The sequence below is a fragment of the Rhinichthys klamathensis genome, unplaced genomic scaffold (genome assembly GCF_029890125.1).
Source record: "Rhinichthys klamathensis goyatoka isolate OS25496 unplaced genomic scaffold, OSU_Roscu_1.1 h1tg000457l_1, whole genome shotgun sequence".
NCBI classification, from domain to species: Eukaryota; Metazoa; Chordata; class Actinopteri; order Cypriniformes; family Leuciscidae; genus Rhinichthys; species Rhinichthys klamathensis.
In genome coordinates, this window is record NW_026606948.1 from 6,257 (window position 1) to 249,700 (window position 243,444).

At 38.4% G+C, this 243,444-nt stretch overlaps 16 protein-coding genes across 25 annotated transcripts; 10 read left to right on the forward strand and 6 right to left on the reverse strand.

The window, feature by feature from the left end:
• Positions 1 to 14,455: 14,455 nt before the first annotated feature.
• On the reverse strand, positions 14,456 to 15,019 carry srxn1 (sulfiredoxin 1 homolog (S. cerevisiae)). Its single transcript, XM_056236626.1, has 2 exons — positions 14,781 to 15,019; positions 14,456 to 14,668 (listed from the first exon to the last, which is right to left on the reverse strand). The coding sequence occupies exons 1-2, from the start codon at positions 14,922 to 14,924 to the stop codon at positions 14,459 to 14,461; spliced, it is 354 nt and encodes a 117-aa protein (XP_056092601.1). The 5' UTR covers positions 14,925 to 15,019; the 3' UTR covers positions 14,456 to 14,458.
• Positions 15,020 to 41,810: 26,791 nt separating this feature from the next.
• scrt2 (scratch family zinc finger 2) lies at positions 41,811 to 46,943 on the reverse strand. Its single transcript, XM_056236633.1, has 2 exons — positions 46,612 to 46,943; positions 41,811 to 42,644 (listed from the first exon to the last, which is right to left on the reverse strand). Exons 1-2 carry the CDS (start codon positions 46,760 to 46,762, stop codon positions 41,860 to 41,862), a joined length of 936 nt encoding a protein of 311 aa, XP_056092608.1. The 5' UTR covers positions 46,763 to 46,943; the 3' UTR covers positions 41,811 to 41,859.
• A 17,455-nt stretch (positions 46,944 to 64,398) lies between these two features.
• On the reverse strand, positions 64,399 to 68,809 carry slc52a3 (solute carrier family 52 member 3). Its single transcript, XM_056236632.1, has 4 exons — positions 68,621 to 68,809; positions 66,272 to 67,451; positions 65,432 to 65,555; positions 64,399 to 64,859 (listed from the first exon to the last, which is right to left on the reverse strand). Exons 2-4 carry the CDS (start codon positions 67,285 to 67,287, stop codon positions 64,647 to 64,649), a joined length of 1,353 nt encoding a protein of 450 aa, XP_056092607.1. The 5' UTR covers positions 67,288 to 67,451; positions 68,621 to 68,809; the 3' UTR covers positions 64,399 to 64,646.
• A 4,815-nt stretch (positions 68,810 to 73,624) lies between these two features.
• On the reverse strand, positions 73,625 to 80,432 carry peds1 (plasmanylethanolamine desaturase 1). The gene is made up of 6 exons (XM_056236613.1): positions 80,233 to 80,432; positions 76,425 to 76,544; positions 76,070 to 76,161; positions 75,453 to 75,597; positions 75,140 to 75,352; positions 73,625 to 74,538 (listed from the first exon to the last, which is right to left on the reverse strand). Exons 1-6 carry the CDS (start codon positions 80,366 to 80,368, stop codon positions 74,417 to 74,419), a joined length of 828 nt encoding a protein of 275 aa, XP_056092588.1. The 5' UTR covers positions 80,369 to 80,432; the 3' UTR covers positions 73,625 to 74,416.
• Positions 80,433 to 82,927: 2,495 nt separating this feature from the next.
• On the forward strand, positions 82,928 to 84,428 carry cebpb (CCAAT enhancer binding protein beta). Its single transcript, XM_056236625.1, has one exon. It carries the CDS (start codon positions 83,126 to 83,128, stop codon positions 83,960 to 83,962), a length of 837 nt encoding a protein of 278 aa, XP_056092600.1. The 5' UTR covers positions 82,928 to 83,125; the 3' UTR covers positions 83,963 to 84,428.
• Positions 84,429 to 104,046: 19,618 nt separating this feature from the next.
• On the reverse strand, positions 104,047 to 119,734 carry ptpn1 (protein tyrosine phosphatase non-receptor type 1). Of its 3 annotated transcripts, none has more exons than XM_056236617.1 (10): positions 119,650 to 119,734; positions 119,439 to 119,532; positions 118,898 to 118,988; positions 118,392 to 118,492; positions 110,673 to 110,771; positions 110,345 to 110,482; positions 109,844 to 110,053; positions 106,879 to 107,040; positions 104,682 to 104,854; positions 104,047 to 104,576 (listed from the first exon to the last, which is right to left on the reverse strand). In XM_056236617.1, the coding sequence occupies exons 2-10, from the start codon at positions 119,493 to 119,495 to the stop codon at positions 104,300 to 104,302; spliced, it is 1,308 nt and encodes a 435-aa protein (XP_056092592.1). In that variant the 5' UTR covers positions 119,496 to 119,532; positions 119,650 to 119,734; the 3' UTR covers positions 104,047 to 104,299. The 3 variants fall into 3 exon arrangements, with proteins under 3 accessions (XP_056092592.1, XP_056092594.1, XP_056092593.1); XM_056236619.1 differs by having other exon boundaries at positions 119,614 to 119,700; XM_056236618.1 differs by having other exon boundaries at positions 119,439 to 119,664.
• Positions 119,735 to 122,029: 2,295 nt separating this feature from the next.
• On the forward strand, positions 122,030 to 126,781 carry adipor1b (adiponectin receptor 1b). Its single transcript, XM_056236628.1, has 8 exons — positions 122,030 to 122,164; positions 122,940 to 123,141; positions 123,873 to 123,995; positions 124,107 to 124,278; positions 125,179 to 125,365; positions 125,460 to 125,647; positions 125,731 to 125,924; positions 126,030 to 126,781. Exons 2-8 carry the CDS (start codon positions 123,001 to 123,003, stop codon positions 126,156 to 126,158), a joined length of 1,134 nt encoding a protein of 377 aa, XP_056092603.1. The 5' UTR covers positions 122,030 to 122,164; positions 122,940 to 123,000; the 3' UTR covers positions 126,159 to 126,781.
• Positions 126,782 to 127,397: 616 nt separating this feature from the next.
• LOC130071756 (kelch-like protein 12) lies at positions 127,398 to 137,740 on the forward strand. Its single transcript, XM_056236615.1, has 12 exons — positions 127,398 to 127,548; positions 128,635 to 128,873; positions 130,255 to 130,408; positions 132,793 to 133,010; positions 134,389 to 134,538; positions 134,702 to 134,816; positions 135,002 to 135,108; positions 135,244 to 135,439; positions 135,805 to 135,963; positions 136,162 to 136,260; positions 136,485 to 136,671; positions 136,785 to 137,740. The coding sequence occupies exons 2-12, from the start codon at positions 128,691 to 128,693 to the stop codon at positions 136,909 to 136,911; spliced, it is 1,695 nt and encodes a 564-aa protein (XP_056092590.1). The 5' UTR covers positions 127,398 to 127,548; positions 128,635 to 128,690; the 3' UTR covers positions 136,912 to 137,740.
• A 1,428-nt stretch (positions 137,741 to 139,168) lies between these two features.
• Positions 139,169 to 143,307, forward strand: tuba5 (tubulin alpha 5). The gene is made up of 5 exons (XM_056236637.1): positions 139,169 to 139,317; positions 141,072 to 141,294; positions 141,506 to 141,654; positions 142,242 to 142,922; positions 143,003 to 143,307. Exons 1-5 carry the CDS (start codon positions 139,315 to 139,317, stop codon positions 143,294 to 143,296), a joined length of 1,350 nt encoding a protein of 449 aa, XP_056092612.1. The 5' UTR covers positions 139,169 to 139,314; the 3' UTR covers positions 143,297 to 143,307.
• Positions 143,308 to 146,936: 3,629 nt separating this feature from the next.
• kdm5bb (lysine (K)-specific demethylase 5Bb) lies at positions 146,937 to 171,266 on the forward strand. 3 transcript variants are annotated; one of them, XM_056236634.1, is made up of 28 exons: positions 146,937 to 147,248; positions 150,491 to 150,568; positions 151,067 to 151,189; positions 151,708 to 151,878; positions 152,455 to 152,511; positions 153,806 to 153,949; positions 154,454 to 154,547; positions 154,704 to 154,822; positions 155,135 to 155,293; positions 155,449 to 155,568; positions 155,717 to 155,875; positions 155,999 to 156,180; positions 156,873 to 157,035; positions 157,115 to 157,234; positions 157,425 to 157,619; positions 158,901 to 159,082; positions 159,280 to 159,404; positions 159,925 to 160,075; positions 162,098 to 162,212; positions 162,344 to 162,714; positions 163,747 to 163,885; positions 164,030 to 164,209; positions 164,805 to 164,963; positions 165,050 to 165,514; positions 167,536 to 167,632; positions 167,748 to 167,920; positions 169,019 to 169,255; positions 170,723 to 171,266. In XM_056236634.1, the coding sequence occupies exons 1-28, from the start codon at positions 146,943 to 146,945 to the stop codon at positions 170,855 to 170,857; spliced, it is 4,719 nt and encodes a 1,572-aa protein (XP_056092609.1). In that variant the 5' UTR covers positions 146,937 to 146,942; the 3' UTR covers positions 170,858 to 171,266. The 3 variants fall into 3 exon arrangements, with proteins under 3 accessions (XP_056092609.1, XP_056092610.1, XP_056092611.1); XM_056236635.1 differs by having other exon boundaries at positions 167,539 to 167,632; XM_056236636.1 differs by lacking the exon at positions 152,455 to 152,511.
• A 1,260-nt stretch (positions 171,267 to 172,526) lies between these two features.
• LOC130071765 (leiomodin-1) lies at positions 172,527 to 178,399 on the forward strand. 2 transcript variants are annotated; one of them, XM_056236630.1, is made up of 3 exons: positions 172,527 to 172,834; positions 174,699 to 176,448; positions 177,935 to 178,399. In XM_056236630.1, the coding sequence occupies exons 1-3, from the start codon at positions 172,574 to 172,576 to the stop codon at positions 177,937 to 177,939; spliced, it is 2,016 nt and encodes a 671-aa protein (XP_056092605.1). In that variant the 5' UTR covers positions 172,527 to 172,573; the 3' UTR covers positions 177,940 to 178,399. The 2 variants fall into 2 exon arrangements, with proteins under 2 accessions (XP_056092605.1, XP_056092604.1); XM_056236629.1 differs by having other exon boundaries at positions 174,699 to 176,444.
• A 1,450-nt stretch (positions 178,400 to 179,849) lies between these two features.
• Positions 179,850 to 182,044, forward strand: LOC130071770 (CMRF35-like molecule 1). Of its 2 annotated transcripts, XR_008804042.1 has the most exons (6): positions 179,850 to 179,992; positions 180,411 to 180,746; positions 180,870 to 180,955; positions 181,173 to 181,464; positions 181,690 to 181,745; positions 181,923 to 182,044. XR_008804042.1 is itself a non-coding variant. In XM_056236638.1 (3 exons), the coding sequence occupies exons 1-3, from the start codon at positions 179,899 to 179,901 to the stop codon at positions 181,004 to 181,006; spliced, it is 567 nt and encodes a 188-aa protein (XP_056092613.1). In that variant the 5' UTR covers positions 179,850 to 179,898; the 3' UTR covers positions 181,007 to 181,108. The 2 variants fall into 2 exon arrangements, 1 of the variants encoding a protein (XP_056092613.1); XM_056236638.1 differs by lacking the exons at positions 181,173 to 181,464; positions 181,690 to 181,745; positions 181,923 to 182,044 and having other exon boundaries at positions 180,870 to 181,108.
• A 3,299-nt stretch (positions 182,045 to 185,343) lies between these two features.
• LOC130071772 (CMRF35-like molecule 5) lies at positions 185,344 to 186,344 on the forward strand. Of its 2 annotated transcripts, none has more exons than XM_056236639.1 (3): positions 185,344 to 185,429; positions 185,752 to 186,087; positions 186,211 to 186,344. In XM_056236639.1, the coding sequence occupies exons 1-3, from the start codon at positions 185,378 to 185,380 to the stop codon at positions 186,342 to 186,344; spliced, it is 522 nt and encodes a 173-aa protein (XP_056092614.1). In that variant the 5' UTR covers positions 185,344 to 185,377. The 2 variants fall into 2 exon arrangements, with proteins under 2 accessions (XP_056092614.1, XP_056092615.1); XM_056236640.1 differs by having other exon boundaries at positions 186,214 to 186,344.
• A 5,177-nt stretch (positions 186,345 to 191,521) lies between these two features.
• Positions 191,522 to 200,655, forward strand: rap1aa (RAP1A, member of RAS oncogene family a). 2 transcript variants are annotated; one of them, XM_056236624.1, is made up of 8 exons: positions 191,522 to 191,672; positions 193,408 to 193,472; positions 193,628 to 193,696; positions 193,810 to 193,866; positions 194,514 to 194,654; positions 197,502 to 197,645; positions 197,747 to 197,869; positions 199,629 to 200,655. In XM_056236624.1, exons 2-7 carry the CDS (start codon positions 193,416 to 193,418, stop codon positions 197,834 to 197,836), a joined length of 558 nt encoding a protein of 185 aa, XP_056092599.1. In that variant the 5' UTR covers positions 191,522 to 191,672; positions 193,408 to 193,415; the 3' UTR covers positions 197,837 to 197,869; positions 199,629 to 200,655. The 2 variants fall into 2 exon arrangements, with proteins under 2 accessions (XP_056092599.1, XP_056092598.1); XM_056236623.1 differs by lacking the exon at positions 191,522 to 191,672 and adding an exon at positions 191,709 to 191,829.
• Positions 200,656 to 210,786: 10,131 nt separating this feature from the next.
• On the reverse strand, positions 210,787 to 217,526 carry inka2 (inka box actin regulator 2). Of its 2 annotated transcripts, none has more exons than XM_056236620.1 (2): positions 217,286 to 217,526; positions 210,787 to 211,764 (listed from the first exon to the last, which is right to left on the reverse strand). In XM_056236620.1, exons 1-2 carry the CDS (start codon positions 217,319 to 217,321, stop codon positions 210,901 to 210,903), a joined length of 900 nt encoding a protein of 299 aa, XP_056092595.1. In that variant the 5' UTR covers positions 217,322 to 217,526; the 3' UTR covers positions 210,787 to 210,900. The 2 variants fall into 2 exon arrangements, with proteins under 2 accessions (XP_056092595.1, XP_056092596.1); XM_056236621.1 differs by lacking the exon at positions 217,286 to 217,526 and adding an exon at positions 212,870 to 213,186.
• A 1,772-nt stretch (positions 217,527 to 219,298) lies between these two features.
• Positions 219,299 to 227,895, forward strand: ddx20 (DEAD (Asp-Glu-Ala-Asp) box polypeptide 20). Its single transcript, XM_056236627.1, has 11 exons — positions 219,299 to 219,528; positions 219,721 to 219,815; positions 220,051 to 220,219; positions 222,049 to 222,172; positions 222,266 to 222,408; positions 222,525 to 222,663; positions 223,961 to 224,019; positions 225,333 to 225,415; positions 225,514 to 225,619; positions 225,982 to 226,083; positions 226,716 to 227,895. Exons 1-11 carry the CDS (start codon positions 219,336 to 219,338, stop codon positions 227,789 to 227,791), a joined length of 2,289 nt encoding a protein of 762 aa, XP_056092602.1. The 5' UTR covers positions 219,299 to 219,335; the 3' UTR covers positions 227,792 to 227,895.
• Positions 227,896 to 243,444: the final 15,549 nt, after the last annotated feature.

Genomic DNA, 243,444 nt, shown 5'->3' on the forward strand with positions numbered 1-243,444 from the left:
ACAGTTACTGTGGTAATACATATAAAGTATGCATTATTAAATGCAACTAACCCAAATCCAAATCATACCCGACCCCTATAGTAAGTGTATTTATTAATTATTATTACACAGTTCTTAAATGCATAATTACACTGGAACAAAGACACCTTAAAATCAAGTGTGTAATCCGAATTTCAGTAGCCTGGTGCCATGGTATTTTCTTCTGTAGCTACCATCACATCATGGTATTTTGCTACAGTAAAAGGCAAAGGGTTTTTGTGTTTCGATTTATTTGTAAATGCAATTATAATCTCCAATTTATTTATAATATTAAATGTAATTAAATTTATTCATCGTCTTTCTTGTTGTTGGTGAAATATTACAGTTCTGTGTCATGTCGTTTGTCATTGTTTCTTGCTGTTTCCATTTGATCAGTTTTAACATCACTTACAATCTTACAAACTTATTTTATTTGTATTTTGTGTGTAGATGTAGGCCTACTGTAAAATAAAATAAAATAAACCCAATAAAATTGAAAACTTCCGTTTAATTGCTGCCCTAAATGTTTAAACAATTAAGGCATTTATTTAACCCGTTTTAGACTTTGCATTTAATTATTAATTATCGTGTTTATTATGGAAAGAGATCAAGAAAATAGACTTTTAAAAGCTCGTGGAGTAATATGAACCTTCACTGGGGAAAAAAACAGAAGCTGCACCTGCAAGAAGGCTAACTCATGGCCGGTGATTATCCTCTGAATTTACTGCTTTTATTGCGCGGCCATTTGACAGAGAGGCGTTTAAAACAACAGTGGGCCTATAATGAACGTGCAACAAACAACCTGGCAAACGCACTGCTAATGCTGCAACAATCAACATGTTTATCTACACAATCACTTGTCATCGTAATTAACCTAATAAGAATTTGAAAAACAAATGTAAAAAAGCCATATTCATCCGCGAATCGAGTTTTTTAAGTCAACTAAATGGAGAGTAGTAGGCCTACATTTGCTTATAAATAGGCTATACTTATTTTTTTTAATTTGCACTCAAAATCACATTAGGCTATTACTGTTTTCGTTAAGTGAGAGTTTTAGACCCGCTGCGGTTTGTTTTCATTCAGTGGCTCAAAGAGCACGAGGCCATGATAAAGAACAGTAGGGGTCTCTCTCTCTCTCTCTCTCTCTCTCTCTCTCTCTCTCTCTCTCTCTCTCTCTCTCTCTCTCTCTCTCTCTCTCTCTCAACCTTTTTCTTCTTCTCACTCTCTTTTTCTTAATCATTTTTGGCTTCTTTTCTTCTATTATATGCACACACTTCATATTTACATTTCAAATTTGCTTTGTCTTGTCTTGGGTTCACACTTTATAGTGCTGCAAATATATATATATATATATATATATATATATATATATATATATATATATACTGTATATATATATATATATATATATATATATATATATAGCTACACAGTATATATGTACACAGACATTATATAAACACAAACTTTTATGTTAGATGCAATTAATCGCGATTAATCGATTTGACAGCTCTAGTTCACACATTACATTTAGTTCTTCACACTCATTTAAGTTTCTGTCCTTTCCTTCCTGTCATAATTCATGCCTAGCTTTGTCATAAAAGAATAACATGTCTCACTGCTTCACAATCATGCTCTGACTGCATTACTGTTTCATTGCAAAGGAATGCAAGATCATCCATATGGGTTTATGTGACCAAACTCACTAACCTGTGACCTCTAATCTTTGACCTGCGGTTATGTGCCCGAGCAATGTGTGACCATTCTCATTTGGTCCAATAATCGCTCTGTTGCAATATGCATAATTAACAGTGCTTTATTTGAACAACGACATTTTTATGTAAACGGATTTTCATTATTTGGGCCTTTTGACTGGGATTTTGAACTGGACCTTGGTCAGAAACTCTGTGTTTTGACAGCGTAACAACAGCTAAAAGCACAGTTTTACTCCAGCTCTAACTCTCTGGTTATGTCCTCAGCAAGATAACAAGTAAAATGAAAATCACATAATGATGTGTGTTGGTCTCTCAACTGTTTGGTTTGTGGCCGAGGGGCAGAAGTTCTGCTTCTGCAGGGGCTGAGCTCATGCAGAGATGGTTTGTTTATAGCCAGAAGCGGGTGTTGGGTAAATAAACATGAGGCAGATGTTAAGAATGATCTAAGAAAGAGAGAGTGAGACAGTGGCAAATGGCTTCCAGACCCTTTTTCTCTGTCTCATTTATTTTCTCTGTGCTTCCATGGCCCGTAATATGTCACTTGGAGCAGCTTTCACAAACATGCCAGTGTCACTTAAACCCGGGACTTTCTGTCCCCTCAGCTGCACCAACAACCCCCTCCCACCATCTACGACACTTACGACATTTTCAAAACACCTGCATGCTGTTTTTACAAGCCCAGGGGGCAATAATCAATACAGCTCTGCCGATCCATCACTGAAAAAAAGAATTGGTGTAGAAACAATATCCTCTCAGAAATTGCTAGTAAATTTCACAATTTCAAAGAAACAGCACGTTTAATTAAATGTGACATTTTGAAGAATAAAAACTGAAAGTGTGCTTTCTAAAACATACTCCAGTAATCTTTGCTTTATTTACAACTTTAAAAAAAAAATCCATAATATAAATGTTCCAAACAATCACCAAACAATTTAATAGTATTTTTAATATGATTTTTTTTATTGAACGTAAATAGTATTTTTTTTTTTAAATATATTTTTTACGAATTTTTAGGTTGTATAATTTCATTAACCTATAACACATTTAAAACGTCCCCAACTCTTTGCTATGTTATGTATTTATCATTCAATGGCAGATTCAGTGTTCTCATATGAGTTGGATGGAATAAAAATAAGAGAGGTAAGACTGCAGCTGAACACACAGATTTACAGGACCAACAACATTATGTCATGAGAAACCAACAGTCTTGTTTAGGAAGGAGAGAGAGACTGGTTAGGCTGTATAGGGTTCATGCATTTGAGTGAGAAGAGCAGGTGTGTGTGTGTGTGTTGGGAAGTGGGGGTAGACTATGCTATAACTCTAAGAACTCCTCCTTCATAATGCAACCCATAATCTATAGCATTATATTAAAGGAATATTCCAGGTTTAATAACAACAGCATTTGGATAATGTGCACAAAAAATAATTTAGACACTTGTTCCCTTTAAAATAAATGGCAAAAAAATAAGGTTACAATGACGCCCTATAAAGGGGTCAATTTTTTAGAGGATTTAAAGATTGAAATTTTTTATCTTATAATTTTAAATATTCCACAAATGCTGTCGATTGAGCTTGTTTTAACCTCTGTAATAATATTATTTGATAAGCTGCTGTCAGAGAGAAATACACATTTGAACTTGTGAATTCCAGCTCTTTGACTATAGGGTCAGTGTCTGATGACTCATATTGTGGCCACATGTGATGGAGGTGTGTGTGTGTGTGAGAGAGAGAGAGAGAGAGAGAGAGAGAGAGAGAGAGAGAGAGAGAGAGAGAGAGAGAGAGAGAGAGAGAGAGAGAGAGAGAGAGAGAGAGAGAGAGAGAGAGAGAGAGAGAGAGAGAGAGAGAGAGAGAGAGAGAGAGAGAGAGATTTTTTTTTTTTTTGATTTTTAACACACCTTTATTAACTACACAACATAACAAGAAATCACATTGGCCTACTCAAAATATTAGGCTTACTCAAATTCTTCAATAAAGTGCAATGTGTCATTTTCAATCCAGCACAACATTCTTTGTACACTCCACACATCTTCAAAGGTTTCCAATTTTTTCATATGAGAATAAAAAATAAAATCATGTTTTATCCTTACTTTTATGAGCCCCTTAAACAACAATTCAACATTTTTCCTACTGCCAGCAATTTCATATTTCCTACTAATATACACAGCCATTTTGGCTTGACCTAAGATAAAATTTAACAATCGTCCTTTCTTCTTTTTTCCTTTACAATATTTAAAACCAAAAATAAACACAATCATTGTAAACACTTCATTAACATTAGTAAATAGAATTTCCAATAAACCAAATAAGGGTCTTAGTCTCTCACAATGCATAAAACAATGAAATATGGTTTCTCTTTCACCACAAAACGGACAACTATCTTGCACATTTGGATTCAACAATGAGATAAAAGCATTTATAGCAACAATTCCATGTAAAATTCGCCATTGAAGATCACCCACATTTTTAGTCAATGGTGGTTTGTAACAAGAGCCCCAAAAAGGTTTGACATCAGAATCAACACTTAAATGATCTCTCCATGGTGTATCCATACGTTTTAACTTCTCTTTATTTATCACCTTCACACAGACTTTATATAAACTCTTTCCTCCAATTGCATTAAACATTATGTCTCTCACATGCTCTGAGGTCAACAAAACATTTTCATTTTCTATTACACTGTTGGATATAACCATACAGGGAAAATTATCCGTTTTATCAGGAAGAGCTTGATTTGACAAAAAGTTCCAGTCTTCTTTACTCAAATTTTCTCTCCACTTCTTCAAGAAAAAATAAACTGTCCTGGTTGATTTAATTCCAAGTCTGAGTGCAAAGGCATCAACATTGTCCAACGCGATACCAGCCACTTCTATTAAGTCTTTCATTTTAACAACTTTGGCTTTTGTTAAAGTTTGCATCAACCACAAAGTTGTCTCTCCACATAAATCGAGTCGAGCACCATTAATCAAAGGCTCTTCCAAAAACCAATACAGAGACTGATATGACACTGACCTTTTGACCTGTACCATACACCATGATCTTCTTAAACTTTCATAAAAAGGTGAGATAAACTTCAAATTAAAACTCCTACAATCTGTCCAAAAGATATTTCTTCTGAAACCCCACCCTCCAACTTTACTTAAAAGGCAACAGGCTGGTCCAAACCATGAAATATTGGGACAGTATAAAAACTTTTGAACAAACTGTAGCCTAAAGGCTACTTTTCTGCTTATAAGGTCCACAACCCCTTGACCACCCTCTTCCTTTGGAAGGTACAAAACATTCCGTGGTAACCAATGTAATCGATCCCAAAAAAAATTGATCATCTTGACCTGTATTTTACCAAGAACCCCTTCAGGAGGCTCTAAAACTGTTAATCTGTGCCATAATGAGGAGGCTACTAAATTATTAATAATCAATGCTCTCCCCCTAAAGGACATTTTAGGTAAAAGCCATTTCCACCTTTCAAATCTTCCTTCTACATTTTCAACAATACTTTCCCAGTTTCTTTGCATTATTATTTCATCACCCAAAAATATTCCAAGATATTTCAGACCTCTTTGTGACCAAACCATTTCACCAGGTAATACCAGTTCTCCTTCATTCCATTCTCCAACACAATATGCTGAACTTTTGGCCCAGTTTACTTTTGCAGATGAGATTTTTCCATAAATGTTAACAATGTCAACCAGCTTATCAATATCATCCTGTCCACTGGTTAAAACTAAAACATCATCTGCATATGCTGAAAGCTTTATAGGTGGAAAAGTACTCTCATATATAAAACCATCTAGATGAGTCCTAATTTTATTTAACATGGGTTCTATTGCTATTGAGTAAAGCATACCTGACAAGGCACATCCTTGTCTAATCCCTCTTTGTATTTTAAAAGGGCTACTCAAACCACCATTGATTTTCAGTACACTTTCAATATTTTCATAAAGCACTTTAATCAAGGCAGTGAAAGCAGGTGGAAAACCAAAAGTGTCAAAAGTGTACCATAAAAACTGATGATCCACCCGATCAAACGCCTTCTCTTGATCTAGGGAAATTAGGCCACATTTTTTCCCAAACAGTCTAGAAACGTCCAAAATATCACGAATTAAGGATATATTATCCACGATTGATCTATTAGGTACACAATAGGATTGATCTAAATGTATAACCTGTCCAATCACTCTCTTCAGTCTGTTCGCCAAAGCTTTTGATAAAATCTTATAATCAGTGCATAATAAAGAAACTGGCCTCCAGTTTTTTATCTCTTTGAGGTCACCTTTCTTGGGGAGCAAAGTTAAAACAGCTCTTCTGCAGCTTAGTGGCAGTTGTCCTTTGTCCAAACTATCACTTAAAACTGCAAGTAGATCTTCTCCCAACAAATGCCAATATGCCTTATAAAACTCAACAGGCAACCCATCCAATCCTGGAGCTTTACCATTCTTCATACTCTGCACAGCATTAAGAAGTTCATCTATTGTTAAGGGACATATCAGGTCTGCATATGAATCTTCATTCACTTTTGGTAGATTGGACACAAATTCAGCCATTAACTGGCCATCCACAACACTTTTGGAATACAGCTCCTTATAAAAACCGACAGCTCTTTTTCGAATGTCAGAAACCTCAGTCAGAACTTTTCCATCTTCTGACCGTAAACACTGAATACTTTTTCTTTGGCCATTTTTCCTTTCTAAACTGAAGAAGAACTTGGACGGGGCATCCATTTCAGAAAGACTCTGAAATCTAGATCTAACCAACGCCCCCTGAGACCTTGTACCTAATAGATCTGCTAAGGCTACTTTTTTTCCTTTAAGAGCCCGCAGTTGGTTGGGATTTGCAGAGGCTCCATTTAAAGCCTGAAGTTCAACAATATCCATCTCTAGACTTCTTATTGATTGAACCATGTCTCTAGAAACATTAAAAGTGTACTGATTACAGAGTGTTTGTATTTGCACCTTCCCAATCTCCCACCACTGTTGTATTGATGTAAAAGATGACTTTTTAGATTTCCACCCCAACCAAAAAAAAGAAAAACATTTACAAAAATTAGCATCTTCAATTAAAGCACTATTAAAATGCCAGTAGGCACTCTTATATTTAATAGAATTAATAAAAACACATGCTACTACCATTGAGTGGTCAGAGAAACCAACGGGACAAATATCACAAGATTTAAAACATTGTTTCTGATGATTAAAACAATAGAAAGAATCCAATCTTGCTAAAGAGATGCAATTTTCCTTTACATGAGCCCATGTATACTGTCTTTCGTTACTATGAAAAATTCTCCACACATCACAAAGTTGACAAGTTTTAATCATATTTAGTAATTTACCTCTTGAAGCCATATGAGGCTCAATATGATTCCTATCTAAATCATTACTTGTACAATTAAAATCTCCACCCAGTACTAAAATATTGTCTGCGTTACATTGTTTTAGACTTTCACATAAAGTTTCAAGAAACAACATTCTTTCTATTGATTTTACAGGCGCATAGACATTTATTAATTCCACAGTAACATTTTCAAACATTGCTATTACCTTAATTAATCTGCCTTCTATTACTTCTGTAACATCATACGATATTGGTAGACAAGTCTTTGAAAACAAAACAGCCACCCCAGCACTCAGAGCAGTCTTATGACTCAGAACAATATTTCCTTCCCACTCTTTCATCCATTCGACTTCATTTTCCTTAGTACTGTGAGTTTCTTGCAAAAACATAACATCAATATTTTTTAGCTTCATTAACTCATAAATCTGCGCTCTTTTGCTTACATCCCTCGCCCCATTTACATTCAGGGAAGAGATTTTAAAATTACTCATTATAGGGAATGAAAAAAGCACAAAAAGCCAGGTCCATATCACTCCGCTATTCTTGTGACAATTCATTACTTAATGCTTGAGGACGTACTTTTTGCACAATCTTTTTAAGACGATACACCTCAGGATTTGATAGACATCCTTCACCTTTTTGTTTCATTAAAACCTTTACGGAGTCAATAAATAAAGAAAGATCAGGAAAATAATCTATAACCTCAACATTTCTCATTCCTTTTGTACGCTGGAGAAAATTTTTCATTCTCTCCAAGCTGTAACCACTGTAGTCTAGTCTCATCTCTTCCTCAACTGGACCTTCAGAGCATTCCTGCTCACTTTCTGAGCCAGACAAATCACTTGCATTCAACACCTCCCCAGAACTTTTGGTAATGATCTCATCTTGTGCCTTTTTCTTTGATTTGGTTACATTTTCAACAAGATTAGACTTCCTTTTCACTACTGGCACTTTAAATGCGGCTTCGTCCTCTTTGAGTAGTTCACCCACCATCTCATTAAGCTCAATATCCATTGTCTCATCATCTTTTTGAATTCGTTTCTCACTACTTCCTGGTTCTTCATTGTCCACACTCAAATCCGAAACCTCACCAACTCCACTTTCTTTTTCCACCCTCTGACCCTCATTATGATTTTGAGACCCACTTTCATCTTCTATACCATTTGACACATTTTTGTCTGGACAAGCGCGAACCAAGTGCCCCACTTTCCCGCATCCAAAGCATTTCATGCTCTCCGTTGTTGCAAAAATTACATAATCAAAACTATCAACTTTGAATTTAAAAACAATATTCAGCTCATCAATATCACTCCTCAAGATCATATATACTTGTCTACGAAAAGACACAACGTGTTTCAACAACGGGGATTTGCAACCTAAGGGAATTTTCTTAATCGCCGAAACCAACTGCCCATATCGAGATAATTCACGTTGCAGCGCTTCATCACTAATAAAAGGAGGCACATTGGACAGCAAAACCTTTCTCGCTGGGTTAACAAGTGGGAAAACCTTGATCAAACTATCATTAAGGACAATCCCGTTTTCAACCGTCGCGTTCACTTTTTCAGTTTTATCTAAAAAAATCACCACAGCACCGTTCATTCTCGACGCCGAACGAATACTACTGTGACCAACACCAACAACCGCTCCTACCGCTAACACACATTCTTCGACCGAGCACTCAACTCCAACCGGCACTTTTATTCCATGCTGCCGGGTGAGTTGCTCATAACTCGTCGTCTCCGCATTCGCCATGGCAGCCAGTTTAAAAAACTGGCTAACCCAACCTCCCCTTTCTCACCACAATATCCCCAGTGCTTTGTGACCATAAACAGTAAAAACAGTGAGAGAAACAACACTTAAGTAAAACAGACCTTTGAAAATGAAGGGACTCCACAATCACACTCCGATTCACACTCCGCACTCACTCAGCAAACGCCCACGCATGCGCACGAGAGAGAGAGAGAGAGAGAGAGAGAGAGAGAGAGAGAGAGGAGGAGGAAACTGTGTTTTCAGGACAGCTAATTCTTCCCAGCATTTGCAAGTCTACTGTAAGTCCATCCAGAGGGGATGAGTAGTCCATTATTCATTTGCATGTAACGCTACAAATATGCTGAAATGGTTTGGTAATTTTCCCTGTGTGAGTGTGCAAGTATATGTCATTATTTTGTCATCACATAACCCTCCTGGACTGCAGCGTCAGCAGGGGATTCGTACAGCACACAGAGCCACAGTGTGAAATCAGACGCTATTCAGGGAAATGTTGACTGACCCCTGCAGGTAAGGGTCAATGGTAGGATCCTGCCAAAAGCTGTACAGGAAAAGGAAGTCTATTCATGTCCTATTGCTCCATAACTCTTGGACTCTGACATACAAAACAAGACCATACAGCAGGAGCACCAACACACACTTAATGGACACTTTAAATTAAGTTTTTAAGTCATTTGAAGACAAAGTGACATGTGAAGGCCAAGTACTCAGAATTTGTCCTCTGCATTTAACCCTGCAACCTTCGTGTTCCCAGTCTGACTCTCTAACCATTAGCGTATTAGAAAATGAAGCAAGTCAATGTCCTGTTTTCAAAGGTTTTACTATTTATCATACATAATTTGTTTGTAAATTATTCCTGCGTAAATTGTTGCATTCAATTTAACAAGACATTTACGTAAGACGATGTTTATGAACGAATCATTCTGCACGTCTTTTATGAATAAAATTGTGTATAAAATTAACAGGACAAAAAAATATAACAATTTCACACCTAGCTTGTCATTTCAATCTATTTGTATACATAATTGATCTTATTGTGAACAATTCAACTATGCATGCGTTTCATTAAAACGTGTTTTTAATTAAAATGTCGATTTCTAATCAAAACTCAATCTTCCAGACTTTCCACAATCAACTGCAAGTTTTCATTCAGATCTGCCTCCATCCAACCAACTGAACCACGTCGCGTCACGTCCTGCATTGTTGTATTTTTAACAATCTGTTTCACTCGAACGTACATCACAATAATAAAAAAATGTATTTACTTTTTCTTTTTTTTAATTAATCGGTCGCTATACGAATTGTTAGATGCATATGGACATTATGAACATTTTCCAGACATAGCACAAAGAGTTCTCTTTTACAAGTCAGTAAGGAGAATTACATTATCAGCAAAAGATACAATTGGTAATGTGCATAAATATAACAAGTTCTACAAAATATCATTCAAAATCTCACACTCATGATCTTACGCTCAAGAACAAGAGGAGGGAAGATCGGCTTCCAGGTCAAAGCCTGTGTCTTGTCCCCTTCTGATCCTCAGACAGAATGGATTTGTCTTAGAGAGATGATTTATCACGCCTGTCAAAAACAGAGCAGTGGAATTACATCGGTACAATGACAGGTGCCTGAGGTTGAAATATTCATGAGACTTTCAAACATAAGTATACTCACAATGATGTTACAAATGATGTAAGTGAAACCTTACCTTAAGTACCTGGAACCATTTCTTCTCCCACCATCTGTCATTCTTCATCTTTCTCCTCCTAGTTAGGATGAAAAATCTTTGGGAAGTAAGAGACAATCTTACAGCTTCCTTTATTTCCCAAAAAACAGCAGGTGCAGCCCACGCTTCCCAAATTGGGTGTGTGTCGTCTCTCTTTCTTTGTGCCTCCTCAATCAGGGGTTATGCGTGTCAGGACACTAAGGATACATTTTTTCCAGACCGTGAGGAAGCCACAGGAAGTCTTCTCACACGCGACCATTCTTTTGCCAGAAATTTACAGTCGGTCAGGTTTGTTCCGCCGAGGCCCGGGGCCCCCTCTTCACTTCCTGAGGGGCCCCAAAGGGAGGCCAAGATCAGGGCCGGGACCCCAGGGACTCGTATATCGCCAATGGATAAACTCTGTTATCTACCAGCAGAGATCTACAGGGTAGTAATCGCCAATCACAGGCCTGTACCTTCCTCCACGATCAAAGGATGCGACTGTAAAGACATGATTCCTGCAATCAGCAGCTGTTGATCTTCAGCTGAACACTGTTGCTATAAAGATCCCAAGGTAACACAATATCTCTTAAAGGGATAGTTCACACAAAAATGAAATGCTATTATGTACTGACCCTCACGTCGAACCTCTATGACATTTTTGTTTTGTTTTTTTACTTCAGAACACAAAATAAGAAATTTTGAAGATACTTTTTTGTCTATAGAGTGCTGCAGGGATGATGTATTTTTGTAGGCCAAATCCCAGAAACGAGTTAGCATTCTTGCAATTCTGGTTCCATCATCCTGAAGTCATGGGTTTTTGGTTTAATGCCAGAAATAAGGTCTGTGGTAAACACAAGGTCAAGATATTTTCACGTTTTAGTGAAACGAAAAGGTGGTTGCTAACAAGCGGCTAAATGGGACTACAGAGGCTGACATTAAACATCATCAGCTAAACAGGAAAACTCATCTACTCACTGGTCCGCTTTTACAGCCTCGTTGTGTTTGTAATCGTGCTCTTGCAAACTTTTATACCTCAAACTTACAGGATAAATGTTTTTTAAATAAAGACTGAAAGAGTTGTCGGAAGCTTAGGGATGTGACGCAGAAGTCTACGTTTAGCTTTTTACTAATGCCGATTGCATTTAGGCTTCAATATTCATGAAAGTTGTGTTCATTTGGGAAGATTATCATGATGAACAAAACTTGTAAGAATCATAAAATTTTGTTTATGAGCTTATTTTCTGCAATAATCCAAAAGCCAATGGAAAATTCATATTGGGTTTTTGCTGAGGGAACCAGAGTGATGCTAACTCCCGGGTTAGTCATACGTCATCACTGCAGCACTCTATGCCAATGTTGTTTTGGACCCCATTGACTATCAGTGTATGGACCAAATGTTTTTTTCCAATATAGGTAGGTTAGGCAATTTTGGAGCGGCTAGCAATAGCAAGCTAGCTTTGGAGCGGCTAGCAATAGCAAGCTAGCTTTGAAGCATTAGATCTCACCCTCCCTTCAGAGCGCTGTCAAAGCCACACCTCCTCTAAAACACATGAACGTGTACAGCCGGAGCAGATTCAACAAAGTGTCATGAGAGACGGCATTAAATTACCTCATGTCTCAAAGCACATACAATTACAATAGTAATGAACATAATCAACAGAGCTCTTACATGCACCATGTGACCTGACTGTTGAAGATTCATTTCGGTGTTGATAGTGTCGACACAGAAACACATTAATCCGAGTCTGAGGACGTGAGCAGCTCCGGTGGGGACATAAGCAGCATAAACTCGTTGTTTTGGTTCAAGAGGAACTGTAAAAGGCAGCTGCTGTTTGTCTGCGGTGCTCAGTCACTGTTTCGACAACTCTGGATTGCCTTACGGGACGTGGGCACACATATGTTGACAGGCAGGTAGGACATCAGATGAAATGTTTTGGTCCTGAGACTTCCACAGACGATATATGTGTATACATTTTTTAATATTTAGACCACTTCTATCATTGATTTCTATTAGGATGTGAAGGGTTTCAACCAGAATAACAAAAAGTGTTTATGAAAAAAATTGCCTACCCTACCTTTAAGGAGATTTACATATGCAAAACTTTGAAGCTGCTGACATTTGCAAAGCTTTTTTATTATGAAGCCATTCCATACAAACTGTTGCAACATTCAGAAATACACAATCAAATTTGTCATTTTTATTATATTATTGACTGAGCCACCTGCAATTTTTGCTGTTTGAGATTCTGGGGTTCAAAAGCTTCAGTCATTGTTGTTGTAGAGTCTGAGAGGCCTTTCGCTATGGATATTAGGCCAATGTCAAGGGTCAAAAGGAAATGAAATGCCATTACAAGGAAAAAATCTGAGGTGCCCGTCCTCTGATCTCCTCCAGACAACAGCTGAAAGTAGAAATGATTGAGAAGTTTTTATGTCAGATTAGCGGTTCCACTATATGTCCTCTACACCAGTCTGACTGTGAGCTTCAATCCATCTATATATAGCAGTGTAATAAAACAGAGCTGCTGCATTCATTCTTTTCCTTCACTCTAGCCTGCAGAGGAGAAGAATGCTGGCCAGTTCTCATGACACATGACCCCCAACATGTCCTGCCGTTATAGATGAGCTTCAGAGAACGTCCTACAATTCTCATGCCCCTCCACTGGCATAAAAAAAAATCAATTGTAATTTTTAAAAATGCTGTGAAGAAATTTAGTGCATCTAAAAATACAGTTTTTTAAAAATACACAGTTCAACAAAGTACATAGTTTGCCGTGGTTATATTAAAATGTGCTGATTAAGATGGGCAGAATCAGCTTGTAAAATTGAAAACAGAAGAGTAAAAAAGTAAATAGCGAAATTCTTATGACTCTGACTGTGCCAGACAATCATCTGACATCAGAGTCCACCCATGAGACTCAATCTCAAAGCTTGCGGTCCAGAGCACAGACATACTGTAACCAAGTCCAATGGCCTGTGGTCATCTCGAATGGTCATGGTGTGGTTTGGCATAGGAATGTGAATGGAACAAAATGAAAACAATCCTCAAAGGTCAGATAAGCCTGAGCATCAAATGGAAGCATACAATACAAAACTGAAAAACATTTTATTTTAACCAATTAAATGCATTGATGCAAATAGATCGGAATAAACTCTTTCACTTTATTTTTCTAATAAGATCTGTAGCTATTTTTTAATAAAGTTAAATAGCATTTAGGTTGTTCTACAAACTGATTTTGTGACTGAATAGCTCTATAGGGGACATATAACATCGGACAAAATCTCATACTCTGCTCAAAGCTTTCCCCAAGAGAACTGGTGGGGGGCCGGAAATTAAAATAAAAAAAATTATAGTTTTAAAAATAAATCAAAATGAACACTTAGCTAAAAAATATGAAATATTTTATTTGTTTACCTTTATGTTATATTAACCAATAACAGAACCAAACACAGTTTGGGAAGCCCAGCTCTAATTAATCAGTGTTATAATGCTGCCATCTGATGGTCAGGCTAAGAACTGACAAATGAATGGAGACCTGTTTAGTCATCATGACTTGAATCACACAGTGACCAAGCATAAGGATGTTGGGCAAAAGAAATACAAATTTGGCATATGACATTTGTTTTTGATGATTCAAAACTCATAGCTCATTCATAAGAATGAAACACCTTTAGAGATATAACTAGAGAACAGAAACTGACACATCATGATACTTAAGCTGCAGAAACATCAGTGCCATTTTCACCAGAATCCACATTTCAGTGTTATAGAAAACATAATCATCCAGGATAAATGTGCCTGAACATCATCCAGATGGCTGTCAGTGCAGGTTTGCCAACCTCACTCAGTGCGTCTCTTATGCGTGTGGTATATCCACTGACTGATCTATAGATCTATCTAGATCAGTGGCCGTGTCACTCACAGTAGATTCGGCGTGGATGCTCCCAGGTAAGTGCGAAGGTCTGAGATGTTAGATTTGATAATCTTGGCCGGTATGGATTTCATCTTTAATCTCTGATAGGCAGCAAATCGATGACAGCCTCCAAAAGAATAGTAATAATTGCCCCCCTTTTCTCCAGTGATCCAAAGCACGTCTATGGGAGGCACAACGGAGATATCTGAGCCCTCCTGGAAAATCACCACAACACATCATCACTGCGGCGACCTTATATAATGTCACAAACTGATTAAGCACATTTAAACGTTAAATGTAGTCAATACTAATTATTCTAACGTTAACCTTTATGCTGGTAATGAGGCTTTGGACCTTCTGCTCGTCTAAAACAGGCGGAATGGGTCGTATGATTACGTCCATTGGGATGTTATGGACGTCCTGGATGTTGTCTGAATGGATAGAGCGGTTTTCGCTGCGTAAACTGCCCATGTTTCTCCTGAAAATCGTAAATGGATTCACACTTGAGGTGCCGATGTGCTTCCGGAAAACACCGCTCAGAGTTTGAAAACATCACCAGTCACCAGAAAAAGTTTTACCAGACGGCAGGGAAGTACTGTGTCTGCGCATGCGCGAGTAATCTTTCCTTCTGGTCTTCCTAATCTTTTCCCCTTCCTGTCTGTTTTATCAGCAGAACAAAATAATAGTCAGTGCATTATAATTAAAACGTTCTCTTTAAATCTTGTATCTATATCTATTAGTCATTAAAAATTACATAAATAATATTAAGTATGGATATTGATATGTAATAATAATAATAATAATAACAATATATAACAATATATATATATATATATATATATATATATATATATATATATATATATATATATATATATATATATATATAATTAATAAAATAAGAATTAAAAGTTGTATTTTACTAAGTAAGTGTGATATACCAAGAGTGCTATATGATTAAACTCTGACCCTCTGAAAACCATAGACAGTAAAAGAAATGGACAGAGCGACCCCATTGATTTCAACGGTGAAGACTGAAGCCCGATTATTGCACTTCCTGTCTGATGTCTGAGCGACTGCGCAGGCTCAAACTGAGCGTGACGACAGTCTGGCAGTTGAAAATCTTCTAGTAGCTGTGCCAAGCCAAATCTGAATCACATAATTCCTCAAAAACGTTGAAATATTTCGTCCCATTGCTTTTATAGACTCTCTATTTATGGGCTTCTACCATAGACTGTAAAAAATATGGACAAAGCGTCTGTGACGTCACCCATAGACTTTCTGAAGAACGGTTTTGAGGCTGTTTATGGGGGGTATGGGCGGTGCCATCTTGGAAAATCTTACGATATTTCAAATGTTCAGAAAGGATACAGAGGTGGTATGATGTGTTGTGTCAGATCATGGCCGAGACGTCAAATTTCAGGAATTCCACTCGGCGCAGCCCGTTATCAGCTGTCAATCACGCGCTTATTTGTCATACATTTTATATCTAAATACGATCTAAACCGAGTTAGAAAAAAATTCACCCCCCTCACAGTTGTCAGGCACTCGGGACCTATCCAAAAATACAATAAAAGTCCATGGGACCAACATGTAAACATAAATTTATGCTGTGAAAACGGACATTTTAACATGCGGTCTATGGATATTTGCTCCCTTTTGGGACCTCCCTCTAGCGGATTTTCGATGTATTGCAGTTTTTCGCACTTCCGGGTAGGCTTCATTTTTCAGATTAGAATGTTGCCGCTAGTGATGGGCGATACTGCAAATTTCTGTATCGATCCGATACCAAGTAAATACAGGGCCAGTATCGCCGATACCGATACCGATACTTTTTCATTTTAAAAGCATGCATTTGAACTTGTATGCACTTTCCTGTGCTAGAGCAGTGTGTCATGATTTATGAGGTGAATGCATCATTAATATGCTAAATCTAAACACGTTTTCATGACTACTAGTCCTATTTTGTGATTTGTGCTCTCAACTCCTCTTTAATTAGTCAGTGACTTTTACAAAACTACCCTAATTATAGTACTAGCCTACTAGTACTAGCCCACTGTTCAAAAGTTTGGGGTCTGTAAGATTTTTATTTCTCTTAGTAAAAACTGTAATATTACAATTTAACAATGGCTATCTGTTTTCTATGCCATAGTAAACTGTAATTTATTCATGTGATCAAGGCTGAATTTTCGGCATCATTACTCCAGTCATGATGATAATTCATTTTAATATGCTGATTTGCTGCTCAGGAAATATTTCTTATTATTATCAATGTTGAAAACAGTTTCATATTTTGTCGGAAACTATGAAACATTTTATGCAGAATTATTTGATGAACAAAGTTGAAAGAATAGCATTTATATGAAGTAGATTTTTTTTAACAGTGTAAAACCCTTGACTGTCACTTTTGATCAATTTAATGCATTGATCCTTGTTGAATAAAAATATTAATTTCATAAAAAAGATCTTACTGACGTCAACATTTTAAATCGTTATGTACAGTTTTGGTTTGTTTATTGCGAAATAACTCCCGATTGTTTCTCTGTCATCTAAGCAAGGCTTCGTTTCCCAAACGCACTGGGCCTGTGAGCTCAGCGAAGCACCAGCATCGAACGCTCTCTGTGATTGATTGGTTTCGTCTTGTATACAGATGACTAGGAGAAAAGGTTCTATCCTGCACAATTACCCGCTAACATTCGCTTATTTTTCGCACTGAATTGCGTGCTAAATTAATACAAAATTACTGGTAAAAAAAATACACATTTGGATCGATATTTTTATGTGAGGATCGATCCTTTTCGATACCACGTCAGTATCGAAGTATCGATACTTTAGGATCGATCCGCACATCACTAGGCTTGGGCTTCTACCTTGACTTTGTGCCTCCATGTCCCCCCGATTGCCTCATAGACAGTTAACGATTGCCTACGAGCTTCTCCTCCTGTCTATACGGTAATGTCTCTATTGTGCGACAGAAAGTCCCGTGGTTATGACGCAATCTTTAGCCTATTTTTTAAAAAACGGCTTCTACGGGGCCGTAACGTAAGATACAAAGTAATGGAACATTTTATACATTGTCGTGTTTCTTTAGAAATAAATAATGGACAAATGAAGTCTTTGGACGCCTCAGATGTAAAGTTATTCGCTGTCAAAGTGACGCCAAAATGAATGGGAGTCAATGGGATGCTAACAGCAGGTGACGGTCTGCTACAATGGCGGCTCCCGCGAGGGCCGAGGCTTCAACTTCCGGCTGATGGATTACCCCCTTGCTGAAAACGGGGGTAAAAAACGAAAACGGTTACATCGTTACACCAGTAGATGGCAATAAGGGGCTTTTTACACCTGGCCACTTCATATCCGATCTTGGAAAGACCACCTGAATGCCCTCCGAAACGCAATTCGAGACGGATTTAAATCCTATCGCAAAAAGTCTGGGCCGCATTCCAGACGAAACTGGACAAGTGTAAATGCATCGGTTTGTTGAAACCACATAATTGTACTCCTCCCAACATTGCTAAAAAATAAACGTGTGAGAGCATGTTATAGGCTATGTCATGTTATAGCCAGATGGCGGCGCTACTGCAATAGGCTACCTACGCATCACCACAGATGAGCATCAAGCCAGCGTGCAAACTATGGCAAATCAAAGTGAAAGTAAGTTGCAGACGCTTAACACACAATCATCTTCAAAGAAAGTAAAGAAACGAAATGATCTTACCAGTGCTGTTGCCGCTCTTTCCTATTGCGCACTCTTTGATTTTGAAATTAACTTAGCCGATGATCAATAAAATGCAGCTCATCTGTTGCTTTCGGTGACGTGAACTACATTAAATCTGCATATAGCGCGGGAACTGAAGATCGGATTTATCCGTTTTGGGAAAACACATTTATGTGACCAGGTGTAAATCCTACAGTCTAACTTATGGTGTAAATGGAATCGTTTGGATAAATCAGATAGCTATACGATCAGTAAAAATGCATGAAGTGACCAGGTATAAACAGGCCCTAAGTGACTGTCATTAAATAATTTATTCATAACACCGATTCATGCAGAAATCAACAACTTTATTTGAGTGAGTCATTTTAAATCTTCATTCAACCGATTCATCCATAACAATGATTCATAATGAGTAGCTGAATCATTCACTCAAACGATTCATTACAAACTTACTGATTCAAAACAGTAAAACAAAAGACAATAGGCTTGTTTGAGATGAGCAAAATCTGCGCAGAACCGATCACCGGTGATCAGCGCGAGATGCATGCCGGTTAGAAATGTGTCCGAGTGCGGTCCGCCTTGCTCTGATGTCATGCTGACGTGTGTCAAAAAACTCTCGCGACCGCAAGGCGCACGTGTCGGATTCTGCAGTCGCGCGCAGTTGCTCTCCACCGACTGCGCTGATCAAAAGCATGATGGGAAACGACTTGCTGACGGCACAGCTTAATGCTCATTGGTTTAAACAACCGTGATGTATTGTTCTCTTTTAAAATGTTTGATTTTAAAACTCTGATATCATGTTTTATGTGTATAGATAATGTGTGGATATCCCCAAACTCTCTGACAGTGCGATCTATGTGATGTTATTTAAAAAAAAACACACAAAAAAACACATAGGCCTATCTGTATTAAAGAAAAAATGAATCATAAACATATAGGCCTATTTAAAATGGAATTAAAGAAGTACTTTGGGTGTCTTGTTCATTATATTTATTTTCATATTCAAGCAACAAAACTTAAAATACATCCAGTTTATTAGCAACACCGTGCACGAGTGTGAATCCCGTGAATCCCGCGATATCCGCCTTTGATCTCACAGGTGCCAGATCCACTGCGAGAAGAGCGATCTGTCCGTCTTGCCTGCGCTTTTTTCACTCCTCCTCTCACTGCAGCCGCCTACTCTCGACTACATTTCAGGCGAGGCAAGGCGCATCTCAAACAACCCAGCTAACATGAGTCCAGCGGTCCAGTGGTGGACCACCGGTGGCAAAGTCGGCGGATCACTGGCGTTTTGCTCATCGTTATTCTAGCGGACCTCCAGCGGCAGACGCCGCTTTCCCGACGGTGGTCCGCTATCGTGCCGCTGGTTTATAGTAAGTGTTTTCTGGCGGACCACAGTCGGTCCATGGTTTATAATCAGTTACTCATGCTAACCAAAATGCCCTTACACTATAATGGATAAAAAAAAATAAGCAATGTACACCAGTCTCAATAGCAGTTGCAAATATATTTTTATTAGATTAATTTTCAGTGGACAGATTAAATTAACAACACATTTATATTTATCAGATTATTTTACTCAACGTGACTATTAGTCAAGTACATTATAGGATAATTTAAGTATATTTGTAGTAGGCTACCCTTATGAAAATTAACCATATGGTTTTACCACAGCATTTGCAGCATTTTCACAACAACCAAGGTTTAAAAACCTATGGTTATAGTCATGATTACCATAATTTTACAGCAATTATTACAGCAATATTACTAGTTGAACCATGGTTTTGAAAAAAAAAACACATGGTTGGTAGTTTTACCATAGTAAAACCATATAGTGCTCTTCACAACACAAATCGTTTCAAAGAAGCTTTACAGAAAATGCATGTTCATGGTTACAATCACAAAATATAATTTAATCAGCCAGAGGCAACTGCTACTCACTGGAGAGCATCTTCTGGCAACAAAGTAAAGTCCATAAGATACAAGTCATGAGTTTAAAGTCATGTTCAGTTAAGCCTGGAACACACCAAGCCGACGGTCGGCCGTCGGGCAGTTATTGTGCGTCGTCCGACTGAGTTTCCTCGGTGTGTTCCGCACGGTTCCGTGCCGTCGGCTGAAATTGGTCCTCGTCGGCTTTGTTTCGGCCGATTCGACATGTTGAATCGGCGTCGGGCCGTCGGTAAAAGAGGGAACTCTGATTGGCTGTTCAGCTTAGTGAAAGAGTCAATGCACGAGAATAATAGCAAAACAGCGAGCAAAGAAGTCAAAACTTCTTTGAATATTTCAATATTAACACGAGCGGAGTGGAATAAAGAAAGTGTTTAGCAGGATTGATATTTAAAACGGTAAGCACGCACTGCTTTGTTTATGGTTTGTGTATCTGCAGCCGACAGCGTCGGTTTCCCTTTTTGAATGCTGCAGAAATAGACAGTTAATTGTCTCATTTACACGCAGGCGCAGAACGCGCATTCTAGCTGACAGTCGGCTGTAGTTCTCTCGGTGTGTTCAAGTGCAGCTTTTTACCCCGACGAGAGGCGACAACACAGTCGGCTTTCATCGGCGCTAGTTCGTCAGCGTCGGCTTGGTGTGTTCCAGGCTTTAAACAGACATATTTTTGCTATCCTTCAACATTTCAAAAGGGCAAGTTTGCAGATTGTCTGTGAAACCGGGCCAATGCAATATAAGGTTAATATCTGGCAGTTTTTTATGTCCATCTATAGTTGTCATCATCTGAAGTCTTCAAGAGTGTTGGTGTCATTAGAAGTCTTCACAAGTGAGGCTGGATCCAAACTGGAGCTGCTGTAATATCTAGTAAACTTGCCGAGCATCCTGAGATAGAAACAGGGAAACAACAGGAGAAAGATTAGCATAGCTGCTGTAATATTTCAGGCAAAAGATGATCATGTGCACTTTTTACTATTTTATAGTCTTATAGTGCAAGATTATGAGATGTGTTAATTGAATGCTTGGATAAAGAGATGCGTCTTTAATCTAGATTTAAATTAGGATTGTGTTTCTGGGCCCCAAACATTATCAGGAAGGTTATTCTAGAGTTATTCCCTCACATTCAATTGAATTAATAGGAACTTGTCTGATTTTAATGAGAAAACATGACTAACGAGTCAGCATTTTTATATTTGAACACCATACATTATTACAATGCAAACGTCCTAAACATTTCTGAGTATTATCAATGTTAAAAACAGTTGTGCTGATTAATATTTTTGTGTAAACCAGTGTAACAATTTATTTCATTTTCTTTTTTCTCTCTCCAGAATTAATTGTTAAATAGACCCAACATATGTAAATGGTAGTTTATACTACTGTTCAAAAGTTTGGGTTCAATAGAATTAAAAAAATTAAATAAATTCATATTTTTATTCAGCAAGGATGCATTAAATTGACCAGAAGAGAGAGTAAAGATTTCTGTTTCAAATAAATGCTGCTTTTTTCCTTTCTATTCATCAAATAATCCTGAAAAACACAAAAATATGAAGCAGCACTGTTGTGAATTAATTCGAATAGAAATGTTTAATTAATTATCTTTAATAATAACAGAAACAGTGTTGTCATTTACAAGGTTGTTCAGCTTTAAGAAAAGTCTACCCAAAATGCATAGAGGGCGAGAGCGCGCAGATAGAATAGAGAGAAGAGTGATGAGATTGACATCCATGTGTGTGCGCTGTATTCATTTGTAATCCTGTTCGTAAACTTCAGTAAACAGTTCGTTTTATGTAATTCAAGTCGTCAGTGGTCATTACTGCTTAAGGAAGAAAAGATATGACAAGCACAACTGATTTCAACACTGATAATAATCATAAATGTTTCATCAAATTATAATATTAGAATGATTTCTGAAGGATAATTTGATGCTTCTCCATAGAAAACAATTATTTAAATGTTTTAATATTATTTCACAATATTATTGTTTTTACTGTATTTTTAATTAAATAAATGCAGTCTTGGTGAGCATAAGAGACTTCTTTCAAAACATTAAAAAATTGTACCAACAACATTAGTGTGTTTAACATTAGTGTATGTTTGAAGTTTTAGTTTAGTTCCTTTGTCCACAAGTGGAAATTTGTCTTTGGTTTAGTTTTACTTACTAGTCATGTATGGTTGATGGTGCCTTAGAGATGATGATCAGCTCAACTCTGCTACGGTGCAGGGCATCAGCATGGAAGATCTAGGAACACAACAAACCATTTGTTACAGAGCCAACAATATTATACAATAACAGGTTTATTAAAAGGAAAGAAGCTACAGCAGAAGTGAATCGCAGAAAAGAGAAAGAATATACAGAAAATGATTTCTTAATTAGGATAACAGAATTTATGTTTTTAGGTTTACTTATCCATTATGTTGTGTTCAAACCCCTATAACACTTGTGGTGTTCCTGGTAAAAAATGACCGGCCTTTAAAGAAATAGCTTATAAATCACTTGTTATGCATATTATCACCCAATATTGGATTCAATCTTTTTGTCAACTTGTTCTCTTTTAATTAGTACTGGTTTTATAATTCTGTTTGCATCTGATTAATCATAGGCCTCATTTATCTAAGAGTAGGCATCTCATTTTCTTTGTAAAAAAAGCATTATTTATAAATAATTTTGAAAATATTAAATACAATATGAACATCTTCATGTACACATATGTACATGTGTGCTTGCAAACATTGAGCCCTTGGATCTGTGCATGTGTCGATACATGCAAACGCGCTTCCCAAACAAACACACACATTAAAACACACAAACTATTTTGAGTATTACACATTCTTTTCCACAGAAAGCAACTTGATCCTACCCTGAACTGCATCTAATATCCATTCATCCATCTGACATACACTCTCACACTCACACACACACTCACACACACACACACACACACACACACACACACACACACACACACACACACACACACACACACACGCAAACTGGCTTTAGTCTGCAGTGACCCTGTTTCAAAAGAATCTTTCATGTTCTTTGTTTCATCACAGTTTTCAGACTAAATATTATGACATTGTGTTTTGGGACTAGATGTTCTCACACAGAAAAAGATGAAAATTTACAGATATAGATGTTATAGCACAGACACATATAAATGATTCACAGTATCTTGCTTGTCATTTATTTTGTAGCAGCACAATGGCGAAGAAGCTCTCTGTGCATGATGTTCTTCATCAGATCATTGATCGAGATTCTAGTGAGGATGAATCTCAGAAGAAAAACTACCTTGCCTCGTGGGGATGAAGACCAGGACAAACTTACATCTTTCGACCAGAATGTAACCGTAGCATCAGCTGGCCCTCATCATCAGAAGATGCTGCTCATCAGTGGTTTCAAGGTCTGTAGCTCAGTGGTGGCTTCTTCTAAAACATCTTTCTAATGCTCCTTCACTGCAAGATTCATCCTGCATCGCCTCCTCCTCACTGGTGTCTTGAGCAATGATCTGATGAAGAACATCATGCACAGAGAGCTTATTCGCCATTGTGCTGCTACAAAATAAATGCCAAGCAAGACACTGTGAAGCATTTATATGTGTCTGTGCTATAACATCTATATTTTTACATTTTAGTCCCAAAACACAATATTTTGTCTGAAAACTGTGATGAAACTAAGAACATGAAAGAAAGATTCTTTTGAAACAGGGTCACTGCGGACTAAAACCAGTTTGTGCATAGATATATAACTTAATTATATCCTTTGTGAACAAAGTCACCAAGTTTCAGTCCAATGCGATGACATTAACTAGTATTTTAGGGAAAAATAAAATCTTCTCTGGGTCAAAATGACCCAAACACAAAATGAGGGTTAATATTGCTCAAACAGTGTCACTTACATTTGGATGTCAAAACCTTAAAATAAATTAAACAAATAAAAAATGTAAATATGAGAAATTTAAAAAATGAGAACAGATGCATGGTGATATAGGTGAAAAATATAGTGAAAAAATTGATATGAGATTATTTAAAGAGCTTCCTCACTTCACCTGTGTTTCCCACTTCTCCAGCAGCAGCTTTCTTCAGAAATGTTGAAGTAGTGGAACTTTTCCTCTGTTGTAGAGGGATTATTTTGTTGCTGCTGAAATCACAGAACAATTTTTTATCAATATTTAGCATTAACCATTGAGCTAGTTTCAGTCGTGTAAGTGACGTCATCGATTAACAGCACTTTTATGTTAAATACATACGTTTATGTTAAATAAATTAGCTCACTTCCAAGCAAAATCTTTACAAAACTATCAAAACCTCTCATCTACACATAAGATGTGATTAAAAGCCCAAACCTTCATAAACAAAAGCAAGCTATAACGTTAGCCTAACAACGTTAGCACTAACGTTACCTCTTCTGAAAACGGTTGAGATGCTAACGGACTTTCTCGAAGACAGTAAACCATTTGAATAAAGTAAATATTCAACAGAAGCGTGTCAATTACAAGTAAGAGAAGTGTCAAGAACAGTTGTGTGTATTATTTGTGTGATTTTAGAGACTAAACTCACCTGAAAGCAGTGAAATCAACAGCGAGAGTCGGAGTTTTGCTGCTTGTCTGTTGCACTGGTGACGCGTCCTGCGCCGTTTCCATGGTAACTCATCTCTGCTCCAGTGTTTGAAGGCGACTCGAATATTCACGCGCACGTCCATTAAAACGCGTCAAAGTCACGCAGCATTTACAAACATATACATCTAGAATTAGAACCTTACTTGAATAAAAATCTCATTATTAAATCATGAATTTAAAACTTATTTTGAAGTTATATGCCCCGTTCATAGGTGCAAATTACCACTCCAGCACGTGATAGTGGGACAATTGTGGCACTTTTATAATATCAGATTTTTTTATTATTGTTTTTACGAACACTCAAGCCCCATATTTCATTTGAACGCGTGCTAAAAATGCTTATAGGCAGTATTTTTTATACCACCAACACTTTGCTTTTGATATAGCTACTTGCCAGTTTCACATTTTTTTTATTCAGTGCTTTCAGATTATTTTTAACTGTAAAAAATAAATTAAAAATAAATATACATTTATAAATTAAAGATGTCCTGTAAGTGCTCAGCAACACTGGACCGACTATCGGCTTGCCACTGGTGTGCCGACGTTGGCCCAGCCGCGGAAAGCCGCCGGTGGCGTGCCACCCAAAAAACGCAGGCGGACCGACCGCATTTTCAGATTGGTCGTTTTGCCAATGGTGTGCCGCCGGAGGTCCGACCGTGTCAAGCCGCTGACTTTGTGCCGCCCAAAAAACGCTGGTGGACCGCCAGGTCATTGTTAGCTGGGAAGCCTTGTGTGATTCAACTGTTTACTAGCTTTGGCTTCGCTTGAACTATTTTCGTTGGCGGAGAAAAAAAATGGACAAAGTAGTAACTGGCAATTGTGTCTAAAATGTAAGTTTTAACTTCTTGTATAATGAACTTGTTGCTTCTGATATAGATACAGAAAGAAAAAAAACGTTTAAGATCCGTGCATGAGCTATAGCTTACCGTCCTCAAAAATACACAAAAAGCTATTTTTCTCCTCAGAGATGGGAAACTTATGTTTAGTTATGATTACAAAATGTTGATTGCTGTATATAAACACTAAAAGTGCAGTGCCAAAGGGACTTTGACAATGCACGGTCGGTACTGTGTATTTTGGATATTTATGTGAACTGATATAGCATATATATTGCAAAATCTGCACATTTCTCCTCACTTTTGTTGGCAATAAAGATATTAAAATATGAGGTATTTAAAAAAAACATACTTCTCACCTAGTAGTATCAGACGTCTGAAGCTTGTTCTGTCATTTCTGATTTTATTTCTAAACTGGCAACAAAACAAAAAAAGTCTCCCCAGAAATGATCAATCATTTGTGTAAAAGTTGGCCTGACAACATAACCATTGCCAAATGCCAAGACAATTTACAGAAAATTTGTCCCTGCAGTACACTGGACATTTGGCACGAGAAGGAACGAGATCTGTCTACAGTAGGTGAGGTTTTTTGGAGCTCGGCTCACTCTGTCTCTCACTGTGGATCATTAATGGAAAGGAAAATGAACATTTGGATCTCTAAATGCTGTGAACTGATTCTTCTGACAGGAGCAGAAGGGACGTTTGGACCTACTGCCAGCAGGCTGTAACAGACAGATGGGTTTTCACACAAACAACAGAAAACATCAAGAGCAGTCAGGCTGGCACACACAGAAGAATCAGCAAAGGGAAGAAAGTCTGGATAATGAGGCACTGCTAGCAGGAGATGATAATTCACTCTGTGCTGTGAGAAGACAAACTGTCCACTCCATTTAGAGTTCAACTCCACAGTTACAAAGCCATATGGTGAGTTCACTAGTATGATTTAGTGAGTTGTCTTATTTTAATTTTATTTATTGCGCCATCAGGTTTTATAAAATATAGTGTTATGATGGAAATAACAATTTCATATAAACATTTTAAAGTCACAATGAAATGGAAATAGTGACAGATCTTTTCTTTCATATTGTGAAGAACATCCAAATAAACTGGATTATCAGTAAAGAAAAAAAATTAGGGCAGGGACCAGTGGCGGAGCCAGGGGGTGGCCAGGGGCCATGGTCACCCTTGGCTTAAGCTTGGCCACCCCTCTCACAACGAGTAGTATGAAGCTGCAGACTCGGAGACCTGCATCTACAGTCCCCCTGCACCCAGAGTCCCGCATTCTCAGACCCCTCGTTTTTCGAGACAGCGCCTCCTATCAAATTGTATCGGATAAACATGTGAAGAACTTAAGCCAAAACGTGAGTAGGCTATCTTCAATTTTATTTAGCGAATCGTAGTAGCCTACTCGTTTGATTTATTTTTTAATAAAACTAATTTAGCTCATCGATACAACATATGAATAGTCCATTTAATATTTGTAAAGATAGTTTGTAACAAGATTTGAGCCGTTAATGTATGTTTTTTCGCCCTCTTCCCCCCGAAAATATTTTGATAGCTAACGTTAGCCTTTAACCTTGGACTTTTTGATATGTCATAAATGCTGCAGTGATTTTCACTGCCCATTTTGTGCCCCCATATATTTCAAACCCACAAAGTTGTCCTAAGTTCAAAAACATCTCAAGGGACACTTCAACAGAGCAGTGCAACATGAAGGTAACATTTGCCAACATCTTTTTTCTTTTTTTTTCTTTCTTTTTGAAACATCATAAGACATGTGCTATCGGGCCTATACTGTTGTAGGCTATTCCAGGGTACACCATACATCGATGGAGTCGCCCCTGCCGAACCCAGCAACATATCATTTTATGATTATGCAAAGCGACTTATAAATTCGTTTTTTTAATGCAATTGAAGGCGAAAAGTAAAGTCACGAACACAGTTTTTTCTTCCTTTTTTCTTTACAGCAAGATGATGTTTAGGTGATCATTAAATAAAGTACATAATTGTTTATTATTGGTGTTTTGTCTATTCTGATTTGTTTTGCTTCGGATTCAAAATATCAAAAAAACAGATTTTGTAATGTTAGCATGGTAATGTTAATTAGACCATTATAGGTTGAACTGAAAGAAAAATTGGAATTTGAATAAAAAAAATATAAAAAAACATTGTAGCAATATAATATCACATACTATTTTTCAGAAGATAGTTCAATCTGTAATTGTATCCCTTCCATCGCAATGAGTTTTTTTTTGGCACATGCATTAAGCAGGGAACGCAAATATTTATTGGATCATTTATTTGGAGACCGTAATATTGCATCCTATTGTTTTTAATTGCATTTGGATAAGCGTGCGCTGTACTCTGTGTGCGGGTGTTATACGATCTTTCGAACAGCAGGAGGCGCTGTGTTCGAAAAACGAGGGGTCTGAGAATGCGGGACTCTCGGTGGGGGACTGTAGCAGGCTCCGAGTCTGCAGCTTCATAATATTGCTCACAACTGCTGTTTCTGTGTCTCTCTTTTTTTATTGAATTTTTTTTTTTTTTTTTTTTTTTACAAGAATTTAGTTTTTAAAACACAGAACCGTATCTTAAGACCACAAAAAACGTTGAGACTTTTCAGACACGCACTCCAACTTCACCTCAGCGCCAGGCTCAAGTCAAACGAGTGCGGAAATGTACAGGTGCCGAATAAGCTTCAGCAGTGACCGGAGCATAGTAAATATAGAGTCGATGTTCCTCAACTGGTGGGTTGCAAGACCGTTTTGAGTGAGTCGCATATGTCCAGTCAAAGAAACAACAACGTAATTCTCTTTTTTTTTCTGATTCTACTTTTATTTTGTGTGAAAGCTTGACACTTCTGTCAGATGCGGAGAAAAGCGCGTTGTCCTGAATCAGTAGGCTATCTGATGTAAGATGAGATGTTGCAAGGTCAACAAATGTCAGTAAAACTAACTTTTTACTGTCCTGTCAGACGTTGAACTGTAGGCCTACTTGCACATCACGCGCTAATGTGGCGTGCTGTAGCCGTAGTTCTGTCGTCAATTAACTCATGAAATAATCAAAAAGGCGTACATGCATGTATGTATTTGTTATATATGCGTCACATATGTCTAGACTAAAATATTCTGCCATGTTTAAGGCACAAACTGATAGGCTATGTGGTTTTTTAATGTACAAATAAATGTGAGCACTGTGCATTTGTACTAGAAGATAGGCAGTAATTTTTTTCGTTAATTTGTAAAGGACAAAATAAAATGCATCATTTTTAAATCCATAAAATAACTAATTTTACATTCTGGCATTTATGTGCATGTTGACTTCCGCCTTGTTCACATTCATGCACATAGGGATTCAAAAGAGATGTTTCCCCCCTTTTTAATTAGGTATGATAGAACGGTTTAGATTCTTTATTTTGACAACTAATATAGAAAGATATATTTTGATTATATAAAATTCAATGAAGGCTAAATAATCTTTGAACTGCAGTAGTTATCTGCATGTCTCATCCATGAAGGTGCAACAATGTTGGGGGTTTTGAGAACCAGATCCATGCTAACTGAGCAAGTTTACTATATGACTAAAGAACTTTAGCTATAGTGTGTGTCCCCTTTATTAATGTGCCTGGAGGTGGTAAGTAGCTAATAATAATAAAGAAATATCAAATTCACTCAGTATTCCATGATTCCTAATTCACTACTCTCTCAATTACAATTGAATACAAATGAACTGTATTCAGTTGTGTAGGAACAGTCCAATACATTATTGAAACTAATTATTATGTTAAAATAATTAAGATTTATGTGCCACCCCAGACTGTTTGCTGGCCACTGCCTGGCCACTCCTATGAAAAAATCCTGGCTCCACCACTGGCAGGGACTTGGTTTTATTCACCGGTTTTTGATTGGATGAAGTCAGATCTGAATGAGCTTGTCACCAGAGAGAAGTCTGTCCTTCCACTGGAAGAAGTAATTAAATAAACAGGAAAATATATGCATGAATTAAAAAAAAACATACATTTAGAAAATATTCATTTCATTCATTTTTTTATTGTATTGTTAAAGCACAATATTAATTTTTATATATATACACCACCAGTCAAAAGTTTTGGATCAGTAAGATTTTTTATGTTTTTAAAAGAAGTCTCTTCTGCTCACCAAGGCTGGATTTATTTGACTAAAAATCAAAATAAAACATTAATATTGTGAAATATTATTACAATTTAAAACAGCTGTTTTCTATAGTAAATATAATATATAGTATTAACTATATACTAATATATAGTAAAGTTTAATTTATTTATTTGATCAAAGGTGAATTTTCAGCATCATTACTCCAGTCTTCAGTCACATGATCCTTCAGAAATCATTCTAATATGATTATTTGCATGCATGATTATTATCAATGTTGAAAACAGTTATTTACATTTTTATTTCAGGATTCTTTGATGAATAGAAAGTTCAAAACAACAGCATTTATCTGAAATATAAAGCTTTTGTTACATTAAACACTACTGTTCAAATGTTTGGGGTCAGTAAGAAATTTTTTGGGGGGGGGGGGGTCAATATTTTTATTCAAGGATAAATTAAATTGATCTTAAGTTACAATAAAGACATTTATAATATTACAAAAGATTATATTTCAAATAAATGCTGGTCTTTTTAACTATCTATTCATCAAAGAATCCTGAAATAAAAATGTAAATAACTGTTTTCAACATTGAGAATAACAGTCAAGTCAAGTCAAGTCATCTTCATTTATATAGCGCTTTTAACAATGAATTGTTTCAAAGCAGCTTTACAGAGATAAACATATAATTTAAGGTAACAGATTGTTTTGGCGTTATAGCGGTTCTTGAATAATGTTACTTCCAGCTAAAGTTAACTTTGATTGATTCACCTCCGTCGAAATGATCAGACTTTAAACGCGAACCTGTGATTAATGCTGACGGCGTTCACATGCTCATTCAGAATTCTATAGTTATGTGCTTTTTAAAATATGTGCGCAGGTTTGTAATTCATACAACCCAGCCTAAACAAACTACTTTTCTTGCCTATAAATTTTGATACAGAATTTTGTTTTATTTTATCACTTCGGGGTACGCGAGCCGGAATTCACAACGCTTTATCTGTAGAGTGGGAAAGGGATCCTCCATAGGGAGAGGATAGTGGATACTTCAGCACTGCATTGTCATCGGGTCCAGGCGAATCTCCTTCGTCAGATCTGGACACGGCCTGGATCCGGCAGGCTGCGGGAAAACCTCGGGATAAACAAAGACACTAATATTAGCGTAGATGCCATTCTTCTTATGATGTAGCGAGTACATCAAGATTTAAGGGAAGTGTTCCCAGTTCCGGCTGACCTAATCTATGCCGCCTAACATTGAATTTATAGAAGTCTATAATGTATTATGTGTATGCTAGGTCAAAGAGATGTGTTTTTAGTCTAGCTTTGAACTGACAGAGTGTGTCTGCTTCCCGGACAATGGTAGGAAGACTGTTCCAAAGTTTTGGTGCTAAATAGGAAAAGGATCTACCGCCAGCAGTCGATTTAGATATTCTAGGTATTATCAACTGGCCGGAATTTTGAGATCGCAATAGACGTGAAGGACTATAATGCGTTAAGAGCTCGCTCAAGTACTGCGGAGCTAAACCATTTAGTGCTTTGTAGGTAATCAACAATATTTTAAAATTTATACGATGTTTAATAGGGAGCCAATGCAGTGTTGACAGAACCGGGCTAATATGGTCATATTTCCTGGTTCTGGTAAGAACTCGAGCTGCTGCGTTTTGAACTAGCTGTAGTTTGTTTATTAAGCGTGCAGGGCAACCACCCAGTAGAGCATTACAATAATCTAGCCTTGAGGTCATGAACGCATGGACTAATTGTTCCGCATTTCCCAATGAGAGCATATGGCGTAATTTAGATATATTTTTTAAGATGGAAAAATGCAGTTTTACAGATACTAGACACGTGGCTTTCAAAAGAAAGGTTGGTATCAAATAGCACACCCAGGTTCCTAACCGACGACGAAGACTTGACAGAGCAGCCATTAAGTGTTAGACAGTATTCTGGGTTATTACGTGTGGAAGTTTTTTGTCCAATAATTAGAATCTCTGTCTTTTCAGAATTTAGTAGTAGGAAATTACTAGTCATCCAATTTTTTATATCAGCTATGCATTCCGTTAATTTTGTGAATTGGTAAGTTTCGTCGGGGCGTGAAGAAATATACAGCTGAGTATCATCGGCATAACAGTGAAAGCTAACTCCATGTTTCCTAATGATATCTCCTAATGGTAGCATGTACAGAGTGAACAGCAGCGGTCCTAGTACTGAGCCTTGTGGTACGCCATACTGAACTTGTGATCGATAAGACATCTCTTCATTTACTGCTACAAACTGATAACGGTCAGTTAAGTATGATTTAAACCATGCTAATGCAATTCCACTAATGCCAACATAGTTTTCTAGTCTATTTAAAAGAATGTTGTGGTCAATGGTGTCAAATGCAGCACTAAGATCGAGTAACACTAAATAGAGAGATACAACCACGATCGGATGATAAGAGCAAATCATTTGTGACTCTAATGAGAGCGGTCTCAGTGCTATGGTACGGTCTAAATCCGGACTGAAAATCCTCGCAGATATCATTTCTTTCTAGAAAGGAACATAGTTGTGAAGATACTGCTTTTTCTAATATCTTTGACAGAATTCGAGATCGGCCTGTAATTGACTAATTCTGTAGGATCAAGTTGTGGTTTTTTAACAAGCGGTTTTATCATAGCCAGTTTAAAGGTTTTTGGTACGTATCCTAGAGACAAAGATGAATTTATGATATTAAGAAGAGGATATATGACCTCTGGAAACATCTCTTTCAGTAGCTTAGTCGGTATAGGATCTAACATACAAGTTGTCGATTTAGATGAATTAACGAGTTTGCAGAATTCTTCCTCTCCTATAGCAACAAATAAATCAAATTTTTCCTCAGGGAGACTACAATGCACTTCCTGATGCGATACTGTGGTAGACGGTTGCATAGTTATAATTTTGTCCCTGATATTATCAATCTTATAAGTGAAGAAGTTCATAAAGTCATCACTGCCGTGTTGCTTTGACACTTCTGAGCTTGAAGCTTTCTTTTTCGTTAGTTTAGCCACTGTTTCAAATAAATACCTAGGATTATGTTTATTTTCTTCTAATAGGTTTGAAAAATAAGCAGATCTAGCAGCTTTTAAAGCCTCTCTGTAAGCAATTGAGCTCTCTTTCCACGAAATCCGAAATACCTCTAGTTTAGTTTTCTTCCAGTTGCGCTCCATTTTTCTGGCTGCTCTCTTTAGGGCCTGAGTGTGCTCGCTGTACCACGGCGTTGGACTATTTTCTTTAATCTTCTTTAAGCGCAACGGAGCAACTGCATCTTAAGTGCTGGAAAAGAGAGAGTTAAACGTTTCTGTTGCAATATCGAGTTCTTCTAAGCTATCTGGGATGCTGAGATGATGAAACTGATTAGGAAGATTATTGATAAAGCAATCTTTAGTGGCAGAAGTTATAGGTCTAACGTATTTATAACACGGAGTCGGCTTTGCAGCCTTGGCTAAATGTAATTTACATGAGACTAGATAATGATCTGAGATGTCATCGCTCTGCTGCAGAATTTCAACAGCATCAACATCTATTCCATGTGATAATATTAGATCTAGAGTATGATTACGACAATGAGTAGGTCCTGACATGTGTTGTCTAACTCCAATTGAGTTTACAATGTCTTTAAATGCCAATCCCAAAGCATCTTTTTCATTATCTACATGTATATTAAAATCACCAACAATTAGTACTTTATCTGCAGCCAATACTAAATCTGATAGAAAGTCCGCAAATTCTTTGATAAAATCTTTATGGTGCCCTGGTGGCCTATATACAGTAGCCAGCATAATTCTCAAATGTGATTTATCGTTTACACTATATATTTTTACATTAAGCACCAATACTTCAAAAGAAGTATATTTAAAGCTACATTTCTTAGTGGTTTTGAAAATATTACTATAAATTACAGCAACACCTCCCCCTTTGCCTTTCAGACGAGGTTCATTTTTATAACTGTAATCTTGTGGGGTTGACTCATTTAAAATAATGTAATCGTTTGGTTTTAGCCAGGTTTCTGTCAAACACAGCATATCAAGATTATAATCTGAAATCATATCATTAACTATAAGAGATTTTGAAGTAAGGGATCGAATATTCAGCAACCCAAGCTTTATCATTTGCTCATCTGTATTATATCTGTTTTTTATTTGTTGAACATCAATTAAATTTTTAACCTGACGTTTTTTGGGATTTCCAAATTCGGGGAACAGACACAGTCTCTATATGATGATATCTAGGTGAAAGAGGCTCTATGTGATGGGATTTATCTGACCTTGGTGACGTGAGGCCGCTAGCAGACGGTCGGTTTAGCCAGTCTGTCTGCTTCCTGACCTGAGCCCCAGATTGTCATGTTTTAGCTCTAAGACTATGAGCCAAATTACTAGAGAGAAGAGCAGCACCAGCCCAGGAGGGATGGATACCATCTCTTTTCAACAGATCAGGCTTGCCCCAAAAACTTTTCCAATTGTCTATGAATTTTATATTATTCTGCGGACACCACTTCGACAGCCAACCATTCAGTGAGGCCAATCGGCTAACTATCTCATCACTCCTGCGTACAGGAAGGGGGCCAGAGCAAATTACAGTGCCTGACATCGTACTTGCGAGTTCACACACCTCTTTAATATTAATTTTGGTGATCTCCGACTGGCGGAGTCGAACATCATTAGTGCCGACATGAATAATGATCTTAGAGAATTTACGATTAGCATTAGCCAGCACTTTTAAATTTGCTTTGATGTCAGGCGCTCTGGCTCCCGGCAAACATGTGACTATGGTGGCTGGTGTCTCTATTTTCACGTTCCGTGTGCAAACAGTGAATGTTTTTTGAGCATCAAATCCGCATATTAGAATGATTTCTGAAGGATCATGTGACACTGAAGACTGGAGTAATGATGCTGAAAATTCAGCTTTGCATCACAGGGATAAATAACATTTTAAAATATATTAAAATAGAAAAGTTATTTTAAATTGTCATACTATTTCACAATATTACAGTTTCTTTGTTTGTATTTTTAATCAAATAAATGCAGCCTTGGTGAGCAGAAGATACTTCTTTTAAAAACCTAAAAGAAATCTTACTGATCCAAAACTTTTGACTGGTAGTGTGTGTATATATATATATATATATATATATATATATATATATATAATATGTTATATATATTAGCATATATATATATATATATATATATATATATATATATATTAGCAAAGACTAATATTGTTACTCTAAATCTGACTGCAGTGAAATAAAATCACCAGCAGATGGCGGGCAAACGTCAGAATCCTGTTGATATCAAGGTATCAAAACCACACACACCAATGAAGTTTTGAACGCAAAGGACAATACTGAGTAAGTACTGACATCCAAATATGCAGCACAAATATCATTATTAGTCCCTTACAAAAATGACTATGGTGGTACAATTGTACAGTGAATACATCAGATAGTGATGATACTGTCACATACCATTCACATTTTTGCATTTAACAGACGCTTTCATCCAAAGCGGCTTACAAAAGGCATTTATATGGCACATCATGTCCAAAAACACATGGTAGTAAGTAATACAGTACTTATTTTGTTTATTCTGGAAAACCACCAAACTAATTTTAGTTCTCATGCGATTTGAAATTAGATTTTTTTTTCTTCTTGGGAAAGGGCTGTCAATGGTGAAAGATGCTGATTGGCAACAGAATGCTGTAGTTACAATATCTCGCCACCCAACTCTAACGCCTTGATGGAGCATTTTACCTATGAACTGTTTCAAATAACACTTCTTAAATGTGAAGTGTTAGGAGCAGGATTGAAAACCACTGAGCATTATCATTGTGTTGGTCAATTTCCATTCGCCACATCTACAAGTGAGGGAGAGTCAGGGGAGAATTAGGTGCTCTTATCTCTTAAAGTGTAATCAGTAACTACTGTAGCCTACTAAACGCATCCATGCCCAGAGCACATGCACACACACACACACACTGCTCTTACACATACTGTTTAAGAGGATTTTATCTTATGAATGTGCTGGAACGCTGCGATTCTCTTTTGACCTTGTTCTTGTTTCTTGTATTAGGATCAATGATAGCAAGTTAAACCTCAGCGTCATGTGCCAGTAAAGGGTAAAGCTCAGTAGGACAGCGTGTTATCAGGGCTCTGCACTGAGAGTTGAGTGGTTTAGGGTTGCATGTTCAATATTGCAGATGATAGGGTTTAATAATTTATTCTTATGAAATCTAATGGCAGCATCACCACACTGCCACTTCAGTTACAGTGACCTCTTTATTCATGGTGATATTCGCTACTAAACCTGGAAAATATATTCTTTCAAATAAGAAAAATGAAGTTAAATATGTGCACTAAAATTTACATTTTAAATATGAATGTGCACTGTAACCACTAAGCTTTGATTATGTTTACTGAATTAGAATATATCGTGTAATAAGTGAAAATACATTTTTATAATTTTATATTTAATATATAAATAACATTAAATATAATTGAATTACATCTAATTTAAACAAAATTAAATATAATTTATTTAGATACAGTATATATATTTTAATATATAAATATACATATCTACCATATGGATTTACTCACAAAAATGAACTAATAATCTTTTTTATGTATCTGGTACCCACGAAATCTAACTGAAGGTTGTTGTTTTTTTAAGGGGACTTTTAGGGAATACTAGAAGACTTTAAGATGAATTAAATTAAATTCAAGATTAATTAAATTACATATGATTTTTATTTAAAAAAGACATTATTAATCCAATAAAATATCAACTATACATTAGTCCGAATTCTATTCTGACTGAGGTGCTTGTCTCCATCAATGTTTATGGTAGTTTCAGCCTAAAGTAGTTATAGGAGAGTCGGACTTATCCTGTATTTACATTTTTAAATACACCAGTTAATCAATATCGAGCAGTGTAATCCATTAAATCAGTCAAACGGACAGAAAACTAAGCCGAACTAAAACACTGTAGGACAGAGAAGGACATAATGGTTGAGCCTGACTCGTGTTTCTGGTTTCTTGGACATCAGTCCTCCTCTATCCTGATGACAGTGTCTCTCCCTCAGCATCAGTAATCGGTCTCATTCTGCTCTGAGTGCTGCATCTTGGTAAGGCCAGAGTGTAACAGAAAATCAATGTTTCATTAACATTTAATGACTTGGACTGGCTTAACAGCTCCAGGACAGATGCGTGTGCGTCAGGTTTCAGAGTGACTTTAGCTGCTGACTTGATTACAGTTTGGATGTTCTTCCGGTGAGAGTTATAGCACTGATGCATGCAGGGAAGGCTGATCCCAGTTCAGCAGTGCCATTGCTGAGATAGGTGGGCGTTGTCAGGGAGGAGGAGCACAGGAAGAAGTCGCTCAGTCATTCTGATCTGTGACTCTTTAGTCTTGTGTTGTGATCAGAATTGATGTCTGTCTAACTGTAAGAAGTAAGTCGGAAACTCAGAATATATAGTTCTGCTAATGCAGGGGTTTTAAACAAGGGTCAGGGGTCTGTGAGAGTAATCGAAAAGCACTTTCAGTGTACATTTCATGTTCTGTGTTTGAGAGAAATAGAAGTAAAACATTAGGTCAATAAAAAAAGTGACAACGGACTGCTTGTGCTATTGATTTTATTGTTCATAAACGTCACTATTGGCTTTACCCTTCATAACAGGCAAAATGTAATATCAGAAGTGGAAAAATCTTTACGTTTTTACACAGGGAGGAAGGAAGGAAGGAAGGAAGATAGAGAGAGAAGGCAAGAGAAAAGAAGAGAGACAATCTGAAATCTCTCAAGGACCATATGGAGGGCTGTGAGTTGCCTACCATATGCTGAAGGCTTTTGTCATGGAAATAACTCTTTAATTTTTTGGCACTTCTTATTATTGTTCAGCCAGGCTGGGCACTTCCACAAAAGAAGAAAAAAATAACGAGAGAGAGAGAGAGAGAGAGAGAGAGAGAGAGAGAGAGAGAGAGAGAGAGACAAAGAAATATTGGTAGATCCTGGTGAACAGAGAGAGAATGGTTAGCATTGTTAATATTGCTGGTAGCTAGTACAGCGGGTAATGAGCTAATGAAGTCCCTGATCCTGTTCAGCCTGTCCAGGGTTAAACGGCTCAGAAAAGGTGAAAGCAAAAGGGATCGGCTCACATGCGGTGTCTCATTATTGCTGAGATATATATACACACATATTTACATTTGTTTAAAACGCGTTCACTTTCTCAGTCTCTTCAGTTATCTCACGTTTCTGAACATTTGTGGAAAATTATTTTGCTGAAAACAAAGAGATGATGGTAGTCCTTTGGAATAGCCTTTAAAAGAGCTCATCATTACATCAAGCTTTGCATAATTTGAACTGACTCTGAATTCAAGCCTTATTAGTATGGAAAATATCCAGATGGAAATTCATAACTGATAGTATGTTGATTCTTCACATCTGTGGGTGTGTCAGAAGTATGAGGGGATGATTTAGGAATAAAAGCAGGATGAATGTCCATCAGGGTCAGAAATGAATCAATGCCACCAATGTGCTCCAGATATTTCAAATGAGAAGACAAAGAGTTCTTCATAGTATATCATCTGTTAGATAACTTCTCTTTCTATTTCATATAGACTACCGTTCAAAAGGAAGACTTTTTATTGTTTTTAATAGAGGTCTCTTATGTGCACCAAGGCTGCAATTATTTGATCAAAAATACAGTATAAACAGTAATATTGTGAAATATTACTACAATTTAAAAAACTGTTTTCTATTTTGAATATATTTTAAAATGTAATGTATTCCTGTGATATTCAGCAGCCATTACTTCTGTCTTCGGTGTCACATGATCCTTCAGAAATCATTCTAATATGCTGATTTGCTGCTCAAGAAATATTTGTTATTATCAATGTTGAAAACAGATTGATTTATTTGAAATATAAATATTTTATAACATTATAGATGTCTTTTCTGTCAATTTTGATAAATGTAATGTATACTGGCTGAATAAAAATATACACTTCTTTACTGACCCCAAACTTTTGAATGGTAGTGTATATATAGTTCATAATATTTTATTCTATTGGCCTATCTAACAAGATGCTATAAAATATATCAAGAATTATTTGATATATTTTGAATATTTTACACTTTAAATTTTATGTTAACCTTTTAAATAGTGATCATTGTATCAGTGATCAAGTATTAATTTTTTATTTTAACTGTAGTTGTATTTCTGACACTGATGTCCATCAGCAATGAGAGTGAAAAGCAATGCAGAAATCTGCTAGGACACAGCGTGCCAATGTACGAGGTCAGGAATGGGTGGATAAGAGGCGAAGAGCAGAAGAAAAGTGGGAGGAGAAACTCATTATCTATTCCCCGCAGGTTTTGGCCCATTACTGAGATTGTGCCATCCTTTTTACAATATGCAAAACGCTGACAGAGCCTTTGGCTGCTGCTGCTCGACCTTCCTCACAAGGTCAAACTCAGACTCAATTATGCTCTCAGACTACTGTCTGTCCACCAACACCTGTTAAACCTTAAGGGGAGTGGACACTGCCTCTATCCGTTTGGACATGAGCTATCATATATGCTGAGGCATTTTGTCATATGCAGGGTTTCATTCCTCATGATGGTGCTAAATGTATTTTCATTATGAAACAAGCAGTTTTGTTTCTGCTTTTTCTGCTTCGTAGGACTGACAGCAAAGAGACAGCTGATTTACACCGTCGCATTTTATGATTGCACTTCTCATCCTTTTATCTCCTAACATCTTTCAGATCTTTATTATACAGGCAGCGGCACATTGGCGCCATATGCTCAGCTATTTCCATCAATGCTGCCATTAAGCCTCTATTTTGTTTCATCTCTGTCCTGAACCCACCACTCCTTTCACTCAAACACTGAATAATCCATCCTGATTGGCCATTCAGGGGGGGGTCATTATTTCTGGGTCTAGGATTTGGGACTTCTATTTCACATGTCACTGAAACTCTGTCATATTCATGTCATCGTCTGGCGGCCTCAGCTTATGATGGGATTTATTTGGACAGCTAAAGCCAAATGCTTGAAATATGTCATGCTGTGGGTTAGTCTTTTTATAATTACATTCAAAACTACTGAGATGCAAGACAGTTATATTACATTTGTGATAATAGTAATAGTAAAAAATATTGTTAGAAAAAGGCTTATTGCTGCTGATTTTGTTATTAAAATTTCATTTAAATTTGTAAGAACAACAAAAAAAGGGTTTTAATATCTGTTCGATTTGCACCTTCTGGGATTGATATAATTTGCTTTCGCTTTGTTTTTATTAGTGTTTAGATGTAAAAGACATTTCTGGAATACTAAATTGTTTGGCATTTGAGCAATGAGATGAATTGTGATGTCACAAATGTGGGTGGAGTCACACAAACACACCATAGACATAGGCTGCATCCGGAATCGCATACTCTCTTGAGTAGGTACTTATTTTGAATAAGTATTTTGTGAGCGCTAAAAAAGTATGTTATATTTAGGATTAATGTGTGTGGTATGAATGTAATCTGGATGCACTACATTCGCCATGTTGCCCTTATCACGTGACCTACTGCAACAGTCGCGTCACCGCCATTCATAAATCCTCTCCCGTGGCCTCATGGGATAGTAAAGTGTCCATCCTATGCACACTTCAGAATCTCACCAGAAGCTGGTCATCCGTGAACTTTCTACTATATACTATATACGCCTACTATATAGTAGGTAAGTATGCGATTTCAGATGCAGCCCTAGACATTCTGAATGGTCTCAGCAGGAAATGGAGTTCTAGAAACGACGAAATGAGATATGACCTTTGAGATATTAAGGAGATTTCTGTTTATTGCCCTACATTGACTGCTAACAGGACAGCTGTGATTATACAAGTTGCTGTACCTAAGAATAATTATTGCCCATTAAACAAAGCATCATCACCTGAATTCATCTGCTTTTAAACACTGCATACCGTCCCTCTCGAAAAGAATAAAATCCCTCTACAGCTGAATCATGCATATAAAGATTTTCATTAAAGAGCAGCATTTTAAAAGGTCAACGGCAGTTCAGTATCCAATAACACAGAGAATAATCAACCAAATAAATAAATAAATAGATAGATAGATAGGTACATAAATAAATAAATACACATTAAATAAATAGGGAAATGAAAATAGTGCATAAATAAATACATAAGTACTCAACAATAATACTGGAATGGTAGAAATGAGGTTTGTGATGGATGCTTTGAGAGGTTGGACAGAGCAGAGGTTAGAGGTCATACCTGCCTCTGGGTGAGGTAATCATGGAGCAGGAAGACAAGGGGTGGAGCCCCAGGCATCTGGAGCACATGCAGTCTGTTTTAGTGTGAGGAAGCCCAGCAGAGCGAGCAGAGATCCGCGAAAGAAGTCGTTGAAAGTCCCTGTCGTCCGTATTATAAGTGTTTCGAATGTTTGGTGATCATTGTCTTGAGTGCTGTTTCCTCCATATGGTAAATCAAAAGTGATGGTCGCTCTGCTCGAACAGTTACAGGACACGATTGGCACAAATAAATAAATAAACAAATAAATAATCAAACTGCAGGAAATGTTGAATATAAAAATAACAACTATAAATAAAATACCAAAAGTGTAACAAAAGTTTGCACCTTTTCAGAGGTCTACAATTTTCTCTCTTTTTTTTCTTTTTTTTTTTTGCAAATACTGTCATTATTCACATTTTCATAAAAAGTTTATGTTGGCAGTTGCAAAAGAATTCAAAATAAAAGAGCAGCATAAAAATACAAATTGATTTTCATTTCTCAAAAAGCACAAACCTGTTGCTGTCTTTTTTTATGTCTTTTTTATGATTTGCTATAAAACATCAGTAATCTAAATATTATTACTATCGTTATTAATAGGATTATGTTCATAAAAATTTGCATGCCAGGCCTCATAATTGTACGTGTCTATATGAGAGGGTCTTTTTTTTTTTTTTTACCAAAGAAAAAAAATCCAGCATCTATTCATTATTGTCTTATTATTATTGGGTTGGTTTGGGTTTTTTTCTTGGTGAAAATATTGCTTTCTAAAAAAGGGACAGTGGGGTCTGTGAAGGGGAGTCTGTGGGGGATTTTTGAGAGCGTTAACTCATCTTCATCTTTTCTCTTGTTAATTCTCGGAGCCAGACTCGTCCTCATCTCCGGATCCTCTGAAGCAGGCGGACTCGTAGTGCTTGTTCAGGTAGGACTTGAGCGCGAAGGTCTTATTGCAGCGCTTGCAGCTGTAGTGTTTGAAGGCCGAATGTGTCTGCATGTGCGCTCGTAGGTTGGATCGGTCGGCGAAGGCTTTCCCGCAGTGGGCGCAGGCGAAGGGTTTTTCTCCCGTATGCGATCGCATGTGCCCCTGCAGCAGCCAGGGCCGACTGAAGGCTTTACTACACACGTGGCATTTGTGCTTGAGGTCGTGAGTGAGGATGTGCATGGCCAGCGCCGGCATGGACACGTAAACCTTGTCGCAGGTGGGACACTTGCGCGCCATCTTGCTGTCGAGGCTGCGGTGGGTCTGCTTGTGTCTGCTCAGGTTGGATGAAGTGGCGTAGGTCTTTCCACACTCGTTGCAGGTGTGTCTTGGACCTCCGTTGTTCGCCCCGGCCACTTCTTTCTCCTCTGCTTCAACGTTTTTCGTTTCCGCGACCTCGCCCTTCCTCCTCGAGCGGCCGTCAGATATGAAGAACGCATCCATGGTGTAACCCTCGCTGAGAGATTCGCTCTCGCTGCTGAAGTATCCGCGGGCCGTGAGGCCAGACTGAGGGCTGTCCGGGTGCTCCAGGTCCGGTTGGCAGTACTCCCCACCTCCGCTGCTGACGGGGGAGTACAGCGGATCCGAGCTCGGTTTCATGTCGGCCTGCTTCTCCTCTGTGTACTCAGAAGAGCTGATGTAATCTTGGATGTAGCCTGCAGCAGGACAGAGAACATGAACTGGTTATTAACTCATTCACTTATTCTCTGAAGTCCAGGTGTAAAGCAATTTAAGACACAGAATGTGACTACACTAAAGACACAGGGCCCTATTTTAACGCGCATGGTCTAAAGCGCACGGCGCAAGCGTCCGAATCAACTTTTGCTAGTTTTCCGACAGGAAAAAGGGTCAGCCCACCAGGCGCATGGTCCTTTCTTTTAATGAGCAATGGGTGTGTTTTGGGAGTAACGTAAAATAAACCAATCAGAGTCTCATCTCCAATTCCCTTTAAAAGCCAGTTCTGCTCGCACCATGGCGGATTCGCTATTTATATGGCGGAATTTGCAAGCGTAAAATTGAACGCTTCTCTAGCGAGGAAATGGATCTGCTCGTGCGCAACGTTAAAGCGCGGACGTGGACGGATATTGCTAACGCGCTCTTTAAATAACAGAAAAAAATTTGCGCAGTCTATTTCAGTTGCCCCAAAATAGCAATGCGCCTGAACACGCCTCGTTTTTAGACCAGCACGCCCATGGGCGCACTAATGGGCGCAAATGCATTTGCTATTTAAACAACATGGCGCAGGATGTGAAAATGAGAACTGTGTCTGGCTGAACCTTGCAAAAAACACTTGGCGCCACATTGCACCGGCTGTATGATAGGGCCCACAATGTTTAGTTTACTGTCAGACACAACAAAATAGAAGTACAACAAATGCAATGACAATAACACGCTTAAAAACGGTTCTTTATTGACAACGATGGTTCCATGAAAAACCTTTAACATCCATAAAACCTTTCCATTCCACAAAAGGTTCTTTATGGTGTAAAAAAAAATCTTTAGATTATTAAAACACGAAAACAAAAATGGTTCAGAACTGTTCACTGAACGATTATTTCGGGATAGCTGGCATCATGCGAAAACGCCCTTTTGGAACCTTTAAGTTTCCATTAGACTTTCCTAAAACCCCTCACATCATATCTGCCTTAAGCTGCAAGTATTTAGTTTAAAAGTCTTTGATAAAATAATACTGGTGGTAACCAAATTGACTATATTTTGTGCTATGCTATATGGAAGTCTGTTTTTGCTTACAATTTTTAAAAAATGGCTACTTTTTAATTTATTTATCTATTCATTCATTCATTTTCTCATAATTTTTTATAGCTCACATGTGTGTCTTTATATCTCGCAGTGAGACTTTATATTTCATAGTATGACTTTATTTCACACAATTGAAACAGGCATCCATAGTTCTTGGTGCCTGTTAGAGGGCTTCTGCATACCTCATTCATGTAAGTGTGTGTGTGTGTGTGTGATCGAGACCCAGAGGGTTTTAACATGGTTAATAGCTAATTAAGCAGGTTAACTGTGGTGTAAGCACAAGTGTCTCTCTTTCACTCCTTGAGATGAAGAAGCCACTCTGACTCTCTTTTTCTTTGATAAGATTAGCCGAGGGCTCCTGTAGAGTTTGCTGTGTATTTGTCTATTATGCACAACATAATCTTTTAAAAGTGGAAGTAAATGGAGGTTGATGTTATGAATGGTCCTTAAAAACCATTTTAAGGAAATCAGGACTTTACAAAGCATTTTCACTTCTGTTAGAAGAGAACCAAAGCTCTTTCCCAGATTTCAAAACCCCCTGAAATAGTTTCAAACATTGAAGTATATTACAAATATGAAAATATACTCCCTAATACAGGATGTCCTATTTCCTCTCTGTCTGCTGAAACAAATAAACTCCCTCGTAACTTCTCTAAACTGATTATGGAGCCCTCTGACCGCGAAGAGCGAGTCTTAATGCATTGTGAGGGTCATTCAGTAGCTGCTAAAAGGATTTCTGGCAGCTGTGGGGCTCAGGCGCGTTTATTGCCATTGGAATTTCACCGACATAATACCCCTTCCAAGGTGCCATGTCTTTGACAAAATGTTTCTAATTCAATCTGCTTGCTAAAAGGGAAACCCAAAAGGCATTTAATGCAGTGCAGTATCAGTTTGGGCTAATTATACTGTGAGATTAAAGAAAGCGATGCGCAACAATGGTGGAGCTAACCAGGGGGAAAAAGTCAACAGGATCAGTAGAGAGAGGATGTTATTTGGGGATATAACTGTGTTGTCCACAAAAGACTGCTCAGAGGTTATTAGGCTATATTATTATTATTTTTTGGGTAACTATTTGGTAACTATATTTTCTGTCAGAACAGCAATGCTACTACAGGCATTGTTCCCCTACCAAACTAAACCTGCGGTATTAGCCATGAAAAAAAAAAGAAAGAAAAAGATTATGAAAACTTGCACAGTTTGAGCAAATACCATGAATATAACTGTAATAGAAAAATAAAATACATTAAATCATATAATATTGCTATTAATATAAAAATATAATTGGGATTTTTACTGAAGCAAGTTTGAATTAATAAATAATAGAAATACTATATAGAATTAATTAATATTGCAACTATAATTATAATGGTTTTGATAATATAAGAAACAATTTTCTTATTTATAAAAAGAAAAATATATATTATTAGAATGAATAATCAAATAGCAATAATTCATTTCATTATGATTTTGCAGAAGCAACAATACTTGTAGGAACAGAAATTTGAATGTGGATATATATTTTTTAGGGTTAGTCCATTGACTGACAGACAAGATGGAGTTGTTTGTGCTTTGTTTTAGAAGTCTTGATGCTCGACCTTCAAGATGAAGAATAAAGAAAAATGTCTTCTACAATTATTACAGCAACTGTTTGCGAATTATTATTATTATTATTATTATTATACAAAAGCGTTAGGGGAAAAAATATTATTATTTATAAAATATATTATAAAAATACATGCTTTCGATTTTGGGATTTCATATGAAAATACAATGCAATACAAAACAATATTGTAAAATCATAAACCTCATTTTAAAAGGAGCAGGGCCACTTATAGCTTTATATAATCTTACAATGACCCAAAAACAGATAAACAGTCTGTTGTGTTTTTTTTAATAACAGGTGGGAATATATCCCTCATGTCTTATCTCGCTTATCTGTGAAAAACACCACAGCAGGACAGAGAGAGCCACACATCTGCTACCGAAATCTGTCTGTGAGGACACAGAGCTCTCTGGACTCCCTTTAGTCTCTGTAGAATAGCTCAGTTTAGCTCAGCCTGTCCCATCATGTCCGCTCAGGGATGCTGGGCTTGCTCTGTGCGTGATGCTATTTGCCCTATTGTGCGAGTGCGTGCTGCTGCATCATGTGACAAAAGTCAGCACTGCCTCAAGCTTCTCTTTCCTTTCATCTCCCTTGTTGTCCTTCGAGCTGTACAGTACAGTACTCGGATGTCTCCTGTGGCGTCAATGATGGCTGAAACCCTACCTCCTCCTCCACCACTTAGATTCATGTACCCGGAAGCAGGAGAGTGAAAGAGAAATAGTGAGATGAGGCAGAAAAGAAGGATGGGGGAGGAGAGCGAGAAAGAGAGAGTGCTGTTGGTGGTGGTGGGGCGGGGGGGAGGGTTTGGACCGAAACTCAAGGGCAGTATCAGCTAAGGACAAACACATCAGCCCCACAAAGCAGCGTGCTAGCGTTAGCATGAGCTACGCACAACAAACTGGTATCAAGCTCCTGTACATACACTTTCGTACGGCTTTATTCTCATAAGCTGATCGCGCTGCGTGACCTGATTTGTGTCGGCATGAGTCAAAAAACAAAGTCTGGGGGGCACAATGGAGGACGGGGTTGGGGGTGAAAGGATGGAGGGTTTTACGGATTAGTTCGCGACAGAATGGGAAGATTTATGTAACATCTGTTGGACTACGTACAATGTTCAAAACACACAGCGTCAAATCTGAATTATGCCCTAGCAGATATTTTTCATAGGCTAACCATTTGGGAACATGGTTGAACATCAAGCACATATAGCGAAGCTACTGTATCTGTATGTAAACAATATATTTAGGCACCACACTCACCATTTTCACAGAGTCGGACGCCCAGGTTTGAGCGAGAACGTGTAAAGGAGTCATCGGGATGATGATGATGGTGATGATGATTAGACGCTGATACGGGAGATGAGGAAAAATCATCCAGTTTAATTTTCTTCACAAGAAATGAGCGAGGCATGGTTCACACACGGTCGCACGCGCACAGACGCAGCAGAAAATCCTTCACATCGGCCGCAGACGGACAAAAAAACCCTGGAGAAAATCGTCCCGAATGAAATCCGTCACATAAAAAAAGATCCACGTCCCAGAAACAAAAAACAGTGATTGTAGATAAAGGAAAAATGAAGAGCATATATGAAGAGGAGGAGAGAGATGTCTGATGGTACAATACTGTGTGTGTGTGTGTGTGTGTGACTGCTACTGTACACACACACACACCCGCTTACGCTGCTGAAAAAAAAAAAATTTCACTTGTTCAGCACTGGATAGCTCCTGGCCTGCAGCGGAGGCGGCTGAGAGGAGGAAGAGATAGAGAGGAGAGAGAGAGAGAGAGAGACAGAGAGAGGAAGAAAGAGAGACAGACAGACAGAGAGAGAGAGAAGAGACTGTGAGACTAGCTGAGATCAGCAGTCAGGCAGGTTTTATAGAGGCAGACGGTGGGAGTGAGATCAGGTGGTACATCGCAATGAAGCTGCTCAGCATTAATCCATCAAACATCCCTCGGGACACACATCACATTACTACTGAACCGTCTGTGCCTTCACACACGCAGACAGACAGACCCCCCTCTGATACGCTCCCTCCCCTCCTTACACACCCCCATTCTGTGGGAGCGAGAGAGAGAGAGAGAGAAAGAGAAGGAAAGGCCTGAAATGTCACACAATCTCAAAGTGAGTTGATACAACAACCAGCGTACATTCTGTTCGGTTCCGTTCTGCGTTCCGTGTCCCGTCTGTTTCGCTGACATCAAATGCTGGCAAGCTGTATTCGCTTTGTTTTCCTCTCTAAATCTGCAATGTCAACTAGAATTCATACTCTTCCTGTGTATTTATTTACATTTATGCATTTGGCAGAAAGCTGTGTTTGTGTGTTTTCTGGGATTCTAACCCATGCCATGAGCATCATTATTATGCATTAAATTCTGTTATTTTAGTAGTATTTCTATACTATTAGTAGGCCTATTTATTAAGATTTTAAATGAGCTATTATATTTTTTATTTGAATTTTAGTTCAGGTATTAGTTATTTTGTTATGTTATTTATTTTAGTTTTTTTTAATAGTATTTCTATATGGCTTTAGTTAACTTTTTTTTCAGTTTTAGTTTTTATAATTTTAGTACTTATTACTTTTAATTAGTTACCAAGGCAACATTTTTAATCTTCGTTTAAGTTTTTCATCTGATAGTTGTATTTTATTTCAGCTTCATTTACCAAAAACTATTTTTTGTAGTTTTAGTTAACAATAACAACAGTTTTTTTAACTGTCTGCATATTCTTGAACAGCCATTAACAATGTTAATTGTTATGTGGAGAAACACAAGACTTCATGAATCAATTACATTTTGAAGCAAATATCCAGTACAGGTTGTCGCACACACTTACACTCTCTCTCTCACACACACACACACACACACACACACACACACACACTCAGTGTGCACAATGATTACAAGTGCAGGCCACAGTTACTATGAATGGAGCTTCATAGGACAGGATGATGTCGGCATCTGCCTGCACGCTGAACCCTTTATGTTCTTTATGTCTTTGTCCTTACATGTAAAGCAAGTGGGAGTCTCTCAAACCGGCCCCCCATTCACTTAATGAAGTGTCTGAATACACCACACGCCACTATCACTCTCCTTTTCTCTCCCTCTGAGCAGTTGTCTAAAATAATTATTATACACACGTGTTCGATATAGCTGTACGATAATTTTTAGGGTATTGTTTCAGATTATTGGTTTATTATTTATTTATAATATTTTGGATGTACGTGCATTAAGCATGTATAAATCTGGATTCATTTTTACGAGTATTGCTGGTGTTTACATTAATAGTTAAAGAAAAAAACATTTAAAATATAAATATTAAATAATAAAAGATTTACAAATAATTGAAACTATTTTGAAATAGAAACAGTATATATACATTTAATATTATTAATGTTGTTTTGAAATAAAAAGTTGTTAATATAATTTGTGTGTGTATATATATATATATATATATATATATGTGATTAACTTGTTTATTTGTATCTGTATACATTTTATGTATAACATTTTTTTACATTACATTTAATAGTTCAATAATTAAAAAATGTTAAAATATAAATATAAAATAATGTTAAAAATGAATAAAAAATAGTATAGTTTTTTTTTTTTTTTTTATCTTTAAATGTATTAACACTAATTATTAGTAGTATTATAATCTGTTTTATAGTATTATAATTGTTAATTTGCTTTTTATGTATAGATATTTGCATATATATTTGATATTGTTAATCTTATTTATCTTATTTATTTGCATATTTTCGCATTTATCTGAATATACTTATATATATATATATATATATATATATATATATATATATATAAATGTTATATTTATTTACTTAACTTAAAAAAAATTAACCATTTGCATTAATCTTAATAATCTTCCAAATCACTGAAATTATCAACAAGTGAAATGTTACAGGTTGTGCTTATGACCCCCCAACCACATTAACACAATGAGAAAAAATCCTAATCTTTCATGTGAGCATCTGGTCAGTGCCCCAGGACAGGCGGTCTCCCCCTCACCCCCCACCCCCAGTGCCTGTGGGCCAGAGGGCCAGATCAGGTCTGCCTGCTGCGTGATATGAAAGGCTTTGGGTTTCATCCAGTGATTATTGTTTGGGGGGGGGGGATTTACTCAGTATCTCCATCTATCTCATCCTTAGATGAGGCTACTTTTTCTGTCTCTCTCTCTCTCTCTCTCTCTCTCTCTCTCTTTCTCCATGACTCTCTTTATCTCTCTCTATCACTGTTTCTTTCTCCATCACTCTTTCTGGAATGCTTCCTGTTTGTCTGATTGCAGGTGTCTGATTCTCTCTTCCTCCGCTGTGGTTTCATTTATCCGGAAGGTTCTTCTTGTCTTGCTCAAAGGAGAAACACAAAACCCACGGTGGGAGATGCTCTCCTTCTCTTTCCTCCTCCTCCTCATTACTGTCTCTCTCCCTCTCATGTTCATTCTTTACATCCTGCATTCCCTCATTGTTTTGTGACTTTGTAATTCGTAAAACAGCACGGTTCCTTTGAATGTTTCTCTATGATAAAGTGGATTGGATTTTCTAGATTTTTTTTTTTTCCGGCTCATATTGTTGCAATTTTTTTCCTGTTGAGCAGTAAGAGATCAGGACTCTCTGAAAGCTTGTTCTTTGGTCTTTCATCATCTTAAATGTAAACGCAAAGTGTAGGGTAATAATATAGACAGTTCACTCTTTACTATTGTCATATTAACTTGCTATAGACCTTAGTCAGGTTAGACACAAATTTTTTCATAATTTGTAATGAATGAAAATGAGGCTGTGAGGGCAGGGGCGCGGGAAGATGTTTTAGTGTTGGGGGTGCTGCTTTTTTTTTTGGTGGGGGGGGTCACCACTTTTGAATAAGAAACAATATCAAGTCTATAAAATTCGTCAAAACTCCGCGAATCACAACTAGTGTATCGGTGGGTTTTGACATTACTATTGATGCTTTCAATCATAATGCAACGGTCCGGTCTATGGGGCATAAATTAAGCCTTTAAATAAAAGGGTTATTGGGCTGTTTACACTGTCATATACAATACAAGAGCCTGCACAGCGACAGTAAATAGAAATGAACACCAAAAACCTGCTTAGTGCCTACCTTACACAACACTGTGGACTTGCACTCAGGAGAAGAGCGGCTGTGGAGGTTTTTTTATTTTTTTTTTATTTTAGCAGCTGCGGACAAATTCTTTCTACGCACAGACAATATGACGTCACACTAAATAGTCTTAACACTTTTTAAATAGTCCACTTAAAGTGTTTATTACAAATTAATTACAAAATGCTTCAAAATGAACAAAAATTTGCATTACATTTACAAACAGCACCTCCAGCACCCCCACTTCCCTTGCCCCTGTGTGAGGGATGGACACACAGTGTCCTATAGTGTCAATCACTCTAACCCTAACAATGAAAACATGTATTTAAAAAAACTAAAAACTAAAGTGAAAACAAAAAATTATATAAAAATGTAATACAAGAGCATCATATTTTTATTTGTCAATAAAAATGGCATTTACCAGTTATGAACATTATAGTCAACTATTCTGAAATACCGAACATGAAAGTGTTGGAGGAGTGTGAATTATTTTAATTGAATGGGATGACTGAAATAAATATTTGTCTTTGTGTGATGGAGGGGTCACTGGTGAAGAAGAAATGACACCTGTGGAAGCTCTTTCCCTGTAATCACATCACATCCTCTCTATTGCACTCAGTCGTTTGGATAGTAGAGCCTCTCTGGGTTTGAGAGATACAAAGATAAAGAGAAAGAGTATATAAGTCCAGGACTGTCAGGATATTAGAGAAAGAACGAGTCCCTCAATCCCGCAGTCTCTAAAACAGGCTCCAGAGATGCCATTTTGGACCAGATGACAAATGGCTCTTGTCTGCATCGCTGAGGGAGAGAAGCATGCTGGGAGAATGCTCATTTCCACATAATTACCCTCCTTCCTTCTCTCACGACGTAAGTTCCCTCTTTCTACCTCTATTGCTCTTTTTTTTTTTCTCTACCTTGCCCTCTATCTCTCCTTCTTTATTCTCCGTCAGTACTAACACAGTTGAGAGAGTTTCTGCTCTTGGCTGCATCTGGTCAACAAAGGCATGTAATATTGATTTTCATATTTCTCATTCGTAGAGCCCTTAAAGTCTTGGACAGCATCAAATGTCTATCATATGACTCTGGTTGAAACTGACCAACTCGTCGGTTTCAGTGAAAAGCAACAGGTTTCATAGAAGTAAAAAAAAAATCTAATTTACTTTCTATACACTTTTCCCCCTATGAATATTAACTTTTTGATTATAATTTAGTGTTTGGTTGTTGTTTATTTATGGTCATAATTGTTGTTTTTGTTATTTTGTAAAAATGAAAGATTTAGAAAAAACTTATTTTGGTTTATTTCGATTTTTTTGAGTGTAGGAAAAATTATCAAGATAATCTCATCACAAAATGTCAAAATAATTTGTAAAGGTTAATTGAGGAGTTTCAACAGATGGCATATAGAAACCAATTAATACAAATGATATTCCCTGCATTACAAGAGCCAAAGATATGTTCCAAAGATAAGTTTATTATTGTAGCTGTAACGGGAAAATAACTATGTATACTATACAACTATTATTTAAAAATGCAAGAAAAACTTCTTGCAAATTCTCAGCTATTATTTCTTGGAATATCATTGAATTTCATAATGGATATAAAATGTCATTCACAAAGTAAGCTAACAACTTCCGTTTAAATTGTTGTTGTTTTTTTTTTTTTTTTTTGAAATCCAGCTGATAAACAATAGAAATGCAGCTGAATCTGCTCTTTTTCGTATTTGGTCTGAGATGTCAAATAAAAGCATACATAATTGATGGCGTTAGTTCCGTCTCCTCAAAACGTCTTCAGAGAATGAAGGACCCTTCAGCAATGCCTGCACTTAGCCAAATTACACTTAAGTACCTGCTCAATATTTTAACAGGACTCTGGAGTCGGGTGGGAGGGGGTTAAATGATGGGGTGTTGGACGCAGGTGCCTTTATGTATTACAGAAGCACCAGGCAGAAGCTGTTGATGGCACCCTCTAATGGGCCTCTTAGTTAAATACGGTCTATTCACATCCTAAACCCTCAACAACCCGTTTAGACGACACTCTAGCACTTCACACACACTAGGCGCTCCATTTCATCACATTTCCTTCCGCTTTCATAGCTGTACACACTTACACAATATTTGGTTTGTCAGTTACTGTCAACTTTGGTTGCATTTTTAAGAAGTAGTACACAATCTTCTTAACTGCTTATGTAACTTTGAACAATCAAAAGCAGTCGATTATGTGTCTTGTTCTCAAATATAACCTGGAGTCTGTCAGTGGTGGATCTGCCAGCAAAGAGAGCATCTGTCCATTATTACAAACCCTCACCGCAGCCCAGAAGGACTGTCCCCGTTCTAGAACTCCCTCAGGGTCTAGAAGGTTATTTACCTCTTTGTCTTAAAAAAAAAACATCTTTAACGGCTCCTGAGAAAATAAAAATGTCAGTGCATCTAAGCTCGTAAATGGCAAATTAACCAAACAAAAGTTCTGTTGAGAATGACTGACTGTTTGGGGTCCCCGGATCAATTTAAATGAATTGCATTTATGTTTAATATCAGGGGATGAGACCATACAGAATCAACCAATAATAATTAATAACACTATAGTAAGTAAACACAAAAGATATACAATGTGGAATATTAAACTGAGCCCAAAATACACTGCAAGAATAACAATCACAGAAAAACAAGAGACAACAGTATGTTTTGATATCTGCATTGAGTTCCAGATAAGATGACAAACACTGAGATCAGACTAGAGCCCTGGTGAGCTTCTGATCCTCTCAGTTTGGTTCTGGTGTTGATTTGCTGCTTGTCAATGAGCAAATTGACTTCAATCTTCTTGATTTTATTGGAGACTGACCCACTGAACCCAGAGATCTATACACCTGCTACCGAAAACACACACACACACACACACTTAAAGAGCTAAATAGTGTGAATCGAGAGAGTGAAAGATGGTGTAAGAGTGGTGCTGTTATCTAGTAAATCGGTCTGAATTGAAGCATCCTGCAGAATATGTGATGAGTGTGTGTTGTGTTTGAGTGAGTGATGGGGGTAGGGTGGTAAAGGAGGTGTGTTTGGAGGGGGGGGGGGGGGGCTCTTTGTTTCCAAATCCATCTGCTGGAACCTAACAAAGGGTAGTAAGGGAGGAGAAATTAGTGGGAGACGGGGGTTTAGGGGATGAGAAGCACCACACAGATTGCCTGATGTTGAACGCTTAGTGCGTCTGTGTGTGTGTGTGAGAGAGAGAGAGTTAAAACAATTTAATCCAGAGCTAAAGTGATGGGCGCACATGATAGCAATGTAAAAAACCTCAGCTGCCTGCTCTATTGTTGTTGTGGCTGTAAATAATCTCGAACATTATTTGGCTTTTGAGCATTTGTGAAAGAAAAATAAATGCTATTGTCTTTGAAGGACACTTCGTGTTGGACCTGAAGCTCTGTCCCTCACTGAAATAAATACTAACCATGTCCATTAGCTGCCGTAGGGAATTTATGAATGCTCCTTTGTCATTTTATGGGTTATAACAGGTGCTTTTATGCTTTTTCATCTGCATTCTCTTAACCAAGTGCTGACGTGTGACTGAGGGACTGAAACGTGTGGAGGCTCGATTGAACCCGATTATGACCCTGCAAACATCACTGATTTGGCCAGGCATGGGATTAATTACTGCAACACCCCCGGAGCACGTCAGAGCCCTTTATTAGTCATATTTCCATTAGAACTCATTAACAGAAGAAGAATAACAGCCCGTATTGAGCCATTATTTCAAATTTGTTTTTAAAAAGTATTCAAAAGCTTTCCAGACTGGAGAAAGAAAGGTCAGTGCCTCATATCTGCCCCAAACAGTTTCAAAACCTCTTTTTCTCTCTCTCAGCCTCTGTTGAAATATTAAGGTCAACCTTTGTATGTTTTCTTATGTGTGATTTCTTTGTATAGGGAGGCATTTGAGCTTTAGGCTGTTACATTAAAGCACAGCAGTCTGTGAAAAGTAGACCAGGCCCGTAACCTTATTCCAGCATGAATAGCTATATATCAAAATCAAAATATTAAGATTGATATAAACATGATATAAAGATTAAACTACCCTCCATATTATTTTTACACATTTTTCATGAAATGATTTAATTTATTTCAGTAGATGGAAGATTTTCAAAATTATTTGAATGACATTTATGTTAAATGATTTGGACCTTGAAGGCACAGTAATGATGCTAATGACACTTCCATCAGACAGACACAGGTCAGTCTCACACACTCACACACATTCTCAGTACAAGTTTAGTGAATTCTGCTCAGTTTTCCTCCTTATCTAGTTAAGGTCACTCTGTTTCTTTCACTGAAATGAAAATGGAAATGTAGCTTTATAAATATGTATGAGCATGATTGCCTTCCAGTAATCAGAGTAAAAATATTTAGCATCTTTAATCATGTTTATTCAAAGGTTCGTCTTTCTGTTTAACTCGGATTGTTTTCCAGCACGTAAGCTGAAATATCGGATGTTTGGGCTCAGGGTGACCTTGCGGAGCACGACAGCTGTTGTCAGATCTGACTGTGTTGCACAACTCCACTGGACTTGTGCAACATGTGAAAGCTGCAGAAACATGACCGACTGCAAAGTTTAGTAGACACAGGCCCGTGGGGGAACGTGATGTGCTGTCCTGTCAGTCTTCAGCTCCAGGTGAGGCGTTCAGGTGTTAGCGCATGAGAAAATAAAGGAGCAGTGAGGTAGAAAAAACAGCAGCGGTTCAGTGAGAGAGAGATGGAGAGATCGAGCCGGGAGGCAAATGTTGGCCCGAATGTGAAAATCTCTCTATTGTGAAATGTACTGTATCCAGTCTCTTGTTTTCTTTATCGACCTTACAAAATATGGAAAGGAAAGTCAAAAATATATTCATTTGCAAGGAAAATAAAGGTTGTTTGTGTGGAGGCGTCAATGTTTTGTAGTTTATGCGGTTTCCTACTTTTGCTTAATAAATGATAAGGATGCACTAAACTGTTAGCAGAGTACGATTTTATCAAACAACTTTTGTGTTCACGTTTGTGTACATAGATCATCATTAACATCATTCATTAGTGATAAATTGAATTCAAACTTCAATTAAATCTTTACTTCAATATATATTTGATTTATAAACTCCGTTATATATAAATATATTTATAGAGTTCAGATCATTAGAGATGTAGCAGGTTCCTCAAAATGATGATTTGTAATACTTTGTGTAATACTCCAGTGTAACTGATTACATGCAATCTGGATTATGTAATCAGATTCCAAAAAAGTAATACTTGTAATTAGATTGTATTATGTTTAAGAATACTCAATAATCAGAATACAGTTAGTTAGTTCTGGTTAGTTTGCCCTTATATGGGCCCAGACCTGACTTTATTTTCATTCAGTTTTCAAATAATTTATTTGAAACTTAAATTGTTTTGCAGTTAATATATATATATATATATATATATAATTTTTTTTCTTTTTTTTTTTTTCTGGAATTCTTTTTAATGGTTAAATTAAATTTTCAAGGAAGAAAAAAGCATGTATTATTAATTAAAATAATAAAACTTGTACAATAGCTTGTTTTCATATGACGTCACGCCACTGCGTTGCCATGGCGCGAAATGCAAATGGAGGGCAGGAAGTGATTTGGTGTATTTAGAAAGCACTATAACAAACTCAAAATGCCTATGTTTTGCGTCGTTTATGGTTACTTAAATCGATCAAACCACGAGGAGTTTTTATCGTGTACCAAAAGTTGTTGTTCATAAAGGGGGAAAATGCAAGAAATTGACCGAAAAACTCCGGAAAAACGGCTTGCAAACCTACGTCTGCGGTCGGGAGGAGCCGAATGGGAAAATGCCCGTTTGTGCAGTGATCACTTCGTCAATGGTGAGTTAATACAACTTAAGTGGCTATGTTTGTGTAACGTGTAACATTTACGAACTTTGTAAAGTCAAAGTATGTCTGTAAGACGAGGTAGTTGCTGATATCTACCACCTCGATGGCAGGAAAATCTTTCAATTCAGTTGAAAATCGCTCCTCTTCATAACGTAAGGATCACGTCCAACATATGTTTGATTTTTTGTTTATATCTTTCTCTTGTAATAGCGTGTAAAGTAGTACAGTACGGACTTTCCTCCATCTCGTCCATTGCGCTCTTCACTCCCCTGCCCTCCATCTGAATTTCGCGCGTCATCATAATCACGTGACTGAAACCCAGCTATTTAACAATGTTAATCTTTTTTTATTTTTTTATTAGGGCCCTGTGAATTTTTTTCCCATTTTAAATTCAGTTTTATTTTTTTCACAAATTCCGTTAATTCTTTTGGATTCGATACTGGACACCTGTTTGAAATGGTTGTTTTAATGGCACAGAAAAGACACCCTTCACCTTTAATGAAGTGAAATAAACCTTTCCACTCCAGTCTCTGCAGTCACTTGTTATGGTTCAGGGGTCAGTCAGGGCTCTCATGGCAGCTTGTTGATTTCGTGCAAATTACCTTGTGCTGTGAAAGTGCAGGTTCAGAAAGCAAAGAGAGATATGAACATCATAAAACTCAATGACAGCAGAAGTGACTCGGGAAAGGTGAAGATCTCTCTGAAGGTTACCATGGTGATGAGCTCATAGTGTTCGGCTGGCTCTGGTCCAAATGGATACTCTCTCCATCCTTTCATTATGTGAAAGCTGCTAGTGTCCTTTCCAGACGTAGGTAAAAATCATAAATCAGCAGGATGAGATGGAAGGAGAGGAAAAATGGAGGAAGAGCTAGAGAAAAAGATGGAGGAAGACAGAGACATATTGAAAGGAGAGATGGAGAAGTTAAAGTTTCCTCAGTGAAAACTGCAGCCGTGTGTGTGTGTGTGTCTTGTGATGTTGACTTGTCCTTCTGTTCAGATACACTATCATGATCCTCAGGATTTAAATTAAATATATTAATAATGTCTTATCTTGCAATTAATGTCAGTGCACTTTGTATTTAAGCCACTATGTTTCCATTTCTTTGGATGATTTTCACATATAAAATTCAGCAGCAAAAACAGTGTTAAAGTCGGATCATTCACATATTGTTTTACAATATATTTTCATACCCCACCATACACTACCATTCAAAAGTGTGATGTTTTGAAAGACGTCTCATGCTTACAAAGGTGTTTGATCAAAATACAGACAAAATTGGAATGTTGTAAAATATTACAATAAAAAAAAAACTCTTTTCTATTTTAATATATTTTAAAATGAGATGTATTACTGTGATTGCAAAGCTGAGTTTTCAGAAGCATCATTACTCCAGTCTTCAGTGTCACATGATCCTTCAGAAATCATTCTAATATGCTGATTTGGTGGTCGAGAAACGGTTCAATATTAAGTTAAGGGGTGATTTTGAAAACGTTTAAGTCATTTTTTCTCGTCTTTAGTTTTGAGTAGACATTGACATTTTTTGCCATGTTTTAATGGTTAATCATTTCATAGGATTTTCCTGTGTCCTCATTTTCATGTGTTCTGTTAATCTTTTTTAAAATCCCTTTATCTAACTAAAGCCAGATCCATAATGACATTTTCCCCCAGAAAGTGACATAATTTTCCGTAGGACATAAACAACACAGACATGAGCAATGTATATGATAAAGTCTGAGATTTTCTGTCATATTAGCTGTCTTACTTCACAAATTGTGGTAGATGGAAAAAAAATACTATGGAAGTCAATGGGGCCCATCAACAGTTTGGTTACCGACATTTTTCAAAATATCTTCTTTTGTGTTCAGCAGAAGAAAGAAATTACAGGTTTGAAACAACTTGAGGGTGATTAAATGACAGAATTTTAATTTTTGGGTGCATTAGCATCACAAGATATGTTGAATATGGTCGAAAGAGTGAAAAAAAAATCAAGATTTGTATCTGTACAGTATCACCCAGATCTAGCCATCTGTTGTTGAGAAATGTGTTGTTTTACCTCTAGAATGGCCTCATAACGCATTTGCATGAGAGATGATGGCAAAGTACAGATAGAGTGACTGAAGTCCTGTTGCATTAATGTGCCACGCTCGTGCTTATACAGTTCTTCAGATGTGCCTGTCGTCAAGGTCATACGCACCCACTAACAGTTTTAATTAGCATTCAGGCATCCTGGAAGGGAATTTCTTAGATCTAATCCTCCATTGAGATGTGTGAGGCCGTATGAAGCTACTGACGAGGAATATAAATCTATATATATCTCTTAAATCTCTTGCATCTTATTAAATCTCCTTTTTTTCTTTTTTACAATGAATGATCTTGAATACCCCGGAAAAGTCAGTTGAGGATATTCTCAAACAATGCACGTCAAACAAAGATTTACTGACCTCAAGAATTATCTGACCGCAAAAGACCTCAGATACTTTCAACCATAAGTGAGCAATAATGAAGTCACTACAACAGACTAACAGCCTCTCACTTCCTCATAGTGTTTCACATCCTAAACAGTGCCCATATGTCCCAACAAACACCCTCAGCAACTAAAGGTTCCCAAGGGTCTTAGTTGACCCTCGCTGAACCTCTCTCCGGTACGATAAAGGGGAGGAAACATTTACATCTGCCAGACAGTGTGAATGACATAGAGCGCGGTTTATTAAAATGTCATCAATGATCACGCTATGATGCTTAAACAGCTGAGCGCAGAAGACCAAACAGCTGATTCTGCTGCAGAAGCACTCAAAAGTCATCATGCTACAATTCCAGTGTTTCATAATGATGGATTTTGTAACGTTTTATCTCAAATTATTGGAATGCCAGGGAAAGTATAGGTTTACATAATTACATGAACTTCTGACAGGAACTGAAAATGACTAAATGAGTGTTTCTCAACTAATGGGTTGCCACCCAAACACTGCAGGTCTGAACTGATTATCAACTCCTACTGAATATTAACTACAGTATTTTGGTGCAAATTCATCTGTCACTATAGTGTAGTATTATTAATATAACTAAAATTTGAATTTTATACTGTGGATAAGTGTTTGTCACAACCACGTTTTCATAAAAATATTAACCAACATAACTTTTTTCAACATTGACTATAAGAAATATTTCTTGCGTATCAAATCAGCATATCAGAATGAAGGATCATGTGACACTGAAGACTGGAGTAATGATGCTGAAAATTCAGCTTTGTCATAAATTGCATTTTAAAGATAAATAGAAAACTACTGTAGAATATTTTAAATTGTTATAATATTTCACAATATTACAGTTTTTACTTTATTTTGGATCAAATAAACGCAGCCTTGGTCAGATACTTCTTTCAAAACCATTTAAAAAAAAATCTTTTGAACAGTATTGTACATTTACAAAAATTTGTCAAAATCGTAGTGTTGATAAAAACTTTAAAAGCTGGATCCTGAAGCAAATTCCGACTACCGATATTTACTATTTACTCCCACTTTACACTGCAACGAATCAAGGTCAGTGTGAGTGACGAAGAAAGCCTAAAATAGAGCGGTGCAGAAAGCCTTGTCATTGTCTTCCCCTCCTTCCATCCCATGTTCTCTCCTTCACTGAGCTGAAGAACATCAGCGTGTCACTTTTCTGTTCAGACGCAGCATGTTTCGGCGAGCGGAGTCTCGGCTGATCGGCTAGGAGACTTAAGGGCATGTTGATGTTGTTGAAGTTTGGTCCAGAGCAGATGGAACTCGCAGCAGTGATTTTTAAAGAGCCCTCAACCCTCTGCAGGTCTCACGTGACCGAAAAGAAGGAAACCAGGTGGCTACGCGCTCTTGGACCAGCTGGGAGAGTGAAAGACCATCTGACACTCAGCCAGAGAATCATACACTCTCCTCAGCAAACACTTTGCATGTCAATACCATAGTAGCACAAAGGGACGGAGAGAAAGACAGAAAGACATAGATCCAAGAAATTGAACTAATTATCCTGGCACTCGGCTATTTCTACCCCATTTTTCACAGCTGAACAATTGGGCCCTTAAAGGGTTATTTCCCCCCAAAAATGAAAATTCTGTCAGTAATTACTCACCCTCATGTTGTTCCAACCCCGTAAGACTTTCGTTCATCTTCGGAACACAAATTAAGATATTTTTGATTAAATCTGAGAGCTGGATCACTCCTCCATAGGCTTCTAAGGGATCGAAACTGGCCGGCCGAAAAGTTATTAAAGACATCGTTAAAATAGTCCAGGTGACTACAGTGGCTCAATCTTAAGCTTATCAAGAGACGAGAATTCTTTTTGTGCGCAAAAAAAACAAACAAAAATAACGACTTTATTCAACTATTCATTCAGACTATTTTAACGATGTCTTTAATAACTTTTCGGCCGGCCAGTTTCGATCCCTTAAGAAGCCTATGGAGGAGTGATCCAGCTCTCAGATTTAATCAAAAATATCTCTAATGTTCCAAAGATGAATGAAAGTGGAATGTTGGGGTGATTTTGGGGTGAACTAACCCTTTAAGTGAATAAACCAGCACAGAAAAGTGGTTTAAACCAGCACTCGTAAAGTGAGTCAGTGAGTGTTTGAACAGTATGAATCAGTGGTTTCCTCATACTCACAGGAACTGGATGAAAAACAATCCCGATTTTTTTTTTTTTAAATAGAAGTTGACATTTAAGGTTATTTATGTAATTATATTAACCCTCTACTGCACGCATTATTATGCAATCATGGAAAAAAAATTTACAGTGTTTTTTTATATATAAAATAGACTCAAATTAACATTTCTTTCTTTTTTTTTTTTTCTTTTTTTTTTGGGAGGGGTACTTTTGGGTACGTTGCCATATGGCAACATTGTGCGACAATGGAACAGCCTGATGCGTTTTCTCCCAAAATGATATGAAATTCATAGATGATTACAGACCTGTCTTTTAGAAATGAAATTGTTTTTATTATTTAAAATGTTTTCAAGAGCTTTGTGTACAAAATATGAAACTAATTTTCAAAGTATTATTTCAACAATATTTACAAAACATCTGACGCAAACTCATAAGACCTGTTCAAGTGAAACTACTCAATGTGAAACGATTATTTCAACAACATTTACAAAACATGTGACGCAAACTCATAAGAACTGTTCAAGTGAAACTACTCGATGTGAAACGCCTTAAAGCAGTTGTTCTCTCCGTTAAAGGTGGGGTATGTGATTTTCTTTTTTGACCATTTTTTCAAAATCACTTGAAATCCTATTCCTAAACCACTTACAGCCACTGAGTTAGAAGCACTGAGATGAAAATTAAAAAATGTAATCATCTGTGGAACGGGCAGGACTCGAAAAACTCCAGCCAATCATTTCCAAGACCACCTAGAATCATTGGACAGTAAGTGCGTCAATCAAACGGTCGTACCATACCCCCCTCCCCCATGCCCCTCTTCGCATGGGTGGAGTCAGGGCCAGCGTTGGAGGAAAGAAGGTAGGACCTTTTGAGTTGTGTATTTTCAAAATCTGCCGGCCGTTTTGCAAATCACATACCCCACCTTTAAGGCAGAGGTGCACCTTGCACTTAGAGCAAACCCCTCTGACGATGCCCTTGCAGCCAGGATTCTGGCACCTTCCTTTTGGTGCACCCATCTCTGGCCAGTGATCAAAGCGGTCAAGACGGATATATATTTTACTTTTATACTTTACTTTTACTTTACTTTATAAATATATACAAATATATATAAATATATAATACAACCATCCAACTATATCAGTGCATCCATACATTGTCATTCATACAAAGCTACTCTGCATTAGCATGGGCAAAATATTGTTCCATTACCGCACAATGTTGCCATATGGCAACATACCTATTTTATTAAATAAAAAGGTAATATAAGTATCAAAACAATGTGACAATGATTGAAAAAAGATTAGAACTTATCCCAGATGCTTGATGTATTTTTTTATTCCGAAGAAATATGAAAAAAATTAGGAAAATCTTCACATATACACGAGCACTTTTTCAGCAGCTGGAGTCATCAAAAGTGTGTGAAAAGAATGACGTTGCAAGGGTGTGTGTAGTGTCGTGATGTCATCAAAGCATATCATTGGTTACCACCGGGTTCTATTATGAATTTAAGATCAATCAGAGCTCATGTTTATTTTCAAATTTCAAGAAATGTCCAAAGAAAGGGTATGTTGCCATATGGCAACACTGTGCAGTAGAGGGTTAATATTTTGTATTGTCAATATTAAACTGTCTCACAGATAGACCCATATGATCCTCAGATGTTTCTTTGTGGAGATCAAGATGCTGACTACAGTGAGGAGGCAGCATCTGCATGATCTCCTGACCTCTGACCCCCAGGCTTTGTGTAGGAGGTCATTTAGGCTTTTTACGCCGCGTTAGGATCAGTCAAGCATTCCTTAGTGCCCAAGAATCAGGGTCAGCAGCTGACACCACTCTCTCCTTTACTCTCCATGTCTCTCTTTGTCTGCCTTTCGAATCCCTCAGGATAAGTGTTATAATACTGCTCATTTTTTGTCTCTCCTCATCAGTTTGATCACCTGTCCGGAGCCATAGGTCAGGCTTTGGTTGATTTCTTAGGGTACTTGTGTGTTCTTGGGATGATTTGCATTGTCTTTCAATAGATTTTTTCTGTGAGGGTGTTAAATCAAATGTTGTCAGTGGCAGAAGTGGTTTTAGGTTGGCACAATTGGTACGGTAACGGCACCCTTATTGGCATAAATAAAATAGCAGTCGGTTGACTCAGAAATTGATGTGGGTGGTTGAAGTCTACTGATTCAAGATCAGACCGCTAGCTCAGACGTTGCCAGATTGATTCCAAAATGTGCAACTCAAGAACTTGGGATTTATTGAGATCACAATCACAATTTGTGCCCTTGAGCAAGACATGGAATCCCAGGTTATTACAGGAGAGACTGCAAATTGCTTGGGATGAAACTCAATAAAAGTTTCCAGTAAATGACAAGTATTTAGTAGTGAAGGATAAACAAAGCTTTGCAAAGACCCGAGGCTTTTCTCTCAACTTTCATTACTCAAACTATTATTTCATTTTATTTAGTTTCATTTATTTAATTTTTTAGTATTTTATTTTATTTTATATAAAATCCACTGTTGGAGCGATTAATTTGTTTCTGTGCATTAGCAATAAAATAATTCAAATGAATGAAACAAATTCATAAATAAAATGATCTGTCTATTTTAACCATGCTTCAGTCCAGCTGTTATTCCTTGGTTAAATGAACATTGGGCTTCATACATAAATTATGGTATGCATTGTAATAAAACAAAAAAAAATTGTTTTACAGTTAGGAAAACTTCCTCCTTGACCCAGATACTAAAGCAGTCGTGGTTCTTAGATGAGCGAAGCTTCAGACATTTTTGGGGCTGCTGTCAGTAACACTGTCAATCAGAAGTTTACTCTGAAACTTGTCTTGCAAAAGAGCAGTTGCATCAGCAAAATATCCAGCAAATGAGCGCCATCTAGGGATGACATAGTTGTCACGACATGTTGTTTAAACGTTCCAGGTTCTATTTATCACAGAAAAGAACTTGTCCCTCAAGTTGTGTGTACAGCAATGTACAGTAGTATTTGATGGGGCAAGACATTGTATTGATAAATGTTAAAATGCATAGTTTTGACAGTATAGCCTAAATATTTACATATGAAAATGACACTGAGATAAATATGTTTTACAAGCTAAAACTCTTGCCATGACCATGTACAACCATTGAACCCTGAAGCTTTGACATGATATGTACAAGGAACAGAAAGGGAGTGTTTACATATAGAGAACATGATTCATGAGTCTATGGACTTCCATTGTGAGCGCTTTAATTTCTTTTTACAGATTGAGGGACGAGTCCAAATGTGGTCTATGACTGATTGAGCGTTTAGCTGATAGAGCGTAACTTGTTTAAAAACATTAATTTAACTTAAAACATTCAATTATTACCAGTTTGAGACAGCATTTATAATACAAAATTTAATAACGCAATCATCTGATTTTGCCATTGATATTGAACAACATACCAGTAATCCACAAATGATTCAGAAACACTTGTGAATGTTTCCAAAAACTCACAACATCATAAATAATAATCCACAATAATATATAAAAAAAAAATGTACAAATGTTAAATTAATGTGAAAACAAAAGAAAAGAGCAAGGAAGTGCCAAATGTTAGTTCATTATATCACCATCATTAGCTCAGCTATGATGTGAAAATGAGTTAGCAGTTCATTCCCCTATTAGTCGTATTAAACTCTTATTATAATGGGCATTTGGTGTTGCAAACGTCCCCCGACTGGAATAGATGATAGATGTTAACCAGGGGAAACATAATGAAGGAGCCCAACAAAGATCCTGTCTGCACTGCTGCTCCACACCACACGAGGGCGCTGTGACTCCGGTCCCTCAGAATCACACCTACCATCACCTTCACATAGGACAGCAGGCCAGTAAAGAAAACCCATGACAAAACCTGAAACAAGTTGAAACATAAAAAAGAGTGACAAATAGGTCATCAGATGCTTGTCAGATTCATTAATATATAGAGAACCTGTCATGTCTGTGTCAGTAGATCTGAAGTAGTTAGTTATCAGGCTCATTATGCTGAGGTGTTGAGAAAGAGTAGCCTATATCTCACCTCAGCCAGTGTTTAATAAGTCTGCAATTACACAACTCATCATTACTAGTGACGCAAACACTCGACTTTGAAACTAGGGCACATGGGTCTGGATTTTTCTATCCTGGACGTTTAAGCATTATCCCAAATCAAGCTCTAATCATTTGTGATTTTCACTAGGTTCCATTATAATTCAGAAGGTTACTTTTTTGAGAGGTTAATATTGTTTTATTCCTTCACTATTATATAGCCACGACTATTTTTCATTTGTTTATTTGTAGCCTGAGGAACAAAATTGTTTTGCTGAACCATTTACATTGATCTTTTAACATTTCATTCTGAATAGAATCAACAATAGATTAATGTAAAGCTAAACATTTAGACAGAATCTTCTAGAAATGGGCTGATTACATTAAAAGGGAACTTACTATAATAGCATCCCCTAGAGGTGTATGTTGGAGTAATGGGCAGGGACTCATGGCAGCCATGGCCATATTGTAGCCTCCAAATACAGACCCCAGCAGACACAGGATGCCCAGAAACACTAGTGAACTGGAAGAGAATAATATACTCACTTTTAGTCAAACTCCTATTATGAACCTTTCTTAAAATTTGCTTTAAAATAAATATTATTCCATGTTTTTCATTAATTTTACACACTGAGGGACTTTTTTTGTGGTAATCAACAGCAGGCCTCAGATGCCATGAATTACATTTTAGATGCCTTTGATTTAACCTGGAATATATCTTTAAAACAATTTATCTACTTAATAGAACACAAAATATATGCTAATCGGCAATAAATTATAGATTAGATTGTAATCAGGGCTTGACATTTCAGCGGTGGCGTGTAACACAGTCAGTCCTACTAGCCACTTTTGCTCCTGATGAATATTGTTGGCGTTACAGGGCTTGAAGTTCGGCGAGGGTTTGCACGTATGGAGCATAATTTTACTCATTCCCGCAGATTTTGTGCTCACACCCAAAGTGCGTGCACATAAACCCAAGTATATTGGCTTTATAAAACCGTATACTGGGTACGTGCCTCAGGTCTTAAAGTGACAGCAGCCTAATATACCGGCTGCCAAATTATGAGATTATATTAAAAAATATCTATATGGCAGTTTTTCCCTATGGTATCAATGTCAAAATTGTGGCCAGTGAAAATGCTAAGTGGCTAGTAACTTTGGAAAACCAATAGCCACAGTGGCTGGTGAGCAAAAAAGTTAATGTCAAGCCCTGATGTAATTAAAAGTGGAGATATATACCGTTTGGGGAAAAACATGGCAATGATGCACGCCACTGGATTGGCTACCGCCGACAGAGCGGCTGACAGGTGATAGGCCATATTTCCATAAGGCATACAGGAGAACGTCTGCACTGAGGGCAGCAGTCCGTTCGTTGCACCATTCACCCACACCACCATAAAATAGATGAACGCCAGCTGATAGTCGGAGTGCAGCGGTTTAGGAAGTAGCACTCTGATCTGCTTCTTTTCCTCTTCCTCTTGACTGTTTGTCTTTGGATTGGGGTCCATGGGGCCCTCCAAACCACTGCAGACTGTTGCTACGGCATCTGAGTCCGGGAAGAGATTTTCAGTGGATAGTTCAAAGGTGCGAGGCAGACGGTTTAATATGAGGAAGGCACCCAAGCTTATTGCCGTCATTACGGCCAGGAAAGAGAAGAAGATCTCAGTGGAGAAATTGGGAGGGAGGTACTGCGTCTCCACAATGAAGGTCGGAGGTTCAGAGTCTGTGAAGTTATCCGACACGTGCGACACATTGACACATTTTGACATTCCAACCCCTTGCGCCAGCGCCACCAGGCCTGGAACCAGACCGCTCAGACCTTCTCCAATGAAGTATGTGGTGATGTATTTGGCTGGAAGTTGCATCATGAATGGCAGGAAGGTGACAGATGAGGTGCAATCGACTAGAGCGAGAAAAAATGTGAGGATGAAAAATGCTGTGCTATGCGGTTGACCGAGGATCGTGGTGGTGTTCTTCCAAAACACAGCCAGTAGGACACAGGCTACAACACCGATTGACAGGACCGCATAGATGACGAGATTCTCACGTAGTCTTCCAGGACAGAATTTGTGCGCCAGGGTCACCAGCAAAGGCCCGAAGTTGGCAAGCTGAATGATGACTGTGAGGTACGATGGCAAGTCCCAACCCTCTGGCAGGACATTGACTATCAGAGGAAGTTCCACCCACAAGCCATTAATGGACACCCAGGAGCCCAGACCGAAAGCACACGCCAAGGCATGGATGTACAAAGGCATAGTGAACGTCTTTATCAGAGGGCAAACGGGTAGTTGAAGAAATATCTGATGTCAGACAACTTTCAACTGTGTGACTCTTCGGTATTTTATATTGTGTGACGCCACTTCAGTTGGGCTGTGGTTTGATGTCTTCTCTTCTTGCCTTTGCCAAAACATCAGATTACCTTTAAAGAGAGAAAAAAAAAGATAGACAAAGAAGAAATCCTCCACGTCTTGACATCTCTGACAGAGGAACCATTGCACGACCCTGGGAATTAAGACCATTTATTCAACTGTTCAAAATGTTGGGGTCAGTAAGGTATTTGTAATGTTTTTTAGTCTTTTACGCTCACCAAGGCTGCATTTATATAAAAATACTGTAAAAAAACAAAACAAAAACAAAAAACAGTAATACAGTATTTTAATATGTAATGTAGTCATGTAATGACAAAGCAGAATTTTCAGCAGTCATTACTCCAGTCTTCAGTGTCACATGATCCTTCAGAAATAATTCTATGCTGATTTGCTGCTCAAGAAACATTTCTTACTTACAACTAATGTTGAAAACAGTTGTGCTGCATATCTTTGTGCAAACCTTAATATATTTGTATTAGAATTATTTGATGAACAAAGTTCAAAAGAACAGCATTTAAATGAAATAAAAAATAGTAACAATTTAAAAGACCTTACTGTAAAATTTGATCTGACAAAATCTGACATTTTAAAGCATCCTTAATGAAAAAAAAAGATTACTTTAATTTCCTTTGATAAAAATACTAATCCCAAACCTTTGATAAAAAATACTAATTCCAAACTTTTAAACAATTTTGAACAATACCCATTACAACTTTGATGAACTCTTTTGATCCACTTCAAATTTTGACTACTGTATATGTATATATAATTACATCAAACTTTAAGCTTACAAAACGTTGCATGCAATACAAAGTACAAGTGCAGCATAGCAATAAAATTATTAAACCGGCACTACAACAATCAACAATAAAATGTGAATTGCTGTATTAATGTGGCTTGTTAATTTTAAAAAGCAGAATGATCTGTAATCATTCTAAATTCAAATATGAATTGTTAATTCTGTTAACTGGATCCAGTGGTCTTTTTTAAGTGGTTTTTATACAACCAAAGACAATGTTAAAAGTTCAAATGAACTTGTCGGTCAATGGTTAAAGACAATCAGATTTGCATAAATGTAACATCCAACATGATAACAAAAGCGACACATTAAAACTATTCAGTCAGCATGTAAGCGAACATCCGATACCTGTAACTCAGGACAAAAGACTGATTTATGTATTATCTCACTGGAGGAGCATTAAACAAATTCAGTACTCACATTACTGTTGAGCCAATGAGACAGAACATGCTCTTCCTTCTCACACAGACATTAGTTTGCTCTACGAACCGGTAAGTCATAGAAGCGACATTCATTCAGCAATCTGGTATCTCGTTACCAGTTAACCTCTCAACTCTTAAGATGTCCACAGTGGGGTTTTTAACCTCAGCGTATGAGTGTGGGTGGGTCTCATGAAGGTCATCCCGCTCTAATAACTCTCCTGTCACATGACACTGCAACAAAATGGCCTTTTAGCTGGTCCAGTTTTTCTGCATAGCTCTTGTATTATAGCATTGGCATCAAAGTGTGCATCTACAGGAGGACAGAGTTCAGTGAGCAGTGAAATTTGGCCTGTTGTGCCTCTGAGATGTATCACGATTATTTAATCGTGAACAGAATATCCTGAACTCTTTTGCGGCATGTACTTTGACCCTATTCAACCATCATATCTTTCATCAAGAATAACAAATGTAGAGCAGAGACTTCAATTCACATCATAGTCCTTGTACCACAATCTGAAGTTCTCAGTGTGGAACTTTGAACCGTTAAAAGTCTTTACAAAACATTAAACTTGCCTTAGGTGCTGTTTATTTTTATACTCTCAAATGAATCACAAAACATCACAACCCAAAGCTCATTCTGGCACAGCATACATAAGTGCAGCTTTATATGGTGTGACCTACATATACTTTACTACCCTCATTACTAATTAACAGCTTCTTTAAGGTTTTGAACTTGTACCTAAAAAGAAAGATTTATTATAGCTATTAACGCATTAAATAAAGGCATCGGGCCTTTATTTATGTATAGATGGGACCCATGAGTACATAAGTTACTTTACCAGAAATCAGACACAAACAAAAGTCAATGACTTAAAGCCAGATGGGGTAAGATAGCAGCCAAAGGTTCACAGATCATAACGCAAATATCTAACCAGCCATTCACACGGCAGCAACTCTATGCATGAAGGGATGTAGACATGGTCAAGACTATCCGCTGAAGTTCAAACGGAGCGTCAGAATGGGGAAGAAAGGTGATTTAAGTGACTTTGAACGTGGCATGGTTGTTGGTGCCAAACGGGCTGGTCTGAGTATTTCAGAAACTGCTGATTTGCTAGGATTTTCACGCACAACCATTGCCACAAATGGTCTCTACAATCAACTTAGCTCACGATGCTTTTGAGAAACGCAGCCCGGACTGGTTCGAGCTGATAGAAAGGCAAGCAACAGTATCTCAAATAACCACTCGTTACAACCGAGGTCTGCAGAAGAGCATCTCTGAACGCACTACACATCGAACCTTAAAGGTAAGAACAGCAAACTGAGGCTACAATTCGCATGGGCCCACCAAGATTGGACAATAGAAGATTGGAAAAACATTGCCTGGTCTGATGATTCTCGATTTCTTCTGCGACATTCAGGTGGTAGGGTCAGAATTTGGCGTAGACAACATGAAAGCATGGATTCATCCTGCGTTGTATCAACGGTTCAGGCTGGTGGTGGTGGTGTAATGGTGTGGGGGATATTATCTTGGCACACTTTGTGCCCCTTAGTACCAACTGATCATCGTTTAAATGCCACAGCCTACCTGAGTATTGTTGCTGACCATGTCCTTCCCTTTATGACCACAGTGTACCATCTTCTGATGGCTGCTTCCAGCAGGATAACGCGCCATGTCACAAAGCTCAAATCATCCTAAACTGGTTTCTTGAACATGACAATGAGGTCACTATACTCAAATGGCCTCCATAATCACCAGATCTCAATCTAATAAAGCACCTCTGTGATGTGGTGGAACGGGAGATTAACATCATGGATGTGCAGCCGACAAATCTGCAACGTGTCCTTGCTGAATAAAAGAAATACAAGCAAGGACACATTCAATTTCAAATAAATGCTGTTCTTTTGAACTTTCATCATTCTATTCATCAAAGAAACCTGAAATAAAATGCATGTTTTCATAAAAATATTAAGCAACAGAAACTGATCAGAAACTGTTTTCAACATTGATAATAATTTACTTGAGCAGAAAATCTGCATTTTAGAATTATTTCTGAAGGATCATGTGACAGTGAAGACTGGAGTAATGACTGCTGAAAAGAAATGACATTTTAAAATATATTCAGATTAGTTATTTTAAATTGTAATAATACATTATAATATTACTGTTATTACTGTATTTTTGATTAAATAAATGCTGCCTTGGTGAGCAAGAGACAAAAAACTAACGTTTAAATTATTAATATAATTTTTTTTAGATCCTAAAAAAGTTAATTTCCTTTTATCCGTTCATTAATACTGTTAAAATCTTTACAGTTTAAAGTTATGAAATAGAATGATTTGTGATTGTAATTTCAAAGGTTTCATAGACATAGCCGAATCATTGTCATTTAAGCATAAGACCACATATGTATTTTTGTCCTTCCATACATATGTATTTTTATTATGTCATATTTGTACCAGACCTCAAAAGTAGCCTGGGCGGAAGCCCCGCTTCCGCAATCCATGATCTAAATATAAATGTATTGTTTATATGTATATAAATCATAAGTAATCTGATAACAGTGTTTCATGTATCATTATGAAGTGTTGCAATCTGTTCTGGTGTTAAACACCTATTTATTTTTCTTTTGGTTCAGTCACAATGTGAAGTCATAAGCATTGCAACTTTTGTGAGAGAGAGAGAATGAGGGATTGAACTTTGAAATGAAGGTGAAAGGTAAAAGAAAGAACAAAAAGGAATGTCACGTGGTCAGTTTTACAAATAAATGGCATCATTCTAACAAGTCAACTTGTTGTGTAAGTATAATGTTTGTTAAACCCCTGAACCTGTTGTCCATCTGCTGACAGCCCTGTGTATGATGTGTACTGAAGAATAAAGAATAAACGTCTTCAATTACCCAACATAAGCAGGATAAAAAGCACAAATCAGGCCACAGGTCTTTCCAGTTCTTTATTAATTTTATTATAAATATGAACTTAATGACATAACAGTTTTCAAAATAAGAAACAACAAAAGGCATTAAGGCGTTATTTGCAGTTTTCAACAAGTAGCCGTCCTACAAAAACTTGCTGATTGTGAGACTATGAGGTGAATTGCAAAATCAGCCGAGATAGCATTTTTAAAAGGCTTCTCCCAATAAATCAGTAAGAAAAAACATTCAGTAACAAGTGTGAATGCCAAAGGTCATCAATCAAATGACCCCAGTGAATAAGGGATCGGCTTTGCTTTGTTATCTGAAGGACAGTATGACATTTTTGAGCAAGTACAATGTGATTAGTTCAGTCTTCTCACAGCCACATACCATGGAAAGTGGTATCTTTCCACTGTGCATGGAAAGAAAGGAGACTCAACGAGAAGGTCTATAACACTCTAATCTTGCATTTTCGATAATACAATCGCCATATTACCAAAATCTCTTTTACACATTTCACAACAAACTAGTAACATTTCTGTGTGTTTATAGAACCATAATTATGCCTGCAGAACTCTAAGCTTGACCAGACAAAAGCACAGAAGTCTTCACTGCATCAACACATCACGATCACTGGCTGCTCCAACTCACTTCTTCCACCATTTCAAATCAAGAAAGGTTACAGCTGGTGAAATCCTTCATGATCAGTACATTACAAATAAAAGAAAAGGTTGAGATATGTTATGTGATATGATCGTTCATACTACGCTATGTAAAATTTAGGAGAAAATAATGTCATAATGGAAACCAAAAATACAAAATTAAGTGAAATCTAATGACAAATGTAACATTTTACAAAATCAAAGTAATTGGTTTAAGCTTCAGTTCCCTGTACAGTGAACATCGCCACTGGAGTGTTTTCTTCGAATAAACACCGACCAAACACACCACAACAGATCTATTAGCTGAGCAAAAATAAATTTGGCATCTCATATCAGCATAGAAATATATAAGATATTAGTTGACTGTCAAAAATACTACAATATTCCGTCTAACAAATCTTCCTGAATTCATAAAAAGGAGGAAAATAAGATGTAACAACACATGACACATTATGAATCAGCTCAAAACACCTCATATATGTTTTGTTTTTTTTACAGTTCTGGCTGACTCCTTTGTAACAGTTTACATATTGGACAAATTAATTTGCTCTCTAAAACATGTTCTCTGACCTTCTATAAAGCTGACCTATTTTAAACATATACCATCACAAAACTGACCTATTGAAACAACAATTGCCACATTCCGGCTGACAGTAACAAGGTTTTGGCATGAAAATGCACATAAGCATAAAACTTCTAAGCTACAACTCGTTTAGGTTGACCTTTTCAGTTTTTAAGGGCAAACAGGTTTTTTGTGCAAAGAAGAATGATTAAACTAATACCCCCAAATGGCACAACAAAAATGATCACAATTATGTTAGATGTGATATAAAATATTCAATTGTTCATTACTTATTCAATTTCCTCACTCTTATAAGACGACATGATAAACACCGTCTAAACTACATGGCTTAGATAGCAACACTTATTTTCCAAAGCAAAGCAAGTTTTTTTTTTTTCATTAGTAAAAGATTAACTTTAATTTTTTTAATAATTAAAAATATGACTACTGCTGTATTTAAATATAAAGTCAAGTAAATAAATATTTTTCGAGTCCATTGTCATTGCAGCTTTATAATAGAGAATGTATATAATGTATCGCTCATTAAATAAGCAGTTAGTAATAGTTATGTCACTATACAGCTAGATGTTAAATCTGTCCTTTTCGTCATGCTGTAACCAGCTTTAACATTTCATATTATTATTAAAATGTAACATGCTAGTGTTAAGTTGAACATTAAACTGTTAAGAAACAATGTATGCAGACCTAAAACCCAAGCAATGGAGTGTAAGTTTAGGTTTGTGTCAGTCAGCTGGTCAACCTAGCCTACAATGAAGTTAATACAAGATAAAAAAATGGATACACATAAGGCCTATTCTGAGTGTCTCATGGGTTTTGATATCTGTGAGGACACCGCTGCTTATTCACACTGAGACATTATTAACCTAAATATTGACCTACGTGGAAATACTTCTAATATACACCTCTTGATCAAGAGCTAACTGCTTTCAGCACCTCTGAATTTGCAAATGTGCTTCAAAAGAAAGTATTGATAATGAAAAAAAATGAATGTTAGGAACAGGATGAGGCAGAGCAAAGCAAGTTTCTTGCGATTTGTCTTTTAAGGCGTACTGAAGTAAGACTGCATATGATGCTGCTCCGTCCGTTCAGACACAAGCAACAGATGAAGACACCGGTTTTCAGCCCTCTGCGGTTAAAGAGCCAAAATGCCTTGAGTTTACTGCACTTAAACCCCAAACAAGTGAAGGGTGAGAGCAAGAGATATCAGTCCCAAAGGCCAAACCCAAAAGTGCAGAGGCCAGTCCCTCAGAAACAAGCTAGTCAGCAAAGCTTTGAGCAGCTGAAAGATAAGAAGGTGTCCAGAAAAGAGCCCACTTTGTTCAAGTATTGACATTTTAAATTCGTTTTGTTTTTTTTGCACTTTGAATAGTTTTAAACATTTCACAGAAGTCTCAAGTTTTCAACAAGGATTTGGATGTTTGGGTCTTTAGAGTGAGCAGGGTGGGATATTGCTTTCAATTGCTTTGTCAACCCCATTCTCTCAACTTTTGCTAAGATTTGATGGCTTTCTAATTTGGGCTTTGATATCTTGCCATTCCTCTTGTTCTGTCTGAGGGAGGACAAGTAGACGGAGAAAAACGACTGTTCTCCTATAAGCAGGTCTGAGGTAGGGGAGGTGGGTCGGTGGCAGAGGAAGATTACTTGGTTTTCTGGGCCCATCTGAGGTCATCTGATCTGGGTTTCTCTCCTGTCAGGCTCTGGATCAGATCTTCCAGGTTTCTCCAGAATCCCAGTTTCTCTAGGGGATAGTTCAACCAGCCTGCACATTCAAACGCATTAGGGTCAATGACATGTAACTGTATAACTGATGTAAATGTATATTTAATTTAGTGTCAATGATAAATAAAATGTCAAATCTTCAAAAATCTAGTTTAATATATGAAAACATTCTTTCATAAGGTTTTGGAAATTCTTATATACCATTTTCAAAAAAAAGTTTAAATAAAAAATGTTGAAAACCGTTTTTAATTGCCTAAGCCATGATGACATAAAGGCTTTTTATATGCATTTACTTTAACTCTCGAGTGCCTCAGCTTGATACATTTTTAAATACACTTTTGAAGGTAAAAAGTATTTTTTACAAAAAATCGTAAGCTATTTATTGATAAATATCTTTAGGTTTTTGGGTAGTATCACACTCATGAGGGTCTGTAGTAGTCCTCTATCTGATTTAATTTCCTGCTTTTTTTCTTCTGCATATTAGTTGCACCATATGCCTTTGTTATTGTATGCAACGCAGAACGCACTGCATTTTGAATGATTTTTTAAATTAATAAATACATGTTACAAAACATTTCCATTTCAAATAAATGTTGTTCTTTTGAACTTTCTATACAACAGTGTATTGTGTGCAAGTATACCTGTGGTAATGCAGAAGTAGGTTTCATGAGGTGAAACGTGGTGAACTCTGTGGTGTTTCCGTGGTAAAATGATGTAACAGTCCTGAAGAAACGTCACCCAGCGTGGGAGCCCAAAATATGTGTGCGACCATTTGTGAATCTGATTGGTCAGTGTAACAAAAATGGCTAAAGCAAAGACGTAACAGTACCATGGGTAGTTTCGATAGATCTCCGCTGAAGAGAGAACAGCACAATATATGAGACACTGAGTCATAAATTAATGTGGTTCATCATTTGTCTCTGTATTGGACAGATAATATGTCTGATGTCTTACCTGGTGAGAGCATTAAGAAGTTTGCGGCCATGTTAGCGAGAGGGATGATAGTCAACATACAGTTATCACCATTTGTCTCAATGAAATCATGGCGCGTTATAGCTGTTGGATCAATGTGGTGCTCTCGAAATGGACGAATGAAGGCCTGGGTGCCAACAAACAGGAAAAGTTTTTTAGGATAAGTAATTATGCTACCACAATTTAGTAGTTGAAAATATTTTCTTTAAAAGATCATTAAAGTGTTTAAAGGCCAATTCACACTGTACTGATCAAAGCCCACCAACACCAACAAACATTCATCGGGTATTGTCGAATCAGTGGGTTAACCAGTCGGCGCTTGTTTTTGCAGGATTAACATGTTGAATCTGTGTTTATAGGGTGAATGTCTGAGAAGTGACATACTGTAATCTGGTGACTTTCACCGTTGGTCGGTGTCTGTCAGTGCAGTGTGAATTGGCCTTAAAAGATGTTTAAAGTAAAAACACAAATATTAAATGTCCTAAAAATCTACTTGTGATCAAGTGGTTCAATATCTATTTGTTCTCAAAGTATTTTATTACATTTTTTACCTTAAATAACACTTAATAACAGGAAAAAAAGGTGTTTCACTCCTGTACCTTCCCAACGATGGGCAGATCCACTGAACCCCATGTGTCAGCACCCCAGTGGACCAGACCAGAGGCAAAGTCTGCTGTGAGGATCCCTGCCACTTCACACACACACATACAGCAGAATCTCAGCATGAAATCAATCTCTAAATCCTATTATTAACCAAAATGGCTTTCAGTTCCCATAAAAAGCTGTTTGGTAGTTGCTAGTTATTTAAGACACACAGAGAAAAAAAATCTGCCAGCTACTGGCATTCTTGAATACTGGGAATTTCAGAGTTCTACTTTGCAACTTCTTTGTTGTGTCTACTACTACTTTATTAAACATTGATGCGTGTGTGTGGGTTTGTTTGTTTTTACCAACCGATGCCCAGAAGGATGTACCAGATGTGTCCCAGGTGGAAGTATGTTACCAGGTAACAGAAGTTGAAGGCCATGAGGGTAAAGCAAAGAAGCACACTGAGCCATTCCTGGCATCTTTTTCCTGTGAGAAATAGACAGAGTTGAGACCTTTTAAATAGTAGTCTTTAGTCAGCAGGGTCCAAAAATAACAGCAAAGCACCACATTTGAGTAAAAATTGGCTTTGGTGAATAAATAAAACTTTAATAGGAACTGCAGCATAATGCATTATTTAAAAACAGACTGTAAGAACGAAACGCTGATATGATGAGTACAACTCAAATCAAAGACGTATAAATCAGCTAATACTGAAAACATATCAACTACTAGCAGACTTGACATTTTCAAAGGCTATCATCAGAAGTTTTTTTCAACAGAATGTGGTGACACATTGAAGTTTTGGGCATTAAGCCACCAAACAAAATATGAGAAATATGTGCCACACAGTGTGACGCACTGGTTTATTTCATATATAATATTTTAACACAATAACATGCACTTTTTGTAACAAATATGGGAGGAAAACAACAAACAAATTAGTACTTTGCTGCCAAATATATATTTTTAATAAAAACAATATATATCACTAATGTGAAGTTATATAAAAAATATTGATTTTATAAAAAATAACAAATTTTAAAAAGAAAAGTCTCTTAATTCACCTGCCATTCACCCACAAAAATGGCAATGTTGGAATCTGTTAGTAAATAGTTATGGAAGGGTACAAATTGTTAATAAATAAATAAATACATATACACACACACACACAATAATAAATACATACACACACACACACACATATATATATATATAGAGAGAGAGAGAGAGAGAGAGAGAGAGAGGTTTAAGTTTAAATAAGTTTATATCCATAGTAGCCTAGAGAGTACGCTAACTTCAGAGTCTCCACAGTGTCTCAGTAAAGTAACTACTGAAGTACCAACTTGTTTGCTGTACATAAAATTAAAATCAAATCAACAATACAGCAACATGAAAAAGTAACTATCTACAATAAAGGTCTCACTAATATTCCAAAAATACAGCATCATTATCATAGAAACTGTTGAGAAAGCATATTTGAATAGATGTTTATAACAGATCGAGACAGATGGTTATGGCTGTGAGCATTTATCAAAGCAATGCTCACAACAAAGTTGCATTGTTTCTTTGCACAGCTACAACAATTGTGTGCCGAGGGCAAATTCACCTTTGCCCTGAATTCAGTGCAGAACCGAACAGTCTTTTCGGACTTTTCGAACCAAAGTGACTGTAAACAGGACAATGTTATTAGAGGACACTGATGTGTTAGAGAAGCATGAATCTTATGCTACCCGGAAACCCAGATCGGTCCTGCTCGATTTGACATTGAACTGCACCACCCCACCCACACAAACTCATACCTGTCACACCTACCACACCCTCACACTGGTCTGCTTAGTGCTTACTGTGCTCTTTCGTTTCCGCTCCTGTTCTGTTTTTTGTGTTTATATGCAGCATTTATCCTCCACACAATGTCCACTGTTCCCTGCTGGTACTGATGGAGATCCTCCTTCCACGCACGGTATTCAAATTTACTGCACACAAACTAATCAACCATTGTGGGCTGCTGGTTTTGTGTGACCCTGTTGTGCTAATGCTATAAATTACTTTGTTGTTATTCATCTTTAATAGTGTGAACAGCCATTCCTATTGAGATAAAAACAAAGAGTCAACCCGAAACTGTCCTTAAAGGTGCACTCAGTAAGTTTTTGATTATTGAGATGCTTCTTATTCGATATTCAATAGTACCAGTGGTTTTGGTACTGATGGTGCGTTCTATTGTAATCCGCGTCGGAGTTCCGACTAGGAAGACAGACGTTGCCTAGCAACACGCACCAACACGCCCCCTTTCCTCGGATTTTCCCGCTCGGATTTCGGACAACCGTGAGGACACAGAGCAAGAATTCTGATACGGAATCCAAGATGGCTGCGCCCTGTGTGACTTAGTATGAATTGTTTTCATTGTTTTTGGACCGCTTTGGTTGTTTAAATGAAGATTTTAATCACTCGTATTACTGCAATACCTTACTGCCTCCGTATCACTGCCTGTGGGTATGGGAATTGGTCTTGTTATGAGTACAATATTGAGTGAAGCCTTGTTTCAAACGGGTGTTACTAATGTGGCTAGCGTTGCTAACAGAAGATAAACTAAAACATGAAATAAAGTGAAAATTTTAGAAGTTCAAATGGCTGAGTTTTGATAAGCGCCTGGTACTCGGCCAGTGCTACCATAGCAACAGCTTTCCGGGTGGCGTCCATGTTTTTTCTCCGACTCGGACGCACAAAACATACCAGAACGCTTGAAGTGTGGAAATGGCGTCATATCCGAGCGCCGAGTCGGTTCGTTGACAATAATAGAACGCACCATTAGTACTAATACTTTTTGGCTTGATGCATTATAAGGCTTCTTTACTAACTGCTGTTGCTTCACATCAAAGATGTTTGTTTACCTTTTTGGTTTCTTTTTGTTTTCTAACTATGCTGTTATGGTGCAGACACGTTTAACGTTGTTCTGCAAATATTTGCGGGAGAAATGCACCCAATTAAATAGGAATCCCTGTGATGAGGAATGGAGATTTCACAGAGGATTCAAGATGATCATGCGAATTTGAAATTTACCTACGGAAAGCAACTTGGTATGAAAGTGACTTCTGTGTGAGCTGCATAACTATACTATTGACTATAGACCTTATTCACAGCAGCGCCATCTTTTACTTTTAACAGGAATGAAAGCGAGGCTGTGAGGGATAGACATAGGCTACATCTCTTCAGTGGGGCCAGGGTGTACAATTATTTCATGTTTTTTGATTGTTCTGCTGACGAAACACTGCAAAAACATCTTTCTAAGAAATTTCAATAGACGAAAAACTCCAAACATGAGCTGTGAAAGATTATAATTGATCTAGAAGCCTTTATACAGCTTTCTACAGTGGCTCTGTTGTTGTACTGTTGGACATTAGTTTTAGCTACTTGTTTTATTCACATTAGCTTTTACGTTTATGCTTTTTAAATCACAGCAAACACTGTCTGCATCTGCTAAATGAAATAAACAGTATTGTTTTAGGTAGTAAAGTGGCCAGTTGCATGGCAACTAGTCATGTGATGTCAATATTAGCGGCACCCATGAAGGGCTTCTTCTATTTTGTAAGTCATGTTAATGTTATTTCTCATGTTTTATTTGTACAACTTTTTTAACTAGCAAAACATAACTGAGTACGTGCTGAGTAATCTATGTGGTAAGCATGAAATCAAAGAGATCTCCTGTTAGTAGCCTATCTGACAGCTACAAGTACCAACTATTTCTGACACCGAATTACATCCCTTGAGACCATAAGAGATAGATAAACTCACAAGACATGATTAATAACCTATTTTGGTCAAATTTACCACAGACAATTGCGTTCAACTCATCTGATGACTGGCATCACCGATAGGGCGTTGAGCTCATTCAAACTCCCTGCCACATAAACATAACTTATATATGCCACACTATGCTGCGTAGTGTTTGTCACCGCAGAGACCCCAGACTGAATATGCACGCGCTCCGCTAGCGCTACATGCCCTTTAAAACCCGACTACTCTAGACTACGAGGCGAATGCTACAGCTTCGTGGCCGTGCTGTCCGGCGCTGCTTAAGAGAAACTCGTGGCTGGCAGTCCGTTCAATCCCCGGTATGGGCAGCGGCAGGCGGCTACCGGCGCCGACGGGAAATGTAAAAACCGGTTTAAATTCTCACCTGGCGAGTATAATTCCGCAAGCTCTCGAGCACCTGCATGCTGTGGACCCCATCTCGCGCCCGGCTGAGCCCCTCTACTTGGCTCGGGTGTGTGAAAGTTTTCCGAAGACCCACTTTTGCTCTCGGTGCTCGCCATATTCAGTCCGGTTCGGGCGCAGCGGATGCGTTAATTCCGCATCTTCAACCCCACGCCTCTGTCCGCCCTGTTCCGCGTTTCCTCCCTCCACCAATTGTGTTCGTCGCGCTGCAGCATTCAGCCAATCAGCAATTCGACTACGTTTTCATAACAAACATGACGACCAATTAGAAAACAAGAATGTCCTGACCCCACCCGAATGCAACCAATCAGAAAAGAGGCTATACTGGAAGTGATTAATTTTATTTACTTGAATGTACAGTTGTGGGTGCTGGTATTTTAGTGCATTGTCAACATATTCATTTTCATTATGTTAAATTAATTTTTTTTTTTTTACTATCTATAATGTTAGGCCTACTTCACAAGTCAAATGAGAGTAGATGCGAAATATACAAAGGGTTGTAACTTGTGTGCAGAACAAGTAACAGACAAAAAAGCAAGTGGTGCTCATTACAGAGGCAAACGACATCCAGCTCCACCTCTCTGGACGTCATGGGTTAAGTGCATAGCAGGGTTAAGTGGGAGAGGGGGAGCTGGACTTAACGCTCCATTCAAAATAAAAATATTTCTTCCACATGATAAATTCAGTCATCATTGTCACCTTTTTTTGGTCCTAACCCGAATTACACCTTTTCTTCGGTGAAACACAAAAGGAGATGGCAGGGACATGGCTAAATGTTAGTTTATAATAAAAAATAATATTTGGTATACAATGAAATGAACCCCAATTCAGTAGATTGTTTAAATTATGACATGATGGCATTCATGTATGACTTTAAATCAGACTCTACCACACTGATAGAGAAACACAATACAGAAATATGTTTTGAGGTAGGATTTGCGTCACTGATGCTCTATAAAAAGTAATGTAATGTGTCAAATAAAATATGATATCATGATAATAAATTATTAAAATATTAAATACAAATAAAATAATAAATGCACAATATTGCAAATGAAATGGACATAGAAATGTAGGCTATATAATATTTTCAAGTGCTGGCAGCTTAATGAGTCAGTTCTTGCAACACGTTGCACTATGATATGGGACACAGGGGAATGTTCAGACACAGAATAAGAAAAGGAAATATTGAGAAAGATGGTGCTGCTTAGAGGACAATGATGAAATTATTTTAACCAGCTCTTGTAGTGCAATCCTTACCCACCAGATGGCAGACTAACTACATCACTGAAAAAAAAAACAAGTTTATTGCAGCAGCCAACGCCTGCTGCCCCTGGAAAGTGACTTATGACTATCAAATTAGACAATTTTGATATGATATTAATCAATAAAGTGAATAAACCTGATTAAGTAACTTTAATGTGTGAATATATATAGTGTGGATAATATTGGATGACAGGCCTGTAGAAGTCAATAGAAAACCTTAACCAAACACCTTTAAATGAAGTTATAAAATGGATACTTCCGGTCCTAGCAACAGAGCATTCCCACAAGTGTTGTGATATAGTAACAGTTTTGACATGTTCATCACTGCACAGCCCAATAGAGAATGTTAATTTTGTTGTGTTATGTCAGGGACTGTATCTTCAACCCTAAACATGTCAATTAATGAATTTGCTTAAGAAAACAATGTTTTAATAATTAAAAATATTTTTACTATGTGTTAACTTTTTTAAAAAAGCAATTGGATGCTATACGTTAGAACAGCGTTTCTCAACTCCAGTCCTTGCCCCTGTCCCCGACCCACCAGTGTTTTAGATGTCTCACTAATTAAAACACCTGATTCAACTCATCAGCTTCTTCGTGTATTGAATAGGGAGACATCTAAAACGTTTTAGGAGGTGAGTTCCGAGGACTGGCGTTGAGAAACACTGCTCTAGAACTAGAACTTATTTTGACTGGTCAGGATAAATATGTCTGAATAATGACCAGTCCACATGGCAAGTGTATAACTGACTGCTCCTCCGAGAAACCTGTGTTTCGCTTTACTCTATTTATTTTATTTGTAATATATTCTATTTATATTTGCTTACTTATGTGTTGTGTCTGTAGAGTTCTGTAGAGCACATAAGTAAATAAAATAAATGCAAATATAAAAAATAAATGCACTTTAAACAAGTTTAAATACCTATTTTTCTTGAATGGTAGGCTATAAATAATGGTATTAATGAGACACAATATAGGCCTATATATATATATATATATATATATATATATATATATATATATATATATATATATATATATATATATATATATATATTATAATTACTATATCTGCGTTTTTTTCCTGTGTAGGATACTGTAAGCTTCCCCGAGACAAATTCCTTGTGTGTTTGCACACATGACCTGGGAATTAATCTCATTCTGATTCTCATTCTAAACTAGATCAAAATTGATGTAGGCTAAACATGTGTTCCTTATAAAAAAAAAGTCTAAGCTCGGCACAGTTGTATCTGTTTATTTTCTATTGTTATTCACTCGTGTGTTCACAGACCTCCGTTTTGAGAGTCTGCGGTCAAACCAGAAAAACGCGTCACATTCCAAATAGAAAATCGCCGCCCACTCTCACACCCCTATAAACACCCCAATCCGAAGCATGGGAACTGACTCGAGCTCTCCAGCGATCGCTGGGCAGGCAACCTATCACCCACATAACTAGACAAAAGTCATCTAGTTATTTCTGCTTTTTGGAAGACACTCGAATTTTCTCGTGAGTTCTTCACTTGAGAAGTTATCAGGGGCGGTGAAACCCTGATCTCCGTCCTGCCGCAATCCGGCGGGTGTTAAGATCCATGGAAGTGGCCGGTTTTTACGAGGGGGACTACCTCGCTTTCCACAGCACTAACGCCAGCAGCAGTCCGAACAGCAACAGCATATGCAAGCAGCCCACTAACGGCTCCATGACGAAGCTTCATGATATTTCTGAGCACGAGAAAGCCATAGACTTCAGCATCTATTTGGACTCTTCGTCCCAGTACCAGCACCTGGCCAGCCAAGACGAAACCCGGCACCGCGCACTGGGAATCTACAGCGACTTTCTCTCCGAGGAAAACAAGAGCAAGAGAGCAGCGTTACAGAACTACAAGAACTACATCTCGCTGACCGAGCGGGACCCGAATAACCAGCTGGCGTATCCGGAGATACAGGAGACGCGCATAGACGCCGTGTTCAGCCCAGACTTTCTGGGCAGTTTTGCCAAAAGTAACTGGCGACACGAAGAGCCGCCAATGGAGGGTTCCGGGGGCTTTGACATGCGCTCGTATCTACAGTACGCTCCGAGCGGCAGCCTGGGAAACATTTCCACCGCGTCCTCCTCCTGCTCGAGCCCGCCAGGTACACCTGCGCCGCCAGGTAAGGGAAGATCACCTCAGTCGGGCGGCAAAATGGCCTCTGGCGGCAAAGGGAAGAAGAGGCTGGAAAAGGACAGCGACGAGTACAAGCAGAGGCGCGAGAGGAACAATCTCGCCGTCCGCAAAAGCAGAGACAAAGCCAAAATGCGCAACATGGAGACGCAGCATAAAGTGCTCGAGCTCGCGGCCGAGAACGACCGGTTACAGAAGCGCGTGGAGCAGCTGTCGCGCGAGCTGGCGACGCTGCGGAACCTGCTCTCCGCCACCGGCCAGTGCTGACGGGACTCCAGCGGTGCTTAATGACTGTCAGTGACTTTAAAGAGAGCAGAATTTACAACAAAAGTTTTCTGCGCTTGATAGAAAAACGGACGAGCGCTCGTTCAATGCGTTTACAACCGAGAAAAAAAACATGAAAGTGGACTGTGCGCCTGGATTGCGCAATCCCACCGTGTGCTCGGTATAACTCTGGTAATCTGGAAACCCTGTCATGTATTTCGTCTGTAAAGTATTTTTGTACGGGTTCTAAAGTGAGATATCTACTGTTTAATATTCTGTTATTTAAATTCATTTCGCCATATCTGGGGCAGTGGTTGTCATGGGAAGAGTTGTACTGCAGAGGTATGATGCAACTCATTGTAACAGTATTGGAAACGCAGTGAAGTAGTCTTATAAATATGATAAAGGTACAACTGGTCTACTGCTATATACTATTTTATTGAATTAAATGATTTTTACTGTACTGAAATCCTGTGTGTCCTGCATTTTATTACTGCTGTCAAAAAATATTAGCACCCACCCACCCACAGATGCTGAGATTCAGTTTCCATTATGCAGTATTGTTTACTTTACATTTAATAGTCTCCTTTTATCAGGACATATACATTTAAAACTTTGCCTGCACACATGAAGACACAATAATCATTTACAGTTATTTGATAGAAATCTCCTGTTTCGTGACGGGATTTTTGGAGATCTTTTGAAATCTGTGTTCATGAGTCACTTTGAGGTAGAGTTATCTTAAATACACAGGCAGGGTCCACAATCCAAAGAGTTCAGCGGTCCATTAAAGACTGCGGTTCAAGGCTAGATAAGCACTGAACTTTCTAGACCCTCAAAACACACAAACACCCAGTTTACTGAACAGAAAGCCTGCCACGGTGAGATATAACTACATATTAAACATGGGCATGGAATACAGGCCGTTGTGGACGAGCAAGCAGTGATATGGTTTGATTTGCGTGAAAATTAAGATTTAGATAAGAGATATTATCAATATGGATTTAATCAATAATTTAATTGTCAAAAGTAAAAAAAAAAATACTTAAAATGCTTTTTAATTGAATAAAATTATTTACAAATTTGTTCTTGTCAAAATAAATAAATATAATACTCGGATGACTGATACATACACACACACACACACACACACACACACACATATATGTATATATACACTCACCGGCCACTTTATTAGGTACCCCATGCTAGTAACGGGTTGGACCCCCTTTTGCCTTCAGAACTGCCTCAATTCTTCGTGGCATAGATTCAACAAGGTGCTGGAAGCATTCCTCAGGGAGTTTGGTCCATATTGACATGATGGCATCACACAGTTGCCGCAGATTTGTCGGCTGCACATCCATGATGCGAATCTCCCGTTCCACCACATCCCAAAGATGCTCTATTGGGTTGAGATCTGGTGACTGTGGAGGCCATTTTAGTACAGTGAACTCATTGTCATGTTCAAGAAACCAATTTGAAATGATTAGAGCTTTGTGACATGGTGGAAGTAGCCATCAGAGGATGGGTACATGGTGGCCATAAAGGGATGGACATGGTCAGAAACAATGCTCAGGTAGGCCGTGGCATTTAAACGATGCCCAATTGGCACTAAGGGGCCTAAAGTGTGCCAGGAAAACATCCCCCACACCATTACACCACCACCACCAGCCTGCACAGTGGTAACAAGGCATGATGGTTCCATGTTCTCATTCTGTTTACGCCAAATTCTGACTCTAACATCTGAATGTCTCAACAGAAATCGAGACTCATCAGACCAGGCAACATTTTTCCAGTCTTCAACTGTTCAATTTTGGTGAGCTCTTGCTAAATGTAGCCTCTTTTTCCTATTTGTAGTGGAGATGAGTGGTACCCGGTGGAGTCTTCTGCTGTTGTAGCCCATCCGCCTCAAGGTTGTGCGTGTTGTGGCTTCACAAATGCTTTGCTGCATACCTCGGTTGTAACGAGTGGTTATTTCAGTCACTGTTGCCCTTCTATCAGCTCGAACCAGTCTGGCCATTCTCCTCTGACCTCTGGCATCAACAAGGCATTTCCGCCCACAGAACTGCCGCTCACTGGATGTTTTTTCTTTTTCGGACCATTCTCTGTAAACCCTAGAGATGGTTGTGCGTGAAAATCCCAGTAGATTAGCAGTTTCTGAAATACTCAGACCAGCCCTTCTGGCACCAACAATCATGCCACGTTCAAAGTCACTCAAATCACCTTTCTTCCCCATACTGATGCTCGGTTTGAACTGCAGGAGATTGTCTTGACCATGTCTACATGCCTAAATGCACTGAGTTGCCGCCATGTGATTGGCTGCTTAGAAATTAAGTGTTAACGAGCAGTTGGACAGGTGTACCTAATAAAGTGGCCGGTGAGTGTATATATATATATATATATATATATACCGTATACATATCCATCCATACATATTCACGTTTATGATAATATTTGAAGCCATAAAAATTTAAGTCCAAGGTGGACCTGATTCGATTCTGATTCTGATCACACACAGTTTATTACATTTATTACATATTACATTTTTACTATAGGCTACCAGAGTTTTCACATAAAAGAGATAAAGCAGGGCCTGCTTTATCTATTTTATGTGAAATTTATTGTTGGGAATTCTTCATTGGTTACAGGGAAACTGAGCTGTTGAGGTGTGACCGTTTGAGTCCTGCAGGAGGAAATGAAACCTGATGGACAGGTTGACTGACCTGTCAGTCAGGGAGGAGAGTATAGAGAAACAGTTCAACATGACAATAGAAGGTGGGAGAGTGAGAGAGAGAGGGAGGGGGCTTACATTTTTGTATCAGTGGGTAATCTGAACTTGTGATCAACAGTCTAAACTTCTCAAACAAATATTCCTCTTGTGTGTGAGAAGGACTGTGGTCTCACACCACATACACAGCAGCAGAACTGATAGAAAATCACTAAAACCACACACATCTATTTCAAAGAAAGGCTGCAAAACATTGTAAAAGTGTGTCTATGTGTGTGTGTGTGTATATATATATATATATATATGTGTGTGTGTGTGTGTGTGTGTGTGTGTGTGTATATATATATATATATATATATATATATATATATATATATATATATACACACACACACCTGGTTTTAGACCACAATAATTGATTAGTATGGTGGACCAATACAGCATCAATTAGTCTTGGGAGTGATAGATACAAGTCCTTCACAGTGGCCAGAGGGATTTTGAGACATTCCTTTAAAACAGTGTCGATGTCACTGTGATGCTGGTGGAGGAAAATGTTTTCTGACTTGCTCCTCCAAAATACCCCAAAGTGGCTAAAAATATTGGTGACTGTGCAGACCATGGAGGATGTTCAACTTCACTTTCGTGCTCATCAAACCATTCTGTCATAAGTCTTGCTGTATGTATTGGTGCATTATCATCTTGATACACGGCACCCTTCAATGTTTGAACCATTAGGTGCACATGGTCCTCCAGAATGTTTCAGTAGTCCTTGGCAGTGACGTGGCCATCAAGCACAGTAGGGAATGTCTGATCCATCACTGATCCACCCCTGTGCTTCCCTCTGGGCAGCAACAGTCCGGGTGTTAACCCTCTTGGGGGCTTCTCCACACCGAAACTCCCACGGATGTGGGAAAGACAGACGAATGTGGGACATTGTCCACAGCACAATATTTGCACTTTTGGCACCAATGAAACCGACATTTGGCATTGACACAAGTAACAAAAGGTTTGGCTATAGCAGCCCGACCATGAATATTGACTCTGGAGCTCCCGACGAACAGTTTTGGTGGAAACAGGAGAGATGGGGTACGCATTAAATTCTTCAGTGAGTTGGGCAGCTGTGGTTTTATGCTTTTGGATACAGTCAGGTCAGTACCTGGACATCCCTTTCAGAGAGCTTCCTCTTGCGTCGACCGTTACTCCTGTTGGATGTGGTTCGTCACGTGGTAGTGTGCAGACATTACTCTGAATAGCATGGCTCTCAATACACCACAAAGACTTGCTGTCCTGGGCACAGATGAGCCAGTGAGACACGCACCAACAATCTGTCCTCTTTTGAACTCTGATATGTCTCCCAATATGTAGTCTGGATTGCAATATTTTATTTATAGCTGTATTGCTCTGCTAATTCAACCTTCACACTTGCTCTTACTGATGGTGATGTAAAATCAGTAAAGATTGGCCACCAGACCGTGCATATGCTATATTGGCCATTGTTTCAGTTTCATTGTCCAACCCCAGTATATATATATATATAATTTCACATTTTGTGTGAATTAAGTGGTTGTGTTTCGTAATGAAATGCCTACATACTGATTGCATCACACTCACAGTTTGCTTGAAAAGTTTAGTTTGACATTTTGTTTGATGTTTGGGGAACCTGTAGAACAGTGAGAAACTGATCTCTAAAAGGAGGAAAGGGGTGTTGTTTAAACAGTGTATTTCACAACGTCGTCCTATAGTGCAGGAAGATCTGAGTTGCTCAACAGTTCCAACTTCCTTCTCCATCTGTGCATGCAAGTGTGCTTGCATGTGTAACGTACTGCTGTCTTAGATACTCTCATTTAATACAATTGTTTTAATCCAGCACAACCAGACTCCATCTACATCTGTTAGGTGAATATTTTTAAGTGTGCAAGAGCAAACAAAAACTTGCCATACACTATCTGAATCTATTGAACAGGATTTTTCTGTGCTTTATTTACTTTTCTTTGTTTGCTTTGTTAATGCCAGACTAAGCAGAAGATGCAAACAAAAAATAATACTTAGTGCCTGTGAATTACATTACACATTTCACTTTATTTATTTAGTTTGTGTCCCAGTCTCCGAGCACCGTTGATTGCTAAAACAGGGGTTTCCACTGTCAGGATTACAAGTTTCTTTTCCCCTTTTACTAGAGAGCAATGCCCCACCCGCTTCCAGGCAGGATTTTACCGTCAATAGTGTAACGTCTTTCAGTAAACGAATGGTTGCGTCACGCTGCCAGCCGACCTGCTGATACTAATATGATCCAGCCTACACTGGATTGTCAAGCCTTCATCCCACGCGCTCATACATCTTACCTAGAAACAATGAAAAAATACTCATATGGCCTGAAGCTATTTTGTCTTGGTCATTTTCTGCTTCTCAAGAATTACACTTTGGCGCTGAAATCTTAATCATACCGAAATCAAATGTTTTCAATTAAATCAAACAGATTCAAGCTTCCTCGGCATATTTTTAGCATGTGGTTGTCCTCTCACTTCCCTTAAATGACCTTTTTCCTTGAAAACACATTTTAAATTAAAAGAATTTCTCTCAGCTGGTCCTTACTGCAAAACAAACTTCTCAGCCCTCTTAATAAGTTCTCCACCGTCTCGAAAAGGCCAGCTGGTACTGTCCCAATATAAAATGCTATGGTTAAATATTAACAACATCATTGTTGCAACAAACAAGGCCAACATATCAAAGGTGAACAATAAATCAAAAAATTCCTAGACGGTTGAGAGCCAAAGAAGGGTCGTAACACCCTGGCAGACACATTAATAGTCAATGAGTTTCTGACACCTTCCCAAGTGGTCAACGTCACCTTTATGGCATGAGTGAAACTAGCAAATGATTAATTTTTGTTTGAAAAATGGTCAAAAGACATCAGGTCAACAGGAATATACTCTGGAATATTGTAGGTGCACACTGTTGACAAGAGACAAGAATATACATTTTTCAGTTCGTTTTTAGTTTGTTTTATTAGCTTTTTTGTCTTTATTTTCACACTATAGCAGCTAGCAACAGGAAAGTACAGGTAGAGAGTTGAAACAGGACTGAGATGTGGTTTAGGCCCGACTCGAACCTGCATCCAAATGAGGCTTATTAAGAGTCCAATTGACTACAAAGGAGAAGAAATTGCAAGATAACTATAGAATCATTGTGGTCTACTACTTGGAGTGGAAAAGTAGGTTTGAGGGTGGGGATGAGGTCAGCAGTTTGAAAGTGCTGTGATGTACCAATGTCAAAAGCTTTCATTAATCCCTTACTTCCCTGTTTCTCTCGATCTTTCTGTCACCGTTCTTCTCTTTCTCCTGGGCTCGAGTGGATGACGCTGGCTGTGAACATCCGGGGGTCCTTGCGGCGCGACTGCCGGGAACTCAGGCGTCCACAATGGCCGTAAGAGGTGGAGCCATGACCCAGCAGGACACTGGCCCAGATTTCGACACTGTTGCACTTCTGCTATTCTGCCTTGTGACGCTTGCGCAGTGGCTCACGACGACCGCCACGATGTGGGTCGTACCGCTCACATCATGCAGGACACAGTTGAGTAACTGACAGCCTTCCTGTTTTTGCAAAACAACAGAACAGAACAGTGACTACAGACATCACTAGCCACACATTCAGGTGTCATCATTTCTCACTTGATCCATAGCATGAAATAAAACTACTGGACACTAATATCTAAATTGGTCAGACTTGTGGAGTTTGTTAACCTTAATCACCATGGTACCACTACCTGGAGAGCATTTGTTTAAACTGTAAAAAGCGATCAAACTTCATGCGTAATTGAAAAAATTAAGTTATGTGTTCATGAAGTTTATTTACTTCATAATTTTAAGGCCACGGGTTTCCTCACTTTTTTAAGTTAAGTCAACTGATCACTTTTTACAGTGAGGGATAATTCAACCTAAACATTCTGCTCATCCTTATATCGTTCCAAACTTAAATATAACTTTCTTCTGTAGAACACAAAGCCCCGGTTTCACAGACAAGGCTTAAGCCTAGTCCTAGACAAAATGCATGTTTGAGCTGTTTTAAATGAACGCAAAAAAAGATATTGCACTGGCATATCTAAAAATATGTAAATCCCATTGTTTTGTCTCAAGATGCACACCAGTAATGTTTTTTTCTAAGGCACGTTTATAAAAGGATACTTAAATGTCTTAATGAAATTAAGGCCCAATCCTGGCTTAATCTAAACCCTGTCCATGAAACCAGGCCTATATATTTTAATTGTTTTTGTCTATGCACTGGAAGTCAATAGAGTCCAAAATCCCATTGGACCCTATTGACTTTCATTTTATGGACAAAAACAGACAGGCATGTTTAAAAAATATAGATATATTTTCTGTTATCAAGTCAAGTCAAGTCATCTTCATTTATATAGCGCTTTTAACAATGGATTGATTCAAAGCAGCTTTACAGAGATAAACATATAATTTGAGGTAACAAAGATTGTTTTGGCTTTATAGCGGTTCTTGAATAATGTTATTTCCAGCTAAAGTTAATTTTGATTGATTCACCTCCGTCGAAATGATCAGACTTTAAACGTGAACCTGTGATTAACGCTGACGGCGTTCACATGCACATTCAGAATTGATTCTATAGTTATGTGCTTTTGAAAATATGTGCGCAGGTTTGTAATTCCATACAACCCATGCCTAAACAAACTACTTGTCTTGCCTATAAATTTTGATACAGAATTTTGTTTTATTTTATCACTTCGGGGTACGCGAACCGAAATTCACAACGCTTTATCTGTAGAGTGGGAAAAGGGATCCTCCATAGGGAGAGGATAGTTGACACTTCAGCACTGCATTGTCATCGGGTCCAGGCGAATCTCCTTCGTCAGATCTGGATACGGCCTGGATCCGGCAGGCTGCGGGAAAACCTCGGGATAAACAAAGACACTAATATTAGCTTAGATGCCATTCTTCTTATGATGTAACGAATACATCAAGATTTAAGGGAAGTGTTCCCAGTTCCGGCTGACCTAATCTATGCAGCCTAACATTGAATTATAGAAGTCTATAATGTATTATGTGTATGCTAGGTCAAAGAGATGTGTTTTTAGTCTAGCTTTGAACTGACAGAGTATGTCTGCTTCCCGGACAATGGTAGGAAGACTGTTCCAAAGTTTTGGTGCTAAATAGGAAAAGGATCTACCGCCAGCAGTCGATTTAGATATTCTCTAGGTATTATCAACTGGCCGGAATTTTGAGATCGCAATAGACGTGAAGGACTATAATGTGTTAAAAGCTCACTCAGGTACTGCGGAGCTAAACCATTTAGTGCTTTGTAAGTAATCAACAATATTTTAAAATTTATACGATGTTTAATAGGGAGCCAATGCAGTGTTGACAGAACCGGGCTAATATGGTCATATTTCCTGGTTCTGGTAAGAACTCGAGCTGCTGCGTTTTGAACTAGCTGTAGTTTGTTTATTAAGCGTGCAGGGCAACCACCCAGTAGAGCATTACAATAGTCTAGCCTTGAGGTCATGAACGCATGAACTATGCAGAAGAAAGTCATACAGATTTTGGAACGACATGAGGATGGGTGTGTAATTGATTACAGATTTTAAATTTTTGGATGAACTATCCCAGTAAGGCTCTGGCCTGTTAAGCAGAAATGTCATGTACATGTTTGTGTTTAGATGTTTGAAGATTATCTTGGAGATCAGTGTGATTGATAAATATTAATCAATTACGAACTTGAAAATCATGCCGTTGTCGCATGCAAATGTGCGTGAAATATAAGCTTGGGCACACAAATGACCAGTTCTGTTTTCTTTATTTAAAGAATCACATTGCAGAAATCAACAGAAAATTAAACTAGATTTTCAGTTTTCTGAAGAAAATGTGAGCTGTGCTTACCAGCGCAAAACTTACCGCCAAGATTACAGGGTGCTGTGGGTGGTTGCCAGGGCATTGTATGTGGTGGCTAACATGTTGAAAGTGGTTTTAGTGCATTATGGTTGCTAGGTGTTTTTTTTCTTAGTCAAAACAGCATCAAGTAAATTTAAAATAAATGTTTTATTTTTTTCACCTCATTTATTATCTACCAGGTGAATCTGTACAGGACCCCTTATAGAGGTATTTGCCTTAACAAGAAATAGTCCATAGACTAGAACATTTTGATTTGAAATAGTTTGACACTAAATCTCATAGCATTTGTATAAGACCAATAGTCTTTGTTCTATTTTTGCTGTTGTCCCAGTAGCCCAAAATATGCAGTGCTTTTTGAAGAGATCTGTTCCTTGCACTGATGATGTCACTGTATTTTCTTCACAAATGCGTATTTCCATCTGCCATCTCACCATATGCGAGGGGCTCCAACGTAAAGGTTGCATCTGCTCTCTTCACCTCTAAACATGAGATAGACAATCAGTGCAGGCGGCTCAAAATAGGCCACAGTCTCAGAGGGTACTGATATTGGTTGCGTGTGCATGTACGTATGAATAACCTCTCTTAAACTCACGTGATGGAATCTTAACTGTCTCACAAACCGACCGTGGCTCTCAACCCACATCACTATATTGGATCTCTTCCTTCCTGCAGAGATAATGTGAACAAGAAAACGCAAAAAAAACGAAGAGAGCTAGAGTGCAGGAAAAGTCAGAACTCAACTGACGAAAGCTCTTGATAACACCAAGGTTGCTGTGTCCATTTAATGACCAATGCATCTCCTTCAAGTTGTTTTATTAGCAAGTATCACTATTATTATTGTGTACACTTTGGGATTTTAACAAACCAATAAGTTTAATAAACCGTGGCATGCAACTTGCGCTACGGACATAAAACTGTGCAGCTTGTTGAAGTGAGGAATGCTATAACTTTTTGAACCAGACTTCACCTGGTATATGATAAAATAGCAGGAAAATGCCATACATATACATTGAAGGAGGGATCTGAGCCATATTTAGAGACCAGAAAGTTTTGGGATGCAAACACCACACACCATTTTCATCAGAAAATGTATAAATATTGTTTTTTTATATTCTTTATATCAACAAATATGCTCAAAAGATATTTAGGACTAAATTTAAGATGTATGCTTTTGAATTGCATTTAAAAACAGTTTTAACATCAACTAATAAAAGTTATGTATAAATGTCAGTCATACCGGTAAGAAACATATATGATTTCTGCACTCAAAAAATTATGGTATATAGTTTAACAACTATTTGCATCAGTTTGGGTTTATTTAAATAATCCTATTTTCAAAATGCATTTGTTAAAATTGCTTAGAATCAGCATACATCTGTTTATTGTGAAATTTACATTATTCAGTAAAAAAGTATGAACATGTATGAGTTTGAAACAAACTGAATTGATTTATGATAATTATATAACCCTCGGTATTGTGTATTTAAAACAAATTAAAGTACTAATACAGAAATCGTATGTCACATATTTATGTATGACTGACCTATATGCATCATATTCAAATTATTTGTTTATGTTGTCTAATTGTGTAATCCAAATGTATGGAAATTTAAATGCCATTCCAATACATAAATCTTAAATTTGAGTGTACATATTTCTATTCACTTTAAAAAAAAGTTGTTGATATCTTGGTCAGTAATGGGTGACTTCACAAACACTTGACTGGACTTTGGATAAAGACCACTGTGGTCACAATTGGTGACATATTGGCTTGTTAAGCTCTTAAATAATGAAGATCCCTCCCTCTTTACAATGTATGCATTTGAACTTTAAAAACCCAAAGAATGATTACACACATGGGGTCAGGCCTTGACTTTGGGTTCTCTCTCTCTGACCCCAGGTAGACTCTACAGCTTCCCGCAGTGCTAAGCAGTATTGTGTATTATGATGCAGAGTGTTATGAGGAAATGTAGCATTTTAAAATTGAGCACAAAACCCCTATGATTACTGTGTTTAATCTTACTTTGTATGAAAGGAGGAAAGATAAATAAAACAAAGCCCAGTCTAAGATCCCAGAAACACACTCTGCCCTACTGAACACTCCTGAAACTCCAGACACACCCTTTACAGCCAGACACATGACTAGTTAGTCACAAATTAGTTAGAAGAATATTCTTCAAAGTTGTCAGTACTCTATTGCACATAAAACCGCTACGCTATATGCATACACAGTAATACTTGATGCTAATATCACAGCATTTTGTGAGTGTGTAAGTCTGAGTGTGAGACATATTATTTGATACCAACAGATCAAAACTCCAGTAAACACTATTCCTAAGGAGTCAACTGAACAAAAAAGTTAATTCAGCTCATTTCCGCTTGAACTCTTAATGTGGCTCACATATGCGCCCCTGATGCAATCTGGGAAAGATCCCTCAATGAATTACAAGGAGGAAACCACAAGATGATTTTGTGTTGGACCTTTGTGGGTTCTATGTCATGGTCTGCGCTGCACCTGCGAGGATAGCTGCTGAGTCACGTCTTCTCAAAAAAGTTTAGTCATGCTGTCAGTGTTATGCTGAAAAACAGAATGGAAAATGTAACAAACTGAAAACTGACATACATGAGTGGGTGGCCTAAGAATGATTACACAAGACATAAATGACCCAATAACCTTGTATGGGATTTTATAGGCAAAACTCTAAAGACCAGGTTCCTGATGTGTAAACCGGGCCCGATCATGGTCCCATGAGACATGTCTTTGTCCCACACTCCACATATAGGGCCCCTTAAGGTCGTGACTCGTGAGACACTAAGCCAACCGTCAGCCAAAGTTGGGCCATCGTTAAGTGTCTGTCAGCTCAGTTTTTGCAGTGTGTTCCGCAATGTTGGTCCTATCGAATCAGACTCTGTCTGTGGCTTTTTGGCTGACTGAGCACGTTGAATCGGCATTGGGCAGTCAATGAGAGATCACTCTGATTGGGCTGTTTAATTTAGCCAACCAGTGCGAGATAAGAAAAACAAAAGTGAGGTAAACGATAAAGTCAAGAGTACGGATGGGTATCGAGAACCGGTTCCATTTTAGAACAGGTTCCAAATGTCCAAGAACAGGTGATTTGATAAGAAACGTTCATTTCTATTTCGCTTATCGGTTCCTGTGTGTTCATTTTTAATGTGATTTTAAACCATTCAAGCGCAAAAGACTCACATGCTTTTTTTTGTGCTGCGCACACATCCAAAGCAACACACCAAACGGCTTCTCATTCCAATTCTGGAATCGGATACTTGTTATAAAATGTAAATTTCGATTCTTGTAATCGATTCCTTTGTGCATTTTAATATGACTTTAAACCATTCAAGCGCAAGACTTGCGCACTATTTTCTGTGCTACACGCACATCCAAAGCGCGCTCACAGAAAAAAAGTTATTTTAATGTGATTTTAAACCCTTCAAGGCGCAAGAAGTCTCATGCGTGGTTTTCTGTGCTGCGCACATGTGTAACAGTATACTGGGTCCAAGCAGGTCTTAAAGTGGCAGCAGCCTAACATTCCTGCCTCCATGTCTATAATAACGTTAATCAAACAACAAACGCACGCGCGGAACGTACATTCTAGTTGCCCGTTGACTGTTAGTCTTTGTGGTGTTTAAGCATGACTTTTTTAACGCGACAACACATTTGGCTAAATCTTTGATATCAGTTTGGTGTGTCATGGCCTTTACCCTATACTGTCAGAAAAAAATTGCCAAAATATAATTTTACCTTTTGTAACTTTGTACCTTGTCTACCCATAAAAGGTCCAATTTAGTACCTTAAAGACACCCTTTCAGTACTACTATGGGTAAATAAGATACAAAGTTGTCCCTTTAAGGGTACTGCCCCAGTGACAAGCTGTTTTTGCACCTTTTTTCCTGACATGGTAGGGTAAATAACAGGGACAATTTGGCTCAACAAACTAGAAAATGTGTGTTTTTGTTAAGCCAACATTTGAAAACTAAAATTTCCCCTGCAGTCAGCTTGTTCTGAATGTGTTGAGGACCAAGGGCCCTAGTTGTCGGTTTGTACTATTTATCTGTGGCCTTAGGTTTCGGAGGCCCTCACCCTATTCGCCCTGTTCATAATGCACCCGCTAAAACATTAAATTGCGCTTATTTTGAAATACGCTACTGGGTGATAAAACAAAAAAAAAATCACATTATTCATACTGATGCTGTTTTTCTGCAAGATGTCAGCAGGCCTGCCATTTGAAAATTAGAGTGTATACTGTGTTGAGAACATGCTGTTTTTGCGCTTCATGTCCTGAGTATGAAAACATCCCCGTCAAACTTACAAAGCGTCAATGTGACGACTGTGATGTAAAGGTGGTGAACGATAGGACACTTGTGGAAGATCTCAAATTTTAAGCAGGTCACAGCATTTTGTGTACGTGTGAGGAAGGAAGCGCTAGTCGCAAAGAAGGGGAAGCACCGAGCTTAGCTGTTTACGTAAAACTCTGAAGTGGAGTGCATGCGCAGTTGCGCACGCAGCGTACATAGCAACAGGAAATTACAGTGCACGCGCTTGTTGCCAAGGTAACCGACCTAAAAGAAAACAAGATGCGGTTGAGGGGTGCCCTCAAACAGACCAACAGCGTCCCAAAACACAATGACCTGCAGCATGTCTTTTTTCCATTTACCTAAGCATAAACAAGTGTAATAATGAAACTCAAGAGATATTTTAGCTGCTTTACTCCAGTCATAATGGCAAAAAATTTCAAGATCATTTTATTATACACTGACCTTACTTTGACATATGAGGGTAATCTGAGGGTTACACAGTTCGTGCTATAGGTTTCAGAGGGTTCCAACTCCAAAACATGCTGAGCTGCCTTTCTGTCAACTGTCAACATAGGCAGAGTTTAATGCCAGCATGCTGCTAAAATAATAAAGTTACTTTATTGATCATAAAAATACATAGATACACGGGTTAAATTGTATTTTTCATCATTTTAAAATGATTCTTTGTTCTAAAACAGTACTGTTTTTGAACAAAGTACTATTCTTGCACAGTCTTTTGCGCATATGGTGTTCTAAAAAATGTTCATCGTTCAAGTTCAAAGAAGTTTAACTTTAAAAAAAACTTCCTAGACATTTTTGTGTCTCTGCATATCACGTTTTTCCACTTTGCTGTTTTTAATTGTTTTTAGCTAGACGAACAGATTTAACCGTTGTGCTTGCATCTTTTGCAGCATAAAACACGGCGTTCTAAACAGGTGGAACTCAAGCTAAAAGTTCACGTTGAGTTTGATATTAGCATTTTACTAAGCTAACGGCATAATGCTCTAACAAGCATAAAAATACATGGCACACACAATTTTATAGTATGCTTAAAATAAGCAGCCAATTCAAAGAGCATTATGGGAGATTCAATTTGCCATTGATTTCAAAAGATTTCAATTTGAGGCTACCACGATGCTAAGCTAACATATTGCCATTCTAATAAACAAACATAGCACAAAACAATACATTTTGTAAAATTTGCACATAAGTGTTTAATTTTTAGAATTTTCAAGTCCTATATTTATAATCTACATTTCTCACTTCGTCCGCCATTTTGGATTTATATAATTTAGTTGCCAGCCTTACAGAACACCCTTTGTGTTTTTAAAATGCTCACTAGGTTTGAGAACAATGCTAGTGCCTCGTAAATTTCATTAAAATTGGGAAGCACAATTAAAGCAACACCAAGTAACTTTTCCTCTGCGGTCGCCCTACAGGTTGGAAGCGGAATTGTCCATTACCGCTGTCGTAAATAATTTAGCCTACCGCAGCCTACTGTCGCACGCACGCTCGTTGTTTATCCAGCACTGGCTTTGGAATGAACGATGTCCACAGACAAGGTAGAGTATGTTGCATGATTTCATGAAAGTATGATGTATTGCGACATCAGAAACGAAGAAAAACAAAATAATGACTATTGTAACGCTTGACGTAAAGCAAGTCAAATTTGTAGTTTTTTTATGTCTCATTAGAACTACAGAAACGCGACCCGATCTGGTAATCTTACATAGCGTGGTTATAGCAGATATAGGACCGCAAAGCGAATCCAGAAGTGCCTTTCACCCTGTTATGACTTAATGAACCACTGAAACGATTTTGGAAACATTATTTGAAGGTAAAAAATCTTACTTAGTGTTGCTTTAAAGGTAGGGTATGGGATTTGCAAAACGACTGGCAGATTTTGAAAATACACAACTCAAAAGGTCCTACCTTCTTTCCTCCAACGCTGGCCCTGACTCCACCCATTCGAAGAACATGGACGCACAATCATGCATCTGCAAAACTCAGATGCGCGAGATTGCACTTACTCTCTCTCTCTCTCTCTGTACCGGGGCGACTTGCACTTACTGTGACTGGGTCACGAGCTTTGAGTATGCGTATGAAGGGGACGCGCGCGCGAGGTGGATGGGGGAGGGGGGTATGGTACGACTGTTTGATTGACGCAGTGATTGTCCAATGATTCTAGGTGGTCTTGGAAATGATTGGCTGGAGTTTTTCTAGTCCTGCCCGTTCCACAGATGATTAAATTGCTTACATTTTTTTTCAGTGCTTCTAACTCAGTGGCTGTAAGTGGGTTAGGAATAGGATTTCAAGTGATTTTGAAAAAATGGTCAAAAAAGAAAATCACATACCCCACCTTTAAACAACCAGATTGTCACCTGAAAAGTCTGTTTTGTTTATTCGTTTTCTATTGTTGCTCCTTTTCAGATTTTTTTTTACTGTGTTAAAGTTGTACCGACTACAAATGTGTTTAAACATCTGAGGTTTGACATTCATCAAGATTGAGTAAGAACATGAGTCACTCAAGCACAGTTTACTTTTCTTTCTTTCTTTCTGGAGTTTCCTAATTCTGTTGCTCCCAGGAAATATTCCAAAAGGAACGGAAATGGGAGGAGACAGAACAAAGGGAGGTACGTACAGGAAAGAGAGACCAGGAGAAAACCAATATCATTCCTCATTTATGTTGTAATACACTATGCGCTTGCCAAAACTCCCCCTATACAATCCAAATGATTTTACTCTAAATATACAGACCAAGCTGTGTTTTATAGATCTTGTGTTTGTTGTCAGCACTCTTAAATGCTAGAGTAGAAATAATAAGCAGCAGCTGTTTGATACCTGAACCCATAACTGACCCCAAGCCCCAGCTGGAGTTTCGTGTTCGCTGTCTTTTTAAGTGTTTCCGGTACTAAGCCCCGCCCACCTCAGTGTTTTTCCCTAGTAGTTGGATGATTGGATCAGCCTGTTCTGTCTTGCCTGTTTTACGTCAAAGTACCACGAGTTAGGGAGTGCCCTGACTCATGCTCACACACACACACACACACACACACACACACACACACACACACTCATTCCTGAATAGTGTGAACCAACATACTTGTGAACCACAAAGCATACTTGAGAACACACTCACCTCTACTGTAAGTTTAACCTACAACAGAATGTGATTACAGTTATGAACACAGTTAAGACTGTCAGACAAGTTTACAAACTGGAACAATACCATTCATTTCTATAATGACACTTACATGTTCGAGTCATTCATCCTAAATGTTAGTTTCCTGTTGATTTACATCCAAACTAATTTGAATACGGTCCTGAGAATATTTGCAGCATTATTTTGATCATAGGAAACTGTGTGTGTGTGTGTGTGTGTGTGTGTGTGGTGTCAGAGTCAGATGTATTATCACAGGATTCATAATGACATTTAATTTCAGCACTTCACGAGTGGGCGTGGAAGAATAGAGTTTTTAGCAATATGTGATGAAATAATAGATTTTAGAAAAAAAAACATCTATAGCCTGATATCCACCGAATCTGAATTTCCTTTCAACAAGGCCAGAAACGGTTAATAAACTGCTCCCCACAACCCAAAACATAATTTCAAACTTCTGAATCACGCTGAAAGACAGCGATAGAGAGATAAAATTGAGTGACACCAAACAAGTGAACTGTTAAGGGATGGGAAGACATACTATAATGTCACATATGTCATCGGCTATCGGCTATATCACAGGAAATGGGATGAACAGCTTGTCAGTGACATAAATCACTTCTAATTGAGACATTCCAATCATCTGTTTAGAGACGACAAACTGACTATGGACCTTCTCAGACAAGTATAAACCAACACAAACTAGTATAAAAGTAAAAACAGGCTGAGACAACCACAAATCAGTCGCCTCAGACCAGCAGCGTCAGAAGAACGTCATTAGCATCAACTGAAACCAACTCAAAAGCAGCACAGAATGGTTATGACATGTCCTGTACTGTAAGTACTGTAAGTAGGCCTACATATGAAAGCATGTTTACAAGACTTGTAAAAACATTCTAGAAATCCCTCTTCTAAAAACAGTCTAGAAACCCCTTTTGTTTATCACAGAAACAGTCCATCTGGGATAATAAGACCTTGCAAATGTGCTCAAAATTATTTATTTGAAGCTGTGAGGTATTGTTAGAAGGGCAAGGTAATGCTACAGGAAATGCATGGGTATCAGCTGTACTGTGCTGACACACACTCAAGCACGTAAACAAGAGAAACATTACAGCTGATGACTCCTGTCATAAGTAAAGCCTCTCAGACAGAGACTGATGTGGTTTAGGAAAGCCTATGGATCTGCATTTTTGCACTGTGAACATGGTAACATGAGGATGGGTTTAGTTATAAGGGGTACAAGTATTTGAAAAGTCACAATTTACTGACTCTGAAATACGTGTTATTAGATTGCAATGACACGAGTTCAGACAAGTTATTATAAAAGGTTCTAGTTCGCTTATTGTGAAAGACCCAATCGAAGTAAGAGCCAAGAAGTGAGTTACTTATCCTGAAGCGCCCTCCACTGGCCACATGGAGTTTTTTTTAATGTGTGTATTGACGTCAGGGATGTAATCACCTGACCTAAGATATTCAGAGGGACACGTCCGCCTACAACAATTGTGATTGTATATACACGAAAAAATTCACAGGTCCTGTCACAAAAAAAAATAATAAACCGGGTGCATTAAAGGGGTGCTATAGGGGTCTTTGAAAAATTCAGTGGGAGTAAAAAAAATAAGTTTTTTAAATTATTAAAAATGCATATATATATAAGATAATTTTTATATAATTTTATATTTACATATTTTACAAATTTATTTTTCATCTCTACTTCCTTACATGCAGTATAAATATAAAAAGATATACTACTGGTATATTTTTCTCCATGAAGACTATTAATGGAGGCAATTTGCATTTTTTTTTTATCTTATTCTTTATTTTTTTATGATTTGTTAGGCTATGGTTGGACAACTGAAAATTGTATCTGGGATCCTTAGCGTCAGCTTGCATTGTATCACTGAGGAACCTGGTTCAATTTATTTTAGTCTTGAGAGATCTGGCCCAGTCCATAATCCAGACCTACTACATACATTTACATTGAGTTTTAATTGTGGTATCAAATGTGAGCATAAACTAAATAATAGGATGATGATGATGGTGAAACTGCACATTAAACAAGCTCAAACTACACCACACTTCACATGTATTTTTGAGTCTGTAATCTATGATTTAGCTTTATTTTAACATTAGAACTCACAGAGAGCTATTTCATTCAAAGTTTTCGATGAGATATTTTATCAGATATCAGAGGAACTTCTCTCACCGTCACATGAGGGAATAAGAACGAAATAGGAACAAAATCAAAAACAGAAGATCATCAGAGATTTACACGTTTATTACCACAGCGTCTGCTCTGTATTCTGTCCGAAAAATAAAATTTCAACTGTCATTACATCCAACTGGAAAGCATACGCAAACAAAGCATATGCTTTTCTTACAAAAACACACAAAAAAAAAAACAGATAATAAACATTAAAAAGAACACAACAGGATGCGGGGATTCTTAAGCCTTAAATACAAAGGCCAAAGATGTCTGATGTCTACCAGTCCTAAGATAACTGAAAGAAGACAAACAATGACGCAGACAAATATATTTCTCTATATGTGTAAATAAAGCTATCAAGAAGAGAGAATTTACATTCTGTGGTCCAGCTACAGGACCAGATTCTGAGTCACTATGATGGATGGTGGCAGAACCTTCAAACCAAACATCAACAGCTTCAGAGTGCGAAACATTGAACCTCTACAAACAGGAAAAACCACCCAGTAACCCAAAAATTACCATTCTGGACTGGTCAAGCAGCAGTAAAAAAGTCAGCACACAAAGCCGAAGTCACAATTAAAAGCATTTCAGGCCACACCTATAGAAAAGGCTTCTTTTGTTTTGAGGTTACTGCATTTGACTTGTTCACAAATTGTTCAAAAGTAACCGTTCTGCAGCGTGGTTTGATTTGAAGGAAATGTTTATGCCAGTCTGCAGTTAATCTCTCTTGATGATAATTACTATGACAATAATATGATAAAACAGTAAAACACAAAGACAGCTCACTGTCACTGATCGTTTCTCTCTTTGCATTCATTCGGTGCTGGTGTTTTGTTTGTTTTTTGGTTAGTCGGACCCCCTGTGCTCACTGCACACCGTTCAAATCATGTGACAAAGGCCAGAAGCATCGGAACGTATCTATTGCAGCTGGGAACAATTTTTTAAATTAAAAATCAAAACCTGTTCCATGAATCACTATTCTCTAATGGGGAATACAAGCAAAACCATAATACTGCCACCTGCTGGTTGAGCTTTGTCACACTTTTGTTAATTTAATAATCAATTATCCAGGAATGAGCTTATGCTTAGATGAAAATACTGAGGGATTCGCACTAAATGCTGTTCCATCATTAAAGTTAACTTGCTTTCTTTCCCTTGATTTCCAAAGCTCGCTTTAAGTTAAATTTACCCACATTTGGGGGTAAAGACCCATCAAGTGCAGAACATCAGGTCTTGAAACATCAGAAAGCTTGCCTGATTTTAGAATTTTTATTAAATAAACTAAAATGCGAGTTCTTGTGAAATGGCCGCAGTTCCTTTTATTGCATTAGCTGGAGGACCAGCAGATCTGCAAGATTGGATCTGACTGAGGTTTGACATCAGCTCCAGCATTTTAAATGGTCTGAACTTTTTGGAAATGGTATTGACATAGAAAACAAATGAATGAGGACACAGAAGAAATGCCAGTGTCACCTTTGGCATACACACAAAAGCTGAGGATGGGAAAAAAAAGGATGAAAAGAAGACTACTCGTGTCCTCCCCCTATTAGGTACAGCAGATTTGTGTGTTCAGCATGTATTATGAGCTCACCTCCTGTGCAGCTCCATCCGAGACCATCACTGACAGTCGTCAGACTTAAAATGCAAAATTCCATATGATTGAGATACATACACACAAAAATTTCCCTTATTTACTGCAGCAATAACAGTCTTTTGGATTCTCTTTTACCTGTATATAACGTCTAGGTAGCAACACCTGAACTGTGAGGCCCTGAGGTTTTAAACGGACACACGTTTATTAGATTGTGTGCAAGAGAGTGTATAGAGGGAGACGACAGCAGTTTGGCAGAGAAAAGCCTCTATAACTCTTCCCCAGAGACACTTGGAGAGAGTGAGATGGGCTCAGCTGAGAGAGACAGGTCCAGCTGAGAATGTGTGTGTGTGTGTGTCTCTTTTTCTTTTCCCACCAATAGCCAGCAGATGGAGGGATAGAGAAAGAGACGGAACGAAAGACAGGGCATCAGTGGAAATAGGTGCGGTAACAGACATAAGCACCTGCAGCCAGGACCGTGCACATACACACACTGGCCATCAGGGGGCTCCACGCTCCACAGGCGGGAGCAGGAACAGCCTCTGCGGTGGGAGTCTTGGGCGGAGACCGTGCAGGTTTGGGAGGGGCTTCTCTTGGAACGATTGGGTCGTCGAGTTGTTCGCTTGACAACGGCGTCGCTCCAACCTCACCAGCTGCGACCATCCGTCTGCGTAGGTCAGGCCCGTCTGTGAATGTCTGGGGTGCACTGGAAAAACAGCAACAAAACATGTTTGAATGTGGCTGCTGGGTGTGGATGGGCACAACCAGAGAGAATATATTGGGAGTAGATAAAAGATATTGACAGGCTGACCTGTTTGCACAGATTTCTGCACTGTTTTTTATGATCTCAGTGAAGAAGTGTGTGGGGTCAGAGTTCACCAGGTCGTCTTTGCCGTTAGGAGGATCTATTGGGGGCCGTGGCCTGGGAGGAGGAGTGAATTCCGGGGGGAGATCCTCCTCATTTGATAACTCCTTCCAAGACACCTACTCACACATGAATACAAATACTTCACTGATCAATACAGCCTACCAGAAGTGGGCGGTATGAACAAAATGTTACATATCATGGTAAAAGTATTTTTATGACAGTAAAGGTAGGCCTATATCATATGATGATACAAGTCTTTTTCAGTTATATGATTTAAAAATGACAGGGATTTTTTTTTGGCATTTTATGGCCAAATGGTAGGATGATTCATTTTTAACATTAAATTAAATGGTAAAAATAAATCAAATTAATAAATAAAAATAGTTGTAAAATGGTACACTAACATTCAAAGTTTGGGGTCAGTAAGATTTCTTATTCAACAAGGATGCATTAAAGGTTTAGTTCACTCAAACATGAAAAATCTGTCATTTACTCACCCTCATGTCATTCAAAAAACCATAAGGGTTTCGTTCATCTTCATAACAAATATTAAGATATTTTTAATAAAATCAGAGAGATTTATGACCCTCCATTTAAAGTCTATTCACCCAAAACTCAGATGCTTCGAAAGTTATATAATGTAAAATAATTCGATATGAATCGAGCTGTTTAGTCCTAGTCTTCTGAAGAGACACTTTATGTGATGAACAGATTGAATTTAGGCTTTTATTCACATATAAACATTGATCAGCAAACATAAACAGAGGCTCAACTGTCCTTGCTTGATGAGCAAGAATGAACCTCATTGGTTCTCGCGCTTGCTTAAATTAATTAGCTGCGCACTGTGTGCAGTACTTGGTAGCCTTGTTGTCCGCCTAAATGAATTATAAATCAACATAAAAAACTAGTAGGCTATTTGCAGTATATTAAATCGTTTTTGACCTAATTATTTTGCACTGAAACACACGTGAGTCTGACACACGAGTCTGTCGGCTCTGACAGTGTTGCATCACGTGCACCTGCGCAATTTCATAGTAGCCTATGATTTCCGAAAATAGTACTTACTATGTTGTCAACTAGTGATATCATCACAAGAACTGTTGAGGAATATGCAACATAATTTAGACAATTCTTTTCATCATATGTTATAATAATTACACTATCATTTCAGCTGCTCTGTGAGCGAGGCTGAACATAGGAGCTCATCTTCGCGGCTGAGACACAAATAGACTATTAACTTAAAGCTTTTACTCTTAAGAAACACAAAAGGCATGTCCACTTTAATAAAAAAAGAATATTTATTAAACAAACCAGATCAAGAGCAGAAACGAAATAAAGTGCATAACTGCTATGCCAATTCTGATATGTTCATATACTCAAAACAGACAGGGCAACCTAACGCAGACAAGTTAGCTTACCGCTTTTAGATATGTCATGTTTGTCGTCGAGCTGTGGAAGGCAAACTGTTGCTTGCACACTTTGCATTTAATCTTTTTCCCGATATCAATTTTAACAAAATGCTGCCACAGTCAATGTCTTTGTTGTTGACTTGTTAGAAAAGGACTGACTATTAAACGCTCTCACAATTAAATAAATAAAGCATCAAACCTTCTATAGCCTACTTATCTGTCTCTCTTCTCCAGTGGGCTTGGGCTAATCCAAAAACAAGGGGGGTGTTCTAAAGACAGACTGTTACCTGTGAAACAGGGGTACTCTAAAAACACCCCCATTAGCAGTTTGTGCTTTCCAGCTTATGAAATTAGCATGGCAAAACTGGTGAAATGAGCGCGGCAAAACTGATGAAATGAACGCGGCAAAAAATCGACCAATCAGAATTTTGGTCGAATCAGAACGTATCGACCATTTAATCGACTAATCGACTGGGACAGTACAGCCCTATTTGACAGTATAACTGTTTTTATAGTAATTTTACCAAATAAAGGCATCCTTGGAAAGCATAAAAGTGACATTTAAAAACATTTAAAAATGATTTTACAACCCAACACTTTTGAATGTTAGTGCATCTATCAGCTCTACACCCTGCAACACCCTCAGCAAAGAGTCCAGAAATGAAACATTTCAGAACACCAAGTTTAAACATTTAAAATATGTTGGCTTCTTTAACATCCCATAGCATTACCTGTACAGACGTGTCTCCCATGATGTACTTGGCACCCTCTATGACAGCGAGGTAAGAGAAACGCAGCTGATCAGCTGTCTGGATCAGACCCATGCGGTATCGTCGCATTTCCAGCAATACCTCCTGGATGCGTACTGATGATGGATCTTCCCTCTGAGACATCTGAGAACACACAATAGTAGTTTTTTAGAGGATGTATGTGTGTGTGTGTGTGTGGGCGGGGGGGGGGGGGGGGGGGGGGGGGGGGGGTCTACTGAGCTAAAAAAGAAAGAAAAAAAACCCCCAACAAATCTGAAGTGTGCGTGAGAAATTCCGTCATCCAGCAGGCACAAGGGAAGTCCAAAGTACTGATACTGCTGTTAATTATCTGAAAAAATTTCAAGCACTGTTTACTTGATTTGCATCTCTGCACTTTTTATTATTATTACTGGTCGTTTACTGAATACTTGAAGGTTACATTTCAGTTTATTAGTACTGTATATAATATTTAGAAAATAATTACACTACTTTTCAAATATTTGGGGTCAGTTAGATAATGTCCTCAATATTCAAGATAAGGGACAAAAATACCTCTGTATGTCTTTTATATTTATATCATTCAATATAGTTAATATCTTTTTCTCAAAATATCAGCGTATTTACAAATGTGAGATTGATTTTATTCAATAGTTCCATAAACAAGAAGTTAATATTAGGTGACTTACATTTTAAGACACAATATTGCCTGTTTTTGTTCTATTTCACCAATGAAAATAGTTCCAAAAAAAAGTCCCAGGACTGTCTTGCGTCTCTGCAGGTTAAATGCATTCATGTGGCCTCTGAGCTCTGAGCAGTCTGTGTAAAAGCATCTAAATGCCACTTCAGAAGATGCAGCTTCTGTGTTTCCTCGGCATTGCAAAGATGAATTTTGTTGATACTGATTTCATTTGATTGGTCACAGCCCTATATTGAGTCTTATTATACTAACTGAATTTACTGATTAAATGTAAGAATTTGACACAAAAGATGTATACATTTAATTAGGTACAAAAAAAGCCTTTATAAAGGTAAAAATGCCCATAAAAGGTAAAAAATCAGTTTAAATTTATTGGAAAAGATCATTTCGGTCACTGCTGCAGTCCTAAACCTGCCAAGGTACCAACACAATAATACACTCAGGAAAATATTGTTTTTACCGTTATCAATCAAATCCCAGAAAATATTGAGATATAATTTGTCACTATCGCACATCCCTTACTTGAATAGACTTGAACTTAGTCCAGGTCCCCGATGCACAGGGAAATGGTGACACCAGAATAAAAATATTTATGATTCTGAAGCTGAAAATCCAGAATTATGTTAGGCTTGCACTATGGCACTATGTCACTGAGTACTAGAGATGCGCGGTTGGCGGTTACAGCCGCGGCCTCCGTGGATAAACCGCGGATCGGACGGATGACGTGACGAAAAAAAATACTGTAACTGAAACATGTAAACGTTAATTTTTTTCCTCACACGGTTCACTCGCGCTTTCAATGCCGGCATTCGTTGGATCTCTTACAGACAAGCCACGCGCACACAGACTCTCCTGGTGCTCGCTATGTCCCGCATCTCCCACTACTTACATAAGAATTAAACATCTAAAATGCTTTAAATAATCATACGACTAAAACTAAATGCGATATGGCGATTTAAATTATGTTTGTGATTTCTCTTTGAAGAGAGCTGCTCCAATTGTAAATCTGTTCGTCGTATAAAGCCATCGTGTCTTTCCAGAAAACTTGCGTTTGGATTAGAACACTCGATTGATTATATTTATGATGCCTTTATGACCTTTTTGGATCAAAAAGTAATCCATCCGGCTCCAGGGGGATAAACGAAGGCCTTCTGAGGGTAATCCGTGCGGTTTTGTCGTAAAAATATACATATTTAAAACTTTATAAATAAAAATATCTGACTTCCGGCAACGATCGACGCGCGTTCACGGGTGATGGAAGGCGGCGTACGAGGTAGGACGTAGCGTAGGAACCGTCGTGACGTAGACGTTGTTTTGCTCTGCACTCTGGCTGCGCAGGCACGTTCGTTCTACGTCACGACGGTTCCTACGCTACGTCCTACCTCGTACGCCGACTTCCATCACCCGTGAACGCGCGTCGATCGTTGCCGGAAGTCAGATATTTTCATTTATAAAGTTTTAAATATGTATATTTTTACGACAAAACCGCACGGATTACCCTCAGAAGGCCTTCGTTTATCCCCCTGGAGCCGGATGGATTACTTTTGTGAAGGATGTATGCACATTTTGGGACTTGAAGGAGGTGGACCCCATTGCTTCACATTATATCCACTGAAGGGTCTAAGACATTTTCTAAAATAACTGAAAATGTGTTCGTCTGAAACAAGATTGACATATGCATCTCGAACGGCTTGACGGTGAGTAATGCATGTGTTAAATATCATTTTTGGCCGAACTATCCCTTTAAAAACGACATGAGGGTGATTACGATGACAGAATGTTACATTTTTGGATTAATTATACTTAAAAAAAAAAAAAAAACAGTAAGCTGAGTGTTGGATAAAACTAACTCTATATCGCAGATCATTTCGTTTACATCACCCATAGTTATCATCACATATTTATAGCAACACCCCTAGTAATAATTAATCTTTAAATGTCAATTTTGATCAATATAATGCTTCCTTGCTGAATAAAAGTATTGTACTGGCCCCAAAATATTAAATGATAGTGTATTATTAGTGCCATTTATTTTTTGGTTTTATTGAGTGCCAAGGCACCATTATTCATGAAATTTCACTTGGATAACACCATCTGTCAAATGCACAAATGTCATTGTCATGACTCAATAGAATTTTTGAATAATATATATTAGTTTATATGCTATTGAGTATACTCCTTTATTTAAAAAGTGAAATATTAATAAAAGCAATTTTGTCCGGCAGATATGGCATCACACAGTTCTCTCACCAGTAGAAGGCAGGTGTCTACAAGGCAGAACGTTCCAGAACGGCCAATGCCAGCGCTGCAGTGGACCACGACAGGGCCGTGATCTGGACTCAGACAGCCCGACTCGCGCACTTTCAACAGGAAGTTGAGAAAAGACGCAGGCGACTCTGGCACGCCGAAATCTGGCCATGTGGTGTAGTGGAAATGAAGAATCTCCCGTGTTTCCTGTGTCTTTAAACACACATGACACAACATTAATCATGATGAGTGTGTGTTTGTCTGAATTGAGCCTCTAGCATCTGTAGTATCCAGAGAGTGTCGAGTCAAGTCAACAAGCCGTCCAGCTATAAAGAACATTGCATTAAACATTTTTTGTCGGAAAACAAAAATTTGGCCAAATGGAAGAAAAATGACTGAATAAGCACTGCATAAAATCTCAGTTAAAAATAGCAGAATGATAAGTGAAAGAGATTGACAGATGAGCAAAAGCATGACTGGATGAGATGAGATGAAGTGTCTCACCAACAGATTTTCCAGCTCCAACTCTCGTACTGTGTAGTACGATTTCACATCCTCTGAGATCAGAGTAAGTCTGAAGTTTGTGTCCTCAAAATCAGCCTCCCTCTCTTCTCGCTGAGGCCAGTACTGAGCACACTTTACCTGCACAACACACACACACACACACACACACACACTATAACCTTTATACACTCATTATAACCTTACAACACAAGCTTCACATACACACTCCATATGCATGCTAGAAGTGTTTCAGGCAGGTATCCAAAGCGAGTGTGTATCAATGTTACAGGTATGGTAGAAAGATACAGGTTCGGTGTGTTTCTCTCACCGAGCCTTTCTCTATAACGCGATTCAGCATCACGACCCCTCGGCAGCGCTGTTCCCACACCATCTCCCAGAAGTGACCACAGGTGTTTGGTAACGGACCCTTAACACAAACACAACTTTTAAAACAAGCACAACCAGTGTACTGTATTAATAATACATTTTAAAAACATAAATACCATGAATGTGTCCTGCAACAGAGTTTATAAGACTAAGAAGCAGCATTACCATTCAGTAATATTTTGAAATGCTGTTACAACAATTTAAAGTAATGTAATGTCTGTTTTTTTTTTCATTTATATATATATATATATATATATATATATATATATATATATGTTATAATGTAATGTATTCCTGATGGCAAAGCAAAATTTTCAGCATTATCTTCAGTGTCACATGATCCTTTACAAATCATTATAATATGCTGATTTGGTGCTCAAGAATCATTTCTTATCATCATCAATGTTAAAAACATTTGTGTGGATTAATATTTTTGTGGAAACCGTGATACAGTTTTCTCTTTATTCAAAGTTATTCTTTGAATAAAAAGTTCAAAAGAATAGCATTTATTTAAAAAACAACACTATATATGTCTTTACTGTCCCTTTTGATCAATGTAATGCATCATTGCTAAATTAAAAATATTAATTTCTTTAAAAAACTTACTGACCCTTAAGTTTTTAATGTTATGTGAGAAAAAAAAACTTCAGGCTTGACATGTTTGGTGAACATGTCTGTACAGTAGTTACTAAATTTTTAAATTATAATAAATGTATTTGAGACTATTCATTTTGCTTATAGTGAAAACCTTAAGTTTCAGTAAACCACACATTTGAGCAGTCAATTTTACATGACATTTCGGGTGAGAATGTGTGCTTGTTTTGTGTGTTTGTGGTTGTAGCAGGCAATGCTCTGACTGAACAAGGCTTGCAGGTTGAGACAAGTCTGCTGCTAATTTATCTGTATAATAAAGAAACCCGTCACGCTGACTCAACTCAAGATTTCACAACATTTCCCAGTGTTCTCTCCAGATACAGGAGCGGGAAAATCTCTCTGGTAGATGCCATGAGTGTCAAAATGGAATGTCTCTGCAGTTTATCAGTGTGTGACGTTGGCTGGGGTGTTGGCGGACTAAGGGACACGTAATACTAACATCGACGCAAATGTCAAAACCAGGATAAATGGGGGGTTACAGGGAGTTCCCCATTACTTGCTTACCTATCATTGTTTTAGTGTAGCAATCCAGGATAAGTCAGTGTTTCCTAACCTTTTTGTCTTATGTATCACTAAAGTCCCATCTGAAAGTCAAATACCAGAAGTGTTACTTTTACTCATATTGTACTGTATCATTTAGCACTATTATTTTATAACCCATTTAGTTCGATTTTATTTGATTGGCTGAAACACCTGGTGCGACAAATAATAAAGAGAATTTAATTTTGTTTTTGTTACCAATTTTAATAGTGGCCAACCAATTAAAACTTTTGTTTTTGCAAAAATTGTGTCATGGGCGCTGTGAATTTTAGTGATGGCCCCCACGTGAACGAATAGCGTTTACTATTGCAAAAGTCTATCAATGCAATAAACATGTCATGATTCTGCCCTCTTGTCATTTCCTTTCTCTAGTCTTGAGGCAGGATCATGACAGACCCATGTTTTGTGTGCAGGCACTTGGCCTTGATTTTGGGTTGTGTGCTCGTGTTGTCTCGTTCTCTTTCCCCGCCCCCTTGTTATCCTCATCTTGTCTTCATTGCCTGATCAGTGTCACCTGCTGTCGTTATCTGTTCTCCCTATATTATCCCCTTGTGTTTGCTGTCCTGTGCTGGTTCATTGTGATTGAGGCCCTGTCCACACGGACACGGGTATTTTTATAACCGTGACTTTTTTTACGCGGTTCGGCCGTTCGTCCACACGAAAACGCACTGAAACCGAACATTTTTGAAAACCCCTGCCAGGGTGAGGATTTTCAGAAACGCCGGTTACAGTGTTGTCGTGTAGACAGTGAAACCGGGGTTTTTGCCTTGCGACGTCAGAGTGTGCGCCGTTATCAGCTGTGTTTGACGTCAGATTTGCGCTTCTGATTGGCCAACGTGGCTTTACGGTTAAGGTTTATATCGCCGCCTGCTGGCGTGGCATGCTCTTGACCGCACTTGATACGTGTTTTTGCGTTTTCATGTAGACGGAGACCGAGCATGTGTGGACGGGATTTTATTTAAAACGCTGTAGGAAAAACTCCTGATTGTGTGTGTATCCACACATGGTAATACTTGTGAGTACCTTGTCTTGAGTTCTGTCTAAACAAAGAAGTTTTCTTGTAATAGTTATTTTGTTCCTGTGAAGTCTGTGTCTTAGTCAAGTGTTGTTTGTCTTTTGCTTTGCCCGTGCTGTTTTTCCCCCCTCGTGGGGTTTTGTTTTCCTGTTTTGTTATCAATAAACCTTGTGTTTCTGCAAACGTCTGCGATTGGGTTCGTTTCCTGAATATCCGTGACAAAACATTTTATGTAAGCAATAAGGTACGAGAGGCTAGTGCTGTATCGTGAATAAGTCACGGCCGTGAACACCACATATGTTTACGTTGCTAAGAGTGGTTGTTAGGGGTGTTATGTAGTGAATGTGACACATAGAACCGTTGGGTGAAGCGATCAGAATCAAGGACTGGAACTAATCGTTTTATAATTTGAATGAATGAATGCTGTTAATGTGTCTGTTAAGACCAACAGAAACATTTGCATCAATGTGTTTTTAAAGGAAAGATGTTCTTAGGGATGCTACTATAAATAGGGCTGGGCGATAAACGTTATCATATCGAGATCGCCATTAAAATTTACATGGATAACGATGATAAACTCATGAACATTTTTACTCTATATGGATTAATCTAACAGCCTATCATACAGCAGAAATAAACACGACAACAACCAGTCAGTGCATGCCGCTAATAAGTGATTTCTGTGTGAATGAACAGCGTGGTTTCGTCTAATACACAAACTCACACACATGTGACGCTCAGTGTTTTCAGCGTCTGCCATCTCAATATATCAGGACATGAACACATGAACTCCAGAGCTGCTTTGAGAGTCACTTCACAAGCTTTATTCACCCTTTCATTTGAGAAAAACTATCGTCAAATACACACTGAAACTAAAACCGAAAGATCTTCACGACAAGCAGTCAAAACAAAAGTTTGGTTTAACTTCAAGAAATTATGACAGAAATGTCACTGCTGTATACTAAAATGTACTTCTCAAAAAGGAATAATATTATTATTTTTAAGGAATATCACACAACCAAGTTTTTTTCCATCCATGTTTTAAATGTATACAGTTCTGTTGTGCAGCATCTTATTCGACAAATAATAAAAATGTCGCACGCCGTAGTTACATATTCTAAGTGCATTAAAGGGGTGGTTCAGAATTTTGGACATCGGGCCTCATTTCCAAGTTAGCCTTAGTGTTATTTATCAGTGGAGACAGTTTTCAAAAATTTTCATCCAGTCGTTCCAGTTGCATAGTTCGCCGGTGCTAGGCTAGCGCGAGTCAACGGTAACTGCTATGCTGCCATTAAAAACAGTTTTACCCACTCCACAGTACACCAAAAGCAAATAAATTATAACGCCAGACTATCGATGTAAATGTCTGTTGAGAGAATAATGTTAGAAATCAAACTACCCTTTCATTGCATTGCAATAGTTATACTTTGTTCACTGTATTTATTAGCACAGTCTACAGCAGCGGCGGAGTGATATGTAGTTACCTAGGCAACCGAGAGAGGTAGTGAGAGAGAGGTAGAGAGACGTAGTGCAGGTAGTTCCGACTGTAGTGCGCTTCGGTTCTGTGTTTACTTTTCGGCGCGGTACTACTAACCGGAGCAAAGTAAAATTCCACCGCTGCGGAGAAACTAGTTCCTGTAAATGTATTGCGATCATTGAGATGCAAGAGTAGTTTGATTTTTAACATTATTCTCTTAACAGACATTTACATCGATAGTCTGGCGTTATAATTTATTTGCTTTTGGTGTACTGTGGAGTGGGTAAAACTGTTTTTAATGGCAGGCTAGCAGTTACCGTTGACTCGCGCTAGCCTAGCACCGGCGAACTATGCAACTGGAACGACTGGATGAAAATTTTTTAAAACTGTCTCCACTGATAAATAACACTAAGGCTAACTTGGAAATGAGGCCCGATGTCCAAAATCCTGAACCACCCCTTTAATGTCTTCAAGCCGTGCAATGGATTTGGTAGGCAGCAGGCTAGCCGTTTATTTAGAAACATAATTAACCATGGGTCCAAAAAAAACCTCCAAACAAGTTATTTTACTGAACTTAAGAACCATTTACTTGTGTAAACGCCACAATAAAAGTACATAGTATAAGAGCAAATTTTTGTCAGTACCACAACCATGTTGGAGACAGTGTGGAGCGGTAAATGTAAACCATTCACATGTCTTTTGGCTCTGTCCTGTTATTACACAGTTTTGGGAGGATGTCCACTTGGTTATTGTTGAAATCTTGGGTTATGATATACCCAAGTCATGTTCAGTGCTGTATTTTGGTAATATGAAAAGAAACATTGTGTCAAGAGAAGACCGATACCTGTTTAAAATTTTGTTAGCAGCATGTAAAAAGGCCATTACGAAAAGATGGTACAAGCCGGACCCCCCAACACGAGATGAATGGCTGAAACTAGTGTCTGAAATAAGTGTAATGGAATGGTTGACTCATAAGATAAGAGTTCAAGAGGATCAACGCACAAATAATTGGGGAAAATGGACTGTATTTACATCCCAACGACAAGAAGAGGTCTGAAGTTGATGTATCTCATTCACTAAATTGTAATGTTTAGGTGATCCAGATTGTTCCTTTTTTTTTCTTTTTTCTCATTGGTTTGTTTGTTTGTTTTACTAATTATAATTTTTGTATATATGTGATGAAACTATAAAAAATAAAGTATAAAAAAAAAGTACATAGTATAAACAGTAGGGGTGTCCCCGACTAAGGATTTTCATAGTCGAATCAGATTCGTGAAGTCCTGCCTATAGTCGACTAATAGTCGAATCATGTGTGTGGTGTTGGGGAGGGGGCGGGGCTTTAACATTTTAATTTTAACACTTTAACATATTTCACATGCAAATCAAATTAAATCGGCTGAATTGCCTGTAGGGGCATGCTCTATGTAGGCCTACAGCGCAACATCGATGCAGTGAAAAATAATCAACAATTAAGAACACAATATACATTTATGATAAATAAAAATACAAAACGAAATAAGTCAGAATCAAGTCACAAGAGGCAGAACAAATGTGTGCAAAATGCCTAAAGTGCAGGGGAACAATATTCAAAACACAAGTCACAAATAGTTATATTAGATCACCCTGAGTGATCAATTAATAAAATAAAAATAAAGAAATTATTAAAATAACGAAAGTATGGCCAGGATTGTCAACTTTGTCTTTTTAACTGCAGAAACAACAATAAACGCTAAACTGGAGCGGCAGTCTTTTTAGCTAAACGTGTTCACACTTCACAGTATCCAAAAATCAAATTAGAAGTAGAACCGGCTGAAATGTTTTGAAATCACTTGTACCCATACCTGATCGAAAAAACAAAATCCAGTCTTTCACTCGGCCTGTGTCCGTTTGAGTCTTTTCAAATTGTGTGCGCGTATAAAATAGCCTACATTGTAAACCGCTTAACGTGAAAAACGCTTAACGGCTTTGTCCTAAAACTGTTATATTAAAAGATCAAATTCTGTACACACCTTATTAATAAAGCATACTATATAGCCTACAGAAAAGCAGATGAGCCCAGAATATGAACGCAGCGCGTTTTATTATAGGCTACGTTAAGCATTTTTCCTCCCATAGAAAACCGTTAAAGAAAAAGCTGTGACTTTCTAAAGGAAAAACGCGTTGCGTTCATATTCTGGGTTCATCTGCTTATCTGCACATGGAATGGTTTCTTAAGGTGTGTAGCCTACTGTGTACATACATTAAGCACGTAAAAGTGTCATTTAAGCGTTTTAAAAGCTTTTTTTCACGTTAAGCGTTTTAGAACGTCCTGAGGAAAACCAACCTGTTAACGTTGGCCGGCAGAAGTGCGATCATGGTTTTCCTGATGCTAAATCCAGCCTTGGAGATTATCCTTTCTGATGGTGTGCATCTTTAGATTTTCTTATCCCAGACATTTTTAAAGATTTAAATCCCTGCCGACAAGACGCTCCTCTGTCGGTCACGGATCGAAAGTGAAACTTAAATCTGTCACGGGGTGTTTGGATTTATTCACGCTGCACGCAGTTAAAAAATATTTATTAAAAGCTTCTTTCTTTGCACATTTTTATTGACAGCATTATCATAATAGGCTGTATTAACGTATTGACAGAAAACCAGTAGTTCTATGTGAAATCAGACATTGAGCACACTCATATAGCAAAAATGACATAATCCTCATTTAATAACACATCTGCGAAGATTCGACCGTGAGATTGGTAGTCGAATCAGGCTCCTCCTATCGAAGCATCGAATCTTCGACTATTCGGGGTCACCCCTAATAAACAGTAATAACAACCTGGTGGATGAGTAATGATCTTCCAGTGCTGTTTTAGCTACGCAATCCTATTCTATGGCGCATGATAAATTAAGACCTCAAACCAATCCAAGCGCACTCCAGCTATAAAACAGTGTTCGATTGGTCTCTACACATCATCCCTATCCACTATACCCACCCACCACACTCAAGATCCATTTTCCATTGGTTGAACTCTCAAATGACTTTGGAAAACATTGCATCATGATTGCGACACAATCGGATTCTGGAAGTCCTATCGCTTTAGCCAAGCAGCATGTCATGTCACTCCGTAATCTACACATTGTTCTATGTTGTTTTTGGGCTCATTCGAGACCACCTGCTCTATATGTGATCTACTGTGATTTACTAAGGCTCCGCAAAGTTAAAAACAATAACTTGGTCCAAAAGCATTATGTGTAATCTTACTACACTGATATATGACAAGTCTATCTGTTATATACAATGATATTACAGATCACATTTTCATGTAAAGCAGGGGTTTTTTTCACGCAATGGAAATGGAGCATTTCTAATATGTCAGCAAATTTAAAAGCACTTGTTAAGTGATCGTCATATTCCCTATACTCACTGTAAAGCCAGGCTTCTAAGCTTTAAAATGACACCTATTTTATGTTGGTTAAGTAAAGTGACAACTTAGTAATGCCCCTTGCTTCGGATTTAAGAGGTAAAGGTTAATGATTAATTATTTAATTGATTGTTAATTTAAACAACAATCGATTATTAGAATGTATGTATTAACATCTAATCTCTTTTCTATATCCTTGTGAAGAAAACTGACCAAGATTTGCACTTTTCTAAAAGTCCCACCTAAAATAAGAGTGATTTAACATTTTCATTCAGTTCACCAGGCATTTTTTACGCATTGTAACACAAATAAATCCCATGCAAAAACAACATTTCTGCACTTTTGTTGGTGTGAACAGGCATTAATAATCCACATTTTAAGATCTTAAAAAGTAACAAATAATAAACCATAACATTTTCAATTGTGTGAACTTGACGATATTTTCCACAGGATATATGTCCCTATTACTGTTAATGAACTCTTCAGTGTTTTTGTCAGATGTCATGCAGGTGCAAATACAGCATCAGATTCCTCAGCAGATACAAATCTGGGGTGTAAGTGTCAGTATGTCACCTGAGTTAGTATGTAGTTTCTCTGAGCTTCATCCACTGAGATCAGACTGGCATTGATGTAGTCATTATTGCCGATCTGTAGATGAATACGGCTGTGGTCAACTGTGAAAAGAGAGCGAGATTAAGCTGTGGGGCACATCACCCATGATGCTTTGCAAATTCAGCGGTGGAACGATTCTTTTTCAGGTCCTGTTCTCAGTTCCCCACAAGAGAAAAAAACATCTTCTTGATGAAAACACTCAATTGAAACAGATAAAACACACAGGCATTTATTTAATGTGGTGTTTTGCGAGCTGAGGACCTTTTCAGGTTGTTGTGGAAAAAGAAAAAGACTCAGAGAAAGAGGAAACCACAACAGTGTCGCTCTTTGTGACGGAAGAGTTAAAAAAGGGAGAGAAAAAAAGACATGACATCTTCAGTGTGAAATGACTTTAACAGCTCGCTGATAACAGGCCCCTTCCGTTAGGTGTCACTCACTGTGTCGAACAGGGGAAGAGGCACACTTACATGGGCTGACGTCTCTGTAGCGATTACGACTTCTGTTTTCTGGAAGTTTGGCGATCTTGCATGGTAGGTCACTGGACTGCTGCCTAATCTCCTACAGTAAAACAGAAGTCTATGAGATGAAAATACTTCAATCTGTTAGTGAAACAAATATGTGGCAAATGATTTGCTGGGAGAAACTATATGGCACACAGTTATGAGGGACCACCAGCATCCAGTTTAGGATGCCATTCATTCATCACTGTTATTAAAAAATATGCAAGTGAGTCAGAGAAGTAGATAAAGGTAGCAATCCAACTAATAACAGACTTCCTCTCATAAAAAACGACCTCATTCCCACCATATCTATTTTTGTCTCCGTTTAAAAATGACAAATTCAGGTCATCTCTTTAACTTGTCAAATCGTTTTTTCTGAGTTAAGGAGCGGAATCTGACCTGTCAAAAATAAACATCAAATCAAATAAACAAAACAAACTTGTTTTGGGTTGTTATGGATATTTATAGCATCATAGTCAAGTATGAAGCGCCAGAATCAGTTCTTTACCTGGTAAACGGCGTTCCAGTTCCCGAGCTCATCGATTTCCCGAAACTCGGCTTCCATTGCCGCGTGTGTTCCGCGACGCTCGATAGATGGCTCCCTGACAATACAATTAATCATAAAGTTGATATCGAATCACATAAAATGAAATTACTTTTAAAGTCTGTTTTAATTTTCTTACAGAACGGTTCTGATGGTACTGTTGTGTCGCCCTTACCGGAAACACGCTGCTCGCTCCTCCCGCAGCACGGCTCTCCGCTCTGCGTCGTGAAAACGCCCCTCTTTCCTCACAATAACCAATGAAAGACTGTGAGTGTCCGCGAAACTAGGGTAAAGGCCAATCAGCGCAAAGTAGTGGGGCATGGCAACCACTTCGGCCAATCATACTACGGAGAGTTACTGCTTTATTCGTCTGGGCTCTGTAGTTTTTGTAGATCGGGGAGTTTACGCAATAATACGCATGTGCGTAATGATATTTAGAAAAGTGCATGAAGTAAAATGGATCATATATTACAACCCAAACTTTCTCTTTACAGTATTAAAAGTGGAATCAATTAAACGTATATAGTTATTTCTTTGCAAGAAGCATTCAATAAAGTAAATGTGATATGTTGTAGCCTATATGTAAATTTCATTATATGAGGTTTTTTTTTGTGTGAATTAAGGCTTAATATAGAAAAAATATGTCATATTATTTTTATTATTTAATACGGTGTTTAGGTTAATATAGAGCAAAGTGATTTAAAATCTAATGCATCTGGTGGGATCTAGTGCTATTTGGTGGGAGAAATAAATACAATCATGTAATACATGTGTAACCACTAGATGCCATATATATATATATATATATATATATATATATATATATATATATATATATATATATATATATATATATATATAATTACTTAGCCTACCTTTATTAGATTTTCAGTTTGGTTATATATTTAGACATTGTCAAAGACTTCATCGTGGCGGATTAGTAGAATATTCAACAAATTGTTCTGCATTTTCATATTTGTTGTATTTCCCATTATTTTCCTATGACCTAAGCAGAGATGGGCAGTTTTTTAATCAGCCTACATGTATTTGAAATACGTATTTAATTACTTTTAAGTATTTTGTAATTTGTATTTTCCTTAACAAAAATAAATGAAATGTAATTTGTAAATAAATATTTTGAGGGACTGTAATTTGTATTTAAAATACTTAAAATAGTTATTTAAATATATCATTTTATTTCGCATATATTAACCTTCATCACTATAGGCTTAATAGGACCATAGACATAACATACGAGTAGGACTACCAAATTGCCTATCACAGTTTTTGGCTAGATGCAAGAAACTCATGTGACATTAAACCTCCTATTGATCCTATTCTCATTGACCCTATTCTCATCTCGTTTCTCCGAAGTGGAAGCTAACCGGTAAACCCTACGTTAATGGGGTAAAGATGGTAATATCCAAAATCCTTGAGACTTTTTTGTTTTGTTCCCATGAGGAAAAAACTTCATACATCACACAAAATGATGTTTTTTGAAAAAGTAAAAATGCAGAAAGTTTTCTGTGATGGGTTTAGGGGTAGGGGTATGTATAAAAATATGATGTCCCCATATGGAAACCCAATGTGTGTGTGTGTGTGTTCACTTAGCAAGTGCCACAACCAGCTTTGTGCCATGCGTGATTGTTTTTCCCAAACCAGTTAATGTAAAAATAAATAATTAAAAATATAATATAATATAAAAACATAATATAAAAATAAAAACATTTTGGTCTAAATTTGCTTGTAAAATAGGTTGTTCATCTCTCAACATCTTTTCCCACTAATCGCAGATTAATATTAGTTATTTTTATTTTGAGAAATTAAATACTCTCCAAAAGGCACAATCTCCTGTCAAGTATCTAATAGTATAATGAATACTATCTAATAAATAAGAAGTATCAAATGAAAAAATACTAGTAGTATATAATAAATAAATATCTATGTACCAAGTATAATAAATGTTATCTAATGTATTATCTAAAAAATGAGTGCAAGTAATGAATAACTACTAATATATAAAAAAATGTAGGCCTAATTGGAATACATAGTCAAACTGAATAGTTGATATATGAATGACAGATCCCTATAGACTAAAATAATAAAAATGTATTAGGCCTAACAATAGAATAGTTACTATGAAATAAGTAGTATCTAATGAATAAGAATGAAATAAATAAGTAATAGTGTCTGTTTAATAGGTAGACTACTAGCATCGAATGAGTACCAGTAGCCTAAATAAATAAATAACGTCAGTATCTAATAAATAAGTTAGTAAATCTCTTAAAAATGTACTAGAAACTAAAGAATAAGCGTAGGTAATGAATAAGTACTTTTACCAAATGGAATAGATACTACTAAAAAATAAGTATTAATAGCATAAAAATAGATAGGCCTACTAGTACGGTTTAAGGATTAAATGTTAAACCGCTTGGCTCAAACCGGTTACGGTATTACGTGTTCTTCTCCCTTTGACAGATAGAGAGTGCATCCACTGCACTGTCTCGGCGTGTTGATAGCGTACTGTCACTGTGTATCAGACTGTAGTCTATGTTTATTGGTTATTTGTGTTATAATTTGCTACTGAACTGAACCGACTGGTTCTACAGGTTTATAGAGGCTCATAGCGACCGGACGGCAAGCTGCTGCTGTAAAACTCCCATGAACTGACTGACAGCCCGTCCAGCCAGGTAACGTATGAACACACTGATCTGTTATATTATCGCCTGGTCTATAATAATAATAATCTGCTAACTGTGATGAAAGCAGCCTTGTGTTGTGTAAATAATTATCAAATCAGATAATAGGGAAGTGCTTTAGCATGCAGGCTAACGTTAATGTTGTCTGGTTCGACTAACCTGATTCAGGTCATAACTACGATGTTACACGCAGTATAATAATGCGTAACATACATAACACTGCCACACATAATACAGAAACAAATACGTTGCGCAGAACGTTTTTAGACGCGAGGATTCGAAAATTTGTGGGTTTTCTTCTGTTTTTTTCTTTTAATGTTTGATTTTTCGTTTGGTTAGCCTCCGAGCATGCTAACTTAACAGGATGTAAACCTTTGACGGTTATGAAAACCTGGAGCAGCCTGTAGTTACAGCCTGACCAGATCAGAGCAGAAAAACAGTTGACCATTAGTACGACACTAATTAATACAGTTCAAGTTAAAACCGATTTCAAGTCTTAAAATTGATTATACTGAGTCAAATCAGTTTCAGAATTTAACTCAAGCCCCCCAACCTGGAATTGATCATTATTGGCTTTTGCACATTATGTCGTTCATTTATGTCATGTACCTCAACTGGATTAATTAATTATTGATATGCCAAGAATTTAATATTTTGAAACCTATGATAAGTCTGTTTTGACAACATCTATGCACTTAATCTTTGCATTTTGACATTAATTTATGTCAAAACTCTCTAATCTCTGCATTTTATATGTCGTCATCAGACTTGGATTGTAAACTGTTGGACAAGGTAGAAACTCTGGGGAGTTTTAGGTTTGTCTCCCCATGACAACGTGTCACCATGGTGACTGCGGCTCCAACAGTGATGCCGAGCGGCGCACCTCTGATGATGAGAAAATGGAGAATGTGGAGCCCGCTGAGATTGGGCCGCTGTTGACAACTCCAGCTAAAGCAGAGAAATCCAGAGTGAGTAGCAGGGAAGAAAAAAAACCTACCAGTCAAATGTTTAGGGTCAGTAAGATATTTTGGTTGCACTTTATTTTACAGTCCTGTTCCCCATATTATGTACTTATTATAGTTTTTACAATAACTGGGTAATAACTACCGGTAAGTACTAACCCTGAGGCTGAACCTAACCTTAACCCATGTAATTTCCTCATATTAACCAATGCTTTCCTTGGCAAGTACACTGTAAGTACTGTACTGTATTGTACTGTAAAATAGCAAAGATACATTAAATCGATCAAAAGTGACATTTTCCAAGTGGAGGCTGCACACTGGTGGTGGTTGAGGAGAGACCCCCTGATATGATTGTAAAGCGCTTTGGGTGTACAGTAGTACATATGAAAGCGCTATATAAATGCCTCATTCATTCATTCATTCATTCATTCATTCATTCATTCATTCATTCATTCATTCATTCATTCATTCATTTTTAAGTTAAGATTTATATTTCAAATAAATGCTGTGGTTTTCCGCTTTCTATTTATCAAAGAATCTCAAAATTCAGCTTTGCCTTCACAGGAATAAATTAAATGTTATTTTATTACAATTTGTAATTGTATTTTATAATATCTCACTGAGACTTTCAAAAACAAATCTTACTGACCTCAAACTTTTGAACAGTAGTGTACATTTAATAGACAGAACGAGGCAAGAACACCTACATTTAACTAAAAGCATGATTGTTTTTTTAGGGTGCATCTGCGTTTCCTGATGAGGATGAAGAGGAAGAAGAGGAAGAAGAAGGTTTGCGGGTGGTTACACTGCCCATGCAGGCACACCATGCCATGGAGAAAATGGAGGAGTTTGTACACAAGGTGATGTTCATCTTTAAATGTCCCAAAAGTGTTACTTTTGTGATTGTAATGTAAATGTGGCCTATTTCTAGTATGAGATGTTTTAATAAAGTAAACTCTTACCATTACTAGATATGGGAAGGACGTTGGCGAGTTATTCCATACCATCTCCTCCCCGATTGGCTGAAGGACAATGATTACCTGCTGCATGGACACCGCCCACCCATGCCGTCCTTCCGTGCCTGTTTTGGGAGCATCTTTAGGATTCACACAGAAACTGGAAACATCTGGACACACCTGCTGGGTCTGTGCTTATGATATTTGACATTGTGACGTAATAATACAAAAAACGGAAAACATAACAACAATCATCTCTTGAAAAGAGATTTTAATCAAACTCACAGACATACACATCACTGTGGCTGCTACATGTCAAGCGACCACCACCAAATAGTCTTTGAGAAACGTTTCCTGTTATCAAATTATCCTGCTGAGGAATTATTTACATTCTAATGTTCAAAAGTTTGGGGTCAATACAATTTTTTAAATGTTTTTGAAATAAGTCTCTTAATGCTCTCACCAAGGCTGAATTTATTCTATCAAATTACAGTAAAAACAACAATATTATAATATGTTTAATATATTTTAAAATGTATTTGATTCCTTTAATGGCAAAATTGAATTTTTAGCATCATTACTCCAGTCCTTAGTGTTACATGATCCTTCAGAAATAACTTTACTATGCTGATATGCTGCTCATGCAACATTTGTATTAATTTGACATTTAATTAATTTCAGGGCATTTTGATGAATAGACAGATTTTTTTTATTTGAAATAGAACATTTTTGTAACATTATAAAAGTCTTTACTGTCATTACTGATCAATTTAATGTGTCCTTGCTGGGAAAAAAAAAGTATTAATTTCTTTAAAAAAAATCTTACTGACCACAAACTTTTGAACAGTTGCGTATGTCTTATAACCCCAGTGGCCTTTTAAGAAGGACTTTCCACAACCTCTGGAACTTAGAAGATACATTTTATGATATTTGTAATGTGATAATCTGATATGTGTGAATCATTGCCCTGAGGATGACAAATAAAAAAAACACACCACATTGACATTTAATGTCAGTCAAACCTGTAATTATGTTGCTGGTGAGTCATTTTGGAGTCTAATGAAGCTATCGCAATGTCTCCCTACAGGCCTAATTCTGTTCCTGTGCTTGGGCACTCTAACAATGCTGCGGCCGAATGTGTCATTCATGGCGCCCGTGCAGGAGAAGGTGGTTTTGGGGATGTTCTTCCTGGGTGCAGTGCTTTGTTTGTGCTTCTCATGGCTTTTTCACACCGTCTACTGCCACTCGGAAAAGGTCTCCAGAACTTTCTCCAAGTAAGTGACACCGGTTCTTATGTTCTATGTGTGTAGGCATATTATGTGTATGCATCACCTTCAGTAACTGCAGTGTCATTTTTGATGCCCCTAGGTTGGATTACTCCGGTATCGCTTTGTTGATTATGGGCTCATTCGTTCCATGGCTGTACTACTCGTTTTACTGCTCTCCTCAGCCACGGCTAATCTATCTATCTGTTGTATGTGTGCTGGGCGTCGCTGCCATCATAGTTGCCCAGGTTGACCGATTCGCCACCCCTCGCCACCGGTGCACACGTGCAGGTAACACACTCACCTGTTCCTCAAAAATAGTCCACCTTCATGATTGATTTGAGATGTTTGATAAAACATTTCCCCATCTTCAGGTGTTTTCCTGGGCCTCGGTCTGAGTGGGCTCATTCCCACAATGCACTTTACCATCACAGAGGGTTTTGTGAAGGCAACGACAGTTGGTCAGATGGGCTGGTTCTATCTGATGGGTGCCATGTATGTCAGTGGAGCAGGACTGTATGCAGCACGGATACCAGAACGCTACTTTCCTGGAAGATGTGACATCTGGGTAAGACTCAAGAGAATTTTTGTTGCATGTAGTATTGTAAAGTAGCCTAATAGCGTAATGTTCATGCAAGTATACTCATGGTCTCGATCTGTTTTACTTTGTCAGTTTCAGTCTCATCAGATATTCCATGTCCTGGTTGTCGCAGCGGCATTTGTCCATTTTTATGGAATCTCAAACCTGCAGGAATTCCGCTATGGTCTGGAAGGAGGCTGTACAGATGACACTCTGCTGTAAAAAAACAAAACAAATCGCTTGAACTTTGGCCGGTGCCTGCTCACGTCACAATGAACCTGGACCCGACATAATAATGATTTAAAGATTTGTATTATCTCTGAGGAATTTTAACATACAGTATATTTAAATAAGATTTTTATTTGTTAAGATACTTATAATTATTGATAAATGAGGTAGTCTTGTGTTTATATTGTTCTTTACTATTTCAGTACAGCACATCATTTATTGTAAATCACTGGAATGAGTCATAAAGCATTGCAGAGGTCTTCAGAGACACTACCTCCTCCAACACTTCTTTTCTGACAGTTTTCTGATCTACTGAGTGGTTTTTCATCTAAGGTTTGATTTACTGATTCGTGGTTCTGTACATTGTAAGAATTTTAGGGAAGACACACGTGAACATGCTTAGTTCTCGGTTTCCTCAAACATGTTTGCATGATCATTTATTAACTTTTGACCTGAAATGACCCAGAGCTTCAGGAGTGGGATTCACATTGGGGCACATGCAATTTTATCTTTTGTTTGAGTGAATCGGGGTTTCAGTCCAAAATACTTGTTTGGTTTTGGAAATCATAGAAATCAAGATATTTAAAAAGAGCAGAATAAAGATGAAACACCAAGAATTACTTGCTTTGATCATTAATAATCTTTTTTTTAAAGTATGCTGTCCTTTTGACATTTGAAAGAGGATTTTGTGTTATACACACATGACTTTTTTAAGTAGGTTTATGGTTGAAGGCAACATTTCTAATAAGTTTTTGTTCTAATAGTTATATTTTATTTAATTTCAGCTTGATTTCAATTACAAAAAAAAACATTTTTAATAGTTAACAATAGCATCACTAAAAGGATAAATTAGATTTTCTATTGTAATCTATTTCCTATTTTCTTAATGAAAATACTTACCCAAAACTAGCACCACTGTCATTTAAGTCCAACTTGAACTACAAATCACCATTAGCCATCATATGTCAAAATATTTTATGACTACTTTTCACTTAAAATTATTATATAGATAGAGCTGTTCAGTTTGTTGTCCAAACTGCAATTTATAGCGTTGTATCATAAAATTATGTTGTTGTTTTTTAATTAAGTTATCAAATGAAGGTCAGAATGTGTAGCGATTTGAGATGGCATTATTACGAAACGCGCGAGCACAATTAGTGCGCAGAGCCGCTGAAAGCGCACGCGCGCTGGTGACGTCGCAGTGTTTTGCTGGGGATGCGCGCACACGTGAGCACTGTTCTTCTCATTGCTGGAGTAAAATTGATTCAATTCACACCTGCGAGGGTCTCCCTGTTAGGGGTGCCAGCAGATGTCCAAATAGACCGCCGTGTGCTGTCATCCAGTCCTGTTCCGTATCTGTTCTGCTGTGGATCAGCTGTACGCTGTGAGTTCACATAAAGATGTTTATGTGTGGGTTAGCATCCGTTTTTGGTTAGCCTTAGCATGTAGCCTCATATCACCTCTGTGAAACTTAAACTCTCACCTGATTTACACCAACACTTTCAGATGAAGTTTTACTAGGAAAATATTAAATACGAAGAAAAGATTCCGGTTTCCCGTCTGGTGTAAAACAGGCGTAATGTCCCTCAGCATGCAGCTAGACCTTTTCTAAAATATTTCATTGTTTAACGCGTTATATATTTACATGGTTGTATCGTTATGTTTCAGAATGTCCCTTTCTTTCTAAGATGCTGCTGAAATGTATCTAAAGGATGCGTAGTGAGCCGTTTCATTGAGACACTGCTTCTATTGAGACAAATCTTTTTGGTTAATCCTTTTTAAATTTAACTTTCTCAACAAATTTCAATATACAGCTGCCTATTTCTAAGCCTTCACGTGTAATCGGAATTATCGTAAATACTAGTTTCCTTGTTAAAAAAATTGGACATGAACGCCCACTCAAGTCAAAATTTGAATGCGACGAGCTCGTAATCACGACTTCATAAGTGGGAAGTAGGAATTTTCCGATAGCACGTGAAGGCAGCATACACAGATACAAAAAATGACACAAATGGTCTGAAAGATATGAGGGTGAGTAAATGATGACAGAATTATAATTATTGGGTGGCCTATAATTATAATTCTGTCATCATTTAAAGATATGGAAAGATATGAGGGTGAGTAAATGATGACAGAATTATAGTTATTGGGTGGCCTATAATTATAATTCTGTCATCATTTACTCACCCTCATATCTTTCCAAACCCCTATGTCTTTCCAAACTTTCTTCTATTTATATTGAAATAAGATAGTTTTAAGATTGTTGGTAATCAAACAGTTTTGGTTCCCATTGATTTTTGTCCATACAATGAAAGCCAGTGGGAACCAAAACTGTTTGGTTTCCAATATTGTTCAAAATATCTTCCTTTATGTGCCACAGAAGAAAGAAAGTAATATGAGTTTGGATTATGTGTGTATTTGGGATCAGCTGTGTTGTTTTTGAGTGGTCACTGATTGGTGTGTCCTGCAGAAATCATCATCCTGCAGTGCCTGAGGCTTTGTCACTCCACCCCACCCCCTGTCGTCATGGCGCCCAAGGACATCATGACCAATTCGCACGCCAAGTCCATTTTGAATGCCATGAACGCCCTAAGAAAGAGCAACACGCTGTGTGACATCACTCTGAGGGTGGAGGGCACAGATTTCCCGGCCCACCGCATTGTGTTGGCAGCTTGCAGTGATTATTTCTGTGCCATGTTCACCAGTGAGGTAACAAACACCCTCTATATTCACACTCATCACTCTCATTTTACAGAAATCACTGTGGTCGTAACTGGAGCGGTCTGTCCGTTGAATTAAAATGCACTCCATTGGGGTCCTGACATGGCATTAGCAGAAATGCTTCAAAATTTCCTGTCCTCTCTACTAATCCATATCAATAAAATTGGCACATATGTAAAAAGAACAACAACAAAAATTCACGTTGGTGCAATTCTGCTCCTTCACATTAGGAGGTGCAGGCGGTCTAATATTCTCAGATATGTTGAAGCTGGTTCAGTGTTACTAGAGTGAACACTATTCAAGCTGGATGCAAACTAATTGATGATAATGTTGTAGAATGTAAGAAAAATAGTTATATAGCATAATATAGGGATATATAATATAAAGGTAATAGTACTAGTGGTTTGTAATAGAGTGCTGCAGTAATGATGTTTTTTGTAGGCCAGCCTGGAAGTTGGCGTGACCCTGGGTCCCTCAACAAAACCCCCTAAAGATTTTTCCATTGGCTGTTGATTTATTGCAGAACTTAAGCTCCAACAAAAATGTATGATTCTTACACATTTTGTTCATCATGATAATCTTCACAAATGAACATCACATTTATGAATTTTGAAGCCTAAATACAATCATTAGAAGTCAAAAGCTAAATGTAGGCTATAAACAAACTACACTAAGGTCTCATGGCTTTAACGTCACCACCATTAAGCTTCCAACAACTCTTTCAGTCTTAATTAAGAAAAAACAAATCCCTGAAAGTTTGAGTTAAAATAGTTTGCAAGGTCCCATTCAACCACTTGTTAGCGCAACCACCTTTTTTAAAACACGTAAAAGTCAAGTTTAAAATAGTAGAATAAAACGTGAAAATATTTTGAGCTTGTGTTCACCAAATACCTTATTTCAGGCATTTATCCAAAAACCCATTCAAAAAACCCATTGACTTCAGGACAATGGAACAGGAAGTGCAAAAATGCTAACTCGTTTCCGGTTTTTGCCTACAAAAATGCACCATCCTTGAAGCACTCTATAATGATAATATTACAGCTGTGGTGATAGGGTAGAAATATTATGCATTTGCTGCGCTTATCACTTTTTTTTTGTTTCGGTCATTTGTTCCCTCTGTAGCTTTTATTTTGTACTCCCAATCTGAAATGCTGGTTCCGGAAAGCTGGCTTATTTCTTATTGGTCAGTTTTTTGCCAAGACAAGGGAAGAAAAACGTGTGACAGCTTTTACCCCAAGTATGAATAAATCCACAAGCTTGCATCATGTTTAATCTACAGTCTAAATTGTGTTTTGATTTAAATGTGGATGTAAAAAGAAAAATCTGTTTGTTTTTTAAAATATCAGTCTATTTTCTTGTTACTCCATAGCTTGCTGAAAAAGGGAAGTCCTTTGTGGACATTCAGGGCCTCACAGCATCCACCATGGAGATCCTGCTGGATTTTGTTTACACAGAGACGGTGCTGGTTACTGTAGAAAACGTTCAAGAGCTGCTGCCCGCTGCCTGTCTCCTGCAGCTTAAAGGTACAAACACACACACCAGCCCAGCTCACATTGCTGTTTCTTTGTGATTGGATTCTAACATTAACAAACCCATTTCAGATTTGAGAGTTGATTACATGTACAACGTTTATCAATTTTTATATGCGCTTAAAGTGAAAAACAAGATCAGCACATCTGAATAAAGCACATTATAATCCTTTTTTTAACCTGGTATGTATATGATTTTACATGTGATATGTAAAAAAATAAAAATAAATAAAAAATCTGCATGATTTGATTGTTTTTCTGTTATGAGGTAATGAACATCACATGCTTGCTGAGATTTGAGCATGATAAGGAGTCACTGAGACTCTTAATTATGAAGGAGACAAACACAAGTACAAACCTGCATGAAATCAGGGTGCAATTATTGCCAGAGACCGGCTATTACAGCTCTGCTGCTGGAAATGGAGATTAGAGAAGAATTTGATTGATCTCTAAGAAGTGTATTCAATCTGTGTCTGTCTTCACTCTCCACAAAAGAAAAACAAAGGACGTATGGCCATTTTTACCAAATATTAACAGATGTATCTTAAAGGTGCAGTAAGCAATTTTTGAAAAACGCTGCTGAAAGTGGATCAGACCGAACACCAAAACACACTTGTAGCCAATCAGCAGTAAGGGCCTTATATACTCATGATGGAGGAGGAGAGAGATCTCACTGCACAGACATTAGCAGAACGACTATAGAAAGAGTGAGATGGCAGAGACAACACAAAAGAGAGAGATGGCAGATAATATACAAAAGAGGATGATAAGGAGTCACTGGGCCAGGGGAATATAACTTGGGTTACAATCAGGCAAGAGGTAAGACCCGCGTTAATATCGGAGAAGCTTTCCAGCGCTGGAGAGACCTTAAGGAGCGGGAAGGCCTGAAAACGGACGCCGAGGTTGCTTTATTTCTTCTCGATACGTGAGTAAACGTTGGTTTTGCTGTGTTTCACAGAACTAAGATATGCTGTCTATTGCTTGAATATACTTGTGTGTGTCATCTTTGCTTGTTTGTTCATTTGCATTGTTATTATAAGCCTGGTACGTCTAAACCTCCTCCACTGTCCATTTCAAGCATTGTGTACTGTAAAGCGTGTCCGAAAAGTGAGATAACACTCCTAATATATGTTTTGTCTTTTGGTTCCCATTTTACTGATCGCTATAACCCCTTGATCTTGTCACCGTTGTAATATATTAGTTATTTGGACTATTGTGTTATGTAGGGAGCTGTTCATGAAAACTGTGTGTTTTTTGGGGGGATGGAAGGGATGACTTTGCCATTGAAAGAGTAGAGGAGCTAAATAACATTGTCATTCGACCTGAATTATCATAGTAACACAAATTGCTTTCACTTTTTGATGACATCGGCAGGCCTGTGTTGCATGGCGTGTACGTGAATGTGTGGGCGGAGGCATCAAGATAGGGGTAGGGGCGTGTTTGTTTTCGTGATTCCAAATATCAACAGTGTTTACCAGAAAGCGCTTACTGCACCTTTAAGAGAATGCACACCAATCAGCAGTTACGTTGACCTGGTTTTAAACTCGACAGTACTGCTCAAGAAATATTTATTCTTATCATCAATGATGAAAACAATTGTGCTACTTAATATTTTTGTGAATTGGTGTTTTTTTTAGGATTTTTTTTTTAATGAATGGTTATTTTAAAAGAACAGCTTTTATATGAAACAGATTTCTCGTTGTGTCATGTGTAGTCAAACATGCACGAGTCAAAGATAAGCAAATCACAAAGGAGAACACGCAGGAGAACAGTCAAAACTACACCGCAATTGTACGTTGTCTGAAATAAGGGGAAAACTGTTCAGGCATCCAAAAAATCTATTCAAACTAGATTATTGAAATCAATCTTTCTCAGAAACGTCTTCTAGTTTGACTGTGACAAAAAAACGGCCTGTGACAAAACCTAAAAGCTTTTGAAGGTTGAGCTCTTTGTCCTGATATTGAAACGTTAATGTTTGGCACAAACAAAATGTAGCTTGACACTCCCTGCTGTCAAAAGGATGGTGGCAGCATTGGGCTTCTGGGTTACTTTGAGCAGAAGGAATTGGAAATCGCCATCGAGAGCAGTATAACTAGCCAGATCCCTCAGGCGATCTGCATTAGAGACGAAAACCCGTTTCCCAGCACACCAATTCCCAATAACAAGAAATGAATTTTCTTGAATCATCAAAGCAGGGTTGTCTGCAACAAATTAAACTGAAGCCATAACGTGTGTGGGGAAAAAATCTTGAGTTTGCCTCCTTATATCTGCTTGATGTATTTATTCAATTTTCCTGTTGAGTGGATGTTATTCTGCTGTATTTAATGCACAAATAAACCAGTCTGATGTTATGTTGTGTGTGTGTGTGTTCTTTACAGGTGTGAAAAGGGCTTGCTGTGATTTTCTTAATAGTCAGTTGGATCCATCAAACTGCCTGGGAATCAGAGACTTTGCAGAAACGCACAACTGTCTGGACTTGATGCAGGCTGCTGAACTGTTCTCACAAAAGCATTTTGCTGAGGTGGTGCAACAGGAAGAGTTTATGCTGCTCAGTCAGAGTGAAGTGGAAAAACTCATCAAGTGTGATGAGATCCAGGTGAGATTGTCTGCTCTCTTTCACTCTGAATGAGTCCCTGCCTTCAAGTGCACCTGGGAAACTCGTACATTTGACTTATTGCGACAGTGCCACACATTCAAGTCAGAAACATAACACGGAAGTAGTCTAAACGAAACAAATGAATTACATTGTGAACAGAAAACACATGACTACATCTGAATGATCATTTCTATAACTTATTTATACATGGTATCTAAGGCTGCGTTCACACTGCAGGGGCTTAATGCAATCGATTTTTTTGCAAGGCCGTTCACATTTCCAATTAAATGCGACCTTTTGTGATCTCCTGTGTGAACGTGAAATGACCCAGAAGTGACCCGCATGCGCAGAAGAGTACTCAACGGTCAATTCCCACCTACTTCAACGCAGAATTATGACGTTTGTCGCATATCAATGACGTGCGGGTCGGATACATGTGACCTGGTCGTTCAGATTGAAGTCGCATTTCAAAAGATCGGATACATATCGGATTTGGACCACATACCCAAGTGGCCTGGGTCGCATTTGAAAAGATCGGATCTGTGTCGTTCAGACTGTCATGAAAAGATCAGATACAGGTCGCATTGGGGCAAAAAAATCTGAATTGGGTCGTTTCAGCCTGCAGTGTGAACGTAGCCTAAATGTGTTACATTAAGCAAAACGTGAAAGTTGAGTGATTAACTTTACACTTGTTGTCTATCAGCTGTTCCATACATCACCCCTTTAAAATGATTCAAATTCAGCCTGTAAAATTAAACTTGCTAAATAATTCTTTACCATTCACTAAAGACTTGATTTCCGCTAACTCATATCTATAGATTAGAGATATATTATGTTATCTTGTGGATCATCTAGAATTCTAGAAGTTCATCTTGTAAATATGACACTGTGCTTGGTCATTGAAAGTTGTAATTACAATATTTCTGACTCCAATTGAAGGGCACAAGCGATTAAAAACACATTATCATAGCACATACTCATTTGTTTACATATCTACATATTAGTCTGCAAACTTTGCACGTAGGAACTGTGGAACCAGTTCAGGCTGGGTTGGAGTCCCATATTTCTCTGCAAGTTTGAAATCTTTCTTTTTTTAGTTTTTGAGACTTTCAGCAACAGTGTAATAAAGACAAGTAAATACGCAAGTGCAGACCTGTAACCCCCCTTCTTGTCTTGTTTTATGCACACATGGACTCTCAGACAAAAACACGTACCTTTTGTGTTGTTAAATTCTTGTCTCTCACCACGGTCCATTAATTCTGAAGGTGTAATTACAACGTTTGGACTTATTATAGCATCGTGCAGAAGTCACAGATCTAAAACCATGAAAATTAGAAGCGTCGTCTCAACAAATCTGAATGTTACTGTACATGTGTAGGTTGACTCAGAGGAGCCTGTATTCGAGGCAGTTCTGAACTGGGTGAAGCACAACAGAAAAGAAAGAGAGCCGTACCTGTCTGATCTACTGGAGTATGTGCGCATGCCGCTGCTAACCCCACGATACATCACTGATGTCATTGACATAGAGGTTAGCTTCTGCCAAATACACACTGCCTATATGAATGTGAAGGATGCAGCAGTTACAAAGATCTTAATGTTCATGGGGTCAATGTCCCCACCTGTGTTTTTATTTTGTGTGCGTTACTGCATGATATTTGTACATTTGTGTTGAGTGTTTGTATCTGTTTCAGCCATTGATACGCTGCAGTCTGCCATGTCGAGATTTGGTGGACGAAGCAAAGAAGTTTCACCTCCGGCCAGAGTTACGCAGCGAGATGCAGAGTCCTCGAACCCAAGCGAGACTCGGTCTGATGCCTCTGTGTGTTTTCAGTATTTAGGCCTGAAATCCTTCAGTCTAATTAATCCTCTAAATATATCATTCATTATGTCATTTCACTCTTTCGCTGAATCAGTTTGGCATGTCTTAACATGTTTGTGATTTTCTTGTGAAGCCTCGTACAACTACTTTCTGACACTGGAATGGGTTTTAGGTGCCAAAGAGGTTCTGTTGGTAATCGGAGGATTTGGCAGCCAGCAATCACCCATAGACGTTGTTGAGAAGTATGATCCCAAGACCCGAGAGTGGAGCTTTCTTCCTGTGAGTCATGTTTTACATTGATAAAACATTTCCCCAGTGTCAGTGGACAAAACAGCCACTGAAGCAAACATCATGTCTGTTTAGCAGAGGAAGGACCGATAAGAGATTTATGTCAAAACATCTTTTATGTTCCAGAACATTGCAAGGAAGCGACGCTACGTTGCCACTGTCGCCCTGAATGATCGCGTTTACGTTATCGGTGGGTATGACGGCCGATCGCGGTTGAGTTCGGTTGAGTGTTTGGACTACACAGCAGATGAAGATGGAGTCTGGTACTCTGTCGCCACAATGAATGTACGCAGAGGCCTTGCAGGAGCTACAACCCTCGGAGGTACCTATTCTGTATAGGGAAATGATGCTTGTTCTTATACATTCGTAGAGTTCTAGTGGTTTCTTTTGAAGTCTGGGTCAAGGTGGGTTGTGTTTATGAAGATTTACAGGTACATGAGCATTGAATGAAGCAGTACAGTTCACATAAGACTGAAACAAAATCGGCCAACCAAACAAGTTCAGTGAGTTTGAATTATGTGGGTTCCGTGGATGTAGAGCAGGATGATTTTCTTTTCTTAGGCTACATCGCCTGAAGCGCTTTTCTTTTGCAAGTCGGTTGAGCAAACCAGCATTGTGCTGATCTGAAAGTTTTTTGTTTTGTTTTAACTAGTCAGCTTAGACTGATGTTTTTTTTTTCTTTCACAGATATGATCTATGTTGCGGGTGGATTCGATGGTAGTCGACGTCACACCAGCATGGAGCGTTATGACCCCAATATTGACCAGTGGAGCATGCTGGGAGATATGCAGACTGCCAGAGAAGGAGCAGGACTTGTTGTAGCCAGCGGCCTCATTTACTGTTTAGGTAGCGTTTTATTAGTTGTTGAAGGTAAATGAATATGACTGGACGTCTGGACATTTCTTCTAGTTTTCTTGTGCTGAGAAATCAGTTGCTCCTATCTAGCATCGATAATGGCAGGAACTCAAAAGGCTTGGCACAGACATGTTCAGATAGACATGCAGATTTTCAGACTTGGTAAACATTGTGTTGTTGTGGCTTCAGGTGGTTATGATGGTCTGAACATCCTGAATTCTGTAGAGCGGTATGACCCTCACACGGGACACTGGACCAGCGTCACTCCCATGGCCAACAAACGCTCAGGTACACTCGCAGTCTCCTTTTAACACATTAAATATATATTTTTTTATATTCTACAACAGGTCCTAAAAATATTTGTGAATAGAATAATTTCTATATAGTGCATGTTGCATATACTACTGTTCAAATGGTTTTTTCTTTCTTTCTCAAATTACAAAAACAATAATTGGAAAACCCCCACTGCAGACTACTGCTATATACCGTGACTGCTTTTATTTATGTTACAGGGGCTGGTGTGGCTTTGCTGAACGATCACATATATGTTGTCGGAGGGTTTGATGGCACAGCCCACCTGTCTTCCGTAGAAGTGTACAACATCCGCACAGACTATTGGACCACTGTGGCCAATATGAGCACGCCACGCTGCTACGTAGGAGCCACAGTCCTGAGGGGCCGCCTCTATGCCATTGCAGGGTACGATGTCAATATATTACATTGAACCTTTCCCAAATGTGTTTGTGCTGTTGTTAAAATAAATTTATGACTTAATCATTTGCTTTGATATTGCGTCTATGTTCTTTCTGCAGATATGATGGGAACTCGCTGCTCAGCAGCATTGAATGTTATGACCCTGTGATTGACAGCTGGGAAGTGGTGACTTCAATGGCAACACAACGCTGTGATGCAGGAGTTTGTGTTCTTAGAGAAAAATGAGAAGAGAAACTATTCGGACATAGAGGCGCTTTATAATGACTTCTGGACGCTGGAATCTGTGCTCCACTGCTCAGTGAAGCATCAGATCCCATTACCAGCCTTTTTATGACTCTTTCCTCTTTTTGGATTTACGTTTTTTTGCCATCTGAGTTCTCAGTCCTTGTTTTCTTTTAATGAGGGAGAAAAACACTAACTTTATGATGCAGTGAACATGTGTGTTTCACGTTTTTGTTCTCTTAATGCAGAACTCTGTGATCTTTGATTACTTGTGAGATTCACTCAGTTGAGTCCTTTAAAGTGCAATATAATAATCTTCTGGTGTCAAAATGTCTCAGAGAAGAGACAAGTATGTGTATGCCTTACTGCCCAAGTGACTGAATCCTTCCTGAAGGAGAGAATATTGTCATCAGGATGCGACAGCAGAGGTGCTTTGCGTAATTTGTTTTGATCCTGTCTGTAACGTCCGTTATGACATTGTCCTCATCATCTCTGGTTGCTGGGGCTCTTATTGACTCGACCCTTTATCAATGTGCCTGATGCACCAGGGATTTTTCTGTCATGTACAGAACCATCAGCGAGATATCATAAAGCCTGTGTGCTGGTGTTTTAAGTGTGAATCTGAATGCATGGGTGAATTTAGCTGTGCTCTCTCTCAGTGAAAAGTGTCTTGTTAAATACTGAAAACTGACCCATATGAATGAAGGATGACGTGCATGGTGGATGTTCTGCAGTATATCATTGATGTGGTATGCTGTTTTAATAGTGTGATTCCATGATAAAGACAATAAAGGAAAAGTCTGTTTATCATGTCACAAAACTTAAGCCCTTACGAACGTTTCACATCATCAGCTTACCTGTAAGATTATTTTAAAATAGAAGATGCTAGAAATCAATCTCAAGTTACACTGGTCCATGCTTGCTGAATATTGCCATGGTACTGTAGCTGCACTCCCTCTGCCAAAATGACAAAAATATTTGAATTACTGTCTGGTGAATTGGCTATTATTTCATGAAACATTTAAAGACCCATTGAAATTGTTAGATTTGCAGTTTTCTTTATTGTGCTGATGTACTTCCTACTGAAACAGGAAGTTGAGACGATATGTATCTAATGCTGCCTTCAAGTACACCTGGGAAACTCAAACCTCGTATGTTCGTTATGAAATCATGCATTCAAGTCGGGAACAACACGGAAGTAGCCATGAAAAAGAATTATACTGAACAAACCCAAATAACTACATATGAATTCAAAATTATTCAAAATATTAATTTCTATCACATATTTACACATGGCATTAAAATGTTGTTTTTGTTACAAAATGCAACCCTTGAAAATTGAATGATTAACTTCTAACAACTCTTTAAAAAGAAAAGAAAAAAGGCTTGGTTTCAGCTGAGCTCACTTATCTGTATATTTATATATAATATATATTATAGATCAATGTTTCAAATCGACATGCTTCTTTTGAACGTCGCAACTCGTGTATCATCTAGAATTCTGAGTTTCCCACTTGTAAATAAAACTGCTCAGACATTCATGTGCTCAGAACTCTAATTATGATATTTCTCTCTCTACTTGATGGCCACATACTTGTTAGTTACAGGTGGCATTTGGAGGAGGGATGTGCTGATTCTAGTGATTTGATTGGACAAAACTTTGTATAGTGCCTGATGAGTCATCAATATTTTAGGCCTTTTTCCCTACATGAGCTGATGAGCAAGACTTTAAACATGTTTTTCTGATAAAAGTTGGTTAGCTTTCATGAGTACACCAGCATATAGAATACATCAGAGCGGATATGCATGGACTAAAAGACACGGAACCTTAAAGAAAAGTGTTTTAAAGATTTGTTTTACTCATCAGTGCTTTCTCGATGCTTTAGTTTCCCTGTTTAATAATGTTAAAGAACGTTTGTGAAGAAAAGCTGTCGGAACAAAAGAAATCGGCTACCTAATGCACCTCAGAGGACATTTGAACTTTCCAAGGGAACCTCCACTTCTCGTGAAGACGTAATATTTTTAATAATTCAGCTGTCTCATAACCTATTTTCTTATCAGGATTCTCATGAAAATGAAAAGGCTTGTTATTCGCTCTCGAGCACGGTTGGAAATGTTGCAACATTTTTAAATCTAAAATGAGTGTTTAGTTACACCAATCATATGGCGAGGAGGATGTTGATGTGCTCCTGGCCTATCGCGAGCTGCAGCGGGCGGTGTGAGCGCGCACGCGAGTATATAGACTGAACCGCGGACTTTTCGACCCATATTGCTGTGTTGGCGAAGACACGTAACGCGTCTGGTCTGCACTCAACGGAGCTCAAAACAGACTTTTGGTGATTTTCCCACCGAAAGACATTAACGTTTTCTATTAAAAAAACTTGTATCCACGAAGACTAAGTCAAAATGGTAAGTGATACTCTAGTCACTAAAATATTAATACTTTACAGCTTTAACAATAAAAAGTCAAACGTGGTCTTTCACAATAGTTTTTTTTTTGCGTTTTATTAAAAAACGACTTTTACTTCGTAGTCGCGTGGCTCTCTTGAAGCATGTTAAAGGAGCAGTTAACTTAAATGTGAAAATTATATCATTCACCCTAATGTGTTCTAAAACCGTGACTTCAGCTCTTCCGTGGAACACAAAACGAGATTTTGGGCAGATTGACAGTCTGCATTCACGTTTTAAAAGATGCGACTCAAACTGTCGGGACTCAAGTAGAAAAAAAAAAAAAGATACAAGTTTGGAGTAACATGAGGGTGACTTCGTTTGAGTGAACAATCCCTTTAAGACATTGACGCCTCAAACGTTAATTTTGTCACATTATCAACTAACTTTATAAAACGATTAACAGTTACACGCGTCGTTTCTCTTCCGTGTCTTCACTCTGACGTAAAATATTTCTTGGCCTCAATGGAGGAAATGTGATTACGAATGCGACCTTTGAAAATGAATGTAATCTTTTCCGATCGGAATGTTTGATTAAACCGTGTTGGGAGTGGGATATGTAACTCCTAGGCTGCGCATGAGGAATTCCTCGAATCCAACTGCGGAGGCCTTTCACGCGCGCGGTCTGGTGGAAGCGCGAGGCTGGGGGATGGGAGTCTGCTGACTTTTTTCCCTCCCAACTTTTACAGACTAATAACCCTAAAGCTACTCTTGGAGCGATCGTTCTTTTTAAATGCTGTTACTTGTTTGTGTCGTTGCTTTGATGTTTGGTGCATAATTATTTTCTACTTCCTCTATTTTGCAATAGTTCAGGTTACGGCTCCTTCCTGTCGACCATTTTACGATAAAGCGGAGTGCGCGCACTCAGTAATTTTTCTACTGTTAACCTTATGTATGTATATATATATATATATATATAAATATAAAAATGGGATGTGGTAATCTTAATAAAAAGTTCTGATTTAAATGTGCCCGTGAGATCCCAGAGTTTTTCCTGGGAGGAAATGCACTAAGAATTATTTTCTTTACTGCAATTAGAATTCTGTCCGCATGTTGTTCCAAACTTGTGTGGGTTTTTCTTCCTTCATGGAACACAAAATGAGACATCAGTAAGAATTGACTGCTTCAGTCACCTTTCAATGAATGGAGTTCATATCCCTCTCCATATGAATAAAGTGAATGGTGACTGAAGCTGTCGCTTTAATATCTCATTTTGTGTTCCACTGAAGAAAGTCACACAGGTATGGAACATTCCTGAACTATCATTTCAACACCGCTAGGAACTTTAAGGTAATGAAATTTAATTGATTTCTTAAAGAGATTCAGCAAGTATGTTCACATGGATATTCTTTGGTCTTCAGATCAGACTAAAGAAGGAATTATGCACTCACTAAAATGCAGGAATCCTGAAATGCTCAGGTGTTCTCCAGGGTCCCTAGTACCGTTCAGTCTCACCTTCCAACCCCAGTTAGTGATAGAACTGTAATTATAGTTTCAAGTTCAGCTCCAAGAGGAAGTTAGGACTTTAGAGTTTCAGCCTTAATGGGTTCAAGTTCAATATCCCACATTTAATTGACTCAAACTTTTAATCTTATTTTTAAGACTATAGCCTTTATTTTAATTACTTGTAATTGAAAAGCTGCCTGGAAAAAAGCAGTCTTTTATGTAATGGCTTTGGACACACACACTAAAGCAATTTCTTTTTCTTTGTGTAGCGTGAGTGTATCTCCATCCATGTGGGCCAGGCCGGAGTACAGATTGGCAATGCATGCTGGGAGTTGTATTGCCTGGAGCATGGCATCCAGCCTGATGGCAATATGCCGAGTGATAAGACCATTGGTCGTGCGGATGACTCCTTCAACACTTTCTTCAGTGAGACTGGCTCTGGGAAGCATGTGCCACGAGCTGTGTTTGTGGATCTGGAGCCTTCAGTCATCGGTAAATGGTTATTGAAAGGGATCAACCCACCATCATAAAAATTATATCTTGTAGTAAACCAGTTTTATTACCCCTGAAATGTTGAAATGTATGTGTACTTTGGCCAACATCCAGACTGCAAATAGTTAAGCTTAAGTTGGCATGTATGATGATTTAAAAAAAAAAATACTTAAGCGCTGGATATCAAAAAGACCTGTATCTTATGTTTCAGATGAGGTAAGGTCTGGAATCTACAAGCAACTGTTTCATCCGGAGCAGCTCATCTCTGGGAAGGAAGATGCAGCAAATAATTACGCCCGAGGCCATTACACTGTTGGCAAGGAGATTATTGATATGGTGCTGGAGCGCGTCCGCAAATTGGTATGAACTATAATTGAGAACTAAGGATGCACTGACTGTAATATTGAACTTAATGCCAATATTAGGCATTCAATCTTTAAGTTCTACAAGTGCATTTGAGTATCACAACATTATATTGTACAAAATGAAAATTGGATATTTATTGAGATTGGCTAAAGATTACATTAAACTTATTACATTAGTGGTTTTAATGAGTATACGATGTTGGTAAGGCTATTCTGAATGTAAAAAAAAAAATAGCAAATGAGCTTGCACAGTTAAATATAAGAATACTAATTAAAAAAGAAAAATTATAATATTGGTTGATAACCAATATGCTATTGATAAAGAGATTGTTAAAGGGATAGATCAGCCAACAATGAAAATGGTCACCCTCATGTTTTTCCAAACCTGTATGACTTTCTTGTTACTATTGACTTTCTATACTATTTGTTTCTATCAAACAAAATGACATTTCTGTATCTTTTGTTCCACAAAATATAATGGAAATATCACACCAGTTTTGAAAAACACAAGTGTAATTTAGACAAGTATATCTGATTTACTGATTGTTTGTCTTTCTTTTTTTCCCTCCTCTCCTGATCTAGACAGACCAGTGCACTGGTCTCCAGGGTTTTCTGATTTTCCACAGTTTTGGTGGAGGCACTGGCTCCGGTTTCACGTCCCTCCTGATGGAGCGTCTCTCGGTCGACTATGGCAAGAAGTCCAAGCTCGAGTTTGCCATATATCCCGCTCCTCAGGTCTCCACTGCTGTGGTTGAGCCTTATAACTCCATCCTAACCACCCACACCACCCTGGAACACTCTGACTGTGCCTTCATGGTAGATAATGAGGCAATCTATGACATCTGTCGCCGAAATCTTGACATCGAGCGCCCCAGCTACACCAACCTCAACCGCCTCATCGGTCAGATCGTGTCCTCCATCACCGCTTCGCTGCGCTTTGATGGCGCCCTGAACGTCGATCTCACTGAGTTCCAGACCAATTTGGTGCCATATCCCAGAATCCATTTCCCCCTAGTCACATACTCTCCCATCATCTCTGCTGAGAAGGCTTACCATGAGCAGCTGTCCGTGTCTGAGATCACCACCGCCTGCTTTGAGCCGTCCAATCAGATGGTGAAGTGTGACCCCCGGCATGGGAAGTATATGGCCTGCTGTATGCTTTATCGTGGTGATGTCGTGCCCAAAGATGTCAATGCCGCTATTGCTAACATTAAGACCAAACGTTCCATCCAGTTTGTGGACTGGTGCCCAACTGGATTCAAGGTGGGAGAGATTGACAAGACATTCAAGTGTATTTAATTCAAACTTCAGTCAAGTTAACCATGTGTCCTCTTTCTCTACAGGTTGGCATTAATTACCAGCCACCTACAGCGGTTCCTGGTGGAGACTTGGCCAAGGTACAAAGAGCAGTGTGCATGCTGAGCAACACCACGGCTATTGCCGAGGCCTGGGCCCGACTGGACCACAAGTTCGATTTGATGTACGCCAAGCGTGCCTTCGTACACTGGTATGTTGGTGAAGGAATGGAAGAGGGAGAGTTCTCAGAGGCCAGAGAGGATCTTGCCGCACTGGAGAAAGATTATGAGGAGGTTGGTGCAGAGTCTGTGGAGGATGAAGAGGAGGGAGAGGAGTATTAAAGACGCTTTAAGAGGCTGATCTGAGACCTACAGTTAGAAGAGAAACTAGTCCTACTCCAGCACTTACAAGCAGTATTTTACCTCTCAAATGGCAAGCTTCCTTATGAAATCCCAATGATAGGGAACAATGCCCTGATGTGTGTGATATAAATGTTCTTTTGTGTCAGGTTTTGTTCTTTTCTATACCTCCTATTCTGTCTGATTTCACAAGAAATGAGTTGCCAAAGGCAGTTCTGTCTGTGAACACTGTTTTGTAAGCTGTCTTTTGTCTCTACCATTATGCTGTAAGTGAAAAATACCATTTCAGAATAAAATCTTCGGTCTATTTTTGTATGTGTATTCTTTCCTTAAAGAGGAATCCCTTCCTTAAAGAGTAGTTCACCTTCAAATGAAAATTAGCCTATGATTTACTCACCCTCAAGCCATCCTAGGTATATATGATTTTCTTTTTTCAGATGAATACAATTGGAGTTATTTAAAAAAAAAATATCCTGGCTTTTCCAAGTTTTATAATAGCAGTGGCTTGCAACAAACAGATTGAAGCTCAAAAACATGCATCCAACCATTGTAAAACTCCAAACGGCCCCTGTGGGTTAATAAAGGCCTTCTGAAGCAAAATGTTTATATTTAACACATTACAAAGTAAAAGTTTAGCTTCTGGCCAAACAGTCATACGCAGTCTACTAACCCCTAATGCGCAACTTACAAAATGTATGACGTCAGAAGTAGCGTAGTGCGTCGTGGTGTAGCGTAAATATCAGCATTACTCGCATAAATTGCGCTTTACACGTGGAATCCGTATGTTCATTTGGCCGGAAACTAGATATTTTACTTTGTGAAAGAAAAATATTAATATTTAAAACTTTATAAACCTGCCGTTTTGCTTCAGAAGGCCTTTTATTAACCCCCTGGAGCCGTTTGGAGTTTGTTTAGTTACGAGTTAGTTTACAATTTACGGTGGATGGATGCACATTTTTAAGCTTCAATCTGTTGGTTGCAATCCACTGCCATTATAAAACTTAGAAGAGCCAGGATATTTTTTTTAATATAACTCCGATTGTATTCGTCTGAAAGAGGAGTCATAAACCCCTAAAACGGCGTGAGGGTGAGTAAATCATGGGCTAATTTTCATTTTAAAGTGAACTAATCCTTTTAGTTATTTTTTAAAGTGATGTAAAGCTTTAGCCAGACACTCGACTGTTTCATAAATGTATGGTATAAAAGTAGGCTCAAGGTTTTATCCATTTGTTTAAAGATCTCTAAAAGAACAAAAACGCTTTAATATGGTTTCATGTGTAACGCCTGAATACAATGCTACTTTGAATGGCAGGCAACTTTTAACAAATGTTAAAGGTTTTTCAAGGATTTGCTGCTTTTATCTCAAGTCGTGTGGACATTTTATTCTCTCCTGCTGAAAAGTAACCCTAAAGCACTGAAATTCTTCATGATAACAATTGTAATTGCTGTTTTAGTTTGGAGATTTGAAGTCATTAGTATTTATTGTATAGTCGAGAAGTTAATCCACAGGTGGGTTCTGATAGGTGTACCCTGTTCAAATATTTTAATATATAGTGACACTTCACAAGACATTTGAATGCATCACATTTTCTATGTTAAAACAGATATTTATAAAACTTTATAAATAGACAGTAGAGGCTCCTGTCTGTAAATTTAGGTAGGGCTGATTCTGTGTCTAACGTACTTGCGTTATTCAGCCTGAGGGTGGCGCTCATGTAAAATAAATACATACATGTAAAATAAATACATATAGTATTTTATGTCTATGGATTGACTGGCACACATAGAAAGTTTTTTAGAAGTGTCTTAATGTAGTAATTAGCCTTATTTATTTGTTTTAGAATGTCGCAAACACAGCAGAACTATAAAGTCTATTCACATTAGCACGTTTAAACTTTAATGAATTTGATATACGAAGAACAGACATGCCAACTAGTTACTGACCTGATGCGAACCGTCTTGGTCTGAAAATAATTTGTGAAAATAAGCGGGGCAGTCTGAGCGCTGCAGTTCCATTTTTCACCACAGATTTACATTGAAAATTTGTGGGGCGCTGTGGAGGGCACAGGCACCATCTGCCCAGTTTCATGATACATGTCTATTGAAGCCATGCGCTACATTTTTTATACGTAACATCCCGCTCCCTTTACGACTGAAATAGTGTAGACATTCCGTCAATATTTGTAACAGAATGCTGAACATATTTATAATTGATTCAGTTTACATGTAGGTTTTGGATTAATATTTCGGTGGAGCTCTGACCCATCTGCCCTGATCTAAATCATAGATCTTCCACCTGCAATACAATAATTGTTTCATCCCAACCTTTTATTTTGTGAAAAAAATTATTAAATGCATTAAAAATAAATACAATATTACATTAACTTCAATCAAACCCAGAGATACAAAGTTCAATTTTAGTTGTATTGTAAATTTTTGTTATATTGTCTTTTACATATTCAAATTTAAAATGTGGATGACAATATTAAAATTGTAATAAAATGTGAGTGACTACAGCTACACCAATAATGATTATTTTAATAGATGTGCAATGAAAGCATCATAGAGTATGTTATTATAGGCCAGGTTTGAGATGCAGCACTGCTACCTTCCTAACACTGTCCTTTATAACAAAATAATACTTTTAAAACAATAAGCTTTGTGTTAACAAGTCTCAGCCTCTGACGTGGCCTTTTAATTTATGTTATATATTATTTATATATAATATTATCATATAATAAACATTATAAAACAGTCAACGCTAAATTTTACATTGAAGTGCGACACTGCCAGAGTTACCTTTACGTCAAAACACAAAAGTAGACCACTAAAGCGCTTTAATACAACGCCCCTCCTCCCCCTTGCATTGCGTCACATTCTCTATACGGAAGTCGTCCAATCAGCAATAGCAGTGAGTCTATTTAAAGAAGAAGTCCCAGCCACTATCAGCTGTCACCTGAAGGTATCCATACGCAGAGGTAAACACTGGGGCGGAGCGAAGCAGTTGACGGCTTTGAGCGCATGCTATTGGCAGAAGATGTAAATACACACAGAGCTCCTAAAGTTTCTAAATTAACAGTGAACAGTGCGGAAGTGTATGAGTTTTCACGTAATCGTATAAGTCGACAGTGGATTTGATCTTGTAAAACCTTGTTACTCACAACTGTTTGCTTCTACTCTGTTATCTCTTTGTATACTGGCACACATGAAATTGTTTTCCTCGAGCATAAAAACCGCTGACTAAAAAATATCTTTTGTTTTTCTTTTAATTAAGTCACATGATAGAATAAAGGGTGCAGAAGTTTATAATAGGAACTTTTATTTGAAGGCGAGGTAACTGTGGTAAATGGGGTTTAGCTGCTACCTTTTCTTGCTTTTCAATAGCACGTTGGCGTGTGCACTAATGTCAACGAACAACAACGTAACGTATTTCCAGCTTTTATCGTTACGCGTCAAAAAGACAAACAGTTTAAATAATACGACAATTAACGGTAAATATCACGGTTTAATTATTTATTTAACGTGTTTCTTCAACGCTAGAAATGAGTGGACACGCTCGCTTCGTCTCTAGATTTTTGAGCGGATGTGGTCTCAGCCTAAGAGCAGTCACGTCACGGTGAGTGTGTGTATGTATGTGCGCGCGTGTGTTGATTGTTCGTGTTGTTCAAGTGTTAGCCGGACTAGGGGAGTAACGGACGGACAGACCTTGTTGCGGATCCCAGGAAGTTCTGTCCCCGCTTCGCTGAGCGACTCGATTCTGCTCCGGAACCGGACCTGCAGGATGACCCAGCGGGGCCCGGCTGAGTTTACCCCACCGCCCGAGTGCCCGGTATTCGAGCCCAGTTGGGAGGAATTTGCAGACCCGTTTGCCTTTATCAATAAAATCCGACCCATCGCCGAGAAAACGGGGATCTGCAAGGTTCGACCGCCGCCGGTGAGTGCTGTCCGGACGGTCTGAATCGGACCGGTTGATCCGGGCCGGATCTGCGGAGTGATTCTGAGTTCGATTTAAAGGGAAATGTCTAAACATGGCGGCGCAGTGACAGCACTGCCGAACCGCTTTGTGTGTCTATAGGCATCATATCAGTTGAATTTCCGAAGCTCTGCCGGGTCTGTTTTCGTCCTGCGGACCCGCATCACCCGGATTTCTGACCCACGAGCGCAATAACGTTGCTCACTACACGCAAACGTCGCGGATGTGTGAATATTATACAGTAAAATGGCTCTTTATAGCCGCTGTAAGTGTAGTTTACGGCCTGTCTCTTTCTAGTAACGTTACTGGATTAAACGTCACATTTACATAGTTTAGTTTGCTGATTGTCAGTGATTATCGTTGATATAAAATATCGTTTTATAATATATATATTTTTTGTATATTGAATTAGTAATCCTGGTATAGTTGCTTCTGCATCTTTGTTGTTGACATTGACGAACAGAGACCCCCATCTGTTACCTCATCATTGAAAGGCTACTAATGAGTTCAATGTAGCCTACTTTTTAACGAGAATGTAATGTCCTCATACCAGACAGACAAAAAAAAAAAAAAGACCAAAAAAAACATCAAGAGACAAGGATATACCTGCCAATGCGGAAATAAACTTCCTTTCATTTTCACCTTAGCACACTTGGGCTACTTTTAATGGTCATTAATTGAGTTTAGTCTATATTAATTGTATTGCATGCATTCTTGCCTATATGAACAGATTGTTAAGCATACAGTGAATGTATAAATTAATATCTTCTATTCTGGTCAGAGCAAATCCATTCTGTGACAAAAGTGGTTGTGTGAGGATTAGATTAATGCAATGAATTAATTACCGTTTATACCCAGCGACTAAATATAGTTTACATATTAGCGAAATGATCCAGTCCAGACCAGCGGCGTTAATCTGAATCCGAACTCTAACTCCCGAACCTGTCTAAACCAGTTTGAAGGGTTTCTGTGGTTCTGATGGCGTCTTTGTATAGTGAATAGAGTCCAATGACACGAACATTATAATTTATTTATACCTGAAGAAGGTTTTATGTGTCTGACACCCCGTTTATATTTCATAATATTTATTTTCATGTTTATGGACACTACAACTAGTTTTGTCTTCATGTTATTTTAAATGCCATTTACTTATTTATTGACAATTCTCGCTCCATCTGTTATGGCCATGACGCGCTCTGGGTCAAACTCGCTGGTTCTGATACTGGCTTCGGGTTTGATGTGAATTCGGGTTCTTATATGAATCTATTAGATTCGCAGCAACGTGACGTGGTTCACGGCACGCATGAGGTCGCAGATGGGGGATAGCATAATTACGTTTAACAAGAGACGATGAACGGGTAAAACATGTCAAGCATCATTCTAGTACGATGGCTTGGTATAATTGACTCATTAATTAACCAGAAAGTAATATTTTGCGAAGGTTATAAAGCTGAGAATGTTTTCCAAATGGCCTCTTGCTTTCTACCACCAACATGCGTGCGTTGGACCCCGGCACGTTTTAAACCATTAAGACCGTGTAAAGTGATTCGTAGGTTCGGTTCGGCTCATTCGGCTGATTCTGATCCGAACCCTGTGGATGGATAGATGAAGTCCTCGGGCCGGGCGCGTCCTCCATGTTGCGAGCTTTGGAGTGAATGAACCATCTGGCCATTTTGTGTCTTTCTGTAACTATGCTGCCTGAACAGCAAACAAGGAAATACTGTAATAAATGGTCTTAATATACGCAGAACTTACCTGCATTTAATAGATTTTGTGTAGCTGTGGTAGTAGATGCAGATTGTGGTGAATATATTGTTCATAAGACAGGCAGAAATCTGTATATGTAGTCAATGATCTCAATGAACAGTGGTTTAACGTACAGACTCCTGCACTTGTGTGTGTCTGGATATGCCATTTCATGCATTATGAGGCAGGAAAAAGTTTTTTTATATAAAAACTATTGTTTTGTTTTCCTCAGGTACTAATTAGATAATTACACTATTAATATAGGCTCAATGTATAAAAGCAAACTTATCTGCATTTTAAATTCACTGATGCTGAAATGTGAGGTTTTGTAGCAAATTTTGATTGAGGTTATCCTGGGGTTCCTTGTTTGGTTAAGAAAGGGTAACACTTTATTGACCCCAAGAGGAAAATGTCTGGTCTCAGTAATCAAACTGTTAATTACGTTGTGTGTGTCTGGAGACACGATTGTGGGTGTTGCTGTTTTTCTGAGCGCAGTTGTAAGCATTTGGTTATGGAAGGCTGGAGACAAAGAAAATGTGTTAAACTTAGACCAAAAAAAAATTATATAGGGAACTGACCTTAAAGAAAACCATAATCCCACCGTTTAGCCATCTACAGCAGGTTGCGTGTGAGTGAATGTGATATATTTTTTTAGCTCACCTTTAGCCACTGTGTTAAGCAGACACACATTCACAAGTCTGTTGACCACAAACCACAGTGTACCAGTCACATTTGTACAGGGTTGTCTTTGTCAGATCTTTTCAAATAAATTTATGAATGCAAAGGGGAAAAGAAATAGTGAAAGAGAAGCAACTAAGTTTTCTTATTTTGCTTCTGAAATTGTGTACTCTATAAAATGTGGTGTTCCAATTATGTGTTTTTTACATGTGTTTATGTAGATATGTTGTGTCCCCGTTTAATTTATCAGTGTCCAGTACCCTCGGAATGAAAGTCTTATCTGTTGAAAGTCTTCCTTCTAATCAAAAGCTTCTTGTTTTTGTGTGCATTGTGTGCACATGCAAACAAATTCTTGATGATTTCAGAAGGCTGCTGAATGAATTGAGAAAATCAGAAAGCTAAAGATAAAAAAATATATATTTCTTTGGCCTCTCTTGTTTCAAACATGTTTGTGTTCATGACCTCAGTGGTAATGAGTCAGAAACTCGACTCAAGGACGCAGTCTGCAGTTTGGATTTGCTGTTGATGTAAATAAAGTTTGTTTTTGTGAACATTTTAACTACAAATATATGTAGAATGTAAATCGCACAGGACCATACAATGAATGGTTCATTAGGCCCCTTTGGATGTCACAGCTTGATTTTTACTGTGAAATTATGCTGACGTTGCATATTAAAGTTAAATAAACTTCAGAAATCAAGAAATTTTATATAAATGTCAATAAAAGTATAAGAAATTTAACTTTACTAATTGTATGTTAACTTTGTGTGTGTGTTTAGGACTGGCAGCCTCCATTTGCATGTGACGTTGACAGACTTCATTTTACTCCACGGATCCAGAGACTCAACGAGTTAGAGGTAATTGTACGATTTTGATTTGAGCTGAAAAATTGTGTGTATAGAACTTTGGCTATATTCATGAGGGCCAAGTATTTTGAAATATCCCCTCAAATATAGTGAGACGTCCTGACAACTAACTTGCGAGGTCATCTGAAGTGCTTTTCACTGTTTGAAAAACATAAATCTGGACTTAAATCTGTCAAATCAGTCTGCTGATATCAACAGGTTTGTCACAGGGTTAGGTTTGGGGTCAGGGTTTTGCAAATATCGTCACCTCTGTTGAAAAAAACACTGTGTCTATGAGATGTCGTCAGTAATATAGTGAAACTGAAGGGTGGATGTTTGCATTGTAAGGTCAATGGTCACAGTCTTGTCAGCAGAATTTGGGTCTTTTGAGACTGATATAAAAAACACCACCTCTGAGATGCTTAATAATTAACATGCACCATTCACAATGTTGCTGATTCTTATTTTCTCTCTTTCTTTGCACCTCCATCAACCTCCCTCGTCTCGCAGGCTCAAACCAGAGTTAAACTCAACTTCTTGGACCAGATTGCTAAGTTTTGGGAACTACAAGGATGCACGCTCAAAATTCCACATGTGGAGCGGAAGATCCTCGATCTGTACCAGCTGAACAAAGTGAGTGAGTCTTTGTACTGTACAGTATATGTTATGATCCATTATGATATGATCCTCTTAATATTGATAGCTGAAACCTGTGACTCATATCTGTATGTGTCTCAGAGTAATGGCCGGTTCACACTATGGACGATAACTATAAATATAACTATAAAGTTTTAAAAATACTTCTAATTCTGTAAGAATGGGGAAGAGGAACAATATCATTAGAATCACTTTCAGAACAATTTTCTTCCAGCTGATGAACGATAAAAACATTGAGAGCCAATCAGAATCCATCCTGCTTTAAAGAGCTTGAGCATTTAAAGAGACAGATGACAAAACTGCAGCATGTGGTTATGATATTCTTTTTTGGTGTGGATGTTAATATAGTTATCGTTATAGTTATTAGTGTGAATGGACCTTAATTCATGTAACCGCTGGGTTCTTTATCCTTGACCAAGAGAAACTAAAGCATTGATAAATGTTAATTATCTTTTTTACAATGAAGTCCAAAACTCTCTTTCTACGTCTGCCAGTTGGTTGCAGATGAGGGTGGATTCGATTTGGTTTGTAGAGAGAGGAGATGGACGAAGATTGCCATGACGATGGGTTTTGCCCCAGGCAAAGCTGTGGGGTCCCACCTGAGAGCCCATTATGAGAGGGTCCTGTATCCGTACAATCTCTTCCAGTCTGGGACAAACCTTCTGGTAAGTTTAACTTCTAGATGTTAAACTCATCAAATTAATATTTATGATCAGCAGTCATGCAGGAGTTTATCGTGTGTTTGGGCGGCTTTTGGGGTTAGTCGGGTTACAGCTGGTCTGCAGTATTAAGCTGGGCCTTCGGGGTTAGCAGTATTAGTTTGTGCACTATTAAGGTCTGATGGAGTATGCTCTGTGCATAAATGCAATCTGTGGTTGTTAAGTGTGTTTTATTGTGTTCTATCTGTTTGTTTTCTGTAATGTGTGCTGATCTTTTCAGCGTTACTGCTATTTGTGCTGCAGCCTCTGCCAAATGTGGTCGCAAATTACTTATTTTGTCTTTAGAGACAATATATTATCAATATCAATTAACCTGATGTTTTGAAAAGCACAAACACAATCATATTCATGTCTTTTTTTTCACACTGTATATGTATATTATATTTTTTAATGCGGTCAGTGGTCATATGCAAGAGCATATGAAAAGTAACTTGGAGCCTAACTAATTTTCTTTCCATTGACTGAATACCCCGAGGTCACTGGCAATGTGTCTGTAATGTTGGGTGCTCTTTTCTACATCAGGCTCCTGAGATCGCAGCCAAACTGTCAAGTTTTAGGGCACCTCCTGGGATGGAGGAGGTATGTTTCTACTTTCCCCATTACTTAATCTGACTATTTAAATATGGACAGGATGTGATGTCATTATGGAACCTGTGGCAATTAATGTTCTTCATTTAGTAGTCGCTGTGGCTCTTCACTCTCCATCTTTAAAGTGTAAAAATTAGGGTTCATATTAATAAAATTATGTATTACCGCTTTATTAATGTTTTACACAAAACGTCTCCTTGTTCTTTATTGTAATGATCTGTAAACATTTCCTTTTGCTGCTTTTGTCAGTGTGTGTGAGTGTTTATTTATTTTTCTTAATGCAGTGTTTTGCTTTTTGAGTTTGGGTAACAAATGGGAGCGAGCTGTTGTTTCTGTGACGCACAGTGACGGACAGCATTCAACCCATCCTGACCCCCACCAAACCCTTCAGCAATCCCGCAGAGACACTGTTGCTTTCATTCTCCACCTACTTCTCTTTTCTTTTTCACTTGCTGCTCTTGTTGTTGTTCTTTTTGACTTCTGCTGCATCTTTTCTTCCACCCCTCCCCCCTCCCACTCCTCCTCTCAACCACAGAGTCTGTGACCTGCTTTCTGTTCACGCTAATCTCTTTACACCTCCAGCTGTTCTCTCTCCTCCCTCTATCCTCTGTCTCTACGTTAATCTGTAATCTGATAGTGGTAGCAAGCATAACCGGGAATGTTGAGGATTTTTCCTGCATGCAATCACAGATGTAACACTCTTTAAGGCCAGGCTAACAGGTTGTTCACACATTAGCACAGATTATCTGTGGAGTGGAGGGAAATGATGACGGTGATTTAGAGGGAATTTTTTAAAGTGTGAAGTTTCACAATTTCGAGTGTTGAGAACTGAGCTGACCTTAAAATGACCTTTGACTCTTCATTAGCTGTGAATTAAAATCTTAAACATCACTCTGGATCAAAAACAGACCTAATGTTTTTATTAAATTACATGCTAAAGTAATAGTTCATGCAGAAAGTCAGTTTTTTGATAATTTTACCTTCCTCGTGTTGTTCTTAACCTGTATGACGGACTTTCTCTACACAAATGGAGATTCACAAGCTGTTATTTTCCATAGGCTGCCAAGCTAAGAAAAAAAAGGTAAAATTCCTGACAATCTTGCCATTCAGCCGTAGATTTTTAATCACATTTGCAAGTGTTTGAAAGAGGAAAAAAGAAATTCATTCAAGTTTAAAACTACAGGAGGGAAAGTGAATTATGACAGCATTTTCATTTCATCAAGTTAATTTTCAGACTGAAGGGCTCAAATAACCGGGTGAGTTGTTTTTTTCTTGTTTTCGTCAGTGTCTCCAGAAGACTTCAGTGGATGATGTAAATGACAAAGATAAAGAGTATAAACCCCACGACCTGCTGCAGAGGCAAAACATTCATGTCCAGCCCAACGACACGAGCGCACCTGCTAGAAGAGCCAAGAGGATGAAAACAGAGGTGAATGTAAACACTCACACTCATACTGTATGTTCATAATCACTATCTGCCTCCATTGGCAAAACATCTAAACATGTCAGTTTAGATTAAAGTAGTTTTACTTCTCCATTCCAGTCAGTATGCCAGTTTGGTTATACAGTATCGTTTGACAGGGATTGGCAAGATTTTTGAAATATTACAATTTAAAATGCTGTTTTGGTGCTCAAGAAGCATTATTATTATCAATGTTGAAGACAGTTGTGCTGCTTAATATTTTTATGGAAAACTTAATAATCTGTAAGTATTCTTTGATTTAATATAAAGTTTAAAAGACTTTTAAAAACATTAAAAACTCTAATTTTAGATCAATTTAATTGCTGAATAAAGGTATTAATTTCTTTAATAAAAAAAAACTTTTTGACCTCAAACTTTTGAAAGGTCGGGTATAATATTTTTTTTTCTATGTTAAACGAATAGATTCTTTGTTAGCGTTTTAACTCGCATGCTCAATGTCTGTGTCTGTAGTCTGGCTGTGTTAAGTCAGAAGAGGCTGAGGGATGTGAGAACAGACCCAATCTCAGGAGGAGGATGGGTTCCTTCGTTGCCAAGCCTGAACCAGGTGAGCAACTAACCTTTGCATCGAACCTCACATGACTCACAGATCTTCAGTAGCCCATATCTATAGTCAATCACGCAAAGCAAACATGATTAGCATAGCTTTATTAGTCAAATCAGTGTCTTTATATTAACAAATGTGTTTGTATGTGTGTATCAGAGAGGGAGATCCCTATACAGGTGAAGCAGGAACCTGAGGAGATAAATGAGCTGAGTCCTGAACCAGAAAAAAGCAAATCACGTTACAAGAAAAACATCCTCCCTCCTCCAGTGAGCGTGGTGAGTTTCCTCCCCTTTCTCTCATTCAAATGTAAGTTCTGCGGAGCTTTTCTCTCACATGTAAATCAGAACCGTGAACAAACTGATTTTGTTGATCGGAGTTTAGAGACGTTACAAGTTAACTACTCTCATTTATTGATCTTAAACCATTGACGTTAAGAAACTATATAATATTTTACTGTGCTGTGTAATAAATTTGAGTTCACTTAAACTATATTTCTTTTGTAACTATAAGCTCTATTCAAACCCTTTGTGTAGCTAAACCTTGTAAACGTGGCTTGTGATATTATAGTGCTCTCTGTCTTTCTCTAGGTGGACCTGTATGTGTGTTTAGTGTGTGGAAAGGGGAACGATGAGGATCGTTTGTTGCTATGCGACGGTTGTGACGACAGCTACCACACCTTCTGCTTGATCCCGCCCCTCAGTGAGGTTCCTAAAGGTGATTGGAGGTGCCCTAAGTGTCTGGCTCGGGTGAGTTTGCATAGTAAAAAGTAACAGGGTATGTTCATCATTGACTGGATAGGGATGCTAAAGCAGAAATGTTCAGATCCAATGTTGCTTTTAAAGAGACTTTGTTGGAGTATTCAGTAGAATAGATGATTGACTCATTATTTGTGTTTCTGCAGGAGTGCTGTAAACCTCAGGAGGCGTTTGGCTTTGAGCAAGCATACAGGGACTATTCTCTGAAATCCTTTGGGGAAATGGCAGACTCCTTCAAGTCAGACTATTTCAACATGCCTGTTCATGTATGTACGAAACCCTACTGAGACCAACGTTGACTCTCAAGAGTATATACAAATATAATGTTAAAACTTAAACTAACCTTAACATAATAACCACTGATGTTGATGTTAATTTTTGTCCTGTGAATACTGAATATGGTGTTTGTTGTAGATGGTACCCACCGAATTGGTAGAAAAAGAGTTTTGGAGATTGGTCGGCACCATCGAGGAGGATGTGACAGTGGAATATGGTGCTGATATAGCCTCAAAGGAGTTCGGAAGCGGTTTTCCAATCAAGGGCGGAAAGTTTAAGGTTGCACCGCATGATGAGGTACAACTGAAATATCAGATTTTGAGATATTACTCAGAACGTCTGGCATATTATTTTCCATATGTAGTACATCCTGTTTCCATCATTGATTTAGTTATTCTGTGCTGTGATTGGTTGCTGTAGAAATATCTTAATTGTGGGTGGAACCTGAATAACATGGCCATGATGACACCGTCAGTGCTGACCCATGTCACTGCTGATATCTGTGGCATGACTTTGCCGTGGCTCTACGTGGGCATGTGCTTCTCCTCTTTCTGCTGGCACATTGAGGACCACTGGAGCTATTCAATCAACTACCTGCACTGGTAAAAAGCACAATTTCATGCTTAATAAAGGGAGAAATATACTTATATTAGTGTTTTATATAGTGCAGCATGCTGAACTACAACCTTATTTTTGCTTTTAATTTGGTGTCTGCTGTAAATAATCTAAAACACAGTTACCCATGAGAGTGTGTGTTATCACAGAGAGGAAATATCTGAGATTGATATGACTAAATTGTCCTTTACACAGTTTTTAAGGAAAGAAATTAGTACTTAAATTCAGCAAGGTAGCATTAGATTTATAAAAAGTGACAGTGAAGATATTTATAATGTTACAAAATATTTATTTCAAACAAATGCTGTTCTTTTAAACTTTTCGTTCATCTAAGAATCCTGAAACATATGCATCACTGTTTCTGCAAAATATTAAGCCGCACAATCTGTTTTCTACATTGATGATAATAAAAAAAGTTTCTTGAGCATCAAATCAGCATGTTAGAATGATTTTTGAAGGATCATGTGACACTAAAGACTGCTGAAAATTCAGTTTTACATATAAATGTATTAAAATAGAAAACTGTTATTTTAAATTGTAATATGTCACCATATTACTGTTTTTACTTGAATTTAATTAAGTAAATGCAGCCTTGGTGAGCATAATAGACTTTCAAAAACCTTACCGAAAACTTTTATATATGTGTGAAGACCTTGATGATGTGTTTTGTGTGTGTTAGGGGAGAACCTAAGACCTGGTACGGGGCTCCTGGTTTTGCCGCTGAGCAGTTGGAGGCAGTCATGAAGAAACTGGCCCCGGAACTGTTTGAGTCTCAGCCGGATCTTCTACACCAGCTCGTCACAATCATGAACCCCAATACACTCATGGCCCATGGAGTACCAGTGAGTAACGTTTACACACACAATTACAAGTCACACACTCGCATAGAGAACCTGTGAGTAACACATGCTCTGTTTTTAGATTTACAGAACCAATCAGTGTGCTGGAGAGTTTGTCATTACTTTTCCGCGATCCTATCACAGCGGCTTCAACCAGGGTTTCAACTTTGCAGAGGCTGTGAACTTTTGCACAGTGGACTGGGTGAGCTTTTCCTCGATCAATCCTGCTGTTACAAGTTAGTGTAGTGTTAGTGTTGTTTATGTAGATTCTCTTGGTCAGGTCTCAGAGCTGAGCATGGAGAGTTTTAATTCACATTAATTTTTGCAGTTATTTTTCCTGTATTTATTTGTAATCTTGTGTTACTACTTTGCTTTGTAAATTTGATGTCCAGATGCCACTGGGGCGTCAGTGTGTGGATCACTACCGCCTGCTGCACCGTTACTGTGTGTTCTCTCATGATGAGATGGTGTGTAATATGGCCACGAAGGCTGACAACCTGGACGTGGTTCTGGCGTCAGCCGTACAGAAGGACATGCGGCTCATGATAAGAGAGGAGAGAGAGTTACGGGACAAAGTTCGTAAGATGGTGAGAGAACACAAACAAAACCTGTCAAGTCTGTGTGTGTGTGCGTGTGATGCAATTTGTTTGAATGACACTATAGTGTAAATTTATGCAATAGTGTTCATTACTACTCTCACTCGGAAAAAAACAGATTCTGTATTTCTGAAATGCAAATCTGTTATAATTCAATAAAACAACTATCGTCACTTTATGATCCTATCTATCTACCTATGTTCATAATAGTTATGTTATGTTATGTTATGTTATGTTATGTTATGTTATGTTATGTTATGGGCTTGACAATCACACCCGCCAACCCGCCAAATACAGGTGTATATCAGCAGTGGCGTGTAACACAGTCACTCCTACTAGCCACTTTGGCGAGTTTAATTTTCAATACATTTTTCAATTGTAGTCTTTTAAAAAGACACCTGAAATATGCTAAAGCTAAGTGCAATGTAGTTTTGTCAAAAATATAGATTTTCTTCGATACATATCGGTACTGAAATATCTGAAACGCTTCCAATACTCATTTCCCGCAGAATAGATCCCCGATACCAGCTGCGCTTTCTCGCTCTCATCTCTCCGACAGGGAGTTGAGACACAAACCCGCCTCCCCTCACTCTCCTAATTTGCTGCCTGATGAATATTGTTGGTGTTACAGGACTTGAATATCGGTGAGGGATTGCGTGTATTGCGCATACTTTTACTCACACCCAAAGTGCGCGCACATAAAGCCAAGTATATTGGCTTTATAAAACAGTATACTGGGTACGTGCGTCAGGTCTTAAAGTGACAACAGCCTAATATACCGGCTGCCAAATTATGAGATGATATTAAAAATATCTATATGGCAGTTTTTCCCCTTGGTATTGATGTCTAAATTGTGGCCAGTGAAAATACTGAGTGGCTAGTAACTTTAGAAAACCACTAGCCACAGTGGCTAGTGAGCAAAAAAGTTAATGTCAAGCACTTATTATATTATATTATATTTTTGAGTTGTCAATGTTAAATTGACCATGTGTTAAATTGAGATTAGCTAAATATAATGTAATGGTGTTTAGTTTATTCTAATAATCCAAATTTGAGCAATTCAGTGACAGATTAACTACAAGAAAATTGTTTAATTGATTGTCAGCCCTAATGAATATATAACATAATATGGTATTGGTCATGGTGGTGTATAATATTGGTTATTTTAATATGGTAGAGATTCTAGTAATGTTTGATTATGCCATTTTTCATAATATATGCAATAAAAAATGTCTATAAATGATCATTTGTTAATATTCTCTCTCTCTGTAGGGGGTGGTCCAGTGTGAGTTGTTTGAATATGACTTGCTGGCAGATGATGAGAGACAGTGCGTGAAGTGTCGCACCACCTGTTACCTCACTGCTCTCACCTGCCCCTGCAGACCAGGAGTCCAGGTGTGTCTACACCATGCCTACGACCTCTGCTCCTGCCCTGTCTCCAACTACACACTCAAGTACGTCTCCACTCCACTGCTTTCAGTACTCCTCAATGACCTTATTTAAAAATTCATCAAAGAAAATACATATATTTACATGCATTTATTATATTAAATCATTGAAGTGATTCCACTGCTAATAATCATAATCAGTGGTGCAGATTTCTAAAGTGAACGTATGAAAGTTTCACTCAATGCAATGCTCAACCTCACAGTTACCGTTACACACTGGATGACCTTTACCCCATGATGAACGCTGTGCGGCAGAGGGCGGAGTCTTATGACGAGTGGGCGTCAAAGGTTACAGAGATCATGGAAGCAAAGCTAGACAAGAAACGCAGTGAGTTTCACTCTGAAAACTTCCAGAACTGATAGTCTTTGAATCTTTCTGAATGAGAATCCACTTTCAACGTGTAGTTTTATTATTATTATTATTATATAAAAATATTATATATATATAAATAAAATTATTTATACTAAATGTAGAAATTCAATTTGATAAATTCCTTTTTTTTTTTTTATAAATTACATAATTACAACATATTTACTTAAATGTTCCTGGTCTGAATGTACACATTCATCTGCATGATATTCTAAAGAAGAAAATTATTTTAATACTAAGCAAAATTAATATTATTAACCTTTTTCCTGCGCATGTAGAAATTAATATTACAGTATAGCCCACTTTTTACAAGTTTTAAGTACAAAATCAAATCCCACACTAGAAATATCAAAATCCAATCCCACAATTAATCGAATATTGTATTTCAGTCATGAAATGTTACATGACTGAAGTTAAATGGATTTGTGAGTACCATGTATTGAGTTTCACTTCTGCCTCTCTCTCTTTTTTGCTGTAGATGTCACCGTGTTTCGCACCCTTCTAGAGGAGTCTGATGAGAAGTCGTTCCCAGAGAACGATCTGTTACGTCAGCTAAAGCTAGTAACTCAAGATGCTGAGAAATGCTCGTCTGTTGCTCAGCAACTGCTAAATGGCAAGAGGCAGACCAGGTACACACACACACACACACACACACCACACACACACACAAATAGACTATAATGAAACCTACTCAAACAAGCCAAATGTATATTGTAATATTAAAAGTAATATTTTGAAATATTATTACAATTTAAAATATCTGTTTTCTATTTTAAAATGTAATTTATTTTTGTGACTGCAAAGCCGAATTTTCACCAGCCATTACTCCAGTCTTCAGTGTCACATGATCCTTCAGAAATCATTCTAATATGCTTATTTGGTGCTCAAGAAACGTTTATTACTATTATTATTATTAATGTTAAACTATATCAATAGCCACTTTTCCACCGTCAAGCCAAACTGTTGTGAGAACGGTAAGGTACTGTTCCAGTTATGTTTCCACTTGAGCCTGGTTTGGCACAGCACGATTATAAACCATTCTCGGCCCGGAATTCTCAGAACGCTTGGCTAACTGTGCCGAACCGTGCTGGTAGAATGCGTGTAGAAGTGCTATTTGAGCAACGTAAACACAAATGAATAAAAAATTTGATCTGATCATCCTCCATAACGGTCACTACATGTACATCTTATATCATTACTCTTGCGTTACCAAGGCAATGACTGATGCATTTGTATTACATTCCAAATAACTTATCCGTCCCACAGTGGAAAATGAACCCATATCCGTACCGGCTGGGCCAGGTCGTCACGGAATGGAACGTTTAAAGAACAGTTTTCATAGCGATTCTCTGATTAGTATAGAATGTAACAAAAAAATGCGTATACCTGAAATTTAAATCTTTTGTGTGAATTTAAATGTCTGCACTGTCACTTTTTATCAATTTAATAAGTTCTTGCTGAATAATGTTTTCACTTTTCACTTAACATGCGTGATACGTCTTAAAAATGGTGGAGTTCATGGCGCAGATTGCTGAAAAACAAGTGCATTGCAACTCTCAATGACACCCGTCTATACACATACCGTAAAATTTCAAATAATAGACGCCTGTCTCTTTTACACGCCTGGTGTGGCTGCAGGTTTGGGTAAATAAAGGCCGGTCTCAAATAGAGGCCGGGTCTGTTTTTTAGTTTCGGGTTGTATTTAACCTTCTAAAACCCGCCAGATCGTCCGCTTTTTGGCGACCGCCAAAGCAAATTTTTGTCCCTCCAAAGCCTTTTTGATCGGTGAGTGATGTAGAATAGAATGACTGCTGCGCTTGACAGGGCGCATAACCAGCAGAGAGAGAGAGCGCCCCGGCCGCGCACGCGCACTCTCACGTCTTCAAACAACACGAGCGCTGTCTTGCTCTCTCTCCCTTGCGCATATTAATCAAAATCAATTGACACGATAGTAAAAGGTTGGAAGACCGCAGTTTCACGTGGAGCATTTGGAGATTTTTAGAGATTAGAGACTCTAGGCCAGTGTTTCTCAACCTCTCCTGCAGGGACCCCCTGACAGGCCATGTTTCTGTTTTAACCCTGAAATGGCACACCTGATTCAAGTCATTAAAGGCTTAATGAGTAGTTGACTAATTGATTAATTGAACTATTCCTACTCTAATTACTCATTAAGCCTTTAATTACTTGAATCAGGTGTGCCATTTCAGAGTTAAAACAAAAACATGGCCTGTCAGGGGGTCCCTGCAGGAGAGGTTGAGAAACACTGCTCTAGGCCTACACTCAATGAACAACATCTCAACACTAAATTATAACGGCCGGGCTCATATAGACGCCTGTCTCAAATACAAGCCGGTGCAGTTCGACGATTTGGGAAAATAAAATCCCGGGCTATTATTTTTACGGTAAGTTTTACGGTACTTGCATAGTGCAAACGGATGCTGTCCTCTCTCACACACTCACTTTTTTTTTTTTTAAGTATTTCAACTCAGTGTTTATTTCTGTGTTTATTTCCATTTAAGGGGAATTTCCAATGTGGTGGGCTTCGTTTTCCTGCACACAGTGGTTTGGTTTGGTCTAGACACATGTGGCATGTGAATTTTGTGTATGTTTCATGCATTTGTTTATGTCTGTCTGCCGTCATCTGTCTGCAGGTATCGCACAGGCGGGGGTAAATCTCCTAATCAGCTCACTGTGGAGGAAATGAGATCATTTGTCCGCCAGCTTTATAACCTGCCCTGCAGCCTGACACAGGCACCGCTTCTGAAGGTGACTGACACACACACACACACACACACACACACACACACATATGCAGGCAGTCTTCCTGAAGATGAATGAGGCACAGTTCATCTCTAAACAGCTCATATAATAGAAGCTATTAACACTCTCTGTCTCAGGAACTGCTGAATAGCATAGAGGATTTCCAGCAACACAGTGAGAAGCTTCTCTCCGATGAAGTGAGCGCAGATGTTGTTAGTGAGATCGAGTCCTTGCTGGAGGAGGGCTCTCAGTTCGACGTGTTTCTTCCGGAGTTGCCGCTGCTACGGGAGCGTTTGGAACAGGCACGGTGGCTGGCCAGAATTGAGCAGGCAGAGGATCCGGTATCAAACCCCTGCGGTCTCTCTCTGGACAGCATGCGCCGGCTGATCGATCGAGGAGTCGGACTGACTCAGCATCCCTCCACTGAACGCACGATGGCTCGGCTGCAGGAACTGCTCACGATCTCAGAGGAGTTGGAGGAGAAAGCGCAGGCACTGCTGAAAGCCAGGTGGGGGCAGCACTGAGTGATGTCACAGACTCCTAAGGCCCTGTCCCAAATGGCACCCTAAGCACTCGCGGTCTTCCTCTGAGTCCGTACTTTCGTGACGTTACGCCTGCTGCGGAGCTCGCACCAGTGCGGGCTTGGCAAAAGTGCGCATAGAGGGTGCAAATCAACCGCATAGCGGGCGCTCGCTAGCACCCTTCTGAGACCTAAAATGACAAATGGGACACCCTACAGTCTCAGGGACTTAACAGACACACGCATGTGGCAGCCATTGTAAGTCCACAAGACTGAAAGTGCATATGAAGTGTGCCATTTGGGACATTTGAACCCCCTTCCTCAAATATAGGCAGCTATATATTTTCATATATAAAGAACCGTTTATATTGTGAGAAAATATTATGTGTAAAATAGTATTGAAAAGAAATTTGTAACAAATACGCTGGATACTTTTTCTTTTTTAATCAGTGCAACTCATCCATTTAAAAGAAAACAATCAATCAAAAAAGGCACAAAGTCTTTTGATTAAAAAAAAAGTTTGTGATTTAAGTGTGTCCAAACTTTTAACATGAAAATGGCATTGAATAGATTGTGTACCCGTGTTATTTAAATAATATTATAGTATTTAATAATTGAATTTTTAAGTTGTTTTGTTTAAGTTTTAGTAATTTTGTTCTTTTTTATTAGTTATTTTTATATAGCTTTATTTCATTTTTATTTTTATTTTATTTTAGTCATTTTAGTACTTCAACTTGTGCTTATATTATTTTAATTAGTTTCCAAGACAACTTTTCATAAGGCTAGTTAGCCATTTCAGTGGGATCTCAGGTTTCAAGCTGTAACAATTGGGGAACCACTTCCTTTCGTACAACAACAACATTTGCATCAGTTCAGGACAAAATGGAGGCTTGGAAATGCAAAGCAGCTCTTGAATGAGCCTGAATTAACTCCTGTGGTGCGTGCTGAGGACTTGCAGGAGGCTCCACAAAGTGATTGTGTAATGAGATGAATGACATTTGTTAATTTGTTTTCTTTTAGGCCTCCAGAGAGTTTAGAGACGATCGGTTCCATGTTGACGCAGGTGGACGGGGTACCTGCATACCTGCCAAACTGCCTCCTACTACAAGACACATTGAACAGGGCTAAAGAATGGCTTCAGGAAGCTGAGGATTTACAGGTTGAGTACTCCTGGCTAAATGAACTATATGCATTCCGCACACTAGGGTACTGTCTCGTGTCTGTTCATGTTTTTGAAGGGAGAAAACAAATCTGTCAGTAATGTTAATGGTAGGATCCTTTGTGTTTCTGTTTGTGCTGGCAGGTGGCAGGTCAGTCTCCAGTTCTCAGCTCGCTCTCTGATATGGTTCTGAGAGCTCATGCTATTCCTGTGCGACTGGAGCCTCTGGACCAGCTTGAGGTTCTGGTATCAGAGGTGCAGGCCTGGAAAGAGTCCGCCACAAAAACCTTCCTCGTCAAAAACTCCCCCTTCACGCTGTTGGAGGTTAGACTGGACAGTTTATTAAACTAATAGGAAATATTTTGTTTTTAAGTGGAATTTAAGAGTTTAAATAGGCGTTTAGTTCTTAAATGATAGAAAGTTTCCAAATTAACTTCTAAAATTTGTTATAACCTTATAATGAATTGGAGGTTGGGTTTAAATTGTGCTAAATTAAAAAAGAAAATAATAAAAAAAAAGCATAAAGAAAATTACTACAGATCATTGCAAAATAATTCATTACTTCAATGTAAAAAAAAAAAAAAACTTTATTGCTTTGCTTTCATTTATGATATACATTAATTATATAGTGTTAATCTATGATGATTATGATTATAATATTTAAATACCGTTGTCCCAATTATTTTCAAAAATAATAAAGCAAAGTGTATAATTGTATTTAATTAAATTTTATTTTTATAAAGATATGTTATGAGAATGCAATACAAATGCAAAATATCATTTCATATTTTTTTTGGTTTTGATTTTGGGGTGAAATATGACCTGAAAATGTTTTCATTCACTCATAAAGAAACTTTGTAAAACTTTCATATGAATAAATAGTAGTTGAGTTTTTTCATGGGTCTGATCCCCTGTGCAGGTCGTGTGTCCCCGATGGGAAGTGGGCAGCTCTTTGAAGAAGAAGATGAGGAAGGTTAAGGGAGAGTGTGTGTCATCAGGGAAGAAGAAGCTCGTGAAGCTGGACAGTGTGAGTGATGTGGAGAGAGCACTTTCAGACAGCAAAGACTCTGCATCCGCTGTGAGTTCGCTATATGATACATTTCAGAAATATTGTAGATGAACGAAAAGCTTTTTTCTCATTCACTTTCTTTTTCTCTCTCGCAGATGTTTACTCTGGCTGAGGTTCGTTTAAAAGAGTTGGAGTCGCTATGCTCTCTCCGTGCAGCTAATGAATCGAAGCTCCTGCCTACAGCGGACTGCTCTGCTCTCAAAGTGTGTGTGTGTCAGAAGCCAGCCATGGGCGCCATGCTGCAGTGTGAGCTGTGTCGAGATGCTTTCCACAGCGTGTGTGTACGTGGGCCCTCGGATCCCCTCGACCCTGAAGCCTGGCTGTGTCCGTTATGCCTACGGTCGACTAAGCCTCCTATGGACAAGATCCTGACACTGTTGTCATCACTGCAGCGGATCCGTGTGCGTTTCCCTGAGGGTGACGCTCTACGTTATATGATTGAACGTACTGGCAGCTGGCAGCGACGGGCACGAGAGGTCATAGACTCTTATGATCTCTCGCCGACCTCTCAGGATTGCAGAGTAGCTTCACCTACAAAGAGCCACAGGAACAACAGAAAGGTTAGACATTATTTCACACAGGCACCAAACTGTTAGGGGTTCGATGTTTTGTTTCCAAAGGGGTGAGAATCTTAGTCTACTGTTACTTTCTTTTGCCATTTTTTTTTATTAATTATTATTGTTGTTTTTATTTATTTTTATTCAATTAAAATGTATATAATAAAAAAATATATAAATATTTGTATGTGTATATATATATATATATATATACAGGTCCTTCTCAAAAAATTAGCATATTGTGATAGTTCATTATTTTCCATAATGTAATGATAAAAATTAAACTTTCATATATTTTAGATTCATTGCACACCAACTGAAATATTTCAGGTCTTTTATTGTTTTAATACTGATGATTTTGGCATACAGCTCATGAAAACCCCAAATTCCTGTCTCAAAAAATTTGCATATTTCATCCGACCAATAAAAGAAGTGTTTTTAATACAAAAAAAAAGTCAACCTTCAAATAATTATGTTCAGTTATGCACTCAATAGTCAATACTTGGTCGGGAATCCTTTTGCAGAAATGACTGCTTCAATGCGGCGTGGCATGGAGGCAATCAGCCTGTGGCACTGCTGAGGTGTTATGGAGACCCAGGATGCTTCGATAGCGGCCTTAAGCTCATCCAGAGTGTTGGGTCTTGCGTCTCTTAACTTTCTCTTCACAATATCCCACAGATTCTCTATGGGGTTCAGGTCAGGAGAGTTGGCAGGCCAATTGAGCACAGTAATACCATGGTCAGTAAACCATTTACCAGTGGTTTTGGCACTGTGAGCAGGTGCCAGGTCCTGCTGAAAAATGAAATCTTCATCTCCATAAAGCTTTTCAGCAGATGGAAGCATGAAGTGCTCCAAAATCTCCTGATAGCTAGCTGCATTGACCCTGCCCTTGATAAAACACAGTGCACCAACACCAGCAGCTGACATGGCACCCCAGACCATCACTGACTATGGGTACTTGACAATGGACTTCAGGCATTTTGGCATTTCCTTCTCCCCAGTCTTCCTCCAGACTCTGGCACCTTGATTTCTGAATGACATGCAAAACTGAGCAACAGTCCAGTGCTGCTTCTCTGTAGCCCAGGTCAGGCGCTTCTGCCGCTGTTTCTGGTTCAAAAGTGGCTTGACCTGGGGAATGCGGCACCTGTAGCCCATTTCCTGCACACGCCTGTGCACGGTGGCTCTGGATGTTTCTACTCCAGACTCAGTCCACTGCTTCCGCAGGTCCCCCAAGGTCTGGAATCGGTCCTTCTCCACAATCTTCCTCAGGGTCCGGTCACCTCTTCTCGTTGTGCAGCGTTTTTTGCCACACTTTTTCCTTCCCACAGACTTCCCACTGAGGTGCCTTGACACAGCACTCTGGGAACAGCCTATTTGTTCAGAAATTTCTTTCTGTCTTACCCTCTTGCTTGAGGGTGTCAATGATGGCCTTCTGGACAGCAGTCAGGTCGGCAGTCTTACCCATGATTGCGGTTTTGAGTCAGAAACAGGCTGGGAGTTTTTAAAAGCCTCAGGAATCTTTTGCAGGTGTTTAGAGTTAATTAGTTGATTCAGATGATTAGGTTAAAAGCTCGTTTAGAGACCCTTTTCATGATATGCTAATTTTTTGAGACAGGAATTTTGGGTTTTCATGAGCTGTGTGCCAAAATCATCAGTATTAAAACAATAAAAGACCTGAAATATTTCAGTTGGTGTGCAATGAATCTAAAATATATGAAAGTTTAATTTTTATCATTACATTATGGAAAATAATGACCTTTATCACAATATGCTAATTTTTTTAGAAGGACCTGTGTATATATATATGTGTGTAATTTCATTTTTATTTGTAATATCTTTTTATATTTACTACTTTTTTTCATTAAATTTTTTACTTTTATTCGTTTAATTTGATCTTTCAATATTTTTTAAAACAATATCTATTGTTTCCATTTGTGAATTACATCAGTTTACCCTTTTTTTGTAGCTGTTTATTGGCATTTTTGCTTTCTACCCATCAATAAAGAGTTATTGTTTTATTGTAGCAGCTGTGTGGATCTCCATCTCAGAGTCAGGACTGGCATGTTTCTGGGCAGGAACAGACTGTGTTTTACACAGAGCAACGCTGTATCCCTCTCCAGGGTCTGTATCATTCTCACATACACAAACAGAGCATTTTCCTATTTTCTGAAATCTCACTGCAGAGCAAGTGCAGAATGACTGCTTGTTTTAAAATGAAACTCTGTCTATGTTCCAGGTCTCAGTTCGGAGTTGGAGGAACTGATGGTGGAGGGTTTGCTCCTGCAGGTTTCTGTCCCCGAGACCCAGCAGCTTTACAGACTTCTGCTGTCCGGCCTCCCGACTACAAACACTTCCCACACAGAACACACACCCTACCTCACACAGAAACACTCCTCGCCGCAGAGAGAGGTAAAGAGTGCGAGGCTTTCATGCTGTTTAGGAAATACAATTCAATCACTAATTGAGAAGAATAATCAGGGTTTAAAATGCTATGGCCAAAGAGCTCAGCAGCAACTTCCCACTTCCATAAATCTTGAATTATATAATTTAATGAGTTTCCCTACCCTCTCAAACAATGTATATATTTTATTATTTTGCGACTTCAAATATATTGTATTCTATACATTCCATATATCAGTCAATAGTACTGTTGTTTTTTCACTTGAATACACAATTTGCTTCATACAAGTCTTTAATCTTTGAAGCAGCTTTCTTGTTTCAGATCAAACTTTGATATTGTAATTTATCTTGGAGCTTGTTGGTTTAGTTAATGGTTGAGGATTTTTTTAAACAATTGAGTATCTTTATTCAATTCCGTATGGAAAATACTTACAGAACCGAGGCTGCTGAAAAAGTAGGCGGCCACTATTTGTTTTATTTAAAGCTCATTAGTTTTTTTTAGAATGAGGTCTTCAGTGGGGTCTAGCTATTATTGTTTGATATCAAATAATAAAAAAATGCATTTAAAACAAATACAGAATCAAGTTAACTTCTAAGCTAAAGTTAAAAATTAAAGGTTCCTCCCTCATTCAAATTAAACTATATAAGTATATAACTCTGTACATCAATAATGATTATTTTAATTGCTTTATAAGCATCTTGACAAAAGTATATAAATGCATAGTTCAAAGGTTTGGGGTCTTTTTTAAATGTTTTGTAAAGAAGTCTCTTATTCTCATGAAAGCTGTATTGATTTGATCAAAAACACAGTAAAACAGTAATATTGTGCAATTATTACAATTTAAAATATAACTGTTTTCTATTCATATATTTTTAAAATGTAATTTATTCTTGTGATGGCAAAGCAGCTATCACTACTATACAACATAGATACGTTTCTTGAGATCCAAATCAGCATATTTAGTTATTATCATCATCATTGTTAAATAGTTGCGCTTCTTAATATTTTTGTGGAAACTTTTGTTGATCCACCAAAGGGTCCTCAGCCTGAAAGAATTTATTTTCATTACTGCTCTCTGTCTTGCTCTTTTTTTTCTTTCTCTAAAGAGAGATGCAATCACTTCTGCAGAAAAGAAAGCCAAGCGGCGAATGAACAGAGAGGATACTGAGATCAGGGATAGAGGGATAAAGCCGAAAAGCAAGAAGCAGAGAATGGGTACGGAGAAGCGGAGAGAGAGGAAAGCAGCATCTGTCTCTGCATCAGACGTGTCTCAGTCGGAAGACTCGGAGGAGGATATGACCCTGTGTCCGGCAGAGAGCTGTCTCCAGCCGGAGGGGGAAGAGGTGAGGGAGTGAACGTAATGAGAGCTGCACATTTTTTTTGCACAACAGAACAAAATTACGTCATTTACAAGGGGTTCTGACCAAATAATTGCTCCAGTCTCTTTAATAATATTGAATTCATTTGAATAAATTAAAAAAAGAAATCAGTTTGAATGAATGATTCAATGACACACTCAAAAAGAGTCATTCCTGGATGAATCAGCATTTTTAAAACAATTTTCTTGAACGAATGATTCAATAGGTATGTTTCCATCCACCTATTTTAATGTGCATTTTTGGATATCGCATAAACACTGGATGGAAATGCCAAGATGCGCATAAATTCAATTGAGGCAGATTATTTTTATATGTTATAATAAGACATGCGTATAAACTACGATGGAATAATAATAATAACGAATAAAGTCCCCCGGTGCACAACAAAAACTCACGTGACTTTGCCTCAACAGTGGATGTGACTGGATAACTGAACTAACCACCGGACCAATTTTCTGGCACAGCATCTCAAATGTTGGTTTGATCATTCTGAAATGCCTAAGCCAAAGTCTGGTATAATGACCTCCCAGAAGTGTCTCGCATGATTGCGTTCCCAAATGCCACGCATCCGAACGCATGATAACATGACAGTGGCTTCCCCGATTCCAGCAACTTCCATTTTTATTACAAATATTTTTATACCAATATCCCAGGAAATTATGATTTTGTTACTGTACAAAATTTGATTACTGTAGAATCAAAACTGTGAACATTTATAGACATTCTGGTATGGTAGTTTTTATGTTTGGTTTAAAATTGTTTGTTTTGAAAAAAAAAAATGTTTCCTTCTTTCTTCCCTGTCCTTAACATCAACCTGCCGAGGGACAACGGATTAAAATTGGCCAGTGTTGGCTAAATCTGGCCCGTTTTACATATTGTTATGTATTATTATTGTGTATTATCCCTGAAGTAAAAACAAAAAAACACATGGTATGGAACGCTGCTTTATGGCAAATATTTTATGCGCTATTCGAATTTGAGCACAAGTTAAATTCTCAACTTTGGATGGAAACTAAAGACAAATATATTTTTAACAGCCACTTGTCACCACCTAACTTGTGTAATGATATAATCGATACAATCTTTATTTGAAGCATCAAGTTACATTCAAAAGCTGATTTACTCTATTTAGACTGCTATCGTAGATATTAGTATTTATATCCGAAATATAAACTTTTATCCAAGTACTTCTGTGATCATTTGAATTATTGTAACACAGAAATAACTATACTGTGTGGTTGTTTGTGAAGCTGTTTTTTTTTTTTATACCTATACATGACGACTGTCAAAGGTTTAGATGACATAGCCGAATCAGTGTCATTTATTAGGAATAAGATCACATGGGTGTGTAAATCGAGATCGCCATCTTTTAAGGATCACTCTTGTGTGTGTGTGTTTGAATGTGTTTTGACTGGTTTCTCTCTGCTTCAGGTGTACTGGGTGCAGTGTGACTGTTGTAACCGCTGGTTCCATATGATATGTGTGGGGGTATCGGCAGAACTCGCAGCCGAGGAGGATTACATGTGCGTGACCTGCAACACAACCAATGCAGGCCGCCGGAAGTGAGATGGACGAGGGTGTCAATCGGTCTCCCACCCCATCCTCCTCTATCCCTTCTCCTGGATGTGTAACTGACCATCCCCGTTCCCTATCCTACGACCTCTGACCTTTGTAACAACGGTGCTATTTTACTCTTTTTGTTGGACTCTATTGTCCTGAATGATACTATTTGGTCACCTTTTTGTATTTTTACAGCTTTTTTCCTTCTGTCGAACTGTTTGTGATTGTCTAAAACAATGATAAATATGCTAAATGCTGAATGAATATAGCGGTGCATGGGTTTGTGTTTGTGTTGCTTTCTGGTGTGGAGGAGACACGCTCTCGTGAAACACAGCGAAGGTCTTCTGCATGCACGGCCAGAAACGCCACAACACAAGACAAACCAACAGTTTTCACCAAATACAATAAATAATAAATACAGAGAAACTATTTTTTGGAAACTTGCCGTTTCAGTACACAGGCATCTGGGATTCTCTCCGTTGTGTTGTTTTATTTCCTTTTGTAGATTAGTTTTATTTATCGGAGCAATAATGTCTTTGTAAGTTTCAGGTTTGGACGGTCTCGGTTGTGTTGGTGCTTTTAGAGATGGTGGTCAGATATTCAGGATATGTACCGGACACACAGACGCCAGATTTGTAGCAGACAGAAGAGTGTAATGAACTGCCACAAAACCTGCTCAAGCCGTTTTGAAGGGTGAGGGTGGGGGGTGTTAGGGTTTGGGGTTTGACTAGCTTCTTTAAAAAAAAAAAAAGTGTCCCAATTTATAGTGTGAAATAAAACTCTTTGTTCTAATATCAGACAAAGCCTCTTCTCTTCATTTAATGATCAGTGGTATGGTGGTGCATCTGATTTCTTTACACTGATCACAGACCAGTGTTATTTTAGCATTGTTTAAATAAAACTGAATTTGACCCTCTCTGCTGCAGGTATAGATGTCTTTAGGTAACACTAAGCCTTTCATGCTTGAACTTCTTAACCTTGGGTCATTTTTAACCCTGTTAGTTTTTCTTTTAATGTGTTAATTTAGCAGACATCCCATCTATAGCTCTACCTTTTTTTTTTTTTTTTTTTTTACTTTACTAATTATATGATTAACTCATTCACAAGTTAAACACAATCAACATCCATAGCAACATTTATGTCGCAACACCAGTGAGAACCCCAGTATTTATCCAAAAGAACCACTAATAAATTCGGGCTTAAACAATACAGAAAGTGGTGAAACAAGTGGAATGCCAACAGCAAGTAGGCCTAATCTACTACAAGAGGAAAAGGTAGAGGAAAGCCAATGAGAACTTTTGTTATATCTGACCATGTAGGCTACTGAAAGTGAAAAGAATATGACAGAAATAAATCTTTAAAACTTTTCCAGTCAATGGAGGTGGCTTGTGAGAAAATGACTTTGGAGGAGCAGTGGCGCATAAAATAGGGTACACACAACCTGTCTGAGTGACAGATAGACAGACGCTCTCGCGCAAGCTGCACGCGGTCACGCAAATGTGAAGGTTCGCGCGGAATGCGTCTTGGCGCTCCGACTTGAGCTGGAGCTCGTGAAAGGCGCTCTGAGCGCGAGACCTTCTGCAGTCTGCTGCAGCACCCCTTTTTTCATGGATTTTAACGGCATATGTGAAGGGAAAATATACTCTTTTAGCTGGGTCAGCTGCATTCTCGAAGACTAAAACATCATATTTGGCTAGTAAACATTAAATATTTCCAAAGAAAATGTCTAGACCAATGGTCTCGGAGCAGCAGGGGAGCGATGACTCGGACACGGACCTGCTCCTCGCTACGCTCTCACCGGAGGAAGTGAAGGAACTCGAGCGGGAGCTCGTTTTTATCGATCCCGACCCGAGCGTACCGGTGGGACTCCGCCAGCGGAATCAGACGGAGAAACTACCGTCCAGAGGATATAACAGAGAGGCTATGCTGGACTACTGCGAGCGGGAGACAAAGAAACTGATCAGGAGAGAGTTGAGCGTAGAGGTGATGCGTATAACAACAACAACAAACAACAACAGTTATTATTATTATTAGGAGGCTATTATGTAAAATCATTTTCTTTATTATTATTTTTAAAAATATATCCAACTGTTTTAACAGCTTTTTTTGCATCAACAAAACCCTTAAATCTTTAAAACACTTAAAAAGTATTCAAGACTGAGTTATTTCAAACTATATCCAAAATTCCAAAATACACTGACACATTGATGTACTTTCCCTATGGGAATAGTTTGCTCTCAGTGGCCAAGTTTAGAGACTTAAAGAATGGAGAGCTGACCTGTGTTCATCTGTCATTCAGTCTTTTACAGTTTACGATCTCATCATAGTGTGACATTTTTGTAGATCTGTGGACACATTGAATGGCTGGTTTAGTACTGTCTGTGATCCATGTTAATCAGTCTGGCCTACGTGCCTGACATGCTGTCAGTTGCACATGTCAACACCCGTTTTGCTGCACACCCGGGACCCTTATGGCATATAATGTTGCCATCATCTGGCGGTGATGAACTTTTTCTTTGCCTTGGAGTATTTGCCTGTGGTGCACATTTACAAAACACTTTGTACTTCCAAGTGTAAGTCAAAGCTTTTTTTCAACAACAAATTTCCAAAACACTTCTGACAAGAGGTTATTTATTTTAGTATAACAGTGTAAACTTCTCTTGGGTAAAAAATCTTGGGTGAAGCTTTTAATTTTTCATTACAGCCAAATGTCTTCATAAACATTTTATATCATGGTTTAGTTTATTGTTGTAACACAGAATTCTCTCTCCCTTCGGTGGTTCTACGGAATAATCATTTGTAGTTGGCACTCCATATAAACTATGCAGAACTAACCTTTGACTTCAGAGTCGCTGCATTAATTCACTTTTGGGTTCACCTCAACGTGATTTTCTGAGAGGATGCTGTAATAATTGTCTACAGAAACAGAACAGATGGTCTGGTTCTTCTGGGATGGTGTTCCTTATGGTTTTGGAGAGTGCTACTTGTGTTTTAAACAGGTGCTAATGAAGCACTAGTAATGTGAGATGCACTCAAGGGGCCACAAACTACTTTTAAACTCTATTGAGACACTGAAGTGTTTGTTTGAAACATGTTCAACATGAGCAACAGAACACACACACAGGAACCTCGCAAGTTACTAAGTAACATTGTGCTCTTTATAATCAGTGATCCCCATTTATAGCTTATTTTTGGACTTTTAGAGATAATCTTTCGATTTATTGATATTCTTCTGTGAAGTCTGTTCAGGTGCATCATTGTGTTGGCAGTGTGAATTTGCTAACTGAATAGTCACTTCCAGTGTATTCAGTAAAACAGCTGTGAGAATGAAATTTATGTTCAGGTTATTTTACAGTAGTCAAGAGTGATGCACTTCAGCGATTTGTGAATGTGTTTACTTGAAGCTTGGCCACAGTGAGGCTTTGGAATAGTCAAGGACGGCATTCCAGACCTGAATGTTCCTCCCTTTGCTGCCTTATAAGGTCACATCTGAGAGTTTTAAGACTTCTTCAAACAATGGCACACAAATCTACACAGTATGTTCATTCCCTTTTAATGACCACTAAAAATAACTTAGTCAAGTCAAGCTGGGTCCAGCCATTGGCTGTATTTATTCTAGATATGTTTCCTTTGTTTGATGCCCCCATGTATTATGATAATGTTGATATTTATCTATACTTACACTGAAATGAAAGCAAATGGGAACTAATAGAATGTGAATACGGTGATTAAGATGTCAAATGTCAGATCACGATTAGCCAAAATCAGATATGCCAACTACCAAAAGACAAACAGTTTCTCAGATTTAATGTGCTGTGACTAATTTCTTTTGTGTTTACTGTTGAAGGGAGAGGCAAGAGGGGATGGCAGAAGGAGAGATCGACTCCGCCAAATGAGGAGCAGAGAGTTTTCCAGGTCGCAGAGCAGGGATCCTCCCGACACAGAGAGCAGAAATGCAGAGAGTGAAAAAGATAAGGAGCGAGAGAGAAAAATGGAGGATGACTTTAAGGGTTTACCTGATGAAGGAGTAAAAGACAGAGAGAATAAAATGGAGGAAGACAAGAGAGAAGCAGAGAAGACAGGTAATAAGACAGAAAGTGGAAAAGAACTTTCTATGAAAGAAAGAGGAAGCAGCAAAACTCTAGACCTCATATCCAAACTGCAAGAGAAAAAAGAGGATAAGAAAGAAAGAGGGAGGAACGAGGAGAAAAGAGCGTGTGAAAACTCCAAAATACGAGGGTTTGTCTCCAAACTGCAGGGGGATAAAGATGCCGAAGGCCTAAAAGTAAAAGACAATAAAGCATATGTCAAGAACCAAGACGAAAGCAGAACTAAAACCATAGAGGAACCCAAGAACAACAGAGCAGTAGGAAGATTAAACCTAAAAGGTGGAGAAACGGAGGAGAAGAAAAGCAGAATTAAAAATGTAGAAGAGACAAGCAGAAGAAAGGCGAGAGAAGAGGTGGATGAGAAAAGTCTCTCACAGAGAGATACAACCAGAGCACAGAAAGAGAGAGAAAAAGAACAAGTAAAACAGTCAGAAAACAATGAGGTGAAGATATCTACCAATTCCACCTGTAATAGCTCGGGTAACTGTCATGGTGCAGATGATCGTTCTGTTACTACTGAGGAAGATGAGTCGGTTAGCGAAGATATGGACAGTGATGCTGGCTCCAGCATGTTTGACGACCTTCTAGAGCAGGTTCGCAGCGACGACCCTGAACTAACAGAGGTCAATGTTAATAATTCAGATGCCATTAAGACTGACACTCTGATACAGTTTGCTGAGGGTCTTCGCAGCAACACTCACGTCAAAACCTTCTGCCTCGCAAACACGAGAGCGGATGATCATGTTGCGTTCGCCATCGCTGGAACCCTGCGAAATAACTCAACCCTGACCGGAATCAACCTTGACTCAAACCATTTGACAGGCAAAGGCATCCTGGCCATCATCAACTCTCTTCAGCACAGCAGCACGCTCATGGAGCTGAGGTTTCATAACCAGAGACACATCTGTGGAGGGAAGACTGAGATGGAGATGGCCAAAATCTTACGTGACAACTCTTCTCTGCTGAAGTTGGGATATCATTTCGAGCTGGCTGGGCCCAGGATGACCATGACAAACATCTTGAGCCGAAACATGGACAGGAAGCGGCAGCAAAGACTAGAAGCTCAAAAACTCGCCAGACTGGACACCACCCACAAAACCCCACGTGAAGATAAGAGCTCAGTTGAAACAAATAAGCTGACACCGTCCATTTACACTCAGAAGAAAGACTCTAAATTTGTTGCCATTTCAAAATTCACCTCTGCTCAGGAAACTCCTAAAGCTCCTCCCACAACGCCACCGTCTAAACCCCTCCCCTCTGAGGTAACAGGAAAGAAAAAAGGAGCAACAGGAAGTCGACAAGCTCCTCCGCCTCCTCCCCCACCTCCCAGTCCAGCGTTAGATGTCCAGGCACTGAGGAGGTCGCTGACCCCAATCTCTCAGAGGAAACCAGACAGCAGTGCTGTTGTCCGACAGACGGACAGGAGCTCCAGAGATCAGCTCCTGCACTCTATCAGAAACTGCAGCATGAACGCTCTCAAAAAGGCAAGTGAAACGGACATCACATTTCATAGATGTTACTACACAAGCAAGAACATGAGTGTACATTGAAATATCACCCTTTTAATAAGAAAAATGTGAAGGCTTCATTCTACATTCTACACTTACTCTTTGAGTACATCTTTTGAAAAAGTGATTACTTCAGCTCCGTTAAAATAGTAAGTTCTATTTCCATAATGACACAAATTTTTCAGGCTCACGTTACCCAGTACCCACACAGCTAGAGCAGGCTTTTCTCTGTATGGATATGATGTCATGTGACTATCAACACAGGTGAATGACGCATATATGAAATTGCCCACATAATCTGTCCTGTCAGCTCTTAAAAAAATAAATGATTATATAGGGTTATCAAAGTGTTGAAGAAAATCAATGCCTACTTCATCATTGCAACTTTGGCCCCGCCCACTGATAGTGAGATGACGAGGAGAGAAGAGCAGGATCACTTGACAAAAAACAATACATTCCAAAGGATCCTAATGCTATGAATGTGGTCATTTCACTGTGAATTCTTAAATCAGTCGCAATTTCGAGCCAGGATTTGAAATAAAAAATTTCACAAAATGGACTCGACAGTAATGCCACAAAAGTAACTGTTAATTCTAATGCCTGATCTGTGACAGTGATTTCTGATATGTAACAATTCATGTACAGTCAGATGTTCTTTGTCTATGTGTCAGTAAATCAAACCAGTGACTAAACGGTCAACTTCACATTGTTTCTTTTAGGATGAAAATAATCTGTTATTTAAACTGTGATTAAATAAATTATTTAGAAAGCGATCAAAGAACACTCCCTTTACATCACTGGAGCTATCAATCAAAGAGCGCGAGTTTATCAGTGACTGAGTTCTGGACTCTCCCCAAAACTCCTGTTATAGCAAAGTCCCTTTTATCTATAGTCTTTGGTTATAATCAACGAATCTCTTATTTACATTGTGTTTGCACTGTTAGTTATGATGAAAGCATTCGTTAGTGTTTAGAAATCAAGTTGCAATGACGAGATCACTGCATTCATGCGCTCAACATGTCTGTGATTGGCCACAATGCTCACCACTGCAACCTTTCATGCCACAATCTAAATATAATGCTATATATTAGTTAATCTTGAGAGCTATAATAGTAAAAACGTGCTAAAGTTTTCGAGAGAGTTCTACATGTAATACTAGCTATTTCATATGCAAAGATGTCAGCCAATCACAGCAGTGGGCGTTTACACTGACGTCTAGCACCCTTCAAACAGCGTTGAAAACAGAGGGCTAAAATCAGGGTAGGAAAAATGGCTTTTATTTCTAAATTATGAAAAAAAATTATGTAAAAATCATACTAACATTTTAAGTGCACCCCATTATAAAACAATAAAACAATGCAGTTCATGACCCCTTTAATAACATATTGTTATTTTTTATCAAAAGAGAAGTTAAATTTGAATATTTTATTATAAATGCTTAATCTTCTTTTTAATCTACCTTTCAGGTTGAGATCCCTAAGCGGTTGAGATAGCATCTGTCCAGGGTATGTGCTTCTACCAGATTCCCTTGCAGTCCTCCAGTGCCCCATCATCATCTGTGGAGTCATTGAATCATCAAGATGAGATTCCAGCTTACCGTAACTGGTTTAGACACTCTGAAATACAGCTGATTAGGATTATCTGAAATCTAAACATCTGAGGTGGGACACTTGAGTGTGATTTTCCCCTGGACTGACAGTTAAACAGTCAACATACTAGAGAGGAGGAAAGGGAAGGTATTTTAATTAAAAATTACGAGGGCACATGAAAAAAATAAAATAATGATGTGCACGGATACATCATGTATAATAAATACTGCAATATTGAATAAAAAAAACAACAAGAATTGTCAATTTTGATTTACGGGTGACTTTAAATTTTACAGTACATGGTAACTATAAACTACTATATTGATTATGTATGTGATATTGTGTTTAATTTCATAAGCAGATCTGTTTGTGGTCATGTACTGTATATCTTTAATTCATCATAGTTTCAATGCAAATGCTATTCTTCAAGTTGTTTATCAAACAATCCTCCATTTGTACCAATGAAAGTAGTGCAGGGCATATGCACAAGATATTAAGGTGAAAGTTAATCCCATGCTTTCTGCAGCATATTTTTAATCAATTAAATGCTTTATCCATGTATTTAAAAACATGAATAAATGATAGTTTATAAGGAGGGAAAATAGAACAAATTGAACAGCTTCTTTTCACATTGCAAACATCATCCATTTGTCAATGGGCAGTATTTCGTATTTATCCCTTATAAATCAAGATGAAAACAACCACAACTGTTTTTACTTGTGATACATACTGTAGATGTCACTTTAGAAGTATTGAATTTGCAATATTACTTACCTGAGATCTCTGTATATGTAGTCCTAACCGATGTGGATTTAGCCGTTTGAATTTTATGATTTGTACTTTATTTTTATGATTTTCATTTTTATAGCTGGTGAATAAACCAATGGTTCCTGGTATTGATTAAGTTTGATTTGGTGTTCACTGCAGAGCCAAATGAGTCAGATGGGTGGATCTTGACCTTGATTACATGTAGGGATTATAGGATTAGGGTGTGGCTGGACCTTTAAGTTCCACCCCTTACATATATTGGCTTTGTAGTTAGCAGGCTCTCTTTTATTCATGAGGGGTCAAGTGTGAAAATTGCCTACATGAACTCAAATCATCACATTATCTTACTTTGGTCGTTTTATGTGCACTGAATATGCAATTAAAGCTTGAAGTTTAAGTTGATTTTGTGGATAAAGAAGACATCTAACTTGTCTGTAGAAGGCTACTACAGTATCATTTAATATAACTGGTGCAGTTCATGGATCCCACCTACAGGTGGCAAAAGAGACAGAAGATGAAATGCAGACTAATAGTTTTCAAAGTAGTTCATTCCTTTGTAGGAGAAAATATTAAAGACATGGTATGGTATATAAATATTGTGGCGGATGTTGTTGTGCAAAAAATAGGTACGAAAAATTAGCTCAAAATAGTGTATAGTTTATAGCAGAACAATTAATTGACTCATAATGAGGCATTTTTTCTTAAAATATTAGCAATAGAAGCAGAAAAAATAAGTAATATTAATAGCTGAAAAACTGGCTCTCTTGTCCTCTGGCTTTTTTTGCCTTTCACAATCTTGTTACTGTACATGTGAGCAGGCATGTGTCTATGCCTATACATAAATCCGGCCCTGGTCCTACTGTTAAACTGTCATTGGTTTGTTCTTTTGTAGGTCTCTCTCTCTCTCTCTCTCTCTCTCTCTCTCTCTCTCTCTCTCTCTCTCTCTCTCTCTCTCTCTCTCTCTCTCTCTCTCTCTCTCTCTCTCTCTCTCTCTCTCTCTCTCTCTCTGTGTGTGTGTGTTAACTGATGGATCAGACAAGTGAGAGACAGGAAGCAGACTATAATGTTGTGTTATGTTAGGTTATTATAAAGATCATGTCTTGCTTGAAGAGGATGATAAGTTAGGGAGAATGAAAACCCATCTAACGATTCTGTCTCTTTTCACTGGTAAATACTTTTTTCCTGCTTGATGTATAATCATTAATCTTGTATTAGTCTTGTGCATGTTAAAAGAGGAACTTCATGAATTTAGTGACCGTTTAAGTAAAATATACCAATGATCTGAAATTTGACTAAGGTGTTTTACAAACAAAAGTTCTGTAATCCACATTTCATTGATAGTTACATTATTCCAGGGTTAAATGATCTTGCCTGAATTGACAATTCAGAATGATGTCAAGGTTTCATTACATTGACATCTGATTGCAGGCTATCAATGTAGATATAAATGTGAGTGAATTTAAAGTTAAATTGAACTGGTTCAGCTGTTGTTTGTCTGATGACCCTCTGTATATTTTTGCAAAAAAGGATTGCGTAAAAATGTTTCAGTTTAACAAATAGACTGACGTGATGAAGTTTTCTCTAGTTTTGACCAGCGTTCTGATGAAGTCTGGAGATGTTTTTGAGGGAACAGTGGGTGAAAAGGTGGAGATCAGATGTCCATATCCAGATGATTACAGATATATTCCCAAGTACCTTTGCCAGCATCCATGTGGATCATCAGGGCATGTTTTGATTAAAAGTGAAAAGTCTGATCAGGTCGTCACTGAAGGAAGATACTCTTTGATTGATAATGTGAGTGGAAGGTTCTTCACTGTAACCATCAGGAATCTCAGACTCAAAGACTCTGGTGTTTATTACTGTGGAGTTGATCAATGGTTCAGAGACACATTGAAGAAAGTTAATCTCTCTGTCCGTCAAGGTGGGTTTTATGCAAACAGTTTGTGAATATAATATATACATTTGTCTTCCTATTGAAATAATTTCACATAGCTTTACAAATGTTTATTAAATTCCTCTTTTTTTGTGTCTGTTTTATTTTCAGCAACTCCTGTGAACAAACCTTCAAACACCTCTGAAAAGACAATTACAACTACATCTACATGGACAACAACAACACTCACCTCTGCAGTAGTTACATCCAGTCTGCAAACTAATGATACATTTTACAACAGTAGTTAGATTATTTATTATTTAAGAAAAACATACTCAAATTAGTCTGGTTGGGCCTGCTTTTGAAAAACATTTATATTTAAAATGAAATTGAGTATTTTACACTTTCACCTTCAAAGGAGAGATTCTGCCTCTTTTTTATAAATCTGTAATTCTCTTTTTGTCTCTCTCTCAGATAACTCTACTTCTTGTGAGCAGTTCTCACCAACAGTCAAGTCAAAGGCAGAATCGTTTTGTATGAATTTCTTTGTGTAGCGTGTTCATACCAGATTTTTTAATAATGACTGTCCTAACATGTTTACATGCCTAACATGCTACAGCAAACTTAATAATAACATTTTGTCTTTCTCTTTCTATTTCAGTCAGCGTGGCTGTGGTGTGTGCAGGTGTTCTGGTGCTGCTGGTGTTTGGGGTTCTTGTGGCTGTAGTGTTTCTCTGTAGGAAAAGATCACACTCAACGTCCAGATGTAGTAAGACCACACACACACATAAAGACTTGATCTGAATCAAATGCCCAAAAGTGATTAAAAAAAAAAGCCCCATTGCATCTTTTTTAAAAATCCTATAGGCCTATAGAGACCTGGTATGACTGCTGGGTATTTAGTAATGCTATATCATCATTTATTTGGTTTAGATCACTAAAGCACTTCAAGTCACTTTGAATGGGTTCCACACCATCATGTTTCTTTTAGGTTTGAACGGTGCCGTTCCTGAAAATTCAGTTCAAGATTCAGCAGATCTCAACCGGGTATGGGAACATCTGCTCTTACACAATTTTATCCTAAAACACCAATATCTGATTACAAACCAGATTAACCCAACAAAATACAATTGATCAACATTGTATACATCTAAACAAGATTACGCTAAACATGTTGAATGTACACAATTACATTTTTTGTATGTGTACCCCTGTATCTCCTAGACTGTAGATGATGTCCATCACATCTACGATGAAATGGTGACCGAGAACAGCCTGGCTGGTCCAGCTAGAGATGCCAACTCTTCTGTAATATATTCCACCGTGCAGCACTGTGGTCCTGCACCTCAGGATGATGTAAACGATTTGTATTCACTCATCACACACCACTGAGGATAAATAATTAGATCAATCTCATTCTCTCTAAAAAAACACTCAGTTTTAAGAACCCTGTTGATGTGAAATGATGCATGTGATCAACTTGCTAAAACAGGCATGTCTGCCTGCAAACATCCTGCTGTGGACATGTGCGTCAGGTTGTGACATTGAACTGAGCTGGTGTGTTAAATGAATTGTGTGCATTTCCTATGTAAATAACAGAATTAGCTCTCGTGATGTAAATGCAAAGTGGCTTTAAAAAAACATTGTTTATTTGTTTAATAGTCTGCCTAACTTAATGAGATCATCAAATTTTATGACCAATTATGAAATCCACAGAACTCTTTTTTTTTTCTTACACCTCTCTGTGTGTCTTCTTCTTGTGTCTTTTTAGACTGATGGTGTGTATTATTATTGCGAGAATTTATTTTGCCCCAGTGTCTCTTATATTAAAGCTTGTTTATTCTATATCTGTCTCTTTTTTCCCTGAGAATAACAAGTCAAACACAGACACAGAATATAAAATAGCTGAAAGAATGGCTTTATGCAAAATCACAGTCAAGATTTGTGGAAAAAGTGACCATTTGTGGCTTTGACACAGAAAGGTTGTTTAATGAAGCACAAAGGAGTGAGTAATACAACTTAAAGGTAAATGTGATATACTGATGACTGATGTAAATTTTTGTTTCTTAACAAGGCAACACAAAGCAGTTAAGAGTAGCATACAACCTGATTAGGAATATTAAACCATAAAATGTCAGTAAAAACGTTTAACTAAACCATGGTGATATGATATCAGCAGAGTTAAAAAATGTGTTAGGTTTAGAGGGTTAAGTTAGTGTGTTGTTTTCTTGAATACATGTGCACACTGAAATAGCTTAGGTGTTGCAATGAGGCTGTTTCCCTTCACAAACTTCATTTCCTGAAGGCACTGCAATTAATCTGAGTGTCAGAACACACACACACACACACACACACACACACACACACACACACACACACACACACACACACACACACACACACACACACACACACACACACACACACACACACACACACACACACACACACACACACACACACACACACACACACACACACACACACACACACACACACACACTTTTTAACTTATGTTGATTTCAAATGTGTACTTTGCAATATTGTGTTTGACTGCATCTTTGTTTTGCATATATTTGAAAAATGAGCAGAAAATAAGATTTTCTGTACAAATTATTAGTCTTTTTTTGGACTTGCTGTCACTCTCTCTTCCTTATTAACAACATAAGGTTTGCTTCTTTCTGATTGTTTATGTTGTAGTTTCACTGCTTACAGTTTTTTTTCAACTGCTTACACACAAAATCCTTGTCACACAATCTCTGAAACCTGACACTCAAACAACAGAACCACACACCAAATCTGGAAAACCATACACCGATTCTTGACCTTCGACTCAATTTTCAATTTTAGCAAACCACAACACACAATTCTCTATGTAATACAAACATCTAACATGAAGTATCTTGATTTCCTTTATCAAACACAACCTATCAAAATGCCACATTAATTCATCAGTGCCTCACACTAACATGTGCAAACACTCATTGCTTTACTTACAGTTTTTTCAAATTGCTTACACTAAAAGTGGAACTTGAGGCTCACTCAGCCATTCACTCATGTACCGAATCTTCAGACCAAGTCTGCAAAACTACAAGCACATAATACGCTTTACACTCAGGTTAAAATTGTAAAAACAAACTTTTTGCAAAACTCTAAACACAGTTCTCTACATTAGACACATCATTCAAAACTAACAGCTCTTTTGTTTCATTTGGGAAACACTGCCACTTAAATGCCACAATCATTTCCCGATTACCTACACCCAATGATCATGTGTGAAAATACTTATAGGACTATATAAACTGACCACTTAGAAATCAAAACTTTTGAGAAATAAATACATATTTTTTACCCCTTTTATATGTTTATTGTGTAAATATTTACATATATGTATTACATACACACACAGACACAGACACAGACACACACAGACACACAGACACAGACACACACACACACACACACACACACACACACACACACACACACACACACAGCACTTTAGAAATAAAGTTGTATATGGTAAATGGTAAATGGACTGCATTTATAGCGCTTTCACAGACCCAATGGCCACCAAAGCGCTTTACATTTTGCCTCACATTCACCCATTCACTCTCTCATTCATACACCGACGGCGATGTCAGCCATACAAGGTGCCATCCAGCTCGCCGTATTAGATCTTGTTACTACTAATATACTCGCTATATTAGATATTGTAGACAGTGTTAATTTGTTGATTCATGTAGGCCTACTACGTGTGACAAAATCCTGTAACTCCACTGCACAAACAAGCAAAAGACAAAAGATATTTTAAATTTTTCACATCTTTGTGTAGTTTGGTGTGTATGTGGCTAATCATTTTATGTTTGTGTGTAGAGTTCCTACGCAAAAAGACCATTTTTGGAAGAGTTAAAATAGCTTTTAATGATGGGTTTGCTTTTGCAAGAGATGTCTGATGTTTTGCATGTTGTGTGCGTGTTTTGTGGTTTTGTGTGTAGAGTTTCAAGAAATGGAGCCATAGTTTCAGAAATTGTGTGTAAGCAATTTGAAAAAAACTCATGGCTTTAGGCCTATAAATAGGCCAAACAAAGGTCAAGTTATAGGTTGTTCGGGCTATGTAATACTGTATTCACAACCACAAATTTACAGTAAAAATATAAGAATTTTGGTTTCAAATCTTGCTTCCGTGTTTACTGTGAATTTTTCAACATCTCTCTGCCAATTACTTTCAATCTTATACAGAAATGTACATAGGAGCTCATGAAAGAAGAGCTTTAGGTTTTGAATAACTGACATATCCAAAAATATAATATTATGGTGTTTGCAACGTAAGACAAATGTTTGATGATATTTTGAATGCAGTGCTTCATTTTGCAAGAGATGTGAGGCATTTTGTGTGTGCAATTCTTGGATTCGTGTGTAAAGTTTTGAAAAAAAGAGGCAAAGTTTTGAAAATGTGTGTAAGCAGTTGACTGTAACAGTCATTGGTTTATCCATTTGTAGGTAGAAGTCTCCCCCCCCCCCCCCCTCTCTCTCTCTCTCTCTCTTATGGGTGGAGCATCTTTTAAGTTCATACGCAGTTTTGTTGCAGTGAGAAACAGTAAGCAGATGTTATACTTAGATTATTGTTAGTTTTAATGTTAAAGTTCCTTTACAAATCCTAAAGTTTTGAAGTGGATATGATATTATGGAGAATGAAAACTCTCACGAAGATTCTGTGTCTTTTCGTAGGTAATATTCCTTTCTTTACATTTTCCATCCATTTCCTGTTTGATAGCCATACCAATCATGTATAATATTATTTATTTGTGATAACAATATGATATTTAATATTTAGATAAAATCATAATACATCATAGATAATTTCACATTGAATTCATCACTTTAAAAAAAATATATAACTGAGTTTGAAGTTATTTTAAAAGCTTTGTGTTTAGTTGTCTGCATTATTGTTTTTATGTAGTTGAAATTTTAATGGGTCAAAGTGTACAAAGTGTAATTTATCTGCTTTTCTCTGTTTAACTCAACTGAAAATTTTAACTGTTTTCTCTAGTTTTCAGTGGTGTGTCGATGAAGTCTGGAGATGTTTTTGAGGGAACAGTGGGTGAAAAGGTGGAGATCAGATGTCCATATCCAGATGATTACAAATATATACCCAAGCACCTTTGCCGGGATCCCTGTGGATCATCAAGGCATGTTTTGATTAAAAGTGAAAAGTCTGATCAGGTCGTCACTGAAGGAAGATACTCTTTGATTGATACTGTGAGTGGAAGGTTCTTCACTGTAACCATCAGTGATCTCAGACTCAAAGACTCTGGTGTTTATTACTGTGGAGTTGATCAATGGTTCAGAGACACATTGAAGAAAGTTATTCTGTCTGTCCGCCAAGGTGGGTTTTATGCAAACAGTTTGTGAATATAATATATACATGTGTCTTCCTATTGAAATAATTTCACATAGCTTTACAAATGTTTATTAAATTCCTCTTTTTTTTTGTCTGTTTTATTTTCAGCAGCTCCTGTGAACACACCTTCACACACCTCTGAAAAGACTATTACAACTACAACTACATCTACAGATAAAGGTTCATCCAGTCAACAAAAAAAGAGATTTTTTTTATATATTGACATTTCATCTAATCACTAGTATTGTAATTTGAACCAATCTGTACTATTTGATTAATTTTGAGTTTTAAAAAGAGTAGTTTGTTCTTAAGGATAGACACTACAGGCAAAAACAGTTTTTTCACACATCAATTTTTTGGCTTGTCATAAAGTTTTTTTTTTTTTAGACTAGTGGAAAGAGTCATAGATAATTTAACCTTAAAGTGTATCTTTTAGAGCACTTCATCTATTTGCTTTTGTAGATTTTAATCAAAGTATATCTTTAAATGCCGTTTTCTCAAAATTAGTTTTATTCTTAGAAATCTCCACTTCAGTAGCACTGACATACACCAAACTTTACATTTATATTCCAATATTCTGAAAGGGTTTTACAGAGGGGTTTGTTCATATGTAATTCGCCTGATTTAAACATAACATTTCAGAAAACTTGTAATGCAATTTTTTTTTGCAATTCTTAATGTAATCAATCAACTGGGGAAGTATGGTGATATCTATTACTTAAATTGTGTTTACCCTATTCACCTGTGGTTGCCTATAAAAAAAGGTTTACTCTATTTACAAGCAATACTGATATTTTGTCTCTCACAGAAAATTCTCACTCATATGAACTGTTACCATCAACAGTCCCATCGTCAGGTTCCACTCCTTTAATCAACAGCTCTGGTAACTTATGGTAATTTGTTGGTAATTTATTGTTATTTGGTAATTAATTTATTTTTTGTCCTTATAGCTTACTGGTCACGGCACACATATTACAGCAATGTGAAATACTGTATAATCTTGTTCTTATTATTCCTGTAGATGTGACTGCGGTTTGTGCAGGGGTTTTGTCATTCCTCGTTTTCTGGATTCTTGTGGCTTTAGTGTTTATCTACAGGAAAAGATCAGATGCAAAGTTCAGATGTACGATCACAAGCACTTTAAGACTTCAACTGCATCAATGTAATAATAATAATAGAAAGTTGATAGTAATAAAATAATTTATTAAAAATAAGTCATTTAAATAACCTCAAGCATGTTTATGATGCTTCCAAACTTTACTCTGTGATGAATCTTATTTCCCTCTGGTCTTTATTTTTCTTCAAGTCAATAATGAAATCTAACATTATTTGTATTATTCACATGTCGATGCTTTGAAACCTCACACTATTGAAAATACAGTTCAAGATCCAGCAGAATTAAACCAGGTATGGAAACCTCTCTTATTGCGCAACAAAACAATTTGATCTTATTAATTCATCAAAAGAAAAAAGAAATGAAAAATTATCAGAATTGCATTCATGAGTACATTTGAGTTATTGCTTTTAAAAGTCTTTAAAGTTTTGAATATACACTCACTATAGAATCTTTACTGTATATGGACTCCTGTTGTTCTCTTTTTCTCTCTGCCAGACAGTGGACGATGTCTGTTACCTCTGTGAAGAAACAATAGTGGTGTATATTTTGGATGATCCACCTAAAGGAGACAGTTCTTCATTATTATATTCAACTGTGCATTACTGTGATGACTCAAGAACAGGGTCATTCTGAAATGTTAATGCCCTAGTTAATCTCATGAGCAGCAGCATCTTCATCACATCTCGCTTTTTATCTGTATAACATCATTTCTGTAATCATTTCAGTAAAAACAATAACAAGTATATTGTCTGCAGTGTAAATTTAGCCATTTGTAAGTATGATGACCAGCCCTTATGAACGGCACTTCACCATTTCCTGGTGACACATCAGTCGCTCTGTTTAGTTTTGACACCGTTTGCAGAGCATTTGTGGTGCAAGAGAGTTAAAGATGGAACATTTTGCAAATGTTCATGCTTATCAGTTGCAAACCAAATAAGCCACTATCCCTTGACTTTGAATGGAAATCTGTGGTCGCTCATAGCCTTATTTAGTATGTCTAAATGTTCATCACCGTCCCACAGGTGGGACAGTTACCATTATATTTTTAAAACAATAATATCTTAGTAAAAACCTAAAGTAATATTGACAAACTTTATCATTTGAAAGCTTACAATCTCTAGTTTTCATATTTGGTGGCTGTTTTTGTCAAATAAATTACAGAGGAGTAATTTATCAATTTGGAAGAAGAATATTTAGTATTCATTAGGCGTGTTTAGGCCTTTATTTTGAAATAGCAATAAACACGAAAAATCTTGAAAGATTGGTAGAAACCTCAGTTTGTTTTCATGGCAAGAGTTCAAAAGATAACACCAATTCAATTTTATGAGAAGAAAAGGTCTGAAAATGTTTTAAATATAAAGAAAAATATTATGGATTCTCGATGTGTGATGCGGAGGGGGGAGGGGCAGTTTAAGGGTTAAGAGCACTGAGTCGTCAGTTTGGTGATTCCAGGATAAGCAAGTGGGATTTTTGATGACTTGTTACAGTCCAGGTTCTTCTGCTATGGGGCTCATAGGAAAGACTCTTAAAGTCCCTGTAAAGTCAAAATTTTGTATGTGTTCTGAGTTTGTCACACCACAGAAAAATGTGTTATTAGCCACCCTGCCAAATTTGAATGATAAAAAAAGCCAGCAAGTACATAAAATAAGCTATCAAAATCTTGAAAAAATGAGCAGTAATCTCTGCTCTCAAACGCCGGGGGCGTGTCCACTGGCTGCGCTGAAACCACGCCCACTCGCGGGAAAGCTGCCGTCGCCACACTCAACTCTACAGCCGGACTAGATGCTAGCACGGTGGGCACGCACTGCCGACAGGGCCGTATTAAGACAGTGTGGTGCCCCTGGGCACTATACCTCAAAAGGCCCCCTATATTCAAATGTGTCAATTAAAAATGTACATAAATTAATTGACAGCGTCAATTCACGTTTGCCCAAAAATAATAATAAATCTATCAGGTGTCTTACCTCTACAGGCATAAAAAGGGGTCAGGGGTGAAAAAGGTGAGAAGGATATTACCCCTCTAGGGGGGTCCGGGGGCATGCCCCCCCGGAAGAAATTTTTTAAATATTCCATATTTTATAGCATCAATCTGATGCATTTTGAGATGCATTTTTTTTGCCAACCTGGGGAGAGTTGGAGAAACTTAACTTCAGCCATGAGTCAAAAATATTATGGCCTCCGTAGCGTTAGCTAATAATTTCCCACCAGAGCTTTAGCTAGCTGGCTAATGTTGCGTTCTCTCCTGCTGTGTTCAACTCAATTCATCAAGCTGTAGCTAACGTTAGCTAAGCCTATGTCAACAGAGCTCCTGGGTAACTTAGATATAGCCTACCAGAAAATATTAGGGATGTCCCGATACCATTTCTTCTGAACCGATCCAATCCGATACCAAAAATTCTTAGTATTGAATTATACCGATCCGATACCAGCGCAGTAAAAAAAAAAAAAAAAATCAAGTAGAATTTCTATAACTCTGTGTGTTGAACTGATAATCACTATTTTCTGTTAAACATAATCTACTTAATACAGACAACTTCATTATAAAGAAAAACAACAAATAAAAAAAAATATGATCATAACCTATGACAAAAATTCTATTATATAAACTAGATTAGTGGGTAACTCAGCAGTAAAATTTAGTCTAGAAAAATCACAAGTGCACAATAATTGTATAAAATCGAACATTTAGTGAAAAAAAAACCTTATTTAGTGAGGAACAAATAAGAGACAATAAGTGTAGCACTAAATCTGGTAAAACGTTTTCATGTATTAAGTTTAGCAGAACTGCTCCTTCCTTGATTTTGCGCAAGCAAAGGTGTCAACTACATCCCCAAAGTCCATTTCTTTGTTACCGTCTCCACAGTTAGCTCCGGCTTCGTCAGACTCAGCGCTGCTAGTGATAGCAATTCCCGTGATGTTCTCACAAAAAATCTTTCGATACCTGGAACATTGTAAATTGTAGCTACGTCTAGCGTCCTTGTCTTTCTTTAACTTTCTTTTTGCAAAACCACTCAATTGACGTCTGTCCAGTTTTGATTTTAATTCATTTTTTTGTAGCCGTTAAAAAAATGACACATTTGCACGTATTTGTTGTGGACCAACGCAACTCTGACAGATTGGGGAGGGGGGAGTGATAGTGGTCATGTAATCTTTATTTATTTATAATTTATTATTAAATCATTATTGTTATTATTATTGTTAAATTAGTGTTCATAAACGATTTATTTATGGTCTGTCAAGAATTTCAAGTTAATAATATAACAATTTACGAAAAATATTTTTAAAGCTTGACTCATGTGGTGCCCCCCTAGTGGTTGTGAATGGTTGGTGCCCCTGGGCACTGGCCCAAGTGCCCTTATGGATAATCCGGCTCTGACTGCCGATGATGGCACCAGTTGTCGGCGCGACGGGAGGATGAATGCCGAGGCGGAATATAATCGGTTCGGCCCCATTCACCAGTAACAACGGATTATCAGTGAATGTCTCAGTTGTCTCCGACGAAAGTTTATAAAACTATCCCGTGTAAAATGATCACTTACAGAGGCGGGTTTTGGCAGTGATCCTCAGCTCTCCATCAAGGTTGGCTCTTCACAAAATGAATCCACTTCTTCTTGATGTAATCGTTTTTCGGAAATTTAAATAAGGACACCGATCTGTTTTGTATGTGATCCGGTGATCGCATCCAGGTAGTAGGCCTACGCTTTTCTGTGACAAAGGCATAGCTAGCTAGCAATCTGTAGGCTGTGTTACTAATAATAGTGCTGACAGTAACTCACGATTGAGCGGCAAAACTGATGTGAATGTGCTCTATATTGTTAGGGGAGCGGACAGCCTCAGTGGCTCCAGTGCGTCATCAAGTAGGGGCGTGTCCAGTAGCTCAGGGGCTCCAGTGCGTCATCGAGCCCCGTTTTAACCCCGCCCAAAAAATCTGTAAAATATCAATGGTGAAAAACTGTTTAACGGTCTAACTCCACAATTCAGTAGTTCACAGTTCACAGTCTTTGTAATATGTTTTAGCAATACATTTCTAACATTTATAATGTGTTTAGAATTTTTTTTTTAAATTGCCTTTACAGGGACTTTAATATTGTCTCATTTCCCCCCCCCCCCCCCCCCCCCCCGCGCATACTCAATTTTATCTCATAAAATTTTATTTCATAGCTCAAGGTTTCTAAACCTTCTCAAACCTTTTGACCAAACATGTCTATGCAGTTGTTCAAAATTTATAAACAAGGATTTTTACAGCTGACTTTATAGAGATTGCACTTACTCACACAGAATTTTGTATCAGATTAAGTACCTTTCATTAACGCTGTCTCTTTAACCCGCTCGTGGCTGTGTCAGGTCAGCATTCCGCGCACTGCAGTGACGTTGGCATCCGCGGGCGTGACGGGAGTCTGTCTGTGATTGCGCGACAGTGTTATCCTGCATGCTACTCGAGCTGTGGGACACGGTGAGTGAACTGTTAACGAACCCCGAAACACTGGACCCGGCACGGACAGTTGCTTACTAGTACTGCGAGTGCCGGGTTTTGGAGGAAAATCGCTGAACGAAACCTCGCGTAACGACTATGCTAACGTGCTAGCGTGAGCTAATGAGGCTCAGGCCGTGTAACTGAGCAGAATCAACCCGCACAGCAGTGCCGCTGCCCTGTAGAAGTAATAGGAAACAGCGCTGCGTTAACAGGCCGCGGTCTTTCCTGCGAGCAGACGAAAACACACATACACAGTCACACACACACACACCTGACCGCCTGTTAACGGTGAAATATTTGATCTCCACGGCTTATATGTTACTACTATGTGCTTGTTAACTAGTTAAACTCTGTGAGTTTATACTGCGTTTTGATGCACACATGAACTCCTAGTGTAGGCTACACACTGGCATGCAATCTTCATTCGACAAGTGACCAAAATGACATTACAGCTGTTAGTGTAAAGGAATGTTTCATGCAGTCTATAGTCCTACAGCTATAGAAGAGCTGCATTCGGTGACATGTTAAGATCACAAAACAGTTCTGGTGACACTATAATTTTATTCAATTGTCGAGTGGAGACATTGGGCATAGGTTATTCCACATTTACACCCGTTTCGGTTCTATCTGTATATTTATTTGGATTAATCTATTTTTAAAGGTATAGGAACTTAGTCTGGTAAAACTAGTAGATTATTATTATTTACTGGTCTGAAGAATATGCAATCTCATATCTTGTTTATGCCTTTTTATTGCTTATAGGGATTCACTTTAAGTGGAGTGACTGGAAGAGATGTGGATATTTTTTAATTCACACAGCTTTTCTTTATTTAGATTTGTCTAGAAGTTATTCACAATCACAACCACTGAAAATATTGCATTCTCTTTAAGTGCACTGTCTCATAAGATGGTCATTTATCACCTGGCAGTAACTGATTTGCTTATTTACAGAACAATATGGGATTTTAGGAGGGTGGGATAGCAGTGATGACAAAGACTAGTGAAAGGTTTTTCGATGAGACCTGTTTTCCTGTTTGTTCCAATGATGTTCGGCATTTAGCTTCTTTTTGTAGATTTAATTGCTTCAGGCTGAATGTAATGGTGCATTAGCATAGCATCAGTTGAATCTGCTTGCAGTAGATAAGCTGTTTGTTTGTCAGTTGGATGCATATGCATCTGTGATTATAGTGGAATTTAAAGTGAAATCTGAATGATCTCAAATTATAGCCCTTTAAAACATTTGCTGGGAATGTGCACTACTGTAGTGATGGTGCTTTAAAGGAAATTAATTTAAAATAGCAATATATCAGAGTGTTTTACCATGCAAACTGCATAACTAATGCATGCTAATTAAAGTTGGCATGAAATGGAAGTTGAGATCATGATTTCTTCCTTATTGTTGTGACGTATATCTGCAAAACGGAATTATTGTTGGATTGTTGTGAAGACCAGGAAAATGTAATGCGGGAAACTTGAAGGCACATTCATTTTTTATTTATTTATGTTTGCGCGTAAACCTGTATAGTGAAATTTACAACAATCTAGACAAAAAAGAGGAGAAGGGGATGACAATGGTTTGGCAGTAATCAGATTATGAAAAGGTGGTGTTAATACGTCAGAACCAAAAGCCTTTTGACTTGAGTGCTTCAAACTGTCATTGGACTGATAAGTGATTTGAATGTGTGTGTGTGTGTGCTGTGATTTAATCTTACAGGCCTCAGCATGCGTGAATATAAGCTTGTCGTCCTGGGCTCTGGAGGCGTTGGGAAGTCTGCATTGGTAAGTTCAGGATTATTTAAGTGTACACATCATTGTTGTATTATATATGGGCATTTTATACAGTTTATAACTGTATTTGTTGTTTTGGGTTTTAGTCCCATCTAGTCAATAATATTTATTTGGGTTGAATGAGATTCTGGTCTTTTCTCACACAGACAGTCCAGTTTGTACAGGGAATATTTGTTGAAAAATATGACCCCACAATAGAAGACTCGTATAGAAAGGTAAGTAAACCTTTTTGGTATGGCTGAAGTGGCATAGCTGAATTAACACTCTATATAGAGTTCATACATTAACACAGTACTTGACACCCTCTTTTTTCTTTTCTTTTTTTTAGCAAGTTGAGGTTGATGGGCAGCAATGTATGCTAGAGATCCTGGATACTGCAGGCACAGTGAGTTCAATATGATGCATGAACTGTTCCGGCCAATTAGTTAATTAGGCTATGTTCAGACTGTCAGTCCAAATGCGATTGAAATCCGGTCAGATTTAGCAAGTGTGAACGGAAAAGCTATGTTTCCGTAAAACGTAAACGTTAGACGTTGATATAGGAAACATGCTGAAAGTCGCTGCAGACTAGGTTGGGTTGTTGCAAAGTGCCGCATGAGCAGAATACGTCACGATAACTTGTTTTGAATATGGCAGAGACAACAGCGTGGAATAAAGTCGCTCATTCCAGCATCCTACATTTCTACCGCTGCCTCAGAAGACGCAGTATTCCAGCACTGCGGTTACACATTTTCATGTTGTAAATAGGACAACATCTGTATTGCAAATCCCTCCATGGTGCGGTTGTTGTTGTTGTTGTTGGCGTATACAACGCAACGTCATTGCCATAGAACCCAATGCAGATATTCCGGAAAATGGAATAGCGCCATTGACACAAATCGGATCCGAACAGTTGCGATATACAGTGTGGACAGTTAATAATTTTAGATCAGATTCCAATCGGATACACAATAATTGGATTTGGACTGATGGTGTGAACGTAGCCTTAGTCTTCCATGCGAACTCAATAGATTATTGATTATTTGCCTACAGGAGCAGTTCACAGCGATGAGGGACCTGTACATGAAGAATGGTCAGGGTTTTGCTCTGGTTTACTCCATCACAGCACAGTCCACCTTCAATGACCTGCAGGACCTACGGGAGCAGATTTTAAGGGTGAAGGACACAGAGGATGTGAGTCACATTATAATAAAATTTTTTTTTTTTTTTTTGTGGTGCATGCTTTGGCAAATCATTGTGATTTTTAATGTCAACTTTATTTTGTGTATTTTGTAAAAAGAAAAGAAATCATGAACCTGCCAGGCCAGCTATTGTCAGCCATAGCAAGTATTAACCAGCAAAGGCAAACCAAAAAAGGCACAAAACTATTTAGATTTTTACTGAGACCAGAAGAGCTCAGAGACACGCATTAAATTGGCAGAAGCTGCCTTCACACTGTGGCACACTATGCTTCTTTACCATTGCACCCACATTCTGTATTAAAGCTTGCACAATTTCGGTTCTTTATGCAAATTACATTAACAAATTTAGGGATGTCCCGATTAGGGGTGTAACGGTACATGTATTCGTATTGAACCGTTTCGGTACGAGGCTTCCGGTTCGGTACGCATACAAACCGAACGATTCCTTGGACCATTTTTTCCTGCTGACAAAATTCGCGCTGGCGCGATCACCACAACGTTGCGCAACATCAAATGGCAAGCGTAATGAAAGCGGAACGAAACTGCGCTATTGTGCTTCACGGATCGTTTATCAGCTCAGAGCAGCAACATCTGTGCAGCGGGAGCCAATCTCGATCAAGCGACACTGTTACAACCGTTACAACACAGCGCTGAGAGATCCAGTAAATAAAACATTTGAGTTCGCCACTGAAGTAATAACATCGCTGCGAGATCTAGTGAGAAGCATTCAAATTTCTCCGTTATTAACCGTAGATCTCTATTAGATCAAACAGCGCTGACGTGGACACCAGGAGAAATATTGTGCCGTGAATGAACTAGTAATACTTTACGTCCACAGACCAGCGACATTCACCATGGATTTAATATAGTAACACTAACTGTAACCAGTTTGGCTGGAATAGTGAAATGCTTTCAAGTACTTCACACATCTTTTTCCAGCACTTCAAAACTCAAATATTATATAAATAAATAGCCTATATGAAGAGTTCAGATGCAAAAGCCTCTATAAGTGCCATTTGAAATTTTCTTCTAGAATGATCATTTTTATGAAGCTTGTACATTTAAGTTCAGTAATTTCACTCAAATGACAATTAATAGGCAATCTTCATTGCCATTTAAGTGAAATTACTGAACTTAAATATACAAGCTTGATAAAAATGATCATTCTAGAAGTAAATTTCAAATGGCTTTTGCATCTAAACTCTTCATATATTTAAATGTTATTTTTAATGTGATGACAGATGACCCCCATTTATAAACCTGAAAGTTTCAAGATGTAGGAAAACTCACTTATTTAAAAAATATTTTTTCTTTTAACAAATAAGAAATTCTCTGGCATTTCTTACTTTTTGCTGTATCGAAAACGTACCGAACCGTGACTTTAAAACCGAGGTACGTACCGAACCGTGATTTTTGTGTACCGTTACACCCCTAGTCCCGATACCACTTTTTCACTTCCGATACCGATTCCGCAGCTTTGGCTATTTGCCGATACCGATATCAATCCGATATTTTTATTTTATTCTATTTTATTCTTGAACTAATACTAATAAAATATATGGAAGCACTGCTCAATTAGCAACCTAAAAACATCTCACTCAAATGGAGAACAAATACCTCTCCAGTATAGGCTAGTCCACAACACTATGATGAAACACACAGATTATGAAAGACTGCCACCCTTTATTCAAACACAAAAAATAAATACAAATAAATACAGGTAGGCGTGCTCCACACTCTGCACACACACTTGCTTGATATGCGTCAAAATCTTGTGTACAGTTTATAAACTTAGGAGACGGATTGCAAAACCGTGTTTATAGTACCCCTGAAGGTAGTGGGAGGGAGTGTCTGATGTGAGTTTAGGGGGCACGCGTCAGCCAGAGATGTGTGTGTGTGTGAGTGAGTGAGTGAGACGGTCGCCGAAAGAAGGATCTGAAGTGCCTGTGTTTCGGCTACAAAAACCCGCCGAACTGATCCGAAACCAGCCCAATTTTTATCCACCTGCCCAACCCATTTTTTCCCGCAAAATATTTTATATATTTTAAATTGCAATTTATTCTTGAGATGCCAAAGCTGAATTTTCAGGATCATTACTCCAGTCTTCAAGTCAAGTCACCTTTATTTATATAGCGCTTTTTACAATACAGATTGTATCAAAGCGCTTCACAGTGATAACATGAAAACAATATAACAAAAACAATATAACAATATAACAAAGTTTGTTTCTAAAAGAAATTGCGTCAACGTCCACCTTAAGTAAGGCAGATCAATAATATTATTGAATATTAAATGTTAAATGTCCCCAACTAAGCAAGCCAAAAGCCAAGGCAACAGTGGCAAGGAACCAAAACTCCATCAGGTGACAGAATGGAGAAAAAAAAACCTTGGGAGAAACCAGACTCAGTCGGGGGGCCAGTTCTCCTCTGGCCAACGAAGGAAGTGTTGGCCAGTCTTCAGTGTCACATGATCCTTCAGAAATCATTCTAATATGCTGATTGATTATTATCAATGTTGAAAACAGTTTTTGTGGAACTGTGATACAATTTTTAGGATTCTTGGATGAACATTTAAATTTAATGTGCTATTGCTGATAAAAAGTTTTAATTTCTTAAAACAAAACATTTGAACAGTTGTGTATATATGAATTCATGTAACATGAGTACTTGCTGTACATGGGGGATGTTTTGTGCCTTTATATTAGACACTGATGTTTTCTGTCCATGCTTTTTTAAAATCAATTACAATTCTTTGAACTGTCAGTGAGTGTGATTTCTGCTAAACCAAATTCAAACGCAGTATGCACACTCATCGGATGTCTCTCTCTATTTGTGTCTAGGTGCCAATGACCTTGGTTGGAAATAAGTGTGATTTAGAGGATGAGAGGGTGGTCGGGAAAGAGCAGGGTCAGAATCTTGCTCGTCAATGGAGTAATTGTGCCTTTCTAGAATCTTCTGCCAAATCAAAGATCAATGTCAACGAGGTGAGACACAGTTCACCGCACTTTATCCAAAGCAAGATAAAAACACTACCAAGTACACAAAGCCAGTTCTCTAATAGAAGTCTTTTTTGTGTGTATATCAGATCTTTTATGACCTGGTAAGACAGATAAACAGAAAGACGCCGGTGGAGAAGAAGAGAGCGAAAAAGAAGTCAAACTGCATCCTGCTGTAACACAACCGCATCACTGCAGCAGCTCTGAGCCAGGTAGTTGATCAGAAATTCATTAGGAATTTGTACATGCACCATTAAGTACTCTACATCCATGATATAGCGGAATGTTTTTAAATGATTTATCTGTATCTGTTGAAATTGAATATTTAATTGTACATACTCATTTATCCTGTTTTTCCATTCAGATTACATTTGCCGTAATTTAACGCTCAAACAGTAATAATTTAACACTGTTAAATGTAATCTTTAGCAAATTTCAAGCATCCATTTTTCACACTGTACATTAAAATGCTGTAATGCCTAAATTCAATTGTAGCCTTTAAACTGATTGTTTTTCAGTGCTTTATTTTAACCTAATTTTAATAAAATAGTATAGAATTTTAATATTGGTCTCTTATCAGTTATAATATGAAAATAACATACAGTATTAGCCAAAATTTTAATAACAGATCATCCCTAATATCGGTGGAGATATATGCCGACAACTATCATTAGCTTTCCCATTCATCTTAAAGGCCCAGGTATGCCTTATTGTTCGCGTTCCTCTCCTTATGTGCAGAAACACGCGTTTGGCATATGTGCACTATCTAGTGGATTTTGTTTCAAACACTGTCCGCGGTCACAAAAATTGGAGAGCACGCGGATGGGGTGTGCAGACGTCCACAGACCCTCCTGATGAAAAAAATTACATTTGGACGGCCGAAGTATACTTTGGGCTTAATGGTGTTTGTTGCACCATTTAAAAGTAGCACCACCTGCTCGAGTTCAAACATTTCTGCATTTGGGGCAAGACTTGTATCTATTCTTATGCTGAACTTACTTTTTGGTTTAGCAGCTCGCTGAAGGGGTTAGTTGAGACTAGGGCTGTCAACGAATATTCTAAATTCGAATATATATTCGAATAGTTTTAAAAAAACAGAAATTCGAAGGTGAAAATTAATATTCGAATCATGTGGAAAAACACGCCCGCGGTAGCAGAGGCGCGGCTGTCTGCTTTGCGAGTGGCAAAATTCTGAAGCTTAAAATGTAAAACGCATTTTCCAGCTGCACAGACAGATAGCACAGTGAGTGTCTGGCTCACTCATTAGCTGTGCTGCGTCAACTGCACATCCAATGGCACGGGCGCCTCCAACGTGTGCGCCAATGAGCTAGCATTACATCAGACACGTCAGAGCCCGCCAATGGGGGCGTGGCCAGACGCCCTCGAAATAGCCATAGTACTAGCAGGCTAGCAGCAGTTTACCACAGCACAGCTCGCTCGGAGCGTTCAATGTCGGTTCTATATACTGTAAAACTTCAATTAATGTTAATAATATTTGTTTCAATCACCGAATGAAGCCTGCTATATTTAGGACAAGAGTCGCGACCTTAAATTGCTTGCACAAAACTCCTGATCACCACTCAACATTTGTTTATTGTTATTCATTTAAACCGTTATGCGCAGAGAGCGAGAGAGAGAGAGAGTGCCTGCGAGTGCGAGCGAGAGTAAGGTCTGCGGTCTTGGCCATTAGTTGATTTACTTGGTTTTGTGTAAGTTAATACGTTGTCAAATATGTTTAAACTTAAATAAACTAACTATACAAGTAGTTGTGTCTCTTTGTATTAATTTGTCCTGTTATTGACGTAATGCGTAATGCGCATTGCGTCATTGACAAAATGCGCAACCAGATATTCGAATAGTTCGAATATATGGGGGTTTTTTAGAGGGAATATTCGAACGTCATTTTTGAGCAATTTTGACAGCCCTAGTTGAGACGGATGTCATGATTTTTTTCTTCTCTTTCTTTTTCAGATTGCCGAAATGAAGAACTGTTGCCCAGCTGGCCAACATTCCAGTTCCTCTCTACAGTTATTGGCCAAACAATCAATAAGGCAGAACACCACAGACTCCTCAACTAAAACACAGACTTGACAGAAAAAGAGAGATGCAGCCTCTGCCTTTTCTTCCAGAACAGTCTTGAAAATGTTCTCCCCCCCTGCTCTTTGCTTACCGTTTTTTTTGTTTTTTTTTTTGAAGGAGATTCCACAATGAGGATCTGTGTCTGGAGCAAAAGCTCTGTCTGTGATGTGGCAAAGGGGGGTTAGACTGTCTGGGAGAGGGTTCAGGACTTTCTTAATGCCTACATAAAGAAAGGGGACATTTCAAAACATGTTCATGTTTATAAAATGATCAGAAATGTTTTTTTCCCCATCATGTTTGGATTATCAATAATCATTTGTACAGAGAAGACGCTGTGTCCTTCATTCATCAAAAAAAAAAAAAAATCCTGAGTGACTTTGACTCATTTCTTTTCATCTGAAAAAAAATAGAAAAATTAAAAATGTCCTTTTTTTTCTTTAGGGTGGTAATTTGAAATGTGGATCTGTCTATCTTGAAGATAAAGATATATTGTAGCCACTGCATTTTTTTCACAATCAAAATTACAATAATTTTCCAGCTTTTAAAGATAATTTTTTTAGTATATTTTCTTCCCTTTATTTTCTTGGTGGTATTTTGCGGTAGGCTGTAGCTCAGCCTGGGATAAATATCAACCGTTTTGTGCCTGAGCAGGAGAAGAATGAAATCAGATCTAGACTATAATGCAGAGATAACTTCTCCTCCGATAACCGCTAAACCAATAATTCATAGTCAGTCCTTGACACTTCATTTGCCAAGTTAGATCAGTCCTGATGTGTCAAATATATATTTTTTTGTTCTACTCCATGGTTTAGTTGAACATTTCAAGCAGTGTCTGGCTGGCTTTTGATTTGTTTTTAAAGTAATGTGTGCTTTGATTTCTTTTTTTGACATTGATTTAAATAAATGTATTTCATATTGATGTGGTGTTTTATGTGCATTTATAGATTGCCATTCCTCACCAACGTAGACCATGGCAGATATACTTTTCAGGGTGGCTCACTTTATGTACTGTAGATAAAAATACAGCACTAAGCCATGCAAATAACTTATCTTACACTTTAATAAAAGAACCTTACAAATAGGGAATGCAATAAGTGAATTTATACTCGCTGCACAACAGATATACTACTGGTTTCACAGACAAGGCTTAAGCCTAGTCCCAGACTAAAATGCATGTTTGAGCTGTTTTAACCGAAAGCAACTTGCACTGGCATATCTTAAAATACGTCAGTGTCAATGTTTTGTCTCAAAATGCACACCAGTAATGTTTTTTTTTTCCTAAGGAGCATTTATAAAAGCTAAGGTCCTAATTGAACTAAGGACTAATCCTGGCTTAATCTAAGTCCTGTCTGTGAAACCGGAGGGTTGTTCCATAAAACAAGATATTACCACTGACACTCTCTCATACCATTATTGGACTTTATTAACCACTTGTAAGTCCGACTAATTCGATCCAAGGGCGGCATTCAAATTAGCGGTGAAGGTCACATGCGCCTAGGTCTCTTCCAATGGCCAAGGGATTTATAATTAAATGCAATACATTCTATCTTATGTATTAACTCGTTTCATCTGACTCCATAAAATGAAAGTGTTTTTCAATGATATCTGTGCATCATTAAATATGCGTTAATGTTTGACTATTCCTTTTAACTCCAATGAAAATAAAGTAAAAGTCTGTTAGAATAATCAAATATAACAATTTATTATGTCAGGTAAATGTATTATAACAATTCCATAATCAATTGAAAGATAATCAATGCAAATCATCAAATGTTCTAGGATTAGAGAAATAGATGCAAACCCAACATTTACGAACTACATGAGCTACCTCATGGGCTATCTGAAATACAGAAAAAGCCACGATCCCTTGCTGCATTCCATTAAATAGCCAGACCTCATTTCATATGTAAACCTGTTTTCACAGTGGAAATTTACTGTTCACCCCCCCCCCCCCCCCCCCCCCAGACTTACTGGGGGCAGAAGTTGATTTACATGGTACCATTTGCTAACAGTGGAAATTAGCATTGAGTTCAGACCTTCTGGGAGTAGGATCATGCCTAGAGACCACATTCATTTGTGTGCCAGATATCCCTAAACTCTTAAAAACCTTATTTCCTTTTGTTTTATACTTTGGGAATGAGACATTTGTACCACTCATTCCTGAGACATTTCAAATGATACCAAACATAATACTCAATGATAATCCTTCACATCAAACCATAGATATTCTTATGTGAGTTTTTATGTGTCACTGCGAGAGTGGGGGATGCGGGGAAGAAGTGTGTGTGTGTGTGTGAGAGTTCAAATGTTAATTTGCCAAGGTCCTTTGTCTCATAGACCAGTGGTATATCTCTTCACCCTGTTTCCAGTTTTCCAGTCTTACACACTATTAGTCCAAAAATAAACACACAGAATAGGAAATCAACTTAAATAAGGCTACAATGATAGATAGATAGATAGATAGATAGATAGATAGATAGATAGATAGATAGATAGATAGATAGATAGATAGATAGATAGATAGATAGATAGATAGATAGAAAGAAAAGAATATATATCTTACAGGTTTTCTTTTCTTACTGGCTGAATGTTTTGTGCGCAAGATTTAATTAGATTGTTTTAAAGATTTATGATATCTCTCTGGTTTTGTTTGGCAGCTGTAGTACATTTTATGGTTATCAGAAGATCAGAGAAAATTACAATCTAATAAAAAGCTTTTTTAAGCAGAAGTTAAAATCACACAATTAAAAAAATAAATAATTAAAAGAACAGTATAAATTGTAACTAGTAAGATGAATCTGAGCTTAGTAATTGACCTACAGTATATTAGCCTACATTTGATTTACCCCATTACAATAGTCCCTTTATAGTTATTGCTATCATAAAAATACACTTGTAGGTTTAAAATTCTAAATAAGGCACATGTAATGTCCAAATTACAAATATTTTAGCATATACTGTATATATATATATTATGTACTTTATTATGTTTTTCAATTCAAACACATTTAACACAATTATACAAATGGACTGTTCCTTTAAAGACATCATATTTTCCCCCAATAAATATGTTTCCTTCTACTTTTTTTTGTGATAATACCCACCAACACATGGTCTAAAAACACATAATTAGAACAATAACCAGTAAGTACATAGTTAGACACTTTTACATATGCTGGGAATATGATAAAAGGGGAAAAAGATAAAAAAAAACATATATAAATAAATATTAATAAAAATTAAACATTCACATAGGCCTATTTATAAATCAAACTCTTATAATGACACATAATTCCTAATAAGTTATTCAAGTAATATTATTTAAATATCAAATATTCAACATTAAATAAGTAAATAAATAAAATAATAAATAACTAAAATTAAAAGGGAGGGAGGGTTCTATAAAAATGAAGATACATTTATTACAAAAATAAAAACATTTTTTATAAAATGTAAATTCGTCCCCCGCACTTTTTCAAAGAGCAAATGTGTCTATGACAAGCTGAGGTTTTCGCGGGTGTGTATAGCGTGCCCTACATCGAGATTTAAAATCCAAAGAGTCAAGGATAGTCTATCATACGTGACTTTCACGCTTCCATGGTAATCAGTCACTCGTGCATTAGCTTATGACACGTCCATGCTCGCACCCGCGCCGAATCCATCAGTTTCATAGAGTTCAAAACGGCAAAAAAACTCTTCACTCCTTTTTCACGAAAAAGTCAACCACTGTAAGTAAGTTGTCATGTGGTATCCGAATTGTGTTGCACAATGATGAATAACTCTGCCTATTTCTCTTGTTGAATAATTAACAAGTTTTGTTGTAAATTGAAAATATTCACTATACCCGCACAAACGTGCACTATTTTCAATCTTTTTTTATTCGTAATGTAATCCTTCACTACGAATTTTTTATTCGTAGTGTAACAGCCACGATCTGCTTGAATCAGGGCAGGCAGTAACATGTGTAGACTATGATGTTTACCATAATTCGGTAACACTTTACAATTAGATAAAAAAGTTTGTAGACAAACTTTAAGTTCTCTTGAAAAAGCCTAACTAGAAAGTTAGAAGTATTTTTAAAAGCTTGACGTTTGAAGGTTTTCAATTGGAAAGTTTTAGTTTAGTAAGACAGACTAGGCTATTAAGTAAATGTTATTTTGCCAAAAGAAGAACTTTTATTTTAAGTAAATGATATTTTTAAATCAGCCTACTTCAGTGTGATATTTAACCATATTATCATGCTTAACAGTAACACTGATAATTTGAATAATAGGCTATGTGCACAAGCGTAATTTCGAACTTCCGCTATTGTCAGAAGTCGGCATGTCAGTTTCCGGTTTACGGCTGTTCATCCGCAACCGCTATAAACGAACAAGATGAGTGCTGCTGTTGTACGAAAAAAAGAGTTGTTAAACACATCTAAGTTTCTAAGACCTGTAGGTGGATCCATCATCTAACGCCCGTTTCACACATACCCCGTTTGCAGTGTGTGTTGCGCAGGCCCGCATTAATGCACGGGCTTACTGGGGCTGAAGCCAAGGGGCCTATCATAAGCCAAAAAAACCCTAAAAAACATTGTTTTGTAATTTGTCGAATTTTCTGTCAATCACTTCATATTCATGTTTTTGGCTGCTGATTGATCCAATTTACAAGTGACCCACGTGGGAAGCATGATATGACAGCCTATCAGAATGTAGAGAAACAGTTGTCATCTTCTCTAGTAGTCTATTCAAATTTATGCTAGTCACAGAGGCTGATGATAGCTATCAAAATGTTGAGGAAGAAATAAACTAAAAATATCGCGACAGAAAGAAAACAGTGAGAAGGAATTGTTCAAAAAGATTCCAAAGCTAAAAGGATTTTTTAAACCTGCAAATGAAGGCGAGTCGAGCTCAGTAAGCGGAGCACCGATCGATGAACAGTGGAAAGGACTCAAACAGGCGGGCAGTGTTAATTTCGTTGACGAATAATTTGCGTAATTATTTTCGTCAACAAAATTTTTTCACAGACGAAAACGAGACGATACGGTCCCGACCCGAAGCGTGCAGCCCTGGCCTGCACATATAGACAGACAGCGCGCGAGGACTGAATTGAGCTCTCTTTCGCGTCTGAATGGACAAATACACACAACGTTATGTCTAAATGTCCGTTTTAGAGAGTATTCACGTAAACACCGTCGGTTATGTCTTTACAGAATGTACAGTTGTGAGAATATTGGATGTGCATCAGTGTAATTGGATCTGCGCACTCGGTCTTAAAGTGACAGTGCGTAATAAAACTAATGCCGTCTGTAAACTTAATATTAATCAAACAACAAAATAAAAAGAGAAAAGCATTCACTGCTCTTTAATAGCTTTAATATGGATTAATTATACTTAAAGGCACACTGTGGAACTTTTCAACCTTTATAATATATTACCAAAACCCATTGAGATGGTACATCGACTTACAATAGGTTGAATGACACGTCTGCCGTAGCCTGAAGGTGTTTGTATCGCTTTTCCTAGCACTATGTAACTTCGGGTTTCGGGTAGGAACCCGAGCACAAAAAGAACTACAAAATTCAACCGCTTTACGGCATACGTCACTTCCCCCACCACCCACAACTTCCTCAGATTCTGACGTGAGTGCTCAACTCGCGTTTGATTGCCGTCTGTATGTTTTCGTCATGGCCGAACCAACAGCCACAAGGAAGATGGCAAAGGTTTTGTCAGAGGACACTAAAAAAAAAAAGAAAAAGCATAGTGACAAATGTAAAGCCCGGACGAGGATCACCATTGGTCCAGCGTTCGCTCGCTGGCGTGAGCTACAGGAGGAGGAGGGGTGACGCTTGCCTGCACACAAATGCTGTTTCCAAGGTGACCCAGATAAATCATATAAGTAGTGTAGTATTTTCTGGTATTCCGGCCACAGCCGATGGTGTTATGAGTGTAATAAAATGCCCACAGCCCATTGTTCATTTCTACACACAAACACAGCCCGCCACAGTGCAGGGCTCGCACAAATAGTCGACTCATGTCAAATGTACATTAAATGTAGTGAACGTGCCCACGACTCAGTGCCCACAAACACTACACACAACATGTCCCACGGTTTCTGTAAAACGAAACCAACACATAAGTTACAGTCAGCTCAGGCCGACGGTGTTTTTAGTGCAGTAGAAATGTGCCCGCCGTCCCGCGCCCACATTCACTCACAGACATGTTAGCACTAAGCCCCACGGGGCTCGCCCCGCTCGCTCTCTCTCAGCAGACTGCTATAACCCCTCATTTACACTGCACACGTCTGCGGCGCATTACGGCTGCGACACGGTTTTATTCCGTCCTTCACACAGTGCCAACTCACTTCTGGGAAGCTTCTGAAACGCGCCGCTTCGCGGCCGGTGTAAACACACGCATTGACTAGAATGGCCGCGATCAGCTCCGGTAGCCGTGTCGCAGCCGTAATGCGCCGCAGACGTGTGCAGTGTAAGGGAATCGAGCGCGGCAAGGCTGCCCGCCTCAAACACTGCACACAATCTAAAGACACGGGAGGCTGACCCACTGTCTATGTGCTGACCGGTTGATTGTTTGTTGACTTTTGCGACAGTGCTGCGGAGCTTGTGGCCTCTAGGGACGCTAGACGTGAAAGTTACAGGTCGAGCGCCACTAGTGGCCAAAAGTTCCGCGGTGTGCCTTTAAATTATACAAATAAATATGTCTGCTTGAAAGAATAAAGAATGATGTATTTAAGTTAAAGACTGCATAATCATCATAGACAGTATAAGAAGTGGACAGAGCCATCTCATTGGAACTCAGTTGAGACAGTTGAAAGCCATTTTTAGCGATTTTTGAGCACTGCCGTTCCTGACGCGCAGACTCAAACCGACTCAAGCTAAGCTTGATGACGTGAGCAACCTGTCTGACAGACGTTAATCTTCTAGTAGCTGTGCGTGAAAATTGCCAACGTTAATCTTGCAGAGACGGGGAACTTGAGCAAAGAGTTCTTTGGCGTGAGTGAGCAGGAGTAAGTATTCCGTTGCTTTTATGGACTCATTATCTATGGGCTTCTCCCTTGACGGGACGTCCCCCCGATTGCCTGCGAGCTTCTCCTCCTGTCTGTACGGTAATTTCTGTACAGCGCGACAGAGAGTCGAGTGGTTATGACGCAATCGTTAGCCTATTTTTACTAAATCTGTTTCTACGGGGCCATAATGTAACATAGAAGGTAATGGAGCCCTTTATACATTGTCGTGTTTCTTTAGAAATAAACAATGGACAAATGGAGTCTTTAAACGCCTCAGATGTAAAGTTATTCGCTGTCAAAGTGACGCCAAAATGAATGGGAGTCAATGGAAATGCTAACGCAAGTGAAGTTCTGCTACAACATGGCGGCACCCGGCCGGCTTCAACTTCCGGTCGATGGATTACCCCCTTGATAATCATTGATTGAAAAAAAAAAAGACTGTTCTACTTTAGGAGAAGAAGTGTTTTTATTTAATTTTAAGATATTATGTTATGTCACCGTGCTAAATCTGTGTCTGTAGAGTATTGCATGTTCAAACTTTAAAAATTATACATATTAACAGGTTAATAGATGTTTTCTATGGGAATATGTTTGGAAATTTTAGAGAAATTCTAAATTAATGCATTAGAATTTCACTAAACCCATTCGATTTTAGTCGACTAAATCTACTGTAAATTTAGTCGACTAAAATCTTATTGTATTTCGTTGACTAAAACAAGACTATTTACTGCTTTCCAGTATAGCCTGTTCTGTGGAGGTTTTACATTGCTGTTGTTGTGGATCTTTTTATGGAATACTGTTTTCGTTAGGCTATATCTCCCCGAGAGAAACTTATTTCTGCTTTTGTTGTATAGACAAACGTGATCATTAGACTTTTTTTATTGTGGGCCTACAAAACCTCTCAGCCCTAGGGCCTAACGGCAGGTTAATGCGGGCCTGGTGTTGCGGTGCAGGAGCAACGCGCGCTATAGTGCAGTTTCACATATGATGCGTTTGCAGTGAATAACTGATCCGCGGCTGTACCACAAACACATACTTACTTTTTTTTTTTTTTTGCGCGTCGCCCAAAATGTCTATTTTGTGCAGCCACTGCGCACGAAGGTTGGTGTTTTTCGGGAAGCGTTGGAAGCTCAAATGGCTGTTAGCGACTTGAAGCAGAGCAAAGTGGCACACAGCAGTGCTCCTAACGCACCATGTTAACAGGTTAGGGCTTTCACTTTTCACACCGTTTCAGATGCGGCACGTATAACAGCAGTGCAGCGATCGTTTCTGCACCGAATCTATTTCTGCTGTGCTGCATTAAAGTGACACCGCATGTTTCGTGGTCAAAATGCACAAAGATTGACCTGAAAATGTAGTAATTTCACCATAAATGCGTTTCATTAAATAAAATGTAGTAATCTCACCATAAATGCATTTAATATACCGGTACTACTATTTTTCACAGTCATCTGAAGACTGAAGACCGGGGTAAATCAAGGAAAACTACAATAAAGGCGACATAATGAACAACACTCGTCTCATTCGTGGAGGTGGAAAAACAAGTTCTTTGTGACATGCAAGATCTATTGTAGGCTATTACAATTTAAATGCAAAAGAAAAGGAATGTGAGTTGGCTGTTTTTGCCAATTTTAAGTTTTAATTTAAAATATTTGCCATTTAAATATAGTAAATTTGACCACTTGCTTGAGCAACTTAATATAATGCATGGAATAATAGCCCAAACTTCCGTTGTTTAAATTGTGTTTAAACGTGCATACATCCATTAAAGAGTGTGTACAAAGAGAATCGCAATGCTGACAACTTTTTTTGAAATAAAAGTTGCAGCACAACTTCTGGATTTTAAATAAAAATAGTAAGTATGTGTTTGTGGCCGCGGATCATTTATTCACTGCAAACGCATCATATGTGAAACTGCACTATAGCGCGCGTTGCTCCTGCACCGCAACACACACTGCAAACGGGGTATGTGTGAAACGGGCGTTAGATGATAGATCCACCTACAGTTCTTAGAAACTTAGATGTGTTTAACAACTCTTTTTTTCGTACAACAGCAGCACTCATCTTGTTCGTTTATAGCGGTTGCGGATGAACAGCCGTAAACCGGAAACTGACATGCCGACTTCTGACAATAGCGGAAGTTCGAAATTACGCTTGTGCACATAGCCTATTGTAATGCAATGATCAGATATATAAATCAGAGAATATCATATGTTTGGGCGGTTGCAGCCCGTTCTCATCCCAAGGCGTCATACATGTGACGCTTGTGACATTTCGTCGAAATCTTACGCACATGGCATTGGCATCCTTTAGCGTCAATATGAGACGCAGAACCCAAGCCGTATACAGGTGACGCTGGTCTAAATCCGACGCACATGGCCTCCTTTAGCGTCAATATGAGACGCAGATCCCAAGGCGTCATAACCGTACCCTACCCTAGACCTAAACCTACCCAAAACAGTGCGTGTTATATTAACGCTAAAGGATGCCATGTGCATAAGATTTTGAATGGCGTCACCTATATGACGCCAAAGGATGAGAATGTGTTGGCAGTTGATGGGTGGATTATTTATTTTTAACAGTGGATTCGGGGGACTCAAAGTGCACCAGATTAATTAATTTATCTTTAAAATGTAAAAAAAATTCTTACGGGGGGGCATGCCCCCGGACCCCCCTAGAAGTACCGAGATCCACCTACAAAAATACTGTGGGAAACACAGTAGGCTATATGATGGTCTACGAAAAATAAAAATGTTATTAATTCAAATACATGATCAGGATTTTACCACCTCCGCCTCGTTTTAAGACAGGAAAAACCCTGAATGTGCAATATAAAGTACTGAACTTCTGGATTTCTTTCTTTCTGTTTTATTGCTTTAAAAATAAATAACAGATTAAGCCGATTAACCTATCAACAAAAGTCTGAAAAAAAATTGTATTACACTTGACATTCTGTCCCCCTCACTTTTGAAATGATGGCTACGCCCCTGGTTTAGAGTAATGTGAAGAAATAAGTCATGACAAAGGGATGATGTTCCTGATCTAAGACTTCATGGAATTTACTCATTTAGGAACTTTATTTTATTTTTTATTTGTTTAAAAAACAGCTTCCCACATCACTTCATGTATAAAATAGCTTCAAGAACAGGTATATAGATTATTGCAGGACCTAAAGCCATGTGTTTTATATATACAGGGAAGAGAGCAAGAAGGTGCAGATAAAACAGACAGGCATTTGCATTTTTGCATAGCAATTTAGCATCATTGCATAGTTTTTCTGTCCAACACAAAACAGCTTGCAAAGCTTTTTTACGCAAAACACTTGTACAAAAAAATGCACCAATCAGGACTTTTTCATAGTGATTGACAGTTAGGCAGGCATGCTCCTAAACCTAAACACAAGGAAACAAGCATCAGCAGAAACAGCTTATGACTTAATATTTTTCTGTTTTCTTTGCTCTGCCATACTCAGGTCTCCAACACACACACACATCTCATAACTGTTTACCTAACATATCTTTGGAATTAATTATTGAGTGCTACTCCTCTCACTTGAGGGAGAAGGACTATCTTACCTCAACATCTTTTTTTTTAATTGCTCAGAAACTCATGAGCCCTTCAAGTTGAGTCAGAAATATCATAATTATGAGTTCCGAGCACATGAATGACTGAGTGACCAGAGTCATATTTACAAATGAGAAACTCTGAATTGAGTTGGCGGTGGAAGGGGTGTGTTGATTTGACAAAATCGTGGATCATAATCTGGAAACATATCTATAATAGAGATATGATTTAACAGAGAGATCAGTGAGTGGAAATCAAATCTGTAGCAATGGTGTTTATCACTCAACTTTAACAATGTTCTTCACATTTAGTTGTGATACAATGAATAAATAAGTGATACAAATAAATGAATTTTGAATTCAGATTGCTATTTTGGGTTTATTGTTGTAAAATGTTTTTGCTTTGTTTAGACTAATCATGTTTCCAACTTGGATGCGTGACGTTGTAATAATAAACACCCTAATCGGAGGAACAACTTGATGGCAACATGTAGAACACAATGTTTTGCTTTTACAACAATTATGATCATAAAGTCTTTTTTGTGACTGTGTGTTTAAGTGTGTAATTCTCTTCCATCCAGAATTATATGAGTCATTTAAACCCACATAGCTGAGCTGTAATCATACACTGGATGCTTCTCAATCTCCGCCCATCCTCTGTCTATCAAACTCTCTGAGCCCTGATAGGCCACACCCTCTTGCTGAGTGGGCGTGGTTTTCTTCTTCAGTCCTCTTGTTCTCCCCCAGAATGGCTTGCCGACATCTGATTTTGGCTTTCTGTATGTGATCTTTGGTTGTTTACAGACGTCCATCCCTTCGCTTTCATGGTGGTGCCGTGGTCGAACGCGCCGTAGGACCCGTTTAAACATGCTAGTGGTTAGTGAGGTTTTCCTGGAAAGATCTTGAGAGTGACTGCTAGATGATGACTCCAAAAGTGTGTCTTTGAGACTCGAGTCATTCTGCTCCTCACCTACAGTCTGGCCTCCAACATCCGGCAGATCCAGCCAATTCCCGACCAAATCAGCGAAAACATTGTCTCCCAACACCAATGGCTGTCTGTTTCTGCTGTGGTTCATCAGTGAGGCTGTCCAATCGCTGGAGTCGTCAAAATCGTAAGCGGAGAAATGGCTGTCGGTTGTGTCTTCGTGAGAGGAAAAAGAGGAAGAAGTGCTTAGACTTCCTCTGTGAACCTTCCTGGGTTCGTATAACCTTGGAATTTGGCGGGTCTCTGCTGGAGAGCTAGTGAGGAACAAAGATGTTTCCATGGTAAGCTCAGTCTTGAAACATTCTTGTGAAAGAATTTCTTCTGGATTCAGTGTTCGGTCCAGGTGGGTTTTTCTTGAACTGTGATTTATCTCCAGCGCAGTTTGGACCTGCAAGAGTTTGAGCTCCTGGAGAGCACCGATCACAGAATTCATCTGAGCGTGGAGACCCTCATCTGACTGCTGCCGCAAAGAATCCTATAATGGGAAAGGGAAGAAAGCAAGAGAGCAATTACTACGACATAATGAAGCAACAGTAAATTTAATCTGTTGTGACTCGTAAATAACACTGACTTCACAGTAATTATCAAAAATCAATATTACACCAAACTGTCTGCAATTTTTGCCCAGTGTGCCATCACTGATAGCTGGCTCAGCATCTGCTGAAGAGAATCCCAATGTTTTTTTTCCTTGCCACAATAGCACTCGAATTGCTTACTGGGAGCATAGAGGAATTCTTTTTTGTAAAGCTGCTTTGATACACTACAGTTCTAAAGTTTTTTTCCAGCAAGGATGAATTAAATTGATCAGAAGTAATATTAAAGACTTACATTGTTATTATAAAAATCTATTTAAAATAAATGCTGTTCCTTTGAGCTTTCTATTTATCAAAAAAAGTATCAGTTTGCACAAAAATATTAAGCAGCACAACTGTTTTCAACATTGATAATAATAGAAAATGTGTTTAAAAATAACAGGATTTAATTTTTTTAATTAAAATAGAAAAGTTATTTTAAATTGTAATAAATGTACAAAAATAATGTTTTACTGTATTTTTGATCAAATAAATGCAGCCTTATGAGCAAAGAGACTTATTTAAAAAACATTACACATTACCAACCCCAAAATGTATGTATGTATATATAAATATATATATATATACTGTATGTATATAGTGAAACGCTATGTACAAGAGATGCATGCATAAATGCCTGATGAAAATTAAGGATAAAATGTTTGGATAAAATAATAGTAATTATTATTATTTTTTTATTATTGCATTTTATTGTGTTTATTTTTGGGGGGACAAATGTGAATAACATATTATGTTAAAGTGATCTTGACGGAAAGGTATAATCTATGTCTTTAAAGATCGTTAACAATGGAGACTGAAAAATTCTGGCTAAAAAATATATATATTTTTTTAATATAATTTTGATTTTCCATACTGTATGCATTCCCGTCTTTGTTTAGTTGTATTTAATGATTTCAATTATTACTTATAATACATTTAAACAAATTCCATTAAAATGCCCTAAAACACCCTTTTTCTTCTATCACCAAATAAAACCCGTAATCTTACCTTCGCAGCCTTTCCTTCTCTCGTCTCACTCCCTGTTTTCTGTTCCTTCTCTGCCTTACAAGTGTGATCGATCACTAGTCAGTCTGAGCACAGCAGCACTACTGATGCTATTCTACAGCAACATTGCATCCCAAGGCATGATGGGAGATGTAGGAGCTAACAGGCATGTGGGTGAAATGACTAGACTGTGAGTCATGAACAGCTGAGGCATGTAGCCAATTTTACTGAGTTGGTCATAAATGCAGGTGTGAGGAAACAGAGCTTAACTTGTATTTGACCTGAAACATTCCTTTAAATCTAATTTAGATATTCAAATGTTATATAGCCTATAGACAGCTGCTTATGTGGGCAGTAGAGCCATTAAGGTCATTATAAAATTATGTCACTTCATAGTTGTTAAAGTTTACAGAGGTTGGACCCCACACCACTACTAAACCTACCCTAACCAACCCATGCGTATGCACGTAAAAACTCATTTTCGCGTATAAATTACACGATAAACACACTGCGTGCTATAGAGACGCATTTAGTGTGATCGGGTTGGTTTGCTAGTTATGGCATGTTCTGTGTTTCACCAGATTTAGCCGTAGGTCCTTTTTCTCATTGTGTGATGTCACTGGCCTCTGCTGTGTCAGTTTCCTTTGGGATGTGCCCAGACATACAGCAGCATTAATCAGACACCAACAAATGAGTGATGGTTGCAAGTAACATCCTAGCCCTATTTACTTATCTAGAAAGCACCTATTTACTCTGAGTACTTTTTCTCTTTATTTTCAGTCGCTATCATACACACAAAGGTTATTTAAATAAACATAAACAAATAAATGAATAAATAAATGATGAAAATAAATCAAATAAAATTTGAGAAGAGAAGGCATGTCACACATGTGTGAGAGCTGACAAATAAGTGGATATCTTAGCTAACTGAGAGGAGAACTGACGTGTTTGCCAGCCGTCTGATTAAAGGCATTGTTAGACATTAGATATTAGACGTTACACGTCACAGTGACGTGTCGGAGCTGATCTCAATGTGTGTGGCAGCGTGGTGGGGACGTAGCTGAGAAAGTGAATTTTTTACTATGTGTCTGGATAACGTACATGTGGAGACTGAAATAAGTTGTCACTTGGGAAAAAATAACAAGCCCAAAAATAACAAGCCCTAAAAGATGCATAATACAGTATAGCTATAGTTAACCAAAATGCACAACTGCCGCGTGTACAATCCAGTCACATGTGACACTACCAGGTGGCGCAAAGGGAGGGTTTGCAACATTGCTCAGTAATTGTGACGTTTTTACTTGTAAATGAAGCTAAAATAACGAAATAATTACTGATAATAACAGTAATATAATATATAGTATTATAACATCGACACAATTGGCTGATTAGTTAGCTAAGCAGTGTCACAAAATAGCCTACACCTCATATGCCTAACTCAACCCATCTGTTTCAACACTTGACCCATTAGTAGCTCACTGATTCTTGAGAGTCGGGACAAAACATGTCCCACAAAGAAAAGTCTAATTTATAGCAAAAATAAAGAAATTCATCATGTATGAGATACTTACAAAGTTAAATCTAAAGGAATTGTATATACCTATCTGATTTTTAGAATAATTTTTTTTATCTTTTTGGGGAAAAGTTGTTTAAATGACAAAAGAGTACTCAGTACTCTGTGGTTAGATGGTCCATGTTATTGCACTTGTCCTCAGCAAGAGGTTACAATATTAACCATCCCAAAAAACTTTTAAAAAGCTCTACAATTGTGAAAACATATATATCAAATAAAAAATAAGGGGTATAAATATAAAAAACAATGCATGAAGTGAACATCAAACAATATTTTCCATAAATATCTGCCTATTAAAGTTGTGTCCTCAGTTTCTGTCAACTCCATCAGATTTTTTCATAAAGCTCTTTAAATCAGGAAATACCATGGTCAGCTATATCCTTGAGGACCCCTTTTCATCTCCCTGTCTGTGGTGAATGCAGCACTACCACACATGCTCTGGTACGTTTTACATTTTTTTATATTTTAGACAAACAATGTCAATATTCCTATGGTCACAGCTGCACCATGTCAATACCATCTTTCTGTTAAGATACTTTTTTTAAACCATAGTGGATTGAATTTAAGCATTTTAGTGAGGTTATTGGGACAGCTAGCAACTGAGGAAAAACTACCTAGATGCCGTGTACAATACATGTTTTGGCGGGAAAATACATGCCCTTACGTCAACTCCGTCAGACGTCAACTCCGTCAGGTTCTATGTCTGACGGAGTTGACCTGTAAGCTGACGGAGTTGACAAATCCACCAATAACCTCTTAATGTGCGAATATTATTTGTGAATATAGTGAAGGGTTAAACTGTTATTTCAGGGTTTTATTTACACATAAATGCACATACATAGCATGCATTACATTATTTAACCATACGCATATCCGACGCCTGCTGCTAAAGGCATAAGCGCAGGTTAGACAAAAATGAAATCTTAAGTAAGCTAATTGAACCTGATTCTAAGCTACAGATTATGTGTTGCAGTATTGTTGTCAAGGAGTGTCAATTTAAGATCACACCCAGTATAAAGTAGGCAGTGCAGGGCAATCAAACACACACATATGCACACACACACACACACACACGCCACTTTAAAGTAAATGGCTATAAGGAGGAAAGGAAGAGGAGAAGAGGTGGATGAGAAAAAGTAGAGCAGGAAGTGATAGGGGAGGTAGATGAAAACAGAGGAGGGCCCCTGGTTTCCCTTATTGTTTGTTTTTTTGATAGTTGGAAACGGTGTAATTTATAATAGTTGGAAACGGTGTATGTGCTTATAGTTTGCTTTACAGTAAGTTCAATACTCTAATAACAAGGAGTAGTTTTAGTAGTAGTTTAAAGAGCACATCTGTTCAATAATCACAATACACACATATTTTTTGTCAACACCGTCAGTTTTTCATCAACACCGTCAGATCTTCATCAACACCGTCAGTTTTTCATCAACACCGTCAGATCTTCATCAACAGCGTTGGATGTATGTTTTTGTTTTTGTTAATTTTTTTGGGGAAAAATGTTCTTCCTTCAGTTTATGTTGTTTTTGTAATAAAGGACCATCTGATCTACATCATCTTATGTTTTATTTATTTAAGGAATTTGTTTTTCAAATATTGAAATTAAAATCAAAGTTTGGAAATGCAAATATTTAGAAACCTGAGTTTTCAGAATAGTGTGAAATCACAACTTAAGTTTATATATTGTATTTTTTTTACATATCAGAGTAACTAAACACTATTACAATATACTTCAGAAATTTAGATTCTTTTTGGATTGGAAGAATTCAAATTGTATACTTTTTAGTGTGTTTGACGGAGTTGACACAAATCCAGTTCTGAAGGGAAACATGCTTATTTGTTAAAAATGTGTTTTTATTTAGAACCTGTTCCGTTTACATGGTTAAATAGCTAAGACCTTTCTCTGCAGAAACATACAACTCTAATTGATATAGTGTGTATTTTTTTTTAAGTTTTTAAAAACGTGTTTTGTCCCGACTCTCAAGAATCAGTAACACTTACTATTGTATTTTTTTTCTATCTATTTATTGTTTCCTTTATTAAAAAACTTGCTATGTGTAGGCCTACTGGGGGGACTAATCACAGAACTACATGTTGCTCTATTGTTCGTTTGATTGCTTAATTGTTCTCCTCATTTGTAAGTCGCTTTGGAAAAAAGCGTCTGCTAAATGATTAAATGTACAAATGTATTGAGATTTTTCTTTCCTATGGGTTGTAGCCTTTTTGCAGCTTTGCATATGGATGCACTAAGTGCATTTAAAATATTTCAACATCTCATGAAATTGATCTGTAGTGTTATAATACTACTGGGTAAGCCCTTTTTTTTTACCACAATGGTGGAGGTTTAAATCTGAAGCAGCAATCTTAGACAGAGCTAAAAAGCGACTTTCTGTTGTGTGACAGGCAGCATAAAATAAATCAGCACCATAGACTTTAAAAAAATAGATCAGCACGACAGCACCATAGACTGTAAAAAAAATAGATCAGCACTCACATTTTAAATCATTACAGAAGGGCGAGTACCAGCCAATCAGCGGCCTCATTTTCAAATAACCGCTTCCAATCAGGTGGTTGGTTGCACTTTTTGTGTTTCTCTGAAGCACGGCTGGATTGGATAAACATCAACGCACAGGGGAAAAGAACTGCGTCTGAGAAACGCGCATACAATTGTGTTATATAAAAAAATATAAACGAGAGCTCATAACAAATATCATCTGCCCATATCCCTATGTGGGCAGATTATTATCTACCCATTATCTGCCCGCGAAGATTCGTGTAGTAAAAACACACGTGCTGTAAGTAAAAGTAGATGAAGAAAGGGAGAAAAAAGATCAGGCAATTCTCACCAGCTCATGTTTTAGACGCCGACGGTTACTGTCCATGTCGCCGAGTTCCGCTCTCTTTTCACTCTGCTGAGTTAACTAAATTAAAATAATGTAAAAACTAAACGCAGGTTGATTAATTAAAACCCCATCTAATTCATGTCGCTACCCGCTGAGAGACCCTTAAAATTATCTTTGGTTTTTCCCGCGTTGGTTTTGGTCAGTCATGTATGAACTGCGCTGTTATTAAATATAATAGTCCTCCTCTCTAACGTCTCTGACACACTTCTTATTACATATTCAGATGACATTACAGCCTCTGCGCACAGGCGAAGGAGCACCCGGTACTACAGTCAAAGGCACTGAAGTATGTGTGCTGATTTGAAAGGGAAAGTTCCTGAATAGGATTAACTAACGGTTGTCCGTCAACAAAACAAGTCGTGCTTTCACACCAGCGGTCAGTTCATGATGAATGGAGGGTTCATGCATAGCAAGAGAGAGTTAAAGCTGTACTATTGTTGCTCAACAATAGTACAGCTTTAACTCTCTCTTAAGATTCACTCTGATAGATTGGATGTTAGAGGGGGGTTGAGCCTTATCCATTTTGTAAACTTGTTTTTATTTCAGTTCTATCTATCATATATTTATTTGTAGCATGTATAGTACAGTAGCCCTAGCCTAACTATTATCTACACATCTATCCAACCATCCATCTAATTTTGAGAAGGGCTCAGTGGCCTGCAGAGCAGGTTTCAAACAGAATTTTATCTTTAAACTCACTGGACTTGAAGTTTTAAATTTGGGGTTACCACAGGGATGTGTATGATCCCCTTTGCTTTTTTTCTGTTAAATACCAACGAACTTCAATGTAACAGGGATGATCTCACTTTAATCAAATACACTGATGACTTGGTTTTAATTTCTTGCCAAACAGACATAAATTGTTCAACCTATTTTGAGTATATTAAAAGTCTTGTATATGGTTTGACAACAGTCATACAATTGAACATTGAGATTGAGAAGACAAAGTAATTATTCTGTGGGACTCAAAATAGGAAAGTAGGCTGTCCTCCCATATGAACAAGTTATTATAAAAAGTGTAAAGTTAGAGCAAGTTTCAAATTTTAAATATTTAGGTATAATTATTAACGATAAACTCTCATTCCAGGAAAATGTGGACCATACATAAGAAAACAAGACAACGTTTAGGTCTAGGATGTTAAGAAATGTTAGCATTGATGGGAGATCTGGTTACAGATCGATGATCGAAAGTATTTTAACTTATAATATCGTTTCGTGGTATGGCAATTTAACAATGAGACAGAAGAATAAATTAATACGAGTAATTAACAAAGCAAATAAGATCACCGGCCAAAAACAGAGTAGGCCTACATTGCAACTCAAGAGTTGTTTTCACATTTTATAAAGAAAAAGGCAACAGCAATATAGCCTACTCCACTCATGCTTTGAGTCCCTTCCTTCGGGGCACAGGCTGCGTATACCGTTTGCTAAAAAGTACATTTATAAAAGATAATTTGTTCCATTGGCGGTGACTGTTTTAAATCAAATTTTCAATTGAGGTAGTTACTAGGTGTATGAACATGTGCATGCATAAGCATATGTGCGTGTATTTATGCAGATATTGTATTCATTTGTTTTAATCATGTTTCTGATAGAGATAAATGTGTTCCACATGTGTTTTATTATGTGGTATATGATGTGGTAGTGTTGTCTGATGTAGGCCTATCTGTTTTTATGCTAGTGTTAAAGATGAATTTCTGTCCAGTAAAGTCAAACAAACAAACAAACAAACAAACATTTATTCCATGTGATATTTTTTTCAAAGTTTGGTTTAAATGTAATTTCAGGTTTAATTTTTTTTTTAAATTTACCTCCATACAGGATTTTATTTTATTTTATTTGCTTATGTCAAACAAGTGTGTCTGTCGCCCTCTGCAGCATGTCGGTGGTATTTTAAGCTGTGGTTCTGTTTATGTGCGCAAGGAGGCGCAGTTATTCTCTGCTCAACTCATTTATTCAGCGCCGAAGAACAGAAAGTAGTCGCAATATAAATATGGCGGCGTCCAAGAAAGCAGCGCATGAGCTGCAATCCAGAACTCGGACAGATGATGTTCTAAATAACGGCGGTGTCGAGTTCAGCTCTTTACTCCTCTCAAAACCTGTGCTTGAGGGTTTATCTGCCTCTGGCTTTCAAAGACCGTCCCCCATCCAGCTGAAGGCAATCCCGCTGGGAAGATGTGGACTCGGTACGAGGCCTGATAAAACTCGAAACAATACCAAAACAAGCCTAAACCTACTTTTTTTGTCATTAATAACAAAGCTGCTCTTTGATGTAATATGTATTATGATTGAGTGTAGTTTATCAATGAAAATATATGCCTGTCATTTCATGCACCATTTGAAGGAAATAATGTTTATTGATGTTTTCTTCTATTCAGACCTTATTGTTCAAGCCAAATCTGGCACAGGAAAAACATGTGTGTTCACCACCATCGCTTTGGACTCTCTTATACTGGAAAACACAACCACACAGGTATTAATCTGAGCACAATTCCTGATATGTAACAAAAAGTATTAAATTACGAATTCATGTTCTTCCCTATAATATATATATATTTTTTAAATATATAAAACCGGTTAAAGACAGTACGAATATATCATAAAGACTTTTTTTTCTTTTTATGTCTTCTTTTAACGTTAAATATAAGCACCCAAAACACAAGTGTGTGCCTGTTTTGTGATAATGCACCCTTCTCTTGTCCCATCAGGTGCTGGTTCTAGCCCCCACTCGGGAGATTGCGGTGCAGATTCATGCTGTTGTCATGGCAATAGGCAGCGCTATGGAGGGCTTGCAGTGCCACGTGTTCATTGGCGGCCGACCTGTCAGTCAAGATAAACTGCACCTGAAGAAATGCCACATTGCCATTGGTTCACCAGGTTGGAGCTAGTCAAATAATTTTTCTTGACAGATATGTTAAGGCTAGAATAAACTACACTACTTTTGCTCAGATTTTTGCCCCGATTTGCAATCTGGATAAGTCAACAATAGTTGCCGAAAATCAGTCAGAGTTGACAGATTTCACAGAAAATCTCTTAATGTGTGACGGGCACAGACTCTGATATTTTAGCTTCAGACTATGATTCCATTCCAGTTGGTAGATATCAAAACGTGTTTTAGAACACATATTATGAGTATGACGCGTCGCTACTGAACCCAAAGATGTCTTTTATCTACTAGTGTTGCAATAAAATACAATACAAATACAATAACAATACAAAAGTAAATTAACAGCGCACGCGTAACAAAATTAGCCTCAATATTTGACTTCTCAGCACAGATGAAACAACTGACAGCACCACTCACCTCTAACTCCCATCATCCATATACTGACCGTGTCTGCCCACCCAGGACCGCATCCAGATGTGCTTGGCTCATTTTATTTTTTGAGACTCAACACAGAGTCTCTACAACAACTACTGCCGTCATCTCCTGCACATCCATGTTTGTTTCATCTGTCATGCGTCTCATAGTGTGTGAGTTTGTTGTGTTCAGAACGAATTGAAAGTCCTGATAGTGTGAGATCCTCAGTCATTTAGTGAAGTATTAATTGAAGTATGGTCTGATGACATAATAAGAAGTCAACTTGCAGTCTTCTCCTCCTTTCCTGCCAGCGGCGATAAAATGTTCGCACGACGAGGACGTTCATTTGGCGGATTTGAACTAGCCTTGTGTATAGTTGGTGCTGCAGGTAATTATGCCATAAAAATAACAATATAGTTGCAACGATATGTGTCTGTTCATCATGTTGTCAAAGCTACCCGCCGAATTGACAACACGCTGACGTCAGACGCACGTCCATTTACAAACCAATCAATGTCAAGATGCAGCCCACATAGATGATGACGACAGGACGCAAGTATGTTACGTAAAGTTCTTTAGTGCGCTCGCATAATTGCAGTGTGAAACCAAACCAAAACTTACTGAAAGTATAAAATGTATCAAAACGTGAACTTTGGTTCGGACCTTGGTGCGGACTTTTAGGTGTGAAAACACTAAGTCTCAGCTTTGCTTTCAGTCTTGTCATGGCGCTGCTCTATTAAGGTCTATAAACAGAAAAGTTGGCATGAAATGAAAATGCAGCAATGGCATAATCATAATTGATCATAATCATAATTATCTTAATATGAACAATTTATATTTACCGTTACCTAATTTTTTAACCTTTTTTTTTACATAAATTTTCAATCAAAATGCCAGTACTCAATCTTCCGGTGAAAGTGACAGACTTCTGTCTGGTGACTGCTGGAATTCTCCAATCATTTAGTCCACTCAAACCCCGCCCCTTTCTTACAATCTACTGCAAGCACGCATTCACATCTGCCTCCATCCTCGACTATTGATGGATTAAACCAAGTGCTGCTCTACTTTTTTTTCTTTTTTTTTTGATATTCCTTTCATTCGGATGTACATCACAATATGGAAGAAAATATCTATCACTACTTCCATTTCATTGCTACTTTAAGCATAAAAAAGTACTTAACATAAATGCTCTTCAACTTAAAAATGCTAATAAAACACTTGTGTAGTCGGATGCTATTAAAAGATGTCTGTTAATAATTAATTGTTAAACTAAGTGTGAGATTTCTCATCTTGGGTAATTGTCTGGAATACTATTTAACCTTGTAAGTAAAGCTTTCTCTAATAGAGAGTGTGTTTGGTTTAGATGTTTTTAGGCAGTATTGATGAAGTGGTGTTGTATTTGTAGGTCGTATTAAGCAGCTAATTGAGATGGAAGCCCTCATTACGTCCTCCGTTCGCTTGTTTGTTTTGGATGAGGCTGATAAACTGCTGGAGGACGAAATCAGCAGCAGCTTTCAGGAGCAGATCAAGTAAGAGTTGAATAGGTGCATTTGATTCAGAGACTGTTCTGTGTTGTAATTCAACTGGTTGGAGTTAACTTATCTTTTTGTTTTCTGTGTTAGCTGGATATTCTCCTCTCTACCAGCAAATAAACAAATGTTGGCCCTTTCTGCCACCTACCCAGAATCTTTAGCACAACACCTGTCAAGATACATGAGAGAGCCAACGTTTGTGCGACTGAACCCAACAGACCCTGGACTCCTTGGTCAGTCTGCAGTGCTTTCTGATTCGCTTCTTTTGTTTAAATATCCTTTTAATTGTGGATTGAAACAGTTTGTGCATGATAACAGCATCGTTCTTGTGTTGTACTCTCTCCTCCAGGACTAAAACAGTACTATAAGATTGTTCCATCTCATTCATTGCCTCATAAAATCTTTGAGGAGAAGGTTCAAAGTCTTCTCGAACTTTTCAGCAAAATCCCATTTAACCAAGCGCTGGTGTTTTCAAACCTCCATACCAGGCAAGAGCTGTTTCCCCACACCTTTTCAATTACTTCCATTACTCTGAAAACATTCTGATGCCTGTGATGAGTAAAGTCACAGTCACATTAGAACATTAAAACCAAGCAGCTTTCTGTTGGTCAGCACAACGAATTCAGTGACCAACTTGAATATGAGCGAAATCTGCATAAGGGACCTTTTCTGCATTTGTGCAAAACTTCCAAAAATTAAGAATTCTAGTAAAATGACTGAATTTCACCAGCAAAATGTCACCGAAATGTGACTGCATCTTAACAGATGTTAAAGCGCTGGGCCCGTATTCATGAAGAATCTTAATGCAAAGAGTAGCTCCTAGTGACAAAATTCTAAGAAAATTCTCAGAAATGTGGGTGTTTACTCTTAAAATTAAAGAAAAAATCCTAGTAAAGGAAAAAGTAATTCAGAAAGTATCTTAACCCTTAAAAGAGGTCTTAAGGTCAAAATTGTTAGGAGTACGGACAAGGACTTTTAAGAGGCTTAAGAGTTTCTTTAGCAGAGGAGAAAATGGCAGAAAGACGAAGAGGGAGAAGAAATGTGTACAATGGATGACAGTGAGTTAATAAGATGCTACAGATTGACACCCGGCCCGAATTTTCCTTTACGGATGGCCTTGTGTTCATCCACTAACTGGGCTAACAGTAAACACTGTTCCTCTGTCCAGTCGGGCTTTCTCGTCCTTCTTGGTTTTGATTCCATGTGTGTTACATTTAAAACCAACATTCAAACCACCACTTAAATAGACATGCCAGCAATCAGTGCAATTGGAAAGAGTGGAACAATTTTTATCATTCTAAGCCAACCAAATACCTTATGGGAAATTAACAGCATGGTAAGTAAAATAAAAAAGGATTTATATACACATATAGAATGTGTGAGAACGGTCAAATAGGAAAAATTGCGCATGTAATTTCAAAGTGAAGGCTTAGAATAGACCCTATACTTAAAATCACTGTTTTTTTCCTTCTTGGACAACCAACCAATCACAGTCTTCAAAAGATTGTGTCATACATAGCAACGGGGTCAGCCCCGCCTCCTCACTAAGATGAAAGTTTTTGTCTTTTCCTTACTCAGAGTTGATCTCAGATCGGTCCCGAATCGCTCTTAAGCTAAGACTCCTACGTAAAAGTTTTTAAGCTAAATTAAGTATTTTCTGAGAGGATTCTTAGAATCTTTATGAATACGGGCCCTGGTCTTTATTGTTCAAAGACTTTTATTTCCAAAAGTGTTGTGATCTTTATTGAAAGTAATGAAAGACTGAGTTGAGCTGTTGTTCTGCAGAGCTCAGCACCTGGCTGATATCCTCTCCTCCAAAGGTTTGCCTGCGGTCTGCATCTCAGGTGAGTTTCACCTTGTCTTTCAAAAATTGTCTATTGAACATACTTTTACTTTTACGGCAGCTTCCTAACTGTTCGATGAATGATTTGTAGTCATGAGGATGTTTGATACAATGCTTCACAAAGCTTCAATACCTTTATGAATCCTTTATTTCTTAGTGAATTCTTAGTGCTTTATGTTATACTGTTTTTAAGCTTTTTGAAATGTCAGGGGTTTGATCTCAAGTCAACTAACTAGTATTAAATGAATGGTTGTAACTGATCTTGATTTGGTTTTGTAATTGAAGTTCATAAAAGTTGAATAGAATTTTTTTTAGAACAAGTACAAGCGTCCTTGTTAGCGCGCCCATCTCCCACACCGGAGACCACAGTTCGAATCCTGTTTGAAGCGGGCCGAGTAGGACCGGTTACATATACAAGCAATAGAGCTGCACGATTAAAAAATTGCGATCTCGATTCAAACACCCACGCAATCTTATTGCCTAAATGACAACAATTTGCCTGTGTCTATTAAACTTTGGACAAAATCATAGCGGAACATTCTGATCTGTGTTAGCGCTGCCGCTGAGCCAGAGAGAGCAGTTGTCATGTACAGTATAGATATGAAACTGCTTCACTTACAGTCTTTTCAACCACATCATCGTTATTTCTGTTAAAAATATTCAAATAATCACAGAAGAACTAAGATAAGTTTATATTTCAGATATAAACACTGATGTCTATGGGAGCGATCAAAATAGAGTAACGATTGTATTGATTACGGTGTTATGCCACTAGGTGTCGACAAGTGATTGTTCATTGAATCATTCATTAAAACCGATTTTTCCCCCCCAAAATATTTCATTCATATTAATTAAATAGATCGCAGAAATTATTTTGTCAGAGCCTCTAGTAAATTTACATGTTATATTGTTTAGGTGTCTGTTCAGAATCATGATCTCTATTTGAAACAAATAAAAAATGTGATTCTCAATTTATCCAAAATCGTGCAGCTCTAATAAGTAATGGAAAAGCAGCACAGTTAAATAGCCCCTAATTCAGATACACAATTGTATTTCAATACAAATTGTACATACTCTTAGCATAAAATAAAACAGCCCACAGAAATTGAGAAAAAAAAAAAAAAACTTTTCAGTGTTGATTTTCAGTGTATTTCTAATTTTATAACAACAGTTTTCTTCACACACACTCACGAGAATTTGGATCAGAATGATTTTTAGAAAGAACTTAGAACGTGGGGCGTGGGCATGTAAATGTATGAAAGCCATTATTAATGGTTATTATGTTTAAACCCTTTGTGTTTGTTTTGCGTGTAGGTGGTTTAAGTCAAGACCAGAGGTTAGAGGCGATGTGGAAGCTGAAGCAGTATCAGTGTCGAGTTTTAATATCCACCGATCTGGTGAGGATTTCAACCTATTACAACACCTACACTCGAAAACATCCCATGTTTAATCCCAAAGTAACATTTCCTCTCTTATAAATCTGTCTCTTGCACAGACGTCACGTGGCATTGATGCTGAGAAGGTGAACTTGGTGATTAATCTGGATGTTCCTCAGGACTGGGAGACCTACATGCACCGTATTGGTCGCGCTGGACGATTTGGTGTGTCAAATTATAAAACAATTAAGCACCTATATATGTGAAGCCACATCTCTGTGGTTTTAATTAATGTGTGTCTTGGGCATTTACACGAGAGTGCTTAATCAGAGATCTGTTCTGAGACCGTCTGGCAGGGGTCAGAGTCTGAAAGGGCAACTACAGCAATCAGTTGCATAATTAGCTGCTAAACACAAACGCATCAAGAGCTTTTTAATGACTGCAGCACTCCAGAATCAGAATTCATAATTGAAACCTGAACGTGATGTTGTGGATGAACTCGCTCTTCATTCTCATCAGAATTCTAGAAATGGACACGATCAGCACTGTCTTTCCTTTGACCGTGACCCCAGTCTATTGTGTTTCAGGGACTCTAGGGGTTGCGGTGACTTACTGTTGCCATGGTGAGGAGGAGAACAAGATGATGGCCATTGCTCAGAAATGCTCTCTGAATCTCACTCATTTACCAGGTACAGAGGAAGTAAAACTTTTAAGTCCTCTATCGTTTAAGGAATATTTCAGGTTCAGTGCAAGTTAAGCTCAATCAACAGCATTTGTGGTATAATGTTGATTATCACAAATTAATTTTCACTATTCCCTCCTTTTAAAAGCAAAGTGAGGTAGTGTTACAGTGAGGTATTTACAATGGAAGTGAATGGAACCGATCCATAAACTCACTGATATAAAAATAAAAGAATATTACATTTATGCAAAATGCTTAAATTATATTACATTTAAATAACATATAAAATTCAAATAAATATTATATTAAAATGCTCAGTATAATATATCTTGAAGACAAAATCAATATGCGTTTTAACGCGATTGTGGTGTGAAAAAAATTACTTTCTGTATTAATTAACTTGACACAACACCATCAAAATAAAAAAGGGCTCTTATGAAATTATAAGCTTTCCTGCTTTTAAATCCCCTAAAAATTGCTGTATGTTTTTCTTAGAAAAATTAAAAGGTTTTGTGGCAATCAGCAGTATACCACACATGCTGTTGATAACTTGAATGGAATCTGGAATATTCCTTAAACTTAAAGTGAAGGATGTGAAATATGTTCAAATTAGAGTTCATAAATTTTGTTTCTTCACAGATCCAATCCCTCCAGGGATCATGGAAGAGACTTGTGACTGGGATGTGATCATTGAACCTCCTTCAAAACCCACTCACACAATTCCTGACATTCCCAAACCAGAGAAGAAGAAACAAGCTAAATCTGAACAGACAACATCTAAACCCTCCAGAGAGACTCACATCTCTGCGGTCATCACAGAACGGGCCACAGGTGATAAATCCTACTGTGGAACTCAAACCAAGGCTAAAAATCACTCTCCCAAACCTAAGAGGCAAAAACCATTACCATCTGCTACAAACATACATGACTCAACTCCTTCTCAGAGACAGCAGAATGACACCCTTCCCAGAATTCCTCCACTGTCCTCCTTTAAGTTGCAGGCACGAAAGTTTATGACCTTCAACGAGGCTGTGGCTGATTATGAGACCTTCATAACCGAAGGTCTGGGAAGATCTGTCGAAGTCATTCGCCAGTATGACGATTTCAACAGGAGTCGAGATGCAGTTAATGGACTGCATAACAGCCATGATGATGATGATGAGGCTTATAAATCAGATATTGTAAGAAAATCACAGTCCTATCAAGATCTTCCTCCACCCCAGGAGGTTTCTGATCAAAAGACTGCTTCCGTGTCATCTGATGATTCCTCTTCAGAGTCAGAGATGGAGGTCGAAAGTGAATCAAGCTCTTCTGTCCCCAACAGCTCTTCACATCACACACTTGCTCTTCCAGACAAAAGAGTCTCGCATGTACACAATCGTCCGGAATCAAATGAATCCTCTTTACCTTCAGCCAGAGTGTCACAACAGTCCAGCAGAAACAAGCAAAGGCCATGTAAACCTCAATCCCAGAATCCCCCTCCCCAGAAACGCAGACCAACCTCCAAATCCAGCAGAAAGGCTGCCTCGGCCGGACGGAAGTGGAGAAAGGACGAGACTGATGAACTGGAAGAGGAAGTGGCCGGACAGGATTATTGGAGTTCATACAGAGCCTGGGCAGAATATTACAATTCATATCATCACCATTCACCCTATAACTGGATGACTGCATTTTATATGAATTCTGTATACATGAATGAAATGATGAAGCACTAAAAGTTGGTGGTATTATCATGTATATGGATTTTGGCCTTTGTACTGTTACCATTTGCATTGTGTACATATTCATGTAGTTCTCTAATAAAATGAATTCTTAAGATGTGCGATCAAATCATTTGAAATATTTTGTTAACTAACTGCAGTTATATTGAAATATTTAACATTATGAGAACAATGTAGATTCTGCACATGGTAATATAATTTATTTTGTAGTGTTTTTAGCTGCAATCAGAGAAGCCACGCCCACTAATCTGAATATCCTACATGATGTTGGGACTGATTAGCAGCTATAAACAAGTGCTCTCCAAATCAAATCAAAGACCCCCAGAGTAAGCTAAGAGACTGAGTAAAAATACAAGATTAAATGGCTAAATGACTTTATAACATTACAGCCTCAGTATGTGGTTCTCTGTAATAATGTATTCTGATTGGTCAATTTGAGTTGTCCAACATTTCAATAATAAATTACATGTTATATATATATAACAACTCAACCTTTTATGTTCGTTTGGTAAGAAGATGTATAATGTGTGAGGTGAGCAGTGTTGGGGAGTAGTTACTTGAAACAGTTACGTAATTTAATTACAAAATAAATGTAATCCAGTTACTGAGAAAAAAACATGTAATTAAATTACAGTTATCCTACTTATGAAAATGTTAATGATTACAAAGGGGGTTAACTTACATCTGAATATTTTCTGTAAAAAGCTAGTATTGACATATTAATTTGTTGCTTTGCCTGTTTTTGATGTGCACGATGTCTCCTGCCATTAAAAGGCCTTTAGTAAAGCGAACACTATAAAGGTTGATCAAGTCATTTTATTTATAGCGTTTTTTCAATACAGATTGTTTCAAAGCAGCTTTACAGTGATAACAGGAAGAATAATGTAACAAAGTTTGTCTAGAAGAAAATAGCATCATAGTCCAGTTTAAGTAAGTTCAGTGATGGTTAATTTTTGTTGTAAAAAAAAAGTTATTTATTTATATCCGCTCTGGGAAAAAAAACGACTCCGTTACTAACGTAACCTCGGTTCCCTGAGAGGAGGAAACGAGTATTGCGTAATAGCTTACGCTATGGGAAAACTCCTTTTCTCGAGAAATATTGAAGTCTTTATGTAAAACGCATTGCAGCTGCACAGCATACAGCAATAAGCGAGGCAGCTCGGTCATTGGCTGTGCTGCGGCAACTTGCACGAACCAATGACGGGGCGACTCTGAACCCGCTTCCAATGAGCGTGCTTCGCGCCCACACGCGTCAGAGCCCGCCAAGATGGGCGTGGCCAAGGGCTATATATTGGGCGCCCCGTCGTCTGAGTTCTTTAGGTTCAATCGACTGAAGCAAACTGACCAAGCACAAGCACGGCAGATTACGCAATACTCGTTCCCTCCTCTCAGGGAACCGAGGTTACGTTAGTAACCGAGTCGTTCCCTTTCGAGAGGTTCCTCCTATTGCGTAATAGCTTACGCTATGGGAACGCCATGTAAAACGCCGTGCGTGCTGACTTCGCTCTATTAAGCCGGAGGCAGATGTCTGAGCCTTCGAGCAAAGTAATTATCCAACGAGCCAGCCGAAGGCGGGCTTTATAAAAGGACAACTTGGAACGGCCCGATGGGCGTCCAGAGACACACACAAGCACATTTTTATGTACTGTCATGTATGAAAAATCCTCTACATCAGTCAAAGACGGATTCTATGAGGGAGGAGACAATGCTCAGCATGTACACACCCCAGCCTATGCATAGTTAGACCGACAGTATGTTAGAGTGCAATGAGGGGACCTGTAGGTTATAAAACCTGATAAATGTGGACAGTGAGGCCCAGCCTGCAGCCGCACAAATATCTTGAATGGGTATCCCACTCGACCACGCCCACGAGGAGGCCATGCCTCTCGTAGAGTGAGCTCTGATGCCCAAGGGGCACTGAAGGCCCTTGGCTTCATAAGCCAGCGCTATAGCATCAACTATCCAGCGCGATATTCTTTGCTTTGACACAGCCAGACCTTTAGTGCGGCCGCCAAAGCATACGAACAACTGCTCTGTCTGTCTGAACAGTAAATTAGCGTCACTTTCGTCTGCTGGGGACGATAGCGCGGCCAAAGATATCACCTGTGCTCTGAAAGGAGTAGAGAGCACCTTAGGAATATACCCGTGTTTTGGCCTGAGGACAACCCTGCTGTCGTTAGGTCCAAACTCAAGGCAGGTAGCGCTTGATGACAGCGCGTGCAGGTCGCCCACTCTCTTGACCGAGGCGAGAGCCAGCAAGAGAGCAGTTTTGAGCGAAAGCTGTTTAAGGTGCACAGTTCGGAGGGGTTCGAACGGGGCATGCTTAAGTGCGTCCAGGACCGTGGCCAGGTCCCAAATCGGCACCGAGGGGGGGCGTGGGGGATTTATCTTCCTGGCGCCCCTCAGGAAACGAACAACTAGGTAGTTTTTCCCTAGTGTGCGTCCTTCGACCGGTTCATGTGATGCCGCTATGGCAGCCACATATACTTTGAGCGTGGAGGGGGTGCGGCCTGCCTCCAACAGCTCTTGTAAGAAAACGAGCACACTCGGTACTTCGCATGTCTCAGGATTCAGGTTCCTGGATTTACACCAGTCACTGAACACCTTCCATTTCTGGGCATATAAGCGCCTCGTAGGGGGCGCTCGCGCCTCAGTGATGGTTCTCAACACTCCACTGGGGAGGTTCCCGGGAATCCGATGAGGGGCCACGCATGGAGGGCCCACAGATCGGGGCGGGGATGGAGGATCATCCCGTTGGCCTGCCTGAGGAGATCTAGCCTCAGTGGAATCGGCCATGGGGCAGATTGCATCATTTGCATCAGTTCTGGAAACCACGTCTGGTTCTTCCAGAGTGGGGCTACCAGGAGCACTGCACATTTTTCCTCCCTGATCCGACTGATGACCTGAGGTAGCATCGCGACCGGAGGGAAGGCATACAGCGGGCGGCTCGGCCAGACTTGGGCGAGCGCGTCTGTGCTCTTTGAAAAGAAGAGAGGGCAGTGCGCATTTTCCTTGGAGGCAAAGAGGTCGACCTCTGCTCTGCCAAAGGTTTGCCATAACCACTGAATCGTCAGGGGGTGGAGAGACCATTCTCCTGGGAGAACTTTGTCTCTGGACAGCATGTCCGCTCCCTGGTTCAGAACACCTGGCACATGCGCTGCTCTCAGCGAGCGCAGGTTGCGCTGGGACCATAGGAGGAGCTCCCTGGCCATCGAGTGCAGGGAGCTCGATCTGAGTCCACCCTGACGATTTATATGCGAGACTACCGTCATGTTGTCCGTTCGGACTAGGACGTGCTCGTCCTTCAGGTACGGGAGCAGGGCTCTGAGAGCCAAAGCGACCGCTTTCAATTCCAGACAGTTTATATGTAGGCGCTTCTCCGGGTTTGACCACAAACCGGAGACAGGCCTGCCCTCGTAAAGGGCCCCCCAACCTATTTTGGAGGCATCTGTCGTGATCATTTTTCTCCTTGTGTTCACGCCCAAACTCACGCCGGACTGATACCAGTCGACAGCTTTCCAGGGCGTCAGGGCTTTTATGCAGCCGTGATTTGCTCTGATTAAAAAGTGGCCCGAGCGCCACGCGTGAGTGGGGACACGGCTTTTGAGCCAGCGTTGTTGCAGTGGACGCATGTGCAACAATCCTAGCTGGAGTACAGCTGATGCTGAGGCCATGAGACCGAGCATCCTCTGAAATCGCTTGACGGGGGCGCGCGCACCCGCTCTGAACGATGTTGCAAGGCGCCGGATAGTGAGCGCGCGCTCTGATGAGAGGCGCGCTGTCATCTGCACTGAGTCTAGCACTATTCCCAGAAAAGAAATATTCTGGCTGGGGGATAGCATGCTCTTTGCAAAATTGATTTTTAGACCTAGGCACTCTAGATGACTGATAATCCAAGACCTGTGTGTCACTAACTGGCTCTCTGATTGTGCTAGTATTAGCCAATCGTTGAGATAATTTAGTATTCGCACTCCCCGCTGTCTCAGGGGGGAAAGTGCTGCATCCATACATTTCGTAAATGTACGGGGTGCCAGTGACAGGCCGAATGGTAGTACTGCGTACTGGTATGACTGTCCCTCGAAAGCGAATCTCAGAAATGGCCTGTGATGAGGCGCTATTGGAATGTGAAAGTAAGCGTCTTTCAGATCCACTGACAGAAACCAATCCCCCGGGCGAACTTGCACGAGGATATGCTTGGTTGTTATCATTCTGAATGAGCGAATCATTAAAGCTTTGTTCAGATGTCTGAGATCTAGAATGGGGCGGAGACCGCCATCCTTTTTCGGGACGAGAAAATAGCGGCTGTAAAAACCTGCCTCGCTCATAGAGGGGGGAACTGTTTCTATAGCGCCTTTCTCTATCAGTTTGAGCATCTCGGTGCGTAGAACATGTGAAACATCTTTTCTCACTTTCGTCTCTACCACTGCTGTGAAGCGGGGCGGTCTGCGAGCGAATTGGAGCGAGTAACCGTGTTTTATTATGTTCAAAACCCATTTCGGCATGTCGGGGATATTTTCCCAAGCTTTCGCTCGCACAGATATGGGCTGAATGCTGGCCGGGGGCGTGTCGCAGTGACGTATGGCTCCCGCCAGCGAATCGTTCTGTGTTAATACCGAGCTCACAGCTCTCAGCGGCGCGGGCGCGCGCTGAGCAGCTCTGTTAAATGCCGAGTGCAGGGGTGCATGTGAGATTACAGGCACGCTCGCTGTAATGGTCACAGAGTGAGATGGGGAAATGTTTAACACTGTGTGTATAGTGCTTATGGGTGGGGGTGCATAGACTGTGGTAGGCACGCGCGCCACTTTCATAAAACTTCCCGCTCGTGGCGGGAGGTTTTTGGCCATATAAACAGTGTTTGTGAGTTGGGGTGCGTGCATAACAGCGGGCACACGCGCTACTCTTATATAACTTCCTGCTTTTACTGGGGAAGTGTTTATAACTGTGGGAACAGTGCTTGTGTGTAGTGGTGCATACGTGACAGTTGGCACACAATCTACATTTATGGGGCGTCCAGCCTGAGCTGGGAAAACATTTGGCACTGTGTTTACAGTTTTGATATGTGGGAATGCGCACTTTGGTGGGGACACGTGACCCTTTAATGACACAGGCATAAAATAGCTCTTTATGTGATTTCTGTGTGTCGCCGTAAAAACGGCGTTTGTTTGCAGGTGGGCGAGCTGTGTGGCTGGCACATTGGCTGCTGTATAGACATTTCCAGCCGCCTGTAAGGGGACTGGGTAATGCTTTAAACGTTTTGGAGAGAACGGTCCGGCTCTTGCGAGACACGCGCTCTCCCTTTTTCTCCCTGTAGCTAGGAGGACTTACGAGGCTCTGGGTTCAGCACAATCTTGGGCCGAGGTCCCCGTCGCTCAGGCGGTTGTCTCCTGTTGGCAGAGCGCGAGCGGCGTCGAAAATCCGTTTCAGGTTTGGGCTGAGAGACGGGGGGCGCCGTCTTAGCTCGCTGCTGCTGAGGCGGCCGTTGGCGGCTCTGCGATGAGCTAGATCGCTTGGGCAGGAAGTGACGCATAGCCTGTGAGTCCTTACGGGCTTCGGTGAAGCGCTCGGCGAACTCCTTCACCGCTGGTCCAAACAGGCCGCTTTGGGAGATAGGCGCGTCGAGAAATGACGCCTTATCTGCATCCTTCATCTCTGTTAGCGTCAGCCACAGATGGCGCTCAAGGACAGTCAGGTTAGCCATAGCACGGCCGATGGATTGGGCGGTGGCTTTTGTAGCTCGCAGCGCTATGTCAGTGGCGCTGCGTAGGTCCTTAAATGCCTCAGGATCGGGTCCAGACTCGTCCATACTGCGGAGAAGTTTGGCTTGAAACACCTGGAGGACAGCCATAGAGTGAAGCGCTGATGCAGCTTGGCCGGCGGCGGCGTATGCGCGACCGGCGAGAGCTGAAGTAGACCGGCAAGGCTTCGAGGGATGAGAAGCTTTAGCTTTCCATCCAGCGTTGGAGGGTGGACACAGATGATTGGCCACAGCCTCCTCGAGGGGCGGAGTCCCCTCATAGCCTCTTTCTTTCGCGCCGTCCACAGAGGAGAGGTCTTCCACGGCCTTAGAGAGAATGCGGACGATCTCCGAGTCCATGCTGGAGCCCGCGCTCGTGCCCGCTAATGTCGATGGCGCGGGGTCGAAGGACGAGCCCGGCCAGTCGTCGGATGCAGCATCACAGGAAAAACTGTCATCCTTATCATCGTCATCCCCTGACGCGCCAAACGAGACGAGCCCCATCGCTCCGCTGGAGGGGTGCTGGTCCGCCTGTGTGAACTGGACTGGCGGGGGGGAGTCTTCGGGTGGTGGTGAAGCACGCGGGGATTGGCCCGGCGTGACATCACTGCAAACCGCGTGCTCCGGCGGCCTCTGTGAGCGGCGTTTTTTCTTTCGCGGCTCGACTAGAGGAGATGGCAGCACGGAAGAGGTGGGCTCTTTCGCGGTGAAAACGGCGAAGCGAGCGCGCAGCTCGGTGAGGCCCAGGGCGTCACACTCGGGACATCCACCTCGAGTAAGGGCAGCCTCTGCGTGGTCCGGTCCCAAGCAGCGGGCGCAAATGATGTGACGATCCCCGTCCTGAAGAGGGCCTCGACACGAGGCGCAGGAAGGCATTTGAAACAACGCCTTGTTAAATTTGCTTTTTTAGAAAAGTGTCTGAAAGCTTTTGAAAAAGGATATAGATGATGCGCGCCGGATGGCTTAGCAGAAGGGCGATCGAAGGCGGCTGAAGGCGCCGGCGTCCTCGAAGCAGTCCTGCTGTAGGCTTGTCGACGGCGGCGGCGAAAAGACTCCAACAAATCCGGAGGATCCAGCGAAGAGAAGGTTCTTTGCTGAAGGAGATTAAATCTAAAGAACTCAGACGACGGGGCGCCCAATATATAGCCCTTGGCCACGCCCATCTTGGCGGGCTCTGACGCGCGTGGGCGCGAAGCACGCTCATTGGAAGCGGGTTCAGAGTCGCCCCGTCATTGGTTCGTGCAAGTTGCCGCAGCACAGCCAATGACCGAGCTGCCTCGCTCATTGCTGTATGCTGTGCAGCTGCAATGCGTTTTACATAAAGACTTCAATATTTCTCGAGAAAAGGAGTTTTCCCATAGCGTAAGCTATTACGCAATAGGAGGAACCTCTCGAAAGGGAACGTGATGTCATAGTCCAGCTCAGTTCAGTTCTAATGGTGTCAATGCAGGCAGATCAATAATATTGTTGAATATTAAATTAAATGTCCCCAAGTAAGCAAGCCAAAAGCCAAAGGCAAAAAAAGTGCTGAACATATATCAGTGCACATTGCTGTTGAAAGCTTTAGGCTACAACCTGTCTGAGAGTGATTATGGTGTGAAAAAAATGCGTTCCAGTGCTGGAAATGTAAAATAATTTCATCCAGAAATTAGAAAAGGGCGCAAATATGTTTGGCAACTATTAAAATGCTATCAAAACATCGAGGGTTTCAATGTCGAGTTCAATGTTCTCCTGGACCTGTGATGAATCTTAACCATAGAGATGTTAACCTTAAAGGGATAGTTCACCCAAAAATGAAAATTAAGTCATTAATTACTCACCCTCATGTTGTTCCAACCCCGTAAGACCTTCGTTCATCTTCGGAACACAAATGAAGATATTTTTGATTAAATTTGAGAGCTGGATCACTGCTAGGCTTCCTAAGGGAGTGAACATTTTCTTCAATGACTTTCTGGGCCGTCAAGTTTCACTCCCTTAGGAAGCCTATGTAGCAGTGATCCAGCTCTCAAATTTAATAAAAAAATATACAATAGCCTACATACAATAGCCTAAACATGGTGTAGAAACAAAAGTAGGCAGCATATTTGAAAAACACACTAATTAAAAACTTCACATGATATAAGGCACAAATATATTTTCACATATATGTACACATATTTAAATGAAGAACAATTTAAGCATTATGTTATAAGCATTTTAAAAATATATTTTCAAAATATATTTCAATATATTTAACAGTGTACCACATATATGTGAATATATTACATTTCTGTATGGGAACTAACATTAACTGGAAATTAAAATAATAACAGGCCTTATTCATTCCATTTATAAACATTTCGTTTCATATAGGCCTAAACTGCCTATAAAGGCTATGCATGTAATGTGATAATGAGAACATATTTGCCTCTGCCCTATACACATTTAATGAAAACACAGTAGGCCTCACGTTACTCCAGGTTAAAAATAAAAGAAAGTTGGCAAAAGGAAAAGCCATTGGAGTCTATTTGCCAGCCCGATATGAACGTAATATCCTCATTTGTCACCCTCCACATCTTTCCCTTCCTCTTTGTATCGTCTGTCTAATATAGTCCTATATTAAAAACAAACAACTAAATAAATGCTCACCTAACCTGTTGCTATTCGCTAGTTGCATAACAACGGAAATAGAATTTCCGGTTTGTCTGCGGTGAGCTGGATCACTTCCGGTCACTGCTTCCGTCAATGGCACTCGCTTACTTAACCGACCGTTCAGCATAGTGTAAAAAAAACACACGAGTCTTTTTGGTATTAAAACAGGTGTTGTACCGAATTCCGACTCGCGGACAAATCACACGCCCCTTCGCGTGCACGCGCCTCTCACATAAATACGCGCTGAAGCGAGTTTGAATGCACTTCCTTTGCCATATCGATTGATTTTTCTCACAGCAAGCACCCAGATCCTGCATGAAAGCTTTGTCTACACTTACATAAATTAACAGAAAGTGAACTAGTGTGGATAAAAGATGCAAACAAACAAAAACGTATGGCAGATCGATTAAAACTATAAACTTCGACGGGTAAAGCTAGGCCTACCATAATAAAGCTACAGCTGTCAAAACATAACTGTTAATTTCACATAATTTAACTGAACGTAACTTTTTTGTGTTAAACACGATGTGGTTCATAAGAAAATATTGTACTCTCCCCATTGCACACGAATGTCATTAAAAATAATAATATTTAACCTTTTTCATGAAGATAGGCTTTAGTTCATAAAATACATGTCTGTATATTGTATATAATAGACTATAGCCTATGAGGCAAATACCTGTTTTTATGTTTGTTTTGTTTTTGCTTAATTGCATATTAAAAATAGAAATTATAATTGATAATTATAATTATAATAATGTGATCATTGACTAAAGCTAAGAATAAATAAAGCTAAGGATGTAAAGAAACCTTAGACATTTTTTTTTTTTCATTATAGTTATTTTCCGGCACATTAGGACCACAAAAAACATTATTTATTTCATTCATTCTTTCAATTTCATATCTTGCATCCTAGCAGGGAACGTTCTCAGAACTTTGGCTAACATTCCCTACAAGTTTGGTTTAACCTTGTAAAGCCCTACGAGGTTACTGTTTTAAAGAAAACATTTGAATGTAATGTTCAAATAATGTTCTAAGGATGTTTTAACTGTAACATTTTGAGGATGTTTTGGGAATGTTGTTGAGATCACAGATTATACAATGTTCTTTTTGGGAACAAAAATAAAACTACCCGCTGAAAACATTAGAACAGAACAAAAAAAATTCTAGCTGGGATTGCTTATGGATATACAATTAAAATAGCTGGAGCAATTGTTTTGCGTTCAGGTGCCCTTAAAAACTGCTGCCATATTACAAAAAAATAAAGATCGAGTGCATGCATAATAATTTGTTTATGAACTAAAGCCTATCTTCATGAAAAAGGTTCAATATTATTATTTTTAATGACATTCTTGTGCAATGGGGAGAGTAATAGGCCTACAATATTTTCCTATGAACCACATCGTGTTTAACACACAAAAGTTACGTTCAGTTAAATTATGTGAAATTAACAGTTATGTTTTGACAGCTGTAGCTTTATTATGGTAGCTTTACCCGTCGAAGTTTATAGTTTTAATCGATCTGCCATACGTTTTTGTTTGTTTGCATCTTTTATCCACACTAGTTCACTTTCTGTTAATTTATGTAAGTGTAGACAAAGCTTTCATGCAGGATCTGGGTGCTTGCTGTGAGAAAAATCAATCGATAAACGCATATGGCAAAGGAAGTGCATTCAAACTCGCTTCAGCGCGTATTTATGTGAGAGGCGCGTGCACGCGAAGGGGCGTGTGATTTGTCCGCGAGTCGGAATTCGGTACAACACCTGTTTTAATACCAAAAAGACTCGTGTGTTTTTTTTACACTATGCTGAACGGTCGGTTAAGTAAGCGAGTGCCATTGACGGAAGCAGTGACCGGAAGTGATCCAGCTCACCGCAGACAAACCGGAAATTCTATTTCCGTTGTTATGCAACTGGCGAATCCACCGATCCATGTTGTGGTTCTGACGACACTGAGCTTGAACGTCACGGCCGAGCGCCACTAGCCTATTTTAGTAATCACACAATAACTTGACAATTTAATTTACATTTTATATAAATACAGGCCTACATATTCTTTTTACTTTTTTATGGGAATTTCCTGGTAAAATGAAGGTAAAAAAAGATTATTTTATTTTGCCTTTTCACGGACCACCTGCAGTACCCTCACGGTTTGGGAATCGCTGGCCTAGAGGAACGTATTATATTCTGAACTTTTTATTTATTAGGCTATATTAGAACTTTTCTTATTTTCTGTTTCAGAAATGGACTTTTATTGTAGTAATATCTGTTGATTAATTTTGTTTCAGTGGTCTGTTATGCTTCATAATAAAATGTATATACCCATCCGCAGCTTTACTTGCTCTTGTTTATGCACCAGCTGCAAATGCTAAAAATAAACAGCGCTAGTTTTTGTTTCAGCAATCATGACTTAAAAATGCTCAGTCAGTCTTTGTTTGTATTGCATGTTTACTTTTAATTCAACGAAACAGCCTATATGTCTCCCATCCCTCACAAACTCGCGGTCGATTTCGTCATAATGATCGCCGCGCATTCCTCAGAACGTTCGGTGACGTTATAATGAGTGCAGCGGAATTCTTCTTCTTGTAGCGAGTCGGCGATTGTGTGAGTATGCTTTTTACACTGTTGGGGGATCTGAATTTTAATATTTTCATAATTTGCAGAAGAATCTGCTTAAACTGTGGAATGTTATTGTCTCGATTTGCTGTAGCTACATTTAGATAAACAAATAGGCATGGCTACACTGGTGGTTTGTGTGGAAATGAGAGCATGATATGTGAATCAATAATGATCAAATCTTTTTATATATATAATTGTTCATAATTTATATTCAAATGACAAAACGATAGCAGATCTGATGACACACTGCCTTAAGCTGATTTGTTTAATCAATCAAATTTGCCTCGACAACCGGCATAATAAAAAATGACTACATTTACATGTGCATCTGAGTTATGCACATTATTAGGTATCTTGATAAAAATAACAAGTAACTTTTTTAGCTTCATTGTTCATTTTAAATACATTTTAAGGAGGCTCTCAGCCTCCCTTGCCTCTTCTGATGGATCGCCACTGGGCATACACTGTATAAATTTGTATTTTTATTTTTTAGAAAATTAAAGGCCCGGGTATAGCCTACTTGATTTTTTTGCGCACAGTCGTGTCCGCACACAGCTATTAGTTGTTGGACCAGTGTAACACTGCACAATTTCTTATTTATACTCTACCAGATGTCAAAGAGCAGAGTCGTGTCAACATTCTTCTTAACAATCACCTAGCGTATGCGTTAGTGCGAACACAAAAATTGGCCTACACATGGATGTCTGTTGAACTTCAGATAACAAAATGTGGAATGTGGACGACATAAGTTTACATTGGGTTTAAGACAACAAGTTCTTGTACTGTATGTTTACTCAAATAATCTCTTCCCTTTCTCTTTCTTTCATAGTGTTTCACAGATATAAATTGTATTGTTCACTTCTAGTTGTTTTTCTACATCATATCCAACATCAATATGAGTTTGTCAACCATGCCCACCATTTTTGAGAGTGCAGAGCAGTCCTCATCTACTGAATTCTCCGATGAGCTCACTACGGCCCTTGCTGCGGGACGGTGGTGGGCGATAATGGAAGTTTCAGACCCCATACCTGAGGATTATGAGTACAGGGACTCCATCTCAGGCCATTGGGGGGAAACAGTGGAGGCAGGAGAAACATCATGTCCCTCATCCCTGGTCTTCAGTAATGCATCTGAGAAGGCTCATTTCCAGCACTGGGGTTTCTCAGATGCAACACGGAAGACCACACCGCAGTGGAGGCAGAAAACGATGCAGGGAGAACCCTTCTCTTCCAGGTCCACACAGCGAGCACCTGTGCCCGACAGATCCACACAGCGAGCACCTGTGCCCGACAGATCCACACAGCGAGCACCTGTGCCCGACAGATCCACACAGCGAGCACCTGTGCCCGACAGATCCACACAGCGAGCACCTGTGCCCGACAGATCCACACAGGGAGCACCTGTGCCCGACAGATCCACACAGCGAGCACCTGTGCCCGACAGATCCACACAGCGAGCACCTGTGCCTGACAGATCCACACAGAGAGCACCTGTGCCCGACAGATCCACACAGCGAGCACCTGTGCCCGACAGATCCACACAGCGAGCACCTGTGCCCGACAGATCCACACAGGGAGCACCTGTGCCCGACAGATCCACACAGCGAGCACCTGTGCCCGACAGATCCACACAGCGAGCACCTGTGCCCGACAGATCCACACAGCGAGCACCTGTGCCCGACAGATCCACACAGCGAGCACCTGTGCCCGACAGATCCACACAGCGAGCACCTGTGCCCGACAGATCCACAGAGAGAGCACCTGTGCCCGCCAGATCCACACAGAGAGCACCTGTGCCTGACAGATCCACACAGAGAGCACCTGTGCCCGACAGATCCACACAGCGAGCACCTGTGCCCGACAGATCCACACAGCGAGCACCTGTGCCCGACAGATCCACACAGAGAGCACCTGTGCCTGACAGATCCACACAGAGAGCACCTGTGCCCGACAGCTCCACACAGGGAGCACCTGTGCCTGCCAGGTCCACACAGCGAGCACCTGTGCCCGACAGATCCACACAGGGAGCACCTGTGCCCGACAGATCCACACAGCGAGCACCTGTGCCCGACAGATCCACACAGGGAGCACCTGTGCCTGCCAGATCCACACAGGGAGCACCTGTGCCCGACAGATCCACACAGCGAGCACCTGTGCCCGACAGATCCACACAGGGAGCACCTGTGCCTGCCAGATCCACACAGGGAGCACCTGTGCCTGCCAGATCCACACAGAGAGCACCTGTGCCCGACAGATCCACACAGAGAGCACCTGTGCCTGCCAGATCCACACAGAGAGCACCTGTGCCCGACAGATCCACACAGGGAGCACCTGTGCCCGACAGATCCACACAGGGAGCACCTGTGCCCGACAGATCCACACAGAGAGCACCTGTGCCCGACAGATCCACACAGAGAGCACCTGTGCCCGACAGATCCACACAGAGAGCACCTGTGCCCGACAGATCCACACAGGGAGCACCTGTGCCCGACAGATCCACACAGGGAGCACCTGTGCCCGACAGATCCACACAGAGAGCACCTGTGCCCGACAGATCCACACAGGGAGCACCTGTGCCCGACAGATCCACACAGGGAGCACCTGTGCCCGACAGATCCACACAGGGAGCACCTGTGCCTGCCAGTTTTGAGAAGGGAGACCTCACCTCATCCCTGGTCTTCAGCGATGCACCAGAGAAAGCTCAGCAGTCAAGTTTCTCTGGTACAACAATGGCCAAGGACCAGTGGAGAATGTGGAGGCAGAAAAAGATAACATCTGTGCCTGCTGGGTCCCCAAATGAAGCACCTGTCCCCATAGGGTCCCAACAAAGAGGAAAACTCAGGATCCCTGAATATTTAACATTTAACCAATTGTTTAATCTCATGTCTTAAATGAGTACGTATTTTATGAATGTATAATAAAATATATATATATATATACTGTGTATTTATTTATTTGTCAATGACAACACATTAATTAGTGTTATTTAAACAGATCATTTTCATCTGCTGTCACTGGCCTGATTAAATTCACACACTAAGCCAAAGAATAACATTGTAACAACATATATAAATCATATTTACCACAATTTATGGCTAAAGACAATGGCTATGTAATACAACTGATTCACTATTTCAGTATACATTTTCTTGCAACAATAGCCTGACATCATCAGATAAAGGTTTGTTTTATTTTTATGACAGATTTAAGTCCAAAGACTTTTACTATACTTTACTAAAAAAAAAAAATCATATATTTTGAAGCTTCTGGTGCATTTATTTGGTGCATGTTTCACTAGATTTGCTTTTGCTATGTATACTTACAGATTCAGTTTTTCTGGAAATTGTACTTCATTCATAAATATTTATTTCTATAAATTATGCCATATATTTACATATAATAAACTGACTTTCTGATACAGTGTAAAACCCCCCCAACATATTTAGGCCTAAATGTTTTGATTAATATTTTGCATGGCCCTGCAAAAGAAACAATATATGAATGAATCAGAATGCATGAAAAAGTTGCAGAATGTAACTGCAAACAGAATTGCTAACTGCATATTACTATGATACATATCAAGTATTCTAACTCATTCAACCTAATACTCCTATAATGATGTTCAATAATGATGGAAAAAATTATTCTCATCATTTCTGAACAAGCTTGCAATTAGGCAATATACACATCAAGCTTATATATCCGTACTATATGTTAAAACGCCGTATTTGACGGTATTTGGCAGTAAACGCGATTAATTTATGGCGTAAAACTGAACCTCTTGGCTTGCCATTATCACTAGGCCTATCTCTGTTTTTAGAGGTTAAATGTTTGAAAATGATTAGTTGAAAACATTCGTTAGAAATTAGAAGTAATCAAAAAGCAATCAAATAAATAGTTACAATACTTTAATAAAGTAATTTAAATAGTTACACTACTTATTACATTTTAAATAGGGTAACTTGTAATCTGTAACCCATTACATTTCCAATAACCTTCCCAACACGGTCATTATTGCAAAAAAAAAAAAAAAAAAAAAAATGCAGACAGGTTGATATTGACGTTTCTGACGCAGACTGTGTTCTTGGAGGCTGTTTTTCTTCTCACAACATAATTCCAAGTTGAAGTAATATTTATTTGTTTGTTGGTGTAGCTGTAGCCTATTAATTTAGTAATTTAGTAAGTAATAGCCGTGTAAAAAGCGGAATGATTTTGAGACTTATTGAGACCCTGGACTTTGGTTCATGTCTCAAATTTGCTCATGCTAATTGTTGCTTATGGAATACACTTGAAAATAAAGGTCACTTAGGATGAGATGGGGGAAATAAGAGTGAGGTGGGGGTGGGGGAGTCAGAAGCTCATTCAACCCCCAAACTACACCTGTATCGACAATGTAGGTCAGTCAGACAGGTTGAACAACATGCAAGTTTATGTGAAGGGAAATATAACGCCTAATGTGAGTACAGCATCCGGGAATGAGCCATCCAGCACGCTCTTTCTGATCTTTAATTCCTTTCTCCTTAGTTTGACATTTTTATTCATCAGAACCTCAGGAAACGTGCTGGTTTTCTTTGCTGTTCTTAGAAGCAAACGTTTGCAGACATCAATCTATGCGCTGCTGTTGAATTTATCCGCCGTGGCTCTTCTCAGATGTTCTTTAGATTCA

Coding starts and splice junctions, on each gene's coding strand:
- srxn1 (XM_056236626.1), bottom strand. CDS start 14,924: ATGGGCAGTTTACGCAGCGAAAACCGCTCTATCCATTCAGACAACATC. Junction 14,669..14,780: donor GCCTCATTACCAGCATAAAG/GTTAACGTTAGA, acceptor GTGATTTTCCAG/GAGGGCTCAGATATCTCCGT.
- scrt2 (XM_056236633.1), bottom strand. CDS start 46,762: ATGCCTCGCTCATTTCTTGTGAAGAAAATTAAACTGGATGATTTTTCC. Junction 42,645..46,611: donor CGTCCGACTCTGTGAAAATG/GTGAGTGTGGTG, acceptor GTCCTGCTGCAG/GCTACATCCAAGATTACATC.
- slc52a3 (XM_056236632.1), bottom strand. CDS start 67,287: ATGCCTTTGTACATCCATGCCTTGGCGTGTGCTTTCGGTCTGGGCTCC. Junction 65,556..66,271: donor GCCATGTTTTTCCCCAAACG/GTATATATCTCC, acceptor ATTCTCTTCCAG/TTCACTAGTGTTTCTGGGCA. Junction 64,860..65,431: donor CTCTAGGGGATGCTATTATA/GTAAGTTCCCTT, acceptor AACTTGTTTCAG/GTTTTGTCATGGGTTTTCTT.
- peds1 (XM_056236613.1), bottom strand. CDS start 80,368: ATGGCGAGCACCGAGAGCAAAAGTGGGTCTTCGGAAAACTTTCACACA. Junction 75,598..76,069: donor ATCTGCCCATCGTTGGGAAG/GTACAGGAGTGA, acceptor GTTGGCACCCAG/GCCTTCATTCGTCCATTTCG. Junction 75,353..75,452: donor CTTCTTAATGCTCTCACCAG/GTAAGACATCAG, acceptor TTCTCTCTTCAG/CGGAGATCTATCGAAACTAC.
- cebpb (XM_056236625.1), top strand. CDS start 83,126: ATGGAAGTGGCCGGTTTTTACGAGGGGGACTACCTCGCTTTCCACAGC.
- ptpn1 (XM_056236618.1), bottom strand. CDS start 119,552: ATGATTAATTGTATTGTCAGGGAGCCATCTATCGAGCGTCGCGGAACA. Junction 110,772..118,391: donor GAAACTACATACTAACTCAG/GTGACATACTGA, acceptor GTTTGTGTTAAG/GGTCCGTTACCAAACACCTG. Junction 104,855..106,878: donor TGGGAGACACGTCTGTACAG/GTAATGCTATGG, acceptor ATGTGTGAGTAG/GTGTCTTGGAAGGAGTTATC.
- adipor1b (XM_056236628.1), top strand. CDS start 123,001: ATGACAACGTGTCACCATGGTGACTGCGGCTCCAACAGTGATGCCGAG. Junction 125,366..125,459: donor GTCTCCAGAACTTTCTCCAA/GTAAGTGACACC, acceptor TGATGCCCCTAG/GTTGGATTACTCCGGTATCG. Junction 125,925..126,029: donor CTGGAAGATGTGACATCTGG/GTAAGACTCAAG, acceptor TTACTTTGTCAG/TTTCAGTCTCATCAGATATT.
- LOC130071756 (XM_056236615.1), top strand. CDS start 128,691: ATGGCGCCCAAGGACATCATGACCAATTCGCACGCCAAGTCCATTTTG. Junction 134,539..134,701: donor CTGATGTCATTGACATAGAG/GTTAGCTTCTGC, acceptor TATCTGTTTCAG/CCATTGATACGCTGCAGTCT. Junction 135,109..135,243: donor GAGAGTGGAGCTTTCTTCCT/GTGAGTCATGTT, acceptor TTTATGTTCCAG/AACATTGCAAGGAAGCGACG.
- tuba5 (XM_056236637.1), top strand. Junction 141,655..142,241: donor TGGAGCGCGTCCGCAAATTG/GTATGAACTATA, acceptor CTCCTGATCTAG/ACAGACCAGTGCACTGGTCT. Junction 142,923..143,002: donor GGTGCCCAACTGGATTCAAG/GTGGGAGAGATT, acceptor CTTTCTCTACAG/GTTGGCATTAATTACCAGCC.
- kdm5bb (XM_056236634.1), top strand. CDS start 146,943: ATGTATGTGCGCGCGTGTGTTGATTGTTCGTGTTGTTCAAGTGTTAGC. Junction 154,548..154,703: donor CGTTGCCAAGCCTGAACCAG/GTGAGCAACTAA, acceptor TGTGTGTATCAG/AGAGGGAGATCCCTATACAG. Junction 155,876..155,998: donor AGGTTGCACCGCATGATGAG/GTACAACTGAAA, acceptor TGGTTGCTGTAG/AAATATCTTAATTGTGGGTG.
- LOC130071765 (XM_056236629.1), top strand. CDS start 172,574: ATGTCTAGACCAATGGTCTCGGAGCAGCAGGGGAGCGATGACTCGGAC. Junction 172,835..174,698: donor GGAGAGAGTTGAGCGTAGAG/GTGATGCGTATA, acceptor TTACTGTTGAAG/GGAGAGGCAAGAGGGGATGG. Junction 176,445..177,934: donor GCATGAACGCTCTCAAAAAG/GCAAGTGAAACG, acceptor TCTACCTTTCAG/GTTGAGATCCCTAAGCGGTT.
- LOC130071770 (XM_056236638.1), top strand. CDS start 179,899: ATGTTAGGTTATTATAAAGATCATGTCTTGCTTGAAGAGGATGATAAG. Junction 179,993..180,410: donor GATTCTGTCTCTTTTCACTG/GTAAATACTTTT, acceptor AGTTTTCTCTAG/TTTTGACCAGCGTTCTGATG. Junction 180,747..180,869: donor TAATCTCTCTGTCCGTCAAG/GTGGGTTTTATG, acceptor TTTTATTTTCAG/CAACTCCTGTGAACAAACCT.
- LOC130071772 (XM_056236639.1), top strand. CDS start 185,378: ATGATATTATGGAGAATGAAAACTCTCACGAAGATTCTGTGTCTTTTC. Junction 185,430..185,751: donor GATTCTGTGTCTTTTCGTAG/GTAATATTCCTT, acceptor TGTTTTCTCTAG/TTTTCAGTGGTGTGTCGATG. Junction 186,088..186,210: donor TATTCTGTCTGTCCGCCAAG/GTGGGTTTTATG, acceptor TTTTATTTTCAG/CAGCTCCTGTGAACACACCT.
- rap1aa (XM_056236623.1), top strand. Junction 193,473..193,627: donor GCGTTGGGAAGTCTGCATTG/GTAAGTTCAGGA, acceptor TTTCTCACACAG/ACAGTCCAGTTTGTACAGGG. Junction 193,697..193,809: donor TAGAAGACTCGTATAGAAAG/GTAAGTAAACCT, acceptor TCTTTTTTTTAG/CAAGTTGAGGTTGATGGGCA.
- inka2 (XM_056236620.1), bottom strand. CDS start 217,321: ATGGACAGTAACCGTCGGCGTCTAAAACATGAGCTG. Junction 211,765..217,285: donor GGCGTCTAAAACATGAGCTG/GTGAGAATTGCC, acceptor TTCCCATTATAG/GATTCTTTGCGGCAGCAGTC.
- ddx20 (XM_056236627.1), top strand. CDS start 219,336: ATGGCGGCGTCCAAGAAAGCAGCGCATGAGCTGCAATCCAGAACTCGG. Junction 219,529..219,720: donor GCTGGGAAGATGTGGACTCG/GTACGAGGCCTG, acceptor TCTTCTATTCAG/ACCTTATTGTTCAAGCCAAA. Junction 222,409..222,524: donor AACAGACCCTGGACTCCTTG/GTCAGTCTGCAG, acceptor TCTCTCCTCCAG/GACTAAAACAGTACTATAAG.